Source organism: Oncorhynchus keta, chromosome 21 (assembly GCF_023373465.1).
Source record: "Oncorhynchus keta strain PuntledgeMale-10-30-2019 chromosome 21, Oket_V2, whole genome shotgun sequence".
NCBI classification, from domain to species: domain Eukaryota; kingdom Metazoa; phylum Chordata; class Actinopteri; order Salmoniformes; family Salmonidae; genus Oncorhynchus; species Oncorhynchus keta.
The window spans coordinates 56,571,294-56,841,836 of record NC_068441.1 but is presented as its reverse complement, the minus strand read 5'-3'; the positions used below and the strand labels follow the sequence as shown (position 1 = coordinate 56,841,836).

The window sequence follows — 270,543 nt, the reverse complement described above, 5'->3', positions numbered from 1 at the left end:
AGTGGTACGCGCTTTCAGTTTCACGCGAATGCTGCCATCAATCCACGGTTTCTGGTTAGGGAATGTTTTTATCGTTGCTATGGGAACGACATCTTCGACGCACGTTCTAATGAACTCGCACACCGAATCAGCGTATTCGTCAATATTCCCATCTGACGCAATACGAAACATGTCCCAGTCCACGTGATGGAAGCAGTCTTGGAGTGTGGAGTCAGCTTGGTCGGACCAGCGTTGGACAGACCTCAGCGTGGGAGCCTCTTGTTTTAATTTCTGCCTGTAGGCAGGGATCAGCAAAATGGAGTCGTGGTCAGCTTTTCCGAAAGGGGGCGGGGCAGGGCCTTATATGCGTCGCGGAAGTTAGAGTAACAATGATCCAAGGTTTTACCACCCCTGGTTGCGCAATCGATATGCTGATAAAATTTAGGGAGTCTTGTTTTCAGATTGGCTTTGTTAAAATCCCCAGCTACAATGAATGCAGCCTCCGGATAAATGGTTTCCAGTTTGCAAAGAGTTAAATAAAGTTCGTTCAGAGCCATCGATGTGTCTGCTTGGGGGGATATATACGGCTGTGATTATAATCGAAGAGAATTCTCTTGGAAGATAATGCGGTCTACATTTGATTGTGAGGAATTCTAAATCAGGTGAACAGAAGGATTTGAGTTCCTGTATGTTTCCTTCATCACACCATGTCCCGTTAGTCATGAGGCATACGCCCCCGCCACTCTTCTTACCAGAGAGATGTTTGTTTCTGTCCGCGCGATGCGTGGAGAAACCCGTTGGCTGTACCGCCCTGGATAGCGTCTTCCCAGTAAGCCATGTTTCCGTAAAGCAAAGAACGTTACAGTCTCTGATGTCCCTCTGGAATGCCACCCTTGCTCGGATTTCATCAACCTTGTTGTCGAGAGACTGGACATTGGCAAGAAGAATACTGGGAAGTGGTGCGCGATGTGCCCTTTTTCGGAGTCTGACCAGAACACCGCCGCGTTTCCCTCTTTTTCGTAGTCGTTTCCTTGGGTCGCTGCAAGCGATCCATTCCGTTGTCCTGTTTGAAAGGCAGAACACAGGATCCGCGTCGCGGAAAACATATTCTTGGTCGTACTGATGGTGAGTTGACGCTGATCTTATATTCAGTAGTTCTTCTCGACTGTATGTAATGAAACCTAAGATGACCTGGGGTACTAATGTAAGAAATAACACGTAAAAAAACAAAAAACTGCATAGTTTCCTAGGAACGCGAAGCGAGGCGGCCATCTCAGTCGGCGCCGGAAGTTAACCCAAGCTTGTGACTGCAGAGCGGCACCAGAATAAAACATTTAAAACGTCTTACCTTTTTGTAGTTAATACATTCAATGTGAAACATGATAACTGGGAATAAAACGACTTAACTAGCGTTGAAAAAGTGAATCCGCTCTTCTGTAATTAAAATCTCTCTCCCTCATTTCTGAATCATGATTTTAATGTCAGTAGGCTACTAGACGACGCTAAGATTAGTAAGGGTTTTTGCATAGGAGCTTTGTTGCGTTTTTTTTTTGTGGGACATGCACCTGCATTCCCCCTGCAGGAAGTACAAACTATTTCCCATCCAGGACCTATAAACTATTTCCCATCCAGGACCTATAAACTATTTCCCATCCAGGACCTATAAACTATTTCCCATCCAGGACCTATAAACTATTTCCCATCCAGGACCTATAAACTATTTCCCATCCAGGACCTATAAACTATTTCCCATCCAGGACCTATAAACTATTTCCCATCCAGGACCTATAAACTATTTCCCATCTCGGACCTATAAACTATTTCCCATCTCGGACCTATAAACTATTTCCCATCCAGGACCTATAAACTATTTCCCATCCAGGACCTATAAACTATTTCCCATCCAGGACCTATAAACTATTTCCCATCTCGGACCTATAAACTATTTCCCATCCAGGACCTATAAACTATTTCCCATCTCGGACCTATAAACTATTTCCCATCCAGGACCTATAAACTATTTCCCATCCAGGACCTATAAACTATTTCCCATTCAGGACCTATAAACTATTTCCCATCCAGGACCTATAAACTATTTCCCATCTCGGACCTATAAACTATTTCCCATCCAGGACCTATAAACTATTTCCCATCCAGGACCTATAAACTATTTCCCATTCAGGACCTATAAACTATTTCCCATCCAGGACCTATAAACTATTTCCCATCCAGGACCTATAAACTATTTCCCATCCAGGACCTATAAACTATTTCCCATCCAGGACCTATAAACTATTTCCCATCCAGGACCTATAAACTATTTCCCATCCAGGACCTATAAACTATTTCCCATCCAGGACCTATAAACTATTTCCCATCCTGGACCTATAAACTATTTCCCATCCAGGACCTATAAACTATTTCCCATCCAGGACCTATAAACTATTTCCCATCTCGGACCTATAAACTATTTCCCATCCAGGACCTATAAACTATTTCCCATCCAGGACCTATAAACTATTTCCCATTCAGGACCTATAAACTATTTCCCATCCAGGACCTATAAACTATTTACCATCCAGGACCTATAAACTATTTACCATCCAGGACCTATAAACTATTTCCCATCCAGGACCTATAAACTATTTCCCATCCAGGACCTATAAACTATTTCCCATCCAGGACCTATAAAATATTTCCCATCTCGGACCTATAAACTATTTCCCATCCAGGACCTATAAACTATTTCCCATCCAGGACCTATAAACTATTTCCCATCCAGGACCTATAAACTATTTCCCATCTCGGACCTATAAACTATTTCCCATCCAGGACCTATAAACTATTTCCCATCCAGGACCTATAAACTATTTCCCATCCAGGACCTATAAACTATTTCCCATCTCGGACCTATAAACTATTTCCCATCCAGGACCTATAAACTATTTCCCATCCAGGACCTATAAACTATTTCCCATCCAGGACCTATAAACTATTTCCCATCCAGGACCTATAAACTATTTCCCATCCAGGACCTATAAACTATTTCCCATCCAGGACCTATAAACTATTTCCCATCCAGGACCTATAAACTATTTCCCATCCAGGACCTATAAACTATTTCCCATCCAGGACCTATAAACTATTTCCCATCCAGGACCTATAAACTATTTCCCATCCAGGACCTATAAACTATTTCCCATCCAGGACCTATAAACTATTTCCCATCCAGGACCTATAAACTATTTCCCATCCAGGACCTATAAACTATTTCCCATCCAGGACCTATAAACTATTTCCCATCCAGGACCTATAAACTATTTCCCATCCAGGACCTATAAACTATTTCCCATCCAGGACCTATAAACTATTTCCCATCCAGGACCTATAAACTATTTACCATCCAGGACCTATAAACTATTTCCCATCCAGGACCTATAAACTATTTCCCATCCAGGACCTATAAACTATTTCCCATCCAGGACCTATAAACTATTTCCCATCTCGGACCTATAAACTATTTCCCATCCAGGACCTATAAACTATTTCCCATCCAGGACCTATAAACTATTTCCCATCCAGGACCTATAAACTATTTCCCATCTCGGACCTATAAACTATTTCCCATCCAGGACCTATAAACTATTTCCCATCCAGGACCTATAAACTATTTCCCATCCAGGACCTATAAACTATTTCCCATCTCGGACCTATAAACTATTTCCCATCCAGGACCTATAATCTATTTCCCATCCAGGACCTATAAACTATTTCCCATCCGTACCTGTGCATGAACAATATGTTTAAACAACAATAATAATATACTGTATGTCCATGCTCTTGACCTATGCAAATCTACATCCACTGTAGAGGCCAATAATGGACTTGACAAGACAGAATTAGCACTGCCATCTGCTGGTCATGTGGCGGTACTGTCCTTCACTCGGTAGAACGTCATTTCAGCTGCGACCACAAGAGACGGAAGAGGAGGCGAGACATCCCACGCTCCTTTTTCCCGGTTTAGTCAAATTAACAATACTCCACCCATGTTTCCCTAGCTGGTCCCATAATAGTCCAAATTGACATTTGTGGTGCATTTATAATAACCATTTTGCCTCAGCTGGCAACCTTTTTGAAAAAAATAGTTTCTGAAAATTACAGCAAAGAACGAATCATTCATAGATTTTTCAGATACACAGCCTTTATCTTCATTTCAACAATGTTATATCTATGATGTACTAAGTACCTTGCTAAAAAAAAATCAATTAAAAAAATCCATAATCCATTGATTATCTTGATCCCTTCTTACTGCAGCTCTCTGCCCCACTTATTGCAGAATCATTGATTATATATGTTTTACTTGAAAATTGTTTCTGGTGTTATCCCTAAGATCTAGAAAGTAGCACATGTCCTCCCCTACAAAAAGGAGGAGATCCTTCGGACTTAGATAACTACCATCCCATTTCCAAGTCATCTTGCCTTTCCAAAGTATTAGAATCTCTGGCCAACTGTCAGCTAAGAACTTTTTTTTAAACTTGGCATTCTATTCTATTCTAAATGTGCACCAATTTGGTTTTAGTCCATTTCAGCTGCTAAGCTTGTTTTAGATGATGTGTTAAATTGCTTAGATCATAAAAATCATTGTGCTGTCTTATTTATAGACCTTTCCAAGGCCTTCGACAATGTCAACCATTCTCTATTCATTCAAAGGTTGTCTGAAATAGGCCTGGATCAGACATCTGTCTGATGGTGGTTTGAGAACTATCTGTCAGATAGGACACGTTGTATGATTTCTGATTTTGTCAAGTCTAGTTTCTTCAATATTACTAAAGGTGTACCACAGGGGTCTGTACTGGTACCACAGGGGTCTGTACTGGTACCACAGGGGTCGGTACTGGTACCACAGGGGTCGGTACTGGTACCACAGGGGTCTGTACTGGTACCACAGGGGTCGGTACTGGTACCACAGGGATCGGTACTGGTACCACAGGGGTCGGTGCTGGTACCACAGGGGTCGGTGCTGGTACCACAGGGGTCGGTACTGGTACCACAGGGATCGGTACTGGTACCACAGGGGTCTGTACTGGTACCACAGGGGTCGGTACTGGTACCACAGGGGTCGGTACTGGTACCACAGGGGTCTGTACTGGTACCACAGGGATCGGTACTGGTACCACAGGGGTCGCTACTGGTACCACAGGGGTCTGTACTGGTACCACAGGGATCGGTACTGGTACCACAGGGGTCTGTACTGGTACCACAGGGGTCTGTACTGGTACCACAGGGGTCGGTACTGGTACCACAGGGGTCTGTACTGGTACCACAGGGGTCTGTACTGGTACCACAGGGGGTCGGTACTGGTACCACAGGGGGTCGGTACTGGTACCACAGGGGGTCGGTACTGGTACCACAGGGGGTCGGTACTGGTACCACAGGGGTCGGTACTGGTTCCCACGGGGTCGGTACTGGTACCACAGGGATCGGTACTGGTACCACAGGGGTCTGTACTGGTACCACAGGGGGTCGGTACTGGTACCACAGGGGGTCGGTACTGGTACCACAGGGGTCTGTACTGGTACCACAGGGGTCGGTACTGGTACCACAGGGGTCAGTACTGGTACCACAGGGGTCGGTACTGGTACCACAGGGGTCTGTACTGGTACCACAGGGATCGGTACTGGTACCACAGGGGTCTGTACTGGTACCACAGGGGTCGGTACTGGTACCACAGGGGGTCGGTACTGGTACCACAGGGGTCGGTACTGGTACCACAGGGGTCGGTACTGGTTCCCACAGGGATCGGTACTGGTACCACAGGGATCGGTACTGGTACCACAGGGGTCTGTACTGGTACCACAGGGATCGGTACTGGTACCACAGGGGTCTGTACTGGTACCACAGGGGTCTGTACTGGTACCACAGGGGTCGGTACTGGTACCACAGGGGTCGGTACTGGTACCACAGGGGTCTGTACTGGTACCACAGGGGTCTGTACTGGTACCACAGGGGGTCGGTACTGGTACCACAGGGGTCTGTACTGGTACCACAGGGGTCTGTACTGGTACCACAGGGGGTCGGTACTGGTACCACAGGGGTCGGTACTGGTACCACAGGGGGTCGGTACTGGTACCACAGGGGTCGGTACTGGTTCCCACGGGGTCGGTACTGGTACCACAGGGATCGGTACTGGTACCACAGGGGTCGGTACTGGTACCACAGGGATCGGTACTGGTACCACAGGGATCGGTACTGGTACCACAGGGGTCGGTACTGGTACCACAGGGGTCGGTACTGGTTCCCACGGGGTCGGTACTGGTACCACAGGGGTCGGTACTGGTACCACAGGGGGTCGGTACTGGTACCACAGGGGTCGGTACTGGTACCACAGGGGTCTGTACTGGTACCACAGGGATCGGTACTGGTACCACAGGGGTCGGTACTGGTACCACAGGGGTCTGTACTGGTACCACAGGGATCGGTACTGGTACCACAGGGGTCTGTACTGGTACCACAGGGGTCTGTACTGGTACCACAGGGGTCGGTACTGGTACCACAGGGGTCTGTACTGGTACCACAGGGGTCTGTACTGGTACCACAGGGGGTCGGTACTGGTACCACAGGGGTCGGTACTGGTACCACAGGGGTCGGTACTGGTACCACAGGGGTCGGTACTGGTTCCCACGGGGTCCGTACTGGTACCACAGGGATCGGTACTGGTACCACAGGGGTCGGTACTGGTACCACAGGGGTCTGTACTGGTACCACAGGGGGTCGGTACTGGTACCACAGGGGTCGGTACTGGTACCACAGGGGTTCGGTACTGGTACCACAGGGGTCGGTACTGGTACCACAGGGGTCGGTACTGGTTCCCACGGGGTCGGTACTGGTACCACAGGGATCGGTACTGGTACCACAGGGATCGGTACTGGTACCACAGGGGTCGGTACTGGTACCACAGGGGTCGGTACTGGTTCCCACGGGGTCTGTACTGGTACCACAGGGGTCGGTACTGGTACCACAGGGGTCTGTACTGGTACCACAGGGGTCTGTACTGGTACCACAGGGGTCGGTACTGGTACCACAGGGGGTCGGTACTGGTACCACAGGGGGTCGGTACTGGTACCACAGGGGTCGGTACTGGTTCCCACGGGGTCGGTACTGGTACCACAGGGATCGGTACTGGTACCACAGGGGTCGGTACTGGTACCACAGGGGTCTGTACTGGTACCACAGGGATCGGTACTGGTACCACAGGGGTCTGTACTGGTACCACAGGGGTCTGTACTGGTACCACAGGGGTCGGTACTGGTACCACAGGGGTCGGTACTGGTACCACAGGGGTCTGTACTGGTACCACAGGGGTCTGTACTGGTACCACAGGGGGTCGGTACTGGTACCACAGGGGTCTGTACTGGTACCACAGGGGGTCGGTACTGGTACCACAGGGGTCGGTACTGGTACCACAGGGGGTCGGTACTGGTACCACAGGGGTCGGTACTGGTACCACAGGGGTCGGTACTGGTTCCCACGGGGTCGGTACTGGTACCACAGGGATCGGTACTGGTACCACAGGGATCGGTACTGGTACCACAGGGGTCGGTACTGGTACCACAGGGGTCGGTACTGGTTCCCACGGGGTCGGTACTGGTACCACAGGGGTCGGTACTGGTACCACAGGGGGTCGGTACTGGTACCACAGGGATCGGTACTGGTACCACAGGGGTCGGTACTGGTACCACAGGGGGTCGGTACTGGTACCACAGGGGGTCGGTACTGGTACCACAGGGGTCGAATGCAGCAGCCAGGTGACTCTATTAACCAGAATGCAGCAGCCAGGTGACTCTATTAACCAGAATGCAGCAGCCAGGTGACTCTATTAACCAGAATGCAGCAGCCAGGTGACTCTATTTACCAGAATGCAGCAGCCAGGTGACTATTAACCAGAATGCAGCAGCCAGGTGACTCTATTAACCAGAATGCAGCAGCCAGGTGACTCTATTAACCAGAATGCAGCAGCCAGGTGACTCTATTAACCAGAATGCAGCAGCCAGGTGACTCTATTTACCAGAATGCAGCAACCAGGTGACTCTATTAACCAGAATGCAGCAGCCAGGTGACTCTATTAACCAGAATGCAGCAGCCAGGTGACTCTATTTACCAGAATGCAGCAGCCAGGTGACTCTATTTACCAGAATGCAGCAGCCAGGTGACTCTATTAACCAGAATGCAGCAGCCAGGTGACTCTATTTACCAGAATGCAGCAGCCAGGTGACTATTAACCAGAATGCAGCAGCCAGGTGACTCTATTAACCAGAATGCAGCAGCCAGGTGACTCTATTAACCAGAATGCAGCAGCCAGGTGACTCTATTAACCAGAATGCAGCAGCCAGGTGACTCTATTTACCAGAATGCAGCAACCAGGTGACTCTATTAACCAGAATGCAGCAGCCAGGTGACTCTATTAACCAGAATGCAGCAGCCAGGTGACTCTATTTACCAGAATGCAGCAGCCAGGTGACTCTATTTACCAGAATGCAGCAGCCAGGTGACTCTATTAACCAGAATGCAGCAGCCAGGTGACTCTATTAACCAGAATGCAGCAGCCAAGTGACTCTATTTACCAGAATGCAGCAGCCAGGTGACTCTATTAACCAGAATGCAGCAGCAGCCAGCCAGACAGAGAGAGAGAGAGAGAGACAGAGAGAGAGAGAGCGAGACAGAGACAGACAGAGACAGAGACAGAGACAGAGACAGAGACAGAGAGAGAGAGAGAGAGAGAGAGAGAGACAGAGAGAGAGAGAGAGAGAGAGAGAGAGAGAGAGAGAGAGAGAGAGAGAGAGAGAGAGAGAGAGAGAGAGAGAGAGAGAGAGAGAGACAGACAGAGAGAGAGAGAGAGAGACAGAGAGACAGACAGAGACAGACAGACAGAGAGAGAGTCGTCCCCAAGTCGTCCCCACAGTCGTGACCAGTGTCTCCAGAAAGTATTCACACCCCTTAACTTTTTCCACATGTTGTTGTGTTACAGCCTGTAGTTCAAATGTGTTTTACATTGAGAGTTTGTGTCACACACACAGTGCTCCATAATGTCAAAGTGGAAGTATGTTTCAAAAACTGTTTACATATTAATAAAAAAAATAAAAGCTGAAATGTCTTGAGTCAAGTATTCAACTCCTTGTTATGGCAATCCTAAATAAGTTCAGGAGTAAAAATGTGCTTAACAAGTCACATAATAAGTTGTATGGACTCACTCTGTGTTCAATAATAGTGTTTAACATGATTTCTAAATGACAACATCATCTCTGTACTCCACACATACAGATAATTGTAAGATCCCTTTCAAACACAGATTCAACCACAAAGACCAGGGACGTTTTCAAATGACTCGCAAAGAAGGGCCCCTATTGGTAGATGGGTACAAATAAAAACAGCAGACATTGAATATCCCTTTGAGCTTGGTGAAGTAATTAATTACACTTTGAATGGTGTATTAATACACCCAGTCACTACAAAGATACAGGCGTCCTTCCTAACTCAGTTGCTGGAGAGGAAGGAAACCGCTCAGGGATTTCAACGGTGACTTTAAAACAGTTACAGAGTTGAATAGCTGTGACAGGAGAAAACTGAGGATGGACCAACAACACTGTAGTTACTCCACAATAATAATATAAATGATGGAGGGATTAGAAGGAAGCCTGTACAGAATAAAAACATTTCTGAAACATGCTTCCTGTTTGAAACAAGGCACTGGAGTAGTACTGAAAAAAATGTGACAAAGCTTGAAGAATTTAAAAAATAATATTGTACAATCCAGTTGTACAAAGCTCTTAGAAACATACCCAGAAAGACTCACAGCTGTAATCGCTGCCAAAGGTGATTCTAACATGTATTGATTCAGGGGTGTGAATACTTATGTAAATGAGATATTTCTGTATTTCATTTTCAATACATTTGAAAATAATTCTCAAAATATGTTTTCCCTTTGTCATTATGGGGTTATTGTGTTTAGATGGGTGTGATTTTTTATTTTTATGCATTTTTAATTCAGGCTGTAACACAACAAAATGTGGAATAATTTAAGGGGTATGAATACTTTCTGAAGGCACTGTACATATCCCAACCAGAAGCCATGGATTACAGGCAACATCTGCACTGAGCTAAAAGGCTAGAGCTGCCACTTTCAAGGAGCGGGACATTAATCCAGATGCAAAAGAAATCCCGCTTCGCCCTCGACGAATCATCGAACAGGCAAAGCGTCAATACAAGACCAAGATTGAATTCTACTACACCGGCTCTAATGCTTGTCAGATGTGGCAGGGCCTGCAAACTATCACAGATTACAAAGGGAAACCCAGCCGCGAGCTTTCCAGTGACGCGAGCCAACCAGACGAGTTAAATACCTTCTATGCTCGTTTCGAGGCAAACAACACTGAACCATGCAAGAGAGCACCAGCTGTTCTGGACGACTGTGTGATCACACTGTCCATTGCCGATGTGAGTACGACTTTTAAAAAATGTTAACATTCACAAGGCCGCAGGGCCAGATGGATTACCAGGATGTGTACTGAGAGCATGCGCTGACCACCTGGCAAGTGTCTTCACTGACATTTTCAACCTCTCCCTGACCCAGTCTTTAATACCTACATGTTTCAAGCAGGCCACCATAGTCCCTGTGCCAAAGAATGCCAAAGTAACCTGTCTAAATGACCATCGACAAGTAGCACTCACATCTGTAGCAATGAAATGCTTTGAAAGGTTGGTCATGGCTCACATCAAAAATATAATCCCAGACACCCTGGACCCCCTCTAATTCGCATACTGCCCCAACAGACCCATAGATGACGCAATCTCTATTGCACTCCACACTGCCCTTTCACACCTGGACAAAAGGAGTGAGAATGTGAGAATGCTTTTCATTGCCTGCAGCTCAGCGTTCAACACCATAGTGCCCTCATAGCTCATCACTAAGCTAAGGACCCTGTGATTAAACACCTCCCTCTGCAACTGGACCCTGGACTTCCTGACGGGCCGCCCCCAGGTGGTGAGGGTAAGTAACAACACATCGGCCATGCTGACCCTCAACACGGGGGCCCCTCAGGGGTGGGTGCTTAGTCCCCTCCTGTACTCCTTATTCACCCATGACTCCAACACCATCATTGAGTTTCCGACGATGCGACGGGGGTAGGCCTGATCACTCCCGACGATGAGACAGCCTATAGGAAGGAGGACAGAGACCTGGCAGTGTGGTGCCAGGACAACCTCTCCCTCAACGTCAGCAAGACAAAGGAGCTGATCGTGGACAACAGGAAACAGAGGTTCGAGCATGCCACCATTCACATCGACTGGGACGGAGTGGAGCGGGTTGAGAGATTCAAGTTCCTCGGTGTCCACGTCACTAAAGACCTATCATGGTCCAAACACACCAACACAGTAGGGAAGAGGACACGACAACACCTCTTCCCCCACAGGAGGCTGAAAAGATTTGGGTCCTCAGATCCTAAAAAAGTGCTTCTGCTTTACCATTGAGAGCATCTTGACCACGGTCGGCCCTCTATGGCGGAAGATTGACGAGGGCGGCATTTTCTGAGCTAAACTGACCAAGACGCACCTCCAACAACAACACATAAAACCACCAATCTAGAATAAATAAATCATGTAGCAGATATAGGATATGATAGAAAGAGTTTGTAGCCTTTTCTGTAGCCTACAGGCTGGAGATAATATGGATGAAAATGTAATGAGACAAACACTTTGTACATCATGCAGGTTTCTCCGATCAAATATCCTTCGTCACAGGAATCAGAACTAAGCCAACGCCATTGACTCAGTACTCAGTACTGGAACCCCCTGTATATAGCCTCATTACTACCTGGTACCCCTGCATATTGATTCAGTACTGGAACCCCCTGTATATAGCCTCATTACTACCTGGTACCCCTGCACATTGACTCAGTACTGGTACTTCCTGTATATAGCCTCATTACTACCTGGTACCCCTGCATATTGACTCAGTACTGGAACCCCCTGTATATAGCCTCATTACTACCTGGTACCCCTGCACATTGATTCAGTACTGGTACTTCCTGTATATAACCTCATTACTACCTGGTACCCTGCACATTGATTCAGTACTGGAACCCCCTGTATATAGCCTCATTACTACCTGGTACCACTGCACATTGACTCAGTACTGGTACTTCCTGTATATAGCCTCATTATTGTTTTTTATTGTGTTAATATACTGAACAAAAATATAAACACAACATGTAAAGTGTTGGTCCCCTGTTTCATGAGCTGAAATAAAAGATCCCAGAAATGTTCCATACACACAAAAAGCTTATCTCAAATGTTGTGCACAAATTTGTTTACATCCCTGTTAGTGAGCATTTCTCCTTTGCCAAAATAATCCATCCACTTGACTGACAGGTGTGGCATATCAAGAAGCTGATTAAACTGCACAGGTGCACCTTGTGCTGGGGACAATAACAAGCCACTCTAAAATGTTCAGTTTTGTCACACAACACAATGCTACAGATGTCTCAAATTTTGAGGGAACGTCCAATTGGCATGCTGACTGCAGGAATGTCCCCCCAGAGCTGTTGCCAGATCATTTGAAGTACATTTATCTACCATAAGCTGCCTTCAATGTTGTTTGGCAGTATGACCAGCCAGCCTTACAACCGCAGACCACATGTAACCACACCAGCCCAGGATCTCCACATTCAGCTTCTTCACCTGCGGGATCGTCTGAGACCAGCCACCTGATGAAACAGATGTATTTCTGTCTGTGGCTGGGCATGGCTCCCCAGTGGGTGGGCCTGGTTCCCAAGTAGGTGGGCCTTTGCCCTCCCAGGCCACCCATGGCTGTGCCCCTGCCTAGTCATGTGATTAGGGCCAAATAAATGTATGTAAATTGACTGATTTCCTCTTATTAACTGTAACTCCTTAAAACCTCTGAAATTTCTGCATGTTATGTTGATATTTTTGTTCAGTATAAATCCTCTTTTTTATTTGCTAATCTTCTCTTACTTTTTAACTCTGCATTGTTGGTTAAGGGGTCGTCAGTCAGCATTTCACGGTAAAATCTACACGTGTTGTATTCGGCGCATGTGACAAATAACATTTGATTTGCTTAGGTAGGCCTGTTCGGTTCCTCTCCCAAAAATGATACACAATAATGGACCAGTTTTTTTAACCTTTATTTAACTAGGCAAGTCAGTTAAATAACAAATTCTTATTTTCAATGACGGCCTAGGAACAGTGGGTTAACTGCCTTGTTCAGGGGCAGAACGACAGATTTGTCAGCTCAGGGATTGGATCTTGAAACCTTCCAGTTACTAGTCCAACGCTCTAACCACTAGGCTACCATGCCGCCTCTACACTCTGACCACTAAGCTACCTGCCACCCCAGTGGACCAGTGGATAGCAGGTCTGTCTATGGGCAGGGAGACCAGGATTCGAGACCCACAAGGTGTGTGAAATTGTTGCCATTCACAATAAAATCACCAAGTTATAATACACTTAACACATAGAAAGATTAATACCTGTGTAGGGCTCTGTCAGGTGGTGTATAGAGTTCAGGGACAGATGTCTGTCTGATTCAGCTCCTATGAAGTTTGTAATGTGAACGAGACAGCACTTTCTACTCATTGTTTTGCCAGATTAAGTAGTAGACAAACACTGTAATCAAATAAATAACGAGCACATCCCGTAATAAGAGGACAGTGTCTGGGAGTGGGGAGGAGGAGTTAGCGTTAGGGTATTTGCTAGCTGCTAGAGTTTACACCAACGCCACTTTCATTACGGGATGGGTGTGTTTGTCTACAATTCTAGCTGCCAAAACAACGTGTCCACTATATGTCAAATAAACCCACACACCTTCCCCTCGGAACAGGTTTGTAGAACACCCCTAGTCTACACTAGGTGGCAGTATGTGCCATATGTTAGAAGAGGTTTTACCATGGAGTTAAAAAGAAGAAGTTGTTGAGAAAAACAGTGAGTACTATCGTGGAAATGATCGAAATACGTGATAAAGTCGTGGTAAAGAATGAGATGGTCGTTTAAAAAAATATACACTATGTTCAGCCCTATTTAAAGTTCATAGTCAAGTTTATGCAATTACCATAATCGAATCTGCTACTCTGAAAACGGAAGCTACTGGTTGTTCGGTTGGTGAATGAGACGTTTGACGTTTCAGATCACCGCTTTCGCTCCACTAGCATGTTATTCATACAGCGGACTATTTGTCCACTCATGCACTAGGCCCTATGTTAAACTATTTGACAACCGCCTCCAGATTATTTCTCCGAAACACCGTGCCCATCTCGTCGAGGGGTAACTACAACATAATCTGTCGGTTTTACAGGAGAATGGATCGAGCCGTGGTAAGATGTGTCCCGTGGGAATCCAAACTCACTATTTCCTTCGTCCTTGATGGGAGCAACAAACACATGCTCAGGGACCAGACCGAGGAGCTAGGCAAAGCACTGGCACGGATCGCTAACAGTATCATCAAGGGCCAGGGCAAAGCTAAAAAATACAAGAAAAACAAAGGGGCGCCCACAGACGCCCAGGAGCCCGCTGCAGCGGTCAGGCTGTACTACAACGGAGACTTTGTGGCAGAGGATGCTCTAAACTCCGATGCCTGGCAGGATGGGGCAGTCTTACACGTGGGTGACCGTAAGTACACGGTGGAGAGGAACCCTCCCACATTCACTACGGCAGAGCTGCCCGCTTCTCTACTGGCCGGGTTCCCCGTGTGCCCGAAGCTCAAGGTAGAATTCGGGGATTTAAAAGACTGTCGGTTTAAATGGTTCAAGGAGAGCAAGTCCGGTGCAGGTGATGAGGAGCATCGAGGAGAGAATGGTTGGACGGAGGCCGGGAGCGAACGTGTGTTCATCCCGTCAAATATGGACATTGGCTCCAAGCTTAAACTGACGTGCACGCCGGGTGACGGCAAACGGTGTGGGATGGACAATGAGTTAGTAACCACCGGTACAGTCGAGGCAGGGCCCGGTTCCTGTACCTTTGACAACAGACACATGTACACCAACAAGGTCACAGATGACATGACCGTCAGAGTAGTGTCATACAACATCTTAGCTGACGTTTACGCACAAACAGACCTCTCCAAAACCGTGCTGTACCCTTATTGTACTCCCTACGCATTGGAACTGGACTACCGGCAGAGTCTGATAAAAAAAGAGCTGTCCGGCTATAATGCTGACGTCATCTGCCTTCAGGAAGTGGATAAGAACGTGTTCTCCGACAGTCTGTCTCCGGCCCTGGATGCGTTCGGCTTCGACGGGGTCTTCAGGATTAAGGAGAAGCAGCACGAAGGTTTGGCCACCTACTACAGGAGGTCAAAGTTTAAACTGCTCAGTCAACACGACATCATGCTGAGTGAAGCTCTGATGTCAGACCCTATCCACGAAGAACTGTCGGACAGAGTGAACAGCAACCCTGCCTTGAAGGAGAAGGTGATGCAGAGATCTACCACACTACAGGTACAGTAATATGGTGTGTTTTGGCTCCCGGTTGGGATCCGAGGCCCTCGCGGATCTGCTTTTGGGCTCTCAGTTTGGCTCTGATTGGCTAAGATCTTATGTTCTCCTCTCTAGGTGAGTGTCCTTCACTGTCTGAACGATCCATCCAAGAAGATCTGTGTTGCCAACACCCACCTCTACTGGCATCCCAAAGGTAAAGTGTTATTTTATCAGCAGTAGGTTACTACACTAGTTACAGCCCAGAGGTGTTACTACACTAGTTACAGGAGCCCAGAGGTGTTACTACACTAGTTACAGGAGCCCAGAGGTGTTACTACACTAGTTACAGGAGCCCAGAGGTGTTACTACACTAGTTACAGGAGCCCAGAGGTGTTACTACACTAGTTACAGGAGCCCAGAGGTGTTACTACACTAGTTACAGCCCAGAGGTGTTACTACACTAGTTACAGGAGCCCAGAGGTGTTACTACACTAGTTACAGGAGCCCAGAGGTGTTACTACACTAGTTACAGGAGCCCAGAGGTGTTACTACACTAGTTACAGGAGCCCAGAGGTGTTACTACACTAGTTACAGGAGCCCAGAGGTGTTACTACACTAGTTACAGCCCAGAGGTGTTACTACACTAGTTACAGGAGCCCAGAGGTGTTACTACACTAGTTACAGGAGCCCAGAGGTGTTACTACACTAGTTACAGGAGCCCAGAGGTGTTACTACACTAGTTACAGGAGCCCAGAGGTGTTACTACACTAGTTACAGGAGCCCAGAGGTGTTCCTCATCAAGTAACATGGTGAGGTAAAACAGAGGTCAAACTCGGGGCCTTAGGTATTTTTTAAATCTTTTATTTAACTTGGCAAGTTAGATAAGAACAAAATCTTATTTACAATGACGGTCTAGGAACAGTGTGGTTAACTCCCTTGTTCAGGGGCAGAACAACAGATTTGTACCTTGTCAGCTCGGGGTTTGAACTTCGCAACCTTCCGGTTACTAGTCCAACGCTCTAACCCCTAGGCTACCGCTGCAGGGGCTTCCACGGTGCTGCCGCCCCATGTTGTGCTATAAAGCACAACCCCTTCCTGCTATGCAGCACAACATGACCTATTTCACACTACTGGGTTGGCACGGTTACATCTACCATACTGAGCCGAGCTGGGACCATGCTGAAAACTAAACATCCAAGCCAACCTATCACAGTTTGAGTTGCTGGAACCATGCTGAAAACTAAACATCCAAGCCAACCTATCACAGTTTGAGTTGGCACACTAGTGTGAATCAAGTCCATATTCCATCGTTAACAGTTCTATGTCCTCACCACAGGTGGGAATGTACGTCTGGTCCAGATGGCAGTAGCTCTGAAACAGCTGCAGCAGGTGATCACCCAGAGTTACCCCGACGCCTCGCTCCTCTTCTGCGGGGACTTCAACAGCACTCCGTCCTCGGGGGTCTTCCAGCTGGTGAGCCAGGGGGTTCTGCACAGCACCCACCCGGACTGGAGCTCCAACGGACCGGAGGAGCTCTGTCCCATGGAGGTCTCCAACCCTTTCCAGCTGAGTAGCGCCTGCGGGGAGCCGGCCTATACTAACTACGTAGGGGGCTTCCACGGCTGCCTGGACTATATCTTCATGGACCCGCGGGTGCTGCAGGTAGATCAGATGATCCCTCTGCCCAGCCACCAGGAGGTCACTACCTGTCAGGCCCTCCCCAGCGTCTCACACCCCTCTGACCACATAGCGCTGGTCTGTGACCTCAAGTGGAAGTAAAGCTCTCCCTCCTGTTTACAGCAGTCTGTGGCTGATCAACCATGTCTGTCTCTGTACCAGGGCCCCTACAGTGTGTCTCTGTACCAGGGCCCCTACAGTGTGTCTCTAAACCATGTCTGTCTCTGTACCAGGGCCCCTACAGTGTGTCTCTATACCATGTCTGTCTCTGTACCAGGGCCCCTACAGTGTGTCTCTAAACCATGTCTGTCTCTGTACCAGGGCCCCTACAGTGTGTCTCTAAACCATGTCTGTCTCTGTACCAGGGCCCCTACAGTGTGTCTCTATACCATGTCTGTCTCTGTACCAGGGCCCCTACAGTGTGTCTCTAAACCATGTCTGTCTCTGTACCAGGGCCCCTACAGTGTGTCTCTGTACCAGGGCCCCTACAGTGTGTCTCTAAACCATGTCTGTCTCTGTACCAGGGCCCCTACAGTGTGTCTCTGTACCAGGGCCCCTACAGTGTGTCTCTAAACCATGTCTGTCTCTGTACCAGGGCCCCTACAGTGTGTCTCTAAACCATGTCTGTCTCTGTACCAGGGCCCCTACAGTGTGTCTCTGTACCAGGGCCCTTACAGTGTGTCTCTGTACCAGGGCCCCTACAGTGTGTCTCTGTACCAGGGCCCCTACAGTGTGTCTCTAAACCATGTCTGTCTCTGTACCAGGGCCCCTACAGTGTGTCTCTAAACCATGTCTGTCTCTGTACCAGGGCCCCTACAGTGTGTCTCTGTACCAGGGCCCTTACAGTGTGTCTCTGTACCAGGGCCCCTACAGTGTGTCTCTGTACCAGGGCCCCTACAGTGTGTCTCTGTACCAGGGCCCCTACAGTGTGTCTCTGTACCAGGGCCCCTACAGTGTGTCTCTAAACCATGTCTGTCTCTGTACCAGGGCCCCTACAGTGTGTCTCTGTACCAGGGCCCCTACAGTGTGTCTCTGAACCAAGTGTGTCTCTGTACCAGGGCCCCTACAGTGTGTCTCTAAACCATGTCTGTCTCTGTACCAGGGCCCCTACAGTGTGTCTCTAAACCATGTCTGTCTCTGTACCAGGGCCCCTACAGTGTGTCTCTGTACCAGGGCCCCTACAGTCTGTCTCTGTACCAGGGCCCCTACAGTGTGTTTCAGGGTTCTGACCAACTAGTACTTCTCTTGTTTAAATAAAATGATCAGTCTGGGAACTGAAATAGCAGTGAGCAGCCTCCCTGAGACCAGGGCCCATATCCATAAAGCTTCTCGGAGTAGGACTGCTGATCTAGGATCAGGTCATAAAGCTTCTCAGAGTAGGACTGCTGATCTAGGATCAGGTCATAAAGCTTCTCGGAGTAGGACTGCTGATCTAGGATCAGGTCATAAAGCTTCTCGGAGTAGGACTGCTGATCTCGGTTTTCCCTTTTGTAGAGCATTCTGATTATATACTGTATGGACAGGGGGGAGCTGATCCTGGATCTGTAGTCCTACTGAATACTTGCCCAGTGCTGAGAAACTGACCAGCCCCCCGAGATGCATTCCCCGAGATGCATTCTGAATACTTGCCCAGTGCTGAGAAACTGACCAGCCCCCCGAGATGCATTCTGAATACTTGCCCAGTGCTGAGAAACTGAATACTTGTCCAGTGCTGAGAAACTGACCAGCCCCCCGAGATGCATTCTGAATACTTGTCCAGTGCTGAGAAACTGACCAGCCCCCGAGATGCTTTCTGAATACCTGTCCAGTGATTGAGAAACATTAATCTAGTCAAGTCCATAATCAATGGGATGTGGAGGATCAGTTTGTTAACAGTTTGCCGAGTACTGAAATGGTTTGTTCTTCATTATATTCTTCAACCAACAGGTGGATCCAGGTATGTCTGCTGTTTAGCATACAGATAGGACCTTAATGCCCTTTGATTATTCAGCTGTAATTGAATTGAATAAAGATGAGTCTTGCTCTCCATCACACAAACCCATCTGTGATTGGAAAGACTTGTTTTGTTGCTTCTGAATTGACTTTCGTCTGCACTGTTGATCCTGTTTAAAACCCCATCAACTAACTGGCTACATACGGAGTGATATATAGACATGTCTGCACTGTTGATCCTGTTTAAAACCCCATCAACTAACTGGCTACATACGGAGTGATATATAGACATGTCTGCACTGTTGATCCTGTTTAAAACCCCATCAACTAACTGGCTACATACGGAGTGATATATATAGACATGTCTGCACTGTTGATCCTGTTTAAAACCCCATCAACTAACTGGCTACATACGGAGTGATATATAGACATGTCTGCACTGTGATCCTGTTTACCCACAAAGAAAACTCCACTGCAGATACATTTACACATTTGTGCTTTATTGGCTTACATTCACTCAGTGAGAAAACGGACACTATATCACAGTGTAACACAGAGGGCACTAAAATACAAATATTGTGCATGTAATATAACATACCATGAAACAGATGGGACTGCTCAGGAAGGCACTTCTCTGGTCGGTTCTGGAAAAAACAGACTAATATATAGTAGACCAAGTTAAGAAAACAGACTAATATATAGTAGACCAAGTTAAGAAAACAGACTAATATATAGTAGACCAAGTTAAGAAAACAGACTAATATATAGTAGACCAAGTTAAGGAAACAGACTAATATATAGTAGACCAAGTTAAGGAAACAGACTAATATATAGTAGACCAAGTTAAGAAAACAGACTAATATATAGTAGACCAAGTTAAGAAAACAGACTAATATATAGTAGACCAAGTTAAGAAAACAGACTAATATATAGTAGACCAAGTTAAGAAAACAGACTAATATATAGACCAAGTTAAGAAAAAGACTAATATATAGTAGACCAAGTTAAGAAAACAGACTAATATATAGTAGACCAAGTTAAGAAAACAGACTAATATATAGTAGACCAAGTTAAGGAAACAGACTAATATATAGTAGACCAAGTTAAGAAAACAGACTAATATATAGTAGACCAAGTTAAGAAAACAGACTAATATATAGTAGACCAAGTTAAGAAAACAGACTAATATATAGTAGACCAAGTTAAGAAAACAGACTAATATATAGTAGACCAAGTTAAGAAAACAGACTAATATATAGTAGACCAAGTTAAGAAAACAGACTAATATATAGTAGACCAAGTTAAGAAAACAGACTAATATATAGTAGACCAAGTTAAGAAAACAGACTAATATATAGTAGACCAAGTTAAGAAAACAGACTAATATATAGTAGACCAAGTTAAGAAAACAGACTAATATATAGTAGACCAAGTTAAGAAAACAGACTAATATATAGTAGACCAAGTTAAGAAAACAGACTAATATATAGTAGACCAAGTTAAGGAAACAGACTAATATATAGTAGACCAAGTTAAGAAAACAGACTAATATATAGTAGACCAAGTTAAGAAAACAGACTAATATATAGTAGACCAAGTTAAGAAAACAGACTAATATATAGTAGACCAAGTTAAGGAAACAGACTAATATATAGTAGACCAAGTTAAGAAAACAGACTAATATATAGTAGACCAAGTTAAGAAAACAGACTAATATATAGTAGACCAAGTTAAGAAAACAGACTAATATATAGTAGACCAAGTTAAAAAAACTTCAATTTTTCCAAAGGAAGTTGCTCAATGGTGCATCAGAGTAAACCTCGCCTTCTTTTCATCCATAAGCAGGAAGCTCAACTAGTTACAGTGTTTCTTGAAGAGCTGGTCAGAGAGACAGTCCTTCCTCTATTGAAGAGCTGGTCAGAGAGACAGTCGTTCCTCCTCTCTTGAAGAGCTGGTCAGAGAGACAGTCCTTCCTCCTCTATTGAAGAGCTGGTCAGAGAGACAGTCCTTCCTCCTCTATTGAAGAGCTGGTCAGAGAGACAGTCCTTCCTCCTCTATTGAAGAGCTGGTCAGAGAGACAGTCCTTCCTCCTCTCTTGAAGAGCTGGTCAGAGAGACAGTCGTTCCTCCTCTCTTGAAGAGCTGGTCAGAGAGACAGTCCTTCCTCTCTTGAAGAGCTGGTCAGAGAGACAGTCCTTCCTCCTCTATTGAAGAGCTGGTCAGAGAGACAGTCCTTCCTCTCTTGAAGAGCTGGTCAGAGAGACAGTCGTTCCTCCTCTATTGAAGAGCTGGTCAGAGAGACAGTCCTTCCTCTCTTGAAGAGCTGGTCAGAGAGACAGTCCTTCCTCCTCTATTGAAGAGCTGGTCAGAGAGACAGTCCTTCCTCCTCTATTGAAGAGCTGGTCAGAGAGACAGTCCTTCCTCCTCTATTGAAGAGCTGGTCAGAGAGACAGTCCTTCCTCCTCTATTGAAGAGCTGGTCAGAGAGACAGTCCTTCCTCTAATATATAGTCCTCTATTGAAGAGCTGGTCAGAAGACAGTCCTTCCTCCTCTATTGAAGAGCTGGTCAGAGAGACAGTCCTTCCTCCTCTATTGAAGAGTTGGTCAGAGAGACAGTCCTTCCTCCTCTATTGAAGAGCTGGTCAGAGAGACAGTCCTTCCTCCTCTATTGAAGAGCTGGTCAGAGAGACAGTCCTTCCTCCTCTATTGAAGAGCTGGTCAGAGAGACAGTCCTTCCTCCTCTATTGAAGAGCTGGTCAGAGAGACAGTCCTTCCTCCTCTATTGAAGAGCTGGTCAGAGAGACAGTCCTTCCTCTATTGAAGAGCTGGTCAGAGAGACAGTCCTTCCTCCTCTCTTGAAGAGCTGGTCAGAGAGACAGTCCTTCCTCCTCTATTGAAGAGCTGGTCAGAGAGACAGTCCTTCCTCCTCTATTGAAAGAGCTGGTCAGAGAGACAGTCCTTCCTCCTCTATTGAAGAGCTGGTCAGAGAGACAGTCCTTCCTCCTCTATATTTTTGAAGAGCTGGTCAGAGAGACAGTCCTTCCTCCTCTATTGAAGAGCTGGTCAGAGAGACAGTCCTTCCTCCTCTATTGAAGAGCTGGTCAGAGAGACAGTCCTTCCTCCTCTATTGAAGAGCTGGTCAGAGAGACAGTCCTTCCTCCTCTATTGAAGAGCTGGTCAGAGAGACAGTCCTTCCTCCTCTATTGAAGAGCTGGTCAGAGAGACAGTCCTTCCTCCTCTATTGAAGAGCTGGTCAGAGTCCTTCCTCTCTTGAACAGTCCTTCCTCCTCTATTGAAGAGCTGGTCAGAGAGACAGTCCTTCCTCCTCTATTGAAGAGCTGGTCAGAGAGACAGTCCTTCCTCCTCTATTGAAGAGCTGGTCAGAGAGACAGTCCTTCCTCCTCTATTGAAGAGCTGGTCAGAGAGACAGTCCTTCCTCCTCTATTGAAGAGTTGGTCAGAGAGACAGTCCTTCCTCCTCTATTGAAGAGCTGGTCAGAGAGACAGTCCTTCCTCCTCTATTGAAGAGCTGGTCAGAGAGACAGTCCTTCCTCCTCTATTGAAGAGCTGGTCAGAGAGACAGTCCTTCCTCCTCTATTGAAGAGCTGGTCAGAGAGACAGTCCTTCCTCCTCTATTGAAGAGCTGGTCAGAGAGACAGTCCTTCCTCCTCTCTTGAAGAGCTGGTCAGAGAGACAGTCCTTCCTCCTCTCTTGAAGAGCTGGTCAGAGAGACAGTCCTTCCTCCTCTATTGAAGAGCTGGTCAGAGAGACAGTCCTTCCTCCTCTATTGAAGAGCTGGTCAGAGAGACAGTCCTTCCTCCTCTATTGAAGAGCTGGTCAGAGAGACAGTCCTTCCTCCTCTATTGAAGAGCTGGTCAGAGAGACAGTCCTTCCTCCTCTATTGAAGAGCTGGTCAGAGAGACAGTCCTTCCTCCTCTATTGAAGAGCTGGTCAGAGAGACAGTCCTTCCCCCTCTATTGAAGAGCTGGTCAGAGAGACAGTCCTTCCTCCTCTATTGAAGAGCTGTGTGTGTGTGTGTGTGTGTGTGTGTACAGTAGCTAAGGACAGATGATGCACCATATTCTGTCGCATCCTTTTTATCCTCTCAAGGATCGCTGCTGTCCACCACAAAGGCCCTGGATGACCATGTCACATGACCGTTTCGGTCCAATAGAACAGTGCCTTACAGATGCAAATCACACAGATCTTTAGTTGGAACACAGACGAGCTTTGAAAGGAGGAAAATAGGAATTTCAGTGTATATCTAATGAATTTAATATTGGTCCCATAGTTAAGGCTGTTAGGGTTATATACTGCATCTCTATGTTCCTGGGGTTAGGACTAGGTGTGTGTAAATATAAACTCAAAAAAATAAACGTTCGTTTTTCAGGACCTTGTCTTTCAAAGATAATTTGTAAAAATCCAAATAACTTCACAGATCTTCATTGTAAAGGGTTTAAACACTGTTTCCCCATGCTTGTTCAGTGAACCATAAACAAATAATGAACATGCACCTGTGGGACGGTCATTAAGACAATAACAGCTTACAGATGGTAGGCAATTAACGTCACAGTTATGAAAACTTAGGACACTAAAGAGGCCTTTCTACTGACTCTGAAAAACACCAAAAGAAAGATGCCCACGGTCCCTGCTCCTCTGCGTGAACGTGTCTTAGACATGCTGCAAGGAGGCCTGCAGATGTGGCCAGGGCAATAAATTGCAATGTCCGTACTGTGAGATGCCTAAGACAGCGCTACAGGGAGACAGAACGGACAGCTGATTGTCCTCGCAGTGGCAGACCACGTGTAACAACACCTGGACAGGATCGGTACATCCGAACATCACACCTGTGGGACAAGTACAGGATGGCAACAACAACTGCCTGAGTTACACCAGGAACACAGAATCCCTCCATCAGTGCTCAGACTGTCCGCAGTAGGCTGAGAGAGGCTGGACTAAGGGCTTGTAGGCCTGTTGTAAGGCAGGTCCTCACCAGATACCATCAGTGCTCAGACTGTCCGCAATAGGCTGAGAGAGGCTGGACTAAGGGCTTGTAGGCCTGTTGTAAGGCAGGTCCTCACCAGACATCACTGGCAACAACGTCGCCTATGGGCCAAACCCACCGTCGCTGGACCAGACAGGACTGGCAAAAAGTGCTCTTCACTGACGAGTGGTGGTTTTGTCCCAACAGGGGTGATGGTCGGATTCGCGTTTATCGTTGAAGGAATGAGCGTTAAACTGAGGCCTGTACTCTGGAGCGGGATCGATTTTGAGGTGGAGGGTCCGTCATGGTCTGGGGCGGTGTGTCACAGCATCATCGGACTGAGCTTGTTGTCATTGCAGGCAATCTCAACGCTGTGTGTTACAGGGAAGACATCCTCCTACCTCATGTGGTACCCTTCCTGCAGGCTCATCCTGACATGACACTCCAGCATGACAATGCCACCAGCCATACAGCTCGTTCTGTGAGTGATTTCCTGTAAGTCAGGAATGTCAGTGTTCTGCCATGGCCAACGAAGAGCCCGGATCTCAATCCCATTGAGCACGTCTGGGACCTGTTGGATCGGAGGGTGAGGCCTAGGGCCATTCCCCCCAGAAATGTCCAGGAACTTGCAGATGCCTTGGTGGAAGAGTGGGGTAACATCTCACAGCAAGAATTGGCAAATCTGGTGCAGTCCATGAGGAGGAGATGCACTGCAGTAATTAATGCAGCTGGTGGCCACACCAGATACGGACTGTTACTCTCGATTTTTACCCCCACCCCTCCCCCTTTGTTCAGGGACACATTATTCCATTTCTGTTAGTCACATGTCTGTTGAACTTGTTCAGTTTATGTCTCAGTTTTTGAATCTTGTTATGTTCATACAAATATTTACATGTTCAGTTTGCTGAAAATAAAACAGTTGACAGTGAGAGGACGTTTCTTTTATTCACTACTGTTCAAAAGTTTTGGGTCACATAGAAATTCTTGTTTTTGAAAGAAAATCACATTTTTGTCCATTAAAATGACATCAAATTGATCAGAAATACAGTAGATATTAATGTTGTAAATGACTGTTGCTGGAAATGGCAGATTTTTAAATGGAATATCTACATAGGCGTACAGAGGCGCATTATCAGCAACCATCACTCCTGTGTTCCAATGGCACGTTGTGTTAGCTAATCCAAGTTTATAATTTTAAAAGGCTAATTGATCATTAGAAAGCCCTTTTGCAATTATGTTAGCACAGCTGAAAACCGTTCTGATTAAAGAAGCAATAAAACTGGCCAAGGGTTCAAGGGTTTTTCCTTATCTTGACTATTTTCTTGACTATGTAGAATAATGGGGAAGACAAACTATTAAATAACATATGGAATCATGTACTAAAATAATTGTTAAACAAATATATTTCATATTTGAGATTCTTCAAAGTAGCCACCCTTTGCCTTGATGACAGCTTTGCACACTATTGGCATCCATATTCTGAGGTCTTGGCTGATTTCTTTAGATTTTCCCATGATGTCAAGCAAAGAGGCGCTGAGTTTGAAGGTAGGCCTTGAAATACATCCACAGGTACACCTCCAATTGACTCAAACTATGTCAATTAGCCAATCAGAAGATTTTAAAGCCATGATAAGTCTACACAAAACACAGCCCTTATTTTAAGTGTTTCTAAAATCCTCTATGGGAAACACTGTGCTGCTTATATCGTCTCAGTGGCCTTGTGCTTAGAGTGTCCACCTTTAGATTGGCAGACTGGGAGTTCTTTTTTAAATTGGAACCATTTCCCTATTTGACCGCTAAGTTTTATGGGTAATTGTGACTCATACTGGGGTTCTCTATAGTTCCAAAATAAATACATGTATTTATTTGAGCCTTTTCAAAAAAAAAAAATAATAAATAAATAAAAAAAAGTCAACATCTTCAGCAGCCAATCTTGCTCTTCCTCCGAGGGGTAGACAGGCTGCGGCATCCCGATGTTTCTGCCATCGCGTGCACTGTGCTGCTTATATCGTCTCCAGTAGAAGCTAGATAGGTAACCAACTCAGTGGTCTTGTGCTTAGAGTGTGTCCACCTTTAGATTAGCAGTTCCATCCCCATACAGAAGACTGTAAAAACAGGATCAATGTGTCTCAGCTTGGCACTCAACATTGAGATAGATTGGAGGGTAAGGCCCTGCGATAGACGAGCATCCTGTCCTGGGGGTAAGGCCCTGCGATAGACGAGCATCCTGTCCTGGGGGTAAGGCCCTGCGATAGACGAGCATCCTGTCCTGGGGGTAAGGCCCTGCGATAGACAAACATCCTGTCCTGGGGGTAAGGCCCTGCGATAGACGAGCATCCTGTCCTGGGGGTAAGGCCCTGCGATAGACGAGCATCCTGTCCTGGGGGTAAGGCCCTGCGATAGACGAGCATCCTGTCCTCGGGGTAAGGCCCTGCGATAGACGAGCATCCTGTCCTGGGGGTAAGGCCCTGCGATAGACGAGCATCCTGTCCTGGGGGTAAGGCCCTGCGATAGACGAGCATCCTGTCCTGGGGGTAAGGTCCTGCGATAGACGAGCATCCTGTCCTGGGGGTAAGGCCCTGCGATAGAAGAGCATCCTGTCCTGGGGGTAAGGCCCTGCGATAGAAGAGCATCCTGTCCTTGGGGTAAGGCCCTGCGATAGACGAGCATCCTGTCCTGGGGGTAAGGCCCTGCGATAGAAGAGCATCCTGTCCTGGGGGTGTACCTGTACATCGAGCTGCTTCAGGCTACACACAAACAGGAGAGCGGCTTCCATGAGCCATTCCGCCTCACACAAGCCAAGGCTACTTAGTAGATAGGTGTCAACTGTCAGGCGCCACCCGCTGGTACAAGGCGCTAGTGATATCAGCAGCAATATCTCTCTATCCATTTCCTCCACCTCACTTTCAACACTGTTGGGAGTTGTGAAAGACGATGTTATAAAACGCTCTTATAGAGGGAGATCGCAGCCTCGTGGACCAATCAGATTCTATTTCCTACACTGGTACTCTAAATGCTGTGTGAAGATAAGTGTGTGTGTGTGTTTATACTGTATTTTACAATGCTCCCTATTAACAAAACAAACTGGGATAAAAAAAGAAAATACAGAACCATTTATTAGTGAGATCCTAGAGACCCGTTTATTCACATTAAAATACTTGCGCTCACTGAAAGCCATTGTCTGTTAGCATTAGTGGTTCCTCAGTACTTCTATTAAAAAGGCATCAATAGTGGTTCCTCAGTAGTTATTGTATTAAGGCTTCAATACAAAAACGATCAAACATTGCAAATGTAAAAATACTGAGTTCCCCAAAGCAACATGATGCAGTATATTATAATCCTTATTCTAGTTCTTTAACATCTAACCAGCCCATTGGAAGATATTACAAATGTATAGTATTCCATGTCAGTAATATCTATATTTAGTAAAATAATGGTTGTAATATAATGAATATCATCATCAATGGTGATGGCTGGGTATTTCAACAATATGTACAAAACTTCACTTTTTAGATTCATGGAATATGAGAATAGCCCTTTATACAAAATTATCTTGTTAAAATAAGTATTTTTCAAAATATGGAAACCCATCACAGGTGTGTGTACCAACCAATATTAATTTAACTGAAATATTCCCTCAGAGGACAGACAGTTCCAACGGAATTCTGATGGGTTCCAACGGAATTCTGATGGGTTCCAACAGTTCCAACGGAATTCTGATGGGTTCCAACAGTTCCAATAGAATTCTGATGGGTTCCAACAGTTCTAATATAATTCTGATGGGTTCCAACAGTTCCAACGGAATTCTGATGGGTTCCAACAGTTCCAATGGAATTCTGATGGGTTCCAACAGTTCCAACGGAATTCTGATGGGTTCCAATGGAATTCTGATGGGTTCCAACAGAATGATGGTGTTTGAAGCAGATCAGAATATGACAGGTTACTGAGTGAGTGAGCCACTACTGTAGATATCAGAAGTTATTATTAGCCTACTCCACAGTCACAGTTCGATATTTAACCTAAAAACAGTCCATCTTTGGTTCTGTTTTCCCTAACCATCATCCCTTAAGGCACACCCTATGATAAAAGCTGATCAAGAAAAATAATGTATTCTGTAACATCAAAATACTCAACAAATCAAATATCGGTTTTCAAAATGTAAGACGTAAAAACCTCATAGGTAGTCCAAAGTCTGACAGCAAAATCTGTGTTAGGAAAAACCTCCTCTGCAGTAATGTTGTTCAGCATACATGTAGATATGTTTAACAGTTCAGAGGAAGAATGATCTCTACACTTAACATATGATGGTTGAGCAACACCATACAGGGAATGCACTCCAAAGCAGAAAAACAGCATGAATACAAACAGTTACGGTTTAGCCTTCCAGACCCTATCAACATCCTAGCCTGGGGACCAGTCTGTTTAACCAACATTCTGAGGATAGCTAAACAGACCTGTACCCAGGCTATCAACATCCATTATGATCAGCAAAATGTGTTTCGGACAATACAGTTGGTGTGAACCAAATCAATGACACTGAGGACAGAGACAGAGGCTGGGTGCCAAATGAAATCCAGACAGTGGCAGTGGACCGGTAGGAAACCAACTCTGGTTTAGCTAGCCGCTAGAAAGCCCTGGTGTACAAGGACTGTTCATATGGGTTGTGAAGGCCTACACAGATTAATAATGTGGTACAGGGGGTTGTGGTGGGCCTACACAGATGAATAATGTGGTACAGGGGGTTGTGGTGGGCCTACACAGATGAATAATGTGGTACAGGGGGTTGTGGTGGGCCTACACAGATGAATAATGTGGTACAGGGGGTTGTGGTGGGCCTACACAGATGAATAATGTAGTGGGCCTACACAGATGAATAATGTGGTAAAAGCTCACAAAAATCAGGTCCAAATCAATATGACAAGGCAATGTGTCAGCAAGTTAGTTTTCGTCAGTTACCCGGTTGCCCATTTTTAACATGTAGAATGAATGCATCCCAAATGGCACACTATTCCCTATGCAGAATACACATTTGGAGCAGAAGTAGTACTGCAATATAAGGACGAGGGTTTAGTGAAGGTCTTTTTCCTTACGTTCTTCTAATAATGAGTACAAATTATATACAAGTTCGATCCTATTGGTCTAAAATAGCAACAGCACTCTGCTATTCTATTCCCACACACACACACACACACACACACACACAGATCAACCTCCAACAAGGGTGCTATTCATTAAGGCACAACGTAACAAAACCTTTTGAAACGGAAACCATTTGTTATTGCACTGGCTTTAGGTTCCTTCTTGTTTCGATCTGTTTTGTTGCCTCATGAAGACCACCCCGATGTCGTCTCCTCAACCACTATACACTGAGTGGACAAAACATTTCCATGACAGACGGACCAGGTGAAAGATATGATCCCTTATTGATGTCACTTGTTAAATCCATGTAGGTGAAGGGGAGGAGACCTGGTTAAAGGGGAGGAGACCTGGTTAAAGGGGAGGAGACCTGGTTAAAGGGGAGGAGACCTGGTTAAAGGGGAGGAGACCTGGTTAAAGGGGAGGAGACCTGGTTAAAGGGGAGGAGACCTGGTTAAAGGGGAGGAGACCTGGTTAAAGGGGAGGAGACCTGGTTAAAGGGGAGGAGACCTGGTTAAAGGGGAGGAGACCTGGTGAAAGGGGAGGAGACCTGGTGAAAGGGGAGGAGACCTGGTGAAAGGGGAGGAGACCTGGTGAAAGGGGAGGAGACCTGGTGAAAGGGGAGGAGACCTGGTTAAAGGGTAGGAGGCCTGGTTAAAGGGGAGGAGACCTGGTTAAAGGGGAGGAGACCTGGTTAAAGGGGAGGAGACATGGTTAAAGGGGAGGAGACCTGGTTAAAGAAGGATTTTTAAGCCTTGAGACAATTGAGACATGGATTGTGTACGTGTGCCATTCAGAAGGTGAATAGACAAGACAGATTTAAGTGCCATTGGTTGGTGTCAAGAACTGCAACGCTGCTGGGTTTTTCCCACACATGTATCAAGAATGGTCCACCACCCAAAGGACATTCAGCCAACTTGACACAACTGTGGGAAGCATTGAAGTCAACATGGGCCAGCATCCCTGCGGAACGTTTTCAATACCTTGTAGAGTCCAATGCCCCGACGAATTGAGGGGATGCAACTCAACATCAGGAAGGTGTTCCTAATGTTTTGTCCAATAAGTGTATAGTGACGCTATACAATACAGCTCTTCATGTCTTCAACATTTATACAACAGCAACCTTTCATAACGTACGAATATTGTTGACAATTAAACGGTTTATTACAATCTGTCTATAGTTTATTGTAACTGCAGTGTTAAGTTAGAATCCAAACAAGGCTGTTTTTAAAAAAAGTCTAGACTAAAGGTTTGGTTTTCGGACACAGATCAAACTGTTTCAGAAACCCTGTCAACCTTTATGGACTTGTGTCACAGAGACATGATTCACTACAGCACAGACATTATATCTCTGAAGAATAAACCACTAATTGGCTTGTCTTCTTATTTTCTGACTGGTTGCATAATTAATCATCATCAGTGGATTTTTTTGTGGGGGGCAATGCCAGCATTGCACATGAAGGTGGAGAGAGGTTGGAGGTGGCTCAGTCACACAGATATTAAAGGGTGAGGTGCACTTTAAAAAAAAATACAAATAAAAAGTCTTAGAACTCCACAGTTCAATGATGAGACTGGAGCAGTCCTTCCTTGGGCCTCCCTTCCTCCTCCCCCAGGGGTTATAGGTCAATGATTAGTGGTCAGGGGTTAGAGGTCAGAAGTCAGAGGTCAGGGTGTGGAGGGCTTGTGCAGGATTCCCTGTAGATCATCAGGTAAAGACAGGATGACAGAGTCGATGTGGGCTTGTAGTTTAGTCAACGTCCCCGGCCTCAGAGGAAGCTGCTCTCTCTCTGCCTGAGTCTAGAACATACAGGAAGAACAGGTTAGCAACACACAACAAAGCACTTTCAAGTTATTTTAAATATTTTGTGTTAACTAACATAAATCAAGTTCATTTAGCATACACTGAACATACAAGTGGCCGAAAAGTATGTGGGCACCCCTTCAAATTAGTGGATTCGGCTATTTCAGCTGACAGGTGTATAAAAATCGAGCACATAGCCATGTAATCTCCATAGACAAACATTGGCAGTAGAATGACCCATGCTGAAGAGCTCAGTGACTTTCAACGTTTCACCATCATAGGATGCTACCTTTCCATCAATTCAGTTCGTTAAATTTCTGCCCTGCTAGAGCTGCCCCCGGTCAACTGTAAGTGCTGTTATTGTGAAGTGGTAACGTCTAGGAGCAACAACGGCTCAGCAACGAAGTGGCAGGCCACACAAGCTCACAGAACTGGACCGTCGAGTGCTGGAGTCTGTCCTCAGGAGCAACACTCACTACCGAGTTCCAAACTGCCTCTGGAAGCAACAGCAGCACAAGAACTGTTCGTCGGGACCTTCATGGAATGGGTTTCCATGGCCGAGCAGCCGCACACAAGCCTCACAAGCCTCAGATCACCATGCGCAATGCCAAGCGTCGGCTGGAGTGGTGTAAAGCTAGCCGCCATTGGACTCTGGCGCAGTGGACAGTTCTCTGGACTGATGAATCACGCTTCCCATCCCGTCTGACGGACAAATCTGGGTTTGGCGGATGCTAGGAGAACGCTACCTGCCCCAATGCATAGTGACAACTGTAAAGTTTGGTGGAGGTGGAATACTGGTCTGGGTCTGTTTTTTGTGGTTCCGGGCCCCTTAGTTCCAGTGAAGCGAAATGTTAACGCTACAGCATACAATGACATTCCAGACTATTCTGTACTTCCGACTTTGTGGCAACAGTTTGGGGAAGGCCCCTTTCCTGTTTCAGCATGACAATGCCCCCGTGCACAAAGCGAGGTCCATACAGAAATGGGTTGTCGAGATCGTTGTGGAAGAACTTGACTGGCCTGCACAGATCCCTGACCTCAACTCCATTGAACACCTTTGTGATGAATTGGAACGCCGACTGCGAGCCAGGCCTAATCACTCAACATCAGTGTCCGACTTCACGAATGCTCTTGTGTGGCTGAATGGAAGCAAGTCCCGCAGCAACGTCCCAACATCTAGTGGAAAGCCTTCCCAGAAGAGTGGAGGCTGTTTTAGCAGCAATGTTCCAACATCTAGTGGAAAGCCTTCCCAGAAGAGTGGAGGCTGTTATAGCAGCAATGTTCCAACATCTAGTGGAAAGCCTTCCCAGAGGAGTGGAGGTTGTTATAGCAGCAATGTTCCAACATCTAGTGGAAAGCCTTCCCAGAAGAGTGGAGGCTGTTACAGCAGCAATGTTCCAACATCTAGTGGAAAGCCTTCCCAGAAGAGTGGAGGCTGTTATAGCAGCAATGTTCCAACATCTAGTGGAAAGCCTTCCCAGAAGAGTGGAGGCTGTTATAGCAGCAATGTTCCAACATCTAGTGGAAAGCCTTCCCAGAAGAGTGGAGGCTGTTATAGCAGCAATGTTCCAACATCTAGTGGAAAGCTTTCCTAGAAGAGTGGAGGCTGTTATAGCAGCAATGTTCCAACATCTAGTGGAAAGCCTTCCCAGAGGAGTGGAGGCTGTTATAGCAGCAATGTTCCAACATCTACTGGAAAGCCTTCCCAGAAGAGTGGAGGCTGTTATAGCAGCAATGTTCCAACATCTAGTGGAAAGCCTTCCCAGAGGAGTGGAGGCTGTTATAGCAGCAATGTTCCCACATCTAGTGGAAAGCCTTCCCAGAAGAGTGGAGGCTGTTATAGCAGCAATGTTCCAACATCTAGTGGAAAGCCTTCCCAGAAGAGTGGAGGCTGTTATAGCAGCAATGTTCCATCATCTAGTGGAAAGCCTTCCCAGAAGAGTGGAGGCTGTTATAGCAGCAATGTTCCATCATCTAGTGGAAAACCTTCCCAGAAGAGTGGAGGCTGTTATAGCAACTAAGGGGGTAACAACTCCATATTGATATCCATGATTACGGAATGAGATGTTTGATGAGAAGTTGTCCACATACTTTTGACCATGTAGTGTACAGGAACTCTACTGTTATGTGTTCTATCACTGTTATAGCAGAATGTTCCAACATCAATCTCCTAGAAGAACGGCGTCAATCTGGAGAACGCGCGTCAACATCAATCTGGAAAGCCTTCGTCAATCTGGAGGCTGTTATAGCAGTCAATCTGTCAACAATTAAACAACCTCATACTGACCAGTTTGTCTTTGAGTTTGAGAACGAGGTCCACAGTCTCCACCTCAGTGTGTTGCTGGACACGCACCTGCAGATCCTACATGAAAAATAGAAATAGAGAGAGGTGAATAGGCTTCGAGCATCTGGCTGAACAACAGATTGGCAAACGTACTGCAAAATTGATAAATCATGTGACTAAACTGAATAAAAAGAAGAAGAAACTACACTATGAAACAAAGATAAATAATATAAAGAATTGTAGTAAAAATCTTTGTGGAACCTTAAAATAGATTTTGGACAAAAAGGCCAAATCAGCTCCATCCCTCATTGAATCAGATGGCTCATTCATCACAAAACCCACTGATATTGCCAACTACTTTAATGATGTTTTTATTGGCAAGATTAGCAAACTTGGCATGACATGACCGCAATAAAACGCTGACACTACACATCCAAGTATATCTGACCAAATTATGAAAGACAAGAATCGCAATTTTGAATTCCGTAAAATCCGTGTGGAAGAGGTGAAAAAAATTGACGTCGTCCACCAACAATGACAAACCACCGGGGTCTGACAACTTGGATGGAAAATTACTGAGGATAATATTGCCACTACTATTTGCCATTTCATCCTACCAGAGAGTGTGTCCCCTCAGGCCTGGAGGGAAGGTAGTCATTCCGCTACCTAAGAATCGTAAAGCCCCCCTTACTGGCTCAAATAGCTGACCAATCAGGCTGTTACCAACCCTTAGTAAACCTTTGGGGGAAAAAATAATGTTTGACCAGAAGCAATGCTATTTTACAGTAAAGAAATTGACAGACTTTCAGCACACTTAAAGGGAAGAAAATTCAACAAGCACAGCACTTACACAAATCACTGATGAGACTCCTGAACAGCTAATCAAATGGCTACCCAGACTATTTGCATTGCACCCCCACCCCCCTTCTTCGCTGCTGCTGCTACTCTCTGTTATTATCGATGCATAGTCACTACCTACCTAATAACTACCTACATGGAAGAAAATTCAACAAGCACAGCACTTACACAAACGACTGATGATTGGCTGAGAGAAATTGATGATAAAATGATAGTGGGGGTTGTCTTGTTAGATTTCGATGTGGCTTTTGACATTATCGATCAAAGTCTGTTGCAGGAAAAATGTGTTATGGCTTTACACCCCCTGCTATATTGTGGATAAAGGATTACCTGTCTAACAGAACATGGAAGCCTCTCCAACAAAATCCAGGTAGAATCAGGAATTCCCCAGGGCAGCTGTCTAGGCCCCTTACTTGTTTAAATCTTTACTAATGACGTGCCACTGGCTTTGAGTAAAGCAAGTGTGTCCGTGTATGCTGATGACTCAACACTTTACACGTCAGCTACTACAGCGACTGAAATGACAGCAACAAAGAGTTGCAGTTAGTTTCAGGGTAGACACACAGTACTAAATTGAGCCATGACTACATGGAACTCTATTCCACATCAGGTAACTCATATTAGCAGTAAAATTAGATTAAAAAACAGATAAATACAACCTATAGAAAAGGAGGGACTGTGAAGAAGCACAGACACACCCGCGATACACATGGATTGTGTTGTGAAGAAACACAAACACAGGCACAGACACACCCGCGATACACACGGATTGTGTTGTAGATGTGTGGTAGTAGAGGCCTGAGGGAACACACAATATATATGTTGTGAAATCTGTTATGAACGTATGGTAAATACTTTTAAAATGTGTAACTGCCTTAATTTAGCTGGACCCCAGGAATAGTAGCTGCTGCCTTGGCAGGAACTTATAGGGATCCATAATAAACCCCAGGAAGAGTAGCTGCTGCCTTGGCAGGAACTCATAGGGATCCATAATAAACCCCAGGAAGAGTAGCTGTTGCCTTGGCAGGAACTAATAGGGATCCATAATAAACCCCAGGAAGAGTAGCTGCTGCCTTGGCAGGAACTAATGGGGATCCATAATAAACCCCAGGAAGAGTAGCTGCTGCCTTGGCTGGAACTAATGGGGATCCATAATAAACCCCAGGAAGAGTAGCTTCTGCCTTGCAGGAACTAATGGGGATCCATAATAAACCCCAGGAAGAGTAGCTGCTGCCTTGGCAGGAAAATGGGGATCCATAATAAACCCAGGAAGAGTAGCTGCTGCCTTGGCAGGAACTAATGAGGATCCATAATAAACCCCAGGAAGAGTAGCTGCTGCCTTGGCAGGAACTTTGAGGATCCATAATAAACCCCAGGAAGTGTAGCTGCTGCCTTGGCAGGAAAAATGGGGATCCTTTAACCCCAGGAAGAGTAGCTGCTGCCTTGGCAGGAACTCATAGGGATCCATAATAAACCCCAGGAATAGTAGCTGCTGCAAAATCCAGGAACTAATGGGGATCCATAATAAACCCCAGGAAGAGTAGCTGCTGCCTTGGCAGGAACTAATGGGGATCCATAATAAACCCCAGGAAGAGTAGCTGCTGCCTTGTCAGGAACTAATGGGGATCCATAATAAACCCCAGGAAGAGTAGCTGCTGCCTTGGCAGGAACTAATGGGGATCCATAATAAACCCCAGGAAGAGTAGCTGCTGCCTTGGCCAGGAACTAATGGAGGATCCATAATAAACCCCAGGAAGAGTAGCTGCTGCCTTGGCAGGAACTAATGGGGATCCACAATAAACCCCAGGAAGAGTAGCTGCTGCCTTGGCAGGAACTAATGGGGATCCATAATAAACCCCAGGAAGAGTAGCTGCTGCCTTGGCAGGAACACAATGGGGATCCATAATAAACCCCAGGAAGAGTAGCTGCTGCCTTGGCAGGAACCTGAGGGATCCATAATAAACCCCAGGAAGAGTAGCTGCTGCCTTGGCAGGAACTAATGGGGATCCATAATAAACCCCAGGAAGAGTAGCTGCTGCCTTGGCAGGAACTAATGGGGATCCATAATAAACCCCAGGAAGAGTAGCTGCTGCCTTGGCAGGAACTAATGGGGATCCATAATAAACCCCAGGAAGAGTAGCTGCTGCCTTGGCAGGAACTAATGGGGATCCATAATAAACCCCAGGAAGAGTAGCTGCTGCCTTGGCAGGAACTAATGGGGATCCATAATAAACCCCAGGAAGAGTAGCTGCTGCCTTGGCAGGAACTAATGGGGATCCATAATAAACCCCAGGAAGAGTAGCTGCTGCCTTGGCAGGAACTAATGGGGATCCATAATAAACCCCAGGAAGAGTAGCTGCTGCCTTGGCAGGAACTAATGAGGATCCATAATAAACCCCAGGAAGAGTAGCTGCTGCCTTGGCAGGAACTAATGAGAATCCATAATAAACCCCAGGATGAGTAGCTGCTGCCTTGGCAGGAACTAATGGGGATCCATAATAAACCCCAGGAAGAGTAGCTGCTGCCTTGGCAGGAACTAATGGGGATCCATAATAAACCCCAGGAAGAGTAGCTGCTGCCTTGGCAGGAACTAATGGGGATCCATAATAAACCCCAGGAAGAGTAGCTGCTGCCTTGGCAGGAACTAATGGGGATCCATAATAAACCCCAGGAAGAGTAGCTGCTGCCTTGTCAGGAACTAATGGGGATCCATAATAAATACACCGCCTCACAGACAGCCTCTAGGTGAATGGCCTCTAGTTTCATCATTACTCACCTCCTCACAGACAGCCTCTAGGTGAAGGGCCTCTAGTTTCTTCATCATCTCTCTCCTGCGATTCCTGAACCAGCCGTCAAAGTTTGGACACCTCAGGAACTGTCTGGATAGGAAATAGACACACCAAGATGAAACAAAAACACACCAACAAGCTTTTAGGATGCATAGACCATGTCACAATCGTAAAGTCTGCAAACAGGAAATACACAGACTGTCATTATATTACATCATAACAGACTTGTGTTTCCTGGTAAACAGACCAAAAATAAATAAAGCTCTCTAAAAAAAAAGCATGTTGAGTTAAGATTAAGAACACACACACACACACATATATATATTTAAAAAATATTGTCCTTCTCTTATAGGACTAGGCAATGTCTTTCATTAGACAGCAGAAAACAAATCATCCAGTCATCTCAGCTTTGGACTATGGCAATGCAGTCTACATGAATGCAGCTGCCACTGTATGGAAGTCATTGGACACAGTTTTTCACACTACGCTTTATTACGGGTGATAAAACGCAGTGATGTGTACTGAACCTACACCAGAAAGTAGGCTGGCCCTCTCTTTAGTGTCAAGGATCGATGCACTACTCTCTCGTTTCGTTTATAAGGAAAGTGATTTTAGCAAAACTCCCCCTGTACCTAACATCATTAATAACTGTTAAATGTCCTGTACAAGTCACCCCGGTCTCAGGGATAGCAAACACCAGAAACTCCCAGGAAGAGTGCTGCTGTCTCAGGGATACAATGGGGAAACTCCTTCGTAATCAAGTTGCCCGGTCTCAGGGATAGCCAACACCAGAAACTCCTTGGTCAGTTGCCCCGGTCTCAGGGATAGCCAACACCAGAAACTCCCATGTCAAGTTGCTGCCCGGTCAGGGATAGCTAATGGGGATCGTCATCAAGTTGCCCGGTCTCAGGGATAGCCAACACAGAAACTCCTCTAGGTGAATTGCCCCTAGTTCTCAGGGATAGCCAACACCAGAAACTCCCATGTCAGCCGGTCTCAGGGATAGGGAAACTCCTTAGTTTCGGTCTCAGGGATAGCCAACACCAGAAACTCCTCTCTCTGCCCCGGTCTCAGGGATAGCCAACACCAGAAACTCCCATGTCAAGTTGGACGGTCTCAGGGATAGCTAACACTGGAAACTCCTTAGTCAAAGTTGCCCCGATCTCAGGGATAGCCAACACCAGAAACTCCCATAACAAGTTGCCCGGTCTCAGGGATAGCCAACACCATGAAACTCCTTCGTCGTCAAGTTGCCCCGGTCTCAGGGATAGCCAACACCAGAAACTCCTTATTACATCAAGTTGCCCCGGTCTCAGGGATAGCCAACACCGGAAAAAGCTCTCAAGTTGCCCCGGTCTCAGGGATTAAGAACACACACAACACACTCATATATATATTTAAAAACTATTGTCCTTCGGTCTTATAGGACTAGGCAATGTCTTTCAGGGAGACAGCAGAAAACAAATCATCTCAGGGTCATCACCAGAAACTTTGGACTATGGCAATGCCCCGGTCTCAGGGATGCAGAAACTCCACTGTAAGAAGTCTCAGGGATAGCCACACCAGAAACTCCCTTGTCAAGTTGCCCCGGTCTCAGGGATAGCCAACACCAGAAACTCCCTTGTCAAGTTGCCCCGGACTCAGGGAAGCCTACACCAGAAACTCCCTTATCAAGTTAGGTCTCAGGAATAGCACCAGAAACTCCCTTTAGTGTCAAGGTCTCAGGGATGCCAACACCAGAAACTCCTTCTCGTTTGCCCCGTCTCAGGGATAGCCAACACCAGAAACTCCCTTGTCACCTCACATCATTAGGGATACACCAGAAATCCCTGTACAAGTCACCCCGGTCTCAGGGATAGCAAACACCAGAAACTCCTTTGTCGTCAAGTTGCCCCGGTCTCAGGGATAGCCAACACCGGAAACTCCCTTATCAAGTTGCCCCGGTCTCAGGGATAGCCAACACCAGAAACTCCCTTATCAAGTTGCCCCGGTCTCAGGGATAGCTAACACCAGAAACTCCCTTATCAAGTTGCCCCGGTCTCAGGGATAGCCAACACCGGAAACTCCTTCGTCGTCAAGTTGCCCCGGTCTCAGGGATAGCTAACACCAGAAACTCCCTTATCAAGTTGCCCCGGTCTCAGGGATAGCTAACACCAGAAACTCCCTTATCAAGTTGCCCCGGTCTCAGGGATAGCCAACACCAGAAACTCCCTTATCAAGTTGCCCCGGTCTCAGGGATAGCCAACACCAGAAACTCCCTTATCAAGTTGCCCCGGTCTCAGGGATAGCTAACACCAGAAACTCCCTTATCAAGTTGCCCCGGTCTCAGGGATAGCCAACACCAGAAACTCCCATGTCAAGTTGCCCCGGTCTCAGGGATAGCCAACACCAGAAACTCCCGTCGTCAAGTTGCCCCGGTCTCAGGGATAGCTAACACCAGAAACTCCCTTATCAAGTTGCCCCGGTCTCAGGGATAGCCAACACCAGAAACTCCTTCGTCGTCAAGTTGCCCCGGTCTCAGGGATAGCCAACACCAGAAACTCCCTTATCAAGTTGCCCCGGTCTCAGGGATAGCCAACACCAGAAACTCCCATGTCAAGTTGCCCCGGTCTCAGGGATAGCCAACACCGGAAACTCCTTCGGTCTCCACAGAGTTAAGGTGAATCAGCTTTTATTTTTTTGCACCTTACTTCTAAGGAATAATCTCAAAAACTATTTAAAATTGGATGCCCCTAGGGAAATTCAGGAAACTGATTGAGGAGCTTATTACTGATGCGTCCGTTTCCTGTGGCTGCGTCCGTTTCCTGTGGCTGCGTCCGTTTCCTGTGGCTGAGGTTGTTTCCTATGGCTGAGGTTGTTTCCTATGGCTGAGGTTGTTTCCTATGGCTGAGGTTGTTTCCTATGGCTGAGGTTGTTTCCTATGGCTGAGGTTGTTTCCTGTGGCTGAGGTTGTTTCCTGTGGCTGACTCCCTTGTCAAGTCACCCAGGTTGTTTCCTGTGGCTGAGGTTGTTTCCTGTGGCTGAGGTTGTTGTTGTTTCCTGTGGCTGAGGTTTCCTATGGCTGAGGTTGTTTCCTATGGCTGAGGTTGTTTCCTATGGAAACTGAGGTTGTTTCCTATGGCTGAGTTGTTTCCTATGGCGGAGGTTGTTTCCTATGGCTGAGGTTGTTTCCTATGGCTGAGGTTGTTTCCTATGGCGGAGGTTGTTTCCTATGGCTGAGGTTGTTTCCTATGGCTGAGGTTGTTTCCTATGGCTGAGGTTGTTTCCTATGGCTGAGGTTGTTTCCTATGGCTGAGGTTGTTTCCTATGGCTGAGGTTGTTTCCTATGGCTGAGGTTGTTTCCTGTGGCTGAGGTTGTTTCCTATGGCTGAGGTTGTTTCCTATGGCGGAGGTTGTTTCCTGTGGCTGAGGTTGTTTCCTATGGCTGAGGTTGTTTCCTATGGCTGAGGTTGTTTCCTGTGGCTGAGGTTGTTTCCTGTGGCTGAGGTTGTTTCCTGTGGCTGAGGTTGTTTCCTATGGCTGAGGTTGTTTCCTATGGCTGAGGTTGTTTCCTATGGCTGAGGTTGTTTCCTATGGCTGCGTCCGTTTATGTGTGTGTTTTTGTCTGTAACACAGACCTCTCAGTAGGACTGCCTGGTTAAATAAAGGTGAAATACACGCGGAACCAGGCTATGTGGATGTCAGTACCTGTAGAGTCCCATCCAGTCTCCTTTGAGTGGTGAGGTGAGCTGAGGACCTGCCTTCTCCAGAGTCTTCATAAAGTCCTCCTGGAGGAAGGGTCTCAGCTGTGGAGGACTCTTCCAAGGAGAGATGTTCTTCTGTAGAGGCATCAGACTGGCCACATAGCGCTCCTGTGAGATGGAGAAAGGGAATGAAAGACTTGTGTGTTAGTGTAGTTTTCATAACGCCCTTCCACACAACAACTGTTTAAGTTCTCAGCACAGTGATCTATATTCCTGTGGGGAAAACAACAACCTGTGGTTAACCGAGGTTATCCCATTGACTGACAGCAAAAACTTCACATTTTTCAAAGCGCTATTCTTTTGGTTGTCTGTTTGTTTTAGTCAATAACAAAACTACATTCAAGAAAAGTTCAGGTCCAAAGATGAGTTTACAACACGGCCTGCGTTCCCACTAGTTAGAAACATGTCATAATGTAGGGCTTCCCTCAGGACTCGTCCTGACGGCTCTAGCAGCCAGTGTGTTAGCTACCTACTGACTGGAACATTACGCTAACCAAGACCAACAACACAAACGGACTATACAACGACAAGTAGTGAGTGGAGTTACTAACAGACTATACAACGACAAGTAGTGAGTGGAGTTACTAACAGACTATACAACGACAAGTAGTGAGTGGAGTTACTAACAGACTATACAACTACAAGTAGTGAGTGGAGTTACTAACAGACTATACAACGACAAGTAGTGAGTGGAGTTACTAACAGACTATACAACGACAAGTAGTGAGTGGAGTTACTAACAGACTATACAACGACAAGTAGTGAGTGGAGTTACTAACAGACTATACAACTACAAGTAGTGAGTGGAGTTACTAACAGACTATACAACGACAAGTAGTGAGTGGAGTTACTAACAGACTATACAACTACAAGTAGTGAGTGGAGTTACTAACAGACTATACAACGACAAATAGTGAGTGGAGTTACAAACAGACTATACAACGACAAGTAGTGAGTGGAGTTACTAACAGACTATACAACGACAAATAGTGAGTGGAGTTACAAACAGACTATACAACTACAAGTAGTGAGTGGAGTTACTAACAGACTATACAACGACAAATAGTGAGTGGAGTTACAAACAGACTATACAACTACAAGTAGTGAGTGGAGTTACTAACAGACTATACAACTACAAGTAGTGAGTGGAGTTACTAACAGACTATACAACGACAAATAGTGAGTGGAGTTACTAACAGACTATACAACGACAAGTAGTGAGTGGAGTTACTAACAGACTATACAACGACAAATAGTGAGTGGAGTTACAAACAGACTATACAACTACAAGTAGTGAGTGGAGTTACTAACAGACTATACAACTACAAGTAGTGAGTGGAGTTACTAACAGACTATACAACGACAAATAGTGAGTGGAGTTACAAACAGACTATACAACTACAAGTAGTGAGTGGAGTTACTAACAGACTATACAACTACAAGTAGTGAGTGGAGTTACTAACAGACTATACAATGACAAGTAGTGAGTGGAGTTACTAACAGACTATACAACGACAAGTAGTGAGTGGAGTTACAGACTATACAATGACAAGTAGTGAGTGGAGTTACAGACTATACAACGACAAGTAGTGAGTGGAGTTACAAACAGACTATACAACTACAAGTAGTGAGTGGAGTTACTAACAGACTATACAACTACAAGTAGTGAGTGGAGTTACTAACAGACTATATAACTACAAGTAGTGAGTGGAGTTACTAACAGACTATACAACGACAAGTAGTGAGTGGAGTTACTAACAGACTATACAACGACAAGTAGTGAGTGGAGTTACTAACAGACTATACAACTACAAGTAGTGAGTGGAGTTACTAACAGACTATACAACTACAAGTAGTGAGTGGAGTTACTAACAGACTATACAACTACAAGTAGTGAGTGGAGTTACTAACAGACTATACAACCACTAGTAGTGAGTGGAGTTACTAACAGACTATACAACTACAAGTAGTGAGTGGAGTTACAGACTATACAACTACAAGTAGTGAGTGGAGTTACTAACAGACTATACAACGACAAGTAGTGAGTGGAGTTACTAACAGACTATACAACGACAAGTAGTGAGTGGAGTTACTAACAGACTATACAACCACTAGTAGTGAGTGGAGTTACTAACAGACTATACAACTACAAGTAGTGAGTGGAGTTACAGACTATACAACTACAAGTAGTGAGTGGAGTTACTAACAGACTATACAACGACAAGTAGTGAGTGGAGTTACTAACAGACTATACAACGACAAGTAGTGAGTGGAGTTACTAACAGACTATACAACTACAAGTAGTGAGTGGAGTTACTAACAGACTATACAACTACCAGTAGTGAGTGGAGTTACTAACAGACTATACAACTACAAGTAGTGAGTGGAGTTACTAACAGACTATACAACTACAAGTAGTGAGTGGAGTTACTAACAGACTATACAACGACAAGTAGTGAGTGGAGTTACTAACAGACTATACAACGACAAATAGTGAGTGGAGTTACTAACAGACTATACAACTACAAGTAGTGAGTGGAGTTACTAACAGACTATACAACTACAAGTAGTGAGTGGAGTTACTAACAGACTATACAACTACAAGTAGTGAGTGGAGTTACTAACAGACTATACAACGACAAATAGTGAGTGGAGTTACTAACAGACTATACAACGACAAGTAGTGAGTGGAGTTACTAACAGACTATACAACTACAAGTAGTGAGTGAAGATACTAACAGACTATACAACGACAAGTAGTGAGTGGAGTTACTAACAGACTATACAACTACAAGTAGTGAGTGGAGTTACTAACAGACTATACAACGACAAATAGTGAGTGGAGTTACTAACAGACTATACAACTACAAGTAGTGAGTGGAGTTACTAACAGACTATACAACGACAAATAGTGAGTGGAGTTACTAACAGACTATACAACTACAAGTAGTGAGTGGAGTTACTAACAGACTATACAACTACAAGTAGTGAGTGGAGTTACTAACAGACTATACAACTACAAGTAGTGAGTGGAGTTACTAACAGACTATACAACGACAAATAGTGAGTGAAGATACTAACAGACTATACAACTACAAGTAGTGAGTGGAGTTACAGACTATACAACTACAAGTAGTGAGTGGAGTTACAAACAGACTATACAACTACAAGTAGTGAGTGGAGTTAAACAGACTATACAACTACAAGTAGTGAGTGGAGTTACAAACAGACTATACAACTACAAGTAGTGAGTGGAGTTACCAACAGACTATACAGCTACAAGTAGTGAGTGGAGTTACTAACAGACTATACAACGACAAGTAGTGAGTGGAGTTACTAACAGACTATACAATGACAAGTAGTGAGTGGAGTTACTAACAGACTATACAACTACAAGTAGTGAGTGGAGTTACAAACAGACTATACAACTACAAGTAGTGAGTGGAGTTACAAACAGACTATACAACTACAAGTAGTGAGTGGAGTTACCAACAGACTATACAGCTACAAGTAGTGAGTGGAGTTACTAACAGACTATACAACTACAAGTAGTGAGTGGAGTTACTAACAGACTATACAACGACAAGTAGTGAGTGGAGTTACTAACAGACTATACAACTACAGGTAGTGAGTGGAGTTACTAACAGACTATACAACGACAAGTAGTGAGTGGAGTTACAGACTATACAACTACAAGTAGTGAGTGGAGTTACTAACAGACTATACAACGACAAGTAGTGAGTGGAGTTACTAACAGACTATACAACTACAAGTAGTGAGTGGAGTTACTAACAGACTATACAACTACAAGTAGTGAGTGGAGTTACTAACAGACTATACAACTACAAGTAGTGAGTGGAGTTACTAACAGACTATACAACGACAAATAGTGAGTGGAGTTACTAACAGACTATACAACGACAAGTAGTGAGTGAAGATACTAACAGACTATACAACTACAAGTAGTGAGTGAAGATACTAACAGACTATACAACGACAAGTAGTGAGTGGAGTTACTAACAGACTATACAACTACAAGTAGTGAGTGGAGTTACTAACAGACTATACAACGACAAATAGTGAGTGGAGTTACTAACAGACTATACAACTACAAGTAGTGAGTGGAGTTACTAACAGACTATACAACGACAAGTAGTGAGTGGAGTTACTAACAGACTATACAACTACAAGTAGTGAGTGGAGTTACTAACAGACTATACAACTACAAGTAGTGAGTGGAGTTACTAACAGACTATACAACTACAAGTAGTGAGTGGAGTTACTAACAGACTATACAACGACAAATAGTGAGTGAAGATACTAACAGACTATACAACTACAAGTAGTGAGTGGAGTTACAGACTATACAACTACAAGTAGTGAGTGGAGTTACAAACAGACTATACAACTACAAGTAGTGAGTGGAGTTAAACAGACTATACAACTACAAGTAGTGAGTGGAGTTACAAACAGACTATACAACTACAAGTAGTGAGTGGAGTTACCAACAGACTATACAGCTACAAGTAGTGAGTGGAGTTACTAACAGACTATACAACGACAAGTAGTGAGTGGAGTTACTAACAGACTATACAATGACAAGTAGTGAGTGGAGTTACTAACAGACTATACAACTACAAGTAGTGAGTGGAGTTACAAACAGACTATACAACTACAAGTAGTGAGTGGAGTTACAAACAGACTATACAACTACAAGTAGTGAGTGGAGTTACAAACAGACTATACAACTACAAGTAGTGAGTGGAGTTACCAACAGACTATACAGCTACAAGTAGTGAGTGGAGTTACTAACAGACTATACAACGACAAGTAGTGAGTGGAGTTACTAACAGACTATACAACGACAAGTAGTGAGTGGAGTTACTAACAGACTATACAACTACAGGTAGTGAGTGGAGTTACAGACTATACAACGACAAGTAGTGAGTGGAGTTACTAACAGACTATACAACGACAAGTAGTGAGTGGAGTTACTAACAGACTATACAACTACAAGTAGTGAGTGGAGTTACTAACAGACTATACAACGACAAGTAGTGAGTGGAGTTACTAACAGACTATACAACTACAGGTAGTGAGTGGAGTTACTAACAGACTATACAACGACAAGTAGTGAGTGGAGTTACAGACTATACAACGACAAGTAGTGAGTGGAGTTACTAACAGACTATACAACGACAAGTAGTGAGTGGAGTTACTAACAGACTATACAACTACAAGTAGTGAGTGGAGTTACTAACAGACTATACAACGACAAGTAGTGAGTGGAGTTACTAACAGACTATACAACGACAAATAGTGAGTGAAGATACTAACACACTATACAACTACAAGTAGTGAGTGGAGTTACTAACAGACTATACAACTACAAGTAGTGAGTGGAGTTACTAACAGACTATACAACTACAAGTAGTGAGTGGAGTTACTAACAGACTATACAACGACAAATAGTGAGTGAAGATACTAACAGACTATACAACTACAGGTAGTGAGTGGGGTTACTAACTGACTATACAACTACAAGTAGTGAGTGGAGTTACTAACAGACTATACAACTACAAGTAGTGAGTGGAGTTACTAACAGACTATACAACTACAAGTAGTGAGTGGAGTTACTAACAGACTATACAACGACAAATAGTGAGTGGAGTTACTAACAGACTATACAACTACAAGTAGTGAGTGGAGTTACTAACAGACTATACAACGACAAGTAGTGAGTGGAGTTACTAACAGACTATACAACGACAAGTAGTGAGTGGAGTTACTAACAGACTATACAACTACAAGTAGTGAGTGGAGTTAAACAGACTATACAACTACAAGTAGTGAGTGGAGTTACAAACAGACTATACAACTACAAGTAGTGAGTGGAGTTACTAACAGACTATACAACTACAAGTAGTGAGTGGAGTTACTAACAGACTATACAACGACAAATAGTGAGTGGAGTTACTAACAGACTATACAACGACAAGTAGTGAGTGGAGTTACTAACAGACTATACAACTACAAGTAGTGAGTGAAGATACTAACAGACTATACAACGACAAGTAGTGAGTGGAGTTACTAACAGACTATACAACTACAAGTAGTGAGTGGAGTTACTAACAGACTATACAACGACAAATAGTGAGTGGAGTTACTAACAGACTATACAACTACAAGTAGTGAGTGGAGTTACTAACAGACTATACAACGACAAATAGTGAGTGGAGTTACTAACAGACTATACAACTACAAGTAGTGAGTGGAGTTACTAACAGACTATACAACTACAAGTAGTGAGTGGAGTTACTAACAGACTATACAACTACAAGTAGTGAGTGGAGTTACAAACAGACTATACAACTACAAGTAGTGAGTGGAGTTAAACAGACTATACAACTACAAGTAGTGAGTGGAGTTACAAACAGACTATACAACTACAAGTAGTGAGTGGAGTTACCAACAGACTATACAGCTACAAGTAGTGAGTGGAGTTACTAACAGACTATACAACGACAAGTAGTGAGTGGAGTTACTAACAGACTATACAATGACAAGTAGTGAGTGGAGTTACTAACAGACTATACAACTACAAGTAGTGAGTGGAGTTACAAACAGACTATACAACTACAAGTAGTGAGTGGAGTTACAAACAGACTATACAACTACAAGTAGTGAGTGGAGTTACCAACAGACTATACAGCTACAAGTAGTGAGTGGAGTTACTAACAGACTATACAACGACAAGTAGTGAGTGGAGTTACTAACAGACTATACAACGACAAGTAGTGAGTGGAGTTACTAACAGACTATACAACTACAGGTAGTGAGTGGAGTTACAGACTATACAACGACAAGTAGTGAGTGGAGTTACTAACAGACTATACAACGACAAGTAGTGAGTGGAGTTACTAACAGACTATACAACTACAAGTAGTGAGTGGAGTTACTAACAGACTATACAACGACAAGTAGTGAGTGGAGTTACTAACAGACTATACAACTACAGGTAGTGAGTGGAGTTACTAACAGACTATACAACGACAAGTAGTGAGTGGAGTTACAGACTATACAACTACAAGTAGTGAGTGGAGTTACTAACAGACTATACAACGACAAGTAGTGAGTGGAGTTACTAACAGACTATACAACTACAAGTAGTGAGTGGAGTTACTAACAGACTATACAACTACAAGTAGTGAGTGGAGTTACTAACAGACTATACAACTACAAGTAGTGAGTGGAGTTACTAACAGACTATACAACGACAAATAGTGAGTGGAGTTACTAACAGACTATACAACGACAAGTAGTGAGTGAAGATACTAACAGACTATACAACTACAAGTAGTGAGTGAAGATACTAACAGACTATACAACGACAAGTAGTGAGTGGAGTTACTAACAGACTATACAACTACAAGTAGTGAGTGGAGTTACTAACAGACTATACAACGACAAATAGTGAGTGGAGTTACTAACAGACTATACAACTACAAGTAGTGAGTGGAGTTACTAACAGACTATACAACGACAAATAGTGAGTGGAGTTACTAACAGACTATACAACTACAAGTAGTGAGTGGAGTTACTAACAGACTATACAACTACAAGTAGTGAGTGGAGTTACTAACAGACTATACAACTACAAGTAGTGAGTGGAGTTACTAACAGACTATACAACGACAAATAGTGAGTGAAGATACTAACAGACTATACAACTACAAGTAGTGAGTGGAGTTACAGACTATACAACTACAAGTAGTGAGTGGAGTTACAAACAGACTATACAACTACAAGTAGTGAGTGGAGTTACAAACAGACTATACAACTACAAGTAGTGAGTGGAGTTACAAACAGACTATACAACTACAAGTAGTGAGTGGAGTTACCAACAGACTATACAGCTACAAGTAGTGAGTGGAGTTACTAACAGACTATACAACGACAAGTAGTGAGTGGAGTTACTAACAGACTATACAACGACAAGTAGTGAGTGGAGTTACTAACAGACTATACAACTACAGGTAGTGAGTGGAGTTACAGACTATACAACGACAAGTAGTGAGTGGAGTTACTAACAGACTATACAACGACAAGTAGTGAGTGGAGTTACTAACAGACTATACAACTACAAGTAGTGAGTGGAGTTACTAACAGACTATACAACGACAAGTAGTGAGTGGAGTTACTAACAGACTATACAACTACAGGTAGTGAGTGGAGTTACTAACAGACTATACAACGACAAGTAGTGAGTGGAGTTACAGACTATACAACTACAAGTAGTGAGTGGAGTTACTAACAGACTATACAACGACAAGTAGTGAGTGGAGTTACTAACAGACTATACAACTACAAGTAGTGAGTGGAGTTACTAACAGACTATACAACGACAAGTAGTGAGTGGAGTTACTAACAGACTATACAACGACAAATAGTGAGTGAAGATACTAACACACTATACAACTACAAGTAGTGAGTGGAGTTACTAACAGACTATACAACTACAAGTAGTGAGTGGAGTTACTAACAGACTATACAACTACAAGTAGTGAGTGGAGTTACTAACAGACTATACAACGACAAATAGTGAGTGAAGATACTAACAGACTATACAAATACAGGTAGTGAGTGGGGTTACTAACTGACTATACAACTACAAGTAGTGAGTGGAGTTACTAACAGACTATACAACTACAAGTAGTGAGTGGAGTTACTAACAGACTATACAACTACAAGTAGTGAGTGGAGTTACTAACAGACTATACAACGACAAATAGTGAGTGGAGTTACTAACAGACTATACAACTACAAGTAGTGAGTGGAGTTACTAACAGACTATACAACGACAAGTAGTGAGTGGAGTTACTAACAGACTATACAACGACAAGTAGTGAGTGGAGTTACTAACAGACTATACAACTACAAGTAGTGAGTGGAGTTAAACAGACTATACAACTACAAGTAGTGAGTGGAGTTACAAACAGACTATACAACTACAAGTAGTGAGTGGAGTTACCAACAGACTATACAGCTACAAGTAGTGAGTGGAGTTACTAACAGACTATACAACGACAAGTAGTGAGTGGAGTTACTAACAGACTATACAATGACAAGTAGTGAGTGGAGTTACTAACAGACTATACAACTACAAGTAGTGAGTGGAGTTACAAACAGACTATACAACTACAAGTAGTGAGTGGAGTTACAAACAGACTATACAACTACAAGTAGTGAGTGGAGTTACCAACAGACTATACAGCTACAAGTAGTGAGTGGAGTTACTAACAGACTATACAACGACAAGTAGTGAGTGGAGTTACTAACAGACTATACAACGACAAGTAGTGAGTGGAGTTACTAACAGACTATACAACTACAGGTAGTGAGTGGAGTTACAGACTATACAACGACAAGTAGTGAGTGGAGTTACTAACAGACTATACAACGACAAGTAGTGAGTGGAGTTACTAACAGACTATACAACTACAAGTAGTGAGTGGAGTTACTAACAGACTATACAACGACAAGTAGTGAGTGGAGTTACTAACAGACTATACAACTACAGGTAGTGAGTGGAGTTACTAACAGACTATACAACGACAAGTAGTGAGTGGAGTTACAGACTATACAACTACAAGTAGTGAGTGGAGTTACTAACAGACTATACAACTACAAGTAGTGAGTGGAGTTACTAACAGACTATACAACGACAAGTAGTGAGTGGAGTTACTAACAGACTATACAACGACAAATAGTGAGTGAAGATACTAACACACTATACAACTACAAGTAGTGAGTGGAGTTACTAACAGACTATACAACTACAAGTAGTGAGTGGAGTTACTAACAGACTATACAACTACAAGTAGTGAGTGGAGTTACTAACAGACTATACAACGACAAATAGTGAGTGAAGATACTAACAGACTATACAACTACAGGTAGTGAGTGGGGTTACTAACTGACTATACAACTACAAGTAGTGAGTGGAGTTACTAACAGACTATACAACTACAAGTAGTGAGTGGAGTTACTAACAGACTATACAACTACAAGTAGTGAGTGGAGTTACTAACAGACTATACAACGACAAATAGTGAGTGGAGTTACTAACAGACTATACAACTACAAGTAGTGAGTGGAGTTACTAACAGACTATACAACGACAAGTAGTGAGTGGAGTTACTAACAGACTATACAACGACAAGTAGTGAGTGGAGTTACTAACAGACTATACAACTACAAGTAGTGAGTGGAGTTAAACAGACTATACAACTACAAGTAGTGAGTGGAGTTACAAACAGACTATACAACTACAAGTAGTGAGTGGAGTTACCAACAGACTATACAACGACAAGTAGTGAGTGGAGTTACTAACAGACTATACAATGACAAGTAGTGAGTGGAGTTACTAACAGACTATACAACTACAAGTAGTGAGTGGAGTTACTAACAGACTATACAACTACAAGTAGTGAGTGGAGTTACAAACAGACTATACAACTACAAGTAGTGAGTGGAGTTACAAACAGACTATACAACTACAAGTAGTGAGTGGAGTTACCAACAGACTATACAGCTACAAGTAGTGAGTGGAGTTACTAACAGACTATACAACGACAAGTAGTGAGTGGAGTTACTAACAGACTATACAACGACAAGTAGTGAGTGGAGTTACTAACAGACTATACAACTACAGGTAGTGAGTGGAGTTACAGACTATACAACGACAAGTAGTGAGTGGAGTTACTAACAGACTATACAACGACAAGTAGTGAGTGGAGTTACTAACAGACTATACAACTACAAGTAGTGAGTGGAGTTACTAACAGACTATACAACGACAAGTAGTGAGTGGAGTTACTAACAGACTATACAACTACAGGTAGTGAGTGGAGTTACTAACAGACTATACAACGACAAGTAGTGAGTGGAGTTACAGACTATACAACTACAAGTAGTGAGTGGAGTTACTAACAGACTATACAACTACAAGTAGTGAGTGGAGTTACTAACAGACTATACAACGACAAGTAGTGAGTGGAGTTACTAACAGACTATACAACGACAAATAGTGAGTGAAGATACTAACACACTATACAACTACAAGTAGTGAGTGGAGTTACTAACAGACTATACAACTACAAGTAGTGAGTGGAGTTACTAACAGACTATACAACTACAAGTAGTGAGTGGAGTTACTAACAGACTATACAACGACAAATAGTGAGTGAAGATACTAACAGACTATACAAATACAGGTAGTGAGTGGGGTTACTAACTGACTATACAACTACAAGTAGTGAGTGGAGTTACTAACAGACTATACAACTACAAGTAGTGAGTGGAGTTACTAACAGACTATACAACTACAAGTAGTGAGTGGAGTTACTAACAGACTATACAACGACAAATAGTGAGTGGAGTTACTAACAGACTATACAACTACAAGTAGTGAGTGGAGTTACTAACAGACTATACAACGACAAGTAGTGAGTGGAGTTACTAACAGACTATACAACGACAAGTAGTGAGTGGAGTTACTAACAGACTATACAACTACAAGTAGTGAGTGGAGTTACTAACAGACTATAGAACGACAAGTAGTGAGTGGAGTTACTAACAGACTATACAACTACAGGTAGTGAGTGGAGTTACAGACTATACAACGACAAATAGTGAGTGGAGTTACTAACAGACTATACAACTACAAGTAGTGAGTGGAGTTACTAACAGACTATACAACTACAGGTAGTGAGTGGAGTTACAGACTATACAACGACAAATAGTGAGTGGAGTTACTAACAGACTATACAACTACAAGTAGTGAGTGGAGTTACTAACAGACTATACAACTACAAGTAGTGAGTGGAGTTACTAACAGACTATACAACTACAAGTAGTGAGTGGAGTTACTAACAGACTATACAACGACAAGTAGTGAGTGGAGTTACTAACAGACTATACAACTACAAGTAGTGAGTGGAGTTACTAACAGACTATACAACTACAAGTAGTGAGTGGAGTTACTAACAGACTATACAACTACAAGTAGTGAGTGGAGTTACCAACAGACTATACAACTACAAGTAGTGAGTGGAGTTACTAACAGACTATACAACTACAAGTAGTGAGTGGAGTTACTAACAGACTATACAACTACAGGTAGTGAGTGGAGTTACTAACAGACTATACAACTACAAGTAGTGAGTGGAGTTACTAACAGACTATACAACGACAAGTAGTGAGTGGAGTTACTAACAGACTATACAACGACAAGTAGTGAGTGGAGTTACTAACAGACTATACAACGACAAGTAGTGAGTGGAGTTACTAACAGACTATACAACTACAAGTAGTGAGTGGAGTTACTAACAGACTATACAACTACATGTAGTGAGTGGAGTTACTAACAGACTATACAATTACAAGTAGTGAGTGGAGTTACTAACAGACTATACAACTACTAGTAGTGAGTGGAGTTACTAACAGACTATACAACTACAAGTAGTGAGTGGAGTTACTAACAGACTATACAACTACAAGTAGTGAGTGAAGATACTAACAGACTATACAACGACAAATAGTGAGTGGAGTTACTAACGGACTATACAACTACAAGTAGTGAGTGGAGTTACTAACAGACTATACAACGACAAGTAGTGAGTGGAGTTACTAACAGACTATACAACGACAAGTAGTGAGTGGAGTTACTAACAGACTATACAACGACAAGTAGTGAGTGGAGTTACTAACAGACTATACAACGACAAGTAGTAAGTGGAGTTACTAACAGACTATACAACGACAAGTAGTGAGTGGAGTTACTAACAGACTATACAACGACAAGTAGTGAGTGGAGTTACTAACAGACTATACAACTACAGGTAGTGAGTGGAGTTACAGACTATACAACGACAAGTAGTGAGTGGAGTTACTAACAGACTATACAACGACAAGTAGTGAGTGGAGTTACTAACAGACTATACAACTACAAGTAGTGAGTGGAGTTACTAACAGACTATACAACGACAAGTAGTGAGTGGAGTTACTAACAGACTATACAACTACAGGTAGTGAGTGGAGTTACTAACAGACTATACAACGACAAGTAGTGAGTGGAGTTACAGACTATACAACTACAAGTAGTGAGTGGAGTTACTAACAGACTATACAACGACAAGTAGTGAGTGGAGTTACTAACAGACTATACAACTACAAGTAGTGAGTGGAGTTACTAACAGACTATACAACGACAAGTAGTGAGTGGAGTTACTAACAGACTATACAACGACAAATAGTGAGTGAAGATACTAACACACTATACAACTACAAGTAGTGAGTGGAGTTACTAACAGACTATACAACTACAAGTAGTGAGTGGAGTTACTAACAGACTATACAACTACAAGTAGTGAGTGGAGTTACTAACAGACTATACAACGACAAATAGTGAGTGAAGATACTAACAGACTATACAACTACAGGTAGTGAGTGGGGTTACTAACTGACTATACAACTACAAGTAGTGAGTGGAGTTACTAACAGACTATACAACTACAAGTAGTGAGTGGAGTTACTAACAGACTATACAACTACAAGTAGTGAGTGGAGTTACTAACAGACTATACAACGACAAATAGTGAGTGGAGTTACTAACAGACTATACAACTACAAGTAGTGAGTGGAGTTACTAACAGACTATACAACGACAAGTAGTGAGTGGAGTTACTAACAGACTATACAACGACAAGTAGTGAGTGGAGTTACTAACAGACTATACAACTACAAGTAGTGAGTGGAGTTACTAACAGACTATAGAACGACAAGTAGTGAGTGGAGTTACTAACAGACTATACAACTACAGGTAGTGAGTGGAGTTACAGACTATACAACGACAAATAGTGAGTGGAGTTACTAACAGACTATACAACTACAAGTAGTGAGTGGAGTTACTAACAGACTATACAACTACAGGTAGTGAGTGGAGTTACAGACTATACAACGACAAATAGTGAGTGGAGTTACTAACAGACTATACAACTACAAGTAGTGAGTGGAGTTACTAACAGACTATACAACTACAAGTAGTGAGTGGAGTTACTAACAGACTATACAACTACAAGTAGTGAGTGGAGTTACTAACAGACTATACAACGACAAGTAGTGAGTGGAGTTACTAACAGACTATACAACTACAAGTAGTGAGTGGAGTTACTAACAGACTATACAACTACAAGTAGTGAGTGGAGTTACTAACAGACTATACAACTACAAGTAGTGAGTGGAGTTACCAACAGACTATACAACTACAAGTAGTGAGTGGAGTTACTAACAGACTATACAACTACAAGTAGTGAGTGGAGTTACTAACAGACTATACAACTACAGGTAGTGAGTGGAGTTACTAACAGACTATACAACTACAAGTAGTGAGTGGAGTTACTAACAGACTATACAACGACAAGTAGTGAGTGGAGTTACTAACAGACTATACAACGACAAGTAGTGAGTGGAGTTACTAACAGACTATACAACTACAAGTAGTGAGTGGAGTTACTAACAGACTATACAACTACATGTAGTGAGTGGAGTTACTAACAGACTATACAATTACAAGTAGTGAGTGGAGTTACTAACAGACTATACAACTACTAGTAGTGAGTGGAGTTACTAACAGACTATACAACTACAAGTAGTGAGTGGAGTTACTAACAGACTATACAACTACAAGTAGTGAGTGAAGATACTAACAGACTATACAACGACAAATAGTGAGTGGAGTTACTAACAGACTATACAACGACAAGTAGTGAGTGGAGTTACTAACAGACTATACAACTACAAGTAGTGAGTGGAGTTACTAACAGACTATACAACTACAAGTAGTGAGTGGAGTTACTAACAGACTATACAACGACAAGTAGTGAGTGGAGTTACTAACAGACTATACAATGACAAGTAGTGAGTGGAGTTACTAACAGACTATACAACGACAAGTAGTGAGTGGAGTTACTAACAGACTATACAACGACAAGTAGTGAGTGGAGTTACTAACAGACTATACAACGACAAGTAGTGAGTGGAGTTACTAACAGACTATACAACGACAAGTAGTGAGTGGAGTTACTAACAGACTATACAGCTACAAGTAGTGAGTGGAGTTACAGACTATACAACGACAAGTAGTGAGTGGAGTTACTAACAGACTATACAACGACAAGTAGTGAGTGGAGTTACAAACAGACTATACAACTACCAGTAGTGAGTGGAGTTACAGACTATACAACGACAAGTAGTGAGTGGAGTTACTAACAGACTATACAACGACAAGTAGTGAGTGGAGTTACAGACTATACAACGACAAGTAGTGAGTGGAGTTACTAACAGACTATACAGCTACAAGTAGTGAGTGGAGTTACAGACTATACAACGACAAGTAGTGAGTGGAGTTACTAACAGACTATACAACTACAAGTAGTGAGTGGAGTTACTAACAGACTATACAACGACAAGTAGTGAGTGGAGTTACTAACAGACTATATAACTACAAGTAGTGAGTGGAGTTACTAACAGACTATACAACTACAAGTAGTGAGTGGAGTTACAGACTATACAGCTACAAGTAGTGAGTGGAGTTACTAACAGACTATACAACGACAAGTAGTGAGTGGAGTTACAGACTATACAACGACAAGTAGTGAGTGGAGTTACTAACAGACTATACAACTACAACTAGTGAGTGGAGTTACTAACAGACTATACAACTACAAGTAGTGAGTGGAGTTACTAACAGACTATACAACGACAAGTAGTGAGTGGAGTTACTAACAGACTATACAACGACACATAGTGAGTGGAGTTACTAACAGACTATACAATGACAAGTAGTGAGTGGAGTTACTAACAGACTATACAACGACGAGTAGTGAGTGGAGTTACTAACAGACTATACAACGACAAGTAGTGAGTGGAGTTACTAACAGACTATACAATGACAAGTAGTGAGTGGAGTTACTAACAGACTATACAACGACAAGTAGTGAGTGGAGTTACTAACAGACTATACAACGACAAGTAGTGAGTGGAGTTACTAACAGACTATACAACGACAAGTAGTGAGTGGAGTTACTAACAGACTATACAACGACAAGTAGTGAGTGGAGTTACTAACAGACTATACAACTACAAGTAGTGAGTGGAGTTACTAACAGACTATACAACTACAAGTAGTGAGTGGAGTTACTAACAGACTATACAACGACAAGTAGTGAGTGGAGTTACTAACAGACTATACAATGACAAGTAGTGAGTGGAGTTACTAACAGACTATACAACGACAAGTAGTGAGTGGAGTTACTAACAGACTATACAACGACAAGTAGTGAGTGGAGTTACTAACAGACTATACAACGACAAGTAGTGAGTGGAGTTACTAACAGACTATACAACGACAAGTAGTGAGTGGAGTTACTAACAGACTATACAATGACAAGTAGTGAGTGGAGTTACTAACAGACTATACAACGACAAGTAGTGAGTGGAGTTACTAACAGACTATACAACGACAAGTAGTGAGTGGAGTTACTAACAGACTATACAATGACAAGTAGTGAGTGGAGTTACAGACTATACAACGACAAGTAGTGAGTGGAGTTACTAACAGACTATACAGCTACAAGTAGTGAGTGGAGTTACAGACTATACAACGACAAGTAGTGAGTGGAGTTACTAACAGACTATACAACTACAAGTAGTGAGTGGAGTTACTAACAGACTATACAACGACAAGTAGTGAGTGGAGTTACTAACAGACTATATAACTACAAGTAGTGAGTGGAGTTACTAACAGACTATACAACTACAAGTAGTGAGTGGAGTTACAGACTATACAGCTACAAGTAGTGAGTGGAGTTACTAACAGACTATACAACGACAAGTAGTGAGTGGAGTTACAGACTATACAACGACAAGTAGTGAGTGGAGTTACTAACAGACTATACAACTACAACTAGTGAGTGGAGTTACTAACAGACTATACAACTACAAGTAGTGAGTGGAGTTACTAACAGACTATACAACGACAAGTAGTGAGTGGAGTTACTAACAGACTATACAACGACACATAGTGAGTGGAGTTACTAACAGACTATACAATGACAAGTAGTGAGTGGAGTTACTAACAGACTATACAACGACGAGTAGTGAGTGGAGTTACTAACAGACTATACAACGACAAGTAGTGAGTGGAGTTACTAACAGACTATACAACGACAAATAGTGAGTGGAGTTACTAACGGACTATACAACTACAAGTAGTGAGTGGAGTTACTAACAGACTATACAACTACAAGTAGTGAGTGGAGTTACTAACAGACTATACAACTACAAGTAGTGAGTGGAGTTACTAACAGACTATACAACGACAAGTAGTGAGTGGAGTTACTAACAGACTATACAACTACAAGTAGTGAGTGGAGTTACTAACAGACTATACAACGACAAATAGTGAGTGGAGTTACTAACGGACTATACAACTACAAGTAGTGAGTGGAGTTACAGACTATACAACTACAAGTAGTGAGTGGAGTTACTAACAGACTATACAACGACAAATAGTGAGTGGAGTTACTAACGGACTATACAACTACAAGTAGTGAGTGGAGTTACAGACTATACAACGACAAGTAGTGAGTGGAGTTACTAACAGACTATACAACTACAAGTAGTGAGTGGAGTTACTAACAGACTATACAACTACAAGTAGTGAGTGGAGTTACTAACAGACTATACAACTACAAGTAGTGAGTGGAGTTACTAACAGACTATACAACTACAAGTAGTGAGTGGAGTTACTAACAGACTATACAACTACTAGTAGTGAGTGGAGTTACTAACAGACTATACAACGACAAATAGTGAGTGGAGATACAGACTATACAACTACCAGTAGTGAGTGGAGTTACTAACAGACTATACAACTACAAGTAGTGAGTGGAATTACTAACAGACTATACAACTACAAGTAGTGAGTGGAGTTACTAACAGACTATACAGCTACAAGTAGTGAGTGGAGTTACTAACAGACTATACAGCTACAAGTAGTGAGTGGAGTTACTAACAGACTATACAACTACAAGTAGTGAGTGGAGTTACTAACAGACTATACAACTACAAGTAGTGAGTGGAGATACTAACAGACTATACAACTACAAGTAGTGAGTGGAGATACTAACAGACTATACAACTACAAGTAGTGAGTGGAGTTACTAACAGACTATACAACTACAAGTAGTGAGTGGAGTTACTAACAGACTATATAACGACAAGTAGTGAGTGGAGTTACAAACAGACTATACAACTACAAGTAGTGAGTGGAGATACTAACAGACTATACAACTACAAGTAGTGAGTGGAGTTACTAACAGACTATACAACTACAAGTAGTGAGTGGAGTTACTAACAGACTATACAACTACAAGTAGTGAGTGGAGATACTAACAGACTATACAACTACAAGTAGTGAGTGGAGTTACTAACAGACTATACAACTACAAGTAGTGAGTGGAGATACTAACAGACTATACAACTACAAGTAGTGAGTGGAGTTACTAACAGACTATACAACTACAAGTAGTGAGTGGAGTTACTAACAGACTATACAACTACAAGTAGTGAGTGGAGTTACTAACAGACTATACAACTACAAGTAGTGAGTGGAGTTACTAACAGACTATACAACTACAAGTAGTGAGTGGAGATACTAACAGACTATACAACTACAAGTAGTGAGTGGAGTTACTAACAGACTATACAACTACAAGTAGTGAGTGGAGATACTAACAGACTATACAACTACAAGTAGTGAGTGGAGTTACTAACAGACTATACAACGACAAGTAGTGAGTGGAGTTACTAACAGACTATACAGCTACAAGTAGTGAGTGGAGTTACTAACAGACTATACAACTACAAGTAGTGAGTGGAGTTACTAACAGACTATACAACTACAAGTAGTGAGTGGAGTTACTAACAGACTATACAACTACAAGTAGTGAGTGGAGTTACTAACAGACTATACAACTACTAGTAGTGAGTGGAGTTACAGACTATACAACGACAAGTAGTGAGTGGAGTTACTAACAGACTATACAACTACAAGTAGTGAGTGGAGTTACTAACAGACTATACAACTACAAGTAGTGAGTGGAGTTACTAACAGACTATACAACGACAAGTAGTGAGTGGAGTTACTAACAGACTATACAATGACAAGTAGTGAGTGGAGTTACTAACAGACTATACAACGACAAGTAGTGAGTGGAGTTACTAACAGACTATACAACGACAAGTAGTGAGTGGAGTTACTAACAGACTATACAATGACAAGTAGTGAGTGGAGTTAGACTATACAACGACAAGTAGTGAGTGGAGTTACTAACAGACTATACAGCTACAAGTAGTGAGTGGAGTTACAGACTATACAACGACAAGTAGTGAGTGGAGTTACTAACAGACTATACAACTACAAGTAGTGAGTGGAGTTACTAACAGACTATACAACGACAAGTAGTGAGTGGAGTTACTAACAGACTATATAACTACAAGTAGTGAGTGGAGTTACTAACAGACTATACAACTACAAGTAGTGAGTGGAGTTACAGACTATACAGCTACAAGTAGTGAGTGGAGTTACTAACAGACTATACAACGACAAGTAGTGAGTGGAGTTACAGACTATACAACGACAAGTAGTGAGTGGAGTTACTAACAGACTATACAACTACAACTAGTGAGTGGAGTTACTAACAGACTATACAACTACAAGTAGTGAGTGGAGTTACTAACAGACTATACAACGACAAGTAGTGAGTGGAGTTACTAACAGACTATACAACGACACATAGTGAGTGGAGTTACTAACAGACTATACAATGACAAGTAGTGAGTGGAGTTACTAACAGACTATACAACGACGAGTAGTGAGTGGAGTTACTAACAGACTATACAACGACAAGTAGTGAGTGGAGTTACTAACAGACTATACAACGACAAATAGTGAGTGGAGTTACTAACGGACTATACAACTACAAGTAGTGAGTGGAGTTACTAACAGACTATACAACTACAAGTAGTGAGTGGAGTTACTAACAGACTATACAACTACAAGTAGTGAGTGGAGTTACTAACAGACTATACAACGACAAGTAGTGAGTGGAGTTACTAACAGACTATACAACTACAAGTAGTGAGTGGAGTTACTAACAGACTATACAACGACAAATAGTGAGTGGAGTTACTAACGGACTATACAACTACAAGTAGTGAGTGGAGTTACAGACTATACAACTACAAGTAGTGAGTGGAGTTACTAACAGACTATACAACTACAAATAGTGAGTGGAGTTACTAACGGACTATACAACTACAAGTAGTGAGTGGAGTTACAGACTATACAACTACAAGTAGTGAGTGGAGTTACTAACAGACTATACAACTACAAGTAGTGAGTGGAGTTACTAACAGACTATACAACTACAAGTAGTGAGTGGAGTTACTAACAGACTATACAACTACAAGTAGTGAGTGGAGTTACTAACAGACTATACAACTACAAGTAGTGAGTGGAGTTACTAACAGACTATACAACTACTAGTAGTGAGTGGAGTTACTAACAGACTATACAACGACAAATAGTGAGTGGAGATACAGACTATACAACTACCAGTAGTGAGTGGAGTTACTAACAGACTATACAACTACAAGTAGTGAGTGGAATTACTAACAGACTATACAACTACAAGTAGTGAGTGGAGTTACTAACAGACTATACAGCTACAAGTAGTGAGTGGAGTTACTAACAGACTATACAGCTACAAGTAGTGAGTGGAGTTACTAACAGACTATACAACTACAAGTAGTGAGTGGAGTTACTAACAGACTATACAACTACAAGTAGTGAGTGGAGATACTAACAGACTATACAACTACAAGTAGTGAGTGGAGATACTAACAGACTATACAACTACAAGTAGTGAGTGGAGTTACTAACAGACTATACAACTACAAGTAGTGAGTGGAGTTACTAACAGACTATATAACGACAAGTAGTGAGTGGAGTTACAAACAGACTATACAACTACAAGTAGTGAGTGGAGATACTAACAGACTATACAACTACAAGTAGTGAGTGGAGTTACTAACAGACTATACAACTACAAGTAGTGAGTGGAGTTACTAACAGACTATACAACTACAAGTAGTGAGTGGAGATACTAACAGACTATACAACTACAAGTAGTGAGTGGAGTTACTAACAGACTATACAACTACAAGTAGTGAGTGGAGATACTAACAGACTATACAACTACAAGTAGTGAGTGGAGTTACTAACAGACTATACAACTACAAGTAGTGAGTGGAGTTACTAACAGACTATACAACTACAAGTAGTGAGTGGAGTTACTAACAGACTATACAACTACAAGTAGTGAGTGGAGTTACTAACAGACTATACAACTACAAGTAGTGAGTGGAGATACTAACAGACTATACAACTACAAGTAGTGAGTGGAGTTACTAACAGACTATACAACTACAAGTAGTGAGTGGAGATACTAACAGACTATACAACTACAAGTAGTGAGTGGAGTTACTAACAGAGTATACAACGACAAGTAGTGAGTGGAGTTACTAACAGACTATACAGCTACAAGTAGTGAGTGGAGTTACTAACAGACTATACAACTACAAGTAGTGAGTGGAGTTACTAACAGACTATACAACTACAAGTAGTGAGTGGAGTTACTAACAGACTATACAACTACAAGTAGTGAGTGGAGTTACTAACAGACTATACAACTACTAGTAGTGAGTGGAGTTAGACTATACAACGACAAGTAGTGAGTGGAGTTACTAACAGACTATACAGCTACAAGTAGTGAGTGGAGTTACTAACAGACTATACAACTACAAGTAGTGAGTGGAGTTACTAACAGACTATACAACTACAAGTAGTGAGTGGAGTTACTAACAGACTATACAATGACAAGTAGTGAGTGGAGTTACTAACAGACTATACAACTACAAGTAGTGAGTGGAGTTACTAACAGACTATACAATGACAAGTAGTGAGTGGAGTTACTAACAGACTATACAACTACAAGTAGTGAGTGGAGTTACAAATTGAATATATATAACAACATGTCTTAACTGTGATCAAGAAATGTGACTGTTCCTGGTGCAAAAACAATGTCCTATCATGAAGCTGGATTAAATGACATTACTAAGCTGCTCCTGAATGTACTACACCAGGACATTGATTCTATCCTAGTCCATGTGGGTTTTAATAACATTATGAAGGGCAGCTCTTTTAAAGAGCTGATTGACACTAGTAAAAGACCCATCCTATCTGGCCCAGTGCCCTCTCTGAATCGTGGCACTGAACACTTTAGCAGGATTCTTTCTCTACACAACTGTCTATGTGATTACTGCAGCTCAATGGGTGTAACTTTTGACGACAATGTCAACACCTTTAGGAAACAAAAACACGTTTTATAAGGAGGATGGGACAAAACAAAACCTGTTCCCCTTCAGGAGACTGAAAATATTTGGCATGGGTCCTCAGATCCTCAAAAGTTTCTACAGCTGCAACATTGAGAGCATCCTGACCGGTTGCATCACTGCCTGGTATGGCAACTGCTTGGCCTCCGACCGCAAGGCACTACAGAGGGTAGTGCGTACGGCCCAGTACATCACTGGGGCCAAGCTGCCTGCCATCCAGGACCTCTTTACCAGGCGGTGTCAGAGGAAGGCCCTAAAAATGGTAAAAGACCCCAGTCATACTGTTCTCTCCACTACCACATGGCAAGCGGTAGCAGAGCACCACATCTAGGACCATAACGCTTCTCAACTGCTTTTACCCCCAAGCCATAAGACTCCTGAACAGGTAATCAAATGACTACCCGGACTGTTTGCATTGTATCCCGTCACTCCCTCTTTTACACTGCTGCTACTCTCTGTTGATCAGCTATGCAGAGTCACTTTAGCTATACATTCATGTACATATTACCTCAAATAGCCCGACTAACCGGTGCCCACGCACATTAATAGTGGTAGCAATACAAGGTTGTAACATCTACCGAAAAGACAGAAATGCCAATGGTGGAGGTGCTGCTGTTTATATTCAGAACCACATTCCTGTAAAGATTAGAGAGGATCTCATGTTAAATACTGTTGAAGTAATATGGCTACAGGTTCATCTGCCTCACCTAAAGCCCATTCTGGTGGGAAGCTGCTATAGATCACCAAGTGTTAACAGTCAGTATCTGGATAATATGTGTGAAATGCTTGATAAATGTATGTGATATCAGAGAAGTATATTTTCTGGGTGATTTAAATATTGACTGGCTTTCAACAAGCTGCCCACTCAAGGAAAAGCTTGAATCTGTAACTGTAACCAGTGGCTGCATCCTGTCAACCTACCAGGGTCGTTACAAACAGAACAGGAACTAAACCGTCAACCTACCAGGGTAGTTACAAACAGAACAGGAACTAAACCGTCAACCTACCAGGGTCGTTACAAACAGAACAGGAACTAAACCGTCAACCTACCAGGGTCGTTACAAACAGAACAGGAACTAAACCGTCAACCTACCAGGGTAGTTACAAACAGAACAGGAACTAAACCGTCAACCTACCAGGGTCGTTACAAACAGAACAGGAACTAAACCGTCAACCTACCAGGGTCGTTACAAACAGAACAGGAACTAAACCGTCAACCTACCAGGGTCGTTACAAACAGAACAGGAACTAAACCGTCAACCTACCAGGGTCGTTACAAACAGAACAGGATCTAAACCGTCAACCTACCAAGGTAGTTACAAACAGAACAGGAACTAAACCGTCAACCTACCAGGGTCGTTACAAACAGAACAGGAACTAAACCGTCAACCTACCAGGGTAGTTACAAACAGAACAGGAACTAAACCGTCAACCTACCAGGGTCGTTACAAACAGAACAGGAACTAAACCGTCAACCTACCAGGGTAGTTACAAACAGAACAGTAACTAAACAGTCAACCTACCAGGGTAGTTACAAACAGAACAGGAACTAAACCGTCAACCTACCAGGGTAGTTACAAACAGAACAGGAACTAAACCGTCAACCTACCAGGGTAGTTACAAACAGAACAGTAACTAAACCGTCAACCTACCAGGGTAGTTACAAACAGAACAGTAACTAAACCGTCAACCTACCAGGGTAGTTACAAACAGAACAGGAACTAAACCGTCAACCTACCAGGGTCGTTACAAACAGAACAGGAACTAAACCGTCAACCTACCAGGGTAGTTACAAACAGAACAGGAACTAAACCGTCAACCTACCAGGGTAGTTACAAACAGAACAGTAACTAAACCGTCAACCTACCAGGGTAGTTACAAACAGAACAGGAACTAAACCGTCAACCTACCAGGGTCGTTACAAACAGAACAGGAACTAAACCGTCAACCTACCAGGGTAGTTACAAACAGAACAGGAACTAAACCGTCAACCTACCAGGGTAGTTACAAACAGAACAGGAACTAAACCGTCAACCTACCAGGGTCGTTACAAACAGAACAGGAACTAAACCGTCAACCTACCAGGGTCGTTACAAACAGAACAGGAACTAAACCGTCAACCTACCAGGGTCGTTACAAACAGAACAGTAACTAAACCGTCAACCTACCAGGGTAGTTACAAACAGAACAGGAACTAAACCGTCAACCTACCAGGGTAGTTACAAACAGAACAGGAACTAAACCGTCAACCTACCAGGGTAGTTACAAACAGAACAGGAACTAAACCGTCAACCTACCAGGGTAGTTACAAACAGAACAGGAACTAAACCGCCAACCTACCAGGGTCGTTACAAACAGAACAGGAACTAAACCGTCAACCTACCAGGGTAGTTACAAACAGAACAGGAACTAAACCGTCAACCTACCAGGGTCGTTACAAACAGAACAGGAACTAAACCGTCAACCTACCAGGGTCGTTACAAACAGAACAGGAACTAAACCGTCAACCTACCAGGGTAGTTACAAACAGAACAGGAACTAAACCGTCAACCTACCAGGGTCGTTACAAACAGAACAGGAACTAAACCGTCAACCTACTAGGGTCGTTACAAACAGAACAGGAACTAAACCGTCAACCTACCAGGGTAGTTACAAACAGAACAGGAACTAAACCGTCAACCTACCAGGTCGTTACAAACAGAACAGGAACTAAACCGTCAACCTACCAGCGTCGTTACAAACAGAACAGGAACTAAACCGTCAACCTACCAGGGTCGTTACAAACAGAACAGGAACTAAACCGTCAACCTACCAGGGTCGTTACAAACAGAACAGGAACTAAACCGTCAACCTACCAGGTAGTTACAAACAGAACAGGAACTAAACCGCCAACCTACCAGGGTCGTTACAAACAGAACAGGAACTAAACCGTCAACCTACCAGGGTAGTTACAAACAGAACAGGAACTAAACCGTCAACCTACCAGGGTAGTTACAAACAGAACAGGAACTAAACCGTCAACCTACCAGGGTAGTTACAAACAGAACAGGAACTAAACCGTCAACCTACCAGGGTAGTTACAAACAGAACAGGATCTAAACCGTCAACCTACCAGGGTCGTTACAAACAGAACAGGAACTAAACCGTCAACCTACCAGGGTAGTTACAAACAGAACAGGAACTAAACCGTCAACCTACCAGGGTCGTTACAAACAGAACAGGAACTAAACCGTCAACCTACCAGGGTCGTTACAAACAGAACAGGAACTAAACCGTCAACCTACCAGGGTAGTTACAAACAGAACAGGAACTAAACCGTCAACCTACCAGGGTAGTTACAAACAGAACAGGAACTAAACCGTCAACCTACCAGGGTAGTTACAAACAGAACAGGAACTAAACCGTCAACCTACCAGGGTAGTTACAAACAGAACAGGAACTAAACCGTCAACCTACCAGGGTAGTTACAAACAGAACAGGAACTAAACCGTCAACCTACCAGGGTAGTTACAAACAGAACAGGAACTAAACCGTCAACCTACCAGGATAGTTACAAACAGAACAGGATCTAAACCGTCAACCTACCAGGGTCGTTACAAACAGAACAGGAACTAAACCGTCAACCTACCAGGGTAGTTACAAACAGAACAGGAACTAAACCGTCAACCTACCAGGGTAGTTACAAACAGAACAGGAACTAAACCGTCAACCTACCAGGGTAGTTACAAACAGAACAGGAACTAAACCGTCAACCTACCAGGGTAGTTACAAACAGAACAGGAACTAAACCGTCAACCTACCAGGGTAGTTACAAACAGAACAGGAACTAAACCGTCAACCTACCAGGGTCGTTACAAACAGAACAGGAACTAAACCGTCAACCTACCAGGGTAGTTACAAACAGAACAGGAACTAAACCGTCAACCTACCAGGGTCGTTACAAACAGAACAGGAACTAAACCGTCAACCTACCAGCGTCGTTACAAACAGAACAGGAACTAAACCGTCAACCTACCAGGGTCGTTACAAACAGAACAGGAACTAAACCGTCAACCTACCAGGGTCGTTACAAACAGAACAGGAACTAAACCGTCAACCTACCAGGGTAGTTACAAACAGAACAGGAACTAAACCGCCAACCTACCAGGGTCGTTACAAACAGAACAGGAACTAAACCGTCAACCTACCAGGGTAGTTACAAACAGAACAGGAACTAAACCGTCAACCTACCAGGGTAGTTACAAACAGAACAGGAACTAAACCGTCAACCTACCAGGGTAGTTACAAACAGAACAGGAACTAAACCGTCAACCTACCAGGGTAGTTACAAACAGAACAGGATCTAAACCGTCAACCTACCAGGGTCGTTACAAACAGAACAGGAACTAAACCGTCAACCTACCAGGGTAGTTACAAACAGAACAGGAACTAAACCGTCAACCTACCAGGGTCGTTACAAACAGAACAGGAACTAAACCGTCAACCTACCAGGGTCGTTACAAACAGAACAGGAACTAAACCGTCAACCTACCAGGGTAGTTACAAACAGAACAGGAACTAAACCGTCAACCTACCAGGGTAGTTACAAACAGAACAGGAACTAAACCGTCAACCTACCAGGGTAGTTACAAACAGAACAGGAACTAAACCGTCAACCTACCAGGGTAGTTACAAACAGAACAGGAACTAAACCGTCAACCTACCAGGGTAGTTACAAACAGAACAGGAACTAAACCGTCAACCTACCAGGGTAGTTACAAACAGAACAGGAACTAAACCGTCAACCTACCAGGATAGTTACAAACAGAACAGGATCTAAACCGTCAACCTACCAGGGTCGTTACAAACAGAACAGGAACTAAACCGTCAACCTACCAGGGTAGTTACAAACAGAACAGGAACTAAACCGTCAACCTACCAGGGTAGTTACAAACAGAACAGGAACTAAACCGTCAACCTACCAGGGTAGTTACAAACAGAACAGGAACTAAACCGTCAACCTACCAGGGTAGTTACAAACAGAACAGGAACTAAACCGTCAACCTACCAGGGTAGTTACAAACAGAACAGGAACTAAACCGTCAACCTACCAGGGTCGTTACAAACAGAACAGGAACTAAACCGTCAACCTACCAGGGTCGTTACAAACAGAACAGTAACTAAACCGTCAACCTACCAGGGTAGTTACAAACAGAACAGGAACTAAACCGTCAACCTACCAGGGTCGTTACAAACAGAACAGGAACTAAACCGTCAACCTACCAGGGTCGTTACAAACAGAACAGGAACTAAACCGTCAACCTACCAGGGTAGTTACAAACAGAACAGGAACTAAACCGTCAACCTACCAGGGTAGTTACAAACAGAACAGGAACTAAACCGTCAACCTACCAGGGTCGTTACAAACAGAACAGGAACTAAACCGTCAACCTACCAGGGTCGTTACAAACAGAACAGGAACTAAACCGTCAACCTACCAGGGTAGTTACAAACAGAACAGGAACTAAACCGTCAACCTACCAGGGTCGTTACAAACAGAACAGGAACTAAACCGTCAACCTACCAGGCTCCACACCGCGTGGCCGCGACCACCCTAGTCTGGTGGTCCCAGCTCGTACGACCCACGTGGAGTTCCAGGTCTCCGGTAGCCTCTGGAACTGCCGATCTGCGGCCAACAAGGCAGAGTTCATCTCAGCCTATGCCTCCCTCCAGTCGCTTGACTTCTTGGCACTGACGGAAACATGGATCACCACAGATAACACTGCTACTCCTACTGCTCTCTCCTCGTCCGCCCACGTGTTCTCGCACACCCCGAGAGCTTCTGGTCAGCGGGGTGGTGGCACCGGGATCCTCATCTCTCCCAAGTGGTCTTTCTCTCTTTCTCCCCTTACCCATCTGTCTATTGCCTCCTTTGAATTCCATGCTGTCACAGTTACCAGCCCTTTCAAGCTTAACATCCTTATCATTTATCGCCCTCCAGGTTCCCTCGGAGAGTTCATCAATGAGCTTGATGCCTTGATAAGCTCCTTTCCTGAGGACGGCTCACCTCTCACAGTTCTGGGCGACTTTAACCTCCCCACGTCTACCTTTGACTCATTCCTCTCTGCCTCCTTTTTTCCACTCCTCTCCTCTTTTGACCTCACCCTCTCACCTTCCCCCCCTACTCACAAGGCAGGCAATACGCTTGACCTCATCTTTACTAGATGCTGTTCTTCCACTAACCTCATTGCAACTCCCCTCCAAGTCTCCGACCACTACCTTGTATCCTTTTCCCTCTCGCTCTCATCCAACACTTCCCACACTGCCCCTACTCGGATGGTATCGCGCCGTCCCAACCTTCGCTCTCTCTCCCCCGCTACTCTCTCCTCTTCCATCCTATCATCTCTTCCCTCTGCTCAAACTTTCTCCAACCTATCTCCTGATTCTGCCTCCTCAACCCTCCTCTCCTCCCTTACTGCATCCTTTGACTCTCTATGTCCCCTATCCTCCAGGCCGGCTCGGTCCTCCCCTCCCGCTCCGTGGCTCGACGACTCATTGCGAGCTCACAGAACAGGGCTCCGGGCAGCCGAGCGGAAATGGAGGAAAACTCGCCTCCCTGCGGACCTGGCATCCTTTCACTCCCTCCTCTCTACATTTTCCTCCTCTGTCTCTGCTGCTAAAGCCACTTTCTACCATTCTAAATTCCAAGCATCTGCCTCTAACCCTAGGAAGCTCTTTGCCACCTTCTCCTCCCTCCTGAATCCTCCCCCCTCCCTCCTCCCTCTCTGCAGATGACTTCGTCAACCATTTTGAAAAGAAGGTCGATGACATCCGATCCTCGTTTGCTAAGTCAAACGACACCGCTGGTTCTGCTCACACTGCCCTACCCTATGCTCTGACCTCTTTCTCCCCTCTCTCTCCAGATGAAATCTTGCGTCTTGTGACGCCGGCCGCCCAACAACCTGCCCGCTTGACCCTATCCCCTCCTCTCTTCTCCAGACCATTTCCGGAGACCTTCTCCCTTACCTCACCTCGCTCATCAACTCATCCCTGACCGCTGGCTACGTCCCTCCCGTCTTCAAGAGAGCGAGAGTTGCACCCCTTCTGAAAAAACCTACACTCGATCCCTCCGATGTCAACAACTACAGACCAGTATCCCTTCTCTCTTTTCTCTCCAAAACTCTTGAGCGTGCCGTCCTTGGCCAGCTCTACCGCTATCTCTCTCAGAATGACCTTCTTGATCCAAATCAGTCAGGTTTCAAGACTAGTCATTCAACTGAGACTGCTCTTCTCTGTATCACGGAGGCGCTCCGCACTGCTAAAGCTAACTCTCTCTCCTCTGCTCTCATCCTTCTAGACCTATCGGCTGCCTTCGATACTGTGAACCATCAGATCCTCCTCTCCACCCTCTCCGAGTTGGGCATCTCCGGCGCGGCCCACGCTTGGATTGCGTCCTACCTGACAGGTCGCTCCTACCAGGTGGCGTGGCGAGAATCTGTCTCCTCACCACGCGCTCTCACCACTGGTGTCCCCCAGGGCTCTGTTCTAGGCCCTCTCTTATTCTCGCTATACACCAAGTCACTTGGCTCTGTCATAACCTCACATGGTCTCTCCTATCATTGCTATGCAGACGACACACAATTAATCTTCTCCTTTCCCCCTTCTGATGACCAGGTGGCGAATCGCATCTCTGCATGTCTGGCAGACATATCAGTGTGGATGACGGATCACCACCTCAAGCTGAACCTCAGCAAGACGGAGCTCCTCTTCCTCCCGGGGAAGGACTGCCCGTTCCATGATCTCGCCATCACGGTTGACAACTCCATTGTGTCCTCCTCCCAGAGCGCTAAGAACCTTGGCGTGATCCTGGACAACACCCTGACGTTCTCAACTAACATCAAGGCGGTGTCCCGTTCCTGTAGGTTCATGCTCTACAACATCCGCAGAGTACGACCCTGCCTCACACAGGAAGCGGCGCAGGTCCTAATCCAGGCACTTGTCATCTCCCGTCTTGATTACTGCAACTCGCTGTTGGCTGGGCTCCCTGCCTGTGCCATTAAACCCCTACAACTCATCCAGAACGCCGCAGCCCGTCTGGTGTTCAACCTTCCCAAGTTCTCTCACGTCACCCCGCTCCTCCGCTCTCTCCACTGGCTTCCAGTTGAAGCTCGCATCCGCTACAAGACCATGGTGCTCGCCTACGGAGCTGTGAGGGGAACGGCACCTCAGTACCTCCAGGCTCTGATCAGGCCCTACACCCAAACAAGGGCACTGCGTTCATCCACCTCTGGCCTGCTCGCCTCCCTACCACTGAGGAAGTACAGTTCCCGCTCAGCCCAGTCAAAACTGTTCGCTGCTCTGGCCCCCAATGGTGGAACAAACTCCCTCACGACGCCAGGACAGCGGAGTCAATCACCACCTTCCGGAGACACCTGAAACCCCACCTCTTCAAGGAATACCTAGGATAGGGTAAGTAAGGGTAAGTAATCCTTCTCACCCCCCCAACAAGATTTAGATGCAAGTGGCTGTTCCACTGGTTGTCATAAGGTGTATGCACCAATTTGTAAGTCGCTCTGGATAAGAGCGTCTGCTAAATGACTTAAATGTAATGTAAATGTAGTTACAAACAGAACAGGAACTAAACCGTCAACCTACCAGGGTCGTTACAAACAGAACAGTAACTAAACCGTCAACCTACCAGGGTCGTTACAAACAGAACAGGAACTAAACCCTCAACCTACCAGGGTCGTTACAAACAGAACAGGAACTAAACCGTCAACCTACCAGGGTCGTTACAAACAGAACAGGAACTAAACCGTCAACCTACCAGGGTAGTTACAAACAGAACAGCAACTAAACCGTCAACCTACCAGGGTAGTTACAAACAGAACAGGAACTAAACCGTCAACCTACCAGGGTCGTTACAAACAGAACAGCAACTAAACCGTCAACCTACCAGGGTCGTTACAAACAGAACAGGAACTAAACCGTCAACCTACCAGGGTCGTTACAAACAGAACAGGAACTAAACCGTCAACCTACCAGGGTAGTTACAAACAGAACAGGAACTAAACCGTCAACCTACCAGGGTCGTTACAAACAGAACAGGAACTAAACCGTCAACCTACCAGGGTCGTTACAAACAGAACAGGAACTAAACCGTCAACCTACCAGGGTAGTTACAAACAGAACAGGAACTAAACCGTCAACCTACCAGGGTCGTTACAAACAGAACAGTAACTAAACCGTCAACCTACCAGGGTAGTTACAAACAGAACAGGAACTAAACCGTCAACCTACCAGGGTCGTTACAAACAGAACAGGAACTAAACCGTCAACCTACCAGGGTAGTTACAAACAGAACAGGAACTAAACCGTCAACCTACCAGGGTCGTTACAAACAGAACAGGAACTAAACCGTCAACCTACCAGGGTAGTTACAAACAGAACAGGAACTAAACCGTCAACCTACCAGGGTCGTTACAAACAGAACAGGAACTAAACCGTCAACCTACCAGGGTAGTTACAAACAGAACAGGAACTAAACCGTCAACCTACCAGGGTAGTTACAAACAGAACAGGAACTAAACCGTCAACCTACCAGGGTAGTTACAAACAGAACAGGAACTAAACCCTCAACCTACCAGGGTCGTTACAAACAGAACAGGAACTAAACCGTCAACCTACCAGGGTAGTTACAAACAGAACAGGAACTAAACCGTCAACCTACCAGGGTCGTTACAAACAGAACAGGAACTAAACCGTCAACCTACCAGGGTAGTTACAAACAGAACAGGAACTAAACCGTCAACCTACCAGGGTCGTTACAAACAGAACAGGAACTAAACCGTCAACCTACCAGGGTAGTTACAAACAGAACAGGAACTAAACCGTCAACCTACCAGGGTCGTTACAAACAGAACAGGAACTAAACCGTCAACCTACCAGGGTAGTTACAAACAGAACAGGAACTAAACCCTCAACCTACCAGGGTCGTTACAAACAGAACAGGAACTAAACCGTCAACCTACCAGGGTCGTTACAAACAGAACAGGAACTAAACCGTCAACCTACCAGGGTAGTTACAAACAGAACAGGAAGGAAATCATCAACATGAATTGATCACATTTTTACTAATGCTGCAGAAATGTGCTTTAAAGCAGCATCCAGATCCATCAGATGTAGTGATCACAATATAGTAGCCATATCTAGGAAAACCACAGTTCCAAAGGCTGGGCCTAATATAGTGTATAAGAGGACAGGCTGGGTCTAATATAGTGTATAAGAGGACAGGCTGGGCTTAATATAGTGTATAAGAGGACAGGCTGGGCCTAATCTAGTGTATAAGAGGACAGGCTGGGCTTAATATAGTGTATAAGAGGACAGGCTGGGCCTAATATAGTGTATAAGAGGACAGGCTGGGCTTAATATAGTGTATAAGAGGACAGGCTGGGCCTAATATAGTGTATAAGAGGACAGGCTGGGCCTAATCTAGTGTATAAGAGGACAGGCTGGGTCTAATATAGTGTATAAGAGGACAGGCTGGGCTTAATATAGTGTATAAGAGGACAGGCTGGGTCTAATATAGTGTATAAGAGGACAGGCTGGGCCTAATATAGTGTATAAGAGGACAGGCTGGGCCTAATATAGTGTATAAGAGGACAGGCTGGGCCTAATATAGTGTATAAGAGGACAGGCTGGGCCTAATATAGTGTATAAGAGGACAGGCTGGGCCTAATATAGTGTATAAGAGGACAGGCTGGGCCTAATATAGTGTATAAGAGGACAGGCTGGGCCTAATCTAGTGTATAAGAGGACAGGCTGGGCCTAATATAGTGTATAAGTGGACAGGCTGGGCCAAATCTAGTGTATAAGAGGACAGGCTGGGCCTAATATAGTGTATAAGAGGTCAGGCTGGGTCTAATATAGTATATAAGAGGACAGGCTGGGCCTAATATAGTGTATAAGAGGACAGGCTGGGCCTAATATAGTGTATAAGAGGACAGGCTGGGCCTAATATAGTGTATAAGAGGACAGGCTGGGCCTAATAAGGTGTATAAGAGGTCATAGAGGTCATAATATAGCCTAATATAGTGTATAAGAGGTCATACAATACGTTTTGTAGTGAATCATATGTTGTTGATGTAAAGAATAGTTGTTGGTCCGTGGTGTATAATGAGGAGCAACCAGACGCTGCTGGTCTGTGGTGTGTAATGAGGAGACGCTGCACTGGACACATTAATGAAATGTCTTATTCCAGTTACTAATAAACATGAACCCATTAAGAAAATGACTGTAAAACCAGTTAAATCCCTGTGGGATTGATGAGGAATTTAAACATGGTATGGTTGAGAAGGATGAGGAAAAAGAAATGCAAATAAGTCTGGCAACCCAACCTATTGGCAAACGTACTGCAAATACTGAATTTAAAAAAAGAAACTAACTAACTAAGAATAAACGAAGAAAAATGACAAAGAATGAGGGTAAAAAGCTTTGTAGCACCTTCAATGAAATGTTGGGACTAAAAAAGACAAACTTAGCTCCCTCATTCGTTGAATTTAGATGGCTCATTCATCACAAAACCCACTGATATTGCCAACTACTTTAATTATTTTTTCATTGGCAAGATTAGCAAACAACAAATGCTTACACTACATGTCCAAGTATATCTGACCAGATTATGAAAAACAGGCATTGTAATTTTTTTTGAATTCCGTAAAGTCAGTGTGGAAGAAGTGAAAAAAGTATTGTTGTCTATCAACAATGACAAGCCACCGGGGTCTGACAACTTGGATGGAAAATTACAGAGGATAATAGTGGACAATATTACATCTCCTATTTGCCACATCTTCAATTTCATCCTACTAGAAAGTGTGTGCCCTCAGGCCTGGAGGGAAGGTAAAGTCATTCCACTACCTAAGAATAATAATGTCCCCTTTACAAATAGCCAACCAATCAAATAGCCGACCAATCAGCCCGTTACCAACCTTTAGTAAACTTTTAGGGGGGAAAAAATGGTGTTTGACCAGATACAATGCTATTTTACAGTAAACAAATTGACAGACTTTCAGCACACTGATAGGGAAGGACATTCAATAAACACAGCACTTACACAAATGACTGATGAGACTCCTGTACAGCTAATCAAATGGCTACCCAGAGTATTTGCATTGCCCCCCCCCCCTTCTTCGCTGCTGCTACTCTCTGTTATTATCTATGCATAGTCACTTTAATAACTCTACATACATGTACATATTACCTAAATTACATTGACACCGGTACCCCTGCATAGAGCACAGTGTCATTTACGCTCTTTAATTATTTGTTGTTCCCCCCATTACTTTCTGTAGTTCCCTAGTTCTTATCTCGTACTTTATGTATTTTCTTAAAACTGCATTGTTGGTTAAGGGCATTTAACTGTAAGGGTTACACGTGTTGTATTCAGCGCATGTGACAAATAACCTTTGATTTGGCTGAGTGAAATTGATGAAAAAAATTGTTAGACTTCGGTGCGGCTTTTGACATTATCGATCATATTCTGTTGCTGGAAAAACGTATGTGTTGTGGCTTTACACCCCCTGCTATATTGTGGATAAAGAATTACCTGTCTAACAGAACACAGGGGGTGTTCTTTAATGGAAGACTCTCCAACAAAATCCAGGTAGAAACGGAATTCCCCAGGGCAGCTGTCTAGGCCCCATACTTTTAAAAATCTTTACTAATGACATGCCACTGGCTTTGAGTAAAGCCAGTGTGTCTATGTATGCTGATGACTCAACACTTTACACGTCAGCTACTACAGCGACTGAAATGACTGCAACACTTAAAGCGCTGCATTTAGTTTCAGAGAGGGTGGGAAGGAATAAGTTATTCCTAAATATTTATAAAAGTAAAAGCATTGTATTTGGGACAAATCATTCACTAAACCTTAATTATATCTGGTAATAAATCATGTGGAAATTGAGCAAGGTGACTAAACCCTGGATTATAAACTGTCATGGTCAAAACATATTGATACAACAGTAGCTAAGATGGGGAGAAGTCTGTCCATAATAAAGCGCTGCTCTGCCTTCTTAACAGCACTATCAACAAGGTAGGTCCTACAGGTCCTAGTTTTATCACACCTGGACTACTGTTCAGTCGTGTTGTCAGGTACCACAAAAAGGGACCAAGGCTCAGAACAGGGCAGCACGGCTAGCCCTTGGATGTACAAAGAGAGCTAATATTAATAATATGCATGTCAATCTCTCCTGGCTCAAAGTGGAGGAGAGATTGACTTTATCACTACTTGTATTTATGAGAGGTATTGACATGTTGAATGCACTGAGCTGTCTGTTTGAACTACTGGCACACAGCTCAGACACCCATCCATACCCCACAAGACATGCCACCAGAGGTCTCTTCAGACTCCCCAAAAGTATAGAACAGACTATGGAACTCTATGTACGACATAGAGCCATGACTACGTGGAACTCTATGTACGACATAGAGCCATGACTACGTGGAACTCTATGTACGACATAGAGCCATGACTACGTGGAACTCTACTCCACATCAGGTAACAGATTTAAGCAATAGAACCAGATTGCATTTTTTAAATACACCTTATTTAAAAAATTTAATCTGGGGCGGCAGGGTAGCCTAGTGGTTAGAGCGTTGGACTAGTAACCGAAAGGTTGCAAGTTCAAATCCCAGAGCTGACAAGGTACAAATCTGTCGTTCTGCCCCTGAACAGGCAGTTAACCCCACTGTTCCTCAGCCGTCATTGAAAATAAGAATTTGTTCTTAACTGACTTGCCTGGTTAAATAAAGGTAAAAAAAAAAAAAATGGAAGACCAAGGTATAGAATCAGATTACATTTTTTAAATACACCTTATAGAACAGCGGGGACTGTTAAACAACACACACGTGGATTTTGTGTTGTAGATATGTGGTAGTGGTGGAGGAGGGGCCTGAGGACACACAGTGTGTTGTAGATATGTGGTAGTGGTGGAGTAGTGGCCTGAGGACACACAGTGTGTTGTAGATATGTGGTAGTGGTGGAGTAGTGGCCTGAGGACACACAGTGTGTTGTAGATATGTGGTAGTGGTGGAGTAGTGGCCTGAGGACACACAGTGTGTTGTAGATATGTGGTAGTGGTGGAGTAGTGGCCTGAGGACACACAGTGTGTTGTAGATATGTGGTAGTGGTGGAGTAGTGGCCTGAGGACACACAGTGTGTTGTAGATATGTGGTAGTGGTGGAGTAGTGGCCTGAGGACACACAGTGTGTTGTAGATATGTGGTAGTGGTGGAGTAGGGGCCTGAGGACACACAGTGTGTTGTAGATATGTGGTAGTGGTGGAGGAGGGGCCTGAGGACACACAGTGTGTTGTAGATATGTGGTGGAGGAGGGGCCTGAGGACACACAGTGTGTTGTAGATATGTGGTAGTGGTGGAGTAGTGGCCTGAGGACACACAGTGTGTTGTAGATATGTGGTAGTGGTGGAGTAGGGGCCTGAGGACACACAGTGTGTTGTAGATATGTGGTAGTGGTGGAGGAGGGGCCTGAGGACACAGTGTGTTGTAGATATGTGGTAGTGGTGGAGTAGTGGCCTGAGGACACACAGTGTGTTGTAGATATGTGGTAGTGGTGGAGTAGGGGCCTGAGGACACACAGTGTGTTGTAGATATGTGGTAGTGGTGGAGGAGGGGCCTGAGGACACACAGTGTGTTGTAGATATGTGGTGGAGTAGGGGGCCTGAGGACACACAGTGTGTTGTAGATATGTGGTAGTGGTGGAGTAGGGGCCTGAGGACACACAGTGTGTTGTAGATATGTGGTGGAGTAGGGGCCTGAGGACACACAGTGTGTTGTAGATATGTGGTAGTGGTGGAGGAGGGGCCTGAGGACACACAGTGTGTTGTAGATATGTGGTAGTGGTGGAGTAGGGGCCTGAGGACACACAGTGTGTTGTAGATATGTGGTAGTGGTGGAGTAGGGGCCTGAGGACACACAGTGTGTTGTAGATATGTGGTAGTGGTGGAGGAGGGGCCTGAGGACACACAGTGTGTTGTAGATATGTGGTAGTGGTGGAGGAGGGGCCTGAGGACACACAGTGTGTTGTAGATATGTGGTAGTGGTGGAGTAGGGGCCTGAGGACACACAGTGTGTTGTAGATATGTGGTAGTGGTGGAGTAGGGGCCTGAGGACACACAGTGTGTTGTAGATATGTGGTGGAGTAGGGGCCTGAGGACACACAGTGTGTTGTAGATATGTGGTGGAGTAGGGGCCTGAGGACACACAGTGTGTTGTAGATATGTGGTGGAGTAGGGGCCTGAGGACACACAGTGTGTTGTAGATATGTGGTGGAGTAGGGGCCTGAGGACACACAGTGTGTTGTAGATATGTGGTGGAGTAGGGGCCTGAGGACACACAGTGTGTTGTAGATATGTGGTAGTGGTGGAGTAGGGGCCTGAGGACACACAGTGTGTTGTAGATATGTGGTAGTGGTGGAGTAGGGGCCTGAGGACACACAGTGTGTTGTAGATATGTGGTAGTGGTGGGTAGGGGCCTGAGGACACACAGTGTGTTGTAGATATGTGGTAGTGGTGGAGTAGGGGCCTGAGGACACACAGTGTGTTGTAGATATGTGGTAGTGGTGGAGGAGGGGCCTGAGGGCACACAGTGTGTTGTAGATATGTGGTAGTGGTGGAGTAGGGGCCTGAGGACACACAGTGTGTTGTAGATATGTGGTAGTGGTGGAGTAGGGCCTGAGGACACACAGTGTGTTGTAGATATGTGGTAGTGGTGGAGGAGGGGCCTGAGGACACACAGTGTGTTGTAGATATGTGGTAGTGGTGGAGTAGGGGCCTGAGGACACACAGTGTGTTGTAGATATGTGGTAGTGGTGGAGGAGGGGCCTGAGGACACACAGTGTGTTGTAGATATGTGGTAGTGGTGGAGTAGGGGCCTGAGGCCACACAGTGTGTTGTAGATATGTGGTGGAGTAGGGGCCTGAGGACACACAGTGTGTTGTAGATATGTGGTGGAGTAGGGGCCTGAGGACACACAGTGTGTTGTAGATATGTGGTAGTGGTGGAGTAGGGGCCTGAGGACACACAGTGTGTTGTAGATATGTGGTAGTGGTGGAGTAGGGGCCTGAGGACACACAGTGTGTTGTAGATATGTGGTGGAGTAGGGGCCTGAGGACACACAGTGTGTTGTAGATATGTGGTGGAGTAGGGGCCTGAGGACACACAGTGTGTTGTAGATATGTGGTGGAGTAGGGGCCTGAGGACACACAGTGTGTTGTAGATATGTGGTGGAGTAGGGGCCTGAGGACACACAGTGTGTTGTAGATATGTGGTAGTGGTGGAGTAGGGGCCTGAGGACACACAGTGTGTTGTAGATATGTGGTAGTGGTGGAGTAGGGGCCTGAGGACACACAGTGTGTTGTAGATATGTGGTAGTGGTGGAGTAGGGGCCTGAGGACACACAGTGTGTTGTAGATATGTGGTAGTGGTGGAGTAGGGGCCTGAGGACACACAGTGTGTTGTAGATATGTGGTAGTGGTGGAGGAGGGGCCTGAGGGCACACAGTGTGTTGTAGATATGTGGTAGTGGTGGAGTAGGGGCCTGAGGACACACAGTGTGTTGTAGATATCTGGTAGTGGTGGAGTAGGGGCCTGAGGGCACACAGTGTGTTGTAGATATGTGGTGGAGTAGGGGCCTGAGGACACACAGTGTGTTGTAGATATGTGGTGGAGTAGGGGCCTGAGGACACACAGTGTGTTGTAGATATGTGGTAGTGGTGGAGTAGGGGCCTGAGGACACACAGTGTGTTGTAGTGTTGGAGTAGGGGCCTGAGGACACACAGTGTGTTGTAGATATGTGGTAGTGGTGGAGTACGGGACTGAGGGCACACAGTGTGTTTTAGATATGTGGTAGTGGTGGAGGAGGGGCCTGAGGACACACAGTGTGTTGTAGATATGTGGTAGTGGAGGAGTAGGGGCCTGAGGACACAGTGTGTTGTAGATATGTGGTAGTGGTGGTGGAGGGGCCTGAGGACACACAGTGTGTTGTAGATATGTGGTAGTGGTGGAGGAGGGGCCTGAGGACACACAGTGTGTTGTAGATATGTGGTAGTGGTGGAGGAGGGGCCTGAGGACACACAGTGTGTTGTAGATATGTGGTAGTGGTGGAGGAGGGGCCTGAGGACACACAGTGTGTTGTAGATATGTGGTAGTGGTGGAGGAGGGGCCTGAGGACACACAGTGTGTTGTAGATATGTGGTAGTGGTGGAGGAGGGGCCTGAGGACACACAGTGTGTTGTAGATATGTGGTAGTGGTGGAGGAGGGGCCTGAGGACACACAGTGTGTTGTAGATATGTGGTAGTGGTGGAGGAGGGGCCTGAGGACACACAGTGTGTTGTAGATATGTGGTAGTGGTGGAGGAGGGGCCTGAGGACACACAGTGTGTTGTAGATATGTGGTAGTGGTGGAGGAGGGGCCTGAGGACACACAGTGTGTTGTAGATATGTGGTAGTGGTGGAGGAGGGGCCTGAGGACACACAGTGTGTTGTAGATATGTGGTAGTGGTGGAGTAGGGGCCTGAGGACACACAGTGTGTTGTAGATATGTGGTGGAGGAGGGGCCTGAGGACACACAGTGTGTTGTAGATATGTGGTAGTGGTGGAGTAGGGGCCTGAGGACACACAGTGTGTTGTAGATATGTGGTAGTGGTGGAGTAGGGGCCTGAGGACACACAGTGTGTTGTAGATATGTGGTAGTGGTGGAGTAGGGGCCTGAGAACACACAGTGTGTTGTAGATATGTGGTAGTGGTGGAGTAGGGGCCTGAGGGCACACAGTGTGTTGTAGATATGTGGTAGTGGTGGAGTAGGGGCCTGAGGACACACAGTGTGTTGTAGATATGTGGTAGTGGTGGAGGAGGGGCCTGAGGACACAGTGTGTTGTAGATATGTGGTAGTGGTGGAGTAGGGGCCTGAGGACACACAGTGTGTTGTAGATATGTGGTAGTGGTGGAGTAGGGGCCTGAGGACACACAGTGTGTTGTAGATATGTGGTGGAGGAGGGGCCTGAGGGCACACAGTGTGTTGTAGATATGTGGTAGTGGTGGAGTAGGGGCCTGAGGACACAGTGTGTTGTAGATATGTGGTAGTGGTGGAGTAGGGGCCTGAGGACACACAGTGTGTTGTAGATATGTGGTGGAGGAGGGGCCTGAGGACACACAGTGTGTTGTAGATATGTGGTAGTGGTGGAGTAGGGGCCTGAGGACACACAGTGTGTTGTAGATATGTGGTAGTGGTGGAGGGGCCTGAGGACACAGTGTGTTGTAGATATGTGGTAGTGGTGGAGTAGGGGCCTGAGGACACACAGTGTGTTGTAGATATGTGGTAGTGGTGGAGTAGGGGCCTGAGGACACACAGTGTGTTGTAGATATGTGGTAGTGGTGGAGGGGCCTGAGGACACAGTGTGTTGTAGATATGTGGTAGTGGTGGAGGGGCCTGAGGACACACAGTGTGTTGTAGATATGTGGTAGTGGTGGAGTAGGGGCCTGAGGACACACAGTGTGTTGTAGATATGTGGTAGTGGTGGAGGAGGGGCCTGAGGACACACAGTGTGTTGTAGATATGTGGTGGAGTAGGGGCCTGAGGACACACAGTGTGTTGTAGATATGTGGTGGAGTAGGGGCCTGAGGACACACAGTGTGTTGTAGATATGTGGTAGTGGTGGAGTAGGGGCCTGAGGACACACAGTGTGTTGTAGATATGTGGTAGTGGTGGAGGAGGGGCCTGAGGACACACAGTGTGTTGTAGATATGTGGTAGTGGTGGAGGAGGGGCCTGAGGACACACAGTGTGTTGTAGATATGTGGTAGTGGTGGAGGAGGGGCCTGAGGACACACAGTGTGTTGTAGATATGTGGTAGTGGTGGAGTAGGGGCCTGAGGACACACAGTGTGTTGTAGATATGTGGTAGTGGTGGAGTAGGGGCCTGAGGACACACAGTGTGTTGTAGATATGTGGTAGTGGTGGAGTAGGGGCCTGAGGACACACAGTGTGTTGTAGATATGTGGTAGTGGTGGAGTAGGGGCCTGAGGACACACAGTGTGTTGTAGATATGTGGTAGTGGTGGAGGAGGGGCCTGAGGACACACAGTGTGTTGTAGATATGTGGTAGTGGTGGAGGGGCCTGAGGACACACAGTGTGTTGTAGATATGTGGTAGTGGTGGAGTAGGGGCCTGAGGACACACAGTGTGTTGTAGATATGTGGTAGTGGGTGGAGTAGGGCCTGAGGACACACAGTGTGTTGTAGATATGTGGTAGTGGTGGAGGGGCCTGAGGACACACAGTGTGTTGTAGATATGTGGTAGTGGTGGAGTAGGGGCCTGAGGACACACAGTGTGTTGTAGATATGTGGTAGTGGTGGAGTAGGGGCCTGAGGGCACACAGTGTGTTGTAGATATGTGGTAGTGGTGGAGGAGGGGCCTGAGGACACACAGTGTGTTGTAGATATGTGGTAGTGGTGGAGGAGGGGCCTGAGGACACACAGTGTGTTGTAGATATGTGGTAGTGGTGGAGGAGGGGCCTGAGGACACACAGTGTGTTGTAGATATGTGGTAGTGGTGGAGTAGGGGCCTGAGGACACACAGTGTGTTGTAGATATGTGGTAGTGGTGGAGTAGGGGCCTGAGGACACACAGTGTGTTGTAGATATGTGGTAGTGGTGGAGGAGGGGCCTGAGGACACACAGTGTGTTGTAGATATGTGGTAGTGGTGGAGGAGGGGCCTGAGGACACACAGTGTGTTGTAGATATGTGGTAGTGGTGGAGGAGGGGCCTGAGGACACACAGTGTGTTGTAGATATGTGGTAGTGGTGGAGTAGGGGCCTGAGGACACACAGTGTGTTGTAGATATGTGGTAGTGGTGGAGGAGGGGCCTGAGGACACACAGTGTGTTGTAGATATGTGGTAGTGGTGGAGGAGGGGCCTGAGGACACACAGTGTGTTGTAGATATGTGGTAGTGGTGGAGGAGGGGCCTGAGGACACACAGTGTGTTGTAGATATGTGGTAGTGGTGGAGGAGGGGCCTGAGGACACACAGTGTGTTGTAGATATGTGGTAGTGGTGGAGGAGGGGCCTGAGGACACACAGTGTGTTGTAGATATGTGGTAGTGGTGGAGGAGGGGCCTGAGGACACACAGTGTGTTGTAGATATGTGGTAGTGGTGGAGGAGGGGCCTGAGGACACACAGTGTGTTGTAGATATGTGGTAGTGGTGGAGGAGGGGCCTGAGGACACACAGTGTGTTGTAGATATGTGGTAGTGGTGGAGGAGGGGCCTGAGGACACACAGTGTGTTGTAGATATGTGGTAGTGGTGGAGTAGGGGCCTGAGGACACACAGTGTGTTGTAGATATGTGGTAGTGGTGGAGGAGGGGCCTGAGGGCACACAGTGTGTTGTAGATATGTGGTAGTGGTGGAGTAGGGGCCTGAGGGCACACAGTGTGTTGTAGATATGTGGTAGTGGTGGAGGAGGGGCCTGAGGGCACACAGTGTGTTGTAGATATGTGGTAGTGGTGGAGTAGGGGCCTGAGGACACACAGTGTGTTGTAGATATGTGGTAGTGGTGGAGTAGGGGCCTGAGGACACACAGTGTGTTGTAGATATGTGGTAGTGGTGGAGTAGGGGCCTGAGGACACACAGTGTGTTGTAGATATGTGGTAGTGGTGGAGTAGGGGACCGAGGGCACACAGTGTGTTGTAGATATGTGGTAGTGGTGGAGTAGGGGCCTGAGGACACACAGTGTGTTGTAGATATGTGGTAGTGGTGGAGTAGGGGCCTGAGGACACACAGTGTGTTGTAGATATGTGGTAGTGGTGGAGGAGGGGCCTGAGGGCACAGAGTGTGTTGTAGATATGTGGTAGTGGTGGAGTAGGGGCCTGAGGACACACAGTGTGTTGTAGATATGTGGTAGTGGTGGAGTAGGGGCCTGAGGACACACAGTGTGTTGTAGATATGTGGTAGTGGTGGAGTAGGGGCCTGAGGACACACAGTGTGTTGTAGATATGTGGTAGTGGTGGAGTAGGGGCCTGAGGACACACAGTGTGTTGTAGATATGTGGTAGTGGTGGAGTAGTGGCCTGAGGACACACAGTGTGTTGTAGATATGTGGTGGAGTAGGGGCCTGAGGACACACAGTGTGTTGTAGATATGTGGTAGTGGTGGAGTAGGGGCCTGAGGACACACAGTGTGTTGTAGATATGTGGTAGTGGTGGAGTAGTGGCCTGAGGACACACAGTGTGTTGTAGATATGTGGTGGAGTAGGGGCCTGAGGACACAGTGTGTTGTAGATATGTGGTAGTGGTGGAGTAGGGGCCTGAGGACACACAGTGTGTTGTAGATATGTGGTAGTGGTGGAGTAGTGGCCTGAGGACACACAGTGTGTTGTAGATATGTGGTGGAGTAGGGGCCTGAGGACACACAGTGTGTTGTAGATATGTGGTAGTGGTGGAGTAGGGGCCTGAGGGGACACAGTGTGTTGTAGATATGTGGTAGTGGTGGAGGAGGGGCCTGAGGACACACAGTGTGTTGTAGATATGTGGTAGTGGTGGAGTAGGGGCCTGAGGACACACAGTGTGTTGTAGATATGTGGTAGTGGTGGAGTAGTGGCCTGAGGACACACAGTGTGTTGTAGATATGTGGTGGAGTAGGGGCCTGAGGACACACAGTGTGTTGTAGATATGTGGTAGTGGTGGAGTAGGGGCCTGAGGACACACAGTGTGTTGTAGATATGTGGTAGTGGTGGAGGAGGGGCCTGAGGACACACAGTGTGTTGTAGATATGTGGTAGTGGTGGAGTAGGGGCCTAAGGACACACAGTGTGTTGTAGATATGTGGTAGTGGTGGAGTAGGGGCCTGAGGGCACACAGTGTGTTGTAGATGTGGTAGTGGTGGAGTAGGGCCCTAAGGACACACAGTGTGTTGTAGATATGTGGTGGAGTAGGGGCCTGAGGACACACAGTGTGTTGTAGATATGTGGTAGTGGTGGAGTAGGGGCCTGAGGGCACACAGTGTGTTGTAGATATGTGGTGGAGTAGGGGCCTGAGGACACACAGTGTGTTGTAGATATGTGGTAGTGGTGGAGTAGGGGCCTGAGGGCACACAGTGTGTTGTAGATGTGGTAGTGGTGGAGTAGGGGCCTAAGGACACACAGTGTGTTGTAGATATGTGGTGGAGGAGGGGCCTGAGGGCACACAGTGTGTTGTAGATATGTGGTAGTGGTGGAGTAGGGGCCTGAGGACACACAGTGTGTTGTAGATATGTGGTGGAGTAGGGGCCTGAGGACACACAGTGTGTTGTAGATATGTGGTAGTGGTGGAGTAGGGGCCTGAGGACACACAGTGTGTTGTAGATATGTGGTGGAGTAGGGGCCTGAGGACACACAGTGTGTTGTAGATATGTGGTAGTGGTGGAGTAGGGGCCTGAGGACACAGTGTGTTGTAGATATGTGGTAGTGGTGGAGTAGGGGCCTGAGGACACACAGTGTGTTGTAGATATGTGGTAGTGGTGGAATAGGGGCCTGAGGACACACAGTGTGTTGTAGATATGTGGTAGTGGTGGAATAGGGGCCTGGTGTAATCTGAATGTATTGTAATGTTATTAAAATTATAAGGTTCCCAGGTTAAGGTTCCCAGGTTCTAAGGTTCTCACCAGTGGAATGATGAAGCTCTGCGTCAGCTCCAGGAAGTACCGTCGTAGGATGGCATTCTGTGCCGCCGAGGGACGTTTCTGTTGGACACCCTGAGGGGAGGACACAATACGAACATCAGTTTACACAGCAGGCATAGTCAGTCCCATATGGCTAGCTATTGCCAATACACACCCCCTATTACCTTCTGCAGTTCCCTAGTTCCCCCATTACCTTCTGCAGTTCCCTAGTTCCCCTGCCCACCTTCTGCAGTTCCCCGGCTTACCTTCTGCAGTTCCCTAGTTCCCCCATTACCTTCTGCAGTTCCCTAGTTCCCCCATTACCTTCTGCAGTTCCCTAGTTCCCCCATTACCTTCTGCAGTTCCCTAGTTCCCCATTACCTTCTGCAGTTCTAGTTTCCCCATTACCTTCTGCAGTTCCCTAGTTTCCCCATTACCTTCTGCAGTTCCCTAGTTCCCCCATTACCTTCTGCAGTTCCCTAGTTCCCCCATTACCTTCTGCAGTTCCCTAGTTCCCCCCATTACCTTCTGCAGTTCCCTAGTTCCCCCCCATTACCTTCTGCAGTTCCCCGGCTTACCTTCTGCAGTTCCCTAGTTCCCCCATTACCTTCTGCAGTTCCCTAGTTCCCCCCATTACCTTCTGCAGTTCCCTAGTTCCCCCCCATTACCTTCTGCAGTTCCCTAGTTCCCCCAGATTACTTTCTGTAGTCCCCTAGTGCCCCATTACCTTCTGCAGTTCCCCCACTTACCTTCTTCAGTTCCCTAGTTCCCCCCATTACCTTCTGCAGTTCCCTAGTTCCCCCCATTACCTTCTGCAGTTCCCTAGTCCCCCCCATTACCTTCTGCAGTTCCCTAGTTCCCCCATTACCTTCTGCAGTTCCCTCGTTCCCCCATTACCTTCTGCAGTTCCCTCGTTCCCCCATTACCTTCTGCAGTTCCCTCGTTCCCCCGCCCACCTTCTGCAGTTCCCCCGCCCACCTTCTGCAGTTCCCTAGTTCCCCCATTAACTTCTGCAGTTCCCTAGTTCCCCCATTACCTTCTGCAGTTCCCTAGTTTCCCCATTACCTTCTGCAGTTCCCTAGTTTCCCCATTACCTTCTGCAGTTCCCTAGTTTCCCCATTACCTTCTGCAGTTCCCTAGTTTCCCCATTACCTTCTGCAGTTCACTAGTTTCCCCATTACCTTCTGCAGTTCCCTAGTTTCCCCATTACCTTCTGCAGTTCCCTAGTTTCCCCATTACCTTCTGCAGTTCCCTAGTTCCCCCATTACCTTCTGCAGTTCCCTAGTTCCCCCCATTACCTTCTGCAGTTCCCTAGTTCCCCCCCATTACCTTCTGCAGTTCCCTAGTTCCCCCCATTACCTTCTGCAGTTCCCTAGTTCCCCCCCATTACCTTCTGCAGTTCCCTAGTTCCCCATTACCTTCTGCAGTTCCCTAGTTCCCCCCATTACCTTCTGCAGTTCCCTAGTTCCCCCAGATTACTTTCTGTAGTTCCCTAGTGCCCCATTACCTCCTGCAGTTCCCCACTTACCTTCTTCAGTTCCCTAGTTCCCCCCATTACCTTCTGCAGTTCCCTAGTTCCCCCATTACCTTCTGCAGTTCCCTAGTTCCCCCATTACCTTCTGCAGTTCCCTAGTTCCCCATTACCTTCTGCAGTTCCCTCGTTCCCCCATTACCTTCTGCAGTTCCCTCGTTCCCCCATTACCTTCTGCAGTTCCCTCGTTCCCCCGCCCACCTTCTGCAGTTCCCCGGCTTACCTTCTGCAGTTCCCTAGTTCCCCCATTACCTTCTGCAGTTCCCTAGTTCCCCCCATTACCTTCTGCAGTTCCCTAGATCCCCCCCCCCATCACCTTCTGTAGTTCCCTAGTTCCCCCCATTACCTTCTGCAGTTCCCTAGTTCCCCCCATTACCTTCTGCAGTTCCCTAGTTCCCCCATTACCTTCTGCAGTTCCCTAGTTCCCCATTACCTTCTGCAGTTCCCTAGTTCCCCATTACCTTCTGCAGTTCCCTCGTTCCCCATTACCTTCTGCAGTTCCCTCGTTCCCCCATTACCTTCTGCAGTTCCCTCGTTCCCCCATTACCTTCTGCAGTTCCCTAGTTCCCCCATTACCTTCTGCAGTTCCCTCGTTCCCCCATTACCTTCTGCAGTTCCCTCGTTCCCCCATTACCTTCTGCAGTTCCCTCGTTCCCCCGCCCACCTTCTGCAGTTCCCCCGCTTACCTTCTGTAGTTCCCTAGTTCCCCCGCTTACCTTCTGTAGTTCCCTAGTTCTCCCCATTACCTTCTGTAGTTCCCTAGTTCCCCCCATTACCTTCTGCAGTTCCCTAGTTCCCCCCATTACCTTCTGCAGTTCCCTAGTTCCCCCCATTACCTTCTGCAGTTCCCTAGTTCCCCCATTACCTTCTGCAGTTCCCTAGTTCCCCCATTACCTTCTGCAGTTCCCTCGTTCCCCCATTACCTTCTGCAGTTCCCTCGTTCCCCCGCCCACCTTCTGCAGTTCCCCCGCTTACCTTCTGTAGTTCCCTAGTTCCCCCGCTTACCTTCTGTAGTTCCCTAGTTCTCCCCATTACCTTCTGTAGTTCCCTAGTTCCCCCATCACCTTCTGTAGTTCCCTAGTTCCCCCATCACCTTCTGTAGTTCCCTAGTTCCCCCCATTACCTTCTGCAGTTCCCTAGTTCCCCGCTGACCTTCTGCAGTTCCCTAGTTCCCCCGATTACCTTCTGCAGTTACCCGGCTTACCTTCTGCAGTTCCCTAGTTCCCCCATTACCTTCTGCAGTTCCCTAGTTCCCCCATTACCTTCTGCAGTTCCCTAGTTCCCCCCATTACCTTCTGCAGTTCCCCCATTACCTTCTGCAGTTCCCTAGTTCCCCCCCCATCACCTTCTGTAGTTCCCTAGTTCCCCCATTACCTTCTGCAGTTCCCTAGTTCCCCCAGATTACTTTCTGCAGTTCCCTAGTCCCCCCATTACCTTCTGTAGTTCCCTAGTTCCCCATTACCTTCTGCAGTTCCCTAGAGCCCCCATTACCTTCTGCAGTTCCCCCATTACCTTCTGCAGTTCCCTAGTTCCCCCAGATTACTTTCTGTAGTTCCCTAGTTCCCCCCCATTACCTTCTGTAGTTCCCTAGTTCCCCCATTACCTTCTGCAGTTCCCTAGAGCACCCATTACCTTCTGCAGTTCCCTAGTTCCCCCATTACCTTCTGCAGTTCCCGAGTTCCCCCATTACCTTCTGCAGTTCCCCCACTTACCTTCTTCAGTTCCCTAGTTCCCCCCATTACCTTCTGCAGTTCCCTAGTTCACCCCATTACCTTCTGCAGTTCCCTAGTCCCCCCCCATTACCTTCTGCAGTTCCCTAGTTCCCCCATTACCTTCTGCAGTTCCCTCGTTCCCCCATTACCTTCTGCAGTTCCCTCGTTCCCCCATTACCTTCTGCAGTTCCCTCGTTCCCCCGCCCACCTTCTGCAGTTCCCCCGCCCACCTTCTGCAGTTCCCTAGTTCCCCCATTAACTTCTGCAGTTCCCTAGTTCCCCCATTACCTTCTGCAGTTCCCTAGTTTCCCCATTACCTTCTGCAGTTCCCTAGTTTCCCCATTACCTTCTGCAGTTCCCTAGTTTCCCCATTACCTTCTGCAGTTCCCTAGTTTCCCCATTACCTTCTGCAGTTCACTAGTTTCCCCATTACCTTCTGCAGTTCCCTAGTTTCCCCATTACCTTCTGCAGTTCCCTAGTTTCCCCATTACCTTCTGCAGTTCCCTAGTTCCCCATTACCTTCTGCAGTTCCCTAGTTCCCCCCATTACCTTCTGCAGTTCCCTAGTTCCCCCATTACCTTCTGCAGTTCCCTAGTTCCCCCATTACCTTCTGCAGTTCCCTAGTTCCCCCATTACCTTCTGCAGTTCCCTAGTTCCCCCCCATTACCTTCTGCAGTTCCCTAGTTCCCCCCCATTACCTTCTGCAGTTCCCTAGTTCCCCCAGATTACTTTCTGTAGTTCCCTAGTGCCCCATTACCTCCTGCAGTTCCCCCACTTACCTTCTTCAGTTCCCTAGTTCCCCCCATTACCTTCTGCAGTTCCCTAGTTCCCCCCATTACCTTCTGCAGTTCCCTAGTTCCCCCATTACCTTCTGCAGTTCCCTAGTTCCCCCATTACCTTCTGCAGTTCCCTCGTTCCCCCATTACCTTCTGCAGTTCCCTCGTTCCCCCATTACCTTCTGCAGTTCCCTCGTTCCCCCATTACCTTCTGCAGTTCCCTCGTTCCCCCGCCCACCTTCTGCAGTTCCCCGGCTTACCTTCTGCAGTTCCCTAGTTCCCCATTACCTTCTGCAGTTCCCTAGTTCCCCCATTACCTTCTGCAGTTCCCTAGATCCCCCCCATCACCTTCTGTAGTTCCCTAGTTCCCCCATTACCTTCTGCAGTTCCCTAGTTCCCCCCCATTACCTTCTGCAGTTCCCTAGTTCCCCCATTACCTTCTGCAGTTCCCTAGTTCCCCCATTACCTTCTGCAGTTCCCTCGTTCCCCCATTACCTTCTGCAGTTCCCTCGTTCCCCCATTACCTTCTGCAGTTCCCTCGTTCCCCCATTACCTTCTGCAGTTCCCTCGTTCCCCATTACCTTCTGCAGTTCCCCCGCTTACCTTCTGTAGTTCCCTAGTTCCCCCATTACCTTCTGCAGTTCCCTCGTTCCCCCATTACCTTCTGCAGTTCCCTCGTTCCCCCATTACCTTCTGCAGTTCCCTCGTTCCCCCGCCGACCTTCTGCAGTTCCCCGGCTTACCTTCTGCAGTTCCCTAGTTCCCCCATTACCTTCTGCAGTTCCCTAGATCCCCCCCCATCACCTTCTGCAGTTCCCTAGATCCCCCCCCATCACCTTCTGTAGTTCCCTAGTTCCCCCCATTACCTTCTGCAGTTCCCTAGTTCCCCCCATTACCTTCTGCAGTTCCCTAGTTCCCCCATTACCTTCTGCAGTTCCCTAGTTCCCCCATTACCTTCTGCAGTTCCCTAGTTCCCCCATTACCTTCTGCAGTTCCCTCGTTCCCCCATTACCTTCTGCAGTTCCCGTTCCCCGCCCACCTTCTGCAGTTCCCCGCTTACCTTCTGTAGTTCCCTAGTTCCCCCGCTTACCTTCTGTAGTTCCCTAGTTCTCCCCATTACCTTCTGTAGTTCCCTAGTTCCCCCCATTACCTTCTGCAGTTCCCTAGTTCCCCCATTACCTTCTGCAGTTCCCTAGTTCCCCATTACCTTCTGCAGTTCCCTAGTTCCCCATTACCTTCTGCAGTTCCCTCGTTCCCCCATTACCTTCTGCAGTTCCCTCGTTCCCCCGCCCACCTTCTGCAGTTCCCCCGCTTACCTTCTGTAGTTCCCTAGTTCCCCCGCTTACCTTCTGTAGTTCCCTAGTTCTCCCCATTACCTTCTGTAGTTCCCTAGTTCCCCCATCACCTTCTGTAGTTCCCTAGTTCCCCCATCACCTTCTGTAGTTCCCTAGTTCCCCCCATTACCTTCTGCAGTTCCCTAGTTCCCCGCTGACCTTCTGCAGTTCCCTAGTTCCCCCGATTACCTTCTGCAGTTACCCGGCTTACCTTCTGCAGTTCCCTAGTTCCCCCATTACCTTCTGCAGTTCCCTAGTTCCCCCATTACCTTCTGCAGTTCCCTAGTTCCCCCCATTACCTTCTGCAGTTCCCCCATTACCTTCTGCAGTTCCCTAGTTCCCCCCATCACCTTCTGTAGTTCCCTAGTTCCCCCATTACCTTCTGCAGTTCCCTAGTTCCCCCAGATTACTTTCTGCAGTTCCCTAGTCCCCCCCCCCATTACCTTCTGTAGTTCCCTAGTTCCCCATTACCTTCTGCAGTTCCCTAGAGCCCCCATTACCTTCTGCAGTTCCCTAGTTCCCCCATTACCTTCTGCAGTTCCCTAGTTCCCCCAGATTACTTTCTGTAGTTCCCTAGTTCCCCCCCATTACCTTCTGTAGTTCCCTAGTTCCCCCATTACCTTCTGCAGTTCCCTAGAGCCCCCATTACCTTCTGCAGTTCCCGAGTTCCCCCATTACCTTCTGCAGTTCCCGAGTTCCCCCATTACCTTCTGCAGTTCCCGAGTTCCCCCATTACCTTCTGCAGTTCTAGTTTCCCCATTACCTTCTGCAGTTCCCTAGTTTCCCCATTACCTTCTGCAGTTCCCTAGTTCCCCCATTACCTTCTGCAGTTCCCTAGTTCCCCCATTACCTTCTGCAGTTCCCTAGTTCCCCCATTACCTTCTGCAGTTCCCTAGTTCCCCCCATTACCTTCTGCAGTTCCCTAGTTCCCCCCATTACCTTCTGCAGTTCCCCGGCTTACCTTCTGCAGTTCCCTAGTTCCCCATTACCTTCTGCAGTTCCCTGGTTCCCCCATTACCTTCTGCAGTTCCCTAGTTTCCCCATTACCTTCTGCAGTTCCCTAGTTTCCCCATTACCTTCTGCAGTTCCCTAGTTTCCCCATTACCTTCTGCAGTTCCCTAGTTTCCCCATTACCTTCCGCAGTTCCCTAGTTTCCCCATTACCTTCCGCAGTTCCCTAGTTTCCCCATTACCTTCTGCAGTTCCCTAGTTCCCCAATTACCTTCCGCAGTTCCCTAGTTCCCCAATTACCTTCCGCAGTTCCCTAGTTCCCCCCATTACCTTCTGCAGTTCCCTAGTTCCCCCCATTACCTTCTGCAGTTCCCTAGTTCCCCCATTACCTTCTGCAGTTCCCTAGTTCCCCCCCATTACCTTCTGCAGTTCCCTAGTTCCCCCATTACCTTCTGCAGTTCCCTAGTTCCCCATTACCTTCTGCAGTTCCCTAGTTCCCCCATTACCTTCTGCAGTTCCCGAGTTCCCCCATTACCTTCTGCAGTTCCCTAGTTCCCCCATTACCTTCTGCAGTTCCCTAGTTCCCCCAGATTACTTTCTGTAGTTCCCTAGTGCCCCATTACCTTCTGTAGTTCCCCACTTACCTTCTTCAGTTCCTAGTTCCCCCATTACCTTCTGCAGTTCCCTAGTTCCCCCATTACCTTCTGCAGTTCCCTAGTTCCCCCATTACCTTCTGCAGTTCCCTAGTTCCCCCCATTACCTTCTGCAGTTCCCTCGTTCCCCCATTACCTTCTGCAGTTCCCTCGTTCCCCATTACCTTCTGCAGTTCCCTCGTTCCCCGCCCACCTTCTGCAGTTCCCCGCTTACCTTCTGTAGTTCCCTAGTTCCCCGCTTACCTTCTGTAGTTCCCTAGTTCTCCCCATTACCTTCTGTAGTTCCCTAGTTCCCCATCACCTTCTGTAGTTCCCTAGTTCCCCATCACCTTCTGTAGTTCCCTAGTTCCCCCATTACCTTCTGCAGTTCCCTAGTTCCCCGCTTACCTTCTGCAGTTCCCTAGTTCCCCATTACCTTCTGCAGTTACCCGGCTTACCTTCTGCAGTTCCCTAGTTCCCCCATTACCTTCTGCAGTTCCCTAGTTCCCCATTACCTTCTGCAGTTCCCTAGTTCCCCCATTACCTTCTGCAGTTCCCCCATTACCTTCTGCAGTTCCCTAGTTCCCCCCATCACCTTCTGTAGTTCCCTAGTTTCCCCATTACCTTCTGCAGTTCCCTAGTTCCCCAGATTACTTTCTGCAGTTCCCTAGTCCCCCCCCATTACCTTCTGTAGTTCCCTAGTTCCCCATTACCTTCTGCAGTTCCCTAGAGCCCCCATTACCTTCTGCAGTTCCATAGTTCCCCCATTACCTTCTGCAGTTCCCTAGTTCCCCCATTACCTTCTGCAGTTCCCTAGTTCCCCCAGATTACTTTCTGTAGTTCCCTAGTTTCCCCCCATTACCTTCTGTAGTTCCCTAGTTCCCCCATTACCTTCTGCAGTTCCCTAGAGCCCCCATTACCTTCTGCAGTTCCCTAGTTCCCCCATTACCTTCTGCAGTTCCCTAGTTCCCCCATTACCTTCTGCAGTTCCCTAGTTCCCCCCATTACCTTCTGCAGTTCCCTAGTTCCCCCCATTACCTTCTGCAGTTCCCTAGTTCCCCCATTACCTTCTGCAGTTCCCTAGTTCCCCAGATTACTTTCTGTAGTTCCCTAGTCCCCCCCCATTACCTTCTGTAGTTCCCTAGTTCCCCCATTACCTTCTGCAGTTCCCTAGAGCCCCCATTACCTTCTGCAGTTCCCTAGTTCCCCCATTACCTTCTGCAGTTCCCTAGTTCCCCCATTACCTTCTGCAGTTCCCTAGTTCCCCCAGATTACTTTCTGTAGTTCCCTAGTTCCCCCCCCCCTCCCATTACCTTCTGTAGTTTCCTAGTTCCCCGCTTACCATCTGTAGTTCCCGGCTTACCTTCTGCAGTTCCCCATTACCTTCTGCAGTTCCCTAGTTCCCCATTACCTTCTGCAGTTCCCTAGTTCCCCATTACCTTCTGCAGTTCCCTAGTTCCCCCGCTTACCTTCTGCAGTTCCCTAGTTCCCCGCTTACCTTCTGCAGTTCCCGGCTTACCTTCTGCAGTTCCCTAGTTCCCACATTACCTTCTGCAGTTCCCTAGTTCCCCCATTACCTTCTGCAGTTCCCTCGTTCCCCGCCCACCTTCTGCAGTTCCCCCGCTTACCTTCTGTAGTTCCCTAGTTCCCCCGCTTACCTTCTGTAGTTCCCTAGTTCTCCCCATTACCTTCTGTAGTTCCCTAGTTCCCCCCATTACCTTCTGCAGTTCCCTAGTTCCCCCCATTACCTTCTGCAGTTCCCTAGTTCCCCCATTACCTTCTGCAGTTCCCTAGTTCCCCCATTACCTTCTGCAGTTCCCTAGTTCCCCCCATTACCTTCTGCAGTTCCCTAGTTCCCCCATTACCTTCTGCAGTTCCCTCGTTCCCCATTACCTTCTGCAGTTCCCTAGTTCCCCATTACCTTCTGCAGTTCCCTAGTTCCCCCATTACCTTCTGCAGTTCCCTAGTTCCCCCCCTTACCTTCTGCAGTTCCCTAGTTCCCCCCATTACCTTCTGCAGTTCCCTAGTTCCCCCATTACCTTCTGCAGTTCCCTAGTTCCCCCATTACCTTCTGCAGTTCCCTAGTTCCCCCATTACCTTCTGCAGTTCCCTAGTTCCCCCATTACCTTCTGCAGTTCCCAAGTTCCCCCAGATTACTTTCTGTAGTTCCCTAGTTCCCCCCTCCCATTACCTTCTGTAGTTTCCTAGTTCCCCCGCTTACCATCTGTAGTTCCCCGGCTTACCTTCTGCAGTTCCCCCATTACCTTCTGCAGTTCCCTAGTTCCCACATTACCTTCTGCAGTTCCCTAGTTCCCCCATTACCTTCTGCAGTTCCCTAGTTCCCCCGCTTACCTTCTGCAGTTCCCTAGTTCCCCCGCTTACCTTCTGCAGTTCCCCGGCTTACCTTCTGCAGTTCCCTAGTTCCCACATTACCTTCTGCAGTTCCCTAGTTCCCCCATTACCTTCTGCAGTTCCCTCGTTCCCCCGCCCACCTTCTGCAGTTCCCCCGCTTACCTTCTGTAGTTCCCTAGTTCCCCGCTTACCTTCTGTAGTTCCCCTAGTTCTCCCCATTACCTTCTGTAGTTCCCTAGTTCCCCCATTACCTTCTGCAGTTCCCTAGTTCCCCACTTACCTTCTTCAGTTCCCTAGTTCCCCCATTACCTTCTGCAGTTCCCTAGTTCCCCCATTACCTTCTGCAGTTCCCTAGTTCCCCCATTACCTTCTGCAGTTCCCTAGTTCCCCCATATTACCTTCTGCAGTTCCCTCGTTCCCCCATTACCTTCTGCAGTTCCCTCGTTCCCCCATTACCTTCTGCAGTTCCCTCGTTCCCCCATTACCTTCTGCAGTTCCCTCGTTCCCCCGCCCACCTTCTGCGGTTCCCCGGCTTACCTTCTGCAGTTCCCTAGTTCCCCATTACCTTCTGCAGTTCCCTAGTTCCCCCATTACCTTCTGCAGTTCCCTAGTTTCCCCATTACCTTCTGCAGTTCCCTAGTTTCCCCATTACCTTCTGCAGTTCCCTAGTTTCCCCATTACCTTCCGCAGTTCCCTAGTTTCCCCATTACCTTCCGCAGTTCCCTAGTTCCCCATTACCTTCCGCAGTTCCCTAGTTCCCCAATTACCTTCCGCAGTTCCCTAGTTCCCCATTACCTTCCGCAGTTCCCTAGTTCCCCCCATTACCTTCTGCAGTTCCCTAGTTCCCCCCATTACCTTCTGCAGTTCCCTAGTTCCCCCATTACCTTCTGCAGTTCCCTAGTTCCCCCATTACCTTCTGCAGTTCCCTAGTTCCCCCCATTACCTTCTGCAGTTCCCTAGTTCCCCCATTACCTTCTGCAGTTCCCTAGTTCCCCCCATTACCTTCTGCAGTTCCCTAGTTCCCCCCCATTACCTTCTGCAGTTCCCTAGTTCCCCCCCCATTACCTTCTGCAGTTCCCTAGTTCCCCAGATTACTTTCTGTAGTTCCCTAGTGCCCCATTACCTTCTGCAGTTCCCCACTTACCTTCTCTTCAGTTCCCTAGTTCCCCCCATTACCTTCTGCAGTTCCCTAGTTCCCCCATTACCTTCTGCAGTTCCCTAGTTCCCCCATTACCTTCTGCAGTTCCCTAGTTCCCCCCATTACCTTCTGCAGTTCCCTAGTTCCCCCCCATTACCTTCTGCAGTTCCCTCGTTCCCCCATTACCTTCTGCAGTTCCCTCGTTCCCCCGCCCACCTTCTGCAGTTCCCTCGTTCCCCCGCCCACCTTCTGCAGTTCCCCCGCTTACCTTCTGTAGTTCCCTAGTTCCCCCGCTTACCTTCTGTAGTTCCCTAGTTCTCCCCATTACCTTCTGTAGTTCCCTAGTTCCCCCATCACCTTCTGTAGTTCCCTAGTTCCCCATCACCTTCTGTAGTTCCCTAGTTCCCCCATTACCTTCTGCAGTTCCCTAGTTCCCGCTTACCTTCTGCAGTTCCCTAGTTCCCCCGATTACCTTCTGCAGTTACCCGGCTTACCTTCTGCAGTTCCCTAGTTCCCCATTACCTTCTGCAGTTCCCTAGTTCCCCATTACCTTCTGCAGTTCCCTAGTTCCCCCATTACCTTCTGCAGTTCCCCATTACCTTCTGCAGTTCCCTAGTTCCCCCCATCACCTTCTGTAGTTCCCTAGTTTCCCCATTACCTTCTGCAGTTCCCTAGTTCCCCAGATTACTTTCTGCAGTTCCCTAGTCCCCCCCATTACCTTCTGTAGTTCCCTAGTTCCCCATTACCTTCTGCAGTTCCCTAGAGCCCCCATTACCTTCTGCAGTTCCATAGTTCCCCCATTACCTTCTGCAGTTCCCTAGTTCCCCCATTACCTTCTGCAGTTCCCTAGTTCCCCCAGATTACTTTCTGTAGTTCCCTAGTTTCCCCCATTACCTTCTGTAGTTCCCTTAGTTCCCCATTACCTTCTGCAGTTCCCTAGAGCCCCCATTACCTTCTGCAGTTCCCTAGTTCCCCCATTACCTTCTGCAGTTCCCTAGTTCCCCATTACCTTCTGCAGTTCCCTAGTTCCCCCATTACCTTCTGCAGTTCCCTAGTTCCCCCATTACCTTCTGCAGTTCCCTAGTTCCCCCATTACCTTCTGCAGTTCCCTAGTTCCCCAGATTACTTTCTGTAGTTCCCTAGTCCCCCCCATTACCTTCTGTAGTTCCCTAGTTCCCCCATTACCTTCTGCAGTTCCCTAGAGCCCCCATTACCTTCTGCAGTTCCCTAGTTCCCCATTACCTTCTGCAGTTCCCTAGTTCCCCATTACCTTCTGCAGTTCCCTAGTTCCCCCAGATTACTTTCTGTAGTTCCCTAGTTCCCCCCCATTACCTTCTGTAGTTCCCTAGTTCCCCATTACCTTCTGCAGTTCCCTAGAGCCCCCATTACCTTCTGCAGTTCCCTAGTTCCCCATTACCTTCTGCAGTTCCCTAGTTCCCCCATTACCTTCTGCAGTTACCTTCTGCAGTTCCCCATTACCTTCTGCAGTTCCCTAGTTCCCCCTTACCTTCTGCAGTTCCCTAGTTCCCCCATTACCTTCTGCAGTTCCCTAGTTACCCCCTTTACCTTCTGCAGTTCCCGGGTTCCTTCTGCAGTTCCCCATTACCTTCTGCAGTTCCCCCATTACCTTCTGCAGTTCCCCCATTACCTTCTGCAGTTCCCTAGTTCCCCCATTACCTTCTGCAGTTCCCTAGTTCCCCCATTACCTTCTGCAGTTCCCTAGTTCCCCCCCACTTACCTTCTGCAGTTCCCTAGTTCCCCCCATTACCTTCTGCAGTTCCCTAGTTCCCCCCATTACCTTCTGCAGTTCCCTAGTTCCCCATTACCTTCTGCAGTTCCCTAGTTCCCCCATTACCTTCTGCAGTTCCCTAGTTCCCCCATTACCTTCTGCAGTTCCCAAGTTCCCCCAGATTACTTTCTGTAGTTCCCTAGTTCCCCCTCCCATTACCTTCTGTAGTTTCCTAGTTCCCCGCTTACCATCTGTAGTTCCCCGGCTTACCTTCTGCAGTTCCCCATTACCTTCTGCAGTTCCCTAGTTCCCACATTACCTTCTGCAGTTCCCTAGTTCCCCCATTACCTTCTGCAGTTCCCTAGTTCCCCCGCTTACCTTCTGCAGTTCCCTAGTTCCCCCGCTTACCTTCTGCAGTTCCCCGGCTTACCTTCTGCAGTTCCCTAGTTCCCCATTACCTTCTGCAGTTCCCTAGTTCCCCCATTACCTTCTGCAGTTCCCTCGTTCCCCCGCCCACCTTCTGCAGTTCCCCCGCTTACCTTCTGTAGTTCCCTAGTTCCCCCGCTTACCTTCTGTAGTTCCCTAGTTCTCCCCATTACCTTCTGTAGTTCCCTAGTTCCCCCCATTACCTTCTGCAGTTCCCTAGTTCCCCCCATTACCTTCTGCAGTTCCCTAGTTCCCCCCCATTACCTTCTGCAGTTCCCTAGTTCCCCCATTACCTTCTGCAGTTCCCTAGTTCCCCATTACCTTCTGCAGTTCCCTCGTTCCCCCATTACCTTCTGCAGTTCCCTAGTTCCCCGCCCACCTTCTGCAGTTCCCCCGCTTACCTTCTGTAGTTCCCTAGTTCCCCCGCTTACCTTCTGTAGTTCCCTAGTTCTCCCCATTACCTTCTGTAGTTCCCTAGTTCCCCCATCACCTTCTGTAGTTCCCTAGTTCCCCATCACCTTCTGTAGTTCCCTAGTTCCCCCATTACCTTCTGCAGTTCCCTAGTTCCCCGCTGACCTTCTGCAGTTCCCTAGTTCCCCCGATTACCTTCTGCAGTTACCCGGCTTACCTTCTGCAGTTCCCTAGTTCCCCCATTACCTTCTGCAGTTCCCTAGTTCCCCCATTACCTTCTGCAGTTCCCTAGTTCCCCCATTACCTTCTGCAGTTCCCCATTACCTTCTGCAGTTCCCTAGTTCCCCCCATCACCTTCTGTAGTTCCCTAGTTCCCCCATTACCTTCTGCAGTTCCCTAGTTCCCCAGATTACTTTCTGCAGTTCCCTAGTCCCCCATTACCTTCTGTAGTTCCCTAGTTCCCATTACCTTCTGCAGTTCCCTAGAGCCCCCATTACCTTCTGCAGTTCCCTAGTTCCCCCATTACCTTCTGCAGTTCCCTAGTTCCCCCAGATTACTTTCTGTAGTTCCCTAGTTCCCCCATTACCTTTCTGTAGTTCCCTAGTTCCCCCATTACCTTCTGCAGTTCCCTAGAGCCCCATTACCTTCTGCAGTTCCCTAGTTCCCCATTACCTTCTGCAGTTCCCGAGTTCCCCCATTACCTTCTGCAGTTCCCGAGTTCCCCCATTACCTTCTGCAGTTCTAGTTTCCCCATTACCTTCTGCAGTTCCCTAGTTCCCCATTACCTTCTGCAGTTCCCTAGTTCCCCATTACCTTCTGCAGTTCCCTAGTTCCCCCATTACCTTCTGCAGTTCCCTAGTTCCCCCATTACCTTCTGCAGTTCCCTAGTTCCCCCATTACCTTCTGCAGTTCCCTAGTTCCCCATTACCTTCTGCAGTTCCCTCGTTCCCCCATTACCTTCTGCAGTTCCCTAGTTCCCCATTACCTTCTGCAGTTCCCTAGTTCCCCATTACCTTCTGCAGTTCCCTCGTTCCCCGGCTTACCTTCTGCAGTTCCCTAGTTCCCCATTACCTTCTGCAGTTCCCTAGTTTCCCCATTACCTTCTGCAGTTCCCTAGTTCCCCCATTACCTTCTGCAGTTCCCTAGTTCCCCATTACCTTCTGCAGTTCCCTAGTTCCCCCCATTACCTTCTGCAGTTCCCTAGTTCCCCCATTACCTTCTGCAGTTCCCTAGTTCCCCCCATTACCTTCTGCAGTTACCTTCTGCAGTTCCCTAGTTCCCCCATTACCTTCTGCAGTTCCCTAGTTCCCCCATTACCTTCTGCAGTTCCCTAGTTCCCCCCCATTACCTTCTGCAGTTCCCTAGTTCCCCCCATTACCTTCTGCAGTTCCCTAGTTCCCCCAGATTACTTTCTGTAGTTCCCTAGTGCCCCATTACCTTCTGCAGTTCCCCCACTTACCTTCTTCAGTTCCCTAGTTCCCCCCATTACCTTCTGCAGTTCCCTAGTTCCCCCCATTACCTTCTGCAGTTCCCTAGTTCCCCCCCATTACCTTCTGCAGTTCCCTAGTTCCCCCATTACCTTCTGCAGTTCCCTCGTTCCCCCATTACCTTCTGCAGTTCCCTCGTTCCCCCATTACCTTCTGCAGTTCCCTCGTTCCCCCGCCCACCTTCTGCAGTTCCCCCGCTTACCTTCTGTAGTTCCCTAGTTCCCCCGCTTACCTTCTGTAGTTCCCTAGTTCTCCCCATTACCTTCTGTAGTTCCCTAGTTCCCCATCACCTTCTGTAGTTCCCTAGTTCCCCATCACCTTCTGTAGTTCCCTAGTTCCCCCATTACCTTCTGCAGTTCCCTAGTTCCCCGCTTACCTTCTGCAGTTCCCTAGTTCCCCGATTACCTTCTGCAGTTACCCGGCTTACCTTCTGCAGTTCCCTAGTTCCCCCATTACCTTCTGCAGTTCCCTAGTTCCCCATTACCTTCTGCAGTTCCCTAGTTCCCCCATTACCTTCTGCAGTTCCCCCATTACCTTCTGCAGTTCCCTAGTTCCCCCCATCACCTTCTGTAGTTCCCTAGTTTCCCCATTACCTTCTGCAGTTCCCTAGTTCCCCCAGATTACTTTCTGCAGTTCCCTAGTCCCCCCCCCCCATTACCTTCTGTAGTTCCCTAGTTCCCCATTACCTTCTGCAGTTCCCTAGAGCCCCCATTACCTTCTGCAGTTCCATAGTTCCCCCATTACCTTCTGCAGTTCCCTAGTTCCCCATTACCTTCTGCAGTTCCCTAGTTCCCCAGATTACTTTCTGTAGTTCCCTAGTTTCCCCCCATTACCTTCTGTAGTTCCCTAGTTCCCCCATTACCTTCTGCAGTTCCCTAGAGCCCCCATTACCTTCTGCAGTTCCCTAGTTCCCCCATTACCTTCTGCAGTTCCCTAGTTCCCCCATTACCTTCTGCAGTTCCCTAGTTCCCCCATTACCTTCTGCAGTTCCCTAGTTCCCCCCATTACCTTCTGCAGTTCCCTAGTTCCCCCATTACCTTCTGCAGTTCCCTAGTTCCCCCAGATTACTTTCTGTAGTTCCCTAGTCCCCCCCCCATTACCTTCTGTAGTTCCCTAGTTCCCCCATTACCTTCTGCAGTTCCCTAGAGCCCCCATTACCTTCTGCAGTTCCCTAGTTCCCCCATTACCTTCTGCAGTTCCCTAGTTCCCCCATTACCTTCTGCAGTTCCCTAGTTCCCCCAGATTACTTTCTGTAGTTCCCTAGTTCCCCCCCCCATTACCTTCTGTAGTTCCCTAGTTCCCCATTACCTTCTGCAGTTCCCTAGAGCCCCCATTACCTTCTGCAGTTCCCTAGTTCCCCCATTACCTTCTGCAGTTCCCTAGTTCCCCCATTACCTTCTGCAGTTCCCTGGCTTACCTTCTGCAGTTCCCCCATTACCTTCTGCAGTTCCCTAGTTCCCCCATTACCTTCTGCAGTTCCCTAGTTCCCCCGCTTACCTTCTGCAGTTCCCTAGTTACCCCCCTTTACCTTCTGCAGTTCCCCGGGTTACCTTCTGCAGTTCCCCCATTACCTTCTGCAGTTCCCCCATTACCTTCTGCAGTTCCGTAGTTCCCCCATTACCTTCTGCAGTTCCCTAGTTCCCCCCATTACCTTCTGCAGTTCCCTAGTTCCCCCCCACTTACCTTCTGCAGTTCCCTAGTTCCCCCCATTACCTTCTGCAGTTCCCTAGTTCCCCCATTACCTTCTGCAGTTCCCTAGTTCCCCCATTACCTTCTGCAGTTCCCTAGTTCCCCCATTACCTTCTGCAGTTCCCTAGTTCCCCCATTACCTTCTGCAGTTCCCAAGTTCCCCCAGATTACTTTCTGTAGTTCCCTAGTTCCCCCCCCCTCCCATTACCTTCTGTAGTTTCCTAGTTCCCCCGCTTACCATCTGTAGTTCCCCGGCTTACCTTCTGCAGTTCCCCCATTACCTTCTGCAGTTCCCTAGTTCCCACATTACCTTCTGCAGTTCCCTAGTTCCCCCATTACCTTCTGCAGTTCCCTAGTTCCCCCGCTTACCTTCTGCAGTTCCCTAGTTCCCCCGCTTACCTTCTGCAGTTCCCCGGCTTACCTTCTGCAGTTCCCTAGTTCCCCCCATTACCTTCTGCAGTTCCCTAGATCCCCCCCATCACCTTCTGTAGTTCCCTAGTTCCCCCCATTACCTTCTGTAGATCCCTAGTTCCCCCGCTTACCTTCTGTAGTTCCCTAGTTCCCCCCCATTACTTTCTGCAGTTCCCTAGTTCCCCCCATTACTTTCTGCAGTTCCCTAGTTCCCCCATCACCCTCTGTAGTTCCCTAGTTCCCCCATCACCTTCTGTAGTTCCCTAGTTCCCCATCACCTTCTGTAGTTCCCTAGTTCCCCCCTCACCTTCTGTAGTTTCCTAGTTCCCCCCCATCACCTTCTATAGTTCCCTAGTTCCCCCCCATCACCTTCTGTAGTTCCCTAGTTCCCCCCCATCACCTTCTGTAGTTCCCTAGTTCCCCCCATTACTTTCTGTAGTTCCCCCCCATTACTTTCTGTAGTTCCCCCCCCATTACTTTCTGTAGTTCCCCCCCATTACTTTCTGTAGTTCCCTAGTTCCCCCCCCCCATTAATTTCTGTAGTTCCCTAGTTCCCCACCCCCCCATTACTTTCTGTAGTTCCCTAGTTCCCCCATTACTTTCTGTAGTTCCCTAGTTCCCCCATTACTTTCTGTCGTTCCCTAGTTCCCCCATTACTTTCTGTAGTTCCCTAGTTCCCCCATTACTTTCTGTAGTTCCCTAGTTCCCCCCATTACTTTCTGTAGTTCCCTAGTTCCCCCCCATTACTTTCTGTAGTTCCCTAGTTCCCCCCCATTACTTTCTGTAGTTCCCTAGTTCCCCCCATTACTTTCTGTAGTTCCCCCATTACTTTCTGTAGTTCCCCCCATTACTTTCTGTAGTTCCCTAGTTCCCCCCATTACTTTCTGTAGTTCCCTAGTTCCCCCATTACTTTCTGTAGTTCCCTAGTTCCCCCCATTACTTTCTGTAGTTCCCTAGTTCCCCCCATTACTTTCTGTAGTTCCCTAGTTCCCCCATTACTTTCTGTAGTTCCCTAGTTCCCCCATTACTTTCTGTAGTTCCCCCCCATTACTTTCTGTAGTTCCCTAGTTCCCCCCCATTACTTTCTGTAGTTCCCTAGTTCCCCCCATTACTTTCTGTAGTTCCCTAGTTCCCCCATTACTTTCTGTAGTTCCCTAGTTCCCCCATTACTTTCTGTAGTTCCCTAGTTCCCCCATTACTTTCTGTAGTTCCCCCATTACTTTCTGTAGTTCCCTAGTTCCCCCATTACTTTCTGTAGTTCCCTAGTTCCCCCATTACTTTCTGTAGTTCCCTAGTTCCCCCATTACTTTCTGTAGTTCCCTAGTTCCCCCATTACTTTCTGTAGTCCCCCATTACTTTCTGTAGTTCCCTAGTTCCCCCATTACTTTCTGTAGTCCCCCATTACTTTCTGTAGTTCCCTAGTTCCCCATTACTTTCTGTAGTTCCCTAGTTCCCCCATTACTTTCTGTAGTTCCCTAGTTCCCCCATTACTTTCTGTAGTTCCCTAGTTCCCCCATTACTTTCTGTAGTTCCCTAGTTCCCCCATTACTTTCTGTAGTTCCCTAGTTCCCCCATTACTTTCTGTAGTTCCCTAGTTCCCCCATTACTTTCTGTAGTTCCCCATTACTTTCTGTAGTTCCCCATTACTTTCTGTAGTTCCCTAGTTCCCCCATTACTTTCTGTAGTTCCCTAGTTCCCCCATTACTTTCTGTAGTTCCCTAGTTCCCCCATTACTTTCTGTAGTTCCTCCCATTACTTTCTGTAGTTCCCTAGTTCCCCCATTACTTTCTGTAGTCCCTAGTTCCCCCATTACTTTCTGTAGTTCCCTAGTTCCCCCATTACTTTCTGTAGTTCCCCCCTTTCTGTAGTTCCCCCATTACTTTCTGTAGTTCCCCCATTACTTTCTGTAGTTCCCCCATTACTTTCTGTAGTTCCCTAGTTCCCCCCATTACTTTCTGTAGTTCCCTAGTTCCCCCCATTACTTTCTGTAGTTCCCTAGTTCCCCCCATTACTTTCTGTAGTTCCCTAGTTCCCCCCATTACTTTCTGTAGTTCCCTAGGTCCCCCATTACTTTCTGTAGTTCCCTAGTTCCCCCCATCACCTTCTGTAGTTCCCTAGTTCCCCCCCATTACTTTCTGTAGTTCCCTAGTTCCCCCCATTACTTTCTGTAGTTCCCTAGTTCCCCCCATTACTTTCTGTAGTTCCCTAGTTCCCCCATTACTTTCTGTAGTTCCCTAGTTCCCCCCATTACTTTCTGTAGTTCCCTAGTTCCCCCCATTACTTTCTGTAGTTCCCTAGTTCCCCCCATTACTTTCTGTAGTTCCCTAGTTCCCCCCATTACTTTCTGTAGTTCCCTAGTTCCCCATTACTTTCTGTAGTTCCCTAGTTCCCCCATTACTTTCTGTAGTTCCCTAGTTCCCCATTACTTTCTGTAGTTCCCCCATTACTTTCTGTAGTTCCCTAGTTCCCCCCATTACTTTCTGTAGTTCCCTAGTTCCCCCATTACTTTCTGTAGTTCCCTAGTTCCCCCATTACTTTCTGTAGTTCCCTAGTTCCCCATTACCTTCTGTAGTTCCCTAGTTCCCCCATTACTTTCTGTAGTTCCCTAGTTCCCCCATTACCTTCTGTAGTTCCCTAGTTCCCCCATTACCTTCTGTAGTTCCCTAGTTCCCCCATTACTTTCTGTAGTTCCCTAGTTCCCCCATTACCTTCTGTAGTTCCCTAGTTCCCCCATTACTTTCTGTAGTTCCCTAGTTCCCCCATTACCTTCTGTAGTTCCCTAGTTCCCCCCATTACCTTCTGTAGTTCCCTAGTTCCCCCATTACTTTCTGTAGTTCCCTAGTTCCCCCATTACCTTCTGTAGTTCCCTAGTTCCCCCCCATTACCTTCTGTAGTTCCCTAGTTCCCCCATTACCTTCTGTAGTTCCCTAGTTCCCCCCCATTACCTTCTGTAGTTCCCTAGTTCCCCCATTACCTTCTGTAGTTCCCTAGTTCCCCCATTACCTTCTGTAGTTCCCTAGTTCCCCCATTACTTTCTGTAGTTCCCTAGTTCCCCCCCATTACCTTCTGTAGTTCCCTAGTTCCCCCGCTTACCTTCTGAAGTTGTTTAATGATATCCTCATCTTTGTTGAGGAAGGGCTTGTACGCGCTGTAGACACCTGCAATGGAACACAAAGTAGTTTCACACAGTGAAGACACAATGTGGATATGAAAACACTAGTGACAGTGAAGACACAATGTGGATATGAAAACACTAGTTTCTCACAGTGAAGACACAATGTGGATATGAAAACACTAGTTTCTCACAGTGAAGACACAATGTGGATATGAAAACACTAGTTTCTCACAGTGAAGGGCATTGTGGATATGAAAACACTAGTTTCTCACAGTGAAGACACAACGTGGATATGAAAACACTAGTGACAGTTTAGACACAATGTGGATATGAAAACACTAGTTTCTCACAGTGAAGGGCATTGTGGATATGAAAACACTAGTGACAGTTTAGACACAATGTGGATATGAAAACACTAGTTTCTCACAGTGAAGACACAATGTGGATATGAAAACACTAGTGACAGTGAAGACACAATGTGGATATGAAAACACTAGTTTCTCACAGTGAAGGGCATTGTGGATATGAAAACACTAGTTTCTCACAGTGAAGACACAATGTGGATATGAAAACACTAGTTTCTCACAGTGAAGGGCATTGTGGATATGAAAACACTAGTGACAGTTTAGACACAATGTGGATATGAAAACACTAGTTTCTCACAGTGAAGACACAATGTGGATATGAAAACACTAGTTTCTCACAGTGAAGGGCATTGTGGATATGAAAACACTAGTGACAGTTTAGACACAATGTGGATATGAAAACACTAGTTTCTCACAGTGAAGACACAATGTGGATATGAAAACACTAGTTTCTCACAGTGAAGGGCATTGTGGATATGAAAACACTAGTTTCTCACAGTGAAGACACAATGTGGATATGAAAACACTAGTTTCTCACAGTGAAGACACAATGTGGATATGAAAACACTAGTTTCTCACAGTGAAGGGCATTGTGGATATGAAAACACTAGTGACAGTTTAGACACAATGTGGATATGAAAACACTAGTTTCTCACAGTGAAGGGCATTGTGGATATGAAAACACTAGTGACAGTTTAGACACAATGTGGATATGAAAACACTAGTTTCTCACAGTGAAGGGCATTGTGGATATGAAAACACTAGTTTCTCACAGTGAAGACACAATGTGGATATGAAAACACTAGTTTCTCACAGTGAAGGGCATTGTGGATATGAAAACACTAGTTTCTCACAGTGAAGACACAATGTGGATATGAAAACACTAGTTTCTCACAGTGAAGACACAATGTGGATATGAAAACACTAGTTTCTCACAGTGAAGGGCATTGTGGATATGAAAACACTAGTTTCTCACAGTGAAGACACAACGTGGATATGAAAACACTAGTTTCTCACAGTGAAGACACAATGTGGATATGAAAACACTAGTTTCTCACAGTGAAGACACAATGTGGATATGAAAACACTAGTTTCTCACAGTGAAGGGCATTGTGGATATGAAAACACTAGTTTCTCACAGTGAAGGGCATTGTGGATATGAAAACACTAGTTTCTCACAGTGAAGACACAACGTGGATATGAAAACACTAGTTTCTCACAGTGAAGGGCATTGTGGATATGAAAACACTAGTGACAGTTTAGACACAATGTGGATATGAAAACACTAGTTTCTCACAGTGAAGGGCATTGTGGATATGAAAACACTAGTGACAGTGAAGACACAATGTGGATATGAAAACACTAGTTTCTCACAGTGAAGGGCATTGTGGATATGAAAACACTAGTGACAGTGAAGACACAATGTGGATATGAAAACACTAGTGACAGTGAAGACACAATGTGGATATGAAAACACTAGTGACAGTGAAGACACATTGTGGATATGAAAACACTAGTGACAGTGAAGACACATTGTGGATATGAAAACACTAGTGACAGTGAAGACACAATGTGGATATGAAAACACTAGTGACACAGTGCATTGTCGGTCCTGGACGTTTAATATTAGAGAAGACAGTTATTTTTCTAAGAGGCCTTATTTCTATTACAGCATATTGGATGACTGTAATTCCTATTCCGTTCACCCAGTTCAATGTCGATGTTACATGTTAAACGGCTACTAAAATGTTTCCTATACTCATAAGGTTGCTAACAACATAGCATACGAATTAAAGTTCATAAAGTGTAGGTGCGGTGCACAAGTCGAGGCACAAGTTGGCGTAATCAAGGTGACGGACAATAGCGCTTTACACTCTCGATCTACGGTGTAATCATTAGTCCAAACAAGAGTTTCTATTGGACAAATTCAGCTCGGTTTATCCCCGTTTCCTTCCGTTTTAAGAAACACTTTTCAACAGAAATCAATGAAATGAGAACCAAGAGTCTCCTAGGTTTTGTATTTTAGTCAATGTACCCAGAGGAGGACGGAAGCTAGCTGTCCTCCGGCTACACCATGGTGCTACCCCACAGAGTGCTGTTGAGGCTACTATATACCTTAATTGCAAAACAGTGTGTTACTAAATTATTGTGATGTGAGAATATGTTACATGCATGTATATATGAAGGATAACTTTGACTCTTTTTACGAAATTCACTGAGTAAGTGGATCCTCCCCTTTCTCCTCTGAGGAACCTCCATTGATGAAGGGGGAATGTGGATATTAAAACACCAGCAGCCATCCATTCCAGTCATGTGTAGGGATGTAAAAACACCAGCAGCCATCCATTCCAGTCATGTGTAGGGTTGTAAAACACCAGCAGCCATCCATTCTAGTCATGTGTAGGGTTGTAAAACACCAGCAGCCATCCATTCCAGTCATGTGTAGGGTTGTAAAAAACTCCAGAAACTTTCACAAAATACGAAGATTTTTCAGAAATCCCAGAAACAGGCATTTTTGGAATCATCCATCCTGGAATTCTTCAACCAGGATGACATTTTTTAAATATTTTTTTAAACAGGGAATTTTGCGACCCTAGTCATGTGAGAGTAAAGCCTCCGCTCAATCACCTGGTTTAGAGTCCAGGGTCTTCAGGTTCTTCAGCTTCTTGACCTTCATCTGCTTGACAGTCTCTCCAGCCTGCTTCATGTCTCCAATACGGATGATGTGAGGCCAGTGTTGGAGGGTCTTCGCAAAGAACGGGTTGGTCACGCCAAGAATCACAGATGGCCTGAGAGACAGGCACAAAGACAGGCACAAAGACAGACACACAGGCACAAAGACAGACACACGGGCACAAAGACAGACACACAGGCACAAAGACAGACACACAGGCACAAAGACAGACACGTGTTAATACATCATAGTAGCTCTACTTGTAAACAAAAGCATGTCTGACTGGCTTCTGTGTTCCATTTGCTCCCTAAAAACTCATAGCTAGCATGTCCATACAACATAGCTAGACAAATCAAATGTGAAGTAAGAAGAGATTGGTATTCCAGAGCTGTATACTACAATGCAGGTTCAAGGAGTTAGCTAGCCAACTTACCTAAATACTTGAAAATATAATCAACTCAGCAAAAAAAAAAATGTTTGAAATAAAATCTGTTTCAGGACACCAGCTCTCAAAGAATTTGTACAAATCCAAATAACTTCACAGATCTTCATTGTAAAGGGTTTAAACACTGTTTCCCAGGCTTGTTCAATGAACCACAAACAATTACTGAACATGCACCTGTGGAACGGTCGTTATGACACCAACAGCTTCCGAACATCCGAACATCACACCCACAAGACAGGTACAGGATGGCAACAACAACTGCACGAGTTACACCAGGAACGCTGAATGCCTCCATCAGTGCTCAGACTGTCTGCAATAGGCTGAGAGAGGCTGGACTGAGGGCTTGTAGGCCTGTTGTAAGGCAGGTCCTCGCCAGATACCATCAGTGCTCAGACTGTCTGCAATAGGCTGAGAGAGGCTGGACTGAGGACTTGTAGACCTGTTGTAAGGCAGGTCCTCACCAGACACCATCAGTGCTCAGACTGTCCACAATAGGCTGAGAGAGGCTGGACTGAGGACTTGTAGACCTGTTGTAAGGCAGGTCCTCACCAGACACCATCAGTGCTCAGACTGTCCGCAATAGGCTGAGACAGGCTGGACTGAGGACTTGTAGGCCTGTTGTAAAGGCAGGTCCTCACCAGATACCATCAGTGCTCAGACTGTCCGCAATAGGCTGAGAGAGGCTGGACTGAGGGCTTGTAGACCTGTTGTAAGGCAGGTCCTCACCAGACATCACCGGCAACAACGTCACCTATGGGCACAAACCCACCGTCGCTGGACCAGACAGGACTGGCAAAAAGTGCTTTTCACTGACGAGTTGCGGTTTTGTCTCACCAGGGGTGATGGTCGGATTCGCGTTTATCGTGGAAGGAATGAGCGTTAAACTGAGGCCTGTACTCTGGAGCGGGATCGATTTGGAGGTGGAGGGTACGTCATGGTCTGGGGCGGTGTGTCACAGCATCATCGGACTGAGCTTGTTGTCATTGCAGGTAATCCCAACGCTGTGCGTTACAGGGAAGACATCCTCCTCTCTCATGTGGTACCCTTCCTGCAGGCTCATCCTGATATGACTCTCCAGCATGACAATGCCACCAGCCATACTGCTCGTTCTGTGCGTGATTTCCTGCAAGACAGGAATGTCAGTGTTCTGCCATGGCCAGCAAAGATCCCGGATCTCAATCCCATTGAGCACGCCTGGGACCTGTTGGATCGGAGGGTGATGTCTAGGGCCATTCCTGCCAGAAATGTCCGGGAACTTGCAGATGCCTTAGTGGAATAGTGGTGTAGCATCTCAATGTAAGAACTGGCAAATCTGGTGCAGTCCATGAGGAGGAGATGCACTGCAGTAATTAATGCAGCTGGTGGCCACCCCAGATACTGACTGTTACTTTTTATTTTGACCCCCCTTTGTTCAGGGACCCATTATTCAATTTCTGTTAGTAACATGTCTGTGGAACTTGTTCAGTTTATGTCTCAGTTGTTGAATCTTGTTTATGTTCATACGAATATTTACACATGTTCAGTTTGCTGAAAATAAAACGCAGTCGACAGTGAGGACGTTTCTTTTTTTGCTGAGTTTATATATTTTTTCAAGATAAACTTGAAATGGGTATGCTCTAATTGATTCAACAAACAAACATACATATCTAAGTGTAGCTTTTTTTAATGAATTAAGCAAATCCATAGTTATTTCTGCTTTGTAGTATACCCCTCAGAGTATAAGGTGTTTTCAGTTGTGCCCGTTACTCAGGAGGCCTGTGGTCTGGTGGTGTCCTACTATACTATAGTGTTACTCAGGAGGCCTGTGGTCTGGTGGTGTCCTACTATACTATAGTGTTACTCAGGAGGCCTGTGGTCTGGTGGTGTCCTACTATACTATAGTGTTACTCAGGAGGCCTGTGGTCTGGTGGTGTCCTACTATACTATAGTGTTACTCAGGAGGCCTGTGTTCTGGTGGTGTCCTACTATACTATAGTGTTACTCAGGAGGCCTGTGTTCTGGTGGTGTCCTACTATACTATAGTGTTACTCAGGAGGCCTGTGTTCTGGTGGTGTCCTACTATACTATAGTGTTACTCAGGAGGCCTGTGTTCTGGTGGTGGTGTCCTACTATACTATAGTGTTACTCAGGAGGCCTGTGGTCTGGTGGTGTCCTACTATAGTGTTACTCAGGAGGCCTGTGGTCTGGTGGTGTTACTACTATAGTGAGGAGGCCTGTGTTCTGGTGGTGTCCTACTATACTACTAGGCCTGTGGTCTGGTGGTGTCCTACTATAGTGTTACTCAGGAGGCCTGTGGTCTGGTGGTGTCCTACTATACTATATAGTGTTAGGCCTCTGGTGGTGTCCTAATATACTATAGTGTTACTCAGGAGGCCTGTGGTCTGGTGGTGTCCTACTATACTATAGTGTTAATATACTATAGTGTTACTCAGGCCTGTGTTCTGGTGGTGTCCTACTATACTATAGTGTTACTCAGGAGGCCTGTGTTCTGGTGGTGTCCTACTATACTATAGTGTTACTCACGGGGGGGCCTGTGTTCTGGTGGTGTCCTACTATACTATAGTGTTACTCAGGAGGCCTGTGTTCTGGTGGTGTCCTACTATACTATAGTGTTACTCAGGAGGCCTGTGTTCTGGTGGTGTCCTACTATACTATAGTGTTACTCAGGAGGCCTGTGTTCTGGTGGTGTCCTACTATACTATAGTGTTACTCAGGAGGCCTGTGTTCTGGTGGTGTCCTCCTACTATAGTGTTATACTATAGTGTTACTCAGGAGGCCTGTGTTCTGGTGGTGTCCTACTATACTATAGTGTTACTCAGGAGGCCTGTGTTCTGGTGGTGTCCTACTATACTATAGTGTTACTCAGGAGGCCTGTGTTCTGGTGGTGTCCTACTATACTATAGTGTTACTCAGGAGGCCTGTGTTCTGGTGGTGTCCTACTATACTATAGTGTTACTCAGGAGGCCTGTGTTCTGGTGGTGTCCTACTATAGTGTTACTCACGGAGCCTGTGTTCTGGTGGTGTCCTACTATAGTGTTACTCACGGAGCCTGTGTTCTGGTGGTGTCCTACTATAGTGTTACTCACGGAGCCTGTGTTCTGGTGGTGTCCTACTATAGTGTTACTCACGGAGCCTGTGTTCTGGTGGTGTCCTACTATAGTGTTACTCACGGAGCCTGTGTTCTGGTGGTGTCCTACTATAGTGTTACTCACGGAGCCTGTGTTCTGGTGGTGTCCTACTATAGTGTTACTCAGGAGGCCTGTGTTCTGGTGGTGTCCTACTATACTATAGTGTTACTCACGGAGCCTGTGTTCTGGTGGTGTCCTACTATAGTGTTACTCACGGAGCCTGTGTTCTGGTGGTGTCCTACTATAGTGTTACTCACGGAGCCTGTGTTCTGGTGGTGTACTCTTTAAACTCGCTGTCGTGGATGGTGAAGTACGGTCTGAAGTCACTGCAGTAGCGCAGTGGAGAGATGCAGCTGTTCACACACACACACACACACACACACACACACACACACACACACACACAGTAATTAGTGATTGAACTCCAGACACACAGATCATCTTAAGGGGTTGTGTTGTGTCTATTATTCTGCGTGCAGACAGCTACTGGTGCAGACTGCTGGTAGCTAGTGGTGCAGACTGCTGGTAGCTAGTGGTGCAGACTGCTGGTAGCTAGTGGTGCAGACTGCTGGTAGCTACTGGTGCAGACTGCTGGTGGCTACTGGTGCAGACTGCTGGTGGCTACTGGTGCAGACTGCTGGTAGCTAGTGGTGCAGACTGCTGGTAGCAGACAGCTGCAGACTGCAGGTGGCTACTGGTGCAGACTGCAGGTGGCTACTGGTGCAGACTGCAGGTGGCTACTGGTGCAGACTGCAGGTGGCTACTGGTGCAGACTGCAGGTGGCTACTGGTGCAGACTGCTGGTAGCTACTGGTGCAGACTGCAGGTGGCTACTGGTGCAGACTGCTGGTGGCTACTGGTGCAGACTGCTGGTGGCTACTGGTGCAGACTGCTGGTGGCTACTGGTGCAGACTGCTGGTGGCTACTGGTGCAGACTGCTGGTGGCTACTGGTGCAGACTGCTGGTGGCTACTGGTGCAGACTGCAGGTAGCTACTGGTGCAGACTGCTGGTGGCTACTGGTGCAGACTGCTGGTAGCTACTGGTGCAGACAGCTAGTGGTGCAGACTGCTGGTAGCTACTGGTGCAGACTGCTACTGGTGCAGACTGCTGGTAGCAGACAGCTACTGGTAGCTACTGTTGCAGACTGCAGGTGGCTACTGGTGCAGACAGCTACTGGTGCAGACTGCTGGCTGACTGGTAGCTACTGTGCAGACTGCAGGTAGCTACTGGTGCAGACTGACTGGTAGCTACTGGTGCAGACTGCTGGTGCTACTGCAGACTGCAGCTACTGGTGCAGACTGCTGGTAGCTACTGGTGCAGACTGCTGGTAGCTACTGGTGCAGACTGCTGGTAGCTACTGGTGCAGACTGCTGGTAGCTACTGGTGCAGACTGCTGGTAGCTACTGGTGCAGACTGCTGGTAGCTACTGGTGCAGACTGCTGGTGGCTACTGGTGCAGACTGCTGGTGGCTACTGGTGCAGACTGCTGGTAGCTACTGGTGCAGACTGCTGGTAGCTACTGGTGCAGACTGCTGGTAGCTACTGGTGCAGACTGCTGTGAAAAAGTAATTTCCCCTTTTTGATATTCTCTATTTTTCCATATATATATATATATATATATATGTTGTATTATTTATCTTCAAACAAAATCTTATATTAGATAGCCGAGTGAACAAATAACATTAACATTGCTTTAATAAACAAAGTTATGCAACACATAATGCCTCTCACAACATCTCAAATCGGGTTTAGGTCTGGACTTTGACGAGGCCATTCCAAGACATTAAACGAGTTGCTTTTCAGCCTTTCTGATGGAGACTTGTGTGTTCTAGATCAGTGTCTGTGGGCTTCAGTTTCAGATGGCAGACGGATGGATGGCTTGACATTCGCATTTAGAATAATCCCTTTTTCCATTCACAAAAAGTCAACTGAAATTTGCAAAAAGTACCCGGATGATCGCCAAGACTCCTGGAAGAATGTTTTACGAGGAGTCAAAAGTGGAACTTTTTGAGCGAGACGTGTCCCATTATGTCTGGAGAAAACCAAACACCGCATTTCACGGTAAGAACCTCATACCAACGGTGAAGCACGGTGGTGGTTGTGGTAGTGTGGTGGTTTGAGGATGCTTTTCTGCCTCGGGACCTGGACGACTTGCATTGCTTGAAGGAACCGTGAATTCGGTTCCCGAATCAGATAATTCTACGGGAGAATGACAGGCTGTCCTGTCCGTCTGTGAGCTGAAGCCCAGCTGGGTCACGCAGCGAGACAATGATCCAAAACACAAAATCAAGTCTCCATCAGAATGGCTGAAAAGCAACTCGTTTAATGTCTTGGAATGGCCTCGTCAAAGTCCAGACCTAAAGTCCAGACCTAAACCCGATTGAGATGTTGTTGCAGGACCTGAACTGAGCAGCTCGCGCTCGAAAACCACACAGATCGGTTGCGGAGGTCGCTGAGTTACAGCAGTTCTGGAAGAGTGGACCAAACTTCCTCCACAGCGGTGTGAGAGACTGATCATCAACTACAGGAAGTGTTTGTTTGGAGTCATTGCAGCTAAAGGTGGACTGATCATCAACTACAGGAAGTGGTTGGTTGGAGTCATTACAGCTAAAGGTGGACTGATCATCAACTACAGGAAGTGTTTGTTTGGAGTCATTGCAGCTAAAGGTGGACTGATCATCAACTACAGGAAGTGTTTGGTTGGAGTCATTGCAGCTAAAGGTGGACTGATCATCAACTACAGGAAGTGTTTGGTTGGAGTCATTGCAGCTAAAGGTGGACTGATCATCAACTACAGGAAGTGTTTGGTTGGAGTCATTGCAGCTAAAGGTGGACTGATCATCAACTACAGGAAGTGTTTGTTTGGAGTCATTGCAGCTAAAGGTGGACTGATCATCAACTACAGGAAGTGTTTGGTTGGAGTCATTGAAGCTAAAGGTGGACTGATCAATAACTACAGGAAGTGTTTGGTTGGAGTCATTGCAGCTAAAGGTGGACTGATCATCAACTACAGGAAGTGTTTGGTTGGAGTCATTGCAGCTAAAGGTGGACTGATCAATAACTACAGGAAGTGTTTGTTTGGAGTCATTGCAGCTAAAGGTGGACTGATCATCAACTACAGGAAGTGTTTGGTTGGAGTCATTGCAGCTAAAGGTGGACTGATCAATAACTACAGGAAGTGTTTGGTTGGAGTCATTGCAGCTAAAGGTGGACTGATCATCAACTACAGGAAGTGTTTGGTTGGAGTCATTGCAGCTAAAGGTGGACTGATCAACTACAGGAAGTGTTTGGTTGGAGTCATTGCAGCTAAAGGTGGACTGATCAATAACTACAGGAAGTGTTTGGTTGGAGTCATTGCAGCTAAAGGTGGACTGATCAATAACTACAGGAAGTGTTTGGTTGGAGTCATTGCAGCTAAAGGTGGACTGATCAACTACAGGAAGTGTTTGGTTGGAGTCATTACAGCTAAAGGTGGACTGATCAATAACTACAGGAAGTGTTTGGTTGGAGTCATTGCAGCTAAAGGTGGACTGATTATCAACTACAGGAAGTGTTTGGTTGGAGTCGTGGCAGCTAAAGGTGGCACAACCAGTTGTTGAGTGTAAGGGGGAAAATACTTAGTGTTGCATTACTTTGTTTATTAAATGAAATTGTCCAGATTTGGAGTTATTTGTTCACTCAGGTACCCTTTATCTAGTATTAGGTTTGGAGTTATTTATTCACTCAGGTACCCTTTATCTAATATTAGGTTTGGAGTTATTTATTCACTCAGGTACCCTTTATCTAATATTAGGTTTGGAGTTATTTATTCACTCAGGTAACCTTTATCTAATATTAGGTTTGGAGTTATTTGTTCACTCAGGTACCCTTTATCTAGTATTAGGTTTGGAGTTATTTATTCACTCAGGTAACCTTTATCTAATATTAGGTTTGGAGTTATTTGTTCTCTCAGGTAACCTTTATCTAGTATTAGGTTTGGAGTTATTTATTCACTCAGGTAACCTTTATCTAGTATTAGATTTGGAGTTATTTATTCACTCAGGTAACCTTTATCTAATATTAGGTTTGGAGTTATTTGTTCTCTCAGGTAACCTTTATCTAATATTAGGTTTGGAGTTATTTGTTCACTCAGGTAACCTTTATCTAATATTAGGTTTGGAGTTATTTATTCACTCAGGTACCCTTTATCTAATATTAGGTTTGGAGTTATTTATTCACTCAGGTACCCTTTATCTAATATTAGGTTTGGAGTTATTTGATCACTCAGGTAACCTTTATCTAATATTAGGTTTGGAGTTATTTGATCACTCAGGTACCCTTTATCTAATATTAGGTTGAGTTATTTATTCACTCAGGTAACCTTTATCTAATATTAGGTTTTGATTGAAGATATAAAAACATTTAGTGTAAAAAATATTCAAAAAAGAGACCATTGTAAAGGGGAACATACTTTTTCACAACACTGTATTTTACTTTATAGCTGTGTACTTAAAAAAAAATAATTACAACAAAATGGTATGTTAATCTTCCTAGCCACACCCTCCTTGTCTCACCTGACCAATGCCAGAACAGTGTCGGAAGATTCTGCCGGTGATGGTGCCATGACAACCAGAGCCTCTCCTAGCAACACCAGCTCCCATAACATCTGAATGTGGAAGAAGACTGGGTGGAAACACCTGCAGAGGGGAAGAGATGGAACTGTATCTGCTCTCCACTTCCTCCTGGGTGGACCCTCTACAGAAACCCCATGTTACCATGGCAACCAGTCCACGTGTGTGTGTGTGTCAACAACATAATGCAGCCAAGTGTCCTCCTGGGTGGACCCTCTACAGAAACCCCATGTTACCATGGCAACCAGTCCGTGTGTGTGTGTGTGTGTGTGTGTGTGTGTGTGTGTGTGTGTGTGTGTGTGTGTGTGTGTGTGTGTGTGTGTGTGTGTGTGTGTGTGTCAACAACATAATGCAGCTAAGTGTCCTCCTGGCTGGAGTCAACCTGCACTCCCACTCCCTACCAATGGGTGGCATCAGAGAGCTGGAAAAGTAGTACAACAACACATCAATAGTCCAGCACCCTATTCCCTATATAGTGCACTACTTTTGCAGACCCTGGTCATAAGTAGTGCACGATATAGGGAATAGTGTGCCATTTGTGATTGAACACCACTACTAACATGTACTCACGTGAACAAGTCTACCTCGTGGACCGTGGGGAGGACTATGGACACCAGGTTGTCATTCTGTAACAAAAACAGTCATGGGGTATAATTAGGGGTTACAGGGTTTTGGACAGACTACCAGCAGTGTATCAGAGTGACATGGTAGGAGTCTGAAATGGCATCCTATTCCCTATATATGGTATACCGGTCAAAACCTAGTTCACTATAGGGTAGAGGGTGCCATTTTGTAGTGTTCGTAGCACGGTGATAGGGAACAGGGTGCCATTTTGTAGTGTTGTTCGTAGCTCGGTGATAGGGAACAGGGTGCCATTTTATAGTGTTGTTCGTAGCACGGTGATAGGGAACAGGGTGCCATTTTGTAGTGTTGTTCGTAGCACGGTGATAGGGAACAGGGTGCCATTTTGTAGTGTTGTTCGTAGCACGGTGATAGGGAACAGGGTGCCATTTTGTAGTGCTGTTCGTAGCACGGTGATAAGGAACAGGGTGCCATTTTGTAGTGTTGTTCATGGCACGGTGATAGGGAACAGGGTGCCATTTTGTAGTGTTGTTCGTAGCACGGTGATAGGGAACAGGGTGCCATTTTGTAGTGTTGTTCGTAGCACGGTGATAGGGAACAAGGTGCCATTTTGTAGTGTTGTTCGTAGCACGGTGATAGGGAACAGGGTGCCATTTTGTAGTGTTGTTCGTAGCACGGTGATAGGGAACAGGGTGCCATTTTGTAGTGTTGTTCGTAGCACGGTGATAGGGAACAGGGTGCCATTTTGTAGTGTTGTTCGTAGCACGGTGATAGGGAACAGGGTGCCATTTTGTAGTGTTGTTCGTAGCACGGTGATAGGGAACAGGGTGCCATTTTGTAGTGTTGTTCGTAGCACGGTGATAGGGAACAGGGTGCCATTTTGTAGTGTTGTTCGTAGCACGGTGATAGGGAACAGGGTGCCATTTTGTAGTGTTGTTCATGGCACGGTGATAGGGAACAGGGTGCCATTTTGTAGTGTTGTTCGTAGCACGGTGATAGGGAACAGGGTGCCATTTTGTAGTGTTGTTCGTAGCACGGTGATAGGGAACAGGGTGCCATTTTGTAGTGTTGTTCGTAGCACGGTGATAGGGAACAGGATGCCATTTTGTAGTGTTGTTCGTAGCACGGTGATAGGGAACAGGGTGCCATTTTGTAGTGTTCGTAGCACGGTGATAGGGAACAGGGTGCCATTTTGTAGTGTTGTTCGTAGCACAGTGATAGGGAACAGGGTGCCATTTTGTAGTGTTGTTCGTAGCACGGTGATAGGGAACAGGGTGCCATTTTGTAGTGTTCGTAGCACGGTGATAGGGAACAGGGTGCCATTTTGTAGTGTTGTTCGTAGCACAGTGATAGGGAACAGGGTGCCATTTTGTAGTGTTGTTCGTAGCACGGTGATAGGGAACAGGGTGCCATTTTGTAATGTTGTTCGTAGCACGGTGATAGGGAACAGGGTGCCATTTTGTAGTGTTGTTCGTAGCACGGTGATAGGGAACAGGGTGCCATTTTGTAGTGTTGTTCGTAGCACGGTGATAGGGAACAGGGTGCCATTTTGTAGTGTTGTTCGTAGCACGGTGATAGGGAACAGGGTGCCATTTTGTAGTGTTGTTCGTAGCACGGTGATAGGGAACAGGGTGCCATTTTGTAGTGTTGTTCGTAGCACGGTGATAGGGAACAGGGTGCCATTTTGTAGTGTTGTTCGTAGCACGGTGATAGGGAACAGGGTGCCATTTTGTAGTGTTGTTCGTAGCACGGTGATAGGGAACAGGGTGCCATTTTGTAGTGTTGTTCGTAGCACGGTGATAGGGAACAGGGTGCCATTTTGTAGTGTTGTTCATGGCACGGTGATAGGGAACAGGGTGCCATTTTGTAGTGTTGTTCGTAGCACGGTGATAGGGAACAGGGTGCCATTTTGTAGTGTTGTTCGCAGCACGGTGATAGGGAACAGGGTGCCATTTTGTAGTGTTGTTCGTAGCACGGTGATAGGGAACAGGGTGCCATTTTGTAGTGCTGTTCGTAGCACGGTGATAGGGAACAGGGTGCCATTTTGTAGTGCTGTTCGTAGCACGGTGATAGGGAACAGGGTGCCATTTTGTAATGCTGTTCGTAGCACGGTGATAGGGAACAGGGTGCCATTTTGTAGTGCTGTTCGTAGCACGGTGATAGGGAACAGGGTGCCATTTTGTAGTGTTGTTCGTAGCACGGTGATAGGGAACAGGGTGCCATTTTGTAGTGTTGTTCGTAGCACGCCGATTCTCATCCTCACCTGTGTGGACTGTACCAGCTGAGAGGTTCCAGGCTTGTCGTAACATGTTGGGATCCGAACCTAAAAAAACAGAAAGAAATATTATCGATTAAGTTGCTCAAGTACTTTGTGACAACTGTTGGTGTAAATTTAAAAATATATATTTTATAAATATTTGATTGATAGGTAATCGTACAGGAGGCCTATATAAATATTTAGCTGTACTGTACCCATTATAGAGATGGTTCATAACAGTACCCATTATAGAGATGGTTCATAACAGTACCCATTATAGAGATGGTTCATAACAGTACCCATTATAGAGATGGTTCATAACAGTACCCATTATAGAGATGGTTCATAACAGTACCCATTATAGAGATGGTTCATAACAGTACCCATTATAGAGATGGTTCATAACAGTACCCATTATAGAGATGGTTAATATTTTCCCTGGGTTAGACGTACCTTCATAACAGTACCCATTATAGGGAGGACCAATATTTTCCCTGGATGAGGAGTGGGCCAGCGGTCGATGTCGTTGCAAGCTGTCGCACACAGAAACAAGCCACATGAAGACACACAGACAGACTACAGGGTTCACCGGGCCAATAAGATGTTACGACTAAAAACACAACAACTGAACAGCAGAAAAATAAAAGGAAAGAGACAGACTAGCCCCTCTACTAAAGGCAGGGGCCACAGACTAGCCCCTCTACTAAAGGCAGGGGCCACAGACTAGCCCCTCTACTAAAGGCAGGGGCCACAGACTAGCCCCTCTACTAAAGGCAGGGGCCACAGACTAGCCCCTCTACTAAAGGCAGGGGCCACAGACTAGCCCCTCTACTAAAGGCAGGGGCCACAGACTAGCCCCTCTACTAAAGGCAGGGGCCACAGACTAGCCCCTCTACTAAAGGCAGGGGCCACAGACTAGCCCCTCTACTAAAGGCAGGGGCCACAGACTAGCCCCTCTACTAAAGGCAGGGGCCACAGACTAGCCCCTCTACTAAAGGCAGGGGCCACAGACTAGCCCCTCTACTAAAGGCAGGGGCCACAGACTAGCCCCTCTACTAAAGGCAGGGGCCACAGACTAGCCCCTCTACTAAAGGCAGGGGCCACAGACTAGCCTCTCTACTAAAGGGAGGGGCCACAGACTAGCCTCTCTACTAAAGGGAGGGGCCACAGACTAGCCTCTCTACTAAAGGGAGGGGCTAGTCTGTGGCCCCTCCCGGTTTCAGCTGATGTTTCCCCATTGGAACAGGATGAAATGAGGAGACCCACCAGCCTCCAGACACGGCTCCTGCTTCTCAAAGTACTCTGGAGCGACGAGCTTCAGCAGGGAGTGGAAGAACGTGACGTAAGGAAGCTTGCTGATAAGGACCAGGGACTGGAAACACACACACACACACAGACACACACACACAGACACTGTGTTAAAACGTAGTCTGATAGCTGGTGTTGAACTGTGCTAAAACGTAGTCTGATAGCTGGTGTTGAACTGTGCTAAAACGTAGTCTGATAGCTGGTGTTGAACTGTGCTAAAACGTAGTCTGATAGCTGGTGTTGAACTGTGCTAAAACGTAGTCTGATAGCTGGTGTTGAACTGTGCTAAAACGTAGTCTGATAGCTGGTGTTGAACTGTGCTAAAACGTAGTCTGATAGCTGGTGTTGAACTGTGCTAAAACGTAGTCTGATAGCTGGTGTTGAACTGTGCTAAAACGTAGTCTGATAGCTGGTGTTGAACTGTGCTAAAACGTAGTCTGATAGCTGGTGTTGAACTGTGCTAAAACGTAGTCTGATAGCTGGTGTTGAACTGTGCTAAAACGTAGTCTGATAGCTGGTGTTGAACTGTGCTAAAACGTAGTCTGATAGCTGGTGTTGAACTGTGTTAAAACGTAGTCTGATAGCTGGTGTTGAACTGTGCTAAAACGTAGTCTGATAGCTGGTGTTGAACTGTGCTAAAACGTAGTCTGATAGCTGGTGTTGAACTGTGCTAAAAAGTCTGATAGCTGGTGTTGAACTGTGCTAAAACGTAGTCTGATAGCTGGTGTTGAACTGTGCTAAAACGTAGTCTGATAGCTGGTGTTGAACTGTGCTAAAACGTAGTCTGATAGCTGGTGTTGAACTGTGTTAAACGTAGTCTGATAGCTGGTGTTGAACTGTGCTAAAACGTAGTCTGATAGCTGGTGTTGAACTGTGCTAAAACGTAGTCTGTGATAGCTGGTGTTGAACTGTGCTAAAACGTAGTCTGACAGCTGGTGTTGAATAAAACGTAGTCTGACAGCTGGTGTTGAACTGTGCTAAAACGTAGTCTGACAGCTGGTGTTGAACTGTGCTAAAACGTAGTCTGACAGCTGGTGTTGAACTGTGCTAAAACGTAGTCTGACAGCTGGTGTTGAACTGTGCTAAAACGTAGTCTGACAGCTGGTGTTGAACTGTGCTAAAACGTAGTCTGATAGCTGGTGTTGAACTGTGCTAAAACGTAGTCTGATAGCTGGTGTTGAACTGTGCTAAAACGTAGTCTGACAGCTGGTGTTGAACTGTGCTAAAACGTAGTCTGATAGCTGGTGTTGAACTGTGCTAAAACGTAGTCTGATAGCTGGTGTTGAACTGTGCTAAAACGTAGTCTGATAGCTGGTGTTGAACTGTGCTAAAACGTAGTCTGATAGCTGGTGTTGAACTGTGCTAAAACGTAGTCTGATAGCTGGTGTTGAACTGTGCTAAAACGTAGTCTGATAGCTGGTGTTGAACTGTGCTAAAACGTAGTCTGATAGCTGGTGTTGAACTGTGCTAAAACGTAGTCTGATAGCTGGTGTTGAACTGTGCTCTGAAAACGTGTGTTAAAAGTCTGATAGCTGGTGTTGAACTGTGCTAAAACGTAGTCTGATAGCTGGTGTTGAACTGTGCTAAAACGTCGTCTGATAGCTGGTGTTGAACTGTGCTAAAACGTCGTCTGATAGCTGGTGTGAACTGTGAACTGTAGCTGGTGTTGAAAAACGTAGCTGGTCTGAATAGCTGATAGTGTTGAACTGTGTTAAAACGTAGTCTGATAGCTGGTGTTGAACTGTGTGTCTAAAACGTAGTCTGATAGCTGGTGTTGAACTGTGCTAAAACGTAGTCTGATAGCTGGTGTTGAACTGTGCTAAAACGTAGTCTGATAGCTGGTGTTGAACTGTGCTAAAACGTAGTCTGATAGCTGGTGTTGCTGGTGTTGAACTGTGAACTTAAACGTAGTCTGATAGCTGGTGTTGAACTGTGTTAAAACGTAGTCTGATAGCTGGTGTTGAACTGTGCTAAAACGTAGTCTGATAGCTGGTGTTGAACTGTGCTAAAACGTAGTCTGATAGCTGGTGTTGAACTGTGCTAAAACGTAGTCTGATAGCTGGTGTTGAACTGTGCTAAAACGTAGTCTGATAGCTGGTGTTGAACTGTGCTAAAACGTAGTCTGATAGCTGGTGTTGAACTGTGTTAAAACGTAGTCTGATAGCTGGTGTTGAACTGTGCTAAAACGTAGTCTGATAGCTGGTGTTGAACTGTGCTAAAACGTAGTCTGATAGCTGGTGTTGAACTGTGCTAAAACGTAGTCTGATAGCTGGTGTTGAACTGTGCTAAAACGTAGTCTGATAGCTGGTGTTGAACTGTGCTAAAACGTAGTCTGATAGCTGGTGTTGAACTGTGCTAAAACGTAGTCTGATAGCTGGTGTTGAACTGTGCTAAAACGTAGTCTGATAGCTGGTGTTGAACTGTGCTAAAACGTAGTCTGATAGCTGGTGTTGAACTGTGCTAAAACGTAGTCTGATAGCTGGGTGTTGATAGCTGGTGTTGAACTGTGCTGGTGTTGAAAAACGTAGTCTGATAGCTGGTGTTGAACTGTGTTAAAACGTAGTCTGATAGCTGGTGTTGAACTGTGCTAAAACGTAGTCTGATAGCTGGTGTTGAACTGTGCTAAAACGTAGTCTGATAGCTGGTGTTCTGATAGCTGGTGTTGAACTGTGCTAAAACTGTAGCTGGTGTTGAACTGTGTTAAAACGTAGTCTGATAGCTGGTGTTGAACTGTGCTAAAACGTAGTCTGATAGCTGGTGTTGAACTGTGCTAAAACGTAGTCTGATAGCTGGTGTTGAACTGTGCTAAAACGTAGTCTGATAGCTGGTGTTGAACTGTGCTGGTGTTGAAAAACGTAGTCTGATAGCTGGTGTTGAACTGTGCTAAAAAAAGCGTGAAGTGCTGATAGCTGGTGTTGAACTGTGCTAAAACGTAGTCTGATAGCTGGTGTTGAACTGTGCTGAAAAACGTAGTCTGATAGCTGGTGTTGAACTGTGCTAAAACGTAGTCTGATAGCTGGTGTTGAACTGTGCTAAAACGTAGTCTGATAGCTGGTGTTGAACTGTGTTAAAAGCTGGTGTGAACTGTGTCTGATAGCTGGTGTTGAACTGTGTTAAAACGTAAAAGTCTGATAGCTGGTGTTGAACTGTGCTAAAACGTAGTCTGATAGCTGGTGTTGAACTGTGCTAAAACGTAGTCTGATAGCTGGTGTTGAACTGTGCTAAAACGTAGTCTGATAGCTGGTGTTGAACTGTGCTAAAACGTAGTCTGATAGCTGGTGTTGAACTGTGTTGAAAGCTGGTGTGAAGTCTGGTAGCTGGTGTTGAACTGTGCTAAAACGTAGTCTGATAGCTGGTGTTGAACTGTGCTAAAACGTAGTCTGATAGCTGGTGTTGAACTGTGTTAAAACGTAGTCTGATAGCTGGTGTTGAACTGTGTTAAAACGTAGTCTGATAGCTGGTGTTGAACTGTGCTAAAACGTAGTCTGATAGCTGGTGTTGAACTGTGCTAAAACATAGTCTGATAGCTGGTGTTGAACTGTGTTAAAACGTAGTCTGATAGCTGGTGTTGAACTGTGCTAAAACGTAGTCTGATAGCTGGTGTTGAACTGTGTTAAAACGTAGTCTGATAGCTGGTGTTGAACTGTGTTAAAACGTAGTCTGATAGCTGGTGTTGAACTGTGCTAAAACGTAGTCTGATAGCTGGTGTTGAACTGTGCTAAAACGTAGTCTGATAGCTGGTGTTGAACTGTGCTAAAACGTAGTCTGATAGCTGGTGTTGAACTGTGCTAAAACGTAGTCTGATAGCTGGTGTTGAACTGTGCTAAAACGTAGTCTGATAGCTGGTGTTGAACTGTGTTAAAACGTAGTCTGATAGCTGGTGTTGAACTGTGTTAAAACGTAGTCTGATAGCTGGTGTTGAACTGTGTTAAAACGTAGTCTGATAGCTGGTGTTGAACTGTGCTAAAACGTAGTCTGGTAGCTGGTATTGAACTGTGCTAAAACGTAGTCTGATAGCTGGTGTTGAACTGTGCTAAAACGTAGTCTGGTAGCTGGTGTTGAACTGTGCTAAAACGTAGTCTGATAGCTGGTGTTGAACTGTGTTAAAACGTAGTCTGATAGCTGGTGTTGAACTGTGTTAAAACGTAGTCTGATAGCTGGTGTTGAACTGTGCTAAAACGTAGTCTGATAGCTGGTGTTGAACTGTGTTAAAACGTAGTCTGATAGCTGGTGTTGAACTGTGCTAAAACGTAGTCTGATAGCTGGTGTTGAACTGTGCTAAAACGTAGTCTGATAGCTGGTGTTGAACTGTGCTAAAACGTCGTCTGATAGCTGGTGTTGAACTGTGCTAAAACGTAGTCTGATAGCTGGTGTTGAACTGTGTTAAAACGTAGTCTGATAGCTGGTGTTGAACTGTGTTAAAACGTAGTCTGATAGCTGGTGTTGAACTGTGCTAAAACGTAGTCTGGTAGCTGGTATTGAACTGTGCTAAAACGTAGTCTGATAGCTGGTGTTGAACTGTGCTAAAACGTAGTCTGGTAGCTGGTATTGAACTGTGCTAAAACGTAGTCTGATAGCTGGTGTTGAACTGTGCTAAAACGTAGTCTGGTAGCTGGTATTGAACTGTGCTAAAACGTAGTCTGATAGCTGGTGTTGAACTGTGTTAACTCACCTTCTGAAAGTAACCCCTCTTGAGTGACTTGTCCCGGACTTGTCTGAAGTAGACGTAACCATAGTAATGGCCTTGGTCCCTCTACACACACACACACAAACTCACATTTAGTATGGGCACACACACACGTACAATAAAACACACACTATATTTCATTAAGCCTAAACACGACATGGTTGGAAGTGAACAGTTGACAAGTGAATTGAGGCAGTGAATTATACTGACATCATACCAGCTCCTTCTCTATAGGACAGGTTATATACTGACATCATACCAGCTCCTTCTCTATAGGACAGGTTATATACTGACATCATACCAGCTCCTTCTCTATAGGACAGGTTATATACTGACATCATACCAGCTCCTTCTCTATAGGACAGGTTATATACTGACATCATACCAGCTCCTTCTCTATAGGACAGGTTATATACTGACATCATACCAGCTCCTTCTCTATAGGACAGGTTATATACTGACATCATACCAGCTCCTTCTCTATAGGACAGGTTATATACTGACATCATACCAGCTCCTTCTCTATAGGACAGGTTATATACTGACATCATACCAGCTCTTTCTCTATAGGACAGGTTATATACTGACATCATACCAGCTCCTTCTCTATAGGACAGGTTATATACTGACATCATACCAGCTCTTTCTCTATAGGACAGGTTATATACTGACATCATACCAGCTCCTTCTCTATAGGACAGGTTATATACTGACATCATACCAGCTCTTTCTCTATAGGACAGGTTATATACTGACATCATACCAGCTCCTCTATAGGACAGGTTATATACTGACATCATACCAGCTCTTTCTCTATAGGACAGGTTATATACTGACATCATACCAGCTCCTCTATAGGACAGGTTATATACTGACATCATACCAGCTCTTTCTCTATAGGACAGGTTATATACTGACATCATACCAGCTCTTTCTCTATAGGACAGGTTATATACTGACATCATACCAGCTCCTTCTCTATAGGACAGGTTATATACTGACATCATACCAGCTCCTTCTCTATAGGACAGGTTATATACTGACATCATACCAGCTCTTTCTCTATAGGACAGGTTATATACTGACATCATACCAGCTCCTTCTCTATAGGACAGGTTATATACTGACATCATACCAGCTCCTTCTCTATAGGACAGGTTATATACTGACATCATACCAGCTCTTTCTCTATAGGACAGGTTATATACTGACATCATACAAGCTCCTTCTCTATAGGACAGGTTATATACTGACATCATACCAGCTCCTTCTCTATAGGACAGGTTATATACTGGCATCATACCAGCTCCTTCTCTATAGGACAGGTTATATACTGACATCATACCAGCTCCTTCTCTATAGGACAGGTTATATACTGACATCATACCAGCTCCTTCTCTATAGGACAGGTTATATACTGACATCATACCAGCTCCTTCTCTATAGGACAGGTTATATACTGACATCATACCAGCTCCTTCTCTATAGGAAAGGTTATATACTGACATCATACCAGCTCTTTCTCTATAGGACAGGTTATATACTGGCATCATACCAGCTCCTTCTCTATAGGACAGGTTATATACTGACATACCAGCTCTTTCTCTATAGGACAGGTTATATACTGACATCATACCAGCTCCTTCTCTATAGGACAGGTTATATACTGACATCATACCAGCTCCTTCTCTATAGGACAGGTTATATACTGACATCATACCAGCTCCTTCTCTATAGGACAGGTTATATACTGACATCATACCAGCTCCTTCTCTATAGGACAGGTTATATACTGACATCATACCAGCTCCTTCTCTATAGGACAGGTTATATACTGACATCATACCAGCTCTTTCTCTATAGGACAGGTTATATACTGACATCATACCAGCTCCTTCTCTATAGGACAGGTTATATACTGACATCATACCAGCTCTTTCTCTATAGGACAGGTTATATACTGACATCATACCAGCTCCTTCTCTATAGGACAGGTTATATACTGACATCATACCAGCTCCTTCTCTATAGGACAGGTTATATACTGACATCATACCAGCTCTTTCTCTATAGGACAGGTTATATACTGACATCATACCAGCTCCTTCTCTATAGGACAGGTTTATACTGACATCATACCAGCTCTTTCTCTATAGGACAGGTTATATACTGGCATCATACCAGCTCCTTCTCTATAGGACAGGTCATATACTGACATCATACCAGCTCCTTCTCTATAGGACAGGTTATATACTGACATCATACCAGCTCCTTCTCTATAGGACAGGTTATATACTGACATCATACCAGCTCCTTCTCTATAGGACAGGTTATATACTGACATCATACCAGCTCCTTCTCTATAGGACAGGTTATATACTGACATCATACCAGCTCCTTCTCTATAGGACAGGTTATATACTGACATCATACCAGCTCCTTCTCTATAGGACAGGTTATATACTGACATCATACCAGCTCCTTCTCTATAGGACAGGTTATATACTGACATCATACCAGCTCTTTCTCTATAGGACAGGTTATATACTGACATCATACCAGCTCCTCTATAGGACAGGTTATATACTGACATCATACCAGCTCCTTCTCTATAGGACAGGTTATATACTGACATCATACCAGCTCTTTCTCTATAGGACAGGTTATATACTGACATCATACCAGCTCTTTCTCTATAGGACAGGTTATATACTGACATCATACCAGCTCTTTCTCTATAGGACAGGTTATATACTGACATCATACCAGCTCCTTCTCTATAGGACAGGTTATATACTGACATACCAGCTCCTTCTCTATAGGACAGGTTATATACTGACATACCAGCTCCTTCTCTATAGGACAGGTTATATACTGACATCATACCAGCTCCTTCTCTATAGGACAGGTTATATACTGACATCATACCAGCTCCTTCTCTATAGGACAGGTTATATACTGACATACCAGCTCCTTCTCTATAGGACAGGTTATATACTGACATCATACCAGCTCCTTCTCTATAGGACAGGTTATATACTGACATCATACCAGCTCCTTCTCTATAGGACAGGTTATATACTGACATCATACCAGCTCCTTCTCTATAGGACAGGTTATATACTGACATCATACCAGCTCCTCTATAGGACAGGTTATATACTGACATCATACCAGCTCCTTCTCTATAGGACAGGTTATATACTGACATCATACCAGCTCCTTCTCTATAGGACAGGTTATATACTGACATCATACCAGCTCCTTCTCTATAGGACAGGTTATATACTGACATCATACCAGCTCCTTCTCTATAGGACAGGTTATATACTGACATCATACCAGCTCCTTCTCTATAGGACAGGTTATATACTGACATCATACCAGCTCCTTCTCTATAGGACAGGTTATATACTGACATCATACCAGCTCCTTCTCTATAGGACAGGTTATATACTGACATCATACCAGCTCCTTCTCTATAGGACAGGTTATATACTGACATCATACCAGCTCCTTCTCTATAGGACAGGTTATATACTGACATCATACCAGCTCCTTCTCTATAGGACAGGTTATATACTGACATCATACCAGCTCCTTCTCTATAGGACAGGTTATATACTGACATACCAGCTCCTTCTCTATAGGACAGGTTATATACTGACATCATACCAGCTCCTTCTCTATAGGACAGGTTATATACTGACATACCAGCTCCTTCTCTATAGGACAGGTTATATACTGACATCATACCAGCTCCTTCTCTATAGGACAGGTTATATACTAACATCATACCAGCTCCTTCTCTATAGGACAGGTCTATAGGACAGGTTTACACTCCCAAGGAATATTTATTTTGTTTTCCAACTTTAGTATTTTCCAGTGTGTGACCAGAGCTGGCAGTCAGAGTGCAGTAGGAAGTCATGGCCGGCCGGTGATTGGCTGAGGCGTGTAATGGCCGGCCGGTGATTGGCTAAGGTGTGTAATGGCCGGCCGGTGACTGGCTGAGGTGTGTTCCGGCTGGTTGGTGACTGGCTGGTTGGTGACTGGCTGAGGTGTGTTCCGGCTGGTTGGTGATTGGCTGAGATGTGTTCCGGCTGGTTGGTGACTGGCTGAGGCCTGTAATGGCCGGCCGGTGATTGGCTGAGGTGTGTTCTGGCTGGTTGGTGACTGGCTGGTTGGTGACTGGCTGAGGTGTGTCATGGCATGGGGAAAGTGTTGGCTGAGACTGTATGGCTCTCACAGAGATTCTCATCTCTCAGGTGTGAGTCAATGTTTACCTGTAGAGTCATGAGGAGTTTCCCCTTAGCGGACATAAATGCCATTCTAACCCAGCCAGCTCTATATCTATTCTAACCCAGCCATTCCTATTCTAACCCAGCCAGCTCTATATCTATTCTAACCCAGCCAGCTCTATATCTATTCTAACCCAGCCATTCCTATTCTAACCCAGCCAGCTCTATATCTATTCTAATCCAGCCATTCCTATTCTAACCCAGCCAGCTCTATATCTATTCTAACCCAGCCAGCTCTATATCTATTCTAACCCAGCCAGCTCTATATCTATTCTAACCCAGCCAGCTCTATATCTATTCTAACCCAGCCAGCTCTATATCTATTCTAACCCAGCCAGCTCTATATCTATTCTAACCCAGCCAGCTCTACATCTACTCTAACCCAGCCATTCCTATTCTAACCCAGCCATTCCTATTCTAACCCAGCCAGCTCTATATCTATTCTAACCCAGCCAGCTCTATATCTATTCTAACCCAGCCAGCTCTATATCTATTCTAACCCAGCCAGCTCTATATCTATTCTAACCCAGCCATTCCTATTCTAACCCAGCCAGCTCTATATCTTTTCTAACCCAGCCAGCTCTATATCTATTCTAACCCAGCCAGCTCTATATCTATTCTAACCCAGCCATTCATATTCTAACCCAGCCAGCTCTATATCTATTCTAATCCAGCCATTCCTATTCTAACCCAGCCAGCTCTATATCTATTCTAACCCAAACAGCTCTATATCTATTCTAACCCAGCCAGCTCTATATCTATTCTAACCCAGCCAGCTCTATATCTATTCTAACCCAGCCATTCCTATTCTAACCCAGCCAGCTCTATATCTATTCTAACCCAGCCAGCTCTATATCTATTCTAACCCAGCCAGCTCAATATCTATTCTAACCCAGCCAGCTCAATATCTATTCTAACCCAGCCAGCTCAATATCTATTCTAACCCAGCCAGCTCAATATCTATTCTAACCCAGCCAGCTCTATATCTATTCTAACCCAGCCAGCTCTATATCTATTCTAACCCAGCCAGCTCTATATCTATTCTAACCCAGCCAGCTCTATATCTATTCTAACCCAGCCAGCTCTATATCTATTCTAACCCAGCCAGCTCTATATCTATTCTAACCCAGCCATGACTATTCTAACCCAGCCATGACTATTCTAACCCAGCCATGACTATTCTAACCCAGCCATGACTATTCTAACCCAGCCATGACTATTCTAACCCAGCCATGACTATTCTAACCCAGCCATGACTATTCTAACCCAGCCATGACTATTCTAACCCAGCCATGACTATTCTAACCCAGCCATGACTATTCTAACCCAGCCATGACTATTCTAACCCAGCCATGACTATTCTAACCCAGACATGACTATTCTAACCCAGACATGACTATTCTAACCCAGATAGCCCCATTCAGGTCCTCAGAGTTTGATAGATCAAAAACATTTTCAAATAACCCTCCCCTTGTACTGTCAAATAAGTTGCAGACCACCCCCCCCATAGAATTAACTCAAAACAATGTTTACGATCACAATTAACACCTGCAGCGGCGACCCCGTCCAGCAGCGACCCCGCCCAGCGACCCCGCCCAGCGACGACCCCGCCCAGCGACGACCCTGCCCAGCAGCGACCCCGCCCAGCGACGACCCCGCCCAGCAGCCAGAAAGACAGAGATGTCGAGTCAATTTGTAAGTCGCTCTGGATAAGAGCGTCTGCTAAATGACTTAAATGTAATGTAATGTAATGAGTCCCTGAATCCTTTTTACCTTCAGGCAGACTGGGGCGTCACGGTCAAACTGGTCCAGAAAACATCCCAGGGAAGACTTCCTGCCTGAGGCCTGGCGGAAACGGAAGCAGAACTGTGTGTCCCCTAGACAACCTGCCAAACAGGAAGAGGAAACAAATGTAGTCATCTTCCTCTTGGCTAGACGGAATTCCAGCACTGACATGGGGAAATGGACAGGGGAGGAATGTTGTGATAGCAACAAGGTTCTGGGATGGAGGTTTTGAAACCAAACCGTTAAAGCACAAAGAAGCTGTTTTACTGAAAGGTACCTGAATAGCTATAAGAATGAAGCCTGGGTGCCAGTCTGTTTGTGCTGTCCTACCAACTCCTTACGGGATTATCATGCTTTTGACAATGGCAGCAGAGTTGGGAAGAACACACAAAAGATCTGGGACCAGGCTAATAAAATTTCATACGGGGGCCAAATAAGACATTGAAGTCTAACAAGGCATTTGGTGAAGACCTTTTGAAGGGGTAAACGTACTGTACAGTGAAACACCAGTCTTACATTCCAGAGCAGAGCCACGCCTGCATGTCAGCCTGTGTCTATCTGCACACCACATGGGGACAGGAGGTTTTCCCAGGTGCCTAGTGCAGCAGAGCTCCAATCTCTCCATACATAGGAGTATTTCAAAGGGGTTGGAATACAGGAAGTCAGATTTCAGTGGGACCTAGTGTTGATTAAATACAGTGATGTTAATATTTCCCGGAGTTTCTCCCCTGAAGCAGGTAACAAGTGGGCCGAGTTCCAGTCACTTCTTGTACAATGTGTGAAATTCCAGGCTATGCTTTGTGTGCTGAACTCAGCCACTGCTCACCTCCATCGTAAATCGTGGTGTTGAGTTTTAAAATCGGCTAAGCCAGTCGGGTACAGAGTGACACAGTAGAGTATATCGCAGAAGAATATAGTACATCACAGTAAAGAAAAGTAGATTAGAGAACATCACAGTAAAGTAAAGAAAAGTTGAGTATAGTAGAGTATAGTTCAGTACTGTAGAGTATAGTATAGTTCAGGACAGTAAAGCACACACAAATTGAGTACCCTTACCGAGCTCTACCCCACCGAGCTCTACCCCACCGAGCTCTACCCTGATGTCCAAAACTTGTGAAAAATCAACATCTATGATTGGTTCATATTTGGTCCGGTCCAATCAAACGTTGTCTTGTTTGGTGGCAGAGGTCTTTCAAATAATAGCCAGTGTGTAAAATAAATTCCCAAATATGTAAAAGGAGGATATCGTATATTTCTACCTTTATGTACCTATTCAGGATGAATCTCTATAAAGAGAATGTCAGATCCATCATTATGTTTCAGTAAAATGTTCGGTGTAAATGGTATGAGTTGTATGGTTTGGTAAAAACTTAGAAATCAAAACGGTATTTGTTTGGCATACATTTTTGGCCTAAAATCTGAGTTACTGTGGAATTGCCCTACAGACTAATACAGGTAGTCACATGCTTAAGGGTGATTCTCATGAAACCAGTTTAAATGTCTGTAGCAAATTAAGTTACAAAACAATGACGCGACGCATTGGCAAAAAAATAAAAATAAATTTTTTTTTTTTTTTAAATCGACCAAGATGTCTAGTTTTGGGGAAGTGTCTTTTTAAATACATTTTTCATTTGCGCCTGAATTTCTTGACATTTGTTACTCCAAAAACTCGTTACCGAAATGCATCCGGATTAAATACTAAGATAACGTTTTAAAAATGTTTAATTTTCAAAAAACATAAAACTTATTTGAATAAAATATATGTTGCTGTAGTTTGTCCATAAATTGTATACTAGTTTAAGTATACATTAAACAAAAACCTTCTGTTTTCTTATATACCTTCAGAGTTTAGTTCATATTCTAAAAACACCTCCCTTACCCTAAAACTCCGAAGGGGGCGGAGTTGCAATCTACTGCAGAGATAGCCTGCAGAGCTCTGTCTTACTGTAGACCACCTTCTGGCCCTAGCTGTGCCCTGGACACCATATGTGAATTGATTGCCCCCCATCTATCTTCAGAGCTCGTGCTGCTTGGTGACGTAAACTGGGACATGCTTAACACCCCGGCCATCCTACAAACTAAGCTTGATGCCCTCAATCTCACACAAATTATCAAAGAACCTACCAGGTACAACCTCAAAATCAGTAAGCACAGGCACCCTCATAGATATCATCCTAACCAACCTGCCCTCCAAATACACCTCTGCTGTTTTCAACCAGGATCTCAGCGATCACTGCCTCATTGCCTGCGTCCGTAATGGGTCAGCGGTCAAACGACTAACCCTCATCACTGTCAAACGCTCCCTAAAACACTTCAGCGAGCAGCCCTTTCTAATCGACCTGGCCCGGGTATCCTGGAAGGATATTGACCTCATTCTGTCAGTAGTTTTTTATTTTTTATTTTTTTAATGCCTTCCTCACCAGGAACAGATATAGCCCTTTGTTCACTCTAGACCTGACTGCCCTTGACCAGCACAAAAACATCCTGTGGCGTACTGCATTAGCATCAAATAGCCCCTGTGGCGTACTGCATTGGCATCAAATAGCCCCTGTGGCGTACTGCATTGGCATCAAATAGCCCCTGTGGCGTACTGCATTGGCATCAAATAGCCCCTGTGGCGTACTGCATTGGCATCAAATAGCCCCTGTGGCGTACTGCATTGGCATCAAATAGCCCCTGTGGCGTACTGCATTAGCATCAAATAGCCCCTGTGGCGTACTGCATTAGCATCAAATAGCCCCTGTGGCGTACTGCATTGGCATCAAATAGCCCCTGTGGCGTACTGCATTGGCATCAAATAGCCCCTGTGGCGTACTGCATTAGCATCAAATAGCCCCTGTGGCGTACTGCATTAGCATCAAACAGCCCCTGTGGCGTACTGCATTAGCATCAAATAGCCCCTGTGGCGTACTGCATTAGCATCAAATAGCCCCTGTGGCGTACTGCATTAGCATCAAATAGCCCCTGTGGCGTACTGCATTAGCATCAAATAGCCCCTGTGGCGTACTGCATTAGCATCAAATAGCCCCTGTGGCGTACTGCGTTAGCATCAAATAGCCCCCTGTGGCGTACTGCGTTAGCATCAAATAGCCCCTCTGGCGTACTGCGTTAGCATCAAACAGCCCCTGTGGCGTACTGCGTTAGCATCAAACAGCCCCTGTGGCGTACTGCATTAGCATCAAATAGCCCCTGTGGCGTACTGCATTAGCATCAAATAGCCCCTGTGGCGTACTGCATTAGCATCAAATAGCCCCTGTGGCGTACTGCATTAGCATCAAATAGCCCCTGTGGTGTACTGCATTAGCATCAAACAGCCCCTGTGGCATACTGCATTAGCATCAAATAGCCCCTCTGGCGTACTGCATTAGCATCAAATAGCCCCTGTGGCGTAATGCATTAGCATCAAATAGCCCCTGTGGCGTACTGCATTGGCATCAAACAGCCCCTGTGGCGTACTGCATTGGCATCAAACAGCCCCTGTGGCGTACTGCATTGGCATCAAATAGCCCCTCTGGCGTACTGCGTTAGCATCAAACAGCCCCTGTGGCGTACTGCGTTAGCATCAAACAGCCCCTGTGGCGTACTGCGTTAGCATCAAACAGCCCCTGTGGCGTACTGCGTTAGCATCAAACAGCCCCTGTGGCGTACTGCGTTAGCATCAAATAGCCCCTGTGGCATACTGCATTAGCATCAAATAGCCCCTCTGGCGTACTGCATTAGCATCAAATAGCCCCTCTGGCGTACTGCATTAGCATCAAATAGCCCCTGTGGCGTACTGCATTAGCATCAAATAGCCCCTGTGGCGTACTGCATTAGCAGCAAATAGCCCCTGCGATATGCAACTTTTCAGGGAAGTTAGGAACCGATAAACACAGGAAGTTTGCTTTCCAAAGGCTAGCTTTTTCAAAACAGAAATTTGCATCCTGTAGCACAAACTCCCAAAAGTTTTGGGACACTAAAGTCCATAGAGAATAAGAGCACCTCCTCCCAGCTGCCCACTGCACTGAGGCTAAGAAACACTGTCACCACTGATAAATCCACAATAATTGATAATTTCAGTAAGCATTTTTCTACAGCTGGTCCTGCTTTCCACCTGGCTACCCCTACCCCAGTCAACAGCACCTGCATTCCCCACAGCAACTCGCCCAAGCCTCCCCTATTTCTCCTTCACCCAAATCCAGATAGCCAATGTTCTGAAAGAGTTACAAAATCAGCTGGGCTAGACAATCTGGACCCTCTCTTTCTAAAAATTATCTGCCGAAATTGTTCACTCTAGACCTGACTGCCCTTGACCATCCATGTTAGACACGCCTCTGAAACGCTGCTCCAGACACTGAATCAGTCAGTTAGGATAGGGGGCAGCATTTTCACGTTTGGATGAAAAGCGTGCCCAGAGTAAACTGCCTGCAACTCAGGCCCAGTTGCTGATTAAAATATATAATATTTGTATAATTTGTTTGAAATATATATTTTTCTTCCAGTGTTAAGCCTTTTCATTTAGGGAACAATGTTTAAAAAAATATTACACATATTGATTTGTTTATAACAGTTTGACTACGAAAACAGTAATTAAACTTTTGTGAAAATATTGGTAAAATTAATCATATCTGATCGAGAAAAAAAATGATGACTTTAAAGTAGTTATCTTGTTTGGGATAGGGAGCAGCATTTTCACTTTTGGATGAATAGCGTGCCCAGAGTGAACTGCCTCATATTCAGTCCCAGATGCTAACATATGCATATTATTATTACTATTGGATAGAAAACACTCTGAAGTTTGTAAAACTGTTTAAATGATGTCTGTGAGTATAACAGAAATCATATGGCAGGCAAAAACCTGAGAAAAAAATCCAAACAGGAAGTGGGAAATCTGAGGTTTGTAGTTTTTGAACTAAGCCCTTTCGAAAACACAGTGAGATATGGGTTATGTTGCACTTCCTAAGGCTTCCATTAGATGTCAACCGTCTTTGGGACATTGTTTCAGGCTTCTCATGTGAAGGGGGGCCGGATGGGAGCTGTTTGACTAATTGGTCAGCCTCATTCTCAGCCACGCGCTTTCACTTGAGAGGTAGCTCTTTTTGCCATGCCTTTTCTACAGACAATGGAATTCTCTGGTTGGAACATTATTGAACTTTTATGATAGAAACATCCTAAAGATTGATTCTATACTTAGTTTGACAAGTTTCTTCGACCTGTAATATAACTTCTTGAACGTTTCGTCCGAATGGACCTTTTGGATTTGTTTACCAAACTCCCTAACAAAAGAAGCTGCTGGACATAAATGGACATAAATTATGGACATTATCGAACAAAACAAGCATTTATTGTGGAACTGCGATTCCTGGGAGTGCATTCTGATGAAGATCAAAGGTAAATGAATATTTATAATGCTATTTATGAATAATGTTAACTACCCAACATGGCGGATATTTCTCTGGCTGGTTTGGGCTCTGAGCGCCGTTCTCAGATTATGCTTTTTCTGTAAAGTTTCATATTTTTTTTATTTGAAATCTGACACGGCGGTTGCATTAAGGAGAAGTGTATCTAAAGTTCCATGTATAATAGTTGTATTTTCATCAACATTTATTATGAGTATTTCTGTTTATTCATGTGGCTCTGCAATATCATTGCATGTTTTGGAACTACTGAACGTAACACGCCAATGTAAAAAAAGATTTTTGGATACAAATTTGAACTTTAACGAACAAAACATACATTTATTGTGTAACATAAAGTCCTATGAGTGTCATCAGTCCTAGACAGGTTAACTATATGGCCTTCTGAGAGGTGCAGCGGTCTAAGGCACCGCGGCTCATCGCGGCGGCGTTACCACAGACCTGGGCTCATCACGGCGGCGTTACCACAGACCTGGGCTCATTACCGTAGCATTACCACAGACCTGGGCTCATTACCGTAGCGTTACCACAGACCTGGGCTCATTACCGTAGCGTTACTACAGACCTGGGCTCATTACCGTGGCGTTACTACAGACCTGGGCTCATTACCGTAACGTTACTACAGACCTGGGCTCATCACGGCGGCGTTACCACAGACCTGGGCTCATCACGGCGGCGTTACCACAGACCTGGGCTCATCACGGCGGCGTTACCACAGACCTGGGCTCATTACCGTAGCATTACCACAGACCTGGGCTCATTACCGTAGCATTACCACAGACCTGGGCTCATTACCGTAGCATTACCACAGACCTGGGCTCATTACCGTAGCGTTACCACAGACCTGGGCTCATTACCGTAGCGTTACCACAGACCTGGGCTCATTACCGTAGCGTTACTACAGACCTGGGCTCATTACCGTAGCATTACCACAGACCTGGGCTCATTACCGTAGCGTTACTACAGACCTGGGCTCATTACCGTAGCGTTACTACAGACCTGGGCTCATTACTGTAGCGTTACTACAGACCTGGGCTCATTCCCAGATCCGGCTGTGGCCGGGAGTCCCACAGGACATTTCACAATTGGCCCAGCGTCGTCAGGGTTAGGGGAGGGTTTTGCCGGTGGGGCTTAACTTAGCTCATCGCGCTCTAGCGACTGTTTTTGGCGGGCCGGGTGCCTGTGTGTTTTTAAAGAGGAGATCAACCCAATACAATGTGCCATTGCTTTTTTTGATTAATTCATTATCAATGAGCATGTGAACATTCCAACCCGTCTCAACATTATTATTATTATTATTATATATATCAGCCTGCGAACATTTTATTGCATAGTCCCAGTCGTTATTAGACAGAACATCGCGGCCCGCGGGGGAAAAAAAACAAAACAATGTGTGGTTCACAGCAAATCTAAAAATCACATTTTCCCTAAACACAATGGTTTGTCTGTCTGTTTGTTGTAGTGAATTACAAAACTAAATGTAAGTAAATACACAACATCTAAAGTTGCCTTACCAACATGGCTCCCGACCTCCAAGCCATAAGACTGGTGAACCTATCAAACCCAGACCATTTGGATTGACAACTGTTTTATGTTGCCCTGACATTATGCCCACACACTGGACTCTACCCCCCTCACTGGACTCTCACCCCCCAACTACTCTTAACCCCCTACACACACTGGACTCTATACTAGGATCATCATCAACTAGCACGGGATGCTAATAGGACTAGGATCATCATCAACTAGCACGGGGTGCTAATATGACTAGGATCATCATCAACTAGCACGGGATGCTAATATGACTAGGATCATCATCAACTAGCACGGGATGCTAATAGGACTAGGATCATCATCAACTAGCACGGGATGCTAATAGGACTAGGATCATCATCAACTAGCACGGGTTGCTAATATGACTAGGATCATCATCATCAACTAGCACGGGATGCTAATATGACTAGGATCATCATCAACTAGCACGGGATGCTAATAGGACTAGGATCATCATCAACTAGCAAGGGATGCTAATATGACTAGGATCATCATTCAACTAGCAAGGGATGCTAATATGACTAGGATCATCATCAACTAGCACGGGATGCTAATATGACTAGGATCATCATTCAACTAGCAAGGGATGCTAATATGACTAGGATCATCATTCAACTAGCACGGGATGCTAATATGACTAGGATCATCATCATCATCAACTAGCACGGGATGCTAATATGACTAGTATCATCATAAACTAGCATGGGATGCTAATCTGACTAGTATCATCATCATCATCAACTAGCACGGGATGCTAATATGACTAGGATCATCATCATCATCAACTAGCACGGGATGCTAATCTGACTAGTATCATCATCATCAACTAGCACGGGATGCTAATATGACTAGGATCATCATTCAACTAGCACGGGATGCTAATATGACTAGGATCATCATCATCTAGCACGGGATGCTAATATGACTAGGATCATCATCAACTAGAACAGGATGCTAATATGACTAGGATCATCATCAACTAGCACGGGGTGCTAATATGACTAGGATCATCATCAACTAGCACGTGGTGCTAATATGACTAGGATCATCATCATCAACTAGCACGGGATGCTAATAGGACGAGGATCATCATCAACTAGCACGGGATGCTAATATGACTAGGATCATCATCAACTAGCACGGGGTGCTAATATGACTAGGATCATCATCAACTAGCACGGGATGCTAATATGACTAGGATCATCATCAACTAGCACGGGATGCTAATATGACTAGGATTATCATCAACTAGCACGGGATGCTAATAGGACTAGGATCATCATCATCAACTAGCACGGGATGCTAATATGACTAGGATCATCATCAACTAGCACGTGGTGCTAATATGACTAGGATCATCATCAACTAGCACGGGTGCTAATATGACTAGGATCATCATCAACTAGCACGGGATGCTAATAGGACTAGGATCATCATCAACTAGCACGGGATGCTAATATGACTAGGATCATCATCAACTAGCACGGGACGCTAATATGACTAGGATCATCATCAACTAGCACGGGACGCTAATATGACTAGGATCATCATCAACTAGCACGGGACGCTAATATGACTAGGATCATCATCAACTAGCACGGGATGCTAATATGACTAGGATCATCATCGTCAACTAGCACGGGATGCTAATATGACTAGGATCATCATCGTCAACTAGCACGGGATGCTAATATGACTAGGATCATCATCAACTAGCACGGGATGCTAATATGACTAGGATCATCATCAACTAGCACGGGATGCTAATATGACTAGGATCATCATCAACTAGCACGGGATGCTAATATGACTAGGATCATCATCAACTAGCACGGGATGCTAATATGGACTAGGATCATCATCAACTAGCACGGGATGCTAATATGGACTAGGATCATCATCAACTAGCACGGGATGCTAATATGACTAGGATCATCATCAACTAGCACGGGATGCTAATATGACTAGGATCATCATCAACTAGCACGGGATGCTAATAGGACTAGGATCATCATCAACTAGCACGGGATGCTAATATGACTAGGATCATCATTCAACTAGCACGGGATGCTAATATGACTAGGATCATCATCATCATCAACTAGCACGGGATGCTAATAGGACGAGGATCATCATCAACTAGCACGGGATGCTAATATGACTAGGATCATCAACTAGCACGGGATGCTAATATGACTAGGATCATCATCAACTAGCACGGGATGCTAATAGGACTAGGATCATCATCATCAACTACCACGGGATGCTAATAGGACTAGGATCATCATCAACTAGCACGGGATGCTAATAGGACTAGGATCATCATCAACTAGCACGGGATGCTAATAGGACTAGGATCATCATCAACTAGCACGGGATGCTAATATGACTAGGATCATCATCAACTAGCACGGGATGCTAATAGGACTAGGATCATCATCAACTAGCACGGGATGCTAATAGGACTAGGATCATCATCAACTAGCACGGGATGCTAATAGGACTAGGATCATCATCAACTAGCACGGGGTGCTAATATGACTAGGATCATCATCAACTAGCACGGGATGCTAATATGACTAGGATCATCATCAACTAGCACGGGATGCTAATATGACTAGGATCATCATCAACTAGCACGGGATGCTAATATGACTAGGATCATCATCATCATCAACTAGCACGGGACGCTAATAGGACTAGGATCATCATCAACTAGCACGGGATGCTAATATGACTAGGATCATCATCAACTAGCACGGGATGCTAATATGACTAGGATCATTATCAACTAGCACGGGATGCTAATATGACTAGGATCATCATCGACTAGCACGGGATGCTAATATGACGAGGATCATCATCAACTAGCATGGGATGCTAATATGACTAGAATCATCATCAACTAGCACGGGATGCTAATATGACTAGTATCATCATTCAACTAGCACGGGATGCTAAATATGACTAGGATCATCATCAACTAGCACGAGATACTAATATGACTAGTATCATCATTCAACTAGCACGGGATGCTAAATATGACTAGGATCATCATCAACTAGCATGGGATGCTAATATGACTAGGATCATCATCAACTAGCACGAGATACTAATATGACTAGGATCATCATCAACTAGCACGGGATGCTAATATGACTAGGATCATCATCAACTAGCATGGGATGCTAATATGACTAGGATCATCATCAAATAGCACGGGATGCTAATATGACTAGGATCATCATCAAATAGCACGGGATGCTAATATGACTAGGATCATCATCAACTAGCACGGGATGCTAATATGACTAGGATCATCATCAACTAGCACGGGATGCTAATATGACTAGGATCATCATCAACTAGCACGGGATGCTAATATGACTAGGATCATCATCAACTAGCACGGGATGCTAATATGGACTAGGATCATCATCAACTAGCATGGGGATGCTAATATGGACTAGGATCATCATCAACTAGCACGGGATGCTAATATGACTAGGATCATCATCAACTAGCACGGGATGCTAATATGACTAGGATCATCATCAACTAGCACGGGATGCTAATAGGACTAGGATCATCATCAACTAGCACGGGATGCTAATATGACTAGGATCATCATTCAACTAGCACGGGATGCTAATATGACTAGGATCATCATCATCATCAACTAGCACGGGATGCTAATAGGACGAGGATCATCATCAACTAGCACGGGATGCTAATATGACTAGGATCATCATCAACTAGCACGGGATGCTAATATGACTAGGATCATCATCAACTAGCACGGGATGCTAATATGGACTAGGATCATCATCAACTAGCACGGGATGCTAATATGGACTAGGATCATCATCAACTAGCACGGGATGCTAATATGACTAGGATCATCATCAACTAGCACGGGATGCTAATATGACTAGGATCATCATCAACTAGCACGGGATGCTAATAGGACTAGGATCATCATCAACTAGCACGGGATGCTAATATGACTAGGATCATCATTCAACTAGCACGGGATGGTAATATGACTAGGATCATCATCATCATCAACTAGCACGGGATGCTAATAGGACGAGGATCATCATCAACTAGCACGGGATGCTAATATGACTAGGATCATCAACTAGCACGGGATGCTAATATGACTAGGATCATCATCAACTAGCACGGGATGCTAATAGGACTAGGATCATCATCATCAACTACCACGGGATGCTAATAGGACTAGGATCATCATCAACTAGCACGGGATGCTAATAGGACTAGGATCATCATCAACTAGCACGGGATGCTAATAGGACTAGGATCATCATCAACTAGCACGGGATGCTAATATGACTAGGATCATCATCAACTAGCACGGGATGCTAATAGGACTAGGATCATCATCAACTAGCACGGGATGCTAATAGGACTAGGATCATCATCAACTAGCACGGGATGCTAATAGGACTAGGATCATCATCAACTAGCACGGGGTGCTAATATGACTAGGATCATCATCAACTAGCACGGGATGCTAATATGACTAGGATCATCATCAACTAGCACGGGATGCTAATATGACTAGGATCATCATCAACTAGCACGGGATGCTAATATGACTAGGATCATCATCATCATCAACTAGCACGGGACGCTAATAGGACTAGGATCATCATCAACTAGCACGGGGTGCTAATATGACTAGGATCATCATCAACTAGCACGGGATGCTAATATGACTAGGATCATCATCAACTAGCACGGGATGCTAATATGACTAGGATCATCATCAACTAGCACGGGATGCTAATATGACTAGGATCATTATCAACTAGCACGGGATGCTAATATGACTAGGATCATCATCGACTAGCACGGGATGCTAATATGACGAGGATCATCATCAACTAGCATGGGATGCTAATATGACTAGAATCATCATCAACTAGCACGGGATGCTAATATGACTAGTATCATCATTCAACTAGCACGGGATGCTAAATATGACTAGGATCATCATCAACTAGCACGAGATACTAATATGACTAGTATCATCATTCAACTAGCACGGGATGCTAAATATGACTAGGATCATCATCAACTAGCATGGGATGCTAATATGACTAGGATCATCATCAACTAGCACGAGATACTAATATGACTAGGATCATCATTCAACTAGCACGGGATGCTAAATATGACTAGGATCATCATCAACTAGCACGGGATGCTAATAGGACTAGGATCATCATCATCATCAACTAGCAAGGGATGCTAATATGACTAGGATCATCATTCAACTAGCATGGGTTGCTAATATGACTAGGATCATCATCAACTAGCACGGGATGCTAATAGGACTAGGATCATCATCATCAACTAGCATGGGATGCTAATATGACTAGGATCATCATCAACTAGCACGGGATGCTAAATATGACTAGGATCATCATCAACTAGCATGGGTTGCTAATATGACTAGGATCATCATCAACTAGCATGGGTTGCTAATATGACTAGGATCATCATCAACTAGCACGGGATGCTAATATGACTAGGATCATCATCAACTAGCACGGGATGCTAATATGACTAGGATCATTATCAACTAGCACGGGATGCTAATAGGACTAGGATCATCATCAACTAGCACGGGATGCTAATAGGACTAGGATCATCATCAACTAGCACGGGATGCTAATATGACTAGGATCATCATCAACTAGCATGGGATGCTAATATGACTAGGATCATCATCAACTAGCACGGGATGCTAATATGACTAGGATTGTGCCTTTGGCTGATGGACAATGAAAGTTGATTTGAAAACCAATAGAACAGGAGAGAAAGTGGTCTCAGTGGCATATGGAAGTCAATCAAATAATTGCCTCCAATGGTCGGATTTTACTCTGAAAAAATATGCTATTTTTAAATCATGGGAATAAAAACTGCATGAAACTTTATTTAGACCTTTTTTGTCAGTAAATACATGCCGAGGCGGCAGTTATGACGATAGTTACTCATCGAGACTCCGTACTTTGCGAAGTAACGACCGTATTGACATTATTAATCTGGTGAATTGCAAGTTAACGACCGCTTCCTTGGTTTAAAGGAAAATCGTCAAATTCAACGTTTCCTGTAAACCCAGATCCCTATAAACCCAGATCCCTATAAACCCAGATCCCTATAAACCCAGATCCCTATAAACCCAGATCCCTATAAACCCAGATCCCTATAAACCCAGATCCCTATAAACCCAGATCCCTATAAACCCAGATCCCTATAAACCCAGATCCCTATAAACCCAGATCCCTATAAACCCAGATTCTGGTTCATGAGAGACTATGAAGGAAGGAGCTTACCTGAGTTGGAGTCTGGGAATGACAAGTAGCAGATACTTGTTTTCTGGAACAAAAATAAGGTGACAGTTTATTTGATGTGACGTTTCAATACAATACAGTCAGTGTGATACAGGAAGTTACTTTTGAAAACATAACTTGCCTCCTTCTCGGATAGTTTTGAATGGTGTGGGTAGATGACCTGCAAGAGAGAGAAACAACAGTTGGCTAGCTAACGTAGCTGTTAACGCGGATAGCTAGCTAACTAGATGCTAACTGTATAACGTTACTTTAAATGCCAATAGCTTGCTAAAGAACATTAGCCAGATATATAGTTAGCTATGACTAACACCATTAGCTAGTGAGCCAGCTAAGCTTTAGCTATCCATCTAACGAATTGACAACAAGCAGAGAAAGGTATTTATTTCACTGTACCTCCACCGCCTGGCCGAGTTCTAGATCAAACCCGACGACACAGATACAGTGTAGCCAGGCAGAGAAGCGATCCCACGGGAGGAGAAGCGGGTCCGTGTCCTCCTCTCCTCCAGGCCCGACGGTTAATGTTATTTCTTCAGCTGGAGAGATGCTCACATCCTCGTCTCCAACCTCTTCAGGCTCTGCGAGTTGCTCCTCTATCTCCTCGGAGCCCTGCAAAGCCATCATGAAACCCGACGGTGGAAATTGCTTCCTTTAGATAACTTTTATACTGGTCACTTTATTCTTCGATAGCAAGCTAACCAATGTACCCCACACGTTAAAAAAAACAACCCACGTAGTCCGGCGTCGCTACGCTACGTAAGTACGTAACGTTCCAACCAGAAATGCAGTCGCGGCACAAGCCCACTAGTCAGCGCTACAATCATGGGCGTTTTTTAAAACTGTTAACACATTTGCAAAACAATTTTTATTAACATTTATCAACAAAAAATAGAGGAATAGTCACACATGCAAATAAGCATACAAACAAACTATTTACATTGCCAGGAATCCTAAACAAACAAATCATATTAATTAAAAATACAAGAAGTTTTAATTGCCTTTTTGTAGTGCCATATTGTTTAAACTAATTTATAAAGTCAAAAAGTTAGGTTTTGAATTACATTATTTGCATTTGTGAATGTGAAATATACCTAGTATTATTATCAGTTTGATTAAATATACTACATCTTTATGTCAGAATTTCTCAAATAAATTATTATATCAAAACGATTAAATAGTACAACCGGTTCTATTAAAAAAATAATAATAATAATCTGTATGTCAAATCCAAAGCATTCTACTATAAATACAGGCAAAAAGCAAATGCAAAATGGTCTCCTTCTCCATTCCACAGAAATCACAGTTATATTCAATATTCAGCTTGAATCTTTCCAAAACATGTTTCACAGGATAAATGCTATGTAACATTTTAAATGAAACTTTGTTACTGATACAATATTTGTTAGCAATTTTCCATGAATTCCCCCATTGTATATCCCCATAGATATCTGACCAAAATAATCTTGCTGAGGGAATTGTAGTATCACAAACAATATTCCCTAATCTGTTTATTACAACATTTATCTTTGATGATAATATTTCCAATTAATATATTTTCATGTAAATCTATGTTACTTACATCAACCACAGAGGAATCTAAAAGAGATATAACACCCCTTGGAATTGCATCAAAAACTATTGCATATTATTTTGGGGTTATTGGAATTTTAAACTTATCAAGAAATGCCCCATATGAGAGTAGATATCCATCCTTGTTCAGTAACTGACCAACCAAAATAATTTTATTCTCAAACCAGTTATGAATCGTAAATCGTATATCTTTGTTGTTCCATATAAAATTGTGTTGATTTGCTAACATCCAAGCTAAAATTGCCTGCTTCTAGAATTTGGCCAACTTTACTGGGATTTTATCAACATCAAAATTACAATGAAGCAAAAATTCTAAACCACCAACTGAGTCAAATAAATACTTAGGGAAGACATTCCAGATACTGTTCTGGTTCATAACATACTTCAGAATCAAATAAATACTTAGGGAAGACATTCCAGATACTGTTCTGGTTCTTAACATACTTCAGAATCAAATAAATACTTAGGGAAGACATTCCAGATACTGTTCTGGTTCTAAACATACTTCAGAATCCAATAAATACTTAGGGAAGACATTCCAGATACTGTTCTGATTCTTAACATACTTCAGAATCAAATAAATACTTAGGGAAGACATTCCAGATACTGTTCTGGTTCATAACATACTTCAGAGTCAAATAAATACTTAGGGAAGACATTCCAGATACTGTTCTGGTTCTTAACATACTTCAGAATCAAATAAATACTTAGGGAAGACATTCCAGATACTGTTCTGGTTCTTAACATACTTCAGAATCAAATAAATACTTAGGGAAGACATTCCAGATACTGTTCTGGTTCTTAATATACTTCAGAGTCAAATAAATACTTAGGGAAGACATTCCAGATACTGTTCTGGTTCATATTTCAGAATCCAATAAATACTTAGGGAAGACATTCCAGATACTGTTCTGGTTCATATTTCAGAATCCAATAAATACTTAGGGAAGACATTCCAGATACTGTTCTGGTTCATATTTCAGAATCCAATTAATTTAAAAAGTATTATTTAGAGTATTGAAATTTAAAACCTCAAGACCTCCTTGTTCTTGATTATTAGTGAGAATATATTTCTGTAGATAGTCAGGCTTGTTCCTCCAAATAAAATGATAAAGAATCTAATCTAAGTCCTTTACAATTTTAGTGGGTAAGTCAAGTGATAACGAGACATAAACCAATCTGGATAACCCTTCAGCTAACCCGACCATATAACGAAATATCTCTCATCAAGTTCAATTTCTTCTTTGTTTTCTCATTAATGGGGTTAAAGTTCAATTCACTCATTTGTTATTCATCCTTGCATATAACAATTCCAAGATAAATAATCGTATCTTTAATTGGGATGCCATATACTTCCTGTAAAACACAGTCCTTGAGTGGAAATAAGACTGACTTATTGATATTAATTTTCAAACCCGAAACTAAGGAAAAGTCTTCAATACAGGAAACTGCTTTAGAAACCTCATTCCTTACCACCTTATTCCTTAAAAATATGGTGGTATCATCAGCCAGTTGACATAGTTTAAATTCATTGCCAAGTGCTGAACCACCTTGAAAATTCCCTTTCTTGATATGAAGAGCCATTATTTGAGTAACCAATACAAATAAAAATGGGCTAATTGGGCAGCCCTGCCTAATACCATGCCCAATATCAAATCTTTGGGATGTCCCGTGAGCTAGTTTTACAGAGCTAGTACAATCACTATATAAAGTTTGGACTGCTTTCAAAAAAAGTCACCAAACCCCCAAAAACATATTGCTTTGAAGATAAACTCATGTTCTACAGTGTCAAAAGCTTTATAAAAATCAACAAACATAAGAAAACTATCATCAAGGATGAGGTCATTATAGTCAATCATATCTAAGATCAACCTGATGTTATTACGAATGTGTCGATCCATGCATAAAACCACATTGTTCTTCATCAATTATATGACGCAAGCCTTGTTTCAACCTCTTAGCAAATACAAGGGCAAATAATTTCCCAACATTATTCAACAGGCTAATAGGTCTCCAGTTGTCTATATAAAGACTATCCTTATTAGGTGTGTGAATCAAAGTAATTACACCTTGCGTTAAGGAAGCCAGTAACTCCCCTTTTTCTATTGATTCTTGAAACATAACAAGATTGAAAGGAATCAATGTATCATTGAATGCTTTATAAAACTCTCTTATTAAACCATACTTTCCGGGGTACCTATTGTCCTTAAGGCTTTTAATACTGTATTTTATCTCAATTTCAGATACCTCATCATCACAAAAATCCTTGGAATCATTATCTATTTTCATAGCAATTTTTGCCACATTGTCTAAGAAAAGATCCATATTGGAAGTTGGCTGGGCTGATATACAGATTCTGATAAAACTGGGCAACATACTGAGAGATTTCTTTTGGATTTTCATTGGGAGTATTATTAATCATTAATTTAAAAAAGGAAGACTTTTCCTCTTTCCTGTAACGGTTCTCTTCTATCTCCTCCTCTGACGAAGAGGTGGAACAAGGATCGGAACCAAAATGCAGCGTGATGATTTTCCTCGTAGATACAGTCTGACTGCATTTGCAATGATGATAACTCCAGTAATTCCTGATTAGTTAGTTCCGTTTTTTTTGTATAATACATTATTCCCTTTATGATGTCATATTCTTTCTCTCTCTTGGCACGAGCAATTTCTTTCCCCATTGAAATACCCAAAAGCCTTATATCATATTATGTAATATCATATTTAATTTGCTCCCAGTAACTTCCAAACAAAAATAAGAATTTGTTCTTAACTGACTTGCCTAGTTAAATAAAGGTAAAATAAAAACTTCTCTAGTAAATTCTTGTTAATTTTCTATTAATCTTTACTAACTTTTTGTTGTTGACAAACCATGCATATTTATCTTTATTGATATCCCTTTGTGGTGTGTTAAAATCGATGGTTCAATCGAGACTGTATCAACCTTGTCGGCCATATCTACAGATATCAGCCAGAAATCAATATGGGATTGTATAGATAAATCTTTGGTCCTCCATGTAAACATAATCTTATCTGGCTTCTTATGTCTCCAAATATCTAGAACACCTACTAACCTTAGACATATATTCCTTATCTCACAAACATAATTACTATCCTTAGGAGGCCATCTATCTAGATTATCATGTAATACTGTGTTAAAATCTCCACCCCATATTACTTTGGCCAATGGAAATGTATACATTTGACTTATTTTCCTCTGAATGTCTCTAAATAAAATACAGTTACTTGACATGTTATTGGAAGCACAAGTATTTGAACGTGGTTGACCTCTACCAATAGTATAATCCATCTCCCTGTATTATCTGCTTCTTGACTCAATATATGACCCTTAAAGTTGCCTTTTAAAATAGCGACACCTGCTGAGCGATTAGTACCAAATGAAAACCAAATATCATTCCCCCATTGACACTTCCAAAATGCAGTATCAGGCATGAGTCTCTTGAATTAAATAAAAGTCGGCACTCTTAGCCTTACAATACAAAAATAAATATTTCCTTTTCAAAATATTACGGATGGCATTAATAGAAAAAACAGGAATGGACACTTACTATCACAGTGACTATATGAAGAATATTAAACTTGTACACGTTCACATGAACCAGGGTCTCACAAAAAGAAAAGTTCTTACTAGTTGCAAATAAAAACAGTCCTTTGCACCACACCAAGTAGTTGATCTAAATTATATATATATATATATTTTTAAAATATAATTGCAACTAACATTGTACCATAGATTAGTAAAACAAATAGCCGTCAAGCTAACATTAAGTGTCAGTGCGAATTTCCCTGCCATAAAAAAATATATATAAAAAAGAGTTTGGCTCAGACAAACAATGCTCTTTCCTCAAGAAATATCAAGTTTTATCAGATGCAAATAAAACTCAGTCCTGCACAACTCACTTACCACGGCCGGTTATGTGGTTTTGATTGGCTAGAAGTGTCCTCATCTGTAGTCGATTTCTTTGGCTCTTCGTTTAGTTGCAATTTTTGCCATTCTCTGCATTTATGCAGTAGCATCAGACCATATACCTCAATGTTTCAGTAAATAAAATACATTGTAGTAATTAGGGGCTACAGAGTGGCGCAGTGGTCTAATACACTGCATCTCAGTGCTAGAGGTGTCACTACAGACCCTGGTTTGAATCCAGGCTGTATCACAACCTGTCGTGATCGGGAGTCCCATAGGGCGGCGCACAATTGGCCCAGCGTCGTCCAGGTTAGGGGAAGGTTTGGACGGGATAGGCCATCATTGAAAAATAAGAATGTATTTTATTATTATTATTTATTTTAATTTTATATTATTTATTGTAATTGACTTTCCTTGTTAGATAAAGTTACAACTGTCCCCCCCTTTTACTTTATCTAACTAGGCATGTCAGTTACAATAAATATAAACGTTAGCTTTCTTACATGGCACATATTGCACTTTTACTTTCTTCTCCAACACTTTTTTTTGCATTATTTAAACTAAATTGAACATGTTTCATTATTTATTTGAGGCTAAATTGATTTTATTCATTTATTTATTAAGTTAAAATAAGTGTTCATTCAGTATTGTTGTAATTGTCATTATTACAAATTAAAAAATACCTTTATTTATTTTAAATCGGCCGATTAATCGGTATAGGCTCTTTTGGTCCTCCAATAATCTGTATCGAAAAATCCTAATCGGTCGACCTCTAGTACCAAGGTTGTAGCGTCGTACCCAAGAAAACTTGAGGCTGTAATCGCTGCCAAAGGTGCGTCAAAGTTCTGAGTAAAGGGTCTGAATACTTATGAAAAATTCACAAATTTCTAAAAACATGTTTTTTGCTTTGTCATTATGTGCTGTTGTGTGTAGATTGATGAGGGAGGGGAACACTCGGTGGTAACTACTGCCTTATCTTTCATTTAATTGTATTTAATTTGTTGAAATAAAAAAAATCCTATAATTGCAAAACCCTGCATCATGTAGGTCGAACACTGCATCAAAACACAAAACCATGTTTTGTGACATCATGAGATTCATGATCATAATCTAAGGGCAAATCCTTTAATTCCTCTATTAGCCACAACACTGGCAAAGCAATGAGATTACAGAGAGGAGGAGTCCAAGACCCTGGTGAATCCCAGAATGACTGTGACAGCTGTTATCCATTCCCCAAAGTCATCCCAGTCTCTATTTTGGAGGTTTGTGAGAGATTTAGGGCCAGGAAATGTGCTATGTGGTTTACTTAGGGCCTTGAGTTTTTCCTAGCTACTTTATAGCTTTAGCTATCACCCACTAAATCTAAGTTTCCTTCCTTAGACATGTCACTGAGCTGGTGTAACTACTATGCAAAGTACTCTCAAGTTTGTTTATTTGTCATAGAAACATGATATGCACTGAGTGTACAAAACATTAGGAACACCTTCCTAATATTGAGTCAGTCTGTCATGGAAAGAGCAGGTGTTCTTGATGTTTTATACACTCAATGTACCTGGAGTATGCAGGCAAATAAAATGCTTCCTTGCAGGTTCACCTCTCAACACTGCAACTCACAATAGAATCGTACTAGAAAATAAAAGCTCAATTAATTAAAATAGGCTACAATGTTTTTTCAGAAATATAATACAAGAAGGCAATGAAACAAATTGAAGTAGGACATTTAGACATGTGCAGGGGAATTAAGAAATGTATTGTTCAATAATAAATAGAAATGGTGTAGTGGAAATAAATACCAGTCCAGTAGCTGTGTGTGTGTGTGTTCGTGCGTGTGCGTGTGTGTATGTGTGTGTGTGTGTGTGTGTGTGTGACTAGGAGTCCAATGGAAGGAGAGTCGATATCTTCATTGTAAAAAAAAAAATTTTTTAAAAACGTTTGTCATAGGCCTAAAGCCTTGATCAGAGAGCCCCTTTATGGTGACTGGAGGTGCAGAAGCACTGACCACGTTTACATGCGCACAGGATTCCTCGTAGTAGCTCATTTAACACTTAAAATCTGTATGTGTGTGTGTGTGTGTGGTGACTAGAGGTGCAGAAGCACTGACCACGTTTACATGCGCACAGTATTCCTCAGTATTCCTCGTAGTAGCTCATTTCCCACTTAAAGTCTCTGTGTGTGTGTGTGTGTGTGGTGACTAGAGGTGCAGAAGCACTGACCACGTTTACATGCGCACAGTATTCCTCAGTATTCCTCGTAGTAGCTCATTTCCCACTTAAAGTCTCTGTGTGTGTGTGTGTGTGTGGTGACTATAGGTGCAGAGGCACTGACCACGTTTACATGCGCACAGTATTCATCAGTTTACATGCGCACAGTATTCCTCAGTATTCCTCGTAGTAGCTCATTTCCCACTTAAAGTCTCTTTCAGGACAAGCTGTTTACATTTTCCTTTGATATCCCCCTCATGAGTATCCCTGTTTCCATGAATGAACAAAATATTCCTAATGTATGTTTATGGGTTAAATGGAATAGCAACTGAAATATGGACACTGACTGTAGGCCGATAACCTCCCATACATAACATAATATAATTTGAACTCCTGCAGAATTATGCATTTCTTGCAGTGAAATTATACAACACATGTTTTATTTTGTCTTGCGAACATGATTGGAAAAATCTGATTTATTTCCTTCAACATCTCTTGAGAAAATGCGAATGCGTAATGTGTAATGTGTATTGTGTAATGCGTATTGCGTAATGCGTAATGTGTAATGTGTATTGTGTAATGCGTATTGCGTAATGCGTAATGCGTAATGTGTATTTCAACCACATAAAATATGCACCCAAGATGAACTGAAGACTTAACAGAAAGGTGTTTCATTGTTTGTTAAGGGCTTGTCATTGTTTTCTCAGCTTTTCATTTCCTTAAAACTGATGACATTTTGCACAGGAGTAATCTTTTCACTGTTTTGAAGTTCATTCATTTTCTCCCCGGTCCCCTAAACGAAACTAGATTACTAATGCATTCATTTTTATCAATTTAAGACAGTATTCTGGTGAGCACTACTTTATTTAGTCTTCTGGGGAAACAAGTAGAAGAGAAATTGCATGTAAGGCCTATCAAACTAACTGACTAACAAATGTCCTACCAAATGTGGTAAACTATTAGCAGAAAGGTGTCTAAATTAAATACCAAATGTGGTAAACTATTAGCAGAAAGGTGTCTAAATTAGGGGTGTAAGTATCCAGTAGTAAATGAATTATACCAGAGGCTGAATTACTATGTTGGAACAAACTGACACAGGTAGTCTACTTGTTGACATGTTTAGTTTGACGATCAGATGGAAACATCACACAACATCCATGATATCATATCATATATCAAATCTAATTGTATTTGTCACATGCGCCAAATACAACAGTGAAATGCTTACTTACGAGCCCTTAATCAACAACGCAGTTCTAAGAAAAATAAGTGTTAAGTAAAAATAGATATGTAAACAATCAAATAACAAATAATTAAAGAGAAGAAGTAAAATAACAGTAGCAAGACTATATACAGGGGGTACCGGTACAGAGTCAATGTGGAGGCTATATACAGGGGGTACCGGTACAGAGTCAATGTGGAGGCTATATACAGGGGGTACTGGTACAGAGTCAATGTGGAGGCTATATACAGGGGATACCGGTACAGAGTCAATGTGGAGGCTATATACAGGGGGTACTGGTACAGAGTCAATGTGGAGGCTATATACAGGGGGTACCGGTACAGAGTCAATGTTGAGGCTATATACAGGGGGTACCGGTACAGAGTCAATTTGCTAATGAGGTCCTGGATGGCAGGAAGCTTGGCCCCAGTGATATACTGGGCCGTACACACTAACCGTTGTTGTGCCTTGCGGTCGGAGGCTGAGCAGTTGCCATACCAGGCAGTGATGCAACCAGTCAGGACGATCTCGATGGTGCAGCTGTAGAACCTTTTGTGGATCTGAGGATCCATGCCTAACCCTAACCCTAACCCCTAACCCTAACCCCTAACCCTAACCCCAATCCCTTAACCCCTAACCCTAACCCGAAACTCTAACCCTAACCCCTAACCCTAACCTCTAACCCTAACCCCTAACCCCAACCCATAACCCTAACCCTAACCCTAACCCCTAACCCTAAACCTAACCTCTAACCCTAACCCTAACCTCTAACCCTAACCCTAACCTCTAAACCTAACCTCTAACCCTAACCCTAACCTCTAACCCTAACCCTAGCCTCTAACCCTAACCTTGTGACAACAATTTTGGACCCCTTGTGGCCCCCCTAAATGTGGAGTATGGAATAATATTTACATAACTCATTTTTGCTATCGTTCTTTTTTACATCCATTATTAGACAGTGGCAAAGATGATGATTGTGAACATGGTCTTTTGCCTGCTAATGCCTGCAATGCAATAAAGAAAACGATGACAACAATAACGTCTAATGTAACTGGCCCCTCTAACAGTACAACTGGCCCCAGCTTGGCCCCACCAGTTGAAATGGTCTAGAACCGCCACTGCCTGAATCATGTAGACACATGCAGGAGCTCCGCATGCGTGCATGTGTCAAGTGCATGTATTTTTTTCTTCTTCAGGTGATATACATCTGAGCAAATACCCAGCTATTTGAAAAGTTTACCCAATTATCGTTTGCTGTTGATATATTGAGGAAACTTAACATGCTGCCTACAAGGCAAAACGCGTGTGTCCACGTGCACATGTTGATTTTGTCCATGGACACCAGATGTGATCATGAGACACAGGTTAAAACATTTAAAACAACTGTATTAATTAATTAGGGGTGCAGGTCGAAACACACATGAAACATTCAATGACATTTAGCTAGCTTGTCCTTGGAGATAAACATTACCTGACATGCATATTGTCCTATTTCTAGCTGGTTCTTTGTATAATTTTGACCTGGAGTCATACAAAATCGTGTGTTTCTCTACTCAGACGACTAATCTACATATAAAAAGGGAAACATCGTTTTTAGTGCGTTATCTATAATGAATCTATCCTCGTTTGTTTTTCAAGTATCCACGTGGGTTTGTATCTTCCAGACATAAGGAAGGGACTTGTGGCAAGTCTATAGAACAAAGTTATATTTTAGCGCTCGGTTATGCAGAAACTTCTTTATGATGCAAGCGGTGTTGGTGAAATAATTGAATAACACAGTATGTGTACATTTATTTTGCAACGCCCGCGCACGCAACGTGGCCGGTGAGGTTTGCATGTAACTCACAGATCAGTGATTATAAGGAAGGGAGCAGTTGGGTTGATACATTTAAAGTTTTAGAACAAATCTTATAATCTTTCACTAATTAAGTCTGGTAAGTCCAAAATTGTTGTCACAGGGTCTCTAACCACTAAACTACCTGCCGCCCCATATAGCTTAATTTAAAATCTATCATTGACTGAAAAAGTAATGCAAGTGTTACAATAGAAATTATTGTGTTTTTTAACCACATAATAAACAATATTTGCATGTGACGTTGCAGCGTGTCATGAACGTCTATTCTGATTGGACCCCATTTTGTCAATTTTGAACATTGATCCCGCCTCTATAATGACGTTATGGCAATATGTCGCGTGCGCTTACAACGGCAACACATCGGCGCTTTTACCGGTCTGTCTGATTTCATTTCAGTTATGACTACGGATTCTTGTGGAGGAGGACAAGTTTTTCGAAAGTTTACCCAATTCAACGGAATAATTCTGTAAAATCACATCTTGTGTCATCGATAAGTGTGTCTTATTAACTTGGGGGTAATCTTCAGAAGATTAGCGACTGGACTGGGGATGAAGCCAAAACTCGTCTCAGTTTTCCGTGTCTGCTCTGTCAGCTAGCTGGCTAACTAGCTAGCAAGGCTATCCACCCTAGCTAACTATTTCCGACTCAGCTAACGTTTGCTTTTTTTTTTGTGAAGAGGGCCCAGCTTTACTAGCTAGCGTTACATGTCTTTAGTTGCTTGTCTCGATTTGATATTTTTTTTGTTGTTGCCACGAATTAGCGTTATTCAAGCGTTCAAGAGTTGGTTGAACACCAGTCGATTATTCACCCGAAGAGGCCGCTCCGGCTTGATTACAAGTTGTTAGCACGTTAGCTAGCTTTATTATTTTTAAAGATTTTTTTTTTATAGCTATATCTGGGTAGTTGCCAGCAAACAGCCAAACTGCAGGGTTTTTGTATTGGGCACATTCATCTCTACATCCCGCTGCAATACCCATTTTAGATTTAAGGGTTGTCTTTGCAGCAGTTTGAAACATTTCAGCTTCGAGATTAGAAAGATTTGTTGCTGTTCAGGGCCCTGAAACTCAATATTAGCTTGCTAGTCTGCCTGAGTTGGGAGTGGCTAGAGGTTTGCATTAGCTGGTTAGCGAGCTAGCTAACAAACAAGGTCAGATGTTCTTATATCGCACCCGTCTATAGTGCGTATGTTAAACAACGTAATGACACAAACTCTATAGAAAAACAATGTATTAATGACCTGTTAAACCACGGTCAGATTGACAGCGGTTGTGTTTCAATAGCCGTATCATCAGCAGGCGCAGGGATCGGAAACCCCGCACTGGTCAAATAGTTTGTATAAACTACCAATCTGGATTTATCCGTTGCTGTGCTAAAGATTGGGTGCCACACTAGCCTGCTCAATATAGCTTCTTTCCCTGTACATTTTGATGGACGTGATTAGATATTTTCTAGACGGCTACTATTGTTATCGTCATGCGATTCTGGCTAGTCAGAGATCTGACCTGTACATAGATAGTCGTGTTGAATAACATTCAGTGGACGTAATGTAGCTCTGTGGAAAGATAAACCAAAAATCTTTTTTTTTTTTTTTTTTGATTTACCAGAGTGTTGGTTACGTTTCTCGTTGAAAAACGTTAAAAAAAATGAATATAATGTTTGATAGCTAGTTCGTGCTTGAACTCAAAATAGAATAGCCAGCCAGCGGAATAGCTAGGCTAAATTGAATTAACAGCCGATGATTGAAGACTTAGAACGTTGTCATTCTGGATCAAGAAACCTTGTCTTTAGTCTCTGGTTGGAGTAACACTCCCAAGCCATCATCAATGCCTTCAGCGCTGGCCGTTTTCTCCTGCCGTCCGAATTCACACCCTTTTCAGGAACGTCATGTCTACCTGGACGAGCCAGTCAAGATCGGGCGCTCTGTGGCACGATGCCGACCGGCTCAGAACAACGCTACGTTCGACTGCAAGGTTCTGTCACGGAACCATGCCCTCCTCTGGTTCGATCACAAGACTGGCAAGGTGAGTCTGTCAACCAGTCCGATAGCTACTAGCTTTTACTTTGCTTGGTACAATCCCTTTGCGCAGTAACTGCCATCCAGTCACATGTTGAACGGTGTTGCAGTCGACATGTCCAGGTACCTCAATGGAATAAGTGATCAGTCAACCACCTATGGGTAAATAATGGGTCATTGCTGCAGGGTTGAGACACACTAACACATGTAGCATGGCGCTTGTAACGCCAGGGTAGTGGGTTCGATTCCCGGGACCACCCATACGTAGAATGTATGCACACATGACTCTAAGTCGCTTTGGATAAAAGCGTCTGCTAAATGGCATTTTTATTATTATATTATATATATATATATATATATGGGTTGCCACTGACTGACAGCCAGCTATGGCAACTGTGCTGAGAGAGAGTATCAAATCATTGGTCACATTTTTGTTTTGCCTGTCAACTTTCTCCCACCTAAATAAATAGAACAATAATAATAATTTGGGAAATCACCTTTTAGAACATCCGTGGGAGATTAATAGTTTGCTTTCCAAATGGCACCCTATTCTCTATAGGCCTCTGGTCAAGAGTAGGGCACACAGGGTGTAATTTGGGATGTGCACACATGGTGTGATTTGGGATGTACATAAAGATCCCCTAGCTAATTGCTTAGGCTACAGCTGCGAGGAAGTCTGTCTGAGCTTTGTGGATAAAGACTGTTAATGCAAGACACACAGCTGCCTGCTAGCAAGACAACCCAAGACAACACCCCACCCTAATACACACATCGCATACCTCCCCCAAGGTCCTCATGTACCCGCATGCACATCTAGCTGTAGTAACTGCATCACGTGACACACACACACACACACACAAGAATAGAAGGTTTAGTGTTACCTTGATGAAATGGTTGTAGTTGTCTTGTCAGACGGACAGATAATGTTGCTTTCAACACGGTGTTGCCAGGGGAAAGTTACAGGGAAAGGAGAGTTACAGGGCAGTGGTGTTGTCACGGAAAGTTAAAGGGCATGTATTGGTTTGTTTAACCTGGGGGGGAAGAGAGACACACCAGGGGTGCATTCATTAGGCACTCTTATGAAACGTACAGTAACCATGAGGCACTACTGGAACTTGTTCCATTAACACTTGGCTCATTTTCCATTGTAAAATTTCTCTACGGTATGCCCTAATTCCACCAATACGTTGTGTGAGTGGGGTGGTGGGCACACCTCGCCTGTCTTCACCTGGACTGCGTACAGCAGCTAGTACAGTTGGCACTACAGAGCAACCTTGGACTGTTGGCTTGTGTTGAGGTTCCAAATGATTAAAACTTTGACAGCCAGAGGTCGGCGTAGATATCGCTCCATGTTCACTATACCATATAAACCTTATACTGTCTACTCCACCCCTTCCACATGAGTAATGTGACTAGTTTCTTTACTGAACTAATTTGGGTGCTGATATACCGTACCAGTCAAGAGTGTGCTTAACTGTCAAGGCAAAGCGTGTCTACTATAAAGAGTCTTCAAAATATATTTTGATCTGTTTACTACATAATTCCATATGTTATTTCATAGTTATGATGTCGTCACTATTATTCTAAAATGTAGAAAATAGTAAAAAAATAAAAACCCTGGAATGAGTAGGTGTGTCCAAACGTTTGACTGTTACTGTAAGCCTCTCCCTCAGATTCCTGAACACTTCATAGCAAACAGTTGTTCAGTCCAGGAAGATATAGGCCCCACTTCCTGTGTAATGACGTAAGTAGATTTAAATGCCTGTTTTGTTAACTAGTTGTCTAATATTTGTCATGTTGTGCTTCTTGTTAGTCGAGATTTATCTGACCTCCCTAGCTGAAGGTCTTAGTTTGAACACCATTCTAGGTGTAGCAGGCAGCGCCAAGAGTTTAATATAGACAAAGAGATTACACACCCCTATCTTGGAATGCAGTTTTACTCTGCCAGTACTTTACAAGCTCTCTATCCCTCCGTCTCACTGCTTTAAAGGACAAACCAGACCGCGCGGATAAATGGTTTAAATCAGTAGGTGTCCGTCCTTCTCTGACCACAGAACATCAACCGCCATTCACTCTTCATTTCATAATGTTTCTACATCGTTTAATTATAAGCACATATTTTGCTACTACTACTATAACTGCTTGAAGAAATGGCCTTTTACTATTCCACTATTATATTAGTGTTAAGACCAGTGTTTCATTTACAATGGTGCACTGAGGACAAATATTACATCAACAAAAATATTTAAACTACCAGACGGCTATAAATGCATTACATCAGGTTAGTACAACAGGTTATAATAATCAATATAAACAATTGTTCACTTTAGTGTACTAATTTAAGATTATAAACCTCAATGTAACTAAATGTAATCTACAGTGCATTCGGAAAGTATTCAGACCCATTGACTTTGTCCACATTTTGTTACGTTAGATTACGTTTACGTTTTCCCCTCCCTCATCAATCTACACACAACACCACATAATGACAAAGCAAAAAACATGTTTTTAGAAATTTGTGAATTTTTCATAAGTATTCAGACCGTTTACTCAGAACTTTGACGCACCTTTGGCAGCGATTACAGCCTCAAGTTTTCTTGGGTACGACGCTACAACCTTGGTACTAGAGGTCGACCGATTATGATTTTTCGATACGGATTATTGGAGGACCAAAAAAGCCTGTACCGATTAATCGGCTTATTGAAAATAAATAAAGGTATTTTTTTGTTGTAATAATGACCATTTAAACAATACTGAATGAACACTTATTTTAACTTAATAAATAAATTAATACAATCAATTTAGCCTCAAATAAATAATGAAACATGTTCAATTTAGTTTAAATAATGCAAAAACAAAGTGTTGGAGAAGAAAGTAAAAGTGCAATATGTGCCATGTAAGAAAGCTAACATTTAAGTTCCTTGCTCAGAACATGAGAACATATGAAAGCTGGTGGTTCCTTTTAACGAGTCTTCAATAATCCCAGGTAAGAAGTTTTAGGTTGTAGTTAATATAGTATTTTCAGACTATTTCTCTCTATACCATTTGCATGTCATATACCTTTGACTATTGGATGTTCCTATAGGCACTTTAGTATTGCCAGTGTAACAGTATAGCTTCTGTCCCTCTCCTCAAGAGGACTCTCAGAGCAAGGGGAACAACCACTCCAAGTCTCAGAGCGAGTGACGTTTAAAACGCTATTAGTGTGCACCCCGCTAACTAGCTAGCCGTTTCACATCGGTTACACCAGCCTCATCTCAGGAGTTGATAGGCTTGAAGTCATAAACAAATGCTTGAAGCATTGCGAAGAGCTGCTGGCAAACGCACGGAAGTGCTGTTTGAATGAATGCTTACGAGCCTGCTGGTGCCTACCTCGCTCGGTCAGGCTGCTCTATCAAATCATAGACTTAATTATAACACACAGAAATACGAGCCTGAGGTCAATAACTTCTTAGGGCTGCAATCCCGTTAACGGGATGATATGACAACAGCCAGTGAAAGGGCGCCAAATTCAAAACAACAACATCTTATAATTAAAATTCCTTAAACATACATGTATCTTATACTGTTTCAAAGGTAATCTTGTTAATCCCACCACAGTGTCCGTTTTCAAGTATGCTTTACAGCGAAAGCACTACAAACGATTGTTAGGTCACCACCAAGCCACAGAAAAACACAGCCATTTTTCCAGCCGAAGAGAGGTCTCACAAAAAGCAGAAATAGAGAAAATTAATCACTAACCTTTGATCTTCATCAGATGACACTCATGGGACTTCATGTTACACAATACATGTATGTTTTGTTTGATAAACTTCATATACAAAAATCTGAGTTTACATTGGCGCGTTACGTTCACTAGTTCCAAAAACATCCAGTGATTTTTGCATAGCCACATCGATTCAACAGAAATACTCATCATAAATGTAGATGATAATACAAGTTATACACATGGAATTATAGATATACCTCTCCTTAATGCAACCGCTGTGTCAGATTTCAAAAAACGTTACGGAAAAAGCAAACCATGCAATAATCTGGGACGGCGCTCAGAAAATTAATCAAAATAGCCGCCACGTTGGAGTAAACAGAAACCAGAAATTACACAAATATTCCCTTACCTTTGACGATCTTCATCAGAAGGCTCTCACAGGAATCGTAGTTCCACAATAAATGCTTGATTTGTTCGATAATGTCTTGTTATTTATGTCCAAGTAGCTACTTTTGTTAGCGTTCGGTACACATATCCAAACGCTCGTACATTACTTTGGACAAAAACTTCAAAAAGTTATATTACAGGTCGAAGAAACATTTCAAACTAAGAATAGAATAAATCATTAGGATGATTTTTATCATAAATCTTCAAGTTCCAACCGGAGAAATCCTTTGCGTCTACAGGAGCAACGGAACGCAGGGCGATATCATGTGGAATGCGCGTGACCAGGAAATGGCTCTCTGCCAGTAAGCTGACTCATTCAGCTCTTATTCAGTCCCAGCTCTTATTCAGCCTCATTCAAGTTTCTAAAGACAGTTGACATCTAGTGGAAGCCCTAGGAAGTGCAACTTCATTCATATCCCAATGTGAATTCAATAGGGCCTGAGTTGAAAATCGACCAACCTCAGATTTCTCACTTCCTGTTTGGATTTCTTCTCAGGTTTTTGCCTGCCATATGAGTTCTGTTATACTCAGACATTATTCAAAACGTTTTAGATTCAGAGTTTTTTTCTATCCATAATAACAATAATATGCATATATTAGCAACTGGGACTGAGGAGCAGGCCATTTACTCCGGGCACCTTTTCATCCAATTATTTTTTTTTGCATTCATAAAGTATTCAGACCCCTTCACTTTTCCAACATTTTGTTAAATTACAGCCTTATTCTAAAATGTATTAAATCGTTTTTCCCTTCATCAATCTACACACAATACCCCTTAATGCCCGTGGTACTTTTTGAAAAAAATGTTGCGCAAATAACAGACCTTTTGCTTTGAGACTTGAAATTGACATGATTTGGAAATGCACATACTTGTCTATATAAGGTCCCACAGTTGACAGAGCAAAAAGCCAAAATATACAGTGAAGCATGGTGGTGGCAGCGTCATGCTGTGGGGATGTTTTTCATGTACTGATAGACTAGTCAGGTTCTAGGAAAAGATGAACGGAGCAAAGCGTTCAGGACTTCAGACTGGGGCGAAGGTTAACGACCCTAAACACACAGCCAAGACAACACAGGAGTGGCTTCTGGACAAGTCTCAATGTCCTTGAGTGGCCCAGCCAGAGCCCGGACTTGAACCCTATCGAACATCTCTGGAGAGACCTGGAAATAGCTGTGCTGCGTTGCTCCCTATCCAACCAGCCAGAGTTTGAGAGGATCTGCAGAGAAGATTGGGAGAAAATCTCCAAAAATAGGTGTACCAAGCTTGTAGCATCATACCCATGTAGACTCGAGGCTGTCATCGCTGCCAAAGGTGCTTCAACAAATTACTGAGTATTTGTGTGAATGTGATATTTCAGGTTTAAAAAAAATATTTGCTGAAATGTCAACCTGTTTTTTCCTGTTTTTTTGTGTGTGTAGATTGGTGGTGGTGGTTGGGCGGGCTATTTAATACATTTTAGAATAAGGTTGTAACATAACAAAATGTGGATTATAAACTCAAGGGGTCTGAATACTTTCCCAATGGAACCGCTCTCAGGTGCACTGTTTACAATGTTTTTTCCTGCGAATTGCATTTAGGCAAAAAAAATGTAAATAAAGTTTAGTCTGTTCTGTTAAGATGCAGTACCATAATCTACACTGAACAAAAATGTAAATAAAGTTTAGTCTGTTCTGTTAAGATGCAGTACCATAATCTACACTGAACAAAAATGTAAATAAAGTTTAGTCTGTTCTGTTAAGATGCAGTACCATAATCTACACTGAACAAAAATGTAAATAAAGTTTAGTCTGTTCTGTTAAGATGCAGTACCATAATCTACACTGAACAAAAATGTAAATAAAGTTTAGTCTGTTCTGTTAAGATGCAGTACCATAATCTACACTGAACAAAAATGTAAATAAAGTTTAGTCTGTTCTGTTAAGATGCAGTACCATAATCTACACTGAACAAAAATGTAAATAAAGTTTAGTCTGTTCTGTTAAGATGCAGTACCATAATCTACACTGAACAAAAATGTAAAAGCAACATGTAAGGTGTCCTGAGTTTTAATGGGCTGAAATAAAAGATCCTAAAAACGTTCCACATGCACAAAAGCATATTCTCAAATGTTGTGCACATTTGTAATTGTGCTGGGGACAATAACATGCCACTCTAAAATGTTCAGTTTTGTCACACAAACCCAGTGCCACAGATGTCTTAAGTTTTGAGGGAGCATGCAATTGGCATGTTGACGGCAGGAATGCCTGCCAGAGCTGTTCCCAGAGAATTTAATGTTAATTTCTCTACCATAAGCCGCCTTATGGGGCCCGGGTTTATTTCTGTCTCTAAAGCCCTTGTGTGGGTAGAGAGTCTGATCGGCTGGGCCTGGCTCCCTAGTGGGTGGGCCTATGCCCAGCCATGTGAAGGCCGTAAATTAGGGCTTAATGAATTTATTTAAAAATAAGTCGGCAAAATATTTAGACATTTTATGGTTTTTATATTTTTGTTCAGTATAGATATAAATCCATTTGCATCTTAAGAGAACCTTTGTTGATGTCTACAGGCTCTGTGGGGTCATAACTATTCATTTTGAACATGTTCCTAAGACCTGTTAAAATAACCAGCTGACCCCCCACCCCAGGCATTTTATTTATTCATCCCATAGGAAGGAGATTTGTAGGTAAGCGTGTCCTAAATGGCACTCCAAAGGGCTCTGAACAGTAGAGCACTATTTAAAAACTCATAGGGAGTTATTTGGGACACCTTGTCTTCCCTGGGTATGTTGCAGGTTTCTTTTTCTTTTTTTAATACCCTGCTCTGTTCTCTCTGGTAGTGCATTTAAAAAAACAAAACGCCAACAGTCAGGGGTTAGTTCAGATCTCCAGGCAGGAGCCGCAGTCCTGAGTAATCTGTATGTTTTCCATGTTCCGGATTTGTGATTCTGAATTGGAATCCCGGTGGTGCTGTCACCGTGGCGCTGACCGCATGCTATGTTACCCTTTCTCTCTCTGCTGTGATTGGTTCCTAACTTGTTATGAAGCAGCAGCAATCCTCTGTGGCAGAAAGGAATCGTTGGAGTTGAGAGTGTAGTTTGTAACCTTTTTTAAAAATATATATTTTTTATTCTCCCCCCAGCTGGTGCCTCTGACTGTTGTGTTTAAGCATTCTGGAGCTCTGGCATAGCTAGGGCTTTCTACCCTGTGGCTAGAGATGGGTTGCCTGGCCTGCGCTGTTCTCAGAGCTCTTTGTGCCTTCTTGTCAACTCCTATGGTCACTGTCATGCAGGAGTTATATATGTAGGCTATTAGTGGGGTTTCCCCAGAGACCGGCTAGCCCTGGTTCCACAATACTTCTGAGTAGGACTGATCTGAAGTTTTCTATTTGATTTATTTTTGATCACAGGGAGTAATATTATATGGACATGTGGGGACTTGATCCTAGATCAGCACTCCTCTGGGATGGTTTGTGGATACGGGCCCTGATCTCCTGCTCCCTACTGACCTGAAAGGAGAGCCTTTCGCTATCCTGGGCTGTTGGTCGATCAAGATTTTTATAGATGTGCTTTACCAGTCAAAAGTGTGGACACCTACTCATTCAAGGGTTTTATTTGGACTATTTTCTACATTGTGGAATAATATTGTTATGAAATAACCCAAAAAGTGTTTAAAACAATGTTCACTTGAGGTTATTCAAGGTCGCCACCCATTGCCTCAACCAGCTTCACGAGGAATGCTTTTCCCAAAGTCTTGAAGGAGTTCCCACATGCTGAGCACTGAGCTGCTTTTCCTTCACTCTGCTGTCCAAACCATCCCAATTGGTTTGGGTGATTTGTGATGCAGCACTCCATCACTCTCCTTCGTCAAATAGCCCTTACATAGCCAGAGGTGTATTATGGGTCATTGTCCTGTTGAAAAATAAATGATAAGTCCCACTAAGCGCACACCAGATGGGATGGCGTGTTGATATGATTGGTTGACTGTAGGTGGTGGCAGTACATCCTGTATAAACACAAACTCACTTCCTTGACAACCGATTTGCACGACTCCGTGGAGTATGAATGCCCTGATTTCTGCAGATTCAGTATCACTGTAAATGCTGCATGGCCAATGCAGATGTCGGATTGACCATGCAGTACCCAGGGCCAATGCAGATGTCGGATTGACCATGCAGTACCCAGGGCCAAATCAAATCAAATTTTATTTGTCACATACACATGGTTAGCAGATGTTAAATGCGAGTGTAGCGAAATGCTTGTGCTTCTAGTTCCGACAATGCAGTGATAACCAACAAGTAATCTAACTAACAATTCCAAAACTACTGTCTTATACACAGTGTAAGGGGATAAGGAACATGTACATAAGGATATATGAATGAGTGATGGTACAGAGCAGCATACAGTAGATGGTATCGAGTACAGTATATACATATGAGATGAGTGTGTAGACAAAGTAAACAAAGTGGCATAGTTAAAGTGGCTAGTGATACATGTGTTACATAAGGATGCAGTCGATGATGTAGAGTACAGTATATACATATGCAAATGAGATGAATAATGTAGGGTAAGTAACATTATATAAGGTAGCATTGTTTAAAGTGGATAGTGATATATTTACATAATTCCCATCAATTCCCATTATTAAAATGGCTGGAGTTGGGTCAGTGTCAATGACAGTGTGTTGGCAGCAGCCACTCACTGTTAGTGGTGGCTGTTTAACAGTCTGATGGCCTTGAGATAGAAGCTGTTTTTCAGTCTCTCGGTCCCAGCTTTGATGCACCTGTACTGACCTCGCCTTCTGGATGATAGCGGGGTGAACAGGCAGTGGTTCGGGTGGTTGATGTCCTTGATGATCTTTATGGCCTTCCTGTAACAACGGGTGGTGTAGGTGTCCTGGAGGGCAGGTAGTTTGCCCCCGGTGATGCGTTGTGCAGTCCTCACTACCCTCTGGAGAGCCTTACGGTTGAGGGCGGAGCAGTTGCCGTACCAGGCGGTGATACAGCCCGCCAGGATGCTCTCGATTGTGCATCTGTAGAAGTTTGTGAGTGCTTTTGGTGACAAGCCGAATTTCTTCAGCCTCCTGAGGTTGAATAGGCGCTGCTGCGCTTCTTCACGACGCTGTCAGTGTGAGTGGACCAATTCAGTTTGTCTGTGATGTGTATGCCGAGGAACTTAAAACTAGCTACCCTCTCCACTACTGTTCCATCGATGTGGATAGGGGTGTTCCCTCTGCTGTTTCCTGAAGTCCACAATCATCTCCTTAGTTTTGTTGACGTTGAGTGTGAGGTTATTTTCCTGACACCACACTCCGAGGGCCCTCACCTCCTCCCTGTAGGCCGTCTCGTCGTTGTTGGTAATCAAGCCTACCACTGTTGTGTCGTCCGCAAACTTGATGATTGAGTTGGAGGCGTGCGTGGCCACGCAGTCGTGGGTGAACAGGGAGTACAGGAGAGGGCTCAGAACGCACCCTTGTGGGGCCCCCGTGTTGAGGATCAGCGGGGAGGAGATGTTGTTGCCTACCCTCACCACCTGGGGGCGGCCCATCAGGAAGTCCAGTACCCAGTTGCACAGGGGCGGGGTCGAGACCCAGGGTCTCGAGCTTGATGACGAGCTTGGAGGGTACTATGGTGTTGAATGCCGAGCTGTAGTCGATGAACAGCATTCTCACATAGGTATTCCTCTTGTCCAGGTGTGTTAGGGCAGTGTACAGTGTGGTTGAGATTGCATCGTCTGTGGACCTATTTGGGCGGTAAGCAAATTGGAGTGGGTCTAGGGTGTCAGGTAGGGTGGAGGTGATATGGTCCTTGACTAGTCTCTCAAAGCACTTCATGATGACGGAAGTGAGTGCTACGGGGCGGTAGTCGTTTAGCTCAGTTACCTTAGCTTTCTTGGGAACAGGAACAATGGTGGCCCTCTTGAAGCATGTGGGAACAGCAGACTGGTATAGGGATTGATTGAATATGTCCGTAAACACACCGGCCAGCTGGTCTGCGCATGCTCTGAGGGCGCGGCTGGGGATGCCGTCTGGGCCTGCAGCCTTGCGAGGGTTAACACGTTTAAATGTCTTACTCACCTCGGCTGCAGTGAAGGAGAGACTGCATGTTTCCGTTGCAGGCCGTGTCAGTGGCACTGTATTGTCCTCAAAGCGGGCAAAAAAGTTATTTAGTCTGCCTGGGAGCAAGACATCCTGGTCCGTGACTGGGCTGGATTTCATCTTGTAGTCCGTGATTGACTGTAGACCCTGCCACATGCCTCTTGTGTCTGAGCCGTTGAATTGAGATTCCACTTTGTCTCTGTACTGACGCTTAGCTTGTTTAATAGCCTTGCGGAGAGGGAATAGCTGCACTGTTTGTATTCAGTCATGTTGCCAGACACCTTGCCCTGATTAAAAGCAGTGGTTCGCGCTTTCAGTTTCACGCGAATGCTGCCATCAATCCACGGTTTCTGGTTAGGGAATGTTTTTATCGTTGCTATGGGAACGACATCTTCGACGCACGTTCTAATGAACTCGCACACCGAATCAGCGTATTCGTCAATATTCCCATCTGACGCAATACGAAACATGTCCCAGTCCACGTGATGGAAGCAGTCTTGGAGTGTAGAGTCAGCTTGGTCTGACCAGCGTTGGACAGACCTCAGCGTGGGAGCCTCTTGTTTTAATTTCTGCCTGTAGGCAGGGATCAGCAAAATGGAGTCGTGGTCAGCTTTTCCGAAAGGGGGCAGGGCAGGGCCTTATATGCGTCGCGGAAGTTAGAGTAACAATGATCCAGGGTTTTACCACCCCTGGTTGCGCAATCGATATGCTGATAAAATTTAGGGAGTCTTGTTTTTAGATTGGCTTTGTTAAAATCCCCAGCTACAATGAATGCAGCCTCCGGATAAATGTTTTCCAGTTTGCAAAGAGTTAAATAAAGTTCGTTCAGAGCCATCGATGTGTCTGCTTGGGGGATATATACGGCTGTGATTATAATCGAAGAGAATTCTCTTGGAAGATAATGCGGTCTACATTTGATTGTGAGGAATTCTAAATCAGGTGAACAGAAGGATTTGAGTTCCTGTATGTTTCCTTCATCACACCATGTCCCGTTAGTCATGAGGCATACGCCCCCGCCACTCTTCTTACCAGAGAGATGTTTGTTTCTGTCCCCGCGATGCGTGGAGAAACCCGTTGGCTGCACCGCCCTGGATAGCGTCTTCCCAGTAAGCCATGTTTCCGTAAAGCAGAGAACGTTGCAGTCTCTGATGTCCCTCTGGAATGCCACCCTTGCTCGGATTTCATCAACCTTGTTGTCGAGAGACTGGACATTGGCAAGAAGAATACTGGGAAGTGGTGCACGATGTGCCCTTTTTCGGAGTCTGACCAGAACACCGCCGCGTTTCCCTCTTTTTCGTAGTCGTTTCCTTGGGTCGCTGCAAGCGATCCATTCCGTTGTCCTGTTTGTAAGGCAGAACACAGGATCCGCGTCGCGGAAAACATATTCTTGGTCGTACTGATGGTGAGTTGACGCTGATTTTATATTCAGTAGTTCTTCTCGACTGTATGTAATGAAACCTAAGATGACCTGGGGTACTAATGTAAGAAATAACACGTAAAAAAACAAAACTGCATAGTTTCCTAGGAACGCGAAGCGAGGCGGCCATCTCAGTCGGCGCCGGAAACCTATGCTGTGCCAATGCCAATGTAGATGTCGGATTGACCATGCAGTACCCAGGGCCAATGTAGATGTCGGATTGACCTTGCACTACCCAGGGCCAATGTAGATGTCGGATTGACCTTTCACTACCCAGGGCCAATGCAGATGTCGGATTGACCATGCTGTACCCAGGGCCAATGCAGATGTCGGATTGACCATGCAGTACCCAGGGCCAATGTAGATGTCGGATTGACCATGCAGTACCCAGGGCCAATGTAGATGTCGGATTGACCATGCACTACCCAGGGCCAATGTAGATGTCGGATTGACCATGCACTACCCAGGGCCAATGTAGATGTCGGATTGACCATGCAGTACCCAGGGCCAATGCAGATGTCGGATTGACCATGCACTACCCAGGGCCAATGCAGATGTCGGATTGACCTTTCACTACCCAGGGCCAATGCAGATGTCGGATTGACCTTTCACTACCCAGGGCCAATGCAGATGTCGGATTGACCTTTACCCAGGGCCTACCCAGGGCCAATGCAGATGTCGGATTGACCTTGCAGTACCCAGGGCCAATGCAGATGTCGGATTGACCATGCTGTACCCAGGGCCCATTGGCAGTACCCAGGGCCAATGCAGATGTCGGATTGACCATGCTGTACCCAGGGCCAATGCAGATGTCGAATTGACCTTGCACTACCCAGGGCCAATGCAGATGTCGGATTGACCTTTCACTACCCAGGGCCAATGCAGATGTCGGATTGAGGGCCAATGCAGATGCGGATTGTACCCAGGGCCAATGCAGATGTCGGATTGACCATGCTGTACCCAGGGCCAATGCAGATGTCGGATTGACCTTGCACTACCCAGGGCCAATGCAGATGTCGGATTGACCTTGCTGTACCCAGGGCCAATGCAGATGTCAGATTGACCATGCACTACCCAGGGCCAATGCAGATGCAGATGTCGGATTGACCTTGCTGTACCCAGGGCCAATGTAGATGTCGGATTGATTGAGGGCCAATGCAGATGTCGGATTGACCTTTCACTACCCAGGGCCAATGCAGATGTCGGATTGACCTTGCTGTACCCAGGGCCAATGCAGATGTCGGATTGACCATGCACTACCCAGGGCCAATGCAGATGTCGGATTGACCTTGCACTACCCAGGGCCAATGTAGATGTCGGATTGACCTTTCACTACCCAGGGCCAATGCAGATGTCGGATTGACCTTGCTGTACCCAGGGCCAATGCAGATGTCGGATTGACCATGCACTACCCAGGGCCAATGCAGATGTCGGATTGACCTTTCACTACCCAGGGCCAATGCAGATGTCGGATTGACCATGCTGTACCCAGGGCCAATGCAGATGTCGGATTGACCTTTCACTACCCAGGGCCAATGCAGATGTCGGATTGACCATGCTGTACCCAGGGCCAATGTAGATGTCGGATTGACCATGCTGTACCCAGGGCCAATGCAGATGTCGGATTGACCATGCTGTACCCAGGGCCAATGTAGATGTCGGATTGACCATGCTGTACCCAGGGCCAATGTAGATGTCGGATTGACCATGCTGTACCCAGGGCCAATGCAGATGTCGGATTGACCATGCTGTACCCAGGGCCAATGTAGATGTCGGATTGACCATGCTGTACCCAGGGCCAATGCAGATGTCGGATTGACCTTGCACTACCCAGGGCCAATGCAGATGTCGGATTGACCTTTCACTACCCAGGGCCAATGCAGATGTCGGATTGACCATGCTGTACCCAGGGCCAATGCAGATGTCGGATTGACCTTGCACTACCCAGGGCCAATGCAGATGTCGGATTGACCATGCTGTACCCAGGGCCAATGCAGATGTCGGATTGACCATGCTGTACCCAGGGCCAATGTAGATGTCGGATTGACCATGCTGTACCCAGGGCCAATGCAGATGTCGGATTGACCATGCTGTACCCAGGGCCAATGCAGATGTCGGATTGACCATGCTGTACCCAGGGCCAATGTAGATGTCGGATTGACCATGCTGTACCCAGGGCCAATGTAGATGTCGGATTGACCATGCTGTACCCAGGGCCAATGTAGATGTCGGATTGACCATGCTGTACCCAGGGCCAATGTAGATGTCGGATTGACCTTTCACTACCCAGGGCCAATGCAGATGTCGGATTGACCATGCTGTACCCAGGGCCAATGCAGATGTCGGATTGACCTTGAGGGCCAATGCAGATGTCGGATTGACCATGCTGTACCCAGGGCCAATGCAGATGTCGGATTGACCTTGCTGTACCCAGGGCCAATGCAGATGTCGGATTGACCTTGCACTACCCAGGGCCATTGACCTTGCACTACCCAGGGCCAATGCAGATGTCGGATTGACCTTTCACTACCCAGGGCCAATGCAGATGTCGGATTGACCTTTCACTACCCAGGGCCAATGCAAATGTCGGATTGACCTTGCACTACCCAGGGCCAATGCTGATGTCGGATTGACCTTGCACTACCCAGGGCCAATGCAGATGTCGGATTGACCTTGCACTACCCAGGGCCAATGCTGATGTCGGATTGACCTTTCACTACCCAGGGCCAATGCAGATGTCGGATTGACCTTTCACTACCCAGGGCCAATGCAGATGTCGGATTGACCTTGCACTACCCAGGGCCAATGCAGATGTCGGATTGACCTTTCACTACCCAGGGCCAATGCAAATGTCGGATTGACCTTTCACTACCCAGGGCCAATGCAAATGTCGGATTGACCATGCTGTACCCAGGGCCAATGCTGATGTCAGATTGACCTTGCACTACCCAGGGCCAATGCTGATGTTGGATTGACCTTGCAGTAAGTACCCAGATGCAAAATACATTTCTCTATCCGGAATTACTTCTCAAAATAATGTTTTCTTCACCTCAAACACAAAGAGAACTGAAACTGTTTTTAAATCCATTGACAATGACTATATTAACTCAATGTATATGAAAAAATCTTTCCTGCTCTCTCCCTTTAACCAGTTAGAGTGAAATATCATGCTCTGATCTAGTGGAAACTTCTATTTTTCTTTTAAATATATGCCTACCTGGTTACTTCTTTACCAGTGCTTGACTTAGACTGAAATGTCTTCTGGGACTTATTTTGGGTGCTGGTACTGTTTTTATATTTAAGTGCAGGAACTCCACGACACTGTTGATAATATTCTATAAGAGGAACAGGACCTCGCGCAGTATAAAATCTGAGGTGGTAGTACTCTGCTCTGGTGAGCTCCTGCCCAAGTCAACCACTGCTTCTTAGACCTTGCATAAATAGCCTACAGCTGTCTATCCCGAGCTCACTGGCACGGGAAACTCTGAGGGCCCATAATATTTTATACAATGTTTATACAAAGTTTTTATTAGTTTTTTTATGTAGGCTATTCATTCTTACATTAGTTGGCGATTAGAAATGATTTAGGATTATTTTGTATTTGGTTAGAATTTTGGTTAACCACACAACAATGATTTTGATATATGAAGACTTTATTATAAAATAAATTAAACTGTTCCTCGTGTGTATTTTTAAAAACAATAACTGTCATAGAGAGAAGTTGAAATTGTGAGATATAAATTGGTGTGTAGCCTTTTACCGGTGACTTCAGGAGAGTCATGGCAGAATCTGCGAAAGACAGTGGGAGGCTGCTGCTTGAGTCAGGTTATCTGGCTCCCTCTTGAGTCATTGGTGTCTTATGTCATCAAACAGTAAGCTAAAAGCATCAGACAAGTTCAATAGTTGATTTTTTTATTAAAACCCATAGGCAGTCTGTATAAATGGAAAATAGGCACTTTTTTTGTGTTTTTTTTTTTTTGGGAGGGGGGGGCGATTTGTCAAAAGAACAGACTAATTTCGGGCCATTTAAGATTATTATTATTTTTAGTCGGGCACAGCTCAACAAACAGTTGACCATTTGTGCGTTCTTGTCAACTCTCTCTTATGGTATTGCCAAACAGATCCTGGGCCAACAGATTTGTCTCCCCGGAGACCACAACTTCAGGCAGTGAGCCTCCGGGCTCTCTACTGACCTGAAAGGAAAGACTTCCCTGGCGCTGCTAATACTGTATGAGGAGGGTTAGGAGGAAAGGTGCCAACCCTGAGTCATATAACTGGGCCAGCCAAGAGTCTCTGGGCCTGTGTCCCAAAAGGCACACCCTATTCACTACCTTGTGCTTTTGACCAGAGCCCCTCGAATGGCTGGATTTGGGATGTTCCAACCCCAAAGCCAGTGGCAGAACATTCCAATCATGTCCAGCTTTTAGCAGCCTGTCAGGAGCTGTGTATCGACAAAATACATATTTTACTTGAGGGTCGGCCAAAATGGCACCCCTTTCCCTATCTAATCATCCGGTTCTACTCATTACAATATAGAGCAACCGGTTTGACTTGGCAATGTAACACATTTTTACTAAGTTAGTTCATATAAGGAAATCAAGTCTCAATTATATTCGGTAAGACCTAATCTATGAAATTCACATGACTGGGAATAAAGATGTGCATCTGTTGGTCACAGATACAGTACCATTTTAAAGTAGTGGTGTGGATCAGAAAAAGCATCAGTATCTGCTGTGACCACCATTTGCCTCATGCAGCGTGACACATCTCCTTCACATGGAGTTGATCAGGCTGTTGATTGTGGAATTTTGTGGGAACTGGAACGCGCTGTCGTACACTCCTACCCTAACTAATTAGTTTTAACAACCATGTTTTGTTAATGTCCGTGTACCAGTTGACTGTCTGTACACAGCGAAAACACACACAGACCGAGAGCAGTCTATTTTGATAATGAGCAGGTTGTGTGTTGGTGCTTCATAATACCAATGTTCTGCCTGATTGCATGCCTCGTTCCTCCTACCGTGTCCTGTCTTTGACCAACCTCTAGCTGCCCGTCGTTGACCAACCTCTAGCTGCCCTGTCCTGTTTTAACCAACCTCTAGCTGCCCTGTCCTGTTTTAACCAACCTCTAGCTGCCCTGTCGGTGACCAACCTCTAGCTGCCCTGTCCTGTTTTAACCAACCTCTAGCTGCCCCGTCGGTGACCAACCTCTAGCTGCCCCGTCGGTGACCAACCTCTAGCTGCCCCGTCGGTGACCAACCTCTAGCTGCCCCGTCGGTGACCAACCTCTAGCTTCGGTGACCAACCCTAGCTAGCGGTGACCAACCCTAGCTGCCCTGTCCTGTTTGACCAACCTCTACGGTGACCAACCTCTAGCTGCCCTGTCCTGTGTTGACCAACCTTAGCTGCCCGTCGGTGACCAACCTCTAGCTGCCCTGTCCTGTGTTGACCAACCTCTAGCTGCCCCGTCGTTGACCAACCTCTAGCTGCCCCGTCGGTGACCAACCTCTAGCTGCCCTGTCCTGTGTTGATCAACCTCTAGCTGCCCTGTCCTGTGTTGATCAACCTCTAGCTGCCCCGTCGGTGACCAACCTCTAGCTGCCCCGTCGGTGACCAACCTCTAGCTGCCCCGTCGGTGACCAACCTCTAGCTGCCCTGTCCTGTGTTGACCAACCTCTAGCTGCCCTGTCCTGTGTTGACCAACCTCTAGCTGCCCTGTCCTGTGTTGACCAACCTCTAGCTGCCCTGTCCTGTGTTGACCAACCTCTAGCTGCCCTGTCCTGTGTTGACCAACCTCTAGCTGCCCTGTCCTGTGTTGACCAACCTCTAGCTGCCCTGTCCTGTGTTGACCAACCTCTAGCTGCCCTGTCCTGTGTTGACCAACCTCTAGCTGCCCTGTCCTGTGTTGACCAACCTCTAGCTGCCCTGTCCTGTGTTGACCAACCTCTAGCTGCCCTGTCCTGTGTTGACCAACCTCTAGCTGCCCTGTCCTGTGTTGACCAACCTCTAGCTGCCCTGTCGGTGACCAACCTAGCTAGCTGCTGCCCTGTCCTGTGTTGACCAACCTCTAGCTGCCCTGTCGGTGACCAAACCGTTGACCAACCTCTAGCTGCCCCGTCCTGTGTTGACCAACCTCTAGCTGCCCCGTCCTGTGTTGACCAACCTCTAGCTGCCCCGTCCTGTGTTGACCAACCTCTAGCTGCCCCCCTGTGTTGACCAACCCTGCTGTCCTGTGTTGACCAACCTCTAGCTGCCCCCCTGTGTTGACCAACCCTAGCTGCCCCGTCCTGTGTTGACCAACCTCTAGCTGCCCCGTCCTGTGTTGACCAACCTCTAGCTGCCCCGTCCTGTGTTGACCAACCTCTAGCTGCCCCGTCCTGTGTTGACCAACCTCTAGCTGCCCCGTCCTGTGTTGACCAACCTCTAGCTGCCCCGTCCTGTGTTGACCAACCTCTAGCTGCCCCGTCCTGTGTTGACCAACCTCTAGCTGCCCCGTCCTGTGTTGACCAACCTCTAGCTGCCCCGTCCTGTGTTGACCAACCTCTAGCTGCCCCGTCCTGTGTTGACCAACCTCTAGCTGCCCCGTCCTGTGTTGACCAACCTCTAGCTGCCCCGTCCTGTGTTGACCAACCTCTAGCTGCCCCGTCCTGTGTTGACCAACCTCTAGCTGCCCCGTCCTGTGTTGACCAACCTCTAGCTGCCCCGTCCTGTGTTGACCAACCTCTAGCTGCCCCGTCCTGTGTTGACCAACAATAGGATACCACTAGTACCAGATTACCTTGTTTATTTATCAACCTGATAAAGTTGGCTGAATGAGAACATGTCATTCACAGCAATGACCTGGGGAGGCCTATCAGTGGATGAATTCCATCCAAAATGGACAGGACATGATAAGGATTTGGGGTGATTGGTTGGGAGGATTGTGTCCACTCCTCTTTAAACATGAGCTATATCCTTTTTCTGAATCATGTCCTATTTTTTAAATATTTTTTTATAAATAGAGTGCAGAGGGAAGACTTTAAAAAAAATATATTTCAGGCGATCAAATGTACTGCCAGGTTCCAGTACGGTCCAATGAAGGAACCTTGGCTATTGTAGTGGAAACTGTCAAGACAGCAGAAAACAGGACCATGGTATCAGGCTGTTTCAGATGTGCGTGTTACTGGAGAGTTGGTCTGTGTAGCTCTACTGGCTCTTAATCAATTTAAGCGCATTTCTTTGCTTCTTTCTAAAAAATAAAAAAAAATAGGCATTTGAGAGTAAAGTCAGTGGGAAAAGAACTTAAGGCGGTGTTTACATACAGCCCAATTATGTGTCAAAGAGCTGATCCGATTGGTCGAAAGACAGATTTGTGGGACAAGATCAGGGATCTTTTGGATCTTCTCCACCAATGCGGTTTCAGGAGACGGGACGTGAGGAATCAGGAAAAACAGAGCCTTAGACTGGGAAGACTTAGTGTAGAGTTTCTCTGAGACGAGGCCGGGGGCAGCAGCATCTCGGAGCTCTAAGGTCCTTCAACCTCGACTTGGTTTTTGCTCTGACATGCACCTGTGAACTGTGGGACCTTATATAGGCAGGTGTATGCCTTTCCAAATCAATTGAATTGACCACAGGTGGACTCCAATGAAGTTGTAGAAACATCTCAAGGTTGATCAATGGAAACAGGATGCACCTGAGATCAATTTAGTCTCATAGCAAAAGGGTCTGAATACTTATGTAAGGTATTTGTTTTTAATTTAGCTGACATTTGCAAAAATGTATATAATTTTTGTTTTGTCTTTATGGGGTATTGTGTTTTGAGGGGGAGAAACTAATACATTTTAGATTAAGGCTGTAACATAATGTGGGAATAGTCAAGGGGTAGGAAGGCTGCATCTCTACCTAGTATTGTATCATGGTGATGGAGATCCACAACTCCCAAACAGCAAGCCCCTGTACCTCTCCCCTCTGCACCCAACTGAGAACCCAAACTCCCTGCTGCTGCTCCCCCCCGCCCTGTGGTAGTCACGGCAACAGCAAACTCGCATCCTCCTGTGACACTCCCTCTCCTTGGGTCTCTCTATTTTTACTGTTTCAATGTTGTAGTTTCAATCCTCTGCTGTACCTGGACTGCAGTTTAATATCAGTACCACTCGATGCAGAGAATCAATCAATCAATCAATCAATCAATCAATCAATCAATCAATCAATCAATGATAATACATTTGTTTTCTAGTGCCTTTATAGAACACCTGGACAATACCACAAACACACATCACCCTGTAAATGGACGTACCTTAAAGGGCTCTTTTATTTATATACATGTATGTGTGGTTGTAGAAAAGTCAGCGAATTAGTCCTACTTCCATAGCTCTACGTTTCTCCTCCGTTCTGTGGTCGATCGTACTGTTTCTGTGAGCTATAACATCACAACGTTTTGGTAATGTTAGCTCGTCCTGAGCAAACCTGGGTTCAAATACTCCTCAATCTTTAAAAAAATACTTTTAGCGTTTTGTTGTAGCCTGCCTGGACTTCCAGGTGGTCGTGGTTTGTGCTCTGAAGACTGTTCTATTGGATCCTTGGTGCCAGACGAGCTCATTCTTGTCCAGATTAAGTATTTGAAGTGAGTAGAATTGGAGCTAGGGCTGTCCCTAGATCCAATAGTCACACCCTGAGTTAAAAATAAATAAATAAGCAAATGTATGCACTGAGCTTCGTCTTTAAGCATACTGTTTGATGATAATTCAGACCCACAAATGAATGGAGAGATCCAGAGTTACAGAAACCGAAGAGGACCTGTTCTCTTAGTAGTGCTCTTCCCAGATTCTGCCGTTTATGTTCCTGAAGTTACCGGTTATTTTTTTTTTAAACATTTTTTTGTAGAATTCCAATAAACAATGGATCTTACTGATTGCTACTGATCTTCGTGGCAGTTATGCTTTTACATTTTTTTTTTTTTTTTTGAACAGCTTTGTTTACATATTTTTGTTCTATGGCTAACTTGGTAAAACTAGTCTACACGAAGACAAACAAATAAAAACATTGCAGGTAGAAAATATCAGGACAAAAATATAAATCCTATAATTCACATTGGCTACGCATGGAGGATTGTTCATGTTAAACAAACTTGTCTCAACTGGGTCGGGCCTTGCCACATTGAATCAACTGGGTCGGGCCTTGCCACATTGAATCAACTGGGTCGGGCCTTGCCACATTGAATCAACTGGGTCGGGCCTTGCCACATTGAATCAACTGGGTCGGGCCTTGCCACATTGAATCAACTGGGTCGGGCCTTGCCACATTGAATCAACTGGGTCGGGCCTTGCCACATTGAATCAATCGGGCCATGCCACATTGAATCAACTGGGTCGGGCCTTGCCACATTGAATCAACTGGGTCAGGCCTTGCCACATTGAATCAACTGGGTCGGGCCATGCCACATTGAATCAACTGGGTCGGGCCTTGCCACATTGAATCAACTGGGTCGGGCCTTGCCACATTGAATCAACTGGGTCGGGCCATGCCACATTGAATCAACGGGCCTTGCCACATTGAATCAACTGGGTCGGGCCTTGCCACATTGAATCAACTGGGTCGGGCCATGCCACATTGAATCAACTGGGTCGGGCCTTGCCACATTGAATCAACTGGGTGGGCCTTGCCACATTGAATCAACTGGGTCGGGCCATGCCACATTGAATCAACTGGGTCGGGCCTTGCCACATTGAATCAACTGGGTCGGGCCTTGCCACATTGGCCTTGCCACATTGAATCAACTGGGTCGGGCCTTGCCACATTGAATCAACATTGAATCAACTGGGTCGGGGCCACATTGAATCAACTGGGTCGGGCCTTGCCACATTGAATCAACTGGGTCGGGCCATGCCACATTGAATCAACTGGGTCGGGCCATGCCACATTGAATCAACTGGGTCGGGCCTTGCCACATTGAATCAACTGGGTCGGGCCATGCCACATTGAATCAACTGGGTCGGGCCTTGCCACATTGAATCAACTGGGTCGGGCCTTGCCACATTGAATCAACTGGGTCGGGCCTTGCCACATTGAATCAACTGGGTCGGGCCATGCCACATTGAATCAACTGGGTCGGGCCTTGCCACATTGAATCAACTGGGTCGGGCCATGCCACATTGAATCAACTGGGTCGGGCCATGCCACATTGAATCAACTGGGTCGGGCCTTGCCACATTGAATCAACTGGGTCGGGCCTTGCCACATTGAATCAACTGGGTCGGGCCTTGCCACATTGAATCAACTGGGTCGGGCCTTGCCACATTGAATCAACTGGGTCGGGCCTTGCCACATTGAATCAACTGGGTCGGGCCTTGCCACATTGAATCAACTGGGTCGGGCCTTGCCACATTGAATCAACTGGGTCGGGCCTTGCCACATTGAATCAACTGGGTCGGGCCATGCCATGCCACATTGAATCAACTGGGTCGGGCCTTGCCACATTGAATCACATTGAATCAACTGGGTCGGGCCATGCCACATTGAATCAACTGGGTCGGGCCATGCCACATTGAATCAACTGGGTCGGGCCTTGCCACATTGAATCAACTGGGTCGGGCCTTGCCACATTGAATCAACTGGGTCGGGCCATGCCACATTGAATCAACTGGGTCGGGCCATGCCACATTGAATCAACTGGGTCGGGCCTTGCCACATTGAATCAACTGGGTCGGGCCTTGCCACATTGAATCAACTGGGTCGGGCCTTGCCTGCCTTGCCACATTGAATCAACTGGTCGGGCCTTGCCCATTGAATCAACTGGGTCGGGCCTGCCACATTGAATCAACTGGGTCGGGCCTTGCCACATTGAATCAACTGGGTCGGGCCTTGCCACATTGAATCAACTGGGTCGGGCCTTGCCACATTGAATCAACTGGGTCGGGCCTGCCACATTGAATCAACTGGGTTGCCACATTGAATCAACTGGGTCGGGCCTTGCCACATTGAATCAACTGGGTCGGGCCTTGCCACATTGGCCTGGGTTGCCACATTGAATCAACTGGGTCGGGCCTTGCCACATTGAATCAACTGGGTCGGGCCTTGCCACATTGAATCTGCCACATTGAATCAACTGGGTCGGGGTGCCACATTGAATCAACTGGGTCGGGCCATGCCACATTGAATCAACTCTGCCACATTGAATCAACTGGCCGCCACATTGAATCAACTGGGTCGGGCCACATTGAATCAACTGGGTCGGGCCTTGCCACATTGAATCAACTGGGTCGGGCCTTGCCACATTGAATCAACTGGGTCGGGCCTAGCCACATTGAATCAACTGGGTCGGGCCTTGCCACATTGAATCAACTGGGTCGGGCCTTGCCACATTGAATCAACTGGGTCGTGGGCCTTGCCACATTGAATCAACTGGGTCGGGCCTTGCCACATTGAATCAACTGGGTCGGGCCATGCCACATTGAATCAACTGGGTCGGGCCATGCCACATTGAATCAACTGGGTCGGGCCATGCCACATTGAATCAATGGGCCATGCCACATTGAATCAACTGGGTCGGGCCATGCCACATTGAATCAACTGGGTCGGGCCATGCCACATTGAATCAACTGGGTCGGGCCTTGCCACATTGAATCAACTGGGTCGGGCCTTGCCACATTGAATCAACTGGGTGCCTTGCCACATTGAATCAACTGGGTCGGGCCATGCCACATTGAATCAACTGGGTCGGGCCTTGCCACATTGAATCAACTGGGTCACATGGCTGAGAACTGATACCTTAAAAAAAAAAAAAGGTAGGGGCGTGTATCAGAACCTGTCGGTATCTGGTGTGACCACCATTTGCCTCATGCATCACAACACATCTCCTTTCACATAGAGTTGATCAGGCTGTTCATTGTGGCCTGTGGAATGGTATTCCACTCCTCTTCAATGGCTGTGCGAAGTTGATGGATATTGGCTGGAACGCGCTGTCGTACACGTTGATCCAGAGCATCCCAAACCTGCTCAATGGGTGACGTGTCTGGTGCGTATGCAAGTCATGGAAGAACTGGGCCATTTTTAGCTTCCAGGAATTGTGACCAGATCCTTGCGACATGTGGCCGTGCATTATCCTGCTGAAACGTGAGGTGACGGCGGCGGATGAATGGCACGACAATGGGCCTCCGGGATCTCATCACGGTAGCTCTGTGCATTCAATTTGCCATCGATTTTAAAATGCGATTTTGTTGTCCGTTGCTTATGCCTGCTCATACCATAACCCCACCACCATTGAGCACAATGTTGACATCTGCAAACTGTTCGTCCACACAACGCCATACACGCTGTCTATCTGCCCGGTACAGTTCAAACTGGGAATCATCTGTGAAGAGCTTTTCCAGCGTGCCCGTGTCCGTCAGCGGTGAGCATTTGCCCACTGAAGTCGGTTACAACACCTAGCTGCAGTCGGATCAAGAACCTGGTGAGGACGTGCAGGCAGATGATCCAGCAGGTGAAGGAGCCGGATGTTGAGGTCCCGGGTTGGCGTGGTTACACGTAGTCTGCAGTTGAGACCTCTGGTGTTGTGAAAACTGCACATTTGAGTTGCCTTTTTATTGTCCCCAGCACAAGGTGCACCTGTATAATGGTCATGCTGTATAATCAGCTTCAGGTGTCAGGTGGCTGGATTGTCTTGGCAAAACAGAAATGCTCCCTAACAGGGATGTAAACAAATTTGTACACAAAATTTGAGAAATCAGGTTTTTGTGTGTATGGGAAAAATTCCTGAGATCATTTTATTTCAGTTCATGAAACATGGGACTAACACTTTACATGTTTTATTTTTGTTCAGTGTTGATGTAGATCTGCTGAGAGAGCGCTATATATACACACACACACACACACACACACACACACACACACACACACACAGCCTAGTGTACAGATAGCTGGTGGAGCGAAGACCAACAGTGGTAGGGAAAAGAGATTTTGCAAGCTATCTACCCGTAAATGCCAATGCAAGAAAGTAAAACCATGTATTTTAAGTTGAAGTCTTTTTAATATTTGCAATGCATAATTCGGTTGTCATAGAATAGCCTACGTTGACGATCAGACTTTTCCTCCAGGCTTTTGTGTCCTTAAAGTCATAAAGTTATGGTAGCAGATTTTGAAATTCTACTGCCTTCGTTAAAGTATTCACACCCCTTGTCTTCAACATTTTGTTACAAAGTGGGATTAAATTGTCTTTTTTTTGTCAACGATCTATTAACTCACGGCTGTGAAGAAAAATATAACAATCTAAAAATCATGATTGTTATAAGTATTCATCCTTCGATGTCAATACATGTTGAAATCCGCTGAGTCTTTCTGGGTAAATCTCTCTAAGAGCTTTCCACATCTATTATTCTTTTCATAGTTCAAACTTGCTAGTTCTTAATTGGTTGTTGATCATTGCTAGACAACCACTTTCACATCTTGCCATGGCAACGTGTCAAACTGTAACTCGTGAACATTCTGTCCTGGTAAAGGACTCCAGTGTACATGTGACCTTGTGTAGTAAGTTATTGTCCTGTTGAAAGGTAAATTCATCTCCCAGTGTCTGGTGGGTAACAGGCAACCAGGTTTTCTTCTGGGATTTTACTTATCGTTTTATTTATTTTTACTGACAAATACATAAGATTTGGTGGGAGAGACGTCATTCTGAAGAGACATGCCTTGTGCATCGAAACCACTCTCTCCTTAACTCAACATTTTTTAATGTATACACCATATTCCCTATTTAGTGCACTGCTTTTGACCAGGGCCAATAGGCTAGTAGTGCTCATTTTATAGGATATCATTTGAGATGCACACTCTTGTCTGCTTGTGATTTGTACATTGTCTGGTCTCTCACTACCACATAGTGAAGTGGTTACAATGTCTGGTCTCATCGACTTCACCAGAGTCAGATTAACTCAAGGATACCATTTTTATGCCTCTATATCCGGTATGAAGGAAGGTAGAGGTTGTTTCCATTTGTGTGCTAACTAGTGATAGTCTATAGTACCTAATAGCATGTTATCACTTACCATAGACTTCCAGGCATTGCGTTAACACTATTTAGCAACTTCCTTCAAACTACACATACCTATATAAATGGTATCCACAAGTTCATCTGACTCTGGGGAAGAAGATAATTGGCTTAATTGACAAAATCCCAAAGTATCCCTTTAATAGTTTATTGGGCTGATGGGACGGGATCTGGTTTGTCTAATAGTTTATTGGGCTGATGGGACGGGATCTGGTTTGTCTAATAGTTTATTGGGCTGATGGGACGGGATCTGGTTTGTCTAATAGTTTATTGGGCTGATGGGACGGGATCTGGTTTGTCTAATAGTTTTTGGGCAACGGGATCTGGTTTGTCTAAAGTTTAAAATCTGGTTTGCCCATAGTTTATTATTATTTTTGTTTAATGTTTTATCATTTTTATTTATTTAATGCATATTTAATTTTAAATGTATACATTTATTTGCAATGCCAATTACAACAATACTGAGTGAACAAATAACACTATATATGAATATATAATATATATATATATATATATATATTTAAAATCAATTTAGCTTCAAATAAATAATGAAAAATGTTCAATTTGGTTTAAATAATACAAAAACACTTGGAGAAGAAAGTTAATAGTGCATTATGTGCCATGTAAAAAAGCTAATGTTTGAATTCCTTGCTCAGAACGTGAACAAATGGAACCACCAGCATTAATATAACACCTTTTAACTTGAGTCTTCAATATTCCCAGGTAAGAAGTTTTAGGTTGTAGTTATTATAGGACTATTTCTCTCTATACCATTTGTATTTCATAGGCCTTTGACTATTGGATGTTCACTATAGTATTGCCAGTCTAATCTCGGGAGATGATAGGCTTAAAGTCATAAACAGCGCTGTGCCTCAAACATTGCTGAGAGCTGCTGGCAAATGCAGGAAAGTGCTGTTTGATTGAATGCTTACGAGCCTGCTGCTTATCACCGCTCAGACTGCTCTATCAAATCAGACTTCATTATAATAAATAAACACACATACGAGCCTCTGGTCGTTAATAAGGTCAAAACCGGAAACTATCATATCGAAAACAAAACGTTGATTCTTTCAGTGAAATACGGAACCGTTCCGTATTTTATCGAACGGGTGGCAACAGTCTACATATTGCTGTTACATTGAAGGTTGTGCAATGTTATGTCATAATTATGTAAAATGCTGGCAAATTAATTACGGTCTTTGTTCGGAAGAAATAGTCTTTACACATTTCACAACGAGCCAGACGGCCCAAACTGCTGCATATACCCTGACTCTGCTTGACAGGACGTAAGAGAAGTGACATCTTTTCCCTAGTTAATATTTCCTGCTAACATCAATTTCTTAACTAAATATGCAGGTTTAAAAAATATATACTTGAATTGATTTTAAGAAAGGCATTGATGTTTCTGGTTAGGTATATTTGTGCACCGACTCCTTTTTTTCACAAATGCTCTTTTGTTAAATGCCGATTTTAAATTTTTTTAATTTTTTTATTGATTCTTAAACATTTAATCGGCCATGCCGATTAGTCGTCAATTGATCTTACAGATATAGACTCCGTAGAAACGCTTGTTAGGGCACCTTATCCCCTTCCTCGGTAACACTTGTTAGGGCACCTTATCCCCTTCCTCGGTAACACTTGTTAGGGCACCTTATCCCCTTCCTCGGTAACACTTGTTAGGGCACCTTATCCCCGTCCTTGGTAAGGAAAATGAAATGATAACAGTTAAATTATTTTCTAAAATAAATTATTGGAATTCCTGATTCCATATGGTCATGAGGTATGTGTGTGTGGGGCCTGATGAGAGCTCCATCAGGAATAACAACACTTTGTATTTACTGAAATGAAAGCACCACTATCATCAACACTAAAATAAATTGCTATGTGAAATCGATATGTAAATAGTATAGGCCTATGCTTTCCACTGGAGAGAGAAGTGTGACGCTCTCCTAAAGGCGGTGTGTCCGTGGCAACGGTATTTGTCATTTCCCACACCAGGGTAATGCGATGGCTAGTCACTGTTATGTAGCCCTGGAGGCCCATTCATCTGTAGTAAGAGTAACGCAGGGTGTATTGGCTAATTCATAGACTGCTTCGGCTTTTAGCTCGTTTACATAGAGCGGGTGCTACCGGTTTTGCTGAAATGGGTGCAGGAGGGCGAAGTTCGTAAAGTGGCTTGAGCACTTTCACGAGGTGCTGAAAATACACCCGATTCTTCTAAACCACCCCAGAATGGATGCATAGCTGTGGCTAAAAACACATTGCTCTTGTAGAATCAGCTGCCATGGCTCCTTGATTGCAGAGGGGAGACTTTTTTTGTTGTTGTAGTTTTGTCTTTCTTTCTTGATCCGGCGGTGGAGATACTGGGGTGTTGTCGTAAATATGTCAACATATTTGAGGTGTTGGCAGCTGCTTAGTCTATTCTCGTTGTGCATTGGGACATACTGTTAACATTTTACATATATTAATATATATTACCAGTCATGTTTGGACAACTACCCATTTCAAGGGTTTTTCTTTTATTTGGACTATTTTTTACATTGTAGAATAATAGTGAAGACATCAAAACTATGAAATGATACTTATGGAATCATGTAGTAACCAAAAATAAGTCAAAATATATTTGAGATTCTACAAAGAAGACACCCTCTGCCTTGACAGCTTTGCACACTATTTTATTTAACCGATTTATTTAACTAGGCAAGTCCGTTAAGAACAAATACTTATTTTCAATAACGGCCTACCGGGGAACAGTGGGTTAACTGCCTTGTTCAGCGGCAGAACGACAGATTTTAACCTTGTCAGCTCGGGGATTCGATTTTGCAACATTTCGGGTTACTAGTCCAACGCTCTAACCACTAGGCTTCCTGCCCCCCCCCCTTTGCACACTCTTGGCATTCTCTCAACCAGCTTCATGAGGTTGTCACCTGGAAGGCTGCATTCTGCAACTGCAAAGCAGTTTTGTTGTGTCAAGGTAGGGTTGGTGTACAGAAGATAGTCTTTGGTAAAAGACCAAGTCCGTATTATGGCTAAAACTAGCAAAGACAAAACGACAGTCCATTATCCTAAGGCATGAAGGTCAGTCAATACAGAACATTTGAAGGACTTAAATGTTTCTTCAAGTGCAGTCGCAAAAACAGTGCTATGATGAAATTGTCTCTCATGAGGACCGCTTCACGAAGACCCAGAGTTCCCTCTGCTGCAGAGGATACGTTCATTAGAGTTAACTGCACCTCAGATTGCAGCCCAAATAAATGCTCCACAGAGTTCAAGTAACAGACACATCTCAACATCAACTGTTCAGAGGCGACTGCATGAATCATGTCTTAATGGTTGAATTGCTGCAAAGAAACCAATACTAAAGGACACCAATAAAAAGAGACTTGCAATGGAGATTAGACTGGTGGAAATCTGTCCTTTTTTTTTTCCTGTCCAAATGTTATATTTTTGCTTCCAACTGCTATGTCTTTGAGATGCAGAATGGGTGAACGGATGATCTCCACATGTGTGGTTCCACAGGTGGTTCCACAGGTGGCGTTATTGTGTGGAGGTGCTTTGCTGGTGACACTGTCTGATTTTTATTTAATAATATATATGCCATTTAGCAGACGCTTTTATCCAAAGCGACTTACAGTCATGTGTTGCATACATTCTACGTATGGGTGGTCCCGGGGATCGAACCCACTACCCTGGCGTTACAAGCGCCATGCTCTACCAACTGAGCTACAGAAGGACCAATAAATATTTAAAATTCAAGGCACACTTATCCAGCATGGCTTCCACAGCATTCTGCAGGGATACGCCATCCCATCTCCAGGCTGTGTCAGGGCTATTTGACCAAGAAGGAGAGTGATGGAGTGATGCATCAGATGACCTGGCCTCCACAATCACCCGACCTCAACCCAATTGAGATGGTTTGGAATGAATTGGACCGCAGAGTGAAGGAAAAGCTCGGCATATGTGGGAACTCCTTCAAGACTGTTGGAAAAGCATTCCAGGTGGAGCTGGTTGAGAAAATGCCCAGAGTGCAAAGCTGTCATAAAGGAAAGGCTGGCTACTTGGAAGGATGTAAAATATATTGATCTCTTGAACTTTTTTTTTTTGTTTTTTTTTTTGGTTACTACATGATTCCATAAGTGTTATTTCATAGTTTTTATGTCTTCACCAATGTAGAAAATAGTCAAAATAAAGAAAACCCTTGAATGAGTAGGTGTCAACTTTTGACTGGTACTGTATATATTTTCAGTATTCAATCGGATTCCTTGTACTGAATGGTTTGGTTGAAATACGTGCTTCGTTCCACCTATATACTGTGTATATATCCTGTTGTATATTCCTGTGGTTACTATAGTTACCATGGTTACTATAGTATTTACGATCATAGACTAACTCTTTTATTTCTTGTGTTTCCTACAGTTCTACCTCCAGGACACTAAAAGCAGTAACGGGACGTTCATCAACAGCCAGCGTCTGAGCCGGGGGTCTGAGGAAAGCCCCCCCTGCGAGGTCCTCTCTGGCGACACCATCCAGTTTGGGGTTGACGTCACAGAGAACACGCGCAAAGGTACACACACACACACACACACACACACACACACACACACACACACACATCAAGTGTATGGATAGGACACATCAGAGTTGTAGATGGGAAACCAACGTGTTCCTGAGAGTCTTCTCTTTCAGTGATGGTCAGGCCAGCTGGGTAGTAAAAGGTTGTTATAGACTGTGTTGGTCAGGCCAGCTGGGTAGTGGCAGGTTGTTATAGACTGTGTTGGTCAGGCCAGCTGGGTAGTAACAGGTTGTTATAGACGGTGTTGGTCAGGCCAGCTGGGTAGTAACAGGTTGTTATAGACGGTGTTGGTCAGGCCAGCTGGGTAGTGGCAGGTTGTTATAGACGGTGTTGGTCAGGCCAGCTGGGTAGTAACAGGTTGTTATAGACGGTGTTGGTCAGGCCAGCTGGGTAGTAACAGGTTGTTATAGACTGTGTTGGTCAGGCCAGCTGGGTAGTAACAGGTTGTTATAGACGGTGTTGGTCAGGCCAGCTGGGTAGTAACAGGTTGTTATAGACGGTGTTGGTCAGGCCAGCTGGGTAGTAACAGGTTGTTATAGACTGTGTTGGTCAGGCCAGCTGGGTAGTAACAGGCTGTTATAGACTGTTGGTCAGGCCAGCTGGGTAGTAACAGGTTGTTATAGACTGTGTTGGTCAGGCCAGCTGGGTAGTGGCAGGTTGTTATAGACTGTGTTGGTCAGGCCAGCTGGGTAGTAACAGGTTGTTATAGACAGTGTTGGTCAGGCCAGCTGGGTAGTAACAGGTTGTTATAGACTGTGTTGGTCAGGCCAGCCAGCTGGGTCAGGCCAGCTGGGTAGTGGCAGGTTGTTATAGACTGTGTTGGTCAGGCCAGCTGGGTAGTAACAGGTTGTTATAGACTGTGTTGGTCAGGCCAGCTGGGTAGTAACAGGTTGTTATAGATGGTGTTGGTCAGGCCAGCTGGGTAGTAACAGGTTGTTATAGATGGTGTTGGTCAGGCCAGCTGGGTAGTAACAGGTTGTTATAGATGGTGTTGGTCAGGCCAGCTGGGTAGTAACAGGTTGTTATAGATGGTGTTGGTCAGGCCAGCTGGGTAGTAACAGGTTGTTATAGATGGTGTTGGTCAGGCCAGCTGGGTAGTAACAGGTTGTTATAGATGGTGTTGGTCAGGCCAGCTGGGTAGTAACAGGTTGTTATAGACTGTGTTGGTCAGGCCAGCTGGGTAGTAACAGGTTGTTATAGATGGTGTTGGTCAGGCCAGCTGGGTAGTAACAGGTTGTTATAGACTGTGTTGGTCAGGCCAGCTGGGTAGTGGCAGGTTGTTATAGATGGTGTTGGTCAGGCCAGCTGGGTAGTAACAGGTTGTTATAGACGGTGTTGGTCAGGCCAGCTGGGTAGTAACAGGTTGTTATAGATGGTGTTGGTCAGGCCAGCTGGGTAGTAACAGGTTGTTATAGACTGTGTTGGTCAGGCCAGCTGGGTAGTAACAGGTTGTTATAGATGGTGTTGGTCAGGCCAGCTGGGTAGTAACAGGTTGTTATAGACTGTGTTGGTCAGGCCAGCTGGGTAGTAACAGGTTGTTATAGAGGTTGTTATAGTGTTGGTCAGGCCAGCTGGGTAGTAACAGGTTGTTATAGATGGTGTTGGTCAGGCCAGCTGGGTAGTAACAGGTTGTTATAGATGGTGTTGGTCAGGCCAGCTGGGTAGTAACAGGTTGTTATAGACTGTGTTGGTCAGGCCAGCTGGGTAGTGGCAGGTTGTTATAGACTGTGTTGGTCAGGCCAGCTGGGTAGTGGCAGGTTGTTATAGACGGTGTTGGTCAGGCCAGCTGGGTAGTAACAGGTTGTTATAGACGGTGTTGGTCAGGCCAGCTGGGTAGTGGCAGGTTGTTATAGACGGTGTTGGTCAGGCCAGCTGGGTAGTAACAGGTTGTTATAGACTGTGTTGGTCAGGCCAGCTGGGTAGTAACAGGTTGTTATAGACTGTGTTGGTCAGGCCAGCTGGGTAGTAACAGGTTGTTATAGATGGTGTTGGTCAGGCCAGCTGGGTAGTAACAGGTTGTTATAGACTGTGTTGGTCAGGCCAGCTGGGTAGTGGCAGGTTGTTATAGACTGTGTTGGTCAGGCCAGCTGGGTAGTAACAGGTTGTTATAGACTGTGTTGGTCAGGCCAGCTGGGTAGTAACAGGTTGTTATAGACTGTGTTGGTCAGGCCAGCTGGGTAGTAACAGGTTGTTATAGACTGTGTTGGTCAGGCCAGCTGGGTAGTAACAGGTTGTTATAGACTGTGTTGGTCAGGCCAGCTGGGTAGTAACAGGTTGTTATAGACTGTGTTGGTCAGGCCAGCTGGGTAGTAACAGGTTGTTATAGACGGTGTTGGTCAGGCCAGCTGGGTAGTAACAGGTTGTTATAGATGGTGTTGGTCAGGCCAGCTGGGTAGTAACAGGTTGTTATAGACTGTGTTGGTCAGGCCAGCTGGGTAGTAACAGGTTGTTATAGACGGTGTTGGTCAGGCCAGCTGGGTAGTAACAGGTTGTTATAGACGGTGTTGGTCAGGCCAGCTGGGTAGTAACAGGTTGTTATAGACGGTGTTGGTCAGGCCAGCTGGGTAGTAACAGGTTGTTATAGACTGTGTTGGTCAGGCCAGCTGGGTAGTAACAGGTTGTTATAGACAGTGTTGGTCAGGCCAGCTGGGTAGTAACAGGTTGTTATAGACTGTGTTGGTCAGGCCAGCTGGGTAGTAACAGGTTGTTATAGACAGTGTTGGTCAGGCCAGCTGGGTAGTAACAGGTTGTTATAGACGGTGTTGGTCAGGCCAGCTGGGTAGTAACAGGTTGTTATAGACTGTGTTGGTCAGGCCAGCTGGGTAGTAACAGGTTGTTATAGACGGTGTTGGTCAGGCCAGCTGGGTAGTAACAGGTTGTTATAGATGGTGTTGGTCAGTCCAGCTGGGTAGTAACAGGTTGTTATAGACTGTTGGTCAGGCCAGCTGGGTAGTAACAGGTTGTTATAGACTGTGTTGGTCAGGCCAGCTGGGTAGTAACAGGTTGTTATAGACTGTGTTGGTCAGGCCAGCTGGGTAGTAACAGGTTGTTATAGACTGTGTTGGTCAGGCCAGCTGGGTAGTAACAGGTTGTTATAGACGGTGTTGGTCAGGCCAGCTGGGTAGTGGCAGGTTGTTATAGACTGTGTTGGTCAGGCCAGCTGGGTAGTGACAGGTTGTTATAGACTGTGTTGGTCAGGCCAGCTGGGTAGTAACAGGTTGTTATAGACTGTGTTGGTCAGGCCAGCTGGGTAGTAACAGGTTGTTATAGACGGTGTTGGTCAGGCCAGCTGGGTAGTGGCAGGTTGTTATAGACTGTGTTGGTCAGGCCAGCTGGGTAGTAACAGGTTGTTATAGACGGTGTTGGTCAGGCCAGCTGGGTAGTAACAGGTTGTTATAGACTGTGTTGGTCAGGCCAGCTGGGTAGTGGCAGGTTGTTATAGACGGTGTTGGTCAGGCCAGCTGGGTAGTAACAGGTTGTTATAGACTGTGTTGGTCAGGCCAGCTGGGTAGTAACAGGTTGTTATAGACTGTGTTGGTCAGGCCAGCTGGGTAGTGGCAGGTTGTTATAGACTGTGTTGGTCAGGCCAGCTGGGTAGTGGCAGGTTGTTATAGATGGTGTTGGTCAGGCCAGCTGGGTAGTAACAGGTTGTTATAGACTGGTGTTGGTCAGGCCAGCTGGGTAGTAACAGGTTGTTATAGACTGTGTTGGTCAGGCCAGCTGGGTAGTAAAAGGTTGTTATAGACGGTGTTGGTCAGGCCAGCTGGGTAGTAACAGGTTGTTATAGACTGTGGTCAGGCCAGCTGGGTAGTGGCAGGTTGTTATAGACGGTGTTGGTCAGGCCAGCTGGGTAGTGGCAGGTTGTTATAGACTGTGTTGGTCAGGCCAGCTGGGTAATAACAGGTTGTTATAGACGGTGTTGGTCATAATATTCACTATCTTAAACGGTTCAAGTTAGAGAGACACATTGGGAATAAAACCTCTGTTTTACGTTTCTATCATGTCTACCAGAGATTACTCTGGTGTCTAGTCTTAAATCCCTCAGTTGTGTTAAATGGGGGCCTTCTGGGAAATGCGTCCACCATTATGGTACATGTAGCGGCCAACACAACCATAAGGGCTACGTCCTAATTATCTCTCCTTCCTCACAAAGTCTACACTTGCTCATATCCCTTCACTGATGCATTTTTTTTAAAAGAAGGAAATAACTGGTATGATAAATATGGTAGAAACCAGCCCATATGGTTGTAACTGTACATGTATTGGTGCAGGGACCTTGGTTCGGTCCGCACGGTTCGGTCCGCACTGTGAACCCATGTAAATACGTTAAAATCTGGTCTGCCTGTATTAGACTGGACATGCTGTATTAGACTGGGCCTGCTCTGTGGCTGGCCTGCCTGTATTAGACTGGACCTGCTGTGTGTGTGGTTGGCCTGCCTGTATTAGACTGGACCTGCTGTATGGCTGGCCTGCCTGTATTAGACTGGACCTGCTGTGTGTGTGGTTGGCCTGCCTGTATTAGACTGGACATGCTGTGTGGTTGACCTGCCTGTATTAGACTGGACCTGCTGTGTGTGTGTGGTTGGCCTGCCTGTATTAGACTGGACCTGCTGTGTGTGTGGTTGGCCTGCCTGTATTAGACTGGACCTGCTGTGTGTGTGGTTGGCCTGCCTGTATTAGACTGGACCTGCTGTGTGTGTGGTTGGCATGACTGTATTAGACTGGACCTGCTGTATTAGACTGGACCTTCTGTGTGTGTGTTTGGCCTGCTTGTATTAGACTGGACCTGCTGTGTGTGTGGCTGGCCTGCCTGTATTAGACTGGACCTGCTGTATGGCTGGCCTGCTTTTATTAGACTGGACCTGCTGTGTGTGTGGTTGGCATGACTGTATTAGACTGGACCTGCTCTATTAGACTGGACCTGCTGTGTGTGTGTTTGGCCTGCCTGTATTAGACTGGACCTGCTGTGTGTGTGGTTGGCATGACTGTATTAGACTGGACCTGCTGTATTAGACTGGACCTTCTGTGTGTGTGTTTGGCCTGCTTGTATTAGACTGGACCTGCTGTGTGTGTGGTTGGCCTGCCTGTATTAGACTGGACCTGCTGTATGGCTGGCCTGCTTTTATTAGACTGGACCTGCTGTGTGTGTGGTTGGCATGACTGTATTAGACTGGACCTGCTCTATTAGACTGGACCTGCTGTGTGTGTGTTTGGCCTGCCTGTATTAGACTGGACCTGCTTTGTGGTTGGCCTGCCTGTATTAGACTTGACCTGCTGTGTGTGTGTTTGGCCTGCCTGTATTAGACTGGACCTGCTGTGTGTTTGGCCTGCCTGTATTAGACTGGACCTGCTTGTGTGTCTGGTTGGCCTGCCTGTATTAGACTGGACCTGCTGTGTGTTTGGCCTGCCTGTATTAGACAGATGTTTACCCTGCTTTAGAGACTGTTGGAGAATGCAACTTTTACATGGATCTTCTAACTGCCTGTTTTCCCGGAGCGTTATCAGTGAATCTTTAATGTTGGTCATATTGTTTATATAGGATTTTGGTGGTGTTGATTATAATATAACCCGTTTGTGTGTTCCAGTCACTCATGGCTGCATAGTGTCGACAATCAAGCTGTTTCTACCTGATGGCATGGAGGCTCGACGACGATCAGAGTAAGTAGTAGACGGGTTAATTAAGTACGTGCAAGTAGTACTAATATGTAGCCGATAGTTCTGCACTCTGGCATTACCATTCAACTGTTGTTACCAACGAGGTAGCGATGGGGTCGCTAGGAGACCAGCGGAGGGGTCTCTTGCTGTATGAGATGGATGGAGGGAGGAGGAGGAGGAGAGGTTGACGACGAGGAGGTTGGGATGACTTGAGACAGCTGCTCAGCCCCCACACTGTTTCTGCGTCTCCTCACAGAGCCCATCTGTGTGCTTAAACAAATGCGGTTTCTTCTGACAATTGTGATGTGTAGACAAGTGTGCGATTTGGACATATTTGTATAAAATACCGAACATATGGAGCTCCATGTATATTTGTGTAAATATATTAAATATGGTGTAAGGGGATTTGGCCCCCTCTTGCCTGTTCATTGTATTGTGGTAAGTGTGACGAGCGAGTTAGAGGCACTCCTTTAAGTTGATTGGAGAATCATTTATTTGTTAGAATAAGAAGAATAAACATTTTTGTTGCACCATATCCCTGGATTTAGATTAAGACATTAACTTCAGGAGTGAGCAAGGACTGACTTCGTCAATATCACTTTGTTTAGCACTTTTGAAATGTACAGCGACAGAATTCAGAACATGGGATTTTTTTTTTTTTACAGTATTCTCCCTGTACGCTAGGGCTGCACAACCCTCTTCCTGGAGATCTACCTTCCTGTGGGTTTTCAGTCCAACCCTCTTCCCGGAGATCTACCTTCCTGTGGGTTTTCAGTCCATCCCTCTTCCTGGAGATCTACCTTCCTGTGGGTTTTCAGTCCATCCCTCTTCCTGGAGATCTACCTTCCTGTGGGTTTTCAGTCCATCCCTCTTCCTGGAGATCTACCTTCCTGTGGGTTTTCAGTCCATCCCTCTTCCTGGAGATCTACCTTCCTGTGGGTTTTCAGTCCATCCCTCTTCCTGGAGATCTACCTTCCTGTGGGTTTTCAGTCCATCCCTCTTCCTGGAGATCTACCTTCCTGTGGGTTTTCAGTCCAACCCTCTTCCTGGAGATCTACCTTCCTGTGGGTTTTCAGTCCATCCCTCTTCCTGGAGATCTACCTTCCTGTGGGTTTTCAGTCCATCCCTCTTCCTGGAGATCTACCTTCCTGTGGGTTTTCAGTCCATCCCTCTTCCTGGAGATCTACCTTCCTGTGGGTTTTCAGTCCATCCCTCTTCCTGGAGATCTACCTTCCTGTGGGTTTTCAGTCCATCCCTCTTCCTGGAGATCTACCTTCCTGTGGGTTTTCAGTCCATCCCTCTTCCTGGAGATCTACCTTCCTGTGGGTTTTCAGTCCATCCCTCTTCCTGGAGATCTACCTTCCTGTGGGTTTTCAGTCCATCCCTCTTCCTGGAGATCTACCTTCCTGTGGGTTTTCAGTCCATCCCTCTTCCTGTGGGTTTTCAGTCCATCCCTCTTCCTGTGGGTTTTCAGTCCATCCCTCTTCCTGTGGGTTTTCAGTCCATCCCTCTTCCTGTGGGTTTTCAGTCATCCCTCTTCCTGTGGGTTTTCAGTCCATCCCTCTTCCTGTGGGTTTTCAGTCATCCCTCTTCCTGTGGGTTTTCAGTCATCCCTCTTCCTGTGGGTTTTCAGTCATCCCTCTTCCCAGTCATCCCTCTTCCTGTGGGTTTTCAGTCATCCCTCTTCCTGTGGGTTTTCAGTCATCCCTCTTCCTGTGGGTTTTCAGTCATCCCTCTTCCTGTGGGTTTTCAGTCATCCCTCTTCCTGTGGGTTTTCAGTCATCCCTCTTCCTGTGGGTTTTCAGTCATCCCTCTTCCTGTGGGTTTTCAGTCATCCCTCTTCCTGTGGGTTTTCAGTCATCCCTCTTCCTGTGGGTTTTCAGTCCATCCCTAATTTAACACACCTGATTCTACTTATTAGCTGCTCAACAAGACCTTAACTAGCAGAATCAGATATACTAAATTAGAGTTGGACTGAACCTACAGAACAGTAGATCTCCAGGAAGAGGGTTGTGCAGCTCTGCTGTACACCAATTCAAAACCGTAGGATAAATAACGGGGACATATAAGCAGACAATTATATTACTCTAAAACAGGTTAGACTACATGTGCACCACAAAGTCAGAACAGTAGGTAAAACGAAGAGGGCTATAAATAGACCAAATGATTAGGGTGAGGCACATGGGAAACCAACATCTTATTACACAACAATTACTTAGCTACAGTATACATATCTCACTGGTATATTACATTTATGCAACAGCATGCTATACATTTTTGGTCTCCTCTTGTTTTGCTGTGGTCACTTGAACAGGAAGGTGGTCCTTCGTGTGGCAAATTTTGTCATCAGTCTGATATTCTCTGGATTTATGATGCTTTCAAAGACAACTGTGAACTCAAGGGGAAAAAACACGGTTGAATCATGACGTCAGTGATCTTCAGGTTGGAGCTCTAGAAAGAGGCCCGAGTTCCCGACTTGGAATCATGACGTCAGCGATCTTCAGGTTGGAGCTCTAGAAAGAGGCCCGAGTTCCCGACTTGGAATCATGACGTCAGTGATCTTCAGGTTGGAGCTCTAGAAAGAGGCCCGAGTTCCCGACTTGGAATCATGACGTCAGCGATCTTCAGGTTGGAGCTCTAGAAAGAGGCCCGAGTTCCCGACTTGGAATCATGACTCAGCGATCTTCAATCAGTTGACGAATCATGACGAGCGATCTTCAGGTTGGAGCTCTAGAAAGAGGCCCGAGTTCCCGACTCGGAATCATGACGTCAGCGATCTTCAGGTTGGAGCTCTAGAAAGAGGCCCGAGTTCCCGACTTGGAATCATGACGTCAGTGATCTTCAGGTCGGAGCTCTAGAAAGAGGCCCGAGTTCCCGACTTGGAATCATGACGTCAGCGATCTTCAGGTCGGAGCTCTAGAAAGAGGCCCGAGTTCCCGACTTGGAATCATGACGTCAGAGATCTTCAGGTTGGAGCTCTAGAAAGAGGCCCGAGTTCCCGACTTGGAATCATGACGTCAGAGATCTTCAGGTTGGAGCTCTAGAAAGAGGCCCGAGTTCCCGACTTGGATGACCGTTGAAAACGTATTTTCCCTGTTTTGAAAGCGGCAGAAGTCATGCTGGATTGACAGCATGGCCAATGTTGAATGTTTATAATTTTAAGCTTGGAAAAGAGACCCGTAAACCCAGACTTGGACCACACACCCTCTCCATTGAATAGAAGGCTAGTGATAGCTTTACAATGCTTGCAGTTCGCCACTGATTCTTTCCAGAACACTCATTGTTGAATTTCCAACTTGTTGTGTAATGTTTATGACCGATTAGCACGGGTACTTTTTTTATCTATAATTTCTCTTTATATGACAAGGATTGCTAAGGGTTTGCCAGTATATTGTCGACTTGATTCATGATGACAGCTAGCTAAGATTTTGAAAGTATGTTCTTGACCATTTACAAGCTTGGTTTCTTTTCAATGTTTGAGTTTGCCTCCACTGCTAGCAAAAGACATCGTCGGCAGATACCGTACCCTATGAAGAAACTGCTTCTACAATAGATATTCCCCGATCAAACTTGTAGGCGATGTCATGGCGACGTTGGCTAGCTGAGCTCATGTGTAGCAACACATCAGGTCTAACAGCAGTCTCTGTCAAACTGGCTGTCGCTGTTGACCCCTGCCCTCCTATCGCTCTCTCCCTCCGTTGTTGCTGTTGACCCCTGCCCTCCTATCGCTCTCTCCCTCCATTGTTGCTGTTGACCCCTGCCCTCCTATTGCTCTCTCCCTCCGTTGTTGCTGTTGACCCCTGCCCTCCTATCGCTCTCTCCCTCAGTTGTTGCTGTTGACCCCTGCCCTCCTATCGCTCTCTCCCTCCGTTGTCGCTGCTGACCCCTGCCCCCCTATCGCAATGTGTGGACTTCACAATGCGACACACACACACACAGTCTTGTACAGCTAACCTTGTGGGGACACACAATTCAGTCTCATTCAAAATCCTATTTTCCCTAAACCTAACCGTAACCGTAACCTGTACTCTTACCCTAACCTTAACCCCCAAAAAACTAAACCTCTCACGCTCTCTCTAGTCCTGTGCGCTCTGGAGCAGGTTTAAGCCAAGGATCTCTCTGTACTTCGCTCCGTTGATCTTTCCCTCGATCCTGACTCGTCTCCCAGTCCCTGCCGCTGAAAAACATCCCCACCGTGTGATGCTGCCACTACCATGCTTCACCGTAAGGGTGGTGCCAGGTTTCCTCCAGATGTGTCGCTTGGCATTCAGGCCAAAGAGTTCAATATTGGTTTCATCAGACCAGAGAATCTTGATTTTCATGGTCAGACTGCTTTAGGTGCCTTTTGGCAAACTCCAAGCTGCTGTCGTGGCTTTTGTCTGGCCACACTACCATAAAGGCTCGATTGGTGTGGTGTTTTCTTGGTCACCTCCCTGACCAAGGCCTTTCTCCTCCGTCTTTGGTGGTTCTAAACTTCTTCCATTTAAAAATGATTGAGACCGCTGAGTTCTTGGGGTTTGTCAATGCTGCAGACACATTTTTGGTACCTTTCCCCAGATCTGTGCCTCGACACAATCCTGTCTAGGAGCTCTACGGACAGTTCCTTCGCCCCTCATGGTTTGGTTTTTGCTCTTTGGGACTTTTTTTTATATAGACTGATGTGTTCCTTTTCAAATCATGTCCAAATCAATTAAATTTACCACAGGTGGACTCCAAGTTGTAGAAACATCAAGGATGATCAATGGTAACAGGATGCACCTGAGCTCAATTTTGAGTCTCACAGCAAAAGGGTCTGAATACTTATAATTGAAATCAGAAGTTTACTTTCACCTTAACCTAATACATTTAATCTCAGTTTTTCACAATTCCTAACATTTAATCCCAGCAAAAAAATCCCTGTTTTAGGTCAGTTAGGATCACCACTTATTTTTTAAGAATGAGAATTGTCAGAATAATTTATTTATTTCAGCTTTTTATTTATTTTCTGCCACCCCCGTGCTTCACGGTTGGGATGGTGTTCTTCGGCTTGCAAGCCTCCCCCCTTTTCCTCCAAACATAACAATGGTCATTATGTCCAACAGTTCTATTTTTGTTTCATCAGACCAGAGGACATTAATCCAAAAAGTACAATCTTTGTCCCTTTTGCAAACCCTAAGTCTGGCTTTTTTTATTGCGGTTTTGGAGCAGTGGCTTCTTCCTTGCTGAGCGGCCTTTCAGGTTATGTTGATATAGGACTTGTTTTACTGTGGATATAGATACTTTTGCACCTGTTTCCTCCAGCATCTTCACAGGGTCTTTTGCTGCTGTTCTGGGATTGATTCCCACTTTTCACACCGAAGTACGTTCATCTCTAGGAGACAGAACACATCTCTTTCCTGAGCGGTATGATGGCTGCGTGGTCCCATGGTGTTTATACTTGCGTACTATTGTTTGTACAGATGAACATGGTACCTTCAGGCGTTTGGAAATTGCTCCCAAGGATGAACCAGACTTGTGGAGGTCTACAATTATTTTTCTGAGGTCTTGGCTGATTTCTTTTGATTTTCCCATGATGTCAAGCAAAGAGGCACTGAGTTTGAAGGTAGGCCTTGAAATACATCCACAGGTACACCTCCAATTGACTCAAATGATGTCAATTAGCCTATCAGAAGCTTCTAAAGCCAAGACATAATTTTCTGGAATTTTCCAAGCTGTTTAAAGGCACAGTCAATTTAGTGTATGTAAACTTCTGACCCACTGGAATTGTGATACAGTGAATTATAAGTGAAATAATCTGTCTGTAAACAATTGTTGGGAAAATTATTTGTCATACACAAAGTAGATGTCCTAACTGACTTGCCAAAACTATAGTTTGTTACCAAGGAATGTGTGGAGGATTTTTAATGACTCCAACCGAAGTGTATGTAAACTTCTGACTTCAACTGTATGTTAATAAGGTATTTCTGTATCTTAAAAAAAAAAAAAAATGTCAACCGGTTTTTGCTTTGTCATTATGGGGTGTGTAGATGGAAAGATTAAGTTGGGTTTCTCAATTTTAGAATCAGGCTGTTACGTAACACAAAATAACATTACTTTTTGCAGGACATTACACACACACTTAATGGAGAAACAGTACATTTTTCATACCCATTTTGGCGTGTGAGCACTTTTCAAAACTACTGTCCTGAGATTTGACACGAGCTCTAAATCACTTTAAGTCGGGATTAAAAGTGCTTTCTTCTTGTTCGTTCCTCTGAAATGTCTTTCTGTTGTCCGGACAGACAGATGTTCTATTTGTACAGGACTCACCTGTCACGGGGTTTGTCTTGTGAAATGGAATGCCGTCCAACCTGTGTCCTGTTGTGCACCTGTAGAGAACCGTGTTGTACCTGTACTGGTTTATGTAAACACGGTGTTTTGTGGGCCACAAGGCCAGACAGACACGGGTCCAACTGCTATTGTCCTGCTCCAGTTTTACGTCATCTCTCTCTCTCTCTCTTTATGAACATCACAAGGGATGCATCCTTATCATTTGCAGTTAGCTTAGCAGATGGGCAGTAAAATGTTGAGGAAACCTGAGGGACAATCCATGTATGGGCGCTATTTGACTCTTCCACCTGGGAGGGGCAGGTACAGTGTGGAGGTTGTTCCTGTAGTGCTGTGTGTGTGTGTGTGTGTGTGTGTGAGTGATTGTGACAGGCTGGTTTGAAAATACAGAAGTAGTGTTCTCTTGCTTTGAGAGAACGTCGGTAGTTGAACTGAAGATCCTCGTTGATCATCCAACGGGGATATTACTGATTGGTCTGACGATCTGTCTACTCATTGTGGTTGGAGCTTTTACCTGGTTGTTGCGTGAAGCCAAGTGCTTATCAGGTAACCTGACGTGTGTATCAGTGCTTGCAAGTCAATACCTTTTTTGTTCATGTGTCGACTTAAGTTTGAGACAGATTAGTGTAACTGAAATGACTAGGAAGGAAGTCCTGATGAAGTCCTGTTCCAGCAGCATGTAGTAGACTGTAAAGTAGAGCAGTAGACAACACCAGAGTCTCACTGTTATCACAATGAGCCTGTAGGTTTTGTCTGTCTGTTTTGACTCTGTGCCAGCACCGGTACAGCCCAGCTTGAACTGGAATGAAACCTGTTAGCACACTGGAGGGTAGGTAGTGTTAAGTCATGTCTGTTTTGACTCTGTGCCAGCACCGGTACAACACAGCTGGAACTAGAGAAACTTGTTAGCGCGCTGTGGAGTATAGCATAACACCGGTAAGCGGCCAGGTAAGTCTGACTAGGGCAATGGGCTAGTTTAATAGCGTGAGAGACCATGTAATGTAAAGCTGGACCAACTGTTGGCAGGATAGGATGGGGAAAGTTGAACTTTCACAACAATCTTGTTCCTTTTGACATAATTATTACTAATACATAAAAAAATAAAGCTATTTAAAGGAGCAAAATCAATCCTGTTTAGTCTTTTTTTTTTAAAATTTGTATATTATCACGAAGGTAAACGTCTGTCTTACAGTGGAGTTAGAGATTTCAGCCGTGAAAAGTGTCTGGAAAGAGGAGCTTCATAAACAGATGAAGATTATGTCTACGGTTGGGATTCTATAACGGGGTCATGATGGAAACATAACCGTTTCTTTAGAGGTTTCATTGTTTGTGCCACTTGCCAGTCACCATATTTTATTCATGCAAATCATGAACCTGATTTGATCTAGGAAATGGGGAGGAAGTGTTCTGGGTTGTCATGGAACACTTAAAAGGTTAGGGTGTGAAGTTTTATCATAAATAATTTAGTTATAGTTACAATTTGCAACAGGCAGACTCAGAAGCAGAGAGAATGTCTAATGGGTGTCCTCTGACAAGGCATTGTGTAAATATTAAATCAAGACGGCACCAAATGTTCTCTAAACATCAGCCAAAGAGGCTGTACAATGTCACATCAGCTGACACACAAACACACAGTGTCACAGACATTATCAGTGTGTCCCCGGCCAAGTCTGGAGGCCGGCTTTAACGTTCAACACTGGAAGACATTTGATACTGGCAGTTAAACTAGTCGAAGGTTGAACATCAGTACTCAGTTACTGGAGATGAATCAATATCAAATCATTCCCATTTAAACTGTGTGTGTGTGTGTATACTGTCATACTATATGTTCTAGTAGTCTAAATCAGTGTTTCCCGTTTCTTAGCTCATGGCTCGTTCCTCTTGAGTTGCAGTATAGAACAAGGTGGGAAGTATTCAGCAGATGCAAAAAAAAGAGAATTACTTAGTGCAGCGACAACGTCCCCTCAGTGACCGTAAGCACATGCCATGCAGGCTAGAGCTGACGCTTTCAAAATGGCGGCACACTAATCTGGACGCTTATAAGAAATCCTATACGGCATCCGCCGAGCCATCAAGGCGTCAACACAGGACTAACATTGAACCCTACGACACCGACTCTGACGGTCAACGGATGTGGCAGTTCTTGCAAGCTATCGCGGATCGCAAAAGGAAACCCAGCCACGATCTGCCGAGCGACGCGAACCTAACTGACGAGCTGAGGCAAGCAACGCTGAACCATGCATGAAAGTACCAGCTGTTACGGACGGCTGATTTCGCTCCATGAAATGCTTTAAAAGGCTGGCCATGGCTCACATCAACACCATCATCCCAGACACCCTGGACCTACTGCAATTCGCCTACTGTCCGAACAGATCCACAGATGAGACAATATTTATTGAACTCCACACTGCCCTCTCTGACCTGGACAAGAGGAAGAAAATGAGAGTGCTGTTCATTGACTACAGCTCAGCATTCAACACCATAGTGCCCTCCAAGCTCATCACTAAGCTAAGGACCCTGTGATTAAACACCTCCCTCTGCAACTGGACCCTGGACTTCCTGACGGGCCGCCCCCAGGTGGTAATGGTAGGCAACAATGCAATCGTCATGCTCATCCTCAACACGGGGGCCCCTCAGGGGTGTGTGCTTAGTCCCTTCCTGTACCCCTGTTCACCCACGACTGCGTGGCTGTGCAGGACTCAAACACCAAGTTTGACATAATGGTGGTAGGAATGATCACCGGCCGTCAGGCAGCCTACAGGGAGGTCGGAGACCTGGCATTATCTATCCTGTTGTCTAGTCACTTTACCCCTACCTACAGTATACTGGGGCTACTGTCTATCTATCCTTTACCCCTACCTACAGTATACTGGTGCTACTGTCTATCTATCCTTTACCCCTACCTACAGTATACTGATGCTAGACCAAGTTCTCCCTTAATGTCAGCAAGACAAAGAAGATGATGGTGGACTACAGGAAAGCGAGTTGAGAGCTTCAAGAGTGGGTGTGGAGTACTGCCCAGTAGGTCACTGGGGCTGAGATTCCTGCTGTCTAGGACCTCTATACCAGGTGGTGTCAGAGGAAGGGACAAAATCTTGTTAGACTGTTCTCTGCTTCCACACGGCAAGCTGTACCAAATTAATTTAAATAAATGGTCAAATAGCCAATAGGCAACCCATCCCTTATGGGATTAATATACACGTTAACAAACATAACGATAATTCACTATGGTAATTAAATGATAACAAACCGGACCCAGAACAGCTATCCCCACGCCATAAGTCTGCTAAATGGACCCAGACTACCTGCATTGACCCTTTCCTTCTATTTTACAAACTCCCTCACTGACACACATATATATATATATATACACATACACTGCTCTTTATACTCTTTACTCCTCCACACCTGAAACCCCACCTCTTCAAGGAATACCTAGGATAGGGTAAGTAAGGGTAGGTAACAACAGATGCAAGTGGCTGTTCCACTGGTTGTCATAAGGTGTATGCAATTTGTAAGTCGCTCTGGATAAGAGCTTTACTCGCACTACAAACCCCCACATGCATAATGTGCGTACATGCATACTGATGCCACACACTTTCACACAACACACGGTGCTTTACTCCCTACCAGTATACTGCTGCTACTGTCTATCCTTTACCCCTACCTACAGTATACTACTGCTAGACCAACTTCTCCCTTAATGTCAGCAAGACAAAGAAGATGATGGCGGACTACAGGAAAGCGAGTTATTATTAGCTGGTGGTGCTCTCTGTATATAGGCACGTTATTAGCTGGTGGTGCTCTCTGTATCTGGCCACGTTATTAGCTGGTGGTGCTCTCTGTATATAGCCACGTTATTAGCTGGTGGTGCTCTCTGTATCTAGCCACGTTATTAGCTGGTGGTGCTCTCTGTATATAGCCACATTATTAGCTGGTGGTGCTCTCTGTATATAGCCACGTTATTAGCTGGTGGTGCTCTCTGTATATAGCCACGTTATTAGCTGGTGGTGCTCTCTGTTATTAGCTGGTGGTGGTGGTTATTAGCTGGTGGTGCTCTGTATATAGCCACGTTATTAGCTGGTGGTGCTCTCTGTATCTAGCCACATTATTAGCTGGTGGTGCTCTCTGTATCTGGCCACGTTATTAGCTGGTGGTGCTCTCTGTATCTGGCCACGTTATTAGCTGGTGGTGCTCTCTGTATGCTCTCTGTATATAGCCACGTTATTAGCTGGTGGTGCTCTCTGTATATAGCCACGTTATTAGCTGGTGGTGCTCTCTGTATCTGGCCACGTTATTAGCTGGTGGTGCTCTCTGTATCTAGCCACGTTATTAGCTGGTGGTGCTCTCTGTATATAGCCACGTTATTAGCTGGTGGTGCTCTCTGTATATAGCCACGTTATTAGCTGGTGGTGCTCTCTGTATATAGCCACGTTATTAGCTGGTGGTGCTCTCTGTATATAGCCACATTATTAGCTGGTGGTGCTCTCTGTATATAGCCACATTATTAGCTGGTGGTGCTCTCTGTATCTAGCCACGTTATTAGCTGGTGGTGCTCTCTGTATCTAGCCACGTTATTAGCTGGTGGTGCTCTCTCTGCCACGTTATTAGCTGGTGGTGCTCTCTGTATATAGCCACGTTATTAGCTGGTGGTGCTCTCTGTATCTAGCCACGTTATTAGCTGGTGGTGCTCTGTATCTAGCCACGTTATTAGCTGGTGGTGCTCTCTGTATATGGCCACGTTATTAGCTGGTGGTGCTCTCTGTATCTAGCCACGTTATTAGCTGGTGGTGCTCTCTGTATATAGCCACGTTATTAGCTGGTGGTGCTCTCTGTATCTGGCCACGTTATTAGCTGGTGGTGCTCTCTGTATATAGCCACGTTATTAGCTGGTGGTGCTCTCTGTATCTAGCCACGTTATTAGCTGGTGGTGCTCTCTGTATATAGCCACGTTATTAGCTGGTGGTGCTCTCTGTATATAGCCACGTTATTAGCTGGTGGTGCTCTCTGTATCTAGCCACTGGTGGTGCTCTCTGTATATCTAGTTATTAGCTGGTGGTGCTCTCTGTATCTAGCCACGTTATTAGCTGGTGGTGCTCTCTGTATCTAGCCACGTTATTAGCTGGTGGTGCTCTCTGTATCTGGCCACGTTATTAGCTGGTGGTGCTCTCTGTATCTGGCCACGTTATTAGCTGGTGGTGCTCTCTGTATATAGCCACGTTATTAGCTGGTGGTGCTCTCTGTATATGGCCACGTTATTAGCTGGTGGTGCTCTCTGTATCTAGCCACGTTATTAGCTGGTGGTGCTCTCTGTATCTAGCCACGTTATTAGCTGGTGGTGCTCTCTGTATTTAATTAGCTGTATCACTACGTTATTATATCCTGTTTTATCTAGCCACGTTATTAGCTGGTGGTGCAGCATCCTGTGTGCAGCTCTGTATTCATTTGCCATGTCACAGCATCCTGTGTGCAGCGTTATAGTTCATTTGCCATGTCACAGCATCCTGTGTGCAGCGTTGTAGTTCATTTGCCATGTCACAGCATCCTGTGTGCAGCGTTATAGTTCATTTGCCATGTCACAGCATCCTGTGTGCAGCGTTGTAGTTCATTTGCCATGTCACAGCATCCTGTGTGCAGCGTTGTAGTTCATTTGCCATGTCACAGCATCCTGTGTGCAGCGTTGTAGTTCATTTGCCATGTCACAGCATCCTGTGTGCAGCGTTATAGTTCATTTGCCATGTCACAGCATCCTGTGTGCAGCGTTATAGTTCATTTGCCATGTCACAGCATCCTGTGTGCAGCGTTGTAGTTCATTTGCCATGTCACAGCATCCTGTGTGCAGCGTTGTAGTTCATTTGCCATGTCACAGCATCCTGTGTGCAGCGTTGTAGTTCATTTGCCATGTCACAGCATCCTGTGTGCAGCGTTATAGTTCATTTGCCATGTCACAGCAGCCTGACCTCGAACAGATTTAGGGCCTATAGTTAGACCTTGATTATAAACGGACTGTGATGGAGTGTTGCACAACTAGCTTAGTCAGTACTGGAGCTCATTGTCATTCTCTCTGCCACTAGTGTTGAGGCCTCTGCCTACCCCTGGACGGTTGAGGCAGGCAGTGTGGTATACACTAGAGTTAATGGTGTGTGAGTGTGGAGTAAGAGCAGCATCAATGGTGTGTTTACATAATGGAGTGTTTGTCTCTATTTAAGATGTGGTTTGGTGTGTGTGTGTGTACAGTAGAGCGTTTGTCCTCTCTGTGGATGATGTAAGTTCCACAGTAGTACATACGTTTGAGGAGCAGGAAACCATGTCATCTTTCTAATAGGCTCACAGTTACACTCAGAACATGGCTGTGTGCACGGTCCCAAGGTGACAGACACCTGGCTCTCTACTCGGTACATGGCTGTGTGCACGGTCCCAAGGTGACAGACACCTGGTTCTCTACTCGGTACATGGCACGGTCCCAAGGTGACAGACACCTGGCTCTCTACTCGATACATGGCTGTGTGCACGGTCCCAAGGTGACAGACACTTGGTTCTCTACTCGGTACATGGCTGTGTGCACGGTCCCAAGGTGACAGACACCTGGTTCTCTACTCAGTACATGATACGGTCCCAAGGTGACAGACACTTGGTTCTCTACTCGGTACATGGCTGTGTGCACGGTCCCAAGGTGACCCAGACACCTGGTTCTCTACTCAGTACATGGCACGGTCCCAAGGTGACCCAGACACCTGGTTCTCTACTCAGTACATGATATCGTCCCAAGGTGACAGACACCTGGTTCTCTACTCGGTACATGGCACGGTCCCAAGGTGACCCAGACACCTGGTTCTCTACTCAGTACATGATACGGTCCCAAGGTGACCCAGACACCTGGTTCTCTACTCAGTACATGGCACGGTCCCAAGGTGACCCAGACACCTGGTTCTCTACTCGGTACATGGCTGTGTGCACGGTCCCAAGGTGACAGACACCTGGTTCTCTACTCAGTACATGATACGGTCCCAAGGTGACAGACACCTGGTTCTCTACTCAGTACATGATACGGTCCCAAGGTGACAGACACCTGGTTCTCTACTCAGTACATGATACGGTCCCAAGGTGACAGACACCTGGTTCTCTACTCTCTAAATGTATTTGAATCAAGTGTTGAATTAAATGACAACATTTTTTTTTTTAGTTGAGTGGTCAATGGTTTGGTCGATTGGCTGATGGTCGACCCAACATTTTTATGGTCGACCCAACATTTTCATAGTCGAGCAATGGCAAACATATCTAAAATGAATAATATTAATATGGCACATGAGAGGAATGTCTGATTCACACCTGAGTGGACGAATCCATTTGGAGGCAGTGGGGGGTGGTTTTATTACCGTTTTAGAATCTACAATGTTCGGTTACTTTTGTTAACGCATTCAGTATATTATTACAGTCTTGTCGTAAGAGTGGACATGTTGTTTGCAGAGCGCACAACCGTAGTCTACACTTGGTTTGTTTTAATTCTATTTTTATGATTTTGTCACTTGTGTGGAGCCTCTCCTGTCAGTATAGAAGTAGGACTAGTCTACCTGGCCTGAGCGCAAATGTTGGCCTGTAACTATTCCCATTTGGGGATTTGATGCTATTTAATATTGTCTTAACTCACTTATACAATGTTGCATGTTTGTTAGCACGATTGGGCTGGACCAAGTTAATAGTTGATACAATGTTTCCAAGTTCCTTGCGGAGTAGCCAATGTGATTTTTCTAGGATATTTATTTTTATCTACCTGCAGGCTGCAATGTTTTTATTTGTTGGCTTTTATTGTAGGCTATTTTTACATATTGGCAATAGTTACTTTTAGATTTGTATAATTTAATTTATAATTTTTAGTAACCACATTTATTTTGAGAAACTTTATTAGACTTGAAACTGTTCAATGAAAATGTCCATATGAAACCCTAACTGGCACGCAGATCAGTATAAATGGTAGGAGAACTTGGCACTGGAAAAGGTTGCCGAAAGCTAACAGCAGCTGGTGGAAAGTTTTTCTTCTTCTGGCTAGGCTATATTGTACTCTGGCACCCTCCTTTTTAGTCATTCGTGTCGTCAATTTTAATCACAGTGCTTAAAGCATCAGACAAGCTCAGTAGCGAACATACAGTTGATTTTATTCAAACATAGGGTGTATATGCTCTATATGCTTTATTTTTTATTTTATTTTTTACATTTAGACCAATCGATTGGTCAACCGATATTATTTTTTCGAGAACAGCCCTTAGGATGAATGAATTATTTTCTCTGAGTCACTAGGCCAGACATACTCAACTGGCGAGCCGCTGTCTGAATCCAGACCCAATACGTACCGCGGGTACTGAATTCTTTATTTTGTATAAAAAACTCAGGCTTTCAACTTTGCTGTTGAAGTTGTAACAGTAGAATGGATTCACAAGGTGCAATATTGTGTTTAGTGCACAGCGTTTGTCCTCATGTCGTTCACTGACAGACCTTAGAACTATTTATAGTTACTGAGCTTTAAAATGCTAAATGTCCTCCGCCAGCAAGGGGTGTGAAGAGTTCGGGGGGGGGGGGGTCCACACCGATGAATCGGTGTCCATCCGGACCTTTGCCTTCTAGGAAATGTGTGTAAACTAATAGCCAAATAGTCCCTTAGTGCTGCTGTACTAGGCTGTGTGCTGCGGTCACTGACACTGCACCAACAATAACCACACATACGCCCTAGGGTTGGTGGTATCCAGCTTTTCATAGCGTTTCTGTACCGGGGTGTATATGGTAGAGGGCTGCATTTCCGCGGGTCCCGACACAGATAATTTCTCATGCTGTGAGGAGCAGGCGGTCAGACGACTGAGATGAGAATATTTCTGCTCCCGGAGATTATTTCTCATGCTGTGAGGAGCAGGCGGTCAGACGACTGAGATGAGAATATTTCTGCTCCCGGAGATTATTTCTCATGCTGTGAGGAGCAGGCGGTCAGACGACTGAGATGAGAATATTTCTGCTCCCGGAGATCATTTCTCATGCTGTGAGGAGCAGGCGGCCAGACGACTGAGATGAGAATATTTCTGCTCCCGGAGATTATTTCTCATGCTGTGAGGAGCAGGCGGTCAGACGACTGAGATGAGAATATTTCTGCTCCCGGAGATTATTTCTCATGCTGTGAGGAGCAGGCGGTCAGACGACTGAGATGAGAATATTTCTGCTCCCGGAGATTATTTCTCATGCTGTGAGGAGCAGGCGGTCAGACGACTGAGATGAGAATATTTCTGCTCCCGGAGATTATTTCTCATGCTGTGAGGAGCAGGCGGTCAGACGACTGAGATGAGAATATTTCTGCTCCCGGAGATTATTTCTCATGCTGTGAGGAGCAGGCGGTCAGACGACTGAGATGAGAATATTTCTGCTCCCGGAGATTATTTCTCATGCTGTGAGGAGCAGGCGGTCAGACGACTGAGATGAGAATATTTCTGCTCCCGGAGATTATTTCTCATGCTGTGAGGAGCAGGCGGTCAGACGACTGAGATGAGAATATTTCTGCTCCCGGAGATTATTTCTCATGCTGTGAGGAGCAGGCGGTCAGACGACTGAGATGAGAATATTTCTGCTCCAGGAGATTATTTCTCATGCTGTGAGGAGCAGGCGGTCAGACGACTGAGATGAGAATATTTCTGCTCCCGGAGATTATTTCTCATGCTGTGAGGAGCAGGCGGTCAGACGACTGAGATGAGAATATTTCTGCTCCCGGAGATTATTTCTCATGCTGTGAGGAGCAGGCGGTCAGACGACTGAGATGAGAATATTTCTGCTCCCGGAGATTATTTCTCATGCTGTGAGGAGCAGGCGGTCAGACGACTGAGATGAGAATATTTCTGCTCCCGGAGATTATTTCTCATGCTGTGAGGAGCAGGCGGTCAGACGACTGAGATGAGAATATTTCTGCTCCCGGAGATTATTTCTCATGCTGTGAGGAGCAGGCGGTCAGACGACTGAGATGAGAATATTTCTGCTCCCGGAGATTATTTCTCATGCTGTGAGGAGCAGGCGGTCAGACGACTGAGATGAGAATATTTCTGCTCCAGGACATTATTTGTAAACAGGTCTTCCTGCTTTGTTTTCCGTTAGACCTATCCTAGGTACACGCACGCATTGGCTGATATAGCCCGGTAATACAGATGGCTTAATATAATGGGCCACGTGAGAATCTCTGGTAATTTAATCTATATTTCTTGAGTTATTTTTGCGAATTTGATATTGCCCTTATGGCGCCACATTGCTGGGAAAAGTGAGCTTTGTCACATGCGCCGAAAAATAACATAGCGGGACTGTGGTTGGGTTTGGGGCCAGTTCATGCGCTTGTGGGCGGGAGTCCGACACAGCCCAGCGGGTGCAGGCGGGGTGCAGTATGGATAGCTACGGGAATGGGGTAAGAAAATCAGTCCTGCGTAGACCTCTACTATACCGTATTACCGGAAGTCCACACAATTACGCACAACACTTTAGGCAACAGGGATCTTGATCCGGGAAGGGATGGAAATGTCTCTGCTGTAACCATTTGAAGTTTGATCTTGACATTTAGCCACTTAGCTAGCAAGTTAGCAAACCAAATGTATAGCTGGACTCCTGAGCTGGATATCATTTTATTTGACACCTCTTAGTTTCCTTGTAGTTATAAGCGGTGGCGTAGCACGGACCCCATGAGGCCAAAATATATACTATTTTATTTAAACGCGATTGAAAGTCGTACCGTCTATTTCGAAATAACCCTGCCTGCCTACGGTGTAAACAGTATATAGCCCAAACCTAATGCACACTGTTACTGTGCTGACCTCTGTCAATCATTAACAGCACAGAGGTCAATGACTTCCTGCTCTTCCATTGGACTGTCAACATTTTTAAATAGTTGAACTATTTATTGACTGTTGTATGAACTGAACTCTGACTCCCGACCTCTGTCTTCTCCACAGTGTCATCCAAGCACCGTTACCACTTCCTGTTGATAAGGTAAGGGTTTGCAATGCATTCTTCTGTGGGGGGGGGTGCTGTTATTTTAACCTCAGGGGTTGCAATTAGGGTTAAAATTGGGGTGAGAGGTTAGGGTTGTGGCATGCTTCCCAACCAAAACCGTTCATGCTCATACACTACATAGTTAATAGTATATGCACTAGAGGTCGACCAATTAATCGGAATGGACGATTAATTAGGGCCGATTGCACTCCACGAGGAGACTGCGTGGCAGGCTGACTACCTGTTATGCGAGTGCAGCAAGGAGCCAAGGTAAGGTGCTAGCTAGCATTAAACTTATCTTATAAAAATGTTTAAAAAAAATCTTAACTACACATGGTTGATATTACCAGTTCATCTAGCGTGTCCTGTGTTGCATATAATCGATGCGCTGCCTGTTAATCACAGCCTACTTCTCCAAACGGGTGATTTAACAACTAATGAACTAATTTGCCAGAATTTTACGTCGTTATGACAAAACATTAGATAAAATATGGAACGGTTCTGTATCTCACTGAAAGAATAAACGTTTTGTTTTCTAAATTATAGTTTCCGGTTTTGACCATATTAATGACCAAAGGTTCGTATTTCTGTGTGTGTATTATAATGAAGTCTATGGTTTGATAATTGATAGAGCAGTCTGACTGAGCGGTGGTAGGCAGCAGCAGGCTCGTAAGCATTCATTCAAACAGTACTTTACTGCGTTTGCCAGCAGCTCTTAGCAATGCTTCAAGCATTATATATAAAAAATGTATATATAAAAATGGTCTGCTTTTAATCCATCAGCTTTTTTGGTCCTCCAATAATCAGTATCGACGTTGAAAAATCATTATCGGTCCTCTAATATCTGCTCACAGAATACCTCATTCCAAAATCATCATTAACATTACTGCTTCAACAACTTCTGGGAAGGCTTTCCACTAGATGATGGAACATTGCTGCTATAACAGCCTCTACTCTTCTGGGAAGGCTTTCCACTAGATGATGGAACATTGCTGCTATAACAGCCTCTACTCTTCTGGGAAGGCTTTCCACTAGATGATGGAACATTGCTGCTATAACAGCCTCCACTCTTCTGGGAAGGCTTTCCACTAGATGATGGAACATTGCTGCTATAACAGCCTCCACTCTTCTGGGAAGGCTTTCCACTAGATGTTGGAACATTGCTGCTATAACAGTCTCCACTCTTCTGGGAAGGCTTTCCACTAGATGTAGGAACATTGCTGCTATAACAGCCTCTACTCTTCTGGGAAGGCTTTCCACTAGATGTTGGAACATTGCTGCTATAACAGCCTCCACTCTTCTGGGAAGGCTTTCCACTAGATGTTGGATCATTGCTGTGGGGAATTGCTTCCATTCAGTTACGAGCGTTAGTGAGGTCGGGCGATTAGGTCTGGCTTGCAGTCGGCATTTCAATTCATCCACAATCTCAACAAACCATTTCTGTATGGACCTCGCATTGTGCACGGAGTCATTGTCATGCTGAAACAGGCAAGGGCCTTCCCCAAACTGTTGCCACACAGTTGTCAGTACATAATCATCTAGAATGTCATTGTATGCTGTAGCATTAAGATTTCCCTTCACTGGAACTAAGGGGCCTAGCCTGGAACCATGAAAATCAGCCCCAGACCATTATTCCTCCTCCACCAAACTTTACAGTTAGTATTATGCATTCGGCATGTAGCGTTCTCCTGGCATCCGGCAATCCCATATTTGTTTGTCGGACTGCCAGATGGTGAAGCGTGATTCATCACTCCAGAGAACACATTTCCACTGCTCCAGGGTCCAATGGCGGCGAGCTTTACACAATTCCAGCCAGTGTTTGGTATTGCGCATGGTGTTAGCCTTGTGTGCGGCTGCTCGCCCGTGGAAACCAATTTCATGAAGCTCCCGACGAACAGTTCTAGTGCTGAGGTTGCTTCCAGAGGCAGTTAGGAGCTCGGTAGTGAGTGTTGCACCCAAAGGCAGACTATTTTTATGTGGACACCCCTCCAATTCATGGAGGGGAAATTGCAGAGACGCTGGAGTCTGACCCAACCACTTGTTCAAAGAAATGGGGTAGGTTTCATGAACAGTTCATCAAGGCAAGAAAAGAAGCATGGGCCTCAGTGAAGATACCAGTGGAGAGGCTACTTCAGAAATGCTTGTTCAGCACGTGAAGCACGGGAAGACTGAAAGCAGCATGCAATCTTCATCAAAGGATTGGGGTATGTTGTATTTTCTATTTTTTTTTTAAGTAGCCATATTCTGCTAAATATAGCTAGCTCTAGCTACTATGCAGGCTAGCTTGCCTAGCAGGATACTCGTGCAGAGCAAGCAACCAAATTAACGTAAAGATCTTTACAACTTTTGATCAAACATTTTGTCAGAAAGAATCATAAGCTTCCCACGTTGGTTACACCAAAGTCGAAGTTTGGTTTCAAGGTCCAGCTAGTCAAAATGTTGCAACCGTTTGAGCAGAGTTGAGTAGGCCTGGCCAAGCTATTATTCTCAACTCTGCTCTAACGGTTGCAAAATTATACCGTCTATTGTCGTCTCAGTTAATGATATTTCATGTTCATTGATCGGTTTGCATATGTGTAATAAATAGCCTTCTACCTTTTTATTTTTCAAGGCACAAACAGGTGAATAGAGACCACACCTGGTTTTGTTTTCTGCCCCCCAAGCACTACCAGCACTGCCTGTTCAACTGTCCCCAAGTCCATCTCCCACACTGAGCTGCAGTGCAGAATTGGAAACAATCTCCATGTGAGACCTGGTAAGTAATATCCTGGGCCCATCTCCAAGACCTATTCCACTGGCTTGCTCCTCACCCACTCCACAGAGCAGTAGCAGCAGTAGAAACAGGGCTGTGAGCTCCTCACCCACTCCACAGAGCAGTAGCAGGGCTGTGAGCTCCTCACCCACTCCACAGAGCAGCAGTAGCAGCAGGGCTGTGAGCTCCTCACCCACTCCACAGAGCAGTAGCAGCAGTAGAAACAGGGCTGTGAGCTCCTCACCCACTCCACAGAGCAGCAGTAGCAGCAGTAGAAACAGGGCTGTGAGCTCCTCACCCACTCCACAGAGCAGCAGTAGCAGCAGGGCTGTGAGCTCCTCACCCACTCCACAGAGCAGCAGTAGCAGCAGGGCTGTGAGCTCCTCACCCACTCCACAGAGCAGCAGTAGCAGCAGGGCTGTGAGCTCCTCACCCACTCCACAGAGCAGCAGTAGCAGCAGGGCTGTGAGCTCCTCACCCACTCCACAGAGCAGCAGTAGCAGCAGGGCTGTGAGCTCCTCACCCACTCCACAGAGCAGCAGTAGCAGCAGGGCTGTGAGCTCCTCACCCACTCCACAGAGCAGCAGTAGCAGCAGGGCTGTGAGCTCCTCACCCACTCCACAGAGCAGCAGTAGCAGCAGGGCTGTGAGCTCCTCACCCACTCCACAGAGCAGCAGTAGCAGCAGGGCTGTGAGCTCCTCACCCACTCCACAGAGCAGCAGTAGCAGCAGGGCTGTGTCCACAGAGCAGCAGTAGCAGCAGGGCTGTGAGCTCCTCACCCACTCCACAGAGCAGCAGCAGCAGCAGGGCTGTGAGCTCCTCACCCACTCCACAGAGCAGCAGTAGCAGCAGGGCTGTGAGCTCCTCACCCACTCCACAGAGCAGCAGTAGCAGCAGGGCTGTGAGCTCCTCACCCACTCCACAGAGCAGCAGTAGCAGCAGGGCTGTGAGCTCCTCACCCACTCCACAGAGCAGCAGTAGCAGCAGGGCTGTGAGCTCCTCACCCACTCCACATAGCAGCAGCAGCAGGGCTGTGAGCTCCTCACCCACTCCACAGAGCAGCAGCAGTAGCAGGGCTGTGAGCTCCTCAGCGACGCCACAGAGCAGTAGCAGCAGGGCTGTGAGCTCCTCAGTGACGCAGCAGTAGAAGCAGGGCTGTGAGCTCCTCAGTGACGCAGCAGTAGAAGCAGGGCTTGAGCTCCTCACCCACTCCACAGAGCAGCAGCAGCAGCAGGGCTGTGAGCTCCTCACCCACTCCACAGAGCAGCAGCAGTAGCAGGGCTGTGAGCTCCTCAGACCAGTAGCAGCAGGGCTGTGACGACGCCACAGAGCAGTAGCAGCAGGGCTGTGAGCTCCTCAGTGACGCCACAGAGCAGCAGTAGCAGGGCTGTGAGCTCAGCATCGCCACAGAGCGCCTGTTAGGGAGGAAAGACAGAGCAGCAAATGATTTGAAGACAGATCTCAGCAGCAGGGCTGTGAGCTCACAGAGCAGTAGCAGCAGGGCCGACGCCACAGAGCAGTAGCAGCAGGGCTGTGAGCTCCTCAGTGACGCAGCAGTAGAAGCAGGGCTGTGAGCTCCTCAGTGACGCAGCAGTAGAAGCAGGGCTGTGAGCTCCTCAGTGACGCAGCAGTAGAAGCAGGGCTGTGAGCTCCTCAGTGACGCAGCAGTAGAAGCAGGGCTGTGAGCTCCTCAGCGACGCCACAGAGCAGTAGCAGCAGGGCTGTGAGCTCCTCAGCGACGCCACAGAGCAGTAGCAGCAGGGCTGTGAGCTCAGCGACGCCACAGAGCAGTAGCAGCAGGGCTGTGAGCTCAGCGACGCCACAGAGCAGCAGTAGCAGGGCTGTGAGCTCCTGAGCGAGCCACAGAGCAGCCAGTAGCAGGGCTACTGCTCTGCGACGTCACAGAGCAGTCACAGGGCTGTGAGCTCAGCGACGCCACAGAGCAGTAGCAGCAGGGCTGTGAGCTCAGCGACGCCACAGAGCAGTAGCTAGGGCTGTGAGCTCTGTGGACGCAGAGCAGTAGCAGCAGGGCTGTGAGCTCAGTGACAGAGCAGTAGCACAGAGCAGCAGCCACAGAGCAGTAGAAGCAGGGCTGTGAGGTCCTCAGCAGAGCGCCAGGGCTGTTAGGGAGGAAAGAGCTGCAGACTCGGCCCTTGACACATCACTGGCAAAGACATTGCAAATGATTTGAAGACAGATCTCAAAATCTGAAGAACGTCACGCACCGGAGCCACCAGCTTATCCCTGAGGTAAATAAATACAAATAATTTCCCTCTACTCTGATCCCCTTTCCTCTCTTCTGTTGACCCCCCTCTCCTCACCATGTACACTGTTCTCCAGACACTCCTAATGTCTCCTCCTCTCCACAGGGCCCTGGTACTTATAGCTGATTTCATGGACGAGGAATTCTATCAACAACTGCATGACGTCAAGAAGAGGACATGGTCCGAACGACTGGGACCCCAGTGAAATTAACAACTAATTCTGTTGTTGTTCAGACATCTCAGGAGTCAGACGCTGTTTTACAATTGTTCCCAAAATATTTGTAGTCCTCATAAATATTTGTATCAACACTGAAACTTTTGTAAACAACGTTTGTTGTTTACGTGTCTGGTCATAGCAGACAATGGTGTATTGCATTTTACTTTCAGAAGCTAGAATAAAGATATATTTTTGTGTGCTGAAAAAGCTCTGTTGGCTTCTTCTTCGCAATACAAGATGATAGAACGCATTCAATTTGAACATCAGGTGCTGATAACATAGATGCCAGCCACAGACTGATAACGTAGAGAAGAGCTGCCAGCCACAGACTGATAACGTAGAGAAGAGCTGCCAGCCACAGACTGATAACGTAGAGAAGAGCTGCCAGCCACAGACTGATAACGTAGAGAAGAGCTGCCAGCCACAGACTGATAACGTAGAGAAGAGCTGCCAGCCACAGACTGATAACGTAGAGAAGAGCTGCCAGCCACAGACTGATAACGTAGAGAAGAGTTGCCAGCCACAGACTGATAACGTAGAGAAGAGTTGCCAGCCACAGACTGATAACGTAGAGAAGAGTTGCCAGCCACAGACTGATAACGTAGAGAAGAGCTGCCAGCCACAGACTGATAACGTAGAGAAGAGCTGCCAGCCACAGACTGATAACGTAGAGAAGAGCTGCCAGCCACAGACTGATAACGTAGAGAAGAGCTGTCAGCCACAGACTGATAACGTAGAGAAGAGTTGCCAGCCACAGACTGATAACGTAGAGAAGAGCTGCCAGCCAGACTGATAACGTAGAGAAGAGCTGCCAGCCAGACTGATAACGTAGAGAAGAGCTGCCAGCCACAGACTGATAACGTAGAGAAGAGCTGCCAGCCACAGACTGATAACGTAGAGAAGAGCTGCCAGCCACAGACTGATAACGTAGAGAAGAGCTGCCAGCCACAGACTGATAACGTAGAGAAGAGCTGCCAGCCACAGACTGATAACGTAGAGAAGAGCTGCCAGCCACAGACTGATAACGTAGAGAAGAGCTGCCAGCCACAGACTGATAACGTAGAGAAGAGCTGCCAGCCACAGACTGATAACGTAGAGAAGAGCTGCCAGCCACAGACTTGACAGGTTTTTTTCCTACTGGTGGTGTAGTTAAATCAAATCTAAATGAATGAACACCGAGACGCCATAGAATCGGGTTTCATTTTATTAACAAGATTCAAATTCTACTTTTTTTTAGTTCAATGTATTTTGGTTTACAGTGCACACAAAGAACTGAGTCTGTGAGCAGTCCAAAATTCTGATTGGCTGGCTTTGGGTTGAGTTGTCCTCTCCGAACCATGTTTTCCTTCCAAGGCACATGTCTGGGGGTCCTTAACAAGCAATCTCTCTGAGATTGTTGTCCCCTGTCACAACCCTCCACTCTCCAGGTTGGTAGTTGGCAGAAGGGATGGGTGTGTCAGCAACAGCGGGAGGCACGTATCTTGCGTTTTGCTCATGAGCTTCATCCGTGGAGGACAGGTAGTTGTGGCCACACATGCCCTTAGCCTTTTGTAAGGGGTACAGTCAGACGGATGCAAGGACGAGTTTTCATGAACGTGTCGGCTTTTGGAATATGGTTCCTGGAAAATGGTATGTTGTTCTGTCCGTCTTTATCTACAGTGCTTTCGGAAAGTATTCAGACCCCTTGTCTTTTTCCAGATTTAGTTACATTACAGCTTTATTCTAAAGTGGATTAAATAAAAACATTTTATCAATCTACACACAGTACCCCATAATGACAAAGCAAAAACAGGTTTTTAGAATTTTTTTGAAGATCTATTTAAAATAAACATACCTTATTTACATACATATTCAGACCCCTTGGCTCTGAGACTTGAAATTGAGCTCAGGTGCATCCTGTTTCCATTGATCATCCTTGATGTTTCTACAACTTGGAGTCCACCTGTGGTAAATTCAATTGATTTGGACATGATTTGGAAAGGCACACACCTGTCTATATAAGGTCCCACAGTTGACAGTGCATGTCAGAGCAGAAACCAAGCCATGAGGTCGAATGAATTGTCTATAGAGCTCTGATACAGGATTGCGTCGAGGCACAGATCTGGGGAAGGGTACCAAAAAGATGTCTGCAGCATTGAAGATCCCCAAGAACACCGTGACCTCCATTCTTAAATGGAGGAACTTTGAACCACAAAGAGACTGCAGAGTTTGGCCTGGTCTAATCTGGGGAGAAGGGCTTTTATCAAGGAGGTGACCGAGAACCCGATGTTCAAACTGACAAAGCTCTAAAGTTCTCCTAGAAGGACAACCATCTCTGCATCAATCCACCAATCTCTTTGTAGAGTGGCCAGATGGAAGCCACTCCACAGTAAAAGGCACATAACAGCCCACTTGGAGTTTGCCCAAAGGCACCTTTTTTATTTATTTAACTAGACATGTCCGTTAAGAACAAATTCTTATTTTACGACGGCCTACCCCGGCCAAACCCTCCAATTACCCGGTTGACACTGGGCAAATTGTGCGCCGCCCTATGTGACTTACGATCACGGCCGGATGTGATACAGGCCGGGATCGAATCAGGCTCTGTAGTGATGCCTCAAGAACTGAGATTCAGTGCCTTAGACCGCTGCGCCACTCGGGAACCCTGAAGATTCTCAGAACATGAGAAAAAAAGATTCTCTGGTCTGATGAAACCAAGATTGAACTCTTCGGCCTGAATGCCAAGTGTCACGTCTGGAGGAAACCTGGCACCATCCCTACAGTGAAGCATGCTGTGGGGATGTTTTTCAGCGGCAGGAGCTGGGAGACTAGATCGGATTCGAGGCAAAGATGAACGGAGCAAAGTAGAGATCCTTTATGGAAACCTGCTCAGGACCTCCGACTGGGGGAAAGGTTCACCTTCCAACAGGACAACGACCCTAACCACACAGCCAAGAGAACACAGGAGTGGCTTCGGGACAAGTCTCAATGTCCTTGAGTGGCCCAGACAAAACCCAGATTTGAACCTGATCGAACATCTCCAGAGAGACAAATAGCTGTACAACGATGCTCCCCATCCAACCTGACAGAGGTTGAGAGGATCTGCAGAGAAGATTGGGAGAAACTCCCCAAATACAGGTGTCCCAAGCATGTACCCAAGAACTGGGCTGTAATCGCTGCCAAAGGTGCTTCAACAAAGTCCTGAGTAAATGGTCTGTATACTTCAAATGTGATATTTAAGTTTATTTTTATAGATTAGTCAACATTTCTAAAAACCTGATTTTGCCTCGTCATGATGGGGTGTTGTGTGTAGATTGAGGAAAACAATTGAATCTATATTAGAATGAGGCTGGAGCGTAACAAAATATGGACAAGTCAAGAAGTCTGAATACTTTCCGAAGGCACTGTAGTAAAACACTAGTAACTGACCAGGTTTAATGACATCACGTAGTAAGACTGTGACTAACACCTCGTCAGTTAGGTCACGTGGTAAGACTGGCCGTAACACCTCGTCAGTTAGGTCACGTGGTAAGACTGGCCGTAACACCTCGTCAGTTAGGTCACGTGGTAAGACTGGCCGTAACACCTCGTCAGTTAGGTCACGTAGTAAGACTGGCCGTAACACCTCGTCAGTTAGGTCACGTGGTAAGACTGGCCGTAACACCTCGTCAGTTAGGTCACGTAGTAAGACTGGCCGTAACACCTCGTCAGTTAGGTCACGTAGTAAGACTGGCCGTAACACCTCGTCAGTTAGGTCACGTGGTAAGACTGGCCGTAACACCTCGTCAGTTAGGTCACGTAGTAAGACTGGCCGTAACACCTCGTCAGTTAGGTCACGTAGTAAGACTGGCCGTAACACCTCGTCAGTTAGGTCACGTAGTAAGACTGGCCGTAACACCTCGTCAGTTAGGTCACGTAGTAAGACTGGGGCCGTAACACTCGTCAGTTACGACACGTGGTAAGACTGGCCGTAACACCTCGTCAGTTAGGTCACGTGGTAAGACTGGCCGTAACACCTCGTCAGTTACGTCACGTGGTAAGACTGGCCGTAACACCTCGTCAGTTAAGTCACGTGGTAAGACTGGCCGTAACACTCGTCAGTTAGGTCACGTAGTAAGACTGGCCGTAACACCTCGTCAGTTACGACACGTGGTAAGATTGGGGCCGTAACACCTCGTCAGTTACGACACGTGGTAAGACTGGGACCGTAACACCTCGTCAGTTAGGTCACGTGGTAAGACTGGCCGTAACACCTCGTCAGTTAGGTCACGTTGTAAGACTGTGGCCGTAACACCTCGTCAGTTAGGTCACGTTGTAAGACTGGGGCCGTAACACCTCGTCAGTTAGGTCACGTAGTAAGACTGGCCGTAACACCTCGTCAGTTAGGTCACGTGGTAAGACTGGCCGTAACACCTCGTCAGTTAGGTCACGTAGTAAGACTGGCCGTAACACCTCGTCAGTTAGGTCACGTAGTAAGACTGGCCGTAACACCTCGTCAGTTAGGTCACGTAGTAAGACTGGCCGTAACACCTCGTCAGTTAGGTCACGTAGTAAGACTGGCCGTAACACCTCGTCAGTTAGGTCACGTAAGACTGGCCGTAAGACGTCAGTTAGGTCACGTAGTAAGACTGGCCGTAACACCTCGTCAGTTAGGTCACGTAGTAAGACTGGCCGTAACACCTCGTCAGTTAGGTCACGTAGTAAGACTGGCCGTAACACCTCGTCAGTTAGGTCACGTAGTAAGACTGGCCGTAACACCCAGTTACGTCACGTAGTAAGACTGAGGCCGTAACACCTCGTCAGTTACGTCACGTGGTAAGACTGGGGCCGTAACACCTCGTCAGTTAGGTCACGTAGTAAGACTGGCCGTAACACCTCGTCAGTTACGTCACGTGGTAAGACTGGCCGTAACACCTCGTCAGTTGGGTCACGTGGTAAGACTGGCCGTAACACCTCGTCAGTTGGGTCACGTGGTAAGACTGGGGCCGTAACACTCGTCAGTTAGGTCACGGGTAAGACTGGCCGTAACACCTCGTCAGTTAGGTCACGTGGTAAGACTGGCCGTAACACCTCGTCAGTTAGGTCACGTGGTAAGACTGGCCGTAACACCTCGTCAGTTAGGTCACGTGGTAAGACTGGCCGTAACACCTCGTCAGTTAGGTCACGTGGTAAGACTGGCCGTAACACCTCGTCAGTTACGTCACGTGGTAAGACTGGCCGTAACACCTCGTCAGTTAGGTCACGTGGTAAGACTGGCCGTAACACCTCGTCAGTTAGGTCACGTGGTAAGACTGGCCGTAACACCTCGTCAGTTAGGTCACGTGGTAAGACTGGCCGTAACACCTCGTCAGTTAGGTCACGTAGTAAGACTGGCCGTAACACCTCGTCAGTTAGGTCACGTAGTAAGACTGGGGCCAATAACACCTCACATGTATATTATTAAGAAATAATGAAGCTGGCCCAGAAACGGACAGCAACACGTTGAACTTTCCTGGCTCAGACGAAAAGAATGTTCTATTTCAAAATATGAACGTTTCAACTGTCTATTTGATCAACTGACAGACGTTCGTACTCAACCAGGCAAGTTAAGGTCTCTTCATAGTCCTCAACGCCTGAACATATTCCCAGTAATACGGTACCTTGAAGGATTCATACCCCTTGATACCACATTTTGTTGTTACAGCCTGAATTCAGACAATCGACACATCAAATGTTTTTGGTCGCATACACATATATTTAGCGTATGTTTATTGCGGAATGCTTGTCTTCCTAGCTTCCGACAGTTCAGTAAATATCTAACAATACACAGGAATGTAAAAAATAAAGATTAACGTAATAAAGAACTATTAGGTCGAACAACTTCTGTGTGTGTGTGTGTGTGTGTGTGTGTGTGTGTGGAAATGCTGTAGGATATAATATGTATATGAACAGCAATAGTTAAATAGGATGGCATTGACTAAAATACAGTAAATACCAATACAAATGATTTAAACAGTATGTTAACATTAAAGTGACCCGTGTTCCCTTATTAAAGGGACCAGTGTAAGTCCATGACTATGTACACAGGGCAGCAGCCTCTAAAGTGCAGGGTTGAGTAACCGGGTGGTAGCCGGCTTGTGACTAAAGTTCAGGGCAGGATACTGTATGGAGGCCAGCTAGTGGTGGCTATTTAACAGTCTAATGGCCTTGAGATTGAAGCTGTTTTTCAGTCTCTCGGTCCCAGCTTTGATGTACCTGTACTGACCTCGCCTTCTGGATGGTATAGCGGGGTGAACAGGCAGTGGCTCGGGTGGTTGATTGCTTTCCTTTGACACTGGGTGCTGTAGATGTCCTGGAGGGCAGGCAGTGTGCACCCAGTTTCACATTGGGCCACCCTCTGGAGAGCCCAGCGGATGCTGACGGTGCAGGTGCCATACCAGGTGGTGATGCAGCCTGACAGGATGCTCTCAATGGTGCATCTGTAAAAGTTTTAGTCTTAGTGTGGTGAACCTGAGGAGTCCGCTGTCTGTGTTGGTGAACCATTTCAAGTTGTCAGTGATGTGTATGTGATGTGTATGCGTAGGAACGTGACGCTTATCACCCTCCCATTGATGTGAATGGAGGCATTCTCCCTCTGCTGTCTCCTGAAGTCCACGATCAACTCCTTTCGTTTTGTCGAGGGAGAGGTTATTTCTGACACCACTCCGCCAGGGGCCTCACCTCACCACTAGTCGTTGTTTGAACAGGGAATACAGGAAGGGACGGAGTACGCACACAATACCCCAAAATGAAGTGAAAACATTTTTTATTTTTTAACGTGCAAATTTATTTATAAATTAAATACATAAATATCTTTGCCACATGTGTTTCAGTTTTACTTCAGTGCCTTGTTGCAAACAGGAGGCATGTTTGAAATATGTTTTTATTCTGTACAGGCTACCTTCTTTTCAGTCTGTCAATTAGGTTAGTATTGTGGAGTAACTACAATGTTGTTGATCCATCCTCAGTTTTCTCAAATTACAGCCATTCAACTTTGTTTTAAAGTCACTATTGGCTTCATGGTGAAATCGGAGCACGCTGGGCTGAGCCGGAGCACGCTGGGCTGAGCCGGAGCACGCTGGGCTGAGCCGGAGCACGCTGGGCTGAGCCGGAGCACGCTGGGCTGAGCCGGAGCACGCTGGGCTGAGCCGGAGCACGCTGGGCTGAGCCGGAGCACGCTGGGCTGAGCCGGAGCAGCGAGCACGCTGGGCTCAGCTCAGCCGAGCACGCTGGGCTCAGCCGAGCACGCTGGGCTCAGCCGAGCACGCTGGGCTCAGCCGGAGGGCACGCTGGGCTCAATAGGATGGCAGGTGGCCTAGCGGTTAGAGGGGCGGCAGGTGGCTTAGGGTTTTGGGCCAGTAACTGAAAGGTTACTAGATCGAAGGTAAAAATCTTGTCGTTCTGCCCCAGAACAAGGCAGTTAACCCACTGTTCCAAGGCCATCATTGTAAATAAGAATTTGTTCTTAACTGATTTTTTGTTTTTTTGTGTGATAAAATAGGCACACACAGCAGGAGCTCCTACTAAGCCCGGTGTGCTCCTATTTTATTATATTTAGGAACAACAGTGATTTATGGTAAATTCTGAATAGCAGTCTTTTCAAAATATTTCAAAACTGATGGTTTGGTGTATAAATATAGGCGATAGGCTACAATATTATGCAAAGTTAGTATTGATCATATTGAACAATATTTCTTGATTGCCATTTACATTGTGTATAGTTTTTTTGCGTGCCACTGTACTCTTTAAGCCCACCTGAGATAAATATCACATATACAAAGATGTCATCTGTGTCTGTGCAAGGTTAATTTAACAGTAAAATAGCTGTGAGCTGTGAATGCCTGGAATATTTTCTATCTTGTTGTAGTTTAAGTTATGTTTCTACTGTGTGACCTTTGACATGCTGGCACGACTGTTAGAAAATTTCAATTGGCAAGAAATAGTAGGTTATAGATATAATAACCAGATGATGAATTGGTTGAAATATTAAACTGCAGAATGTATTTGTTTTATCCACAGATTGAAGTGGGAATGTGGGTTTAGTAGATACCCAAGCTAAAGTGAAGGATTAAATTGAAGCCTCAGTGGGGATACAGTGGGGAGGGAACTCCATCTTTGGCTCATTTATGTTGCTGAAAACTGCTGGAGGAATTATTGCTATTCCATTGTGGTTTCTGTTGCACTTTGCATTCAGTAGCATCTATGAATGACATTAATAATAGTATTGACGTCAAACCAAGGACACGGGGGTGGTGGTGGTTCCTCATGTTGTGAGATTCTCACTAGTGTTTTACAGAACTGCTTCTGAGAGATTAGGATCAGGACATGCAATTGTTACAGTAAGCGACATAATGGATGACTGCAGTGTAGCTGTTATTAGGAGGACATGTTGCATGGTTTGCTAAGGCATCAGAATATGTAAGTGTCTTATATTAAATTTAAACTCAGCAACAAAAAAAAAAAAGTCCTCTCACTGTCAACAGCGTTTATCTTCAGCAAATTGAACATGTGTAGATATTTGTATAAATATAACAAGATTCAACAACTGAGACATAAACTGAACAAGTTCCACAGACATGTGACTAACAGTGTAATAATTTGTCCCTGAACAAAGGGGGGTCAAAATCTAAAGTAACAGTCAGTATCTGTTGTGGCCACCAGCTGCATTAAGTACTGCAGTGTATCTCCTACTTGTGGACAGGACCATATTTGCCAGTTCTTGCTGTGAGATGTTACCCCACTATTCTACCAAGGCACCTGCAAGTTCCCAAACATTTCTGGTGGGCATGGCCCTAAAAAAAATCTGTGTTTTTGGACACTGATTTGGCCAATTTTTTAACACCTTTATTTAACCTTTATGTTACCTTTATTTAACCAGGCAAGTCAGTTAAGAACACATTCTTATTTTCAATGACGGCCTAGGAGCGGTGGGTTAACTGCCTGTTCAGGGGCAGAACGACAGATTTACACCTTGTCAGATCGGGGGTGTTGAACTTGCAACCTTCCGGCTACTAGTCCAATGCTCGAACTACCCTACCTGCCCCAATGCATATTGACAACTGTTAAGTTTGGTGGAGGTGGAATAATGGTGTGGGGCTGTTTTCATGGTTCGGGCTAGGCCCCATTGTTCCAGTGAAGGGAATGTTTAACCCTACAGCATGCAATGACAGATTATTCTGTGCTTCCAATTTTGTGGCAACTGACCCTTTTCATGTTTCAATATGACAATGCCCCCATGCACAAAGTGACGCCCATACAGAAATGGTTTGTCAAGATTGGTGTGGAAGAACTTGACTGGCCTGCACAGAGCCCTGACCTCAACCCCCATCGAACACCTTTGGGATGAATTGGAACGCCTACTGCCAGCCAGGCCTTAATGCCCAATATCAGAGCCCGACCTCACTAATGCTCTTGTGGCTGAATGGAAGCAAGTCCCCGCAGCAATGCTCCAACATTTAGTGGAAAACCTTCCCAGAAGAGTGGAGGCTGTTATAGCATTAAAGGGGGGACCAACTCCATATTAATGCCCATGATTTTGGAGTGAGATGTTTGACCAAGCAGGTGTCCACATCATTTTGTAGTGTAGGCCTGCAGGGTACCTGGTCTGCACACAAATGTAGGCATATAAATCTGATTATTTGGAGATCTGATTGGCTTAACGCACCACCATTAATGAGCCGTGGAGCTTCTCAAAGGAACGTTTTCTTCACCTCAAACAGCATGTAAAGTCTGCTTTTACATCCATTGAGTATGACAATAGTTCCTCAATCCTTCCAGCTCTCTCCCTTTCGATAACCACTCAGCAAAAAAGGGGGAAAATGTTCTGATCTAGTGAAAATATGAAATAAGCCTGCCTGATTACTGCTTATACCGTGCGCAAATAATCTAGAGCTGTGTCTCTGTCCCAAGCTCACTGGTGCAGGTAACTGAGGGCCCAGAATATTTGTAAATTGTAAGTTTTTTAACGCGAGGGCAGTACCCAAGTTGATAGGTGTTACCACAGTTGGATGCAGACAGGACATGCATAGCCAATGTGATGTATAGGATATTTATTTTGGTCATTATGCAAGGTTTTTATTTTGGTTAATCACATGACAATGGTTTTGAGGTACGAAGACGTTATAAATTAAATGAAGCTGTTCCTCCAATGTGCATATGAAAACAATAACTGGCACACAGATCGTAACAAATTGTAAGATACATTGGCATTCCACTTGATTGGTTGCCAACTCCTCGTGTAGCCTCTTCCTGGCGACTTAAGGAGAGTAGAAAGACAGTATGAGTGGGAGGAGAATGGTCAGGTTAATGTGTTTTTTCCTCTTCTGGTTATCTTGATCTCTGGCTCCCTCTTGAATCATTTGTCTTATTTCATCAAACAATTTTGTATAAAGCATCAGACAAGCAGATGGTTGATTTTATTGAAATACATCAATTGGTCGAAGGAACAGACAATTTTCGGTTGACCCAAGATTGTTTTAAGTCGGGGACAGCCCTAATTGTAAGTGTTGTAGCCTGTATGGACAATGTTTTGTGAACAGTCATGAATAGTTTCTAAATGTATACATGACGTGTTACATTATTTGTGTTAACTTCCGTGTGACATGATGAACAGGGAGCTAACAACACAGCCAGACAGCTCTAGTAATGAATCAGGAAGTGGACAGACAGCTCTAGTAATGAATCAGGAAGTGGAGCAGGCTCTTTGCTCTTCGTGCTATAAAGAGGCTGATACAGAGTTGATCCTCTCGATCACCTGAGACACATTTGACTGAAGTACCAAATGTAACAAAAATTATACTACTGAACCGGGGGTTTATTTGTATCGAGAACATCAGCTCTACTGTACACAGGGACTGACTGCATATCAAGCCCAGTCAAGCCAGTACACAGGGACTGACTGCATATCAAGCCCAGTCAAGGGACTGACTGCATATCAAGCCCAGTCAAGGGACTGACTGCATATCAAGCCCAGTCAAGCCAGTACACAGGGACTGACTGCATATCAAGCCCAGTCAAGCCAGTACACAGGGAGTGACTGCATATCAAGCCCAGTCAAGGGACTGACTGCATATCAAGCCCAGTCAAGCCAGTACACAGGGACTGACTGCATATCAAGCCCAGTCAAGCCAGTACACAGGGAGTGACTGCATATCAAGCCCAGTCAAGGGACTGACTGCTTATCAAGCCCAGTCAAGCCAGTACACAGGGACTGACTGCATATCAAGCCAGTACACAGGGACTGACTGCATATCAAGCCCAGTCAAGCCAGTACACATTGACTGACTGCATGTCAAGCCAGTACACAGGGACTGACTGCATATCAAACCCAGTCAAGCCAGTACACAGGGAGTGACTGCATATCAAGCCCAGTCAAGCCAATACAGTGTTGTCTTACTCTGTAGATTGGGAGGGAAGTTCCTTAGGCAGGCTCCTTGTTTAGGGCTCTTAATCTCATTAGATGCAGAGCACAGGCCAAATTGAATTACTTATCTTCTGCTCTCTTTTCCTGCCTGCACTGTTCTAAACACCAAACTATACTCTCCTCCTGGCCTAAACACAGAGCTCCTCTCCTCCTGGCCTAAACACAGAGCTCCTCTCCTCCTGGCCTAAACACAGAGCTCCTCTCCTCCTGGCCTAAACACAGAGCTCCTCTCCTCTGGCCTAATGAATATGAATAATTTTGCACGCCCAATTTTTCAGTTTTTGATTTGTTAAAAAAGTTTGAAATATCCAATAAATGTCGTTCCACTTCATGATTGTGTCCCACTTGTTCTTGATTCTTCTAAAAAAAAAATACAGTTTTATATCTTTATGTTTGAAGCCTGAAATGTGGCAAAAGGTCGCAAAGTTCAAGGGGGCCGAATACTTTCGCAAGGCACTGTATCTGATGGTCTGAGCCCAGGCGACGCTATATCTGACTACAGCATCTGACGCTGTCTATCTAAACTGACTCTTTTTACTGAGATGCAGACTCATGACTCACTGACTCTTTACTGAGATGCAGACTCATGACTCACTAACTCTTTACTGAGATGCAGACTCATGACTCACTAACTCTTTACTGAGATGCAGACTCATGACTCACTAACTCTTTACTGAGACGCTGACTCATGACTCACTAACTCTTTACTGAGACGCTGACTCATGACTCACTGACTCTTTACTGAGACGCTGACTCATGACTCACTAACTCTTTACTGAGACGCTGACTCATGACTCACTAACTCTTTACTGAGACGCTGACTCATGACTCACTAACTCTTTACTGAGATGCTGACTCATGACTCACTAACTCTTTACTGAGACGCTGACTCATGACTCACTAACTCTTTACTGAGACGCTGACTCATGACTCACTAACTCTTTACTGACTGCAGACTGACTCTTTTGAGACGCTGACTCTGACTCACTAACTTTCTACGCTGACATGACTTTAACATTTACTGAGACGCTGACTCATGACTCACTAACTCTTTACTGAGGGACTCATGACTCACTAACTCTTTACTGAGTCTGACTCATGACTCCTACTCTTTACTGATAACTCTGACTGTCTTTGAGTGTGACTCATGACTCACTAATCTTTACTGAGACGCTGACTCATGACTCACTAACTCTTTACTGTTACCAGACTCATGACTCACTAACTCTTTACTGAGACGCTGACTCATGACTCACTAACTCTTTACTGAGGCTGCATGACTCACACTCTTTACTGAGACGCAGACTCATGACTCACTAACTCTTTACTGAGACGCTGACTCATGACCAGCTAACTCCTGAGTATCTGCATGACTCACTAACTCTTTATAACACTGACATGACTACTGGCCACTGCAGACGTGACTCACTAACTCTTTACTGCCTGTCATGACTCAGTCTTACTGAGACGCTGACTCAACTCACTGGTTTTGACTGACTCATGACTCAAACTCTTTCCTGGGACATTGAAGATTTGAACCATGACTCACACTCTTTACTCGCTGACTCATGACTTCTCTCTCATATGTCTCATGACTACTAACTGTTACTGAGTGTAATCTTTACGGTCTAACGCTGTCTCATGCTATGTCATCTTTTACTGGTCTAACTTTACTGACTCTCATGCTATGACTCACTAACTCTTTACTAACGCTGACTCATGACTATGTCATGTTTACGCTGACTCTAACTCTTTACTGAGATGCTGTCTCATGCTATGTCATGTTTACCTCCCATAATCGTACATAGTTTCCTCATGCACAGCAATATATGTCATGTGAGTCTTACCAGTGTTCCTATCTACTGTAACCTGATGTCCTGGTGTCATGTTTACGGTCTAACGTCGTCTCATGCTATGTCATGTTTGTTACAGTGTTCTAACTACTGTAACCTCATGCTATGTCATGTTTACGGCCAACACCCCCAGTCATGCTATGTCATGGAACTTCCAGCTCTCCCAGTATCTGCTATGGTCACTGACATTTACTGGCCAGGCATGCTGTGACATGTTTCGGTCTAACTGCCATGCTATGTCATGTTTACTGTGTAACTGTGGTCTTGACTGTTAAAATTATATGGGACATTGAAAATTTGAACCATGCACTTCGCTCTTTCTCTCTCATATGTCTTATACTACATGTTATTGGTGTAATGTTTACGGTCTAACGTAGTCTCATGCTATGTCATGTTCACAGTCTAACGTCGTCTCATGCTATGTCATGTTTACGGTCTAACGTCGTCTCATGCTATGTCATGTTTACGGTCTAACGTCGTCTCATGCTATGTCATGTTTACGGTCTAACGTCGTCTCATGCTATGTCATGTTTACGGTCTAACGTCGTCTCATGCTATGTCATGTTTACGGTCTAACGTCGTCTCATGCTATGTCATGTTTACGGTCTAACGTCCTCTCATGCTATGTCATGTTTACGGTCTAACGTCCTCTCATGCTATTATCATGTTTACGGTCTAGCGTTGTCTCATGCTATGTCATGTTTACGGTCTAACGTCGTTAGAAAATAATTGGATGACTGATAATAGATGCTACTTGAGCATCCAACTGATAATGCTGATGGATTTCGTATTCTCTCCCTCCTCTTATTCCTCCTCCTCTCTCCTTCCTCCTCCTCTTCTTCCTCCTCTTCTCCCTACTCTTCCTCCTCCTCTCCCTCCCTCCGTCCTCTCCTCCTTCTCCCCCTCCCTCCTCTCTCCCTCCTCTTCCTCCTCCTCTCCCTCCCTTCCCTCCTCTCCCTCCCTCCGTCCTCTCCTCCCTCCCCCCCCTCCTCTCTCCCTCCTCTTCCTCCTCCTCTCCCTCCCTCCCTCCTCTCTCCCTCCTCTTCCTCCTCCTCTCCCTCCCTCCCTCCTCTCTCCCTCCCCCTGGCAGGAGGCCCTACACAGGGAGCAGATGTTGGAACAGAAGTTGGCAACTCTGCAACGCCTACTGGCCAACACACAGGAGGCTTCAGAGAGCAGCTGGCAGGTAGTTACTATACACTACCACCCTAACCCTACTGGCCACCACACAGGAGGCTTCGGAGAGCAGGTAGTTACTATACACTACCACCCTAACCCTACTGGCCACCACACAGGAGGCTTCAGAGAGCAGCTGGCAGGTAGTTACTATACACTACCACCCTAACCCTACTGGCCACCACACAGGAGGCTTCAGAGAGCAGCTGGCAGGTAGTTACTATACACTACCACCCTAACCCTACTGGCCACCACACAGGAGGCTTCAGAGAGCAGCTGGCAGGTACCGATACACAATTCCACAATCCTAACGTATTTCTAAGTTTTATTTCCAGATAAAAGGTTAATATGTGGTCTGCGGTCATTACCACTAGACCAGCCCATAGCACACAAGCCCTTTGTCAAGCCTTCTGAACCACTTCACTTTCTACAACACTCCCTCCATATAATGGATAATGGCTTTTACTGACTAGAGTACCAGCAGAAAATATTCACTCTGCTTGACTTTCCCCACATTGAGGCGACAGGGTAGCCTAGTGGTTAGAGCGTTGGACTCGTAACTGGAAGGTTGAAAGTTCAAACCCCCGAGCTGACAAGGTACAAATCTGTTGTTCTGTCCCCTGAACAACACACTGTTCCTAGGCCATCATTGAAAATAAGAATTTGTTCTTAACTGACTTGCCTAGTTAAATAAAGATAAAATAAATTGTGTTGTTACAGCCTGAATTTAACATGGATTATATTTCGGTTTTTTTTTGTCACTGTCCTCAATACCCCACAATGTGTAAGTGGAGTTATGTTTTTCAGTATTTTACAAATTAATACAAAATTGCAAGTTGAAATGTTTTGAGTCTATAAGTATTCAACCACTTTGTTATGTCAAGCCGACATAAGTTCAGTATAAATGTGCTGAACAAGTGACATAATAAGTTGCATGGACTCACTCGGTGTGCAATAATAGTGTTTCACATGATTTCTGAATGACTACCTCATCTCTGTACCCAACACATACAATTATCTGTACTGTCCCTCAGTCCAGCAGTGAATTTCAAACACAGATTCAACCATAAAAAACCAGGGGTGTTTCCCAATGCCTTGCGAAGAAAGGCACCTATTGGTAGATGGGTACATATTTTTAAAAAGCTGATATTAAATATCCCTTTGAGAATGATGAAGTTATTAATTACACTTTGGATGGTGTATCAATACACCCAGTCACTACAAAGATACAGGCGTCCTTCCTAACTCAGTTGCTGGAGAGGAAGGAAACTGCTCAGGGATTTCACCATGAGGCCAATGGTGACTTTAAAACAGTTACAGAGTTTAATAGCTGTGGCAGGAGAAAACTGAGGATGGACCAACAACACTGTAGTTACTCCACAATAATAATATAAATGATGGAGTGAATAGAAGGAAGCCTGTACAGAATAAACACATTTCTGAAACATGCTTCTTGTTTGAAACAAGGCACTGGAGTAGTACTGAAAAAAATGTGACAAAGCCATTTAACTTTCTGTCCTGAATACAAAGTGTTATGTTTGGGGCAAATCCAATACATTAACGAGTACCACTCTCCATATTTTCAAGCATAGAGGTGGCTGCATCATGTTATGGGTATACTTGTAATGGTTAAGGACTGGGAAGTTTTTCAGGATAAAAAAAAGAAACGGAATGGAACTAAGCACAGGCAAAACCCTGGAGGAAAACCCTGGTTTCAGTCTGCTTTCCACCAGACACTGGGAGATGAATTTACCTTTCAGCAGGACAATAACCTAAAACACAAGGTCAAATCTACACTGGAGTTGCTTACCAAGTTCCTGAGTTCCTGTTCCTGAGTGGCCGAGTTACAGTTTTGACTTAAATCTGCTTGAAGATCTATGGCAAGACCTGACAATGGTTGTCTATCAACGATCAACAACCAATTTGACAGAGCTTGAAGAATTTTAAAAAGAATAATGGGCTAATGTGGCACAATCCAGGTGTGTAAAGCTCTTCGAGACCTAACCGAGTAAGACTCACAGCTGTCATCTCTGCCAAAGGTGATTCTAACATGTATTGACTCGGGTGTGGATACTTATGTAAATTATATTTATGTATTTTCAATAAATTAGCTAACATTTGGAAAAACATGTTTTTACTTTGTCATTGTGGGGTATTGTGTGCAGATGGGTGAGAAAATAATCCATGTTGAATTCAGTCTGTAATACAGTACTTCCTGAAGGCACTGTATGTGAAATGTGTTGGTTATGTTGTCTGTCTCTCTTCTGACTGGTTTATGTTGTATTGACCTGTGTCTCTGTCTTCTAGGCGTTGATAGATGAGGACCGGCTTCTCTCCAGACTAGAGGTGATGGGCAACCAGCTACAGTCCTACTCTAAAGTAAGAACATTTAAATGATATACTGAAAATATATATAAATGCAACATGTAAAGTGTTGGTCCCATGTTTCATGAGCTGAAATAAAAGATTCCCAAAATGTTCCATACACACAAAAAGCTTATTTCTCGCTAATTTTGTGCACAAATTTGTTTGCATCCCTGTTAGTGTGCGTTTCTCCTTTGCCAAAATAATCCATCCCATTCATCCACCTCCATCACCTCATGTTTCAGCAGGATAATGCACATTCCCAATTTCGCAAGGATTTGTTAACAATTCCTGGAAGCTGAAAATGTCCCAGTTCTTCCATGGCCTGTATACTCACCAGACCTGTCACTCATTGAGCATGTGTTTTTATATTTACTTCACCTTTATTTAACCAGGTAGGCCAGTTGAGAACACCTTTATTTAACCAGGTAGGCCAGTTGAGAACACCTTTATTTAACCAGGTAGGCCAGTTGAGAACACCTTTATTTAACCAGGTAGGCCAGTTGAGAACACCTTTATTTAACCAGGTAGGCCAGTTGAGAACACCTTTATTTAACCAGGTAGGCCAGTTGAGAACACCTTTATTTAACCAGGTAGGCTAGTTGAGAACACCTTTATTTAACCAGGTAGGCCAGTTGAGAACACCTTTATTTTATTTAACCAGGTAGGCCAGTTGAGAACACCTTTATTTAACCAGGTAGGCCAGTTGAGAACACCTTTATTTAACCAGAACACCTTTATTTAACCAGGTAGGCCAGTTGAGAACACCTTTATTTAACCAGGTAGGCCAGTTGAGAACACCTTTATTTAACCAGGGTAGGCCAGTTGAGAACACCTTTATTTAACCAGGTAGGCCAGTTGAGAACACCTTTATTTAACCAGGTAGGCCAGTTGAGAACACCTTTATTTAATCAGAACACCTTTATTTAACCAGGGTAGGCCAGTTGAGAACACCTTTATTTAACCAGGTAGGCCAGTTGAGAACACCTTTATTTAACCAGGGTAGGCCAGTTGAGAACACCTTTATTTAACCAGGGTAGGCCAGTTGAGAACACCTTTATTTAACCAGGGTAGGCCAGTTGAGAACACCTTTATTTAACCAGGTAGGCCAGTTGAGAACACCTTTATTTAACCAGGTAGGCCAGTTGAGAACACCTTTATTTAACCAGGGTAGGCCAGTTGAGAACACCTTTATTTAACCAGGTAGGCCAGTTGAGAACACCTTTATTTAACCAGGGTAGGCCAGTTGAGAACACCTTTATTTAACCAGGTAGGCCAGTTGAGAACACCTTTATTTAACCAGGTAGGCCAGTTGAGAACACCTTTATTTAACCAGGTAGGCCAGTTGAGAACACCTTTATTTAACCAGTTGAGAACACCTTTATTTAACCAGGTAGGCCAGTTGAGAACACCTTTATTTAACCAGGTAGGCCAGTTGAGAACACCTTTATTTAACCAGGTAGGCCAGTTGAGAACACCAGGTAGGCCAGTTGAGAACACCTTTATTTAACCAGGTAGGCCAGTTGAGAACACCTTTATTTAACCAGGTAGGCCAGTTGAGAACACCTTTATTTAACCAGGTAGGCCAGTTGAGAACACCTTTATTTAACCAGGTAGGCCAGTTGAGAACACCTTTATTTAACCAGGTAGGCCAGTTGAGAACACCTTTATTTAACCAGGCCAGTTTTATTTAACCAGGTAGGCCAGTTGAGAACACCTTTATTTAACCAGGGTAGGCCAGTTGAGAACACCTTTATTTAACCAGGTAGGCCAGTTGAGAACACCTTTATTTAACCAGGTAGGCCAGTTGAGAACACCTTTATTTAACCAGGTAGGCCAGTTGAGAACACCTTTATTTAACCAGGGTAGGCCAGTTGAGAACACCTTTATTTAACCAGGGTAGGCCAGTTGAGAACACCTTTATTTAACCAGGGTAGGCCAGTTGAGAACACCTTTATTTAACCAGGTAGGCCAGTTGAGAACACCTTTATTTAACCAGGGTAGGCCAGTTGAGAACACCTTTATTTAACCAGGGTAGGCCAGTTGAGAACACCTTTATTTAACCAGGGTAGGCCAGTTGAGAACACCTTTATTTAACCAGGTAGGCCAGTTGAGAACACCTTTATTTAACCAGGGTAGGCCAGTTGAGAACACCTTTATTTAACCAGGGTAGGCCAGTTGAGAACACCTTTATTTAACCAGGGTAGGCCAGTTGAGAACACCTTTATTTAACCAGGTAGGCCAGTTGAGAACACCTTTATTTAACCAGGGTAGGCCAGTTGAGAACACCTTTATTTAACCAAGGCCAGGGTAGGCCAGTTGAGAACACCTTTATTTAACCAGGGTAGGCCAGTTGAGAACACCTTTATTTAACCAGGGTAGGCCAGTTGAGAACACCTTTATTTAACCAGGTAGGCCAGTTGAGAACACCTTTATTTAACCAGGTAGGCCAGTTGAGAACACCTTTATTTAACCAACCAGTTGAGAACACCTTTATTTAACCAGGGTAGGCCAGTTGAGAACACCTTTATTTAACCAGGGTAGGCCAGTTGAGAACACCTTTATTTAACCAGGGTAGGCCAGTTGAGAACACCTTTATTTAACCAGGTAGGCCAGTTGAGAACACCTTTATTTAACCAGGGTAGGCCAGTTGAGAACACCTTTATTTAACCAGGGTAGGCCAGTTGAGAACACCTTTATTTAACCAGGGTAGGCCAGTTGAGAACACCTTTATTTAACCAGGTAGGCTAGTTGAGAACACCTTTATTTAACCAGGTAGGCTAGTTGAGAACACCTTTATTTAACCAGGGTAGGCCAGTTGAGAACAGGTTCTCATTTACAACTGCGACCTGGCCAAGATAAAGCAAAGCAGTGCGACACAAACAAGAGTTACACATGGAGTAAACAAACATTACCGTCAATAATACAGTAGAAAAAAAGAAAGTATATACAGTGTGTGCAAATGGCATAAGGATGTAAGGCAATAAATAGGCTGTAGTAGCAAGTAATTACAATTCAGCAAATTAACACTGGAGTGATACATGAGTAGATGATGATGTGAAAGTAGAGATACTGGTGTGCAAAAGAGCAGAAAAGTAAATAACAATATGGGGATGAGGTAGGTAGATTGGGTGGGCTATTTACAGATGGACTATGTAGCGATCGGTTAGCTGCTCAGATAGCAGATGTTTGAGGTTAGTGAGGGAATCAGTCCCCCGGCTTCAGCGATTTAAAAAAAAAAAAAATGTACAATTAGTTTGGGATGCTCTGGATTGACGTGTTATGGATGTCATAAGGTGAATGCACCAATCTGGATAAGAGCGTCTGCTAAATGACTTAAATGTAAATGTGTTATAGTTCCCGACAATATCCAGCAACTTAGCACATCCATTGAAGAGGAGTGGGACAACACAGGCCAAAACCAACTGCCTGATTAACTGTATACGAAGGAGATGTCGAGCCACATGAGACAAATGATCACACCAGATACTGACTGGTTCTGATCCACACCAGATACTGACTGGTTCTGATCCACACCAGATACTGACTGGTTCTGATCCACACCAGATACTGACTGGTTCTGATCCACACCAGATACTGACTGGTTCTGATCACACCAGATACTGACTGGTTCTGATCACACCAGATACTGACTGGTTCTGACTGGTTCTGATCACACCAGATACTGACTGGTTCTGATCACACCAGATACTGACTGGTTCTGATCCACACCAGATACTGACTGGTTCTGATCCACACCAGATACTGACTGGTTCTGATCCACACCAGATACTGACTGGTTCTGATCCACACCAGATACTGACTGGTTCTGATCCACACCAGATACTGACTGGTGTTCTGATCCACACCAGATACTGACTGGTGTTCTGATCCACACCAGATACTGACTGGTTCTGATCCACACCAGATACTGACTGGTGTTCTGATCCACACCAGATACTGACTGGTGTTCTGATCCACACCAGATACTGACTGGTGTTCTGATCCACACCAGATACTGACTGGTGTTCTGATCCACACCAGATACTGACTGGTGTTCTGATCCACACCAGATACTGACTGGTGTTCTGATCCACACCAGATACTGACTGGTTTTCTGATCCACACCAGATACTGACTGGTGTTCTGATCCACACCAGATACTGACTGGTGTTCTGATCCACACCAGATACTGACTGGTGTTCTGATCCACACCAGATACTGACTGGTGTTCTGATCCACACCAGATACTGACTGGTGTTCTGATCCACACCAGATACTGACTGGTGTTCTGATCCACACCAGATACTGACTGGTGTTCTGATCCACACCAGATACTGACTGGTGTTCTAATCCACACCAGATACTGACTGGTGTTCTAATCCACACCAGATACTGACTGGTGTTCTGATCCACACCAGATACTGACTGGTGTTCTGATCCACACCAGATACTGACTGGTGTTCTGATCCACACCAGATACTGACTGGTGTTCTGATCCACACCAGATACTGACTGGTGTTCTGATCCACACCAGATACTGACTGGTGTTCTGATCCACACCAGATACTGACTGGTGTTCTGATCCACACCAGATACTGACTGGTGTTCTGATCCACACCCAGATACTGACTGGTGTTCTGATCCACACCAGATACTGACTGGTGTTCTGATCCACACTCCTTACCTTTTATTTTGAAAGGATCTGTGACCAACAGATGCATATCTATATTCCCAGTCATGTGAAATCCATAGATTAGGGCATAATGACTTTATTTCAATTGACTGATTTCCTCATATGAACTGTAACTTGTTGCGTTTTATATCTTTGTTCAGTGTAAATACTGACTCTAAAGTAAGAAAATATAAATGATAAATCCCAACTCTAAAGAACATTTTAAAGTAGGACGAAGTGTAGTATTTGGTCCCGTATTCATAGCACGTACTGATGACATCAAGCTTGTGACTCTACACACTTGTTGGCTACTTTAGCTGTTTGTTTTGTGCTTAATTGAAATGAATGGTAAATAAGTTACACACACAAATATCAAACCCCCAATACATGCTAACCTCTCACCATTACAATAACAGGGGAGGTTAGCATTTTATATCATAACCCCCAAGACATGCTAACCTCTCACCATTACAATAACAGGGGAGGTTAGCATTTTATATCATAACCCCCAAGACATGCTAACCTCTCACCATTACAATAACAAGGAAGTTTAGCATTTTTGGGGAGGTATGCTATATGAGGGCTCCCGAGTGGTGCAGCGGTCTAAGGCACTGCATCTCAGTGCAGGAGGCGTCACTACAGAACCTGGTTTGATTCCAAGCTGTATCACATCTGGCCCTGATTGGGAGTCCCATAGAGCGGCGCACAATTGGACCAGCGTCGGCCGGGGTAGGCCGTCAATCTAAAGAAGAATTTGTTCTTTACTGACTTGCCGTGTTAAATAAAGATGAAATAAAATAAAGAACACCACCAAATATGTGCGTCTAATTTATTTACCGTTAAATCTCTATTGGTCACGACATGATCTGAAACACAACCAAAACAAACAGCAAATGCATCCGCCATGTTTGCGTGCTGTGAACATGGCATCAAATACAACCTTCTGACGACTTCAATACACATATAAGTGAATGTGTCCCGAATAGTTTTGGTCCCCTAAAATGGGGCGGATTATGTAAACAAGAATGATGTCATTTCTAAACGGTTCACCCGATATGGATGAAAATACCTTCAAATTAAAGCTGACAGTCTGCACTTTGACCTCATAGTACAGCATGATGTGTCACTGTCCAAATACTTTCGTAGTTCACTGTATTTATCTATTGACATTCTAATAGACATGTTTTCTTCTACTTCTGGATTTGGTTCAATGCTTTCCTCTGACCATGGGAACTGATGGGCACTTTGCATGGTCAGAAAAAACTCACGACCCTATGACTGTATTAGTCTAAGCACTAGAGACAGCCCCTCCCCTTTCTCGCTTACCTCTGTCTCTCTCTCTCTTCCCTCCCCCCTCTAAAGAACCAAACTGAGGATGGGATGCGTAACGAGCTGGTAGCCCTGCAGGAAGACAAACACAACTATGAGACCACGGCCAAAGAGTCCCTGAGGAAGGTCCTACAAGAGAAGATAGAGGTGGTCAGGAAGCTGTCAGAGGTCGAGGTGAGACGGGTCTGCCTGTGCAATAGGGTTAGCGTTAAGGCTAGGTAGAGGGGTTCAGGCAGAGGTCGAGGTGAGACGGGTCTGCCTGTGCAATAGGGTTAGCGTTAAGGCTAGGTAGAGGGGTTCCGGAAGAGGTCAGAGGTCGAGGTGAGACGGGTCTGCCTGTGCAATAGGGTTAGCGTTAAGGCTAGGTAGAGGGGTTCAGGAAGAGGTCAGAGGTCGAGGTGAGACGGGTCTGCCTGTGCAATAGGGTTAGCGTTAAGGCTAGGTAGAGGGGTTCAGGAAGAGGTCAGAGGTCGAGGTGAGACGGGTCTGCCTGTGCAATAGGGTTAGCGTTAAGGCTAGGTAGAGGGGTTCAGGAAGAGGTCAGAGGTCGAGGTGAGACGGGTCTGCCTGTGCAATAGGGTTAGCGTTAAGGCTAGGTAGAAGAGGTCGAGGTGAGACAGTTCTGCCTGTGCAATAGGGTTAGCGTTAAGGCTAGGTAGAGGGGTTCAGGAAGAGGTCAGAGGTCGAGGTGAGACGGGTCTGCCTGTGCAATAGGGTTAGCGTTAAGGCTAGGTAGAAGAAGTCGAGGTGAGACAGGTCTGCCTGTGCAATAGGGTTAGCGTTAAGGCTAGGTAGAAGAGTTCGAGGTGAGACAGGTCTGCCTGTGCAATAGGGTTAGCGTTAAGGCTAGGTAGAAGAGGTCGAGGTGAGACAGGTCTGCCTGTGCAATAGGGTTAGCGTTAAGGCTAGGTAGAAGAGGTCGAGGTGAGACAGGTCTGCCTGTGCAATAGGGTTAGCGTTAAGGCTAGGTAGATGGGGTCAGGAAGAGGTCAGTGATCGAGTCCCTGGGGCTGGGTGACGTGTGTGTGTGTGTGTGTGTGTGTGTGTGTGTGTGTGTGTGTGTGTGGAGCATGAACGTGCTGCCATCTCACCTGTTGTCGTTCCAGAGATCTCTGAGTAACACGGAGGATGAGTGTACTCACTTGAAGGAGATGAACGAGAGGAACCAGGAGGAGCTCAGAGAACTGGCTAATAAATACAACGGGGCCATCAACGAGATCAAGGACCTCACTGACAAGATAAAGGTACAGTAGGTGGAAGTGGTTGGTGAGGGGGGGGCAGGTTGGAGGGGAGGAGACTGGTTGGTGGGGAGGGGCAGGTTGGATGGGAGAAGGGGGGGCACAGGTTGGAGGGGAGGAGACTGGTTGGTGGGGGGTGGAGACTGGTTGGTGAGAGGGGGACAGGTTGGAGGGAGGAGACTGGTTGGGGAGGGGGTTGGAGACTGGTTGGTGAGAGGGGGACAGGTTGGAGGGGAGAGGGGGTGTACAGATTGGAGACGGGGCAGACAGGTTTTTTTTTTTTTTTTTTTTGGGGGGCGACAGGTTGGAGAGGGGGGCGACTACAGGGTTTGGGGGTACAGGTTGGAGAGGTTTTAACTAAGATCAGATTTCTATCTATTGTCTGACCACCAGCACACCCATCAGATTCTCCATTGCACACGTTAACATGCCCACAACTTTCCCTGTGTGTGTGTCCCTTTGTCCCTGTGTGTGTGTCCCTTTGTGTGTGTCCCTTTGTCCCTGTGTGTGTGTCCCTTTGTAGCTGGCAGAGGGTCGTCAGGAGGAGTTGACTCAGAGGGGTCAGATGGAGAAGAAGGAACTGCAGCTTTGTATTGATGAGCTGGAGGAGAAGGAACAGGCTCTACAGGCCCGTATCGAGGCCTTACAGGCTGATAACGACTTCTCTAACGAACGCCTCACTGCCCTGCAAGGTTAGTAACGTAGAGACACACCTTTGCGGCATGTGTCATAACAGGCCAGATTTAGGACTCTTGTGTTTGGTCAAAGCCCTCTGGAGTGCATGGTTTATCCATACATCATGAATCAGAAAACCTGTATTTCTCTGCTGCTGAACTGTCATTGTCGGGGCTAAAGTGTTGATCCCAACCCCGCTGGGGGACACTGGGGACCTAGGCTTGCATGCATGGTACTCAATCAAATATAATAAAATAATTTAAGTTGACATTTGGTCACTCTAGCCTTAACGCTAACCCTATTGCACAGGAAGACCTGTCTCACCTCTGACCTCTTTCTGACCACCTCTACCACTGCACCACCCGGGAGGCCCCCCCAAGACAATTTAAGTTGACCTTCGGTCACTCCAGTCCATGTCCTCCAAGAACAATTTAAGTTGACCTTCGGTCTCTCCAGTCCATGTCCTCAAAGAACAATTTAAGTTGACCTTCGGTCTCTCCAGTCCATGTCCTCAAAGAACAATTTAAGTTGACCTTCGGTCTCTCCAGGCCATGTCCTCAAAGAACAATTTAAGTTGACCTTCGGTCTCTCCAGTCCATGTCCTCCAGTCTCCATGTCCTCAAAGAACAATTTTTGACCTTCGGTCTCTCCAGTCCATGTTCTCAAAACAATTTAAGTTGACCTTCGGTCACTCCAGTCCATGTCCTCAAAGAACAATTTAAGTTGACCTTCGGTCTCTCCAGTCCATGTCCTCAAAGAACAATTTAAGTTGACCTTCGGTCTCTCCAGTCCATGTCCTCAAAGAACAATTTAAGTTGACCTTCGGTCTCTCCAGTCCATGTCCTCAAAGAACAATTTAAGACCTTGACCTTCCAAGGTCTCTCCAGTCCATGTCCTCAAAGAACAATTTAAGTTTGACAGTCCATGTTCAAAGGTCTCTCCAGTCCATGTCCTCAAAGAACAATTTAAGTTGACCTTCGGTCTCTCCAGTCCATGTCCTCCAAGAACAATTTAAGTTGACCTTCGGTCTCTCCAGTCCATGTCCTCAAAGAACAATTTAAGTTGACCTTCGGTCTCTCCAGTCCATGTCCTCAAAGAACAATTTAAGTTGACCTTCGGTCTCTCCAGTCCATGTCCTCAAAGAACAATTTAAGTTGACCTTCGGTCTCTCCAGTCCATGTCCTCAAAGAACAATTTAAGTTGACCTTCGGTCTCTCCAGTCCATGTCCTCAAAGAACAATTTAAGTTGACCTTCGGTCTCTCCAGTCCATGTCCTCCAAGAACAATTTAAGTTGACCTTCGGTCTCTCCAGTCCATGTCCTCAAAGAACAATTTAAGTTGACCTTCGGTCTCACTCCAGTCCATGTCCTCAAAGAACATTTGTTGACCTTCGGTCCTCAGTCCATGTCCTCCAAGAACAATTTAAGTTGACCTTGTCTCTCCAGTCCATGTCCTCCAAGAACAATTTAAGTTGACCTTCGGTCTCTCCAGTCCATGTCCTCAAGAACAAGAACAATTTAAGTTGACCTTCGGTCTCTCCAGTCCATGTCCTCAAAGAACAATTTAAGTTGACCTTCGGTCTCTCCAGTCCATGTCCTCAAAGAACAATTTAAGTTGACCTTCGGTCTCTCCAGTCCATGTCCTCAAAGAACAATTTAAGTTGACCTTCGGTCTCTCCAGTCCATGTCCTCAAAGAACAATTTAAGTTGACCTTCGGTCTCTCCAGTCCATGTCCTCCAAGAACAATTTAAGTTGACCTTCGGTCTCTCCAGTCCATGTTCTCAAAGAACAATTTAAGTTGACCTTCGGTCTCTCCAGTCCATGTTCTCAAAGAACAATTTAAGTTGACCTTCGGTCTCTCCAGTCCATGTTCTCAAAGAACAATTTAAGTTGACCTTCGGTCTCTCAGTCCATGTTCTCAAAGAACAATTTAAGTTGACCTTCGGTCTCTCCAGTCCATGTCCTCTCCAATCCGTTGTTGTTGTTGTTTCCAGTTCGGTTAGAACAGCTTCAGGAGAAAAGCATAAAGGACAACAACAGTTTAGGTGAGTGACGATCCGTTAGGCCGACTGTGTCTGTTAACCCTAGTGCTCTGCTTCTAACCCTGCATCACTCCTATGGAACCCTATTCCCTACCAAGTGCACTATATTTGACCGGGGCCCTGGTAGGGAATAGGGATCCATATGGGACGTAACCCCTCTACTTACTAATCTGGCATGACTCAGAGCTTCTTACCTTCCGTTGCTTGTTATTCTTCGTCTTCTTCGTTCTGTCCGTCAGTCTTTCACCTTTTAATCCGTTCTGTCTGAATGGTCGCTAGCTACTGGTTACTGTAAAACACTGTGGTCTAGGCCAGGTTACTGTAAAACACTGTGGTCTAGGCCAGGTTACTGTAAAACACTGTGGTCTAGGCCAGGTTACTGTAAAACACTGGTCTAGGCCAGGTTACTGTAAAACACTGTGGTCTAGGCCAGGTTACTGTAAAACACTGTGTTCTAGGCCAGGTTACTGTAAAACACTGTGTTCTAGGCCAGGTTACTGTAAAACACTGTGGTCTAGGCCAGGTTACTGTAAAACACTGGTCTAGGCCAGGTTACTGTAAAACACTGTGGTCTAGGCCAGGTTACTGTAAGTTGAGCTTGTTTTGGGTCTCGGCCAGGTTACTGTAAAACACTGGTCTAGGCCAGGTTACTGTAAGTTGAGCTTGTTTGGGGTTGTTGAGGCGATGCTTCGTGTCTGTATACCGCTAGGAGATCCACCAGGAGACAATGACGTAGACGTTGACATCGACCTGAAACAACAGGAAGGTAGTATGGCTTTAGTTATTTACCTGGGATGTCTCTTGCTGTATTCTTCACAGCCTTCTCTTCCTGTTGGCAACATCTCTTAACAAAACACTGATAATCTGGGTGGTTTAAATCAACATTCTGTCGAAGGAGAGTGATGAACTGGTTCCTAATGATGCTCTTCCTATATCAGGTAAACTTGAGGGTGGAATACTGTTCTGTAGGGAGTACTGGTGTTTCATTTCAAATTGTTCACAAGTTGTGTTGGATTCTATTTAATATTTTATTGTGTAGGTCAAACTAACAGGAAGTTAATTAACTATATATTCATCCATGTAGACTGAGAGGGAATGGTTATAATGTGTTATTGTGTAAACAGCACTGGTATTCTCTTGAAAGAGACTGTCCTAATGTAACTGTACATTACAGTAACTTTACTGTTTACGTTGGCACGTTGCAGAGCAGTGGAGTTGAGCTCACGACATCACTGTCTGTAGTGGCAGAGAAACCAGGCCAGATAAACTCTGGCACCTTCTGGTGTCTGCACATCTCTGTGTTCTATCGCTAACAAGGCGGCCTTTCTGTCATTTACCACAATCGGCTATCGTCACACCAGGCCTTCAGGTACCAGTGAACCTGTCCATCTCTTTGCAGTGAAGTGGGATCTCCCTGGATACCGTAACATGAACAGTATTGCCTAGGCAGCAGGTCTGAGTTGCCACACACTGAGACAAAGCTTGTGTCGACTTACTGCTGATGTGAGAAGGGCTTTCTCAATACATTTGACTGATTTTGATATTGATTGACACCTGGCGGAGTGAAAGGTAAATTATTTGTCGTTTTGTTCCTGATTCCACATGGATTTTGATCAGAACATCTTGGACTTATTGGTTGCGTTAGTAGTTCGGATATGGCATTAGGCTACTTGTTATTGGCGTCATTGCACGACAGGTATTGTGAACTATTACAGACTACAAAGGGAAGCACAGCTGAGAGCTGCCCAGTGACATGGGCCTAGCAGATGAGCTAAATTACTTCAATGCTCGCTTTGAGGCAAGTTAACACTGAAACATGCATGAGAGCATCAGCTGTTCCGGACGACTGTGTGATCACGCTCTCCGCAGCCAATGTGAGTAAGACCTTTAGACAGGTCAACATTCAAAAGGCCGCAGGGCCAGACGGATTACCAGGCTGCGTACTCCGAGCATGTGCTGACCAACTGGCAAGTGTCTTCACTGACCATGTTCAACATCTCCCTGACCGAGTCTGTAATACCAACATGTTTCAAGCAGACCACCGTTGACCCTATGCCCAAGAACACTAAGGAACCCTGCCTAAATAACTACCGATCCGTAGCACTCACATCTGTAGCCATGAAGTGCTTTGAAAGGTTGGTAATGGCTCACATCAACACCATTATCCCAGAGACCCTAGACCCACTTAAATTTGTATACTGCCCCAACAGATCCACAGATGATGCCATCTCTATTGCACTCCACACTGCCCTTTCCCACCTGGACAAAAGAAACACCAATGTGAGAATGCTGTTCATTGACAACAGCTCAGCGTTCAACACCATAGTGCTCATCACTAAGCTAAGGATCCTGGGACTAAACACCCCCCTCTGCAACTGGATCCTGGACTTCCAGATGGGCAGCCCCCAGGTGGTAAGGGTAGGTAACAACACATCCGCCACGCTGATCCTCAACACGGTGTTCCCCAGGGGTGTGTGCTCAGTCCCCTCCTGTACTCCCTGTTCACTCTGCACAGCCAGGCACGACTCCAATACACTCTGACTGCACAGCCAGGCACGACTCCAACACCATCATTAAGTTTGCAGACGACACAACAGTGATCACAGACAACAATGAGACAGCCTATAGGGAGGAGGTCAGGTCAGAGACCTGGCCAGGTGGTGACAGGACAACAACCTCTCCCTCAACGTGATCTAGACAAAGGAGATGATTGTGGACTACAGGAAAAAGAGGACCGAGCACGCCCCCATTCTCATCGACGGGGCTGTAGTGGGGCAGGTTGAGAGCTTCAAGTTCCTTGGTGTCCACATCACCAACAAACTAACATGGTCCAAACACACCAAGACAGTCGTGAAGAGGGCACGACAAAACCTTTTCCCCCTCAGGAGACTGAAAAGATTTGGCATGGGTCCCCAGATCCTCAAAACGTACAGCTGCACCATCGAGAGCATCCTTACATTTTGCGTCACTGCCTGGTACGGCAACTGTTTGTCCTCCGACCGCAAGGCGCTACAGGGGGTAGTACGTATGGCCCAGTACATCATTGGGGCCATCATTCCTGCCGTCCAGGACCTATATACTAGTTGGGGGACTCCAAAAGGCTCCTTAACAACTTCTACCCCCAAGTCGTAAGACTGTTGAACAGTTAATCAGATGGCCACCCAGACTATTTGCAGTGACACCCGTTGCTATTCGCTGTTTATTATCTATGCATTGTCACTTTACCCGTACCTAGTAGGTAACAACACATCCGCCACGCTGATCCTCAACACGGTGTTCCCCAGGCGTGTGTGCTCAGTCCCCTCCTGTACTCCCTGGGGAATGCCTGATACTACCTGAATTTTTGTTCTGTTAGACAGGTAACTCTTAATCTACAATATAGCAGGGGGTGTAAAGCCATAACACATACGTTTTTCCAGAAGCAGACTATGATCGATAAAGTCAAAAGCCACACTGAAGTCTGACAAAACGGACCCCACCGTTTTTTAACACATTTCTCTCAGCCAATCAGGTAGCCTTGTGGTTAGAGCGTTGGGCCAGTAGCCAAAGCTGACAAGCTGACAAGGTACAAATCTGTCGTTCTGCTCCAGAACAAGGCAGTTTAAACCCACTGTTCCGAGGCTGTCATTGAAAATAAGAATTTGTTCTTAACTGACATGCCTAGTTAAATAAAGACACAATCGTTTTTAATTTTATACGTGCTGTGCTTGTTGAATGTCCTTCTCTATAAGCATGCTGAAAGTATGTTGTCAATTTGTTTTCTGTAAAATAGCATTGTATCTGGTCAAACACCTTTTTTCCCCCAGAAGTTTACTAAGGGTTGGTAACAGGCTGATTGGTTGGCTATTTGAGCCAGTAAAGGGGGCTTTACTATTCTTAGGTGGTGGAATGGCTTTAGCTTCCCTCCAGGCCTGAGGACACACACTTTCTACTAGGCTTAAATTGAAGATGTGGCAAATCGGAGATGTAATATTGTCCACTATTATCCTCAGTAATTTTCCATCCAAGTTGTCAGACCCCGGTGGCTTGTCATTGTTGATGGACAACAATCATTTTCTCACCTCTTCCACACTGACTTTACAAAATGACAATGCTTGTCTTTCATAATTTGATCAGATATTCTTGGAATGTGTAGTGTCAACATTTGTTGCTGGCATGTTTAGCCTAAGTTTGTTAATCTTGCCAGTTAAAAAATCATTTAATTTGTTGGCAATATCAGTCGGTTTTGTGATGAATGAGCCATCTGATTCAGCGAATGATGGAGCGGAGTTTGCCTTCCTGGCAAACATTTCATTTGAGGTGACCTAAAGCTTTTCAATATAATTCTTTGTCATTTATCTTTGTTTCATAGTGTTATTATTTTTATTCAGTTTAGTCACATTTCTCAATTTGCACTACGTTTGCCAATCGGTTGTTCAGCCAGACCTAGGTGCGAGTGTAAAATCTGATCTGTTAAAATGCTTTCTCTAATGTGCAGACAGTAGTCAGCCTGTCAGGGTAATGTCATCAGGATATTTCGGATTATGGATGATTATTCCCAGGGGTTGAGGGTGAATTTGCCCCCCCCCCCCCAGATGCTGATCTTTGGTCAGTTTTGTGTTTTCCCCACAAAAGTTTAAGGTTAGGATTGGGTGAAGGGGTAGCTGATCCTAGATTTGTACCTGAGGGCAACTTTACCGCAGAGCTACTGTGTAACGGAGGAGGAATACATGTACCACAACGTTTCTGACATCCATTTCCTGTCCTACTGAAGCCTTTAGTTGACTGTGGTTTGGAGAATGCTGGCCGTGATGAAACCAGAGTGTACTGTTGTCAAGGGAACTGCTGTGAGCTAAGAGTTTAGGGTTAGCCACATGTACCGCGTCTCAGGGCAGGCTATTAGAATGGTTTCCTGTTATAGGAGTATGTACTGTGTCTCAGGGCAGGCTATTAGAATGGTTTCCTGGTATAGAAATATGTACCGTGTCTCAGGGCAGGCTATTAGAATGGTTTCCTGGTATAGGAGTATGTACTGTGTCTCAGGACAGGCTATTAGAATGGTTTCCTGGTATAGGAGTATGTACCGTGTCTCAGGACAGGCTATTAGAATGGTTTCCTGGTATAGGAGAATGTACCGTGTCTAAGAGCAGGCTATTAGAATGGTTTCCTGGTATAGGAGTATGTACCGTGTCTCAGGGCAGGCTATTAGAATGGTTTCCTGGTATAGGAGTATGTACCGTGTCTCAGGGCAGGCTATTAGAATGGTTTCCTGGTATAGGAGTATGTACCGTGTCTCAGAGCAGGCTATCAGAATGGTTTCCTGGTATAGGAGAATGTACCGTGTCTCAGGGCAGGCTATTAGAATGGTTTCCTGGTATAGGATTATGTACCGTGTCTCAGGACAGGCTATTAGAATGGTTTCCTGGTATAGGAGAATGTACCGTGTCTCAGGGCAGGCTATTAGAATGGTTTCCTGGTATAGGATAATGTACCGTGTCTCAGGACAGGCTATTAGAATGGTTTCCTGGTATAGGAGTATGTACCGTGTCTCAGAGCAGGCTATTAGAATGGTTTCCTGGTATAGGAGTATGTACCGTGTCTCAGGACAGGCTATTAGAATGGTTTCCTGGTATAGGAGTATGTACCGTGTCTCAGGACAGGCTATTAGAATGGTTTCCTGGTATAGGAGTATGTACCGTGTCTCAGAGCAGGCTATCAGAATGGTTTCCTGGTATAGGAGTATGTACCGTGTCTCAGAGCAGGCTATCAGAATGGTTTCCTGGTATAGGAGTATGTACCGTGTCTCAGAGCAGGCTATTAGAATGGTTTCCTGGTATAGGAGTATGTACCGTGTCTCAGGACAGGCTATTAGAATGGTTTCCTGGTATAGGAGTATGTACCGTGTCTCAGGACAGGCTATTAGAATGGTTTCCTGGTATAGGAGTATGTACCGTGTCTCAGAGCAGGCTATCAGAATGGTTTCCTGGTATAGGAGTATGTACCGTGTCTCAGGACAGGCTATTAGAATGGTTTCCTGGTATAGGAGTATGTACCGTGTCTCAGAGCAGGCTATCAGAATGGTTTCCTGGTATAGGAGTATGTACCGTGTCTCAGAGCAGGCTATCAGAATGGTTTCCTGGTATAGGAGTATGTACCGTGTCTCAGAGCAGGCTATTAGAATGGTTTCCTGGTATAGGAGTATGTACCGTGTCTCAGGACAGGCTATTAGAATGGTTTCCTGGTATAGGAGTATGTACCGTGTCTCAGGACAGGCTATTAGAATGGTTTCCTGGTATTAGAAGGAGTATGTACCGTGTCTCAGAGCAGGCTATCAGAATGGTTTCCTGGTATAGGAGTATGTACCGTGTCTCAGGCAGGCTATCAGAATGGTTTCCTGGTATAGGAGAATGTAGAACCGTATGTCTCTCAGGGCAGGCTATTAGAATGGTTTCCTGGTATAGAAGGATTATGTACCGTGTCTCAGGACAGGCTATTAGAATGGTTTCCTGGTATAGGAGAATGTACCGTGTCTCAGGGCAGGCTATTAGAATGGTTTCCTGGTATAGGATAATGTACCGTGTCTCAGGACAGGCTCAGGGCAGGCTATTAGAATGGTTTCCTGGTATAGGAGTATGTACCGTGTCTCAGAGCAGGCTATTAGAATGGTTTCCTGGTATAGGAGTATGTACCGTGTCTCAGGACAGGCTATTAGAATGGTTTCCTGGTATAGGAGTATGTACCGTGTCTCAGGGCAGGGCAGGCTATTAGAATGGTTTCCTGGTATAGGAGTATGTACCGTGTCTCAGGGCAGGCTATTAGAATGGTTTCCTGGTATAGGAGAATGTACCGTGTCTCAGGGCAGGCTATTAGAATGGTTTCCTGGTTTATGTACCGTGTCTCAGGGCAGGCTATTAGAATGGTTTCCTGGTATAGGATTATGTACGTGTCTCAGGACAGGCGTGTCTCAGGACAGGCTATTAGAATGGTTTCCTGGTATAGGAGAATGTACCGTGTCTCAGGGCAGGCTATTAGAATGGTTTCCTGGTATAGGAGTATGGTTTCCTGGTATAGGTATGCCGTGTCTGTACCGTGTCTCAGGGCAGGCTATTAGAATGGTTTCCTGGTATAGGAGAATGTACCGTGTCTCAGGGCAGGCTATTAGAATGGTTTCCTGGTATATGTACCGTGTCTCAGAGCAGGCTATTAGAATGGTTTCCTGGTATAGGAGTATGTACCGTGTCTCAGGGCAGGCTATTAGAATGGTTTCCTGGTATAGGAGTATGTACCGTGTCTCAGGGCAGGCTATTAGAATGGTTTCCTGGTATAGGAGTATGTATGTCTCAGGGCAGGCTATTAGAATGGTTTCCTCAGGAGCAGGCTATTAGAATGGTTTCCTGGTATAGGAGAATGTACCGTGTCTCAGGGCAGGCTATTAGAATGGTTTCCTGGTATAGGAGTATGTACCGTGTCTCAGGGCAGGCTATTAGAATGGTTTCCTGGTATAGGAGAATGTACCGTGTCTCAGGGCAGGCTATCAGAATGGTTTCTGGTATAGGAGAAGTCTCAGGCAGGCTATTAGAATGGTTTCCTGGTATAGGAGTATGTACCGTGTCTCAGGGCAGGCTATTAGAATGGTTTCCTGGTATAGGAGTATGTACCGTGTCTCAGGGCAGGCTATTAGAATGGTTTCCTGGTATAGGATTATGTACCGTGTCTCAGGACAGGCTATTAGAATGGTTTCCTGGTATAGGAGTATGTACCTCAGGGCAGGCTATTAGAATGGTTTCCTGGTATAGGAGTATGTACCGTGTCTCAGGGCAGGCTATTAGAATGGTTTCCTGGTATAGGAGTATGTACCGTGTCTCAGGGCAGGCTATTAGAATGGTTTCCTGGTATAGGTATCAGGGCAGGTACCGTGTCTCAGGACAGGCTATTAGAATGGTTTCCTGGTATAGGAGTATGTACCGTGTCTCAGGGCAGGCTATTAGAATGGTTTCCTGGTATAGGAGTATGTACCGTGTCTCAGGGCAGGCTATTAGAATGGTTTCCTGGTATAGGAGTATGTACCGTGTCTCAGAGCAGGCTATTAGAATGGTTTCCTGGTATAGGAGTATGTACCGTGTCTCAGGGCAGGCTATTAGAATGGTTTCCTGGTATAGGAGTATGTACCGTGTCTCAGGGCAGGCTATTAGAATGGTTTCCTGGTATAGGAGTATGTACCGTGTCTCAGGACAGGCTATTAGAATGGTTTCCTGGTATAGGAGAATGTACCGTGTCTCAGAGCAGGCTATTAGAATGGTTTCCTGGTATAGGAGTATGTACCGTGTCTCAGGGCAGGCTATTAGAATGGTTTCCTGGTATAGGAGTATGTACCGTGTCTCAGGGCAGGCTATTAGAATGGTTTCCTGGTATAGGATAATGTACCGTGTCTCAGGACAGGCTATTAGAATGGTTTCCTGGTATAGGAGTATGTACCGTGTCTCAGAGCAGGCTATTAGAATGGTTTCCTGGTATAGGAGAATGTACCGTGTCTCAGGACAGGCTATTAGAATGGTTTCCTGGTATAGGAGTATGTACCGTGTCTCAGGGCAGGCTATTAGAATGGTTTCCTGGTATAGGAGCTATTAGAATGTACCGTGTCTCAGGGCAGGCTATTAGAATGGTTTCCTGGTATAGGAGCTATTATGTACCGTGTCTCAGGGCAGGCTATTAGAATGGTTTCCTGGTATAGGAGAATGTACCGTGTCTCAGAGCAGGCTATTAGAATGGTTTCCTGGTATAGGGAGTATGTCTACCGAATGTCTCAGTATGTACCGTGGGCAGGCTATTAGAATGGTTTCCTGGTATAGGAGTATGTACCGTGTCTCAGGGCAGGCTATTAGAATGGTTTCCTGGTATAGGAGTATGTACCGTGTCTCAGGGCAGGCTATTAGAATGGTTTCCTGGTATAGGAGTATGTACCGTGTCTCAGGGCAGGCTATTAGAATGGTTTCCTGGTATAGGAGTATGTACCGTGTCTCAGGGCAGGCTATTAGAATGGTTTCCTGGTATAGGAGTATGTACCGTGTCTCAGAGCAGGCTATTAGAATGGTTTCCTGGTATAGGAGTATGTACCGTGTCTCAGGGCAGGCTATTAGAATGGTTTCCTGGTATAGGAGTATGTACCGTGTCTCAGAGCAGGCTATTAGAATGGTTTCCTGGTATAGGAGTATGTACCGTGTCTCAGGGCAGGCTATTAGAATGGTTTCCTGGTATAGGAGAATGTACCGTGTCTCAGGGCAGGCTATTAGAATGGTTTCCTGGTATAGGATTATGTACCGTGTCTCAGGACAGGCTATTAGAATGGTTTCCTGGTATAGGAGAATGTACCGTGTCTCAGGGCAGGCTATTAGAATGGTTTCCTGGTATAGGATAATGTACCGTGTCTCAGGGCAGGCTATTAGAATGGTTTCCTGGTATAGGAGTATGTACCGTGTCTCAGGGCAGGCTATTAGAATGGTTTCCTGGTATAGGAGAATGTACCGTGTCTCAGGGCAGGCTATTAGAATGGTTTCCTGGTATAGGAGTATGTACCGTGTCTCAGGGCAGGCTATTAGAATGGTTTCCTGGTATAGGAGTATGTACCGTGTCTCAGGGCAGGCTATTAGAATGGTTTCCTGGTATAGGATGTACCGTGTCTCAGGGCAGGTAGAACCGTGTCTCAGGACAGGCTATTAGAATGGTTTCCTGGTATAGGAGAATGTACCGTGTCTCAGGAGCAGGCTATTAGAATGGTTTCCTGGTATAGGAGAATGTACCGTGTCTCAGGGCAGGCTATTAGAATGGTTTCCTGGTATAGGAGTATGTACCGTGTCTCAGGGCAGGCTATTAGAATGGTTTCCTGGTATAGGAGTATGTACCGTGTCTCAGGGCAGGCTATTAGAATGGTTTCCTGGTATAGGATTATGTACCGTGTCTCAGGACAGGCTATTAGAATGGTTTCCTGGTATAGGAGAATGTACCGTGTCTCAGGACAGGCTATTAGAATGGTTTCCTGGTATAGGAGAATGTACCGTGTCTCAGGGCAGGCTATTAGAATGGTTTCCTGGTATAGGAGTATGTACCGTGTCTCAGGGCAGGCTATTAGAATGGTTTCCTGGTATAGGAGAATGTACCGTGTCTCAGGGCAGGCTATTAGAATGGTTTCCTGGTATAGGAGAATGTACCGTGTCTCAGAGCAGGCTATTAGAATGGTTTCCTGTTATAGGAGTATGTACCGCTATTATGTACCTGGTATAGGAGTATGTACCGTGTCTCAGGGCAGGCTATTAGAATGGTTTCCTGGTATAGGAGTATGTACCGTGTCTCAGGGCAGGCTATTAGAATGGTTTCCTGGTATAGTATTATGTACCGTGTCTCAGGACAGGCTATTAGAATGGTTTCCTGGTATAGGAGAATGTACCGTGTCTCAGGGCAGGCTATTAGAATGGTTTCCTGGTATAGGAGTATGTACCGTGTCTCAGGGCAGGCTATTAGAATGGTTTCCTGGTATAGGAGAATGTACCGTGTCTCAGAGCAGGCTATTAGAATGGTTTCCTGGTATAGGAGTATGTACCGTGTCTCAGGGCAGGCTATTAGAATGGTTTCCTGGTATAGGATTATGTACCGTGTCTCAGGACAGGCTATTAGAATGGTTTCCTGGTATAGGAGAATGTACCGTGTCTCAGGGCAGGCTATTAGAATGGTTTCCTGGTATAGGAGTATGTACCGTGTCTCAGGGCAGGCTATTAGAATGGTTTCCTGGTATAGGGGTATGTACCGTGTCTCAGGGCAGGCTATTAGAATGGTTTCCTGGTATAGGAGTATGTACCGTGTCTCAGGACAGGCTATTAGAATGGTTTCCTGGTATAGGAGTATGTACCGTGTCTCAGGGCAGGCTATTAGAATGGTTTCCTGGTATAGGAGTATGTACCGTGTCTCAGGGCAGGCTATTAGAATGGTTTCCTGGTATAGGAGTATGTACCGTGTCTCAGAGCAGGCTATTAGAATGGTTTCCTGGTATAGGAGTATGTACCGTGTCTCAGGGCAGGCTATTAGAATGGTTTCCTGGTATAGGAGTATGTACCGTGTCTCAGGACAGGCTATTAGAATGGTTTCCTGGTATAGGAGTATGTACCGTGTCTCAGGACAGGCTATTAGAATGGTTTCCTGGTATAGGAGAATGTACCGTTTCTAAGAGCAGGCTATTAGAATGGTTTCCTGGTATAGGAGTATGTACCGTGTCTCAGGGCAGGCTATTAGAATGGTTTCCTGGTATAGGAGTATGTACCGTGTCTCAGGGCTGGCTATTAGAATGGTTTCCTGGTATAGGAGAATGTACCGTGTCTCAGAGCAGGCTATTAGAATGGTTTCCTGGTATAGGAGAATGTACCGTGTCTCAGAGCAGGCTATTAGAATGGTTTCCTGGTATAGGAGTGTGTACCGTGTCTCAGGACAGGCTATTAGAATGGTTTCCTGGTATAGGAGTATGTACCGTGTCTCAGGACAGGCTATTAGAATGGTTTCCTGGTATAGGAGAATGTACCGTGTCTCAGGGCAGGCTATTAGAATGGTTTCCTGGTATAGGAGTATGTACCGTGTCTCAGGGCAGGCTATTAGAATGGTTTCCTGGTATAGGAGAATGTACCGTGTCTCAGAGCAGGCTATTAGAATGGTTTCCTGGTATAGGAGTATGTACCGTGTCTCAGAGCAGGCTATTAGAATGGTTTCCTGGTATAGGAGTATGTACCGTGTCTCAGAGCAGGCTATTAGAATGGTTTCCTGGTATAGGAGTATGTACCGTGTCTCAGGGCAGGCTATTAGAATGGTTTCCTGGTATAGGAGTATGTACCGTGTCTCAGGGCAGGCTATTAGAATGGTTTCCTGGTATAGGAGTATGTACCGTGTCTCAGGGCAGGCTATTAGAATGGTTTCCTGGTATAGGAGTATGTACCGTGTCTCAGAGCAGGCTATTAGAATGGTTTCCTGGTATAGGAGTATGTACCGTGTCTCAGAGCAGGCTATTAGAATGGTTTCCTGGTATAGGAGTATGTACCGTGTCTCAGGGCAGGCTATTAGAATGGTTTCCTGGTATAGGAGTATTTACCGTGTCTCAGAGCAGGCTATTAGAATGGTTTCCTGGTATAGGAGTATGTACCGTGTCTCAGGGCAGGCTATTAGAATGGTTTCCTGGTATAGGAGTATGTACCTCAGGGCAGGTGTCTCAGGGCAGGCTGTTAGGGCAATTAGAATGGTTTCCTGGTATAGGAGTATGTACCGTGTCTCAGAGCAGGCTATTAGAATGGTTTCCTGGTATAGGAGTATGTACCGTGTCTCAGGGCAGGCTATTAGAATGGTTTCCTGGTATAGGAGTATGTACCGTGTCTCAGGGCAGGCTATTAGAATGGTTTCCTGGTATAGGAGTATGTACCGTGTCTCAGGGCAGGCTATTAGAATGGTTTCCTGGTATAGGAGTATGTACCGTGTCTCAGGGCAGGTTATTAGAATGGTTTCCTTTGCATATTGTTTCTTCATATAATTGCGTAACTTGTTTTTCCTCTTCTTTTGAGACATTCACAATCACCCTTTGGTTTTCTGCATGATAACACCACCTTTTTAACTTCATATTTGGCCTAACTGTGTGGTTCCTCTCTTGGACTGTCTGGGTGCTTTAACTTCTGTGTTCTGTTGCATGTTGGGTACTTTAGTTTACCTGCCAGTGATGACTCAAGCTGTTGTTTTTTGCGTCGATCGTTTGTACTGTTCTGTACATTTTTACATCACACTGCTTTGAGTGGTACTGTGTTGAGAGAATTCCAGCATGCCAAATTAAATTTGCTTATTGCTGATTGGTTGATGAACAGCGTTTTATTTGGTTCGCTGTTCTTAAACGAGCTAACTACCTACTAATGCTGCTCAGAAGCTAGCCAGGGGCTAATCCTGAGACGAGGTCTAGAGATGGATGCTTCTCTCACTCAACAGGTGCCCCATTCAGTCATCGTCACGTTTTGACCTCAATTTCTCCCCTCTACAGCCGTGAAACAGTTGAAAGAAGCAGTTGGCTCGTCGTTGCACAAGCTGGCCAACTTTGACGGTAAGTGTTTGTTTTCTTGTTGTGTTAATGTGTGTGTTCTCGATGGTTTTGCTACTTGGCTGAGGCCATATGGTTGTTTAGTTGGTCTACTTGGCTGAGGTCATATGGTTGTTTTAGTCAGGCTACTTGGCTGAGGCCATATGGTTGTTTTAGTCAGGCTACTTGGCTGAGGCCATATGGTTGTTTAGTTGGTCTACTTGGCTGAGGCCATATGGTTGTTTTAGTCAGTCTACTTGGCTGAGGTCATATGGTTGTTTAGTCGGGCTACTTGGCTGAGGTCATATGTTTGTTTTAGTCAGTCTACTTGGCTGAGGCCATATGGTTGTTTAGTTGGTCTACTTGGCTGAGGCCATATGGTTGTTTTAGTCGGTCTACTTGGCTGAGGTCATATGGTTGTTTAATTGGTCTACTTGGCTGAGGCCATATGGTTGTTTTAGTCAGTCTACTTGGCTGAGGCCATATGGTTGTTTAGTTGGTCTACTTGGCTGAGGCCATATGGTTGTTTAGTCGGTCTGCTTGGCTGAGGCCATATGGTTGTTTAGTTGGTCTACTTGGCTGAGGCCATATGGTTGTTTTAGTCGGTCTACTTGGCTGAGGTCATATGGTTGTTTAATTGGTCTACTTGGCTGAGGCCATATGGTTGTTTTAGTCAGTCTACTTGGCTGAGGCCATATGGTTGTTTAGTTGGTCTACTTGGCTGAGGCCATATGGTTGTTTTAGTCAGTCTACTTGGCTGAGGCCATATGGTTGTTTAGTTGGTCTACTTGGCTGAGGCCATATGGTTGTTTAGTCGGTCTGCTTGGCTGAGGCCATATGGTTGTTTAGTTGGTCTACTTGGCTGAGGCCATATGGTTGTTTAGTCGGGCTACTTGGCTGAGGTCATATGTTTGTTTTAGTCAGTCTACTTGGCTGAGGCCATATGGTTGTTTAGTTGGTCTACTTGGCTGAGGCCATATGGTTGTTTTAGTCAGTCTACTTGGCTGAGGCCATATGGTTGTTTAGTTGGTCTACTTGGCTGAGGCCATATGGTTGTTTAGTTGGTCTACTTGGCTGAGGCCATATGGTTGTTTTAGTCGGGCTACTTGGCTGAGGTCATATGGTTGGTTTCGTCAATCTACTTGGCTGAGGCCATATGGTTGGTTTAGTCAGTCTACTTGGCTGAGGCCATATGGTTGTTTTAGTCAGTCTACTTGGCTGAGGTCATATGGTTGTTTTAGTTGGTCTACTTGGCTGAGGCCATATGGTTGTTTTAGTCAGTCTACTTGGCTGAGGCCATATGGTTGTTTAGTTGGTCTGCTTGGCTGAGGTCATATGGTTGTTTTAGTCAGTCTGCTTGTTATTATTATTTATTCAGGCCCAGGCATGTTCACTGAGTGATTTATCATTAGAAAATCAAATGAAACATTCAGTTAATTTTGATTGTACAAATGTGCTGGCATAAGTGTCAGGAGATGAGTTTTGCTCCTCTCAAATTTGAATATTAGGGACAGATAAAAAAAATTGTATCGTATGCTGATTTCCAATACTTTTCCCTAAATGTAACTGATATGAGGTGTTATAACTAGAGGTCGACCGATTATGATTTTTCAACGCCGATACCGATTATTGGAGGATCCCAACAAACAAAAAAGGCGATACCGATTAATCGGACGATTTTTCAAATTTATTTGTAATAATGACAATTACAACAATACTGAATGAACACTTATTTTTACTTAATATAATACATCAATAAAAATCAATTTAGCCTCAAATAAATAATGAAACCTGTTCAATTTGGTTTTAAATAATGCAAAAACAAAGTGTTGGAGAAGAAAGTAAAAGTGCAATATGTGCCATGTAAGAAAGCTAACATTTAAGTTCCTTGCTCAGAACATGAGAACATATGAAAGCTGGTGGTTCCTTTTAGCATGAGTCTTCAATATTCCAAGGTAAGAGGTTTTAGTTTGTAGTTAATATAGTATTTATAGGACTATTTCTCTCTATACCATTTGTATTTCATATACCTTTGACTATTGGATGTTCTTATATGCACTTTAGTGTTGCCAGTGTAACAGTATAGCTTCCGTCCCTCTCCTCGCCCCTACCTGGGCTTAAACCAGGAACACATCGACAACAGCCAGCCTCGAAGCAGCATTACCCATGCAGAGTAAGGGGAACAACTACTCCCAAGTCTCAGAGCGAGTGACGTTTGAAACGCTATTAGCGTGCACCCCCGCTAACTAGCTAGCCATTTCACATCACATCGCTACACCAGCCTAATCTTGGGAGTTGATAGGCTTGAAGTCAAAAACAGCAGAGTTGCTGGCAAAACGCACGAAAGTGCTGTTTGAATGAATGCTTATGAGCCTGCTGGTGCCTACCATCGCTCAGTCAGACTGCTCTACCAAATCATAGACTTAATTATATCATAATAACACACAGAAATGCGAGCATTAGGTCATTAATACGGTCGAATCCGGAAACTATCATCTCGAAAACAAGACGTTTATTCTTTCAGTTAAATCCGGAACCGTTCCGTATTTTATCTACCGGGTGGCATCCATCAGTCTAAATATTCCTGTTACATTGCACAACCTTCAATGTAATGTCATAATTACGTACAATTCCGGCAAATTAGTTCGCAATGAGCCAAACTGTTGCATATACCCTGACTGCGTGCAATGAACGCAAGAGAAGTGACACAATTTCACCTGGATTTATTTTAGCTAAATATGCAGGTTTAAAAATATATACTTCTGTGTATTGATTTTAAGAAAGCCATTGATGTTTATGGTTTGGTACAGTCATGCAATGATTGTGCTTTTTTCGCAAATGCGCTTTTGTTAAATCATCCCCCGTTTGGTGAAGTTGGCTGTCTTTGTTAGGAAGAAATAGTCTTCACACAGTTCGCAACGAGCCAGACGGCCCAAACTGCTGCATACACCCTGACTCTGTTGCAAGAGAAGTGACACAATTTCCCTAGTTATAAGAAATTCATGTTAGCAGGCAGTATTAACTAAATATGCAGGTTTAAAAATATTATACTTGTGTATTGATTTTAAGAAAGGCGTTGATGTTTATGGTTAGGTACACGTTGGAGCAACGGCAGTCCTTTTTCGCGAATACGCACCGCATCGATTATATGCAACGCAGGACACGCTAGATAAATTAGTAGTATCGTCAACCATGTGTAGCTATAACTAGTGATAACTAATATAACTAATGCTAGCTAGCAACTTACCGTGGCTTTTTACTGCATGCGCTTAACAGGCAGGCTCCTCGTGAGGCAGGTAGTTAGAGCGTTGGACTAGTTGCAAGATTGAATCCCTGAGCTGACAAGGTAAAAATCTGTCTTTCTGCCCCTGAACAGGCAGTTAACCCACTGTTCCTAGGCCGTCATTGAAAATAAGAATTTGTTCTTAACTGATTTGCCTGGTTAAATAAAGGTGTAAAAAATAAATACAAAACGGCATCCAAAATTACTGATTTCCGATTTGTTATGAAAACTTGAAATCGGCCCTAATTAATCGGCCCTAATTAATCGGCCATTCCGATGAATCGGTCGACCTCTAGTTATGACCACGGTCTTACTAATTAATGGCTGATCTCTATTATGTATCTGTCTCAGAGGTCATAGATGCCCACCTGCAGAACAACCAGACAGCGGAAGGAGACAGCCTTACCAGTCCTGACAGACTCAAAGGTAAAATACTGGTCATTACACAGGCTCTATCGATGGATTAGCTGACGAGGACATGAAAACCATGTGGGCGCTTCCATGGGTCAGAGGTCAGCCTGTTGTTGTGATTCTGGATGGCCAGATCACTATGCAAGAATGACAAGAAACTGCCGTGTGGGGAATCTAACGTGGCTCGTTTCAGCTTTTCAGCTTTTGAGGTGTTTTGACTGATTTCATTGCAATGCTAATATGGCTAAAATTAGCTAGCTAGCTAACCAAGAGATGGTATAAAAGGTTACATGTGGTTAACCATCTTAGACAACCTCATCTGTTTTGCCCCCAAAGTTGCGCCCGTGTTGGTTTTTGTTGCTTAACAACCAACCAGTCTCTGTTGAGTGTAAGAGAACTCGATCAACTCCTGTACAGCACCACCCTGTGGTAATACCAGGTATTACTCTTCCAGAGGAGCCAAACTGGAGTCAGCTCTCTGTTTAGTTTCAGCTGGCCTGCTCTTTGAGGTCGAGTTATCTCTTTGGCATGTCTAAATCTCCTGTCTATCCTGAATCTGACCTGTCCTCTCTGGTTCTCCTGTCTATCCTGAATCTGACCTGTCCTCCTGTCCATCCTGAATCTGACCTGTCCTCTCTGGTTCTCCTGTCTATCCTGAATCTGACCTGTCCTCCTGTCCATCCTGAATCTGACCTGTCCTCTCTCGTTCTCCTGTCCATCCTGAATCTGACCTGTCCTCTCTGGTTCTCCTGTCTATCCTGAATCTGACCTGTCCTCCTGTCCATCCTGAATCTGACCTGTCCTCTCTCGTTCTCCTGTCCATCCTGAATCTGACCTGTCCTCTGGTTCTCCTGTCTATCCTGAATCTGACCTGTCCTCTGGTTCTCCTGTCTATCCTGAATCTGACCTGTCCTCTGGTTCTCCTGTCTATCCTGAATCTGACCTGTCCTCTGGTTCTCCTGTCTATCCTGAATCTGACCTGTCCTCTCTGGTTCTCCTGTCTATCCTGAATCTGACCTGTCCTCTGGTTCTCCTGTCCATCCTGAATCTGACCTGTCCTCTGGTTCTCCTGTCTATCCTGAATCTGACCTGTCCTCTGGTTCTCCTGTCTATCCTGAATCTGACCTGTCCTCTGGTTCTCCTGTCTATCCTGAATCTGACCTGTCCTCTGGTTCTCCTGTCTATCCTGAATCTGACCTGTCCTCTGGTTCTCCTGTCTATCCTGAATCTGACCTGTCCTCTGGTTCTCCTGTCTATCCTGAATCTGACCTGTCCTCTGGTTCTCCTCTATCCTGAATCTGACCTGTCCTCTGGTTCTCCTGTCTATCCTGAATCTGACCTGTCCTCTCTGGTTCTCCTGTCTATCCTGAATCTGACCTGTCCTCTCTGGTTCTCCTGTCTATCCTGAATCTGACCTGTCCTCTGGTTCTCCTGTCTATCCTGAATCTGACCTGTCCTCTCTGGTTCTCCTGTCTATCCTGAATCTGACCTGTCCTCTCTGGTTCTCCTGTCTATCCTGAATCTGACCTGTCCTCTGGTTCTCCTGGAATCTGACCTGTCCTCTGGTTCTCCTGTCTATCCTGAATCTGACCTGTCCTCTCTGGTTCTCCTGTCCATCCTGAATCTGACCTGTCCTCTCTGGTTCTCCTGTCTATCCTGAATCTGACCTGTCCTCTCTGGTTCTCCTGTCTATCCTGAATCTGACCTGTCCTCTCTGGTTCTCCTGTCCATCCTGAATCTGACCTGTCCTCTCTGGTTCTCCTGTCCATCCTGAATCTGACCTGTCCTCTGGTTCTCCTGTCCATCCTGAATCTGACCTGTCCTCTCTGGTTCTCCTGTCTATCCTGAATCTGACCTGTCCTCTGGTTCTCCTGTCTATCCTGAATCTGACCTGTCCTCTGGTTCTCCTGTCTATCCTGAATCTGACCTGTCCTCTCTGGTTCTCCTGTCTATCCTGAATCTGACCTGTCCTCTCTGGTTCTCCTGTCTATCCTGAATCTGACCTGTCCTCTGGTTCTCCTGTCTATCCTGAATCTGACCTGTCCTCTGGTTCTCCTGTCTATCCTGAATCTGACCTGTCCTCTCTGGTTCTCCTGTCTATCCTGAATCTGACCTGTCCTCTCTGGTTCTCCTGTCTATCCTGAATCTGACCTGTCCTCTGGTTCTCCTGTCTATCCTGAATCTGTGTCCTCTGGTTCTCCTGTCTATCCTGAATCTGACCTGTCCTCTGGTTCTCCTGTCTATCCTGAATCTGACCTGTCATCTCTGGTTCTCCTGTCTATCCTGAATCTGACCTGTCCTCTCTGGTTCTCCTGTCTATCCTGAATCTGACCTGTCCTCTGGTTCTCCTGTCTATCCTGAATCTGACCTGTCCTCTGGTTCTCCTGTCTATCCTGAATCTGACCTGTCCTCTGGTTCTCCTGTCTATCCTGAATCTGACCTGTCCTCTCTGGTTCTCCTGTCTATCCTGAATCTGACCTGTCCTCTCTGGTTCTCCTGTCTATCCTGAATCTGACCTGTCCTCTCTGGTTCTCCTGTCTATCCTGAATCTGACCTGTCCTCTCTGGTTCTCCTGTCTATCCTGAATCTGACCTGTCCTCTGGTTCTCCTGTCTATCCTGAATCTGACCTGTCCTCTGGTTCTCCTGTCTATCCTGAATCTGACCTGTCCTCTGGTTCTCCTGTCTATCCTGAATCTGACCTGTCCTCTGGTTCTCCTGTCTATCCTGAATCTGACCTGTCCTCTGGTTCTCCTGTCCTGAATCTATCCTGAATCTGACCTGTCCTCTGGTTCTCCTGTCTATCCTGAATCTGACCTGTCCTCTGGTTCTCCTGTCTATCCTGAATCTGACCTGTCCTCTGGTTCTCCTGTCTATCCTGAATCTGACCTGTCCTCTCTGGTTCTCCTGTCTATCCTGAATCTGACCTGTCCTCTCTGGTTCTCCTGTCTATCCTGAATCTGACCTGTCCTCTGGTTCTCCTGTCTATCCTGAATCTGACCTGTCCTCTCTGGTTCTCCTGTCTATCCTGAATCTGACCTGTCCTCTGGTTCTCCTGTCTATCCTGAATCTGACCTGTCCTCTCTGGTTCTCCTGTCTATCCTGAATCTGACCTGTCCTCTCTGGGTCTCCTGTCCATCCTGAATCTGACCTGTCCTCTCTGGTTCTCCTGTCCATCCTGAATCTGACCTGTCCTCTGGTTCTCCTGTCTATCCTGAATCTGACCTGTCCTCTCTGGTTCTCCTGTCCATCCTGAATCTGACCTGTCCTCTCTGGTTCTCCTGTCTATCCTGAATCTGACCTGTCCTCTCTGGTTCTCCTGTCTATCCTGAATCTGACCTGTCCTCTCTGGTTCTCCTGTCCATCCTGAATCTGACCTGTCCTCTCTGGTTCTCCTGTCCATCCTGAATCTGACCTGTCCTCTGGTTCTCCTGTCCATCCTGAATCTGACCTGTCCTCTCTGGTTCTCCTGTCTATCCTGAATCTGACCTGTCCTCTGGTTCTCCTGTCTATCCTGAATCTGACCTGTCCTCTGGTTCTCCTGTCTATCCTGAATCTGACCTGTCCTCTCTGGTTCTCCTGTCTATCCTGAATCTGACCTGTCCTCTCTGGTTCTCCTGTCTATCCTGAATCTGACCTGTCCTCTGGTTCTCCTGTCTATCCTGAATCTGACCTGTCCTCTGGTTCTCCTGTCTATCCTGAATCTGACCTGTCCTCTCTGTTTCTCCTGTCTATCCTGAATCTGACCTGTCCTCTCTGGTTCTCCTGTCTATCCTGAATCTGACCTGTCCTCTCTGGTTCTCCTGTCTATCCTGAATCTGACCTGTCCTCTGGTTCTCCTGTCTATCCTGAATCTGACCTGTCATCTCTGGTTCTCCTGTCTATCCTGAATCTGACCTGTCCTCTCTGGTTCTCCTGTCTATCCTGAATCTGACCTGTCCTCTGGTTCTCCTGTCTATCCTGAATCTGACCTGTCCTCTGGTTCTCCTGTCTATCCTGAATCTGACCTGTCCTCTGGTTCTCCTGTCTATCCTGAATCTGACCTGTCCTCTCTGGTTCTCCTGTCTATCCTGAATCTGACCTGTCCTCTCTGGTTCTCCTGTCTATCCTGAATCTGACCTGTCCTCTCTGGTTCTCCTGTCTATCCTGAATCTGACCTGTCCTCTCTGGTTCTCCTGTCTATCCTGAATCTGACCTGTCCTCTCTCGTTCTCCTGTCCATCCTGAATCTGACCTGTCCTCTGGTTCTCCTGTCTATCCTGAATCTGACCTGTCCTCTGGTTCTCCTGTCTATCCTGAATCTGACCTGTCCTCTGGTTCTCCTGTCTATCCTGAATCTGACCTGTCCTCTGGTTCTCCTGTCTATCCTGAATCTGACCTGTCCTCTGGTTCTCCTGTCTATCCTGAATCTGACCTGTCCTCTGGTTCTCCTGTCTATCCTGAATCTGACCTGTCCTCTGGTTCTCCTGTCTATCCTGAATCTGACCTGTCCTCTCTGGTTCTCCTGTCTATCCTGAATCTGACCTGTCCTCTCTGGTTCTCCTGTCTATCCTGAATCTGACCTGTCCTCTCTGGTTCTCCTGTCTATCCTGAATCTGACCTGTCCTCTCTGGTTCTCCTGTCTATCCTGAATCTGACCTGTCCTCTCTGGTTCTCCTGTCTATCCTGAATCTGACCTGTCCTCTCTGGTTCTCCTGTCTATCCTGAATCTGACCTGTCCTCTCTGGTTCTCCTGTCTGTCCTGAATCTGACCTGTCCTCTCTGGTTCTCCTGTCTATCCTGAATCTGACCTGTCCTCTCTGGTTCTCCTGTCTATCCTGAATCTGCATGCTGCTCTTGGAGCTTTTCCCAGCCATGGCATCTATTTATTGTAGGTAAAACTATATCCAGGGCATTATTAGTTGTATCCAAGCCACGGGTCGGCTGTTAAACGTTCTCCTGGCACTCGTCGTCTGTTCAGCGTCAGCTGTCTGAATGCAGCCAGGAGATTAAACTGCAGCTGAATCACACGACACTGATTTAATAATATCTATTTATATCTGACTCTGATCAAAGAAGAGACCACTGACAAGGATTCTAGCAGCAGGGTACAGTAACTGACAGACCTCATCATGCCAATAGTTTTGTTTCGGAGAGGAAAAGGGTGGGAGGGAACATCAGAGATGCAACAAATGGTATGTCATCTCCCCCAAGATTACACAGATTACAGTACACACACACACCAGATTACGTAACACACACACGGCAGATTACGTAACACACACACGGCAGATTACGTAACACACACACGGCAGATTACGTAACACACACACACACGGCAGATTAACACACACACACGCCAGATTACGTAAACACACACACGGCAGATTACGTAACACACACACACCAGATTACGTAACACACGCCCGCCAGATTACGTAACACACGCCCGCCAGATTACGTAACACACGCCCGCCAGATTACGTAACACACGCCCGCCAGATTACGTAACACACGCCCGCCAGATTACGTAACACGCACACACGCCAGATTACGTAACACGCACACACGCCAGATTACGTAACACGCACACACACCAGATTACGTAACACACACACACCAGATTACGTAACACGCACACACACCAGATTACGTAACACGCACACACACCAGATTACGTAACACGCACACACACCAGATTACGTAACACGCACACACACCAGATTACGTAACACGCACACACACCAGATTACGTAACACGCACACACACCAGATTACGTAACACGCACACACACCAGATTACGTAACACGCACACACACCAGATTACGTAACACGCACACACCAGTTTACGTAACACACACACACCCGCCAGATTACGTAACACACACACACACACCCGCCAGATTACGTAACACACACACACACCAGATTACGTAACACACACACACCAGATTACGTAACACACACACACCAGATTACGTAACACACACACACCAGATTACGTAACACACACACACCAGATTACGTAACACACACACACACACCAGATTACGTAACACACACACACACCAGATTACGTAACACACACACACACCAGATTACGTAACACACACACACACACCAGATTACGTAACACACACACCAGATTACGTAACACACACACACCAGATTACGTAACACACACACACACACCAGATTACGTAACACACACACACACAAACACCAGATTACGTAACACACACACACAAACACCAGATTACGTAACACACACACCAGATTACGTAACACACACACCAGATTACGTAACACACACACCAGATTACGTAACACACACACCAGATTACGTAACACACACACACACTCCAGATTACGTAACACACACACACACCAGATTACGTAACACACACACACACCAGATTACGTAACAGACACACACACACCAGATTACGTAACAGACACACACACACCAGATTAGAGTAACACACACACACACACCAGATTACGTAACACACACACCAGATTACGTAACACACACACACCAGATTACGTAACACACACACACCAGATTACGTAACACACACACACACACCAGATTACGTAACACACACACACACACACCAGATTACGTAACACACACACACCAGATTACGTAAACACACACACCAGATTACGTAACACACACACACCAGATTACGTAACACACACACACACACACCAGATTACGTAACACACACACACACACACCAGATTACGTAAACACACACACCAGATTACGTAACACACACACACACACACCAGATTACGTAACACACACACACACACACCAGATTACGTAAACACACACACACACCAGATTACGTAACACACACACACACCAGATTACGTAACACACACACACACCAGATTACGTAACACACACACACACCAGATTACGTAACACACACACACACACACACACACCAGATTACGTAAACACACACACACACCAGATTACGCAACACACACACACACACACACACACCAGATTACGTAACACACACACACACACCAGATTACGTAACACACACACACACACACACCAGATTACGTAACACACACACACACACAGATTACGTAACACACACACACACACACCAGATTACGTAACACACACACACACCAGATTACGTAACACACACACACCAGATTACGTAACACACACACACACCAGATTACGTAACACACACACACCAGATTACGTAACACACACACACACACACACCAGATTACGTAACACACACACACACACACACCAGATTACGTACACACACACACACACACACCAGATTACGTAAACACACACACACACACCAGATTACGTAACACACACACACACACACCAGATTACGTAACACACACACACACACACCAGATTACGTAAACACACACACACACACCAGATTACGTAACACACACACACACACCAGATTACGTAACACACACACACACACACCAGATTACGTAACACACACACACCAGATTACGTAACACACACACACACCAGATTACGTAAACACACACACACCAGATTACGTAACACACACACACACACCAGATTACGTAACACACACACACACACCAGATTACGTAAACACACACACACACACACCAGATTACGTAACACACACACACACACACCAGATTACGTAACACACACACACACACACCAGATTACGTAACACACACACACACACACCAGATTACGTAACACACACACACACCAGATTACGTAACACACACACACACCAGATTACGTAACACACACACACACCAGATTACGTAACACACACACACACCAGATTACGTAACACACACACACACACACACCAGATTACGTACAAACACACACACACACACACACCAGATTACGTAACACACACACACACACCAGATTACGTAACACACACACACACACACACACACCAGATTACGTAAACACACACACACACACACACACACCAGATTACGTAACACACACACACACACACACACCAGATTACGTAACACACACACACACACACACCAGATTATTTAACAGACACACACACCAGATTACGTAACACACACACACACACACACCAGATTACGTAACACACACACACACACACCAGATTACGTAACACACACACACACACACACCAGATTACGTAACACACACACACACACCAGATTACGTAAACACACACACACACCAGATTACGTAACACACACACACACCAGATTACGTAACACACACACACACACACACCAGATTACGTAACACACACACACACCAGATTACGTAACACACACACACACACACCAGATTACGTAAACACACACACACACACACACACACCAGATTACGTAACACACACACACACACACACACCAGATTACGTAACACACACACACACACACCAGATTATTTAACACACACACACCAGATTACGTAACACACACACACCAGATTACGTAACACACACACACACACACCAGATTACGTAACAGACACACACCAGATTACACACCTCACCTCATACCCCCTGGCAGTCAGGCAGATAGATGACCTCACCTCATACCCCCTGGCAGGCAGGCAGATGACCTCACCTCATACCCCCTGGCAGGCAGATAGATGACCTCACCTCATACCCCCTGGCAGTCAGGCAGATAGATGACCTCACCTCATACCCCCTGGCAGGCAGGCAGATGACCTCACCTCATACCCCCTGGCAGGCAGGCAGATAGATGACCTCACCTCATACCCCCTGGCAGGCAGGCAGATAGATGACCTCACCTCATACCCCCTGGCAGGCAGGCAGATAGATGACCTCACCTCATACCCCTGGCAGGCAGGCAGATGACCTCACCTCATACCCCTGGCAGGCAGATAGATGACCTCACCTCATACCCCCTGGCAGTCAGGCAGATAGATGACCTCACCTCATACCCCCTGGCAGGCAGGCAGATGACCTCACCTCATACCCCCTGGCTGGCAGGCAGATAGATGACCTCACCTCATACCCCCTGGCAGGCAGGCAGATGACCTCACCTCATACCCCCTGGCAGGCAGGCAGATAGATGACCTCACCTCATACCCCCTGGCAGGCAGGCAGATAGATGACCTCACCTCATACCCCCTGGCAGGCAGATAGATGACCACACCTCATACCCCCTGGCAGGCAGGCAGATGACCACACCTCATACCCCCTGGCAGGCAGGCAGGCAGATAGATGACCTCACCTCATACCCCCTGGCAGGCAGATGACCATGGATGGATGGAAACAAGGGGAGCAAGCCAACTGAAGCAACGGGGGGGGGGGGTCGTGTCATGTGTACTGTTTCAATGTTGCTTATTGACTTAAACCTACTTGACATTCTGTTACAGTTGATCTCATGTGGTTTTATTAGTTTGGTCGTTCTGTTGTAAGTGGAATGTCCCTCTGTCCAGTAGAAAACCTAGTGGATGCTAAGGAGTCGGACATGTCAGATACACTAAGTCCCAGCAAAGATCGCAGCAGTGACGACACTTCAGGTAAAACACCCTGAACAACCAGACACTGTTAACACCTTTTATTATATTAACAATGACGACACTTCAGGTAAAACACCCTGAACAACCAGACACTGTTAACACCTTTTATTATATTAACAATGACGACACTTCAGGTAAAACACCCTGAACAACCAGACACTGTTAACACCTTTTATTATATTAACAATGACAACACTTCAGGTAAAACACCCTGAACAACCAGACACTGTTAACACCTTTTATTATATTAACAATGACGACACTTCAGGTAAAACACCCTGAACAACCAGACACTGTTAACACCTTTTATTATATTAACAAGACTAGATTTTTTTGTGAATTTTTAATGGTCTAACTATTTCTAAGTTGACAGGTATGTTGATATTTTTTATTTAATTTTAAGGACTGACGTAGTTAAATGACTGTTTGTGACTTTTTATATTCATTCATAACGTCAACCAGTCTTCACTATGTTTATAAGATGGTAACCAATGTAAAAAAAAAAAAAAGTTTTTATGTTAATCAATTCTAACACGGACATAATCAGCATGGCTTGCTCATGAATCTCTATCCCGAGCAGAACCACAGGATGGCTATTGATTTAGTTTGTCACTCAATGCCTCTCTGGCTGTTTGGCCTGGTCTGGTCCCAGCTCACTGTTAATCCTCTCTGTTCCTCTTCTCTTTCTGTCCTCTCTCTCTGTGTAGACGGAAACATGGATGATCATGAGCTGAACGAGCCACAGAACAGGGTCGCCCTGCTCAAAGGTAATACATTTTTATATACTTGAATATAGATTTACTTCTCAATGTTGGTTAAGACTTTTTTATTATGCGTTAGTGTGGTTGACATCAAATCTTGTTGTGTGGAGGCAACAGTGGTTCACTTCAACAGTGGTTCAACAGTGGTTCAACAGTGGTTCAACAGTGGTTCACTTCAACAGTGGTTCAACAGTGGTTCACTTCAACAGTGGTTCACTTCAACAGTGGTTCAACAGTGGTTCACTTCAACAGTGGTTCAACAGTGGGTCACTTCAACAGTGGTTCACTTCAACAGTGGTTCGCTTCAACAGTGGGTCACTTCAACAGTGGTTCACTTCAACAGTGGTTCGCTTCAACAGTGGGTCACTTCAACAGTGGTTCAACAGTGGGTCACTTCAACA

The 270,543-nt window shown here is 45.2% G+C and overlaps 3 protein-coding genes and 2 long non-coding RNA genes across 76 annotated transcripts in view; 3 read left to right on the top strand and 2 right to left on the bottom strand.

The window, feature by feature from the left end:
- Positions 1-13,778: 13,778 nt before the first annotated feature.
- Positions 13,779-17,394, top strand: pde12 (phosphodiesterase 12). Of its 2 annotated transcripts, XM_035797673.2 has the most exons (4): positions 13,779-13,971; positions 14,342-15,482; positions 15,597-15,675; positions 16,798-17,394. In XM_035797673.2, the coding sequence occupies exons 2-4, from the start codon at positions 14,346-14,348 to the stop codon at positions 17,238-17,240; spliced, it is 1,659 nt and encodes a 552-aa protein (XP_035653566.1). In that variant the 5' UTR covers positions 13,779-13,971; positions 14,342-14,345; the 3' UTR covers positions 17,241-17,394. The 2 variants fall into 2 exon arrangements, with proteins under 2 accessions (XP_035653566.1, XP_035653565.1); XM_035797672.2 differs by lacking the exon at positions 13,779-13,971 and having other exon boundaries at positions 13,978-15,482.
- Positions 17,395-27,150: 9,756 nt separating this feature from the next.
- dennd6aa (DENN/MADD domain containing 6Aa) lies at positions 27,151-145,840 on the bottom strand. Of its 50 annotated transcripts, none has more exons than XM_052474426.1 (20): positions 145,480-145,840; positions 145,208-145,246; positions 145,069-145,111; positions 131,742-131,854; positions 125,656-125,736; positions 120,942-121,047; positions 120,129-120,208; positions 119,682-119,741; positions 117,407-117,462; positions 116,780-116,902; positions 112,485-112,580; positions 108,609-108,769; positions 105,594-105,658; positions 85,927-86,016; positions 40,608-40,771; positions 36,908-37,010; positions 33,277-33,351; positions 29,919-30,985; positions 29,739-29,878; positions 27,151-29,698 (listed from the first exon to the last, which is right to left on the bottom strand). In XM_052474426.1, the coding sequence occupies exons 1-18, from the start codon at positions 145,705-145,707 to the stop codon at positions 30,854-30,856; spliced, it is 1,815 nt and encodes a 604-aa protein (XP_052330386.1). In that variant the 5' UTR covers positions 145,708-145,840; the 3' UTR covers positions 27,151-29,698; positions 29,739-29,878; positions 29,919-30,853. The 50 variants fall into 50 exon arrangements, with proteins under 50 accessions (XP_052330386.1, XP_052330394.1, XP_052330400.1 ...); XM_052474434.1 differs by having other exon boundaries at positions 27,151-29,678; XM_052474440.1 differs by having other exon boundaries at positions 27,151-29,658.
- Positions 145,841-156,210: 10,370 nt separating this feature from the next.
- Positions 156,211-270,543, top strand: part of slmapa (sarcolemma associated protein a) — a 156,400-nt gene continuing 42,067 nt past the window's right edge. For 2 of the 19 annotated variants that reach the window (XM_052474399.1, XM_052474401.1), the window contains exons 1-12: positions 229,750-229,766; positions 230,681-230,778; positions 233,076-233,147; positions 239,170-239,310; positions 240,243-240,380; positions 240,898-241,066; positions 243,044-243,094; positions 243,801-243,857; positions 256,122-256,181; positions 259,792-259,866; positions 269,298-269,381; positions 270,089-270,148. In XM_052474399.1, coding sequence (XP_052330359.1) covers positions 230,704-230,778; positions 233,076-233,147; positions 239,170-239,310; positions 240,243-240,380; positions 240,898-241,066; positions 243,044-243,094; positions 243,801-243,857; positions 256,122-256,181; positions 259,792-259,866; positions 269,298-269,381; positions 270,089-270,148 — 982 coding nt within the window. In that variant the 5' untranslated portion in view covers positions 229,750-229,766; positions 230,681-230,703. The other 17 variants (XM_052474418.1, XM_052474400.1, XM_052474402.1 and 14 more) reach the window with 17 other exon arrangements.
- LOC127910494 (uncharacterized) lies at positions 239,324-239,829 on the top strand. Its single transcript, XR_008075074.1, has 3 exons — positions 239,324-239,501; positions 239,670-239,732; positions 239,792-239,829. It is a non-coding gene; the product is annotated as an uncharacterized LOC127910494 (long non-coding RNA).
- LOC127910493 (uncharacterized) lies at positions 241,081-242,952 on the bottom strand. 4 transcript variants are annotated; one of them, XR_008075073.1, is made up of 4 exons: positions 242,623-242,922; positions 242,025-242,392; positions 241,778-241,869; positions 241,439-241,582 (listed from the first exon to the last, which is right to left on the bottom strand). It is a non-coding gene; the product is annotated as an uncharacterized LOC127910493 (long non-coding RNA). The 4 variants fall into 4 exon arrangements; XR_008075070.1 differs by having other exon boundaries at positions 242,577-242,921; XR_008075071.1 differs by having other exon boundaries at positions 242,071-242,392; positions 242,577-242,921.

Coding starts and splice junctions, on each gene's coding strand:
- dennd6aa (XM_052474430.1), bottom strand. CDS start 145,707: ATGATGGCTTTGCAGGGCTCCGAGGAGATAGAGGAGCAACTCGCAGAG. Junction 131,855..145,068: donor ATTCCCAGACTCCAACTCAG/GTAAGCTCCTTC, acceptor CCTGTTTGGCAG/GTTGTCTAGGGGACACACAG. Junction 37,011..40,607: donor GACTGGATGGGACTCTACAG/GTACTGACATCC, acceptor TTTCCTATCCAG/ACAGTTCCTGAGGTGTCCAA.
- pde12 (XM_035797672.2), top strand. CDS start 14,244: ATGTTAAACTATTTGACAACCGCCTCCAGATTATTTCTCCGAAACACC. Junction 15,483..15,596: donor AGAGATCTACCACACTACAG/GTACAGTAATAT, acceptor TCTCCTCTCTAG/GTGAGTGTCCTTCACTGTCT. Junction 15,676..16,797: donor CCTCTACTGGCATCCCAAAG/GTAAAGTGTTAT, acceptor TCCTCACCACAG/GTGGGAATGTACGTCTGGTC.